Source organism: Falco rusticolus, chromosome 8, assembly GCF_015220075.1.
Source record: "Falco rusticolus isolate bFalRus1 chromosome 8, bFalRus1.pri, whole genome shotgun sequence".
Taxonomy (NCBI): domain Eukaryota; kingdom Metazoa; phylum Chordata; class Aves; order Falconiformes; family Falconidae; genus Falco; species Falco rusticolus.
Window position 1 is genome coordinate 1,832,918 of NC_051194.1, and position 283,081 is coordinate 2,115,998.

At 46.9% G+C, this 283,081-nt stretch overlaps 8 protein-coding genes and 4 long non-coding RNA genes across 29 annotated transcripts in view; 6 read left to right on the forward strand and 6 right to left on the reverse strand.

The window, feature by feature from the left end:
* Nucleotides 1-8,943: 8,943 nt before the first annotated feature.
* SOWAHA (sosondowah ankyrin repeat domain family member A) lies at nt 8,944-10,644 on the reverse strand. Its single transcript, XM_037397434.1, has one exon. It carries the CDS (start codon nt 10,642-10,644, stop codon nt 8,983-8,985), a length of 1,662 nt encoding a protein of 553 aa, XP_037253331.1. The 3' UTR covers nt 8,944-8,982.
* Nucleotides 10,510-64,429, forward strand: SEPTIN8 (septin 8). Of its 8 annotated transcripts, XM_037396629.1 has the most exons (13): nt 10,510-10,627; nt 10,782-10,927; nt 11,174-11,393; nt 12,635-12,789; nt 35,277-35,391; nt 37,423-37,618; nt 38,294-38,480; nt 44,242-44,403; nt 45,880-45,976; nt 46,325-46,493; nt 46,749-46,881; nt 47,675-47,865; nt 62,966-64,429. In XM_037396629.1, the coding sequence occupies exons 6-13, from the start codon at nt 37,452-37,454 to the stop codon at nt 63,129-63,131; spliced, it is 1,272 nt and encodes a 423-aa protein (XP_037252526.1). In that variant the 5' UTR covers nt 10,510-10,627; nt 10,782-10,927; nt 11,174-11,393; nt 12,635-12,789; nt 35,277-35,391; nt 37,423-37,451; the 3' UTR covers nt 63,132-64,429. The 8 variants fall into 8 exon arrangements, with proteins under 8 accessions (XP_037252526.1, XP_037252519.1, XP_037252522.1 ...); XM_037396626.1 differs by lacking the exons at nt 10,510-10,627; nt 10,782-10,927; nt 11,174-11,393; nt 12,635-12,789 and adding exons at nt 18,353-18,484; nt 34,654-34,769; XM_037396622.1 differs by lacking the exons at nt 10,510-10,627; nt 10,782-10,927; nt 11,174-11,393; nt 12,635-12,789 and adding an exon at nt 18,335-18,484.
* Nucleotides 64,430-71,950: 7,521 nt separating this feature from the next.
* Nucleotides 71,951-93,935, forward strand: KIF3A (kinesin family member 3A). Of its 4 annotated transcripts, none has more exons than XM_037397245.1 (19): nt 71,951-72,026; nt 73,489-73,771; nt 75,330-75,474; nt 75,710-75,794; nt 76,271-76,376; nt 77,128-77,267; nt 78,182-78,379; nt 78,774-78,948; nt 80,630-80,731; nt 82,325-82,396; nt 84,297-84,305; nt 85,926-86,082; nt 86,969-87,149; nt 87,453-87,563; nt 88,346-88,471; nt 89,597-89,650; nt 89,774-89,842; nt 90,077-90,201; nt 90,732-93,935. In XM_037397245.1, exons 1-19 carry the CDS (start codon nt 72,021-72,023, stop codon nt 90,778-90,780), a joined length of 2,193 nt encoding a protein of 730 aa, XP_037253142.1. In that variant the 5' UTR covers nt 71,951-72,020; the 3' UTR covers nt 90,781-93,935. The 4 variants fall into 4 exon arrangements, with proteins under 4 accessions (XP_037253142.1, XP_037253144.1, XP_037253145.1 ...); XM_037397249.1 differs by lacking the exon at nt 71,951-72,026 and adding an exon at nt 72,479-72,760; XM_037397247.1 differs by lacking the exon at nt 82,325-82,396.
* A 1,486-nt stretch (nt 93,936-95,421) lies between these two features.
* LOC119152700 (interleukin-4-like) lies at nt 95,422-98,229 on the reverse strand. Its single transcript, XM_037398320.1, has 4 exons — nt 97,560-98,229; nt 97,253-97,300; nt 95,746-95,877; nt 95,422-95,514 (listed from the first exon to the last, which is right to left on the reverse strand). Exons 1-4 carry the CDS (start codon nt 97,692-97,694, stop codon nt 95,422-95,424), a joined length of 408 nt encoding a protein of 135 aa, XP_037254217.1. The 5' UTR covers nt 97,695-98,229.
* A 9,650-nt stretch (nt 98,230-107,879) lies between these two features.
* Nucleotides 107,880-112,876, forward strand: LOC119152366. The gene is made up of 3 exons (XR_005105756.1): nt 107,880-107,987; nt 109,264-109,354; nt 110,106-112,876. It is a non-coding gene; the product is annotated as an uncharacterized LOC119152366 (long non-coding RNA).
* Nucleotides 112,877-112,988: 112 nt separating this feature from the next.
* On the reverse strand, nt 112,989-149,999 carry RAD50 (RAD50 double strand break repair protein). Of its 3 annotated transcripts, XM_037397538.1 has the most exons (29): nt 149,900-149,999; nt 148,130-148,320; nt 144,156-144,280; nt 137,671-137,804; nt 134,703-134,879; nt 134,216-134,299; nt 133,832-133,983; nt 133,037-133,222; nt 132,683-132,887; nt 132,091-132,219; nt 131,156-131,321; nt 130,134-130,327; nt 129,350-129,556; nt 128,300-128,482; nt 127,957-128,114; nt 126,878-127,053; nt 125,934-126,171; nt 124,327-124,516; nt 123,278-123,404; nt 122,850-123,043; nt 122,460-122,570; nt 121,793-121,885; nt 121,600-121,713; nt 120,670-120,797; nt 119,706-119,930; nt 116,576-116,661; nt 116,085-116,227; nt 113,755-113,888; nt 112,989-113,406 (listed from the first exon to the last, which is right to left on the reverse strand). In XM_037397538.1, the coding sequence occupies exons 5-29, from the start codon at nt 134,829-134,831 to the stop codon at nt 113,220-113,222; spliced, it is 3,939 nt and encodes a 1,312-aa protein (XP_037253435.1). In that variant the 5' UTR covers nt 134,832-134,879; nt 137,671-137,804; nt 144,156-144,280; nt 148,130-148,320; nt 149,900-149,999; the 3' UTR covers nt 112,989-113,219. The 3 variants fall into 3 exon arrangements, 2 of the variants coding, with proteins under 2 accessions (XP_037253435.1, XP_037253434.1); XM_037397537.1 differs by lacking the exons at nt 137,671-137,804; nt 144,156-144,280; nt 148,130-148,320; nt 149,900-149,999 and adding an exon at nt 136,009-136,060; XR_005105755.1 differs by lacking the exons at nt 112,989-113,406; nt 113,755-113,888; nt 116,085-116,227; ... (2 more) ...; nt 148,130-148,320; nt 149,900-149,999 and adding exons at nt 119,224-119,297; nt 136,009-136,060 and having other exon boundaries at nt 116,583-116,661.
* Nucleotides 150,000-171,583: 21,584 nt separating this feature from the next.
* IRF1 (interferon regulatory factor 1) lies at nt 171,584-178,069 on the forward strand. The gene is made up of 10 exons (XM_037398230.1): nt 171,584-171,704; nt 172,832-172,923; nt 173,839-173,938; nt 174,142-174,318; nt 174,654-174,703; nt 174,829-174,964; nt 175,140-175,265; nt 176,110-176,153; nt 176,751-176,886; nt 177,334-178,069. Exons 2-10 carry the CDS (start codon nt 172,837-172,839, stop codon nt 177,432-177,434), a joined length of 957 nt encoding a protein of 318 aa, XP_037254127.1. The 5' UTR covers nt 171,584-171,704; nt 172,832-172,836; the 3' UTR covers nt 177,435-178,069.
* A 14,718-nt stretch (nt 178,070-192,787) lies between these two features.
* LOC119152326 lies at nt 192,788-202,775 on the reverse strand. The gene is made up of 4 exons (XR_005105749.1): nt 202,609-202,775; nt 202,424-202,519; nt 200,209-200,523; nt 192,788-195,154 (listed from the first exon to the last, which is right to left on the reverse strand). It is a non-coding gene; the product is annotated as an uncharacterized LOC119152326 (long non-coding RNA).
* A 175-nt stretch (nt 202,776-202,950) lies between these two features.
* On the forward strand, nt 202,951-209,307 carry LOC119152325. Its single transcript, XR_005105748.1, has 3 exons — nt 202,951-203,426; nt 203,933-205,365; nt 207,370-209,307. It is a non-coding gene; the product is annotated as an uncharacterized LOC119152325 (long non-coding RNA).
* Nucleotides 209,308-222,550: 13,243 nt separating this feature from the next.
* LOC119152327 lies at nt 222,551-223,525 on the forward strand. The gene is made up of 2 exons (XR_005105750.1): nt 222,551-222,657; nt 222,858-223,525. It is a non-coding gene; the product is annotated as an uncharacterized LOC119152327 (long non-coding RNA).
* A 1,300-nt stretch (nt 223,526-224,825) lies between these two features.
* Nucleotides 224,826-255,815, reverse strand: LOC119152202 (solute carrier family 22 member 5-like). Its single transcript, XM_037397118.1, has 10 exons — nt 255,206-255,815; nt 245,928-246,031; nt 242,764-242,918; nt 241,259-241,430; nt 240,156-240,282; nt 235,655-235,755; nt 232,218-232,432; nt 230,747-230,929; nt 230,118-230,253; nt 224,826-229,500 (listed from the first exon to the last, which is right to left on the reverse strand). Exons 1-10 carry the CDS (start codon nt 255,596-255,598, stop codon nt 229,413-229,415), a joined length of 1,674 nt encoding a protein of 557 aa, XP_037253015.1. The 5' UTR covers nt 255,599-255,815; the 3' UTR covers nt 224,826-229,412.
* A 2,028-nt stretch (nt 255,816-257,843) lies between these two features.
* Nucleotides 257,844-283,081, reverse strand: part of LOC119152201 (solute carrier family 22 member 4-like) — a 26,179-nt gene continuing 941 nt past the window's right edge. The window contains exons 1-11 of one of the 6 annotated variants that reach the window (XM_037397113.1): nt 282,681-283,081; nt 275,876-275,979; nt 274,067-274,221; nt 271,139-271,310; nt 269,109-269,348; nt 268,358-268,484; nt 266,328-266,428; nt 265,101-265,315; nt 264,254-264,436; nt 261,936-262,071; nt 257,844-260,719 (exon numbers count right to left, since the gene is read on the reverse strand). The exon at nt 282,681-283,081 is cut by the window's right edge and continues 53 nt beyond it. In XM_037397113.1, coding sequence (XP_037253010.1) covers nt 260,644-260,719; nt 261,936-262,071; nt 264,254-264,436; nt 265,101-265,315; nt 266,328-266,428; nt 268,358-268,484; nt 269,109-269,348; nt 271,139-271,310; nt 274,067-274,221; nt 275,876-275,979; nt 282,681-283,073 — 1,902 coding nt within the window. In that variant the 5' untranslated portion in view covers nt 283,074-283,081 and the 3' untranslated portion in view covers nt 257,844-260,643. Of the gene's footprint in view, nt 260,720-261,935; nt 262,072-263,001; nt 263,356-264,253; nt 264,437-265,100; nt 265,316-266,327; nt 266,429-268,357; nt 268,485-269,108; nt 269,349-271,138; nt 271,311-274,066; nt 274,222-275,875; nt 275,980-276,492; nt 282,284-282,373; nt 282,552-282,680 lie in introns of those variants that run through there. The other 5 variants (XM_037397117.1, XM_037397114.1, XR_005105713.1 and 2 more) reach the window with 5 other exon arrangements.

The window sequence follows — 283,081 nt, forward strand, 5'->3', positions numbered from 1 at the left end:
TTAAAATAACAGAAGTGATGCTAACAGAATCAGTAGAGAACTTAAAAAATACTAGCTTTGTTAAATGAGCTGTTTGAATTATTTGAGAAGCCTGACTTGAAGGTGCACTTCATTATTATTATTCCTAGTTGAGGAAAATCCACCTGATTAGAAACAAATGTTTGACAATTGAAGCTGATGCTTGCCTGTAAGGGAAAGAATGGGTCTGCCCTGTCTAGTTTCTCTTGTCTTTTCCGTCTTTTGTGTCATGGGAACCACACTGGTATTCATGGTTACACTTCAAAGAGCAACAGTGAGAAGTAACTTTTACTCTAAAAGCCACATATCCTTGCACCTTGTTACTTTGTTAGAACTGTGAATTCCAGGCAAAGTGAAAAATGGATGTAGCAATGACATTGAAACCTCTTTGCTGGCCACCCCCCATTCCAAAGCACCAGCAGCAGACCTGAGCTGTCAGGTGGGTCCTGATTTTGATACTGATCATTTCTTATCAGTTTATTTCCAGGGGATAAGCCCATAGTAATGGTGGTAGTTCACACTGGACCCAAGTCATGCACAGCATTCCTGGCACACTGACATACTAAGATGTGGGCTTTTAAAATCACAGTCTGATGTGCAAATGCAAATAAATTATTTAATGTGATCCCAGATGAGTTTGAGGAGCAGCCCTGGGTACCTCTGAGACTGGTGAAAGACTCTTTGGTTGCTCAAAATCGTAGCTGTTACCTGCAGGAGAAAGAGATGCTCTGTTCTTAAAAGGAGGTACAAGCCCCCCTCTAGCCCCGAACTCTAGCGTGGAGTGGCACTGGGGTGGCATGTGCTGGCCAAGAACTCCTTCTAGAGGGGCCAGTGCTGCTCTTAGCTGCTGGCAGAGAGGACCACGTCAGGCAAGCAGTGTCCGCATCCTCTAGGTGTTCTTGTCTTCACATCAGTTTACATTATTGGCTTAAAAAGAATCTTTCTCCAAAGTAGGGCTTGCAAACCGAGCTTGTTTGTGGGGCTTGCAGGACTCCCATCCCAGTGAGCACGACCTTGAATCATCCTGCAGCTCAACCAGCTGGACGTGCGGTCAGTGCCCCTCTCTGCTCTGGGCAGCTGTATCTTTACAGGTACAGACTGAAGTCAAGAAGGAGTTTAAGCTCCTGCTTTTGAATCCTTTTTGGGGAAAAAAGAGAGTTTGCATTTTCCTGAAGGTTTAGTATTTGAAGCGCAAATTACATCGCTGTACCAATAACCATTGCTTAAGTGGCAGCTTTTTCCCAGCTTCAAATCATGCAGTTAGGCCAATTCCTTTAAATTTATTCTGGGGAATAACATGAGAAGATCTCATATTCCAGCCTAAGCTGCTTGAAGAGCTCTGTAAACAGATTTCCTACAACCTTCCTGGGCTCTCCTTTCTCAAGCCCGGTGCCTCCCTTCCACAGGTTCCTGCAGCAGTAGTGAGAGCAGACCCCACTGCGTGCCCCTGCCCCGTGCAGCCCCAGCCCCGCTGGGTTCCCACAGCTCCCCAGTTTCTGCTGCCCCCCTGTTCCTCCCTGCTGGAGCACAGGAGCCGAGGTGGCCAGGAGTGCAGGGTGCCTCCTTCTTACAGCGCTGTGATCCCATGCTACTCCAGGTGGTTTTCTCTGACCCGTACAGGCAGAAGACAAATTTAACACCTAAGCTGTAAGTAGCAGTAACTGGTGGCGGTTGCAGGGAAGCAGATCTTGCAAATGTAAGAAACGTGGAAGTGAAACCCTGTGCAGTGCTCATATGCCATCACTGCTCTAGCTTTCCATTTGTGACTTTTCCAGCAATGCCACCAAGTTGCCTCTGCCGAGCATGTTAGACCTTCAAGCTCTGCTCTTCCCAACTGCTGCCCACAGCCCTGGAAAGCTGTCAGCTTCCAGGGGCTCCAGGGCCTTGGCAGAGACGTGTTGAACCACTTCTTGCACAAAGTGTCAAGTGCCCATGCTGGGGGATGTAAGGAATGAAGGAGCTCCCTGCTACCTGCCCCCCCTGGGGAGAACAGGCAGGGAATCCTGCAGCTGCCCGCCCAGCACCTGGGAGTCTCCTGTTGCAGCCTGCAAGGTGAATACGTGCCAGGTAGAAGGTAATGTGAGCCCACCACCACGAGAGACCTGCAGTGAGCTCTCGGTAGGGATTAATTACGGCTACGTCCAGGAGAATGCAAAATAATAGTGCCAAGGAGGAATGTGCAATAGGCAAAATGCAAGAGCCTAGACCTCCCCCTTGGCGTGCCAGCTGTGTGGAGGCTGGTGGGATTCCAGGACTGATCTCTGTAACTCATTTGCCTATCCACGAACAAGCAGTGTGGGGGAAGAAACCAGTAGCTTATGTTCTGCTGAGCAAAAGCAGGTGGGCCTGATTTCAGGATAAAAAGATACTTTTTATTGCCTTGAGCTGGAGAGATGAGCAGGCGTTGGAGGTGTGGGGTAAAGCAAGCGGTCAGTGGCAGCAGACAGCGCATCATGCCCATCTGACAGTGTTTTGGCAGCAGTTGCAAGGATTTTGGGTATAGTGGCTCATTTAGCATTTGATGTAACACCCACTGCAATGTGTGGGAGTCACTGCTGGATCAGGAGCTGCTGTTTCAGCCTCTCAGGCACTGAATTGCGGGATTTTAATTATAATTTCTTTTAAACCCCAGGCTTGTTTTCTTCACTGGGGCGTTATGCTGTGGGACTTTCACATGTGGGGCTAATTAAGGAATGGAGGGGTGCAGAGGTTAATGAAATGTACTCTGCAAAAGATCTATTCGGTGCTGATGAGAGCTGCATTTAATAAGTAAAAGGATATTCTCTCTGCTGGGGGAATTCATGGCAACCATCTGAATAAAATTTTTAAAATAAGCTCAAAGCACCATTGCAAAGCTAATCTATGCCTGAAGGGAGCCCACGTATACATTAAAGAATAATCAGGCTGTAGGAATCTTGCAGCCTCTGGGTTTCACAAAATGCACTCAAGCAGCATGTGAATTTCACTGCTAAACGAAAGGAGGCATTAAAGGTTATCAGAGACTCTAAAATACCACATGAGCCTTGAAGCTGAGTCATATCATACTTAAATCTATGGAGAGGAACTGATAGTCTTGATTTACAGACTAAGAGACATTTGAGCCAGAGGTCTTTCAGCCTTCAGCCCATGATGTAAGAACAAGTACATCCCAGCCTCAAGAAGGAACCACTTGTGGAACAATCTCTCCTGAGATCCCTGCTCCATGACAGCCTCAGATGGGATGGCAGGTGCCTCCAGCACCCCTTTCTGGGGTCCAGCCGCTCCCTCCTGGGATAAGGCCAGTGTCACTCAACGTCATAGCGGGAAGCATGAGCTGGTAGTAGGAGAAAAAAAGGGGTCTGAGCAATTCTCACTGCTGGGCAGGAGTCTGTAGCCACGTGCAGAGGTGGCTGGACAGACAGCTGCTTGGAAAGGAGTGAGCTGGTCCGAAATTCTACCTAGGAAGGGAAAGCTGAACGCTGCCAGCATCTTTTGTTGTGCACATCCATAGTTTTTTCTCCACAGAAAGGGAAAAAGACATAAAGCTGTGCTAACACTAATAGTATGGATCTGTTTTGTCTGGGCTCAGAGGCGAATTATTGTTTTAATTTAAATCAGAGCTTTTTTTAATGACAGTAAAAATTAAAAAAAAACCCAACCACCCAACCCTGAATGTACTGAGCCAAAAGGATTCTGTGACTTGTTGGACCTGCTGAGGACTGTGACACAAAGGAGCATGCTTTCAGCACACAGTGCAACGTTGCGGGGAGGGTTTGAGTGCGGCATTACCACCACCCCAGACCCCTTAAATCTGTTTCAATCCTGATAAAGCACAGACACGGACACTCCTGGCTGTGGCTGTTTCAGGTCAGCTAGCAAAAGGAAGGCTACTGCGGCGGCTAATGCAAACAGGATGAAGAGGCTGTAAAATGACGGGTGCATGGTGAGACACGAGGTGGGGACTGGGGAGGTAAGTGGTTGGGTGCAGCTCTGGCCGCGCATCCTGTTTTCAGAGAAGTCACCAAGGCTCGGGTGAGCTTAGGGGCTGTCACTGGCAGAGCTACTGCCGTAAATCCTGTCCCAGCCCCTGTGCTGCAGAGATATACCCAGATCGTCCAGAAAACCTTTTTTGCTGGTATGCTTGATTCCACTTCAGGAATGGTGTGAGTTCTACATGGAGAAACAGTCTTTCCCTTGTATAACCTGCATTTCTACCAGAAGCATTTGTTGATACAAATTTACTCAAAACTGCTTTGTGGTGTAATTGGCTTTTTTCTTTTTAATGTCTCTTTTGGGGCAGTGAGTAGGACCAGACTGCTTCCCGTGGGGGCTGCATCACATGCTTCTAAACAGGTCTGTCTTAGAAATCTTTGCAGGTGTAACGGTGTTGATCAGTGGAATGAGTTTGGGGAGAGCAGCCTGTCTATCTCTAAATGTTGGTTTTTTTTTTAACTAGTCTAGGTTATTTGGCAAGGATGCTCGTACTGCAGGCAGCTGCATCACCATTAGAAAGCATGTCCTGATGGGATTTTTCTGCCCGTTCACTCCCAAAGGGCCAGCAGGTAACCAGCCACTATCATTCAACATCTAGCGGCTGGTGATGGGTTGGTTCAGGGTTGCACACATAGTAGAAGAGCTAGATGTGCTTAATGATTTGCTTTGGAAATTAGCGAAATTAAACCTTGGAACTGGAATAGAAAATGAATGGTCCTCATTATGATGCAGAGCTTTTCATCTGTGTTGTCCTGATCTGTCCCTGTTCTGTCACTGCAACAAACAAACACCATGCTGTTTGTGCCCATGCTACGTGCTGGCCAAGTCCCTGTTAACAACCTCTTAGTTTGGGGCGGTCCCACATTAGTACCAATCACTGGAAAGAGCAAAAACTGCCATGCTGCCATTTTACTCAGATTAATATGCAAATCAGGAAGCAAATGCGTCCAAGGAATGTAGGTCACGGTGGAAACGTGCAGAGCGCGAGGAGAAGGGACAAGCAGTGGGCAACTGGGGAACGGGCTCGAAAGGCCTTCTCTCTACCTTCAGCTGGTGGGTGCAGCTCCCTTGGTCTGTTGAAGTTACCCTTCTGCTGGGCCTTGGTTCTGTGATGAAGCCAAAACCTCATAAAGGCCCCTTTGCAGTGCAGGAACGGCGTTTCTCAGGGCTTTCATAGAACGTGTGTTTCTATGCAGCACTTACAAGGGGATGGAGATGGCCAAAACTCTATTTGAACCTGACTGCACTGCTCAGACACATCTGGGAGGACAAAGTCTTTCCCTTTGTACAGAATCGTGGCTCAAGGCTTGTTTGCAGATGTCTTCAGTGCAGGTTTTTGAGCTGATACTCCACAGAACAAAATGTTCCGAGGAATGGACAAACTGAGTTATCTTTAGAAAGGCAGACTAAGCCAGGGTCAGGCAAACATTAGCTTTACTGATCTCTGATGCTGCTAAACTAAAATCCGAGCCAGTTCTATTTGTGTAGGCGCTCCACTGAATGCGCAGCACTCACGCTGCTGCTTGTGCTGCCCACAGGTCTAAAAAAATTATCTTGATTTTGATTCGGAATATCAGTATTGCCTGCTTTAAAGAAGTGACCAAGGTGGCTACCTCCATTTCATAGCAGGAAAACTGAGACGTGGCAAGTAGGCAGGCTAATAACCAACGCAAAATACAATCCCGAGCTCCTGAGTCACAGTCCTGTACCTTATCTGCACCTTCCATCTCCAGCCTTCTGCAGCTGCCAGCCTTCCCCTACCGTGTAAGCCATCTCACCAGGTAGGAGCGGAGCCCAGGGGGCTAGGGTTGTTTGGGTTTTCCTTTCCTGCAGCCAGCTTCGATGATGTGGAAGGCAGCTCCCAGCTCAGAGCTGGGTCAGAGGTTCAAAAGGCAGCATGCTTGTCTGACCCGTGGCACACACCGTGGCACAGCCTCTGCCCTGGGCCAGCACACTGACAGGAGCAGCGGGTCCTCCTCTTGGCTCTGTCGCTTGTGAAAGCATCCTGGCTAAACTTCACAGCTCTTGTTCATTCGAGTGAAAATCCTACTGTGTTCGGCCAGATTTGTGCTTGACACATCGAAAAATTAAGGAGACTTTTAAACTGAGGGATTCATAAAGCAGTCCTGGCCTTAGTCTCTGCCAGGAAAGCACTCCCATGATTGTCCTACAGCATCTCTTCCAGAGTATAAAGGGCAACATAGGAAACCAAAACCCAGAAAGGCTGATGGACTGGTTTTACTTCAAACAAAAGGCAATATATATTTTTCCAAGATTACAGCAGCGCATTCTCAGTACCTCTCAGTATTTGTTTGCACCTGAAGTTGTACAGCACTGGGTATACTAATCACAGCCTGCCTACTGTCTTTTCCTTAATCTGCTCAACAAGGAGGAGGAACGAGCTGAGTCACTGCACAAACTTGTTGGCAGAGCCTGGCCCACCCCACCCACAGCACCCGACCTCTTGAGCTCCCCACCTTTGTGTTGCAACCTTCCTGCCAAGCCTCAGAGCACCTCCCTGGGGAACGCTGTAAAGAGAGCTCTGTTGTTGCTGGGCATTTTTCTATTATGCTAGCTCATCGCTGTGATGCCTCCAAGGAAGGAGTAGCACAGAATTTCCTTGATGATAAGTGTTGCAATGAAGTCTTACCTCAGCCATGACTTCTTGCTTTTCCTTTGACACAATAACACAGGAGCAATGAAACCTTCTCCCTACTCTCCTTATGGTGAATTCATGACTGTGCTTTACAGGTTGGTCGGTTATGTTTTTTTTTTTTAAATGGAAAGCACTCCATCCTTGAACCCTCCCTCTGACTCAAGTAGGTTTTACTCAGAATTAGCACTAAAACCTCAGCTATGTTATTTGAACAGGTATTAAGCATATAGCCAAAACTATTTAACAAACTTCCCCATAAGGCCAAGCCAAGCTGCAGAGTGTTTCCAATCCACACAGAAACAGAACACTTATACCAGGCTGCTTCAGTCCTGCCAGTGCCTCAGAAGCAACATGAACACACACACATGCTTCTGTGGTTTTAGTGAACGCAGAAAAAGGTGTTTAATGTCAGTAAAATTGGAAAGCCTCTTTAAAACAGAGTAACACACTTTCCCAACTCCCCCCCCCCCCCCCCCCGGAACTCTGCAAGCTGACACAGTACAGCACAAATCAAGGTTTTAAATGACCGTGCTGGTCAATGGTCACACCAACAGCTATAGAGCAAATAGGATTTTTTTTTTTAAACCCTACTCCAGATATAGAAGTCATGAGGTGCTTGATCATTAACGTTTGCTTAACAACTTAATTAGTGCAATACGGAAGCAGACTGGTGCAGAATAATCCAGTCTCTTCCGAGAGCAGGTGGATCAGACCCCTCTGCAATCACTAGGGACTTCAGGGAGAACACTGAAGTAAAAGAGGGCAGTGCCTCCAACTTCAGCACAGTCCTACAGCACTCCTTGCCAAGCCAGCCTTTGGGAGAAGCCAATTACAGCCAATTAGAAGTACTAAGGCTTAATTCAAGACTGAAAAAAAACATTCCTGGAGTCACTGACTTGGAAAGAAAGGCAAAGCGTGCAAACAAGTGTTTCAGTATGGAAACCAAAACACCTGATGGGGCTGAAAAGCAGAGCAAGTGCAGTATTGCTATTACCTTCATCACCTCTAAATTATACAGGGTTTTAAGTTACATTTTTAGAGAAAACGTGATGGTTTAGCAGACTGGCCCCAGGAATCAGACAGTTTCTGTTCTTAGCTCTGCCTCTTTGCATTAAGTTTAACCAAACAGTAATTAAAAAAATAATAATCTCATTGCAAATGTGTTACTTAACCTGCAGTTAGCATGCTTTTTGGAGCTACATGTCGTTCTATATATAGAACCATTATGTTTATGATAGAAAAAAAAAAGAGTTAGTTTTAGGTCAATGATTCATGCTGTTGAGATGACAAGGTCATGCAGACATTCCATCATGACACACCTAACATAACATAAAGTCCCATTTTTATAAATATTTATTGTAAATAGGTCAAAATCAAGGCCAAGTTTTAAATAAAAGGAATCAGACATACAAGCCTAACTTTGTTTCCAGTTGGCTACTCAAAAACTCTGCAGGATCTGATTCCCAGTTTTTCAGTTGTTTTCACTATCAAATATCCACAAGGTTTTTATTCAGATTAAGTGATTGAACTATAGTCAAGTTTAAAAGTTCACAGTATTACCAAGACACGTGGTTAGTACCACCTGGTCAAAAAGTCTTTCAGGTAGAGAAAAAAAATAAATTGAAAATGCTAACCTAGTTTTCGGACTGAGGTAGACAGGTCATGGTGACTTGAGTGCTGAGGGTTGGGGGTTTTATGCTTTTTTTTATTAAGTTCTTCATCTAATAAAATAATGCATTTTATAATTGCTACATAACAATTGATAGTTATGTTAGCATTTCTGATAGTGGGAAACTTTGTTTTGAAAAAGTACACAATTTTTTAAATAGAAATATTCCTCTTCTGTTACCAAAATAATCAGAAATGTCATAGAAAACTATGCATCTTTCCTCTAGTCATTTAAGCCTGCTATATAACAAGCCATGTTAAAGTAGCCAGCTACCAGCTTGCTGTTCACAGTGTAAAATATGCAATCTTTTACCTTACTTTTGCTCTCCAGCCAGGGAACACAGATCAAGAAGGCTGTACCTTAAGCATTTTAACCTGTCTACACACACAGAGGTTGTTTTAGTTTTTCCAGCCATAAGTATAAAGTTCGTGGCTTCCACCAACACACCAGTATGATGGTACATACAGCACCTGCAACACTCCCTGGGCAGCTCCCTTGTCACAGGCAGCTGTGTTTCATCCAGTGGCCTTTGGAGCTGGACCCTGTCACTGATCTAGTTCAACATCCAGACAGACACACAGAGAAGAAACCCAAGTTGCTTCTGCGAGAGGAAAAACTGAGACCCCAGTCACATTATCAAACAACTTTTATCCCAAGCAGGCAGAAGCTAGTGGCCAAAGAACAGCTCAGAAACAGGTCTGCGTTTCACGACGACCTCTTCCTCCTCCTCTGTTACCTCGGAGAGGGAGGAATATGAAGGGAATCCCCCTCTGGTCTTTGGCTTCCTCCTCGGGCCTGTAGTGGCAGCCAGGAGCTTGTTTAAGGACGAGGGTTTCCTCAGACCTTTGGTGAGGTCGTAGAAAGCCATGTCATCGGATATGACCCCCAAGAAAGTGCTAGTGGAGCTCAAGATTGAAGCCGCAAGCTTTGTGGTCTTCTTGATGGGCACAGAGGGCTCCGTGTTGGGAAGGCTGGGGTCTCCCAGCAAGCGCCTGACCGCAGAGGAGGCCCCTTCCTGTAAGTACTGGTGTGGCTTCTTCCCACTGTAGTCCCTCAGGTCGATCTTGGCGTGGTAGCTGTAGACCAGCATGTTGATGATCTTCTCCTGGCCGTGTATGGCAGCCAGGTGGAGCGCCGTGTAGCCACCATGTGACCTGGCATCCACGTTGACGCGGGCGCCCCCTTTCTCGGCCGCTCTGATGATGTTTGTCACCATGTCACAGTTGCCGTTCTTGGCGGCCCAGTGCAGGGCAGTGAAGCCCGAGATAAAGTCCCTCCGGGCTGCCAAGCTGGCATCGCCCAGCAGCAGCCCATGGAGCTGCTGGGTCCACTGCCCGCTGGCCGCCATCACCAGCCACTGGTGCTCTGCCTCTTCCAGGGGCACCGCTGCCATCTCCTCGCTGGCCCGATGGCTTTTGGGCCCCCGCCGCAGGCCAGGCGACCGGGACCCGGCCTCCTCCTCCAGCAATGGTGGGGGTGTCAGGGGGGACCCCGGCTCCTCAGGCGGCCCCGGGGCGGTGGCGGCGGCGGGGGGCAGCACGCAGCGCACCGGCAGCATGCAGGGCTTGGGGAGTGGCTCCCGCCGGGGCCCCCCCGTGCCAGTGGGCAGGGGTACCCCGCCGCCGCCGCCCTGGAAGAGGCCCCGCAGCTCGGAGACGGCCCGCGGCCACGGCAGCTCCTCAGGGGGCGCCGGGTCGGTGGGGAACGGGGCGCCGCCATCGCCCCCCTGCGCCAGCGCGCCCCCCGGCGGCGGGGCGGTGAGCAGCTCCCTCCGCAGGACCGCGGACCGGCCGCCGTGCTCCGCCGCGGCGTTCAGCTCCATCGGCGGCCGGAAGGTGCTCAGCAGCGCGGCGTGTCGCTCCCGCAGGCAGCCCAGCACGGCCGCCGGGCCGGTGTCGGGCTCCGCCGCGCCGCCGCCACAGGTGGTAGAGGAGCCGTCGCCTTCCCGCGGCGGAGGGAGCCCGCCCGCCCTCCGGGCTCGCCGGTCTGCGCAGGCAGGAGGCACCTGCGGCAGCAGCCAGCGCGTCCTCCGCGGCAGCTCCCGCTGAGGTGATCGGGCCGCCCCGCCCCGCCCGCGCCGCCGCCCCCGGCTGAGGGAGCGGAGCGGCACCGGCTCCCGGCGACTGCCTCCGCCCGCGGGGCGGCGCTGCGGGGAGGGCCCCGCACCGGCTCCGCCACCCGCCCGGGCCCCCCACCGGCCCCGTTCCCGGCCCCGCGCCCCCAGCCGGTGAGGAGCCCGGCGGCCGCCGCACCCGGATCCCGCCCGCCGGCCGCCCGGTGCCTCCCTGAGGGCGCTGAGGGGGCGCGTGCCGGTAGGTGCCGAGTGCATCAGCTCCCCGCAGCCTCCTCAGGCGGGGGCGGACGCTTCGTTCCTTTACTCCTCTCTCAACTTACTAAAACGATTCTTTTTTTTCTTTTTCTTTTTTTTTCTTTTTTCTTTTTTTTTTTTTTGTTATTTTATTTCAGTAGTAAACAGGTGGTGCAGCTTTAGGTAGCAATCACTCTGCGGCCGGGTCTCCGTTCCCTGAGAAGCCTCTGGGGCTCTGTGGGAGCTGCAGTACCTCTGGGTCAGGGTCTTGTGCCACGAAATCAGTCAGAAGACAGGTGGACGGGTCAGTCTTTTGAAATACATTCAGCTCTCTGTGATACTATATATATTCTCATACCTATTCTCTATATGCCTTTTATTTCTATTGCATCTGCACCTATATAAACGATGAAATCTTCATAGCATGCCTGCCCCTAATCATGTACACCTGGAAAAGTCCTGCTCTTTTTCCAAAGAGATGCTGTCTCTGCTGCCAGATCAATTACTTCTGCTTAAGCATTTAACATAATTACTGTTTTCTGTTCTACAGGGGGGGAAATCCCATACAAATGCCGTTCCCCAAGCAAAGGAGTAGGACTGAAGATCTCTGAAGGATGGCGTTCAGCCTGCAAACTTGTTTTCTCCTCCACTGAGTGTTGCAACTGAGATCACTAAATCGATTCCTGAATGACAGAACAGTTTGTCTAGGAAAACAGCAAAAGAGATGGAACACAGAATGAACAGTCAGTGTGGTATGAAGACAGATAAAGGTAACTGTCTGTACAAGGATGGTTATGAAAACAGAAAATAGATTTGGTTTCATTTTCACTGTCTTAGAACTAGAATAAAATGGAGTATCAGCCTGTGCCAGTCTCCATTTTGAAGGCAATTGGAGGTGCATCGATCCCCATGCAGTGCATCTCTTTCCCTTCTCATTGATGCTGACCTCCCTTCTGCCTCTTCACACCTTTTACTGGTGCTAGAAGAGCCTCTTCCCACAGATTGCTCAGTCTTCCTTTGGCAGTCTTTCCCCTTCTTTCTCCATCTTTGCACAGATCTCTGAAAAGCCATTTTATCTCTTGCTAACAAGCTGGCACTGAGCCCGTTCCTCAAAATCATTTTGCTGTTCTAACATAACACGTAATAGTGTGTAATCTTCATGCTGCTTGTAGCAATTCAGTATTTCTACCTGAATTGCACACCTCTTATTACTGCCTTTTTACATGGTATATGCAGCAACCTCGCCCTCTGCTGAGGCAGTCACTTGTGTCTAGAGTTCTACTGTATTAGCAATGCTTTCTAGCTTAATGGCATCGCCACAGTTCTGCCTGGCCTACTGTAGAGAGCTAATAATGAGCTATAATAAACCAAATGCTAATTGCTATACCTTGCTTTTGCTGTTGATTTCTTTTCCGTACTAGAATCCATTGCAGGCACAAGAAAACCTCAGCAGTCTGTAATTTTTACATTGTGAACATTCAACTATATCCTAGGATATAGGATAGTTTCATACTATCCTAGTTTCCTAGGATATAGGATAGTTTCATACCTGCAAATGAGTGAGAGGAGGAGGGAAAATAATTCAGCATAGGCTCTTTTAAAAAATATTTTCTTATGTTACAAATGCTAGGGGAGAATTTGCTCCTATTGCTTGAATTGGTTCAAGCACAGCAGGGTATGTCCTCGGGCTCGCCGCTACACTGAGGGTGTTTCTGTGGGTGCTTGCAGAGAGGTGCAGCGCTCCATCCCTGCCTGCCCAGACGTCAGCCTCCTGCACCCATGTACCCTTTGAAAGCCACAAGGGTGCCATCAGATCCCACCTGTTTGATCCCTAGCCTGGCACCTCTCCTGCAGAAGAGGGGTCTCCTCACACCAGGCCCCCAGGAAGCCTCACTGCTCAGCACCAAAGGGGGCAACCCTTGGGTTGCCAAGGTCCTATCACCTCCCTGGGGGCTTATGTTGGGTCGAGGTCCCAAAGGAGGAGTGTTACTGAGACTGTTCCCCACTGCAGGTCCTGACATTCCTCATGGCCGCAGAGCAGAAAGGCACATCCCCAGGAGGTCATAGAAGAGGAGACAGGATATTTATGAGTGTGCTTCGTGCCATACCAAGTGTGACCCGGTTGCTCTTGTTTAACTGCTCTGACACAAGGAGCTCCTTTCCCAGGTAATTTTCCAGTGATGCATCCAACCGCCTGTCCCATATGTGCTCACTTCATTCTTTACGAGCAACCCGTGCTGTGTGGTGATGCTCCTCTTCACAGTCTTACTGTCAGTGGGAGTTAGGTTAGTCCTATACTTTCTGAAATTAAGAAGAAAACAACATTTATGGCTATTTCTCTGTATCATTTCCAGACCACAGCATGGGGTGCATCCTATTTGCCAACCTTTTCCTTTATCTGTTGATGCCTTTTGGGTGCCCACCTTTCAGGCTGAGTGCCAAGTACCAAGAGATCCCAGTGAGCTCCTCTTAGTTTACTGGGCGCTGGCTGTATTCTTATCAGATTGCGCAGCAGAAATTAAGCTGTTCGAATTTTATTGATATAAATAATAAAAGCCTGGAGCATTATGGGTGTTTATGCTCATCAGCCATCTGAAATTTCCAGCCCTAAAAAGCATGAGAAGTTTTGCCTCTTCTGTGTCACCAAAAACCTACAAAGCAAGTATTTTTTGTGGGGCTTTTTACAGAATACTGTGGGCTGCTTCATAGGAGATTTCAAGCCATCTGTCTTGATATTTTTAATTTACTGGCTGGGATAAAAACAATGTACAGAAAGCTGTGATTAAATTAATTTATTACTACCTTTTTAAAACACAAATGTTGCAGTTTGCTAGTTCTGCATCATAAGCTATAAAGAGCTGCTCCCTTTTATAACTGTGTGACTGAGGAGAGTTACCTTTCCTGTGAAGAAGTTTCACAGACTTTCAAACTATCAACATTACAGTGTAGTAAACCAAACCACATAGAGAGAGCCTGGGGCCCTTTCCCACCCCCTCAGGGGAAGAAGGTAAAGGTTATATGACCAATTATTCACACCACACAAACCCAGGAAATAAAATGGGAGATCAAGCAAAGCATCTAGTCAGAGCAAATGAGTTTCTACTGACACTTCAGAACTGAAGGAGATGGTATCCCGGGGCCTGGTCCTTCCCGCATGATATTCTCAGAGCCACAGGGAAGGGGAGGTGCCAGGTTGGAAGCAATGGAGGAAGAAAAAGGGAATATGGAGGTTAGTCTCAGTCAGACAGGATGCTGCGGCTTTACAGAAAGGTGAAACTTAGGTGCTGTTGACTATGGGTGGGATTTGTACCTCAAGCAAAACTCATTTTCCTCTGTAATGAAATCAGGGTTCCCAGAATAAATAGGATGACAAAGCCCATGATTTTCCACTTTCCTTGTTGATATTTTCGTGTGAAACAAAGAGCATGCATTGTGAAGGAAAATAGCTCTTCCTTTGTTCCATGGAGAAATGCGGTAAGCTTCCATAGATAAACAATTGAGCAGAAGTTTGTGAAGGGGCAGGGAGAGGGGAGGAAGATTATGTGCAGATAAGTAATTTTCTCATAAATGAGGAAGGTTCAGCTGTAACTCAAGGGCCTTGGTAGCTGGTCGGATGATGTTTCTCAACAGTGAGTCCCATATATTATGAGCATAACTAATGAAAGTTTATTAAGGTTCTTGGTGGTAGTGCTGCTAAAAGAGTAGCTATGAAACCATTTGATTTCTAATAATTCCCAGGAGGACACATAATGAGAAATGAATAGTTACCAGTAAGCTGCTTCCTCTGGCCTGTGTTGAAAAAGTTCAGGAGTTCTGTTTGTCTGCACCATCTGGATTTGAAGATCAATGATTTTACTCAGCCCTGAAAGAGGCAGCCATTTTCAAAAGGCCTTGCTCTTGCAGCGCTCTATTCATGTGGCAGGTAGGATGATCACTTGCTTACTGTGGCTGTGTGTGAAGTAAAAGGGGCTGTGATAGCATTTATTTCTCTCCACTTTCACTGCCAGTATGCAGGGTCACAATGTGAAGGAGTAAAGCAACTCCTGCTGATCTCCCCACTATCAGAACTGTGCTACTGCAGTGCCACTGTCCTTGCAGCATGGGGCATTTTCCTTCCTCTCGCCAGGACAAAGAGGTTCCAGGAAAACATTTGCGCCTCTCCAGTGCTTTGTGTTCTCTGCCCCAGCTCTTTACCTGTAGAAAATTCACAACTTATTCTGAATTCACTGTAGATTTAGCAGGTACAAATATTCCAGAGTCTAAAATCCTTGCAGGAGCATTCAGCGCTGTAATATATGTGTAATTCATTAGCCATTAGGAATAATTTGCATAACAACTGCTTAACAAGCAGTTAAAGGAGCCACCAAATCCAATTCTCTTCTCTTGAAGCAGTTTTTATGCACCTGAAGCTTTTGAAATTAGCAGGATTTCTCTTGAATTGGCATTAGAAATAGTGTGCTTTTTGAAATAACAAGGTGCTTAAAAATAACTGCGAGCTTTTACACAGCACTCTCCTGTCACAAAGATCTGCCCCGTGCTGGTGGCAGTGCTGATGGGCAAAGGGAGAGAGGCCTCCAGCTGCAGAAGGTCTCAGCAGCGAAGCTGAGAGCGCCAGGTGACACCTATGTTGTCCCTTGATCTGTTGCAATGTCTCAGAATTTCCTGTATGCCGTGAAGTGAATCTTTGCATCTGACCTGCAGCTCACAGAAACCGGTAGCTGTCTGGGAATCTGCTTTTGTGAGCCTTGTGTTACATTCTGCAGTCTGTTGGCAGGGAACAGAGCTCTTAATGAATCTGTGTCAATCACTTCTCTCAAAGTACCTGGAATAATGGCATTTGAGCTGTGTTAAGCAAGAGTTTTTACATTGTCTTAAATCAGGACTCCCAAGCTTGCCTGTAAAGTAAAACAATCGACCAAACAAACAAAAAAAGGTAACTTTTTAACCTTTTTATCTGTTTATTTTTGCTTCTTTAAGTGATATACAAAGGCAGCCTGGAAAGTTAGCTCTGCTTCTGTATAAACTGTTCTACTTGCATCTGTGCACCAGAAATACCAGATTTTAGCTTCCCCATTTTTGCTGAAGGACCCAGGGAGAACTGGAGAACCTTTGGGAATTGGCCAAAGAAACAAGATGGCAAAGCAAGGATAAATGAAAAAAAAAGGTTCAGCAAGCTTCTACTGCTGCTGTGGATGGAGAGAGACACAGCTCTAGATGCCAAAGGCCAGCAGGTCAGCTTGGCTGTGGCTGTGACAGGAAAAAGATTGGGGTTTTTTAGTAATTTTTGGTGACCCAAGAAATTAAATTAGCAGATGGTGTTCAGCAATGGCCTTTTTAGAGAAATGCAACATTTTTGCAACCTGTCTTTAGCCAGAACTGATATATGGATTAGAACAATTAATTTGGCTGTAGGCAGTCCACTCAGGAAGGATGGAAAAAACCTAGTTCTTCTGACCTGCACTAGATTTATCATGTTTCAAAAAGCAGATCACTTGGATACCAGCTTCTTAGGAAATGCCTTGAAATTACTTAAAGGGAGAATACAACCTTCTTCCTAATCTTTGACCCCTCTAAGCACTTGCATTTGATAACCTTTGCCCCCTCCCTCCATTTATCTACATCTGATTTTTATAGCCTGTTTTATTTCTCCAGCATAAGCACATCCCTTCTGGTATGAGTAGCTCTTCCCAGAGCTCCTGCAGCACAATGCAGGTGGATCCCAAGGAGTCTTGGGAAGAATCAAAGATGTGGAGATGTAAAATATGATCTTGCATGCCTGCTTTAACACAGCAACTCAGTACCCAGCAGCACAGTGTGATCTCATGTATTTATATTACCGTAGGAGCAAGAGAGCTTTGTTCAGATCACAAATAGCAGGTGAGGGAGAAGATAGGTGTTAACAGAGAGTGCAGCTCATCCAGTATTGTAATGAGATGTAACTTCTGTTTTAATTTGTTTGCTGAGGTTTGGTTGTCTTTGAATACTTCACTCCTGCTTTAGGGGACTCCAGGGATTTTTGTGCTTTTGTGGACAATGAATGAAAGGAATTGGGGTATTTGGTATCTTTCCTTTTCCTTATCTTGCCAAAAAGTTGGAATTTGGCAAACCTTTTGAAAAATAACTGGAAAGGGGACCTAAGCACAGTTGCTTAGTAATTGGGGTGGGGCTTGGAGCTTTAGCTGTGTTGTAATTAGGTTATGACTATATTTGTGGCTCTCCTTGGTGCAGGAGGCTGGAGCTTGTGTTGCAGGTGATCTAGGAGCACCCGAGTAGACAAGGAAGAGTTTGCTGGGCAGAGCTACTCTCGGTAAGCTCTCCCTTGTGTGTTCTGTGGGAGGTGGTTACATTATGCAGTTAGATTAGATTAGCATCCTGCACCTAGCATAATTTAGGGATGTTCAGGCCACGAACTGGTTCTTGAAGGACAATCCTCACCAGCAACAACAGCAAAGATGGGGCAGCAGGCTCTGACCCTGCATGGGGAGGGGAGCATGGAGCCTCAGGCCATACTCAAAAGTTATCTTGATTCCTTAACTCTCCCTGTGGCTGGTTCGTGCACTGCCTGGAGAAGCAGCCCTGAGGGTGGTGTTTGGGGAGCAGCTCAGCTAGGCAGGTGTGCGTCCAACAGCCAAGAGAGAGGGCTGAGAGTGTGCCCAAAGCTGCTGGGAGGATTTCTGCTGTGCCCTCAAGACCTGCGTTGTAGCTGCTGTCATTCTGTGCAGGCAGTAGGTTTTCTGCAGCTCTCACGGGTAATGGGTTGCAAAAAGGGCTTGCTCTTCTTGAGGTGGTCCAAAATGATCTCAGCAGTCCTTTCCCCATGCAGAGTCTGCATTGTAGGGAGAAGCATTTAATTTCTCTGCCCAAACTCGGCTCTCCGACTGGAAGTGTGCAATGCTCCGAAAGATGGGATGAGGAGCAAAGATGAGGACACAGTGGCTGATGGGCAAGACTGGGGAAAGCCTAAGAAAAAACCAGAGCAGCAGACAGATTAGAGGTGTAGGTCTGGTCCAGTGACCCAGCTGCACGACTGAGCACACGTGGCTCTGGTGAGCTGTCCCTCAGCGGGTGCACCGCAGCAGAGGGCACCACAAAGCAAGAGAAACCGCTGCGTGCTAACAGCTTGTGCAGTGCGAGCGCCTTCGTGGGTACAGAGGCTGCGGGAGCTGGCGATGGGACGGGCTTTCTGCTCCCTGTGGGAAGGGCTGACAGGCCTCTGCCGCCTGCTTGAACTCGCCATAACGACGGGCTGCGCAGGGGCCACGGGCGCTGGGCACCCGGCGCGGAGCGTTCAGGGCTGCCTCAGCGCCACACGCCGGTGCCTGGGGGGGCTCCCCGGGACGCACAGGGAAACGGGTCTGACTGGGGGGTCTGGCTCCTGCAGAGGATGCTCCTGCCGCTGCTGTCACAGCCGAAGTCAGGCTGCTCTGTGCCGCGGGTGACGCTGCGTGGCCGTGTCACAGCCCCCTCCACCCGCGGGATGTCACCGGTGCGCCCTGTCACCCCTAACCCCCTTCAGGGAGGCGGGGGGACCCCCAGGGGCGGGCCGCAGCCCCTCCCCCCCCCCGCAGCCCCTCTCCCCCCGCGGCGGGGCCGTAGCCAGCCCACCCCCTGCCGCGGGCCGGCCGCAGCCCCGCTCCCAGCCCCCTGCCGTGGGAGGGGCCGCTCCCGCTCCTACCCGCCCCCCGCCGGTGCCGGTGCCCGGCCCCCGGTGCCCCGGGCGGGCTGTCGGGCGGTGCCTGTGGCGGGCGGAGGGGAGTTTCCAGGAAGTGGCCATATTGGATCCATTCAGCCGCATCCACCCGCGGCGGGGAGAGCCGCGCCAGCCCCGGCCATGGCCGCCACCGACCTGGAGCGCTTCTCGGTGAGCAGCCGCGGGCCGGCCCCGCTCCCCCGCCCGCTCTCCCCGGGACGTAACTTGCGCTTTCTCTTTTTCTTCCTCGGGGGAAAATAATAGTACTACTAGTAACCGTGTAGCCGGTGGCGGGGCCGGGGCAGCGTGGGGGATGCGGCGGCGGGGAGCCGGGAGGAGCCGGCGGCGGGGGGTCCTGGGAGAGGGGCCAGGCGGCGTCCCCGGCCTGGCGGGGTGCGAGGCCGGCCCTGCGGGAGGGTCCTGCTGCGGGGCTGCGAGGCCGCGGGCTCGGTCTGGTGCTGACAGCGGGGTGGCGGTGTGGAGGAGAGCCCTTGGTGACGGCTGCTGGGGTGGCCAGAGGGCTCCCGGGGGGTGGCCAGTGTCCCTGGGTCTGCGGGGTCGAAGTATCCCGCACAGAGGGGCAGAAAGAAATAGGGTCAGACCTTCCTACATACGAACTGTTTACATACCGCTGGTACCTAAGCACTGAACCAGTGAGTAAGTTAACGGTGTGTATGTAATACTGTGAGAGAGACGCCGATGCCGACACGGGCAGAGCAAACCCTCGAGGCTAACTGGTCGCTGAGGCAATGTATGGAGAATGCTGTACAGCAAATATGGAGCGTGACCTGTGCACCGCACCTCCCCGCAGCTCACATGTTGTATAACTGCTATCGGAAGTCAATCTGCCGAAAATCTGTGTCGGTGTAAATCTACTTGTCTACCGCTTCAATTTTGTGGTGTTGTTGGAAAGCCATGCTAATTAAATAGCTTGGCGATGCGTCTTGTAGTCTTTCAGAGCTAAAAACGTTTTTACTGCATTAAATAGCATAGCTCTCGAAAGTCAAAAATGTCTGGTGTGATATTGCTAAATAAACGAGAACAGCAGTGGCGGTTGTCTGAATTATAGGCATGCCGTTTGAGCACAAACAAGTCCCTGCTACTGTTTTCTCTGTAAACTACTTTTTGCCAAGAATCTCAAACTCTGCTTCATTTATTTGAATCCTGGCCCAAAAGTTTCCAGCTCAAGAATGAATTTGCAAGACTGTGACTTACTTAGAACTTGCATGAACGAAAATTGATTGTGGGCTTTTACTTAAGAAAGTAAATGCTTCTCAACTCTGGGGAGAGGGGATTAAGGTAAAGCCTCAGTGGCAAGGAATGGAAACACCGTAACAATCTCACTGCAATTCTTCCTGCGTTTGTATCGTGTATAAATACTTTTGATGTTTTTGGTGTGTCTGTGCAGGTTTTCTTAGGTGTTACAGGAACCTAAAATATTGCCTAGCCTGGGAGAAAATTAAACTTAATCTTGTGTTCTTTGGTGTGGGTACTTGAATGCTTGGTGTACTTGCGTCAGTACTCCATCAATTTTATTTAAAAAAAGAAATGGGGGGGGGGGGGGGGGGGAATGTTCCCAAAGGTGCTTGGCTCTCATTTGGAGCACCAAGGTGAGATGGCTGGGCTCCAACATGATTTTAGTGCCCAACTCCATTAAGAGAAAATCCGCTTACTTTGTGCAAGCGGCTAGGGTGAGTTTATAGGGGGCTGCAGGCCCTGTAGATCTGGTGATCGGCTGATCTTTGCCTTTGGCCTAGTTTGCCTTTTGCCTGGAGCCACGGATCTGGCAGAAGCAGGTGGGAGAGCAGCACCTCGTTGTAGGGCAGGGGACAGTCCCAGCTGTGCTTTCCTTTATCCTCAGCATGTCTCAGCTCTTGATGCTGTTCCTCCAGCAGCATCATGGAAACCTTGCTACTAAGGTGTTCAGAGTTGTTCTTTCTGCAGGGTTTACAGCTTCCTTGATGCCACTTGATATCACTGTGCCTCAGTTTCCTGAGCATAAAGTCTGTGTGGGAATAGCTCCTTACTGCCAAGAAGAGGTGATGATAAGTTCATTTATTTTTACTGTCTGTTTGTATCTGCAGTGGGAAGTAATGTTGAAAAAGCCTCTGAAGGAGGTTTTTGATACACAGTAAGTCATGCTATTCAGATTGGTGAAGCTATTTATAAGTGTCCAGCTGACACTGACATCCTGGAATGTAGTGACCCTTAGGTTTGGATAATGTGTTTTCAAAACTCCCCAGATGCATGCTTCCCTTGTACAGTCCTCCAGAATGCCTCTGTCTCCAGCACAATAAAATAAAGTTCTCTTGGAGTGTTGCTGTTGGAAATGACCAACAAAAGCAAATGAAAGGAAGCTCGCCCATAGAAAACTGCCTCTAAGGCAGCAGAATCACACCAGCAGTGCTCAAGACTGCCTTTGTTTTTTGTGAATGTAGTGCTTGTGAGGGAGATTGGCTTCAGCCCCTGGAGACTGAAGTTTTCTGCTGATCTGTCCTGAGAATGTGATTCGCCACTGACTGCAGTGTTCAAGGGCTTGGTCTGCAGGCATTGCTTCTAGGTACCTGGGGCCAGTTGTCTTCGGTACCGTTACTGCCGGAGTGGAAAGCAAGCTGATAAAATTTGGTTTAATTATGAAATACTTCAATTTGTCATTAAAGCTCGGAACTTCTCCATTGCCTGCTCTGGCCAGTGCTGAGCTAGCACACGTGATGACTGTGTGCTGGAGCAGACGCTGGCAGTATTAGCAAGGATGTTGTGTTGAGTGGGAAACAGCCCAACCACCACGTGCAACTGGAAGCCAGAGAGTGCATGAAATGCAGTGAGGAAATGCAGAAGCTCTGGAGAAAGCTAGAAAAGCTGCCACGGCAGGAGAAGTGAGGGAGAAGTGACTAGAGATGCCTAGGAGAGTAAATGGGATGAGATGTGAGACCAAGACTGTAAGACTGTCTTGCTTTTGAGAAGCTTTTTGAAGCCCTCAAATCTGTTGCTTTCTCTCTTTTTAAATAAAACCCATCGACCTCCCAAAATGCTGTCATTAACTCTCTGCATTAACCCGTTGTCTGATTTGGAGGTGCAAAGGCAGTTGCTTGGGCTCTAAACTGAGCAGCTGTGTGCTCTGAGATGCATGTATGTGAGGAGGAACAGGTGTCCTCGGCTATAAGGCTAGGCTGACATAAGGATTTAACATTATGCTCTAAGTTTTGAAAATGTTATGGTTGATTGCTTTGTGTGCATGCTGTGACTGTGTGTATGGATGAGGGATTTGTGAACATCGACGCGAAGTGAAGGGAGGGCGGGATGCGTGCACATAGCTGTGTGTGAGGTGTGGTTGTGCAACAGCTGTCTACACACAGTCCTGGAGAAGATGTCCCTTGGTGTTAGTAATTGATAGCTAGGCTTTTACTGGTAGCTTTTCTATAAATTAGTGCCCCTTAGAAGATCTTACATGAAAAAATCCTACCACTTTATGTAGAGGAAAGCTGAATAACATCTTCCTCGCTGGAAACAGACAATGGTGGTGGGTGGGGTTTTTTTTTGTCATAGCAAGCAGCTGAGTTGGGGGGGTCTGGCCAGTTCAGCAGGTCATCCAAGTGTTGCCTGTTTACACACCACTGCCTTCTTGTGACCTGCTCCCAGCTCTGCTGTAACTGCCTGTGTTGTGATAAATTTCATGCATTTCTGCTGCTGCTGTTTTCTGTAAGCTCTCCTTTTCTCTTACTGACTGCACAGCCTAAACCAGCTCCTCCGTGTGCTGGAGTTACACATCAGTCCATGAAAGATGGGCATGAGGAGTGGGCTGAGAACAGCTCTGTGTGCCATGGCTGGGCAGAGAGGTTGCCACAAGGCTTACCACTGTAGGTCCTAAACATAGGCTTACATTTTCTTTTAATCAAACTCCCAAGGAAAACATTTCCATGGCTCAGTTCCAGTGGAAACTGGCGTTGGTTTGGGTTGGGACATTCCCCCTGCCCTGTTTTTTGCCCAGCCAGTGTTACCATTTGGAAGTTCTGGGGTTAAATTTCCTTGTCTCTTTTTTATTGTTCAGTTATTTTACCTTTAGCCTGGAAAAACTCAAATGATCCCCCATGCAGCGTGGAACAGAAGTGACAGATTTTTCTCCAAGCTGGTAACATGCACCAGGAAGCAAGCCCAGTGGGAGCAGCCCTTTCCCTCCCTGCCCTGGCCAGCCCTTCAGCCTATAGTGTATGCTTTTTTGGGAAGGAGGGATGGAGGAAATGGTCCTCCACTGGAGGAGACAAATTGGTGGTTGCCTCTCCAAGCCCCGCGTTCCCTCCCTGGGAGGCTTGCCTGTGCTCATACAGGAAGACAGCTCTGACTGTTTCAACCGCAGGACCAATTAGGTCAACCACAGTCCATCACAGTTAAACACTTTTTTTGAATATATGTGCTGGGAACAAATATGTGCCCAGAATTTTTTTTTTTTTTCTTTCCCCACTCTGGTGCTGTTGCTGGCAGTGAATCTGGAGCGTCTCTTCCTTTTGCAGCAGAGATGCAACATGTTGTTCTGCGTGGGAGCTCCAAAGCTGCTCTTAACCGCTCGTAATCACAGTGAGCGCTGAGGCAGTGGGTGGAAGGATGTGAGCTGGCGAATGCTGAAGCCGCATGTGCCCTCTGCATCGGCAAAACAAATGAAAGCCTGAAGAATAACTCTTTCAGGAGGCCGGCACGGTGTCAGGGCTTGTCATCAGCACTGTGGTGGCAGCTGTCAGCCAGTCTCTAGTGTTGTTGGAAGGCCAAAAGCTCCCTAAATATCTTCTGTAGCAGAATACCAGTGCTGTCGCCAGCTGCGGGGAGAGACACAGCCCTGTCGCCGAGTGCCCCCACTGTCTCCAGTCCTGTCGTCTCGAGGCACCACCATGCAAACGAAGCACTCTGGGGACTGGGCTGTTTTTCTGTCTGCAGGAATGACAGTTGTGCTCGTCTCCTTCTCATGCTCCTTTGGCTCGGAGGTTGGGAGGGGAAGAAATGGCGTGATGCTGAATCGGCTTTTCCTGGGTTGTGCAATTAAGAGGAGGAATTTGGGAGGCCATGGAACTGAGGGAGAGATGCAGGGTGTGGGCACACTGTTTGCACCCTGCCTGCATGGGGTAGGGGCACAGTTACATGATTAACTTTGATTATTCAGAACATGTCCTGGGCACGTTATAGGCTGTGGATGGGAGAAGCTGCCCTGCTGCTTTCAGATTAGCTGCAATCCTTAGAAATAATGTCCTGTCCTCTGTTTTGATGAGAGGGAGCCTGTGTGTTCGTGCTTAGCCTGCCTGTTTCTCCCCTTCCCCACATCTGTGTAGCTGCAGCGAGCACTGGGTTTATGCTTGAAGCTTTGCATTCATATTCACGTATCATAAAAGTATCAGACGGGTAAGAGAGCCTACCTCTGCTCTGAGAGCAGCTCAAGTGAGACAAAAATACTGAAGGAGCTGCTTCTCCTCAGTCCCAGCCACATGCTTTCCTTCCAGAGTCTCATCTCTGCTGTAAGTGGCCATGCTGTCCTCCAACTTGTGACATCTGGATGCAGAATTGGAGCCAGACAGGGAATTGGCACCCTCCAAAACAGGGTGACAGTGGAGATTTTCAGAGGGCTGGGGGAGAACAGTGCTGGTGAGAACGGCAGGACTCCCGGACATGTCCCTGGTCACCGCTCTCAGCTTGCGGGTCGACCAGAGCCTGTGGGGTCGGGGTTGTGGAGGCACCACTTTGTTTAGATGTTCAGATTCCTTTGTGAAGCCAAAAAGTGTCCATCTCCCCCACACATGAAATTCCAGAGATGTCAGACAGCTAGACAGCGGTTCCCAATGAGCACCCTGCCTCAGGGCTCTTGCCCTCTCTGGCTTGCACAGCCTCCAAACCAGATTGTCGCGGGGAGCTGTGGAGAGAGCGAGCCTGGGCTGGATTTCCATCGAGGGGCTTGGGGCTGCTCCTGTCCGCTCCTTGCTGCCGCACGAGGTGCTGCGATGAGCCTGTGCCACCGCTGCATTACGTGCACAAGGAAACATTCGGGGAATGCATCCAGAGTCCTCCACAGCAAGGAGCATTCTGGCTGGCTCCTGCCGTAAGAGAGAGGCAGGACACGTCCCTCGACTTTTGCTTGGCTGAGTTCATGTCTGCCTGCAAAGGGCTGTACAGGCATGCCTTCAGCCGTGGGCCAGGGTGAAGCATGATCCCAGAGCGCCTGGTGTTCACACTGGAAAACTGAACCTTCCTGCAGCAGCCACAGCCAGGGTTGTTCGGGTCGGTCGCTGGGAGAGGAGACCAACCAGGCAGTGTCAAATAGTGTCTGTTCCTGCAGGTACCCGGTACGTGCCGGGCAGCCCCGTGATTGTGGGGCAGGGAGGCAGCGCTGGGTGTCTAGTCCAGACCCCGCTGGCAGCAGGCTGCTCCAGGCCTTGGATTCTCATCCAAGTTGATCCTGGCTTTCAGCTCTGCTACAGTAAAAGGGCTGTCGGAGCCAGCCTGCCAAGAACGTTCTGCTTCCCCCAACGTTCCGCTTCTGCGGCAAAGGTGTTTCTAGCTCATAGTCATGAATATAGGATTATTCCGTATTTTCGTACAGAATGAATCGTCCTTTCAGCCTATCTTTTTGCTAAATGTGTGTTTCAGATAGTTTTCTCCTTTCTGTTGCCTTGAGTCTTCAAATTAAAGGTGTTCTGTGCTAATACACTTTGAGGCTTTCTGGAGGCGCATGCTAATAGGATACAGAGCAGTCAGCATATTAGCACAATGACTCTAGTTCAGCTCTTGGGGCTGCCTGGCTGTGCTATGTAAACCTTCTCTTTTTGGTGTCTTCCAGGCAGTGTCACAAAGAGACTTGTCCAGTAGTTGCAAGAGCTGTCTGTGGAGGTCCTGTGAGATGGTTGCATAAGGCAAACTGGGGAAAAAGGATATGGTGGTGACCAAAACTCTTGGGTTCCCATTAGATCTCTGTTTCCTTGTCTAAAAATATACTGAGTAATAGTATTTATTGTAATCAGGCAATAAATTCTGAAAATGTATGTGGGAATTAGCTCTGTTTATTTTAAGTGGTAACTAAAACAAGTGATCTTGGTGGCTGATAGCCAGCATGGCTTGTTCGGCATGATGGGGATCCAGATCCTTTTCCCTTCTTCAACATTTCTTTTAAACTGCCCCAAACCTTTTCTGTGGCACCACTCCTTAGGGGTAAGCACCCAGTTTCTCTCTTGGCTTTGTCCCACAGCCATTTGTATTTGCCATATTCTCCTCTTCCTTGTGGCAGGACAGTGGGGAAAGGAAGAGATCCTGCTGGTCAGATCAGTTGAGTGCAAGCTGGGAATGCATCTGCTGCCTTGGGTGGACTTGGGAAAGCCTCTAGCTAGATAAGTGGATAAGATTAGTCTCTTGTCAGGGTTAATTGTGAAGTTTCATCAAATTAAAAGCCTCAGCAACTTTTGAATAAATAATTTTGAAAAGAAATGAACCAGAGTAGTCTGGTGTGTTCTCATTTATCTGTATTTTGCGTTGTTTTTAAACAGACTGAAGGAAAAGTTATGTTTGTGTTTTGGAGTTCACTTTCTTGGTTTTGAATAGTGTATGGGGGGTGGAATTCTCAGGCTGATGAGAAGCTGAACTTTCTCATCCTTTAAGGTCATTTTGGAGGAAATGTCTCTCATTTTTGGTTCCATAGTTTTCTCTGTTTTAACCAACTTTCCTTATTCTCAAAGGCAGCATTCATGTTTGCAAAACATTGTGTGCATAATGCCTGACAAATCCTGTTTGGCTCCTTTGTAAACTCTTATCCAGTACTTGTGATAGGGACAAACTGCATGTTTTATCCTTTCTTAATTAAGAAAGACCCCAGATTAATTAATTAGGCTTCATAACTGTTATAGGGAAATCAGTAAATAACACCTTAAGGAAAGGAAGCATATGGGAATTTTGCTTTTAGTGTAAAAAGTCAGAGGAATTTAAGCCAGAAACAGTCAGTTTGTTTGCAGAAAATTAAAACTGATGTTGCATTCACAGGCTGTGAATGTATCATCTTGGATGTATGTTGTACAAGAAAAGATGGGAAGCTTTACTCTCCCTTCAAACTTGGCTCTGAACATCAGCAAAAACTGATGTTTTAAGCCTGTGCCAATTAATTTGATTCTGTAGATGTGTGTAGAGTTTTTATTTTGTGTTGTGGTTTGTTTGGTTTTTTTGTTTTCTTCTTTAAAGGAGGAAAGGCTGCTGGGACTGGAGCAAGCTAAAGGCAGTGCCTGCAGTTCAGCTGTCTACTTGCAAATGTTAAAGCAAGTGGGCTGATGCAGAAGGGGGTATGTTGCGCGTGCAGATCCCTGCTGCTGGGTGTGCTTGGCGTCCAGTGTATTGCTGGGACATCATCAGTACAAGGTGTGCCGCAGGAATCAAAACACTGCTTTGGCACCATGGCTTCGATTCAGAAAAGCAGCTAAGGAGTTTGCCTGAGGAGTTCCTCTCTCAAAAGGAGTTTCGCTTTCTCACTTGAATCCTAGTCCACCTTCTCATGGGTAGGTGACTACAGTGTGTGTTCAGCACGCTGGGTTTTTACAGGTGTGCATCAGAGCTTTTTCTTCCCCAAGACTAGCCTGGGGCACATGAGACATTGTGAAACACTGATACTGGACCAGTGATTTTTTTTATTTTTTTTTTTTTTTTAATTCTTGTTTTCCCAAGATGTTGAGAATTGCTCTTTGCAATGCGCTTGCTGGTCTCATAAAAATGGGTCCAAAAGCTTTCAAGAAAGGTACCACTTCAGGCAATGTAACCTTTAGTCAGCCCTAAAAGAGAGATCCTTAGCTTTTGAGTCATCTTGCCTCTAATGTAAAGTGGCTTTCATATTTATCTGGCTTGTCTTGGTGGTGACTCCGTATCTGGTTTCTTCAGTGATGTTTTTGCCTGCCTGGAGTGCAGCTGGGAGCCAGGAGGGATATGAATAAAGGCTCAAGTGTCTGGGAAAATTCTTGGCATTCTTAGGAGAGCGGTTTAAAGGGGGGCTGGGAATTGTGTTGTTTTAGCGTTTTAGGTTTTTATTGGGAGACTTCAGTGTGGGCTGGGAGCTTGTGAGCGTGCAGCTACTGGAGATGACTGGCTGATGTAGTGTCGTGTACGTGGAGGGATGGCTCAGACGTGGCTGAGCTCTGTGTTGGAAAAGAGAAGGAAGTGACAGCCACGGGGCTTTGCCCTGCTGTTGCTGGCAAGAGCAGCAGCGTTGGGCATTTACAGTTCTTTAGGGCTGCTGCAGTGAGGAAAACACTGTTGCCCTCCCTGCACAGGCATAGCGAAGGCAGAGTTGCTTACACCATCTCAGATGTGTCCTGTTGGTTTGGCCACGTACCACCACCAGACCGGGCCGGAGCAAGAGGTAGCAGAGAAGTTGAAGCATAGCAGGTTGCTATTGTAAGACAAGTGGTACATCAGCATAAATCCCACATCTAAAATTTTCTCTGTGGCCTTATTTTTTTCTTGCTTTCTTCTTCCCCCAGCCTGTTATTCACTGCTCCACAATGGGGAGCTGGAATTTTAAGCACACGCTTAAGATGAACTGAAAAACTTGAGAATTGAGTATGTGCTTGTGCTTTGCAAATCTGCTTGAGATCAGATGGCATCTAATGTGACAACTTCAGCCTAAAAGGTGCTGAGATCTCCGCTGGCCAGCCTCAGCTGAAGGCACTGGAGATGAAAGGAAGCACACTAAGGCACCAACGAAGTTGTGCTTACTACCCCTGAGCCCCTCTGTTAAGACTTCCTATGCTCAGCATCCTCTGACTGTTGTTAGACAGCCTCAAATCTGATCTCATCACTTCTCTTGGGCCATTTCTTTCTGCTTAGTAGAGTGCAAAGAGCCAGTTCATGCATTGACGCTGTAATACACCAGTCTTTAGCTTGTGAGTACAAGAAGAAGATATTTTGATGTGTGACAGTGTCTGTTTTGAATGTTGCCAACACCATAAAGGTGCTTTTCAAATGTCAGGTGTGGTGTTGCTGTTACTGCCCCATAGCTGCTGAGCTTGGCAGAAGGAATGTTTTCTTTGTGGAAACTTGAGTCTGTACTTGCTGCTGTTTCTTTGCAAATGTCAAGTGGCATTTGTTGACCAGTACTCGGGGATGGGGTGGGATCTTCTGAGAGAGGTGATCTGCTGGATTTTTCTGCATTAATCGAGAAACTGGGCCAAGCCCCAGGGAGTGTCTGCTTGGACAAAGAAGCTGAATTTGGCTTCCAATGCTGTTTGCCAAGGTCTCTAGGCAAGTACTTAACTGCTCCATGACTCAGTTTACTTGTGAAATGACAATAAAACAACCAGCCGCCTCTGTAAGAAATCTTGTGGTGATGGGTGTTTGGGGGAGGTCCCCTCAGCATCACACAGTTGTGCAGTTGGGGTAGGGGTGCTGGAGCAGACCTCCCCTTCCATGGTTTGTGGGCAGTTTGGCTTGTCCTGCTGCCTGAGCTGCCTGGTCCGAGAAGGGGCCAGGCAGTGCCTGTGGCTGGCAGCGTGGCTGCTCGGGGTGTCAGCATCCATGAGCCTGTACACAGGACCAGCTTGCTCTGCCAGAGCTCATACAATCCTTCTGCTCAGTTGCAAATGAGACTTCCTGCATCAGGACCGAATAATTTCCTGATACCATGCATTTCCACTTGGGATGCAAGGGAATAGCATCCTACAGACCCCACTGGTATGTGTGTTAGTCTCTGTGTTGCATGTGCTGTTGTGGATTGTGGACAGGGAATCAAGACGGTGAAGTCATAGCTTTGTGACTAACAGCAGTCCCCAGCTGTGCCGGGTGCCGAGCCAGCCCCTGCAGAGCAATGACCGCTCCGTCCCACCACGGGAGTGCTGCCAAAGGTGTCTTGGCCGTGCGGAGCAGGGCCCATGGGAGCACTCTCTCCTCTTCCTCTTGCTGGTCTCTGAGCCACACTGGTTGGGGAGCTGCAGTCTGTCTGCTAGCACTGTTTTATCTTTCTGTTTTGATTTGATTGTAAATGGGAGAGGAGAGGATCTGTCTGTGCTCTGCACATTGCAGGGTGCCTGGCACACTGATCCCGGGACTCCACGTATGTGTGTGCTACCGCAGTGCAAAACGATGTGCCCGTGGGTATATCCAGAGCTACTGCAAGGCATTGGTGTGAAGGTAACAGACGGTACCCAGGTTGGAAGGGGACCTGTGCTGCAAAGTCCTGGAAGATTCAGTATTATTTAAAGTCAAGGTGTCATCCAGGATTGAGTAATTCATAACCAAAAGTGTGCCTTGGTAGTGGGAATTGAAGCACTATGGGAAAGCGCTGTGTAGATGTTGTGTTGTTGCCTCTTGCTATTTTTTCTGTGTGTGAAAAACGTAAATGGCAAAAGCCCAGGAAGAGAGGGACCTGAAATACTGCTGCCTGTGAGCTCCTGGAACAAGAAAGCTCTCATCTGAAAGGCTGTGCTTCCCCTGTGCATGGGGCTGGCGTCTGGGGAGCCTCAGCCTGGCCACAGCTTGGAGACAGCCCGGGTCAGCCGTGTGAAGGTGCTGGAGGGAGCATCTGGGAGCAGCACGTGCCTTTGCCTTGAAGGTCATTGCTCAAGTGTGTAAGCCCTTTTCATTTAGCAGAAAGAAGAAAGGACTGACTTTCCCCTCCTCTTTCCTCTGTAGGCTTTTGCTGTTTTGCCTTGGAAAATGTCAGCTGTTCATCTTTCTCACTCCCGTTTTGTTGGGCTGTAGAAATAGGAAAAGGCACCTTGGGTACAGAAAAATGCTGTGCTGTTCCTCAGTGTATTAAACCAGGAGTCTTGTACGCTGATGACTGCTGTAGCAGGGCTCAAGATTTACATTGCAACTCCCATCATGCCAAGTTCAAAATAATAAAAAAACCCCCACATTTTAAAAAAATAAATATCACCATTTATGATGGTGGCATTCAGTTATGCTTTTGTTTACCCATATGCTTTCACCTGCTTCATTCAGGAAAACAAAACTGTGGGTTGTCTCAAGCAGAAAACACAAGCATATGTCACTGAAGAGCATTTCTTGTTGAGATTAATTGAAAGGTGATAAATCTCGACTTATTTTTAGGGTTTTTTTTAACCAGCTGATGTCAGAATGGTCTTTTATGACTGAATTCCACTCTGTTCATACTGCTCCTGGAGTGAAAGCAAGGAGAGGAGGGCCAGCATATCTAAAAGCTAAGTGAGCCACTCTGTTCTGCACCAGGAGCCCCAGGTAGGAGAGCTCTGCAGTGGAGGGGCAGCTGGATGTGGAGCTGATCTTGCTGCTGGCATCCCCCATGGGTCACGCAGGCAGAGACAAATAGCTGCTTTTCCTGGAAGAAGTTGCTGAAAAAAATGCAATGATGTAGAGTGAAACTGATGCCAATTTGGAGGTGAAGCATGAAGAGAAATTGATCAGATTTTTATTTTTTAAAGGATTGTAGGCACACTGGTCTATGCTGTAGCCTGTGCCACTTCTCCTCACAGGTTTCTTTTATCCCTCTGTCTACTAGGAAGAGCCTAATTAATATGTGAGTACTGTGTTGACTCTCTGACAGGGATCTGGATTTGGTCTCTCTGTTTCTCTGCTGCCTTTTCTTGTTTCACTTGCAATGAAGGGCCAAATAACATATCATCATCTACGGATGTGGTTTGTGGCCTGTCCCCGCAGCAATGCTACACGTGCCTGCAGCGATGCCACCTCTTGCTTCCTCCTAGCCCCACGGTCCTGCACAGCCACGGTCTGTGGGACCCTGCTGTGGATGGGCTGAAGAAGCTGATGTGGGTTGGAAATGCTGGTTTTAGTTCCCTGGGCAGCTTTATACTGGTGTGGCCACAGGAACAGGCCAGCATGCCGTTGTGCATCCCCAGCCTCCAGTGGACCGTTTCCAGGAGCTGGGGTGGCTCGTGCCTTACAGCAGGTTTGGAGCGCTGTGTTTGGAGGTTTGGTTTCAGTTCTTGTGGTGCTCAGTTAAGTGTGGCCATCTGTGCTACCAAGGGCACGTCTGTCCTTCTGCTGTGTGCCAGGAGAAGGGTCCCATGACGTAGCTGTCAGACCAGAGCCAAAGATCGATTTCGCTCTGGGATGGCTGTTGTTCCTGTGGCTGTGCCCTCAGGTGTCATTTGTGTGCCTGTTGCCTTGACAGACTGCTTCTCGGACCAGCCAGAGCATCTGTGAAAATGTTTAAGGGACTTTGGATCTGAAAATTAATAAATCCTGCTCTGACTTTCTGATGAATCTGTTGTTTCCCGTGAAATTCCAGATGAAAAATACAAATTATCCCCTTGTCTCTCTGCTTCAAGCCCTGAAGATCAGCTCAAGGCACAGAAGATCTTCAAAGAGCATGTTCCAAGGCTCCCTGTAAAGTAAAACCCTGGTAGCTGCCCATCATAGGATGCCATTAGTGACCCAAGAAGTCATGTTCAGGGCTGCAAGTGGCTGCTTATGGTGGGAGTTTGCACTCGGAGCCATCGCAAACACTTAATTATCATGTTGCGAAATGATCAAATGGGCTTTGGGAAAGCTTGGCTCGCCTCATGGTTATTTGCAGCCCCGGGATGGGGTCTGGTGGAAGGCAGGCTGTGAGCTGAGGGACCTAATTCTTACCAGGCGCTGGGGAGGGCAGGAGCGTTGCAGAGACCAGTGCAACTGGAAAGGGCAGGGCTGTGTTTCTGCCTGGCTCTCGCCATGGCTGATCTCTGCCACGTAACCTGCCTGCGCCTGTCCTGCAAGGCAGTTGTGTCGCTGGCACCAGATGTGGCAAAACTCCTACTGAAATTCTTAGCTTTTATTTAAAACAAAAACAACACCCCCTTACCCCCCTTGCTGCATTACTTTTTTTTATTACATTACCCTTATTTATTGCAGCATTTCTATTCTGGATTGGTTATTTATGCTGACTCTTGTGGGCTGGCTGCTTCTGCTGGAAAGAATTCAATTTTGAGTGTGACTTTGTTGTCTTCACTAGCAGGTGAACCGTATCAAGCTGTCCTTCAGCTACCCTGGGTGAGTGGGAGCGGGCCAAAAGGGTTAGTCATTGGGGGTGAGATTTGCAGATCAGCTGCAGGTAGGTGCAGGAAGAAGTGCAGGTGGCTGCTCATCAGGATGGTGGGTGGGTTCCTCTGCAGGGCAGGTCAATGCACCAAACAATGCAAGTGAGCAGAAAAATTAGTTGCAGTCACAAGGCTGTCAGGTTTCTAAGCTCAATGGTTTGGAGGGAAAGAATAAAACAGAAGGACTTTTTTTCCCGGTTCTTTTTCTTTGCGTTATTACTTTCCAGCAGTTGTTGCCGTTGTTTGTCCTAACACAGCAACAACAGCAAAATCCTTTTGGAAGCTGAATGACAGCTGAACATGCTGCAAGCACAGCAAATGTTTTTTAGCTTTGGTATTGGCATTGTCTTGAACTTGAACCAGATTATTATCGCTGCTTACAGGTAAAAAAAAACAAGGAAAATGCATTTCAAGGTCACTGACAAAAATATTTCACTGAAGTTTGGCTCGTTGGTTGAGCAGCTTTAAGAGATGGCGAGCGGTTTTGAGTAAGTATTCTTGTCCCGTAATGAACAGCAACTGAACGCCAAAAAAAGAAGAGAAAAAGAAAGCCCTGTGCAAATGCGTTTGGGTTTCCTCCGGCTGAAGCATGACTGAGTTCTCAATGCAGCCTTGCCTAGCTGGAGCCTATTTTAAAATTGCGAGCAGTGGTGCTGCCTGTTGCCTGGAAACCTCCTCCCAGCCTTGGGCACTCTCAGCCTAATCATAGCCATCGCCAGCCTTTATTTATTTCCCATCCAAAATGTCATCCCAGGCTTCTGGTTTGTGTTTTTGTTTGCTTGTTTTTTTGTTTATTATTTAAAATGAAAAGACACAAAGTGTAACCATCAAACCGGGTGACTTTCTGTGGGAGCGGCGTGCTTGGCTGTCACTGTGGTGCAGTGCTGGGAACTGGTCTTTGAAGCTATGTGAGGTGGTGGCTCGGGGGGGGGGCATGGGGTAGAGGAGAAGTGGGGGCTGAGAGCCTGAGGAAGCCCCACAAGCTCTGCCGATGCACACAGTGGCTTCCTGCACCTTGTGATAGTCTCCTCCTTAAGAGGAAAACCAAACCTCTGCAGCTCTGAGCCCTTTGCAGCACACATGCGGTGCAGTTCCCTTCCCTGCACAGCTGCACCGTCCTGTCCTGGATCCGCAGGTCAGCATTCAGCTGCCTGGATCAGCACGGACTCACCTTTCTCCCTGTGTGCTGGGGACTCTTCCCGCAGCTGGAGTCTGGATCTGTCCCTGCAGAGGTGTTAATCTGAGCTTTGGCATCTCTGCATGGTGACAGATGAATGAAAGAAAGTTTAACTTGGAAGTTTCCCTGTCTTAGGGGCCTTTTTTAATTCACCTAAACTCCTGTCCACCTTAAAACCGTAATTGATGCCATCTCTCCCACAGGAAAACTTAAAATGATTGCTGTTTCTGCTTAGTTAGTGAGCTCGATCGATCCTGATGGGATGACACGGAATTGATCGCAGGGGCCCAGCTGCGATTCGGTTGGGTTTCCAGGGGGAGTCCCTTGGGAGAACGCTGGGCTAAATCAGCTGAAAGCTGGTAACAAGTGCTAGCCAGGGCAGCCAGAAGGTTTGCATGTGAGGCATAGGAGCTGCTTCAGCTGTTCACAAGTTGTTCTTGTGATTGAAATGCTTTAGTTTACGAAGCTGAGAATATTTGTTCTACCAAAGGCAGAACTACAGGAGGCTTTGACTCGAGCTGCAGTTGGAAAAAGGTTTGCTTTTTGATTAGCAATCTTATTGCAGGCATAGAACAATATGCAAGGCTTATCATCTCATTTCTTGTATTTTCCTCTTGAGTTAATGTGAAGTTTGACAGCCAGCTTAGGCTCTTCTTGGTATGCTTGTCTTGCAGTCTTAGTGCTGGGACATTAAGTCCAAATTGTCAGGGACAGACAGAAGAACCAGAGCCAGGCAAAGGGCAGGCACTCTTGCCATCCCCATCTTCTACTGTGTGCTGGTGAAGAAGAAAAACAGCCGTTTGCCAAATAAGCTGTGAGTGTGGATTAATCACGCTCTGAAATAATCTATCTTTGCATCTCCATGGAAGGATAAGTATGCCGGAGAGGCTGCTGGATGGTGGTCTGGTCTCTGGGTTCAAACAGTGTTGCTTGGCTGTGTAGAGGTGGCAGTGTCTGTTGAAATACTTGTGCAAAGCCAAACTCTCCTGTTCTTTGCTAGAAACAGCACTTACCCTTCTGTCAACTCCTCTCTTCTGGACTTTATAGCTGATCTGATCTGATCTGCCTTTCTGTATAACACGGGGCATAGACCTGTTTCTCCTCAGATGTTTATTGTCTTAGTTCCTAAGCAAAGCTTCCTACAGGTGATCAGCTTCATCCTCCTCTGGGGGAGGAAGAGACAGAAGGAAGAGCAAAGTGCATAGAGGGGAGGCAGGAACAGGAACAGCAGAGAAACGGTGGAAAACTGTGGTCACAGATGGTAAAGCAAGAGGATTCCTCACCCTGCCTGTGCGACGAGCACCCCTGAATGCCTAAGCAAACAAAACCATGCTGCTTATGGCAGTAGCAAAGGAAAAATATGGAGTACTTGGGGGAAAACACAAAATCTGTCAAGCCGAATTTGGTGCGGGAGTTTTTAAGAAAGTGGAATAAAAAAGGACAAGGAGAAATTGAGTGCTAAATCACATGGTGGTGGGGTTTCCTTTGCTAATCTCTCCCAGCTGTATGTAGCTGAAGTCTATGCTAGTGTTTTCTTTGTAGCCTGGTAGCTTAGTTCTCCCAATTCCCCCTGAAGATGAGTATTTCCCCCTCTTTTCTGTTGCTGGCGGTGGGTTTGTGCTGTGGTGTGCCAAAACACAAGCTCGTTTGGGCTGGAGGTTATGCAGTGCCCGGGAGGGTGCTTGTTTCTTGGGCTTGGTGGTTCCTCTCATCAGTCTGACTTGCCATCTTTATGCAGTTTGCTAATCTGGCTTCTTCCCCCTACCAGAACGAAGAGAAGAGGAACCTTTCCCTGGGGGGCCATGTTGGCTTCGACAGCCTCCCCGATCAGCTGGTCAGCAAGTCTGTCACACAAGGCTTCAGCTTCAACATCCTCTGTGTGGGTGAGCACAGTCCTCTGCAGCAGACGTGGGCTGAGCTGGCAGCGCGGTGAGGTTGGGACCAGGATTTCTTGTGTGTCCTGCTGTGCCATGGGGCTTGGCAGAGACTTTAAGCAAGTCAGAAATGCCTAACTATTTAAATAAACACTTTTTTTTTTCTCAGTGAACTTCAACTCTCTGGAGCTTGATGCTTCTGAGTTGTGACTTTCACAAGTGACTATTGGAGATTGTTACCCAAAATTAGAGTTTTGGTGAGGGGGGTAGGGGAGGAAATGGGTGTGGGACTGTCCAGCCCTGCTCTGAGCTGAGCTACCCGTGCAGGTGCAGAAGCTGCAGAGAGCAGCAGGGAGGGCCAAGTGACTGAGCCTTGTGGGGCAAACCGGAAGAATTCCTGTAATCAGCGAGGTGTTGGGCATCTCCTTCACTGTGACAGCTGTGCAATAGGAAGCGTTAAGGGAAGGCTGTGTGTGGCAAATTAAGCACTTCCATTTGCAAACTGGGGTGGCTGGCATGAGCAGCTTCTTGGTGGATACGGTGTGCAAGCAGATGCAGTCAGATGCAGCGGTTAGCTGAGAGCTGCTGCTGATAATTCGGTCATGTCTGAGTGTGAGCCTGCACCCCAAAGTGGGGGATAAGAGGTTTGCGTTGGGGGCTGTGCCTGGTTGATGCTTTCCCAGCGTGGGTCAAAGGGCTTGAAGCATGACCATCCCTGTGCTAGGAAAGGGAGAGGGAGTGGAGCGTTCCTGGTTTTATTGATTGTAAAGTATTTATCTTGAAGATTATGAGCCGGTGCGAGGTGCTGACTTTTTAAAATAACCTTGTTACACTTTTTAATTTTGATATTGACATGATCTAGAAACCAATTCCTTCCAGTGATGAGATAAGCATTATTTTTACTTCGGCTGGTTCTTGTATTGTGTATCAGGCCTAAAGTACCGTAACCTGCTAAACCAGCAGAAATAGATCTAGAGGCAGCAACTCCTGCCTGGCCCTCAGTCTGCCTGAAGAGAGTATGGCTTTGTGTAGACTGTGCAGCGAAACGCTGACAGCTCTTGCAAGGTGCTTGTGCCATGCCTAGCCACTTCTGAATATCCAAACCACAAGCAAAAAGCATGGCTAGAATCACAGTTGAACTTCATAGGCTTGTTCCTTAGCAGAAGGGTAATTGCAGCAGAGAGCAGTATGTTTTTAATTAGTGCCATTCTTGGGCACACCAGAATGGATACTCTTAGTATGGCCAGATGAGCATGCATTTGTGAAACACTCATCTGGAAGAAATTAATGCTTTTTTTTTTTGGTCAAGAGGAAAGAAAGAAAACCTTGTATCCCTGTTTGCCAGATCCTGCTTCCAGCTGTGCCCACAACTGCACAGGAGAATGTGGCTTACATCAGTAGTGAGTTCTCCATGTGACTCCTTTCAGATTTATCTGGAGCACCAGGCTGGCTTTATTTCCTTGCCCAACTCAGCCACAGCTGGTAGAAAGCGGTGTGTGCCTCTGCGCTGTTCTGAGCACCACGAGGTATTCATTCCAGATGTGAGAGGAAACCTCATTGTCGGACTTGCCTGTCCCCTCCAGATCGTGCCAGACACTCATCACTTCGTGCTGATCTGCAGTTACCTGGAGCTATTGCTGTGTTTGGGACATCCAACAACTGTCTCAGATAGTTCTTGTCAGTGGGAGCAGCTGAGTTTTACTCCTCCTCATCTGAAGGCTCAAAAGACTACTAAAATTGTGCTCTCCCCAGCTTCTCTGGTGCAAGATCCCAAGCAAAGCCAGGGTACATGGAGAGGAAAATAGTGTGTTTTGCTGTGCTGTATGGCCCTCGCTGGGGAGACAGGACCAAAGCGCTCTGTTAGCTTTGCATTAAGTCTGGGAGGCGTTCAAGAATGCAGCTAGACAATTACATGTCTGTCCAAAAGCAATTTGTAGTAACCTTTCACAGTATAATTTAGTTCTGCTCTGTCATTAATGTTCTTTTGAAGTACCTGTGACAAATTCATGCTGCAGTGAGCTGATGATTTCTCCTTCCTAGGTGAGACCGGCATTGGGAAATCCACGCTAATGAATACCCTCTTCAATACCACATTCGAGACGGAGGAAGCCAGTCACTATGAGAGTGCAGTTTGCTTGCGGCCACGGACCTACGACCTGCAGGAGAGCAATGTCCACCTGAAGCTAACAATTGTGGATGCGGTTGGATTTGGGGATCAGATAAACAAAGATGAAAGGCAGGTCTCGTGCCATCTGCTTGGCGTTTCTGGGCTTGCCTCTAATGCTTAGACATGGCCTGCCTGCAGCCCTGCCTGCAGTGTTGCAGAAGAGGTGTCCATGTTTCTGTTAATGGAGTAGCTCCGTTTCTGGGGACTGAGTGTTGAGGGAGTTGGGTGAGGAGCCAAAAAGGTCACAGGAGGTCTTCCCAGCAAAGAATGGTGTCCTCCAGGAGCGTGAGCAGTTAACAAGCTGTCCTTGGTGCCAGCTTGGGAATTATCTGTGCTGGCAATGATCAGTGTCTCTGGATCTGTCTCATTTAATTACACAGACATCTTGTTCAAGCTTCAGGTAGAGGCTTTCTGGGGCTCCAAGGTCTCTCCTTGGTCATGTTGCATTGTTGAAGCCAGATGGCTCAGCCCTGAGATCTGGGCAAAGTCTGATCTGGGGAAGTAGTTGTCCTTCCATGCTCCACTGTCCTTAGACTTTGCAGTACAGCTTCAGGAGACTCCAGCAGCCTTTGGATTCTAAAGGTCTGTGTGTAAATGACACACTTCCCTGTTGTACAGCTAAACTGTGTGAGTCTTATAACTACTTTTTAAGTGATATCATGGTGTGTCCAAGAGAACTCCTTAAGCCTTTGAATTGTTTACATTTGAACTCCAGTATCTGGCTTGCTAATGGTATGGTTTTAGTTACAGGCCGATAGTTGAGTACATTGATACGCAGTTTGAAAACTATTTGCAAGAAGAGCTGAAAATCCGCCGATCTCTCTTCAACTATCATGACACGAGGATTCACGTCTGCCTGTACTTCATCACCCCAACTGGGCACTCGCTCAAGTCTTTGGACTTGGTGACAATGAAGAAGCTGGACAGCAAGGTAAGGGTGGTCCCTCTTTCTGGAAGTGGTAATGCTGCTGTTGGTTGTCATGCAGAAGGTTTTGTTCCTTCCATTTAAGTGCTGGACTCCTTCGTGCATATTAGCTGAGCCATTTTTAGGACTCAGGTAAAACTTCATCTGCCCTGGTGGTTGCTGAGGTCTTGTGCTTTTTTTCTCACTGGCTTTCCTGAAAAATGTCAGGCGAAAAACCCGTTTTCCAGCTAGCTGTATAAAGTCTAGAGCGTCCGTTGCTGTAAGAGGCTTACCCAGATTTGTTCCTATTGATCAAAGCCATCAGCTGCAACTTTATTAGCTGCTCTTTACAGGTGCGCAGGTGAGGGTGCATTCCAGCTCCTGCCGTTGAACTGTGGGAACTGTGGAGTCACCTTTGGTGTCCTGACATGTCAGCAGGGACAAAGGGGCTCAGAGCCACCAAAACTGTAGGCATCCCAAGGTGGTCAGTGCAGAGGAGACGAGGGCTGCCAAGAAGCGTTGGCTGTGCATGCTGGAACACAGGGAGTGCGTGGTGGTGGTAGTGCCATATGATCTGGATAGGAGATCTTCTGAAAATGTAAATATGGTGAGAAATTTTCCAGGTCATAGGAATCCTAAAAGTGGGTTGTGAGAGGGTCTGGCTGGGTTTCCTTGTGCATATTATCTTCTGCCTTAGGGGGCAGTGGGTTACTTAATTGGCTACCACTGCTATTCCTGCAGCTCGGAGGAGGTTTCTGACATGCTCTTGGTTGTTCCAGCTGGCTTCCAGGGAGCTGCAGGAGGCTTCAGAGGTCACTAGTGGCAGCATAATTTCTTCTTTGCAAGAATTTCCTATCTTTCAGAGCAGGATTTTACCAGCAAGTGGTTCCTTTCAGATGGCAGATGCTGATCAGCCTGCAGAGAGGGCAGGCAAGGCAGCTGGGACCCTACAGTAACCAGGTATCCCCTGGACTCCATTGAAGGAATGCTCTGTGCTCTGGCTGTTGTCCATGTGCAGCTCTATCAGACTGTCCTGGTGGGTAGAGTTCCCCCTCGCAGAGCTCCTGCTGTTTGCCCTCGCCACCCAGGGCTGTTGGCCTGCTTTTCCTTGGCCCCACTCCAGAGCAGGCACTGGGTTCCCATTGCAGTGGGCTGTTTGTAACCGTGGTGGCTGTTACACTGACTTCATCGGGTATCTGAAAACTTTCCCTTAAGAAACTCTTGTCTCTTGGTGCAGTGCCAGCATTACGTGTTCCCAGAAATATGTTTGGAGGAAAGCTTTTGCACGATTCCCCTTGGCGCTGGTGGTCCCACAAAGCTTTTCTCTTCCTTTACTTCTGCATTCCCTACTTTTCACATCTCCCTGTGGCTGCCTTTAATGTGGTCCTTGGGTAGTACCAAAATAAATCCTTTGTACTTGTGCAGAGATGAGAACTTTTTGCACACGCAAGCCTTTTATACTTCTAAACTTCCACTTCAATAGTCCTCTCTGGAGTCATTTTATCCCTTTGCTCTCATCTCTCTTCTTACCATAGTGTGAGAACATCTTGGATTTCATGATGCAGTGGCCTCGCACAAGCAGGCATGTGGGAATGAATAAGCAAGTAGAGCCCATTGATGTTTTCTTGGTGTCAGTGATTTATGTTGCATTTCTGCATTGGTGTCATCCCAGGACATCCAGGTGCTTTCCAGGCGCTCCTTAAAGATTTGTGCATGGTGGTGCTGTGCCCCTTTCCCAGTGCACATGGACCGTTTGTGCTTGGGGGCCAGCGCATGGGCAGAGCGAAGTGGGGTGTTGGCAAACCCCGGGCAGCTTTCTGCCTGCTCCGGACTGGTGACCGAGCGGTTACCGTGCCTGAGCAAGGGGGTGACGTGCTGACTCGCATCTGCAGCCGTGTGAGCGCACCTGACCCCAGCTTTCCTCTTGCAAAGCTTTGTGTGGCTGGTGGCCTTTGTTTTACGGTTGAAGAATGGAGCCCGTGGAAACGAAAGGTGTATCAGAGGCAGTGGCTTTGCTGCGTGTTCTGCTGGCTCAGCCTCTGAGGAGAGTTTAACAAGGGGTTTGTAGGAACTTGGCGCAGTTACACCTTTGCTTTAGCACACCTGTGGCATGGTATTACGTGTTGGGCAGGCTTTTGAAGCTGCATGACAATTCCAATAATGAATCTTGCTCTTAGTGTAGAGCTCAAAGTCCCTTCTGGGTAAAGCTGTTTTGTAAAGAAAATCTTCCCTTGTACTGTAATACAGTATCTTGTTTAGCTGAGCTCATGGCCAGCTGTTGTCTAGGGTATTTAATTACGGCCAGAGAGCTAGAAGGATCTCCAGAAGTGGTTCAAGGTAGACAGAATGTGGCTAGCTGGCTGGTGGGTGAGAAGCACATATGGCCTGGCAGGGGTTGGCCTTCTTTTGGATTTAACTTGGGAAAAGGAGGAGATACTTCCATCCCTGGGAGTGCTCAAGGCCAGGTTGGATGGGGCTTTGAGCAGCCTGGGCTAGTGGCCGGTGTCCCTGCTCCTGGCAGAGGGGTTACAAGTAGATGATCTTTAAGGTCCCTTCCAACCCAACCCATTCTCTCATTTTATGATAAATAAAATTGCATCTGTATCAGGTGAGAAGGTGACTTATTGATTTAAAACACAGCCCTGCCCTGGAAGGCGATGGCACAGCTGTGTGCTGCTGTGGGCACCCTGGAGGTTGTCCCCAGATGGTTTCCAGTCAGTGTGTGTTGTTTACGAGCCGTGGCTAATTGTTTGCCCTTCATGAGCTGTCACATCCTAGGCAGGTCACTGGCCAGTGGGGATGCTTCAGGCCTGTCTGTGCCTCTGCTGTTTGGTTTCCAGCATAAGATTTGCCTCTTGGTTTCACTGAGACTTGGCATTCAGGAACACTTTGGAGATGGGGAAGAACTCAGACGTACTTCACAGTGTGAAAATGCATGTAGCCTTATTATATTAGCAAAATTATTTTCTACCAACTGACCGACTTTGGCACATTCTTGTAAGTGTTATTTTTGGAGATGAGAAATAACTCATCAGAATGACTTGCGAAGGAGTACATTTTATGTGTGTGCATGGCAGTTCACTGTCTTGTCTGAAGCACAGGCTTCCTTTGGTCATAATTCCAGCTCCAGCAAAGACTTCTAGCACGTGGACTGATGGTTGGGGGACACTGCACCTCTGTTGCATTCAGTAGGATGACACTCCAGTAGTCAACTTCATGATTTTATTACTAGATCTTTAAATATTGCTCTTCCACCATGAGATATAAGAATGTTGCTTTAGGATTCTGTCTTCAGCCCAAGGTAAACGTTATTTGTGTAAAAGAAAGAGGGGAGAGAGAAACCTTGCATGGTTCTGGCGTCACTTCCTTTTATTGGGGTTTTCTGTTCAGGAGGGACAGGAGAGGTGACTTTTCTTCTCTAGCTAGCTGTATATCTGTTTATTTGGCACTAATTGCTGTGCCACAGGCTGTGGCTTTTGCACAGAAGTGGAGGCATGGAAGGTGCCATAGGAGGGCAGGGTTAGACATGCAGTTTGGTTCGGTACTGTCTTGTACCTCATTCGGTTTTTGTTTCCAAACTTTTCCGTCCTTTCTCCATGTTGTAAAGGAATGAGCTTATTCTAGACTTGGACAGCTTTTGGGTGCCAGTGCTCAAAATCAGAGAAGGGAAAAAAAGGAAGATAATTGTATAGTGCTCCAGGTATCACTTGCTAACTGTGGGATTCCAGTGTGTGAGTTTCCAAGGCATGCATGAAATGAAAATAAAACCAGTAATTATTTTAAAAATTTAAGGAACTCACAAGGGAAGAAGAGAGAAGGAAAGAGTTTACACCCAAATGCCATTTCTAGGACTCCACAGTATTGATTTTGGCTGTTGGTTACTGGAAATACGACAACTTGTAAAACCCTTTTAGGTTATGAATTCTGTGACAGCAGGTGCTGACTGAGCTGCCTTTGCAAAGGACGTGGGACCTGGCTGGAGGGTGCTTGAACCAACCTGGGTTTGCACCTTCTCCGAGTGCTGCTGGGGCAGCAGCTGTGCCCACAGAGCCTGCCTTCCCCTGTGCTGGGCAAGCCCCGCTGAGCTCCAGGCTCTGCACCTCCTGCCTCACTGGGAGCGGGGCTGAGCTGGGACTTTTTGAAAGAAGAGGGGCAAATTGCTTAGGCCAGCTGAAAATGGATTAAAATCACCTCTTCTGCTGGTTTGTCAGCGTGCCTGGCTGGCTGGAGAGCATGAGGCTCTGCACGCAGCAGCTCCCTGGCAGGGCCTTTCCGCTCGCAGATACCGCTCCTGAGCGGGCAGTACATGAGCCCTGAGCTGACCCTTTTTGGGTGGGAGATGGTGGATCCAAGCCTCCTCCGCACTTAGCAGGTCAGTGAAGCACCCAGCTGTGGTCATGGCCCTGTTTACCTTTGTAATGAGGACATTGACCTGCTGAGGAGTGGAGTGAGCAGCAAAGCTTGTTCTGGGGGGGTTTGTGGTCCTTGGTAAAAGAGGCCAGGTCAGTGGCTGAGAGAAAGGAGGAATTTATCCTCTCAGATAAATTTGCAATGAGCAAATTAAGACTGTTTTCTTTTGGAGTAAACGCTCTTGTATTTAGTAAGTGCTAAACCAGAGCAGGGGGAAAAAATCCAAGAAGCACGGAAAAAACACTAAGCTAGAAAGAGAACATGAGCTGGGAAAGCGAGGTGGTTTATTTTAGTGGGCACCCATTGGAGACCAAATGGCTGCTGTGAATTTCTGCTCTGTAGGACAAAAAGCATTGCTGTTGGAAATCGTTAGATGGCAAATCAGACTCTCCCCTCATTTGTTTGGATTCTTGTGTTTTACTGCTATGAATTTGGCTGCTGTTCAGACAGAGGAGTTTTGTTGTTGTTTGTTTAAGCAGTGGTTTGCAGGGTTGCACTTGGCTTTTCTGGCCATAGCAGCGTTATCTAATAGAGGTTCCTGTGACAGATCCTGCCCCACTGTAGCTCTCCCGAGCACGAAGCCATGGTGAACCACATCCCTGTGGAAGGATGTGGGATGTGCCCCTGTTTGCTCTTGATCTTTGTAGGTACTGGGCACAGGGGGACCTCCCCAGCCTGCAGCTCGTGGGTGGCTTTGAAACCTGGGGTGATGAAGCTGCGTGGGGTGTTGTGCTCGGTGACAGCTGATGTGAAACCAAAGCTGAGCGACAGCAGCGTGAAAACAGATCTCTGCTGTGTGGCACCCTGCACCTTTCCCAGGAGGTCCGTGTAATCTGCACAGCACGCCTGAGTTGTGATCCTCACAGGGCTGCTCAGGAGGGTCCTTGGAAAGTATCCGCAGCTGCTGTGAGAGTGTCAGGAGCCCATGCTCTTTCTGCTTAAGCATAGGAAGGCTTCACGTCAGCTCGCTGCAGCGTTTCATCCTTGTGCTTGTCTTCTAAAACAGCTTGTCAGCAGAGCCAGAAGTGGAGAGGTGATAGCTCGAGATGTGACAGTTACACTGTCTTTGCCTCCCTCGGCGTGTGTAACAAAATACATAGGCAGGAGCAGAGGCTTTGATCTGCTCACTGTGTATTTATTGCCGGGTGTTTATCTGGAAGTCTTGTAGCCAAATTAGTCCTGGAAAACTCTTCCCTCTAGTGTTCAGCTGGGCTTGTGCTGCAGCTTGCATGCAAAAACATAGCACCTTTGTGGTTTTACGAAATGTAAAGCAGCCACCGGGGTAAGATCCGGGTCACGCTGCGGGCACCCACGCTCCCGACAGAACAGCATGCCCGCCTGCTGCTCACCCGAGTATTTTTCCTTCCTTCTGCTCTAGGTGAACATCATCCCGATTATTGCCAAAGCAGACACCATCTCCAAGAGCGAGTTGCACAAGTTCAAGATAAAGATAATGAGCGAACTGGTCAGCAATGGCGTGCAGATCTATCAGTTCCCCACAGACGATGAAGCCGTTGCTGAGATTAACTCTGTGATGAACGTGAGTAATGCTGCCCATTGCATCGCCACCAAAGGTTGTGACAATTAAACTGCCACACAAAAATGCGTTTGGAAGGCAAGTTTCATTGGGATTGTCCAGACACTGAATCTGTTTGAAAGTTGAGCTGTGGATCTGACAGATGCCTGAGGCTAGTGCATACAGAATTAATTAAAATGTGGCTCTTATTTAATCTGTGTGCTCTCTGGAGAAACTCAGCTCTAAAATCGGTTGTATTAATTTTTTTTTAAATAATTTCTTCAAAATTCATTCTGTTTGCTTTTAGGTTACTTTTAATTTGAGGAGGGAGAAACTTTGAATAAAAATTTTACAGTTAAGATTACCTTTCTGACTCAGGGAGGCTAAGCAGAGAAAACCCAATTCAAAATAAAGAAAAAAAATTGTTGGAGTCCATTTTGTCTTTTTTGAAATTCGAAGGTCAAATTCAGACCCGGCTGAGGCATGTGCAAAAACACTTTCAGGTTTCCTGTCTCCCAAATCAGAGTGTAGCTATTGCAGCAGAAATAGCTGAAATGTTTCCGTGTTCATTTTTTAAATAGAAAGTAGCTTTTTCATTAAAATGAACATTTTCCTGCATATTTGTTTCTGATTCAGTGCTTTGTCTCTCACACACACCCCTCCCCCTTTGTGTTTTAAATTTCAATAGCCAATTGATTTCTGGGTCGATGGGATACATGTTTTCACTGTAATAGTTCTTTTTTGCTGAATTTGTGAAACATTTGGAAGATGCACTCTTTAAAAAAAATTGCAAGCTGTGTGTATTGGGGGGGGAAAAAGTGAGTCATGCTTGCTTGGTTTTTGAGGATTTTTTTTTTTTGTTTTTTTTCCCCAATGAAAATGTTTTGGGCCACGTCTCTACCAGTTCCCACTTCCAGATCTGTTTCTTCTTAAATGTGAAGGACTTTGTCAGCCTCGTCCTGCTGAAGCACCCACTCCATGGCTTCTTCCCTGCAGTGCTGAGGACGGTGCCCTGTTTCCTTACTGCGCTTGATGCTTTGCAGACTTCGAGAGCAATGAGCACACGTTGTATCCTGTACATGTCCCTTCCCGTGCCCACACACAAACTGCTGTGCCAAGGCCTGTTTATGGATGTCTTTGCTTGTGCTTTCTGCAAGGCAGGGAGTGCCCTGCTCTTGGCATGTGGAAAGACTACAGCTGCAAGAACAACCTGACAAATGGATGGAGGGAGATCAGTAATGATCATGGTGTTCCCACAATATTTCCCCACCTAGTTCAGTCCAGCCAGCATTGCTAGTAAGCTGTGTTGTGGCCCTACACTGCTCTCTGTTGTAATATCCCAGCGTAGAGCAGAGACTGCTCCGAGTACTGGAGGCTGTTAGCTTCAGAGGGAGGACTTTTTGCAGTTGATCCTGTGCCTAAATGAGGGGGATCTAATGGCTGAGCTGATCTCTGAGGGGTTGGCCCATGCACTGAGTCCCTGCCTTGGCTCTGTTTCAGGCTCATCTGCCCTTCGCTGTGGTCGGCAGCACGGAGGAGGTGAAAGTTGGGAACAAGCTGGTGAGAGCTCGGCAGTACCCATGGGGAGTGGTGCAAGGTAAGGCGCTGTGAGCTGGGCACCCCCTGCACCCTCCCTTGCGTGGGCATGTGCTGGCACCCTCTCCAGCTCTGCCTGCGTGTGCATGAAGGTGCCCTGTGCTAAACGGTGCAGAAATGTTCTGTGCAGCCTTTTGTGGGTTGGCCAATCTTCCCTTTGAATTCCTGTTCCTACTAGCAGGTAGTGATGGTCAGCGGGAATCCCTGCATCCAAGGGGCTGTGCTGTGCCCTGTGTGGGATGGCAGGGAGAGGTCCTTGTGAGGAGAGTGGCTGGAGTTAAGCTCGATGTACATTTGTGCTCCCCAGCCGTGTGTGCAGTTTGCTGACTTCCCCCTTTGCTTCCATCAGTTGAGAATGAAAGTCACTGCGACTTTGTGAAACTGCGGGAAATGCTGATTCGAGTCAACATGGAGGATCTTCGGGAGCAGACTCACACCCGCCACTATGAGCTGTACAGGAGGTGCAAACTGGAAGAGATGGGCTTCAAGGACACAGATCCAGACAGCCAGCCCTTCAGGTGAGTGGCCTTTGTGTCTAACATCGATTTGGAGTAACGGTTTGGTACTGACACTCCCCCCAGAAATGGGAGGTTTGCAGCTGGTATCCACAATGTTGGGCTGGAAGATACTAGCACTGGGTTTGAACTTTGCAGCTGAGTTAGACCTTCCCTTTCTGCCTGTTTGTCTTTAAGCAATGCGGACAGGCGTGCGTTTCCCCATCCCTAACTCATTGGTGTCCAAAGAATCTGGATCTCGTTTGCTTTCTTCCCCAGCCTCCAAGAAACATACGAGACCAAAAGGAAAGAGTTCTTGGGCGAGCTCCAGAAGAAAGAGGAAGAAATGAGACAAATGTTTGTTAACAAAGTCAAGGAGACGGAGGCAGAGCTGAAGGAGAAGGAGAGGGAGGTGGGTGTGCCAAAAACCTGTGAGAGGAGCCCAAAATACAGCCAGCATAGGATCTGGGTCTGGGCAACATAAGAATCCTGGAAAGCACATGCAGCTCTCGAGCAGACCTCACCAGCCAAAGCGCACACACACACCTTCCCCCACTCAGAGAAGGGGATGCAGGGTAATGTTTTCAAAACAGCATCACACTGGCTTAGGTGTCTCAGAAACAAGTCTTCCCCATCCTGTGCAGTGTGTAGGAGACTTGGCTGCTGCTTGCTGAGTGAAGGACAGTGTGGGACGTTTTGGGGAGCATCCATGTCAGGTAGACTTTACCTCTGGACAGCAGAGTAAAGGGGACAGCTGGGCTGGAGTCCCTTGGGTCATTGGTGTGAGGCCCCAGGCAGCTGCTGTGACGGAGGAGAAAATAAATGGACCATCCTCAAAATCAGTGAGGAACAAAAGAGCCCACAATGTCCACAGCCCCCTTGCAGGGCTGCAGGCTGAGCTGAGACCCTTGGTGCGCTTACCCGGGGCTCATGCTTTCTCCTGCTTTGATACGTCGCGTCAGGCAGAGCTGAATTTATTGTCTTTGCTGCTTTTGGTGAAGAGGCTGTGATTGCCCAGAGGCCAGCTCTGCCGAGGGGCTTGCACAGCGCAGGGGTGCCGGCTGCCGTGCCCTGCCATGGGGTCGCTCTGGGCAGGGGGTGGGGATTTGTGTGGGAGGTGCGAGTGGGGCTGTTGGGGAGGGGAGCAGGGGGAGCGCAAGCTGGTCATGCTGAATGTGATGCTCAGAGGGTCTGTCTCCTACCAGCTGCATGAGAAATTTGAGCACTTAAAAAGGATACACCAGGAAGAGAAAAGGAAGGTGGAGGAGAAGAGGAGGGAGCTGGAGGAAGAGATGAATGCCTTCAACAGGCGGAAAGTAGCGGTGGAAACCTTGCAGTCCCAATCCTTGCAGGCTACCTCACAGCAGCCACTGAAGAAGGACAAAGACAAGAAAAAGTAAGTGACTGAGCTAGAGCCTTTCTCCTCTGCCACTGGGAAGCTGGGTGTCTGCTCCAGTGCTTTAACGTGTGATCAGTTGTTTAGCAAATGGAAAAGGGGATTTTGGAATCCTAATTCCTACCCTTCTGACTCCGCACTCAAAGTGGAGGAGAGATGGGGCCCTCCCATGCCCGGGCACTGCCCTGGGGAGGCCCTGGTGACCACAGGTGGGGGGATTTGCCATCTGGGGCCTTTCTCTAATGGCCAGGTGTCCTGTGGGGTTTGCCCTTCCTCTGTGACAGCCAGCTGAAGCGAGCCTGCGAGCCGTCTGCTCCTGGAGACGGACCAGAAGGTGACTGGAAGTGAGCTGCATCTCCTCCCCAGCAGAGAGGAGTGGGGACAGTCCTGACACGGTTGTAACATCCTACAGATGTGGTCCCCTGTCGTGCACTACTTCACTGTGATCCGTAGGCTTGGGGCCCTCTTTGGGACCGCACTTATTTTATTTTTGGAGGCAAAGCTGTAAAGAAAGGAAACAGCGGCTTAGAGTGAGAAGATGCCTTGGGAATTCCTTAGGGTTCTGTGTGAGATAGGGCTCCAGGGCATGGTTCTTCTGCTTAGGAGAAAGCTCTTTTCCCCTAAAGGCAGAATTCCTGTCTTTGCTTGCTGCAAGTTATTTGATGTTTCTGAAGCCAGCAAGTGTGGAGCGAGGGCATGTAAATAATGCCCTTTCAGCTGCCTGGTTGTGTAATGGAAGAGCAGGAGTGGGGCAGACGGGTTTAAAAAGAAGAGGGGGAGGGGGTGAACCTGCTTTTGGTCAAGCCACTCTTCAAGGAGTACTGGCTAAGGAGCAAAGCAAGAAGCACCATCATGCAAGCTGGTAACTCTGTTACTCTGTCATTTTTTGTTACTTCCCCTTGCGTGAAGGAGCTTGAGGGTCAGAGCTGCATTCTGTCAGATCCGGAACAGGCGAGTGGCAGTGCTTTCTGAGCCTTTTAATGGTGAAAAGACAGACAGACCATCATGAGCAGCAACACCCGAGTTTGCTCTTGACATCACAGCGTTCAGCTTCACGTTGCTGATGAGATCTTGTGCTCTGTCACCTCACTGCTGTGAACTGCAGCACTAGAGGAGCTCGTTCTACGTACTGACATGCTAGTAATTTGTTTCTTCCCGTGGAAGATGGCAGTGTGTGTTATTGAACTTATTTCCTTGGAATGTGAATGTGTTGCTGTTTAAAACAAACCCAAAGCACACCCTTCTGCAGACCTCTGGGCATGCTCTGGGCATATCCCACCTCACCCACAGAGTCCAAAATGGTCTGTAAAACATTTTGCTGAAAATAGGGTTTAATCCTGATAAACTCGCACATGAATTAGGGGCTGAATGTTGGGGCAGCCTGGGGCCCAGGGCTGCTTTGGGGAAGGTGAGCATGCCGAGCTGCACGCTGTTAACTTGCGTGAGCGATGCCAGTCACCAGGATGCTCTGGCGGCGATGTTCTGTGTGTGCTGGCCACGCAGAAACTGCAGCTTCCCTCTGCTCCATCTGTCCCCAGCAGAAACAGCTTTTCTGTGCTTTGCTGGTTTTAGCCCACCTGCGGATGAGTCCGGCCACCCTTCCTCTGCTGGGTGGTGCCTGGGAACCGGCTGTGGTCAGAAGTGGGGTCAGGAGAGGGCAGCTCAGGCAGTGTGCGAAGGACCAAGGGGCACCTCTGTGCAGTGGGGACACCCCCTGGTGCTGGGGCTGGGGGCTCTCTTCAGCTCCAGAGCACAGCTAGGGGAGGTGCGCCGTCATCAGGAATAAAATTAATAAATTAGGGAGAGGAAGTGGTTTTGGGGTTGGTATTTTGTTGGTTGGGTTAGGTTTTTTGTGATTTTTGTTGTTGTTGTTGTTGTTGCAAGCCTGTGAGCTAGTTCAAAATGTGGTATTTGGAGGTTTCTGTTCAAGCAGGATAATCAACTTTTTTTTAAAAAAAAAATAATTCAAAGGAAGGTGCCTCCCCTTGGCCTTGCCAGTGACCTGTCTTCCTAGACCCCCATTTCATCTGGGAGGCATTGGAAGGAGCTGGGGGCTTTGTGAAACCTGCGTGTCAGAGAGCACAGCCCTCGCCCGTCCCGCTGCCGCGTCCCAGGCAGCCTGTTCCGTGTTACCCCACAGACCACACAGGCATTAAGAGGATCTGCGTATTCCCAATCAATCAGCGGGAATGTCTTTCCCAGCTTTCTTACCAGGATCTTTCAGCCAAACTGGATGGGAAGGCAGCTGGGATCTGGGCACCGGTGGCAGGCAGTGTCCTCCCGGGCACCAGTGGCAGAGCGTAGGGTTCAGGCTGTGCCTGCGGCTTCAGTGACCGAGGAGCCAGCGCTGTACGGAGCCGAGTGCGGTGTTAGCTAGGGGTTTGCTCCCTGCTTGCCTGGGGGCACGTGCCCACCTGGGGCGGTGTGAGGAATGGGATGGAGGGGGTGCGAAGGGGCATCGCTGCCGAGAGAGCCCCACGCCCCCCCCAAGGGATGGGGCTGCGAGGAGTACCCTGGGCGTACAGCCAAGGTGCTGCGACCTCGCAGGAGCTGGGAATATATTGTGAGCTCTGGAGGGGGTGTTGTTTCTACTTCCAGTTGTGAGGAGAGCCGGTTGAACCTTTTATCGTCTCCTGTTTCAACACAGTGGGTTTAGCAGCTTTAGTAAGGGATGGAGGTGGAAGAATTGCAGGTGTTGAGGGGAGACCCGGGTGGCTGCACGGAGGTTCCCTTTGGCACTTGCAGCAGCTGAGCGGGTTGTGCTCTGGTGGGGCTCAGCGTGCGGGGGGCCGCCCTTGTCTGCGAGCAGTGTTTGCCCTTCTCTTCCTTTTTTCTTTTTAACATATTTAGCTACATTTTGCTTTCATTTAATTTTCGTAATTTAATTCATGCTTTTTTTTATGTTTTGTTTCTTTCAGTTAATCACATACAGACTTTCAGGCCAAGAGTGGACTTGGTGCTTTCATGTGTTAAGTTGCTTGAGTTTCCCACCCTGTGACCCTTCTCATAACATTGTGTGAGTGGACCAAAGTGAAAGAGAAAATGAGCATCTTCGGTGGTTGCAGTGTAACGACTCGCTGTTATCTGTACAGAATTTATCAGGAGGTGTTAAGGAAGTAACCTTTACCATGTACATTTTGTTAAACAAAGTCAACTAATCCCTAAAGTAAGATGTTTTGTTCTAAACCCAGTGATTGAGAGCTGTGTATAAAGTGACCGTAACTGTTTGTCTGAACTCATCTTACCCACCATATAAATAATTGCGTTCTAGGTTTTATTATTATTATTTTTTAATTGGCTAAGGCGACTGCTTGAGGCTCATCTACCTTCCCCTGTACATGCACAGATGTAAGGAGTGGTCTGAAGAATGCTGAAATGTTTGTTTTTCTAACAAACTTCTCAAATAAGTTTTTAGAATGGGTAGAAAACCACAATGCTTAGACTTTCTGCTCTGGGAATCTTAGTCAGAGTAACCCTCATTCCTGTAATTATATATTTTAATCCTGAATTACTCTAAACACATTCTACATCATTTATAATATTTTTTTATAAATATATAAGAGAGGAGAGAGAGAGAAAGAATTGTTAACAAAATTAATGGGACAATGTTTTGAATTTTCTTTACTGCTAAAGTAGAACATTTATATAGAAAGATTTTTCGTAAGAGTTTGTTGTATAATGTGGAACTACAGGATTTGTGTAGCTTTTCAGTTGTCATTTACCAATGTATTTTACTGTTGTGGAAAAATTATTTAAGTGGTCATATTTACTGCTACTCTTTAACCTTAAGTTTACCATGTGCCTAATAAGGAGAATCCTCTGATCTTGAGCTATGCACCGTATTTATGCTGATAGGCTCTATTCCCCTTGGAAAGTGCTTTCTTTAACACTTTGCATGCCTAGAGATCACATCCTTGTTATCCTGGGCAACTGAGCTTAGAGGAATAATTAGGATCAATATTATTATTTTCCACTCAAACCATTTTGTGATAAGGCGGGGCAGTGACTGAATAGGGACTCACTAGCTGTGTTGTCATGGAAAAACAGTTGGACCCAATTCCATCCATCCATCAGATAACAGGCTAAAAGAGAGCAAATATTTTATATTAACTCCCATGTAGTGTCTTTAGAGTTTATAAGAACACTGGCTGGCTAAGTGTTAGTTGTGAGTGTGTGCATTTTTATTTAGTTATTAACATTACAAGATTTTTCTGATAGTTTAAAGACAAGAAGGATGTCAGCAGATTCCTTCTTTGACTTGCGGATGGAGGTGCACGGCCTCGTGCCTGAGCCGTGCAGGTCTCTGTGAGGGCAGTGCTGTGCTGGAGGGTGAGATGAGGTTCTTCAACTTGCATATCCCGTTAAAGCAGCTTTTTCTTTGTTTTTCATCCTAAACACGTGCTCAGGTGTTAAACTGTTTTCATATGCACATTGGCCTTTTCTATGGATATACTGAAAATCATGTCAGTGTTACTTGATGCTTGTAAGAAGGAACCTCCCAAGGATCTCACGGGTGCCTTTCAGAACAGGCGGCTCCTCAGAGAGTAGAAATTGCGCGCGCTTGTTAGGAGTCTGCTGAAAGCTGAACATCTAATTTTCAAGGCTGTGCCTCCAGGTTAGATGTATTTTAAAGAGTAACTGGCAAATGTTAGGAGGGTTAATGTGTTTTTCTCAGAGAAATGTACCAGGAACCCAGCCTATTGTTACATGCAAGTAGACAATTCCAGCTTGCCACTGCCTACAGCCCAATCGTGTCACACGTTAGGGGCAGGATTTTGACTTTAGCTAATGAGAGAACCTCTGGCGCACTAATTGCGTGAGTCAGCAGCCCAGTTGGGTTCGTTGTGTTGCTTCTCAAAGCAAATGCTATGTGGGCTGGGATAAAACAGTAACTGATGACAGAGAGTGTGCGAGCAGCTGCCTTGCCATCGCTTTTCCACTCGATAGCTTTCTCCTGATCTCACGCTGCAGCCAGCAAGATCTATGCAAATGATTTCTATCTGTCCTGGCTCATCAGAGATCAATTCTTTTTTCCTAGAATAACAGGTAGTTAAAAATAATGATGATAACAATGAAAGAGTAAAAACCTTCAAATCCATGGGCATTGTGAAGAAATTTCCAGCTTCTTCTCATGAAGACATTCAGAATGTATGTAACAATATTTTAATGATGATTATTATATTACATTGACTTTATGTTGTGATGGACATACCTTTACCTTGTAGTTATTTTTTAGAGCCCTTGATACCATAATCTGCCCAATGGGACTCAGTGTTTTCTTGGGTTTTTTTCCTCTAGTACTTGATTTTTCCTTTTGGCTGAGAAAAGATTTAAGTATATGGTATATAGAGTAGTTCTGTATCTTATTTTTATTTAACAAGTTACAAATACGTGGTGATGCTAATCTCACTCCAGTTCGAAGACTTACTTTTTGTAGGCTAGAAGAAGTGAAAGAAAAACCCTTCAGAAATGACTGAAACTGTTCAGTTACACATCTTTCAGCTGTTTTATGTATTTATCTGTAAAAGGTTGGTATTAATGGGGAAAAAACTGTCCATTTTTTTATCATTTAAACACTTACCATCATGTTTGTTGTCTGCTTTCTAATTTAAAATGTGTTTTGCGGGGCTCTAAGCCATGTAGGCTTCCCGTCTGGCTGGGTGCCATTGGGTGGTGGACTTGGAGCACATGGAGGCACCTGGGGGACCAGCCCGGGGGTAGCAGCCTCTCGGACGTGCTGCATCTGTTCGCTTTGTCATTCCAAATGTGTTGGGTTTTGGGGTTTTGTTTTTGTTTTTGTTTTTGTTTTGTTTTTTTACTTTTGTTTCTTTCCACTCACTTTGTACTTCTTTTCTTTTATTAAATCTCACATGTATTTTGAGTTTTTGTGGTGTCGTTTATTTAGCGGTGGTTTTCCTGTGTTATCTAGCGGATCTCTGTTGAAAATGATAACATATAACGACTGAAACCTTACCAGTCCCAGGATGTCTTATGACTATTGGGAACATTCAAAAATAAAATTAGCTAATTAATTAACAATTAGGTAATCATACAGTATGCAGGAAAGCACCTAATCTGTAATCTGGGGAGAAATTCTAAGATATTAATTCAAATGCTGTCCCTGTTGGGGCAAAAGTAGCCTCCAGGCTTGTTGGTACATCTCCCCTGTGGGATCTGGTGACTGAGTGGGTAGATGTACTGGCAGTTTCACTGATGTAACGATGCCCAAAGAGGTGATTTAAGGGTAGGGTGAAAAGGGAGCAGAGGTGGAGGGTTTCTTAACGGTGCTTCCAAGGCCGTATGACTTTTCTGGAGAAGCACATCACGCACTTAGGCCAGGGCCATAAAAAGAGCACAGCTTTAGTTTGGAGGGTTCTTTTTGTCAGAGGGAGCTGCTGCTGAAGCTTTACCTGAAGGCCTGTGCTGGTGTCTGTTCTGTGGGCCATTTCTACCTATGAAGTTTTATATTCAGATAGTTTAGGGTCTCTGGGTTTTATTTGGTCTGGTGCTGAGATCAACGCTGCACCTGAAGCAAAACCAACAAGTGGAGTCTTGCAGATGCACAATGTTGGCTGAAGTGGTGCTTCTGATGGGAGCCCCAGTTTCAAGAACAAATCCAAGTGGGTGACCCTGGCTGCTTGTGAAATCTTTTTAGCAACATGCAGGTGGATGGTGCTGTTGCTGCAGGAGTTGGCTTGTGTGCGAGACGTCTGCTTTCTGCGCTTAATATGCAGCTTGCTTAAAAGGCAGAGGGCAGTTCTGGTCATCCAGTGTGCTGCCTGTGTGCATGCCGTGTTTTTACAAGGTCAGGATGGTTTCCCCAGCTGCGGTACCGTGCTGTACGGACACCATACATCCACTCACAGAGACCTGACCAGAAGCGTGGTTGGAGCTGGTAGCGATCACCAACAAAGTGCAGGGGGAAGTCTGAGGCTGCACTGGGTTAGAGTTGTCGCTTGAGCCGGTTCAATTTTTGAAGGATAAGCCCGAGTGGGGACTTAGCAGTTGATACCAGGTAGTTTGTATGAGATGTTTTACAACCTTTTCCACCCCAACACTTTTTAAAGCCAAATCGAAAAGAGAAAGTCATTCAGGTACATAAGAATTAACTGGGAAACTGAGGTGGTAGAGAAGCTGGCCGTGTTAAAGACGGGCCGCCTGGTGATTCAGGGTGATGTACATTGGCAAGTATTTTTCCACAGGAGCAATGTTAAGATCGTTCATTAATATCTGTGCAAAGCTCCTAGAGATGCTCACGGGAGCTTGCGAGATGTGGCGTGTTGCTACAGAAGCCGTCGGCAGTGCTGTCGGGACTGACAGTGTTTTGCAGGGCCAGAGCCGACGCCGGTGGCCGAGGCCCTGGGACGTGTTGATGTTTCCATTCGGGAGACGACCCAAACCAGCCTCAGCTCCCTGGGCTGCTCGGTGGGGAGAGCTGCGCAGCTGTGAGGGCTGTGACCTGGGAGGTGAGGCAGGGGCGGCGTGAAGCCGCTGGCTCTGCGGGCTGGGAGAGCTGGCTGGGGCTGCCTGCGCTGGCCCGCGGCGCCTCTCCCCATCCGGGCTCTCCGTAGCATGTGGCTTCTCAGATGTTCTCTCTCGGCAGTCTTTCCTCATTAAAACTTTAAATCAATCCTCTGATTACCAGTTCCAAACAAGACCGTGGTGGCCGGAGAGCTGCTCCCAGTTGCGATGGTTTGAAGGGAGATGTCTGTGCCCAGCCCTGCGCGCTGCCAGGCGGCAAATGTTAATTTGTACTTTGACCTTTCATGCTGTCTTTACTTAATGTAAATAACTGAAACTTAAATACTGATTCTCTTTTGTTTTTTCTGTAGCTTTTTTAGTCTTCCCAGTGCGTGCTCCATAACATCAGGAAGATATGTTAATTAGAAGATTTATTAAGGCAAAAACATCTCATGCAGAAGAAATTAATTGGTGCTTTCACCTTTAAGCTTGCAATATATTGCACAGAAGAGATTACATAGCAAGGACTAAGATAAGATACACCATCTCTTTTGATCGGGAAAAGTTTGCTTGATCAGGTTTCTTGATAAAGTTGAAAGATACTTGCCAAAAGATAAACCACTAATTAAGGCTGCTGCATGGCTTGCACTAAAACCAAAATGCAAATCTCCAGGCGAGAGCCGGTAGAAAGCATTTAACGCTGACTGAACTGCAGAGACAGGGACAGAGCTGGGTTAGTGTGAGAGGAGCTTTCAGCTTGCTGCTTGAGCTGCCGCTGTACTGGGGTTTCTGTGGGTCCTCGCCTGGGTCTGGGCTTGGGGTGTAACTGTCGAGCCTCCTCATGTCCCTAACCTTTCAGCTGGATTCTCACATCTCTCAGCAATAGCTCTTCCGTGTAGCTTTTTTTTTTTTTTTTTTTTTTTTTTTCTGTAGACTTACAGGTTTTATAACCCAAATCCCCCAACCTTCATTTGTTTAGTTTTCCTGGGGCTGCCCACGTGTGCCTCAGAGCTTAACCCCTTCCCCGGAGCTCCCTGCCCACCTCCCCACCCGTTGCCTCCGGACCAGTACCCCTGCCCCATCCTACTGGGGGTGTGGGTGAGGAGAGAACATTTTAAAGGACAACTAAATGTTATATGTTAATGGTTTAAAGCTGGAGACTTGGTGTTCCTGGTTGTGAGTTCTGTGTTTGTAACAGACTGACTTCCCCTTCGGTAAATACTTGGGGTTTTTTTAAAAAAAAGTAAAAAAAAAAAATAAATAAAAAAAAAAAAATTATGTCTGTGCCCCAGTCTAATGTCACACAGGAACGAGGAGAGGCCCCAGTTTATCTTCATTTTAAAACAACCTTGTAAATGAATCTCAGGAATGACCTGCTTGTACCAAAGTTGGGTTTAATAAAAACGAAACTGACTTGTTTAACAAACATCTTTTAAAAACATGTTTTGTACCCTGTAGTCACTGGAACAGCTAAGTGCTGTGCCCAAATTCACAACCCTTACTGTTTATTCCACTTCCCCTCTGTTAACCCCGTTACCCTGCATATCTGTGTTCAAAGGGTGATGTCCCTTGCGCACCCCCATACGCCTGGGGACAGCTGCCCTGTCTCCAGGCTGCTGCTTGCCCTGGAGCTGTGGCGCTGGGGGTGTCGGACCAGCCAAAAACCCAGTCCTCGGTAGGAGGTTTGGAGGCAGCTTGCAGTCTGTACGCTTCCTTGTGCTGGGCGGTGTGACCAGAGTGGGACACGATCCGGCTGTCAGCAGCAGGGGGTGACGGAAGCCTGGCGAGGCTCCCGTTGAGCAGGCTGGTGTGGAGATGAGCGGACAGTGCAAGCGGTGCTGCGTGCCGCAGGCACTGCGCTCCTGACCCCAGGGTGGGCTGTACCTGACAGTCACTGACACCTCTGGATGCCCTTGGTATAAATTAGACCTTGGAAATAAATTTCAGCATGTAACAGGTATGTGGCCTGAAAATAACCAAACAGGGCACACGAGGAAGTTCTGGAGACTCCTGCCGCTTGTGGGCAGCAGGAACTAAACCCCGGGACAAGCCTGTTCGTCCCCTCCTGTGCCCGGTGCCGCAGGGGCAAGGTGCCACGTGCTTCAGTGGAAGTGGGACCAGGCGGGAAGCAGCCAGCGTCTGGCCAGGCTGGGGCTCGGGAGCTGTGCATTCAAGGCTGGAAGTCTGCTCGGGATGGCTCTGTCTGTCTTCATGTCTGTCGCATCCCACACCAAGCAGGAGGAAAGCTGAAGCAGTGTGTGACCATCAGGCTGAGCTGAGCAATGAAACGCCCTTTGCTGCTGCTTTGATGACTGTTTTAAACTCACCTGCATTTTCTTTTGAGGTAAACTGATCCAATTTCTCTGGCAAAGCTTTAATCCAGTTTGGAGCTGTTGTGAAGTTTAGAGTCCCATCTGGATAGGTGCATTGGGAATAAAGGGGTCTTTTCCTCTCAAAGTTGCTCAGAAGATTTGGTTCAGTTCTGTTTGCCACGACGATAGTTTGGTCACCAGTGGGATTCAAGTTGCACGCCTTGCTGAGGAAGAACGAGAGGACGCTGCTGAGACCTGCCAGGAGTTAATGCATCACTTGATCTAAGTGCACTTTTCTGCATTCTTAAAGAATTGAACTGTAAGTACTGTTCAAATTGAATTTAAAATACTAAAGCCAATTAGCAAAAACCCCAAAACCTGCATAGAGGCAACCCCACAAATGAGATATAGAGGCTTTATATGTGTCTGAAGGCACTTGGTATCGGTGATGCCTCAAGGTATCCTGCTACGCACTCCTGAAGGTCTTTCCGTGATCCCGGTGCTGGTTGCTGTTGATTGCTTCTGTGTGTTTCTTTGCTGTATCAGCAGATTTTGTCAGAAACCTGTAATATGGTAAAACAACTATTGTATTATTCTTTCCTCTGCTGTTTTCTTGTATCTTGATTAATTCTCTGAAGTTTCTTTGTGCACTGTGTAAATGAACTCTTCTTCTAGGTCATCACATGCCCACCATAAGTAGCGATGCTGAGGCAGGTTTATTATCTGAAACACCGGTGAATGCTGATCTGCAGCAGGGCAGCTTCATCCCTACGTGTAGCGGTCCCTGGGTGACTTGCTTTAGCTGTGACATGTTTCCTTTTGGTGGTGGTTTATGAATGGGAGATGTGGCGGCAGCTAGGGGTGGCTCTGAATTGCTTTGCTGTTTCTGGAGGTGATTTGATGATTGGTTTATGGTTTTGCACTGATTCAGAATCTGAGCATCCATGTGCAGCAGCAGTGTCTGCCAGGAAACTTCTTGAAAGATAAAAAATTCTGTGGATACTTACCATAGGGGGTTTCAGATGTAATTGTAGCTTCGTTTACAAGGTGGTGTTAGCCTCAGGCATCTAGAAATCTGTCCTGAAGTGAGGCAACAGCCGAAGGAGTCTGGGTTTCAGAGGTGTGCCTTGCTCCAGCCAAGACTCCTGCAGGGGAAGGGATCCTGCTGTTGCGGACACAAACCCACCCTCGCTTCTCTGCCGAGGGCCTCGGCCAGAGGCCGGGATCGGGAGCTGCGCTTGTGCCCAGAGGGCAGGAGGAAGGAACCTTCCTTACCAGGTCAAGCTGAGGCACCTGTGACAATGTTCTCTGAAGTTCTACAGGGACTAAATATTGCCCAAAACAACAACTAGCCCCGAACACATCAGGTCTGTGCTGGCTGAATCTGGCACGTCCTTCCCAGTAACTGGTGTGTAGCAAAATGGTTACAGGATCCACAGCAGTGAGTTTAGCAGCAGGTAGAATAAACTTGTGACTGCAGCATGGATGCTGTGCAGAGTTCAAACAGGCAGACACAGAAACAAGACAGTCATCAACTCTGAAACCCAGCTGGGCAAAATGATTGTTCCCTTAGTGCTGTCAGCAGGATGTGTGGGGTCTTCATCTTGTTAGTCATTACTTGTCCAGGCAGCGAGGGGAGAGATTAACAGCCTCAACCTCCATTCTGCAGTAAGAAGGAAATTTGCACAGCTCTCGCAATCAAAAATGCTCTCCTGTTACAAGAATGGTCCTGTTGCAACAGCGGCTTCTTCCTGTAGCTTGCAGCTCCTTCTGTAGGGCAGGAAGCTCCGTTCTTAGCAAGAACACAGAGGTAAGCGGCGCCTTTAACCCGCTGAGGCCAGGCCACAAGCAATCGTTCCCTTACTGTAACTCCAGCAGTGGAATAGGTGTGCAGAAGGGACCTGTGCTGCCAGAGGGAAGCAGCAGCAGCATGTCCTGGGAGAGCGGGCAGGCTCTGGGTTTACTGTTCCCATCCCAGTATGGCATCTTGCACCCTGACTGGGAAAGGAGGACCCTGCTGGGCCTTTCAGCGTAGACTTCATCTTTTAGAATTAGCCCCCTATTAATGTACAGTCGTGAATGCTGGTCGTACAGATCTGCAGAGGTTTTGAAAAGCAGGTTTGACAACGGGTTTTAATCCAGTTTACGGGCAGGAAACTCTGTACATAGGATCAAAGCTGAGGGAAGAAACACGAGGTATGGTGGCTGTGCTGTGACGTTACAGTGTGTCATTTACTGTGTGTAGAGTTCTGCTGGCATTTCGATGGGTAACGCAGCTGGTGACAGCACTTGAGAGAGGGCGAGGGGATGGGAGAGCAGAACCAGGTATGCACCCCACCTTCCTGCAGGGACCTGGGTGGGCACCAGCTTTGGGCTGGACCCTTCAAGGGGCACACCGAGAACGCACAGACCAAGCTTATATTTTATTTAATGAAAACTACAAAAGACAACTTGCCTCCTTCAAAAAGTCAGGCAGTCAAGTCACAGCTTGTGATAGAAAAGGAAGGTGCTGCACTGAGCGAAGAGCCCTACCACAAAATTAAAACCTTCCCTGTGGTACGCCGGCAGGATGGATAAGTAACATATCCCAGACGTGCTGCTGCCTGGCCCCTGGCTGCGTGGGCACCTCATAAACCTTGTCTGGTGCCGAGCCCTGCCCCTGCAGCATCCCCTGGCACAGGCTGCTGATCACAGGTTGCCGTAGGTTTCACTTGCCTCCAGAGACCTCCTTCAGTTTCATTGTTCCTTCAAGTCACATCTGCTCACGTGTCACCTGTGCTAAGTCTCTAATACTACATGTTTCTTTCTGGAACGCTGAGGCACTGCTTTCTTTGTGGTTTAAAAAGAAAAGCATGGCTTTCTCCCTGCAGATGTACAAAGCTCGCTCTGTTCTTGGTGCCAGTTCTGGCAAATGCAATACTTTCAAAAGTGTTAACATTGCTGCTCAGGACGTCAGTCCTGCACAGTTTGATGTTCAGGAATTCCTCTCCTACAAGGTAAGATGATGAGCAAGGGGAAGAAGGCCAGAAACTTTCTTTCTGCACTGAAGAGTGCTGCTGTTACGCAGAATGTGTGTCTCTCTGCTCCTGTCTCATCCCTGTTCCCTATTTATTTATCCTGTGTCATTATGGGAGACACTTGCCTGTGCTGGTCCATATGAAACCCTTTCCTGTTCCGTGACAGGACTTGCAGGGTGGTGGTGTTATTCATCCAGTACTGTCTGGATTATACCTTCAAACTAGGGTAACAATCACCTGGAAATGCTGGCCCTGTTTAAAACAAAACCCCCCAAAACCCTAAGAAAACACTTTAAAAGAAGGTGTAAAGCTGTTTTTTAAAAAGTGCAATAGAGGTTTACACTGACCTTTGTAGTTTGTAAAACTGCTTTGCTATGGAGATTAGCAGTTAATAAAAAGGGGAGGTGGGGGGTGGGTGGGCAGGATTTATTAAAGGCATTTGTATTGCCCAGTCTGGTAAAACAGAATAAATTTTAAAAAGCCCTCAACAGCACGTGCTGGTTGATGAGGGCACAAGGCAACAGTGACTGTGGACGAGAAGTAATGTCCCACATCTCGTAGGAACTGGGGTTGGGTCTTTAATGGCTTAACCAGGAAGGAGCACAGACCTCAGACCCCAGGATTCCAGGGTAAGGCCTATAAGAAAAACTGGAGGTTTGATTCTTGGTCTTCTCACTGCTAAACCAGAAGCTTGGTTCCACCTGAGGGCAGCTCTAGAGCCCCCTTCCTCAAAAGCAGCTCCTGCTCACTCTCCCATGGGGCATGTCAGATTAGCTCTAACAAGAGAACAATGGAGTGAGTGGATGAAAGGCTTGATCTGTCACACTTCATCGCAGCTATTTTAAAAATCAACACTGAGACATTCAGTTCTCTCTGGTGCACCTGTAGCCTTCTGCCAACTTGATCCCCGAGTTTTAGGATTGTGACCAAGTCTCTCCCCAGCTTTCCATATTTACTTGATGCTAAAAACTGAGGGGTGGCACACTGCTTAGGGAAGGACATAAAAAACAGGAAGATTTGTCATTTTCCTCTGAGAAACACAGCAGCACTTTAGCTCTGTTGTGTCAGCCATTCTGTTCACTGGTTCTGCAGTTGCTGCTGCCAAGGCAGTAATTCTCCACTAGTCCCTTTCAGGTGGCTGTAAGGGAGGACATGGGGAGCTGCCTTCTCCGGCCTTCAGCTGAGGGCACGAGCCACCCACGTTCACCCTCCCACCACTTGCTCCCCCATCCTCACTGCACAGGTGTCTGAATCCATCGTAGCACTCATCAGTCTGCATGGTGTCATCAGGAATCTGGGCTGTAGTAGGCATGAAAGGTGCTAAAACTGGCTGGCTTTCAGTGACCTTCAACCTCACTTGATGGGAATTCTTCAGTCCAAAAGGGTCATGGCAGGGTAGCCTTGCCTTGGGATGGCCCTGGATGGCCTGACTGATGGGACAGAAAATATAAACAGCATTGGATGGCTGCAAGTGCATTAGCTCTTGATCTGCAAGCTCTTTGCAATGAATGAATTCAATGCTGTTAACCTGTAAGGAAAGATGAAGAGATTTTCTGTAAGTTCATGATAAAGTACTCTCTTCTGGCTACTGCTCCTGTAACTGGAGGGAGGGCAGGGACAGGCTGCATTGGATGCCTCAGCGCAGCATATCAGCAATGTGCACGTTGGCCCTGATGCCAAACACTTAACCTGAGTTAACCTCAGGGGCTCCTGAACTACTGCACAAAAGGGGGGCAATTTCAGACAAATTCAAGACCACAAAATGGATCCAAGGTAAGCTGACAGCCTGGGTCTTTAGCCTTTTAGGTACACTGTCTTAAAAGGCAAGTGTTGTATGAAACTGGAGAAAAGCTTTAAAAAAACACAAACAGAGCTTGCCTTTAATGTGCATCATTAGAAGCCAAACTGATTATACTTTAAAAGCAACGTAAATGTACTTAGAAGTTTTTGCAGTGTTCAGTGGGAGGCTGGGGACACAGTGGGCAGGTTTTTGGGTGCTCTCAAACATTCCCATTGCGGAGAACCTCTCCTTGCCTAGGAGGCACTTTGGCCAAGCAATTGGAAATCTCCCTTCCCTGCCAAAGGGAAGGCCTCCTCCCCAGTCCCAGCCCTTCACTGCCCTTTTATTCCCTCTCTTGTTAGCGCTAGCAAGGTCTGCAGCAAAGGCAGAACATGGACACATGCTTCTCAGAAGGCTGCTAAAGTGCAAAGTTGATCATAAGTACATGGGTGCTTTATTAATTTATTGGTGTCCTGGCCTTGAGATTTGTGACCAAAGGCCATTTTGATTCCTACCTGTGCTTTTTTTAGCAGATCAGTAATAACGGGAAACCAATCAGGAGTCAGCCTCTCCAGCTCTAAGGTGATGATCACCAAAGCCAATGTGGAGCCCTTAAACTGCACTAGCTGGTGGCACGCCATACAGTGCTGTAGCTGTTTGGTCAAGAATGCGACGTGGCGGGAAGGATTCATCTGAGGCAGCCCGTGTAGTAGATGGGGCCACTTGGACATCACCATGGCATGGAACTGGAGAGAAGATAAAGTATATATATATATACGCATATATATATATTTAAAAAAACAAACAACAGAGGTCAGTGAACTTTGTATGTTTTCATGTTATCAACCAGAAGTACAGACTAATTTCATCTCATATCAGGAAGCCTAAAGGGTTTCCCCCTCCTTTTTTTTTTTTTTTTTTTTTCTTTTCTTTTCCCTTGGTGTTTTGTGTTTGTACTTGCCAACCATTGAACTGGGTTTTTAAGCTTATATTGAATGTACAAGGTCTGTGTTTCCTAACAGTTTCTGAAGTTTCTACATTATCCGGATTGCTATTGAGGAGATTCACTGCAGGCCAGCAGATATGAATAAAGTAAAACCAGTAATAATGACTGCACTCTGAATTTACTGAGGAAACAAGCACCTAAGAAAGGCAGTTTTCACAATCAGCAGCCTAAAATGGCTTAATATTTGCACATAACCTTAAAAAGGGATCCAGGATGTATTCGTATCACATGGTTTTTGCCTTACTAGCACATGATCATTTCTTGAAGACAAAGTTTGTTTCTATCAAATGTTTAGTAACTGCAATCTGAACTAAGTGCCAGATTGGGGTAGTCTCATTGCCTGAAACAAGGGTAAATAATTAGTGGGATGAAAAGGAAAATTAAGAAAAAAACCTGTGTGTCAAATGTAGCAAAACTCTTGACAGCTTTCTATGTACAGTATTAATAGAAGGGAAATAGTTAGAAATATTTTTGCAGTGTGTATTTAAAAAATAAAAATGGCATATAGTTGTGCATTATGAGAATCTTTTTAACGTCCACTTTAGTTGTCCTTTAAAGATGAGAGTAAATTTTTTGAGCAAGATGAAAGGTTTTAAGTGGTAGAAAATTTTTAAAATAAATTAAAAAAAAAATCACTGTAATATTCTTCAAAAGACTTGCAGATGGCTAAGAACAGGTAGTTTGCAAAGCGTCTTGGGAAGGATGTGTGGGTGTGCCTATGTGTGTGCATCAGTGTTTTCTAGTCTTACTTGATAAGGAGCTGTTTCTTTAAAGAAAAAAATTTGCAAAACTTAGTGCTTACAATGTTTAAGAAATCCATTGGTGTTGCTGTGTAAAGATCCCAATGAAGCTTATCTAGTATAATTCTTTCCATCCTCAAGATCTCAGCTGGAGAGCGTTTACAACCACTCTGCGCTGCGAGCATCTTCACCGATGGTATTACCTGTAAAAAAAAAAATTAAAAATAAAGAAGCCAACGTCTTACACAGTGCTGTGTGTGTTTCTCTGTATTGTGAAAGGATCTGACAAGTTTATACACGTCTCAAAGCACCAAGCAGGTAACTCCCATCCTAATGACTGGCCCATGCTCACCACAGGGCAGCTGGCTATGAACCCAAGCCACAGCACCAACAATGTCATTCGCCTCCTGGGCTGCTGTGAGCCTCCTGAACACTGCATCGGTGATGCGTGTTCCCTGCTACTAGTCTCGTTTTGCTCCTCTAATGAGCTAGGAGAAGGCTTCCTGTTCGCCTGCTTACGGGGCCGCCTGTGGTTGTCTTGTTTCCTGTGGTCATTGACTCAGCTCCTCCTTTTTAGCTGAGAGGAAAAGAATAGCCTCAGCGTGACACATCCTAAGAAAGGCTATGAAGATCACTTCACTACAGCAACAGTTGTTCAAGAGGTGTGCGTGTCTGACACCAACTCCTAGGTTTCCTGTTCTTTTTCAAAACAGAGTGAAGGAAAGAGGAGAAATGCAAGCTGAAATGCTTTTGGCTAATGTCTGTAAATGCCTGAGGAAGTCTTATCAGTGCGCTCCTGCCATGAGAGATTATCCTGTGTAATCTCGCACTTGCATGGGTAGTGGCTGATTTTACATGCTCACCTTGAGGCGCAGACCTGAGTCATTTCCTCACCAGGTTCAGAAACCAGTTTTGACTCCAAGGCAACTCACCTATTTTAAGCTTCCTCTGAAGAACCTCCGTTCAGTGGTGCCTACATTACCCTCCCAGGACCCATAACAACGGAATTACAGCACTCTGATGTGCCACAGAGCTGTGCATATGCATCTTGACTGTCCCCCCAGACTGAGCTTTACTGTGAGCCATGGATTCTGAAGAAAGAGGCTTAAGGGAAGGAGAACACAGCCGTTACATAAGCAAACACAAGTCCTTCATCCATAAAGGTCACAATTCTTCCAAGCAACTATGAAACAAGACTGAAAATGTTACTGTCACCCCTTAAGGACTACCTGATGTAAACAAGTTAACCTCCTCATTAAGGCCAAGTTGTTGAAAGACCTGGAAACACAAGCAATGTGAACACAAGAGATGAGTTTAGTGTGTTTGATATTAAACATACAGACCTCGTCTTCTTCATTGGTTTTTGCTGCAAGGACAAGGCAGGAAATTGCTATGCACTGAAGATACTTTAATTGGGCCTGAAGGGAGAAGAAGAAGAAGAAAATACTGAGTAAAGAAGGTAACAGTCCGTGAGGGGTAAATAATTGTCATTCTATGACAGATGCACAAATTGCAAACTTTCATTTAAACTACAATTGCTTCTGTATTAGTTTAGCTGCAGAGAGACTCATTTGAAGCTGCAAACAAAGCAAGGCAATCCAAAGTGAAACAAAATAAATCCTTTTCTGGGTGCAATTTTTATTTGTGTAGGCCACAATTTTTAGACTAGGCAGTGCCACAGTATTTACAATGTAATTCCTCTTCTCAGCTGAGATGTTAATTAATCTGTTTTTGCCAAATGCTGGTATTGATCTAAATAGAATTGAGAGCTGCAAGGCTCAGTTCAACTCATAACTTTGCCGTTACTTCAATGACAGAAAAAGTTGGCCCCACGGTTTGGTTAAAAATAATGGTTTCAAAATGAAAACATTAAAAATTATAATGCAGATGTTTTCTGTTTAGCAGAGACAACCAGATGATAATGAGGTCTTTGTACTTACCACAGCATTTGGACTACAATTCACACAAACACTTCTACCAAGGATTATAAATCAGTGGAACCTCATCAAACATTCCAGTTCGTTCATACATATATCTATATACACACACTTGCTTAAAAGCCTTCCCTAGCAAAGACCCTGACTGGTCCCTAAATCTGCTGCCAAATATAGTATCTGCTTTGTATATAAACTGATTACATACTCCTTACATCCCCAGTCAGTAATCTAGCCAGGAAAAAGCTGACGGAGATTCTCTACCTTTACTGATGCCAGTAATCGGTTAAAGATGCTGGTAGCTAAGGCAAATGTTTCAGGGTAAAACTGGAACTGAGAGTTTATTTCTGCAATCCAGAGAACTGCTTCCTTGTAACATGACAGAGAAATATCTGTTCCCTGAGGGGAAGAAAAGGTTAGAAGAAAAATACAGTTAGTACTTTGACGATTTTGTTAACATATCTCCAAAAGAAGATTCGACTCATTCCAAGTGCTCTAATTAACATTTCTGATGTCTGGAGGCTTGAAATGAAGAAAGTTGTTGGCTGTGTCTACAGAGCAAGGGCAAATTTTGGAGCAGTTTAAAGCACTCGTTTGTGTTGTCCACCCAGTCAGGCTCTAGCTGTGCTTACGAGGGCCTGGTACTGGATTGTACTGGAGTACTGAATGGGGAAGCACCCGGTCCTCCACTTGCACAGTGCGTATGAACCACCAAACTGAGCTCTTACAAACAAGCTGCTGAGTGTGCTTGTTATTTCCCCCTCCTGAGAAAACTGAAGCCTCCCATGCAGCACGTGTTTCATTCAGCCAGCCTCGACGGGCAGTCAGGAGCAGGTTTTGATTTACTCTTCAAGATTTCTTTTTTAACAGAACTTGGATTTGCTTAGCACTGGGACCACAGCAGCCAGGTTTATGACTCCCCCAAGGCACAAGGCAAAATGTACTTATTTTTTTTCTTTCTTATATCTTATTTGAAGATGAATTCAGGTGAGAGGAAGGACTTTGGCTGCCATTACAATGCCACACACAGCTCACGGCGTGCCACATGACCCATCTGAATATTATCACTGGAGAACTGAAAGGGTGTAGCAGTTATGCAGAACAGACATTTACTACCAATTCATTCAATATTACTCATTGCATTAGCTGTTTCACTATTTTGCTTTATTTAGTAGTAAAAATACTTGGTTAAAAATAGCATTTCTATGCTATTGCAAAAAAGAGACAAGACTAGCAGGGCACTTTTGTGCCTTCTTCCACGGATACTTGGTTAAAAATAGCATTTCTATGCTATTGCAAAAAAGAGACAAGACTAGCAGGGCACTTTTGTGCCTTCTTCCATGGATCTCATGCATTTTACAGAAACAGCTGAGCATAACTGTTGCCATTGGACACAGAGGCCACTAAGTGTTGCAGCTTCCTAAGGCAGCAGGCTGACTTGCTTTAGGAGCCAGGAATGGGGTGCTGAATTTCTGTTAGGCATCAGTGAATTCCCTCTTCTCCCATCTGAATAGACAGGACTCAAAGGTGGTGCTGAGCACAGTTAACCCTAATGTGATGTATTTATGGCTTTACCATTGATTGTCTGCTCTTGCCTGCTCCACCACAGTTCCCAAAAATACTTAGAATTGAAACAAAATGCAAACCACCTGGTTTACGTAGGGCATTCGTAAGATCTAAGATGGGACAAATGCAGACCCTCCTCCCCCTTCACTCCTGAAGTTTAGTCCATGCGGGATGACTTTTGCATTCAGGTGGATTAGGTGGCAGGACCAGCACTGCATCTCTGCAGAGTCCCTTAGGGACTTCCAAAGAGGACATGGGAGAATACCTTCAGGGTGAGATTCTGGAAAACTGGCACTTTCCAAATCCTAGCCTCTCTGGCTAAGGCATTTTCCAGGAAGAAGGCAAGTCTCGAGCTCTCTGGAGGCCCAGGGCACTTCATAGCAGTTTTTTGAGCCAGTTTCCCTGATGAGAGCTGCTGTCAAAACCAAGAAAAGAATTATAAAGCAACATCCCAGCTCCTTGTACTAAGTACAGTTTCCTCTTGTGATGCCTCTCTAACGCTGAGAAGGAAGTCAGGAGCAGCCATACAACTTTTTTGTTTGCAGACAGTACTCCTGCCATCCTTCTTCCCTGAGGGGAAGCTCATGATGAAGGAGAACATGTCATGGCTAAACAACAGTGCAGTTGGGGTTTTTTCATCCTAGGCTTGCTTGAGTAACCTTGGGTCGAGCAGTACCTGTTATTTCATTTATCTTGTTTCACACATTCAGCTCTCCATTTGCAGGGCTATTAAATTGCAACCCGTTACCACCTGATTTCAAGTTTCTGGCAAATAAAGGTCTGTTTGCATACAAAAGCTCGAAGATTACTGTTCTTAGGAGGTTTATTAATTCCTAGTTAGCAGTCTTCCTTAGAGCAATTTAATCTTTCTCTGTCACTGTTGAAGGCAAGGCAACAGCAACACTTTGGAAACACCACTCTCCAGACTAAGCGTGTATCCACATGAAACAAACATTTCTGAATAATTTCCCATAGGAACCAAGCAGTGAGAACGTTTCAGCCTGAAACTATTTCAATGCTTACACTTCGGTGTTTTAACAGCAGAAAAAGATGCTACTAGATAAAACTTCTGCTTTTTGTAAAGAGTGTGAGCTTCCTCATTGGTGTTTTCTGGAAGCTCACACCATTATCTCTACAGCTCCATTAAAAACCCCAAAGTGACATGAATCCTCTGGAAACTGTTCTACATTTCTAATGCTGAAACTCTGCGAAGTCTATGTGTCACTGAAAGCAGGAACCGCACAGGATTTGGGCTTTTGCTGCCACTGGATGTCAAGAGCATCCAAACCTGACTGCTTGGACCACTTCAGCAGAGGGAATAATGTAAAAGATTTATCCGTCAAATTTGATGCATCCTTCAGCCGCTGGGGGGGGGTGGGGGGTGGGGGGGTGGGGAGAGGGATTAATTAGAAGCTTAATTAGAAGCTTACCCTCTGGCTGACCTGAACGCGACCGTCCCCCGCGGGACACCGAGCAGTCCCCGCACCGCCAGCGCCCGGCCCGCCCTGCCAGCGCCGCGGGAGCCCCGGCCCGCCCCGGCCCCGGGAGGCGCCCCCCGCCCGCGCCCCGCCGCGGGGAGCCCCGCCGCCGTCCTTACCCGCCCGGCCGGGCCGCGCCGGGGGTGCTGGGCCGGGCATGGGGGTCGGGGCGGCCCCGCCGGGCAGCAGCGGGGCTGGGGCGGGCCGGGCCGCCCGCTGACATCCGCGGCTGCGCAGGGCCCGCCCGGGGAGCGCGGGGGTGGTGCCTGCGGGCACCCCCGGCACGGAGCCCTCGCCCCCTGCGAGGTCCCAGCCCGAACCTGCTGTGTAGTGGAGCCGCCACGGAAAAGCCCAGCCATGCACCGGGTGGGAAAGTCCGTCCCGGCACATCTTCGTACGGGTACCAGGGGTCTCGGGCCACAGGATCCTCCTGCGACCATGCCTGTCCTGGGAAAGTGTGGCCGTGCCCTGCTCGCAGCTTGGTCTGGCAGGGAATGGCTCCTCTGGATCACCAGGTCGCCTTCCAGACACTGGGAAGGATGGTTTTGGTTGTCTTTCTTGGAGCATATGCACTCTGTCCCCTCCCAGGGCTGGGCTGCTCTACGGGCATCTGTGTTTCACCCCATGTTTGCTTCCAGCCAGCATCAGTGGGTGGGAAAGTCCTTTCCCGCATATCTCCTTACAGACATCTGCGGGTCTCTGACCAGGAGCTCCTTGTGCAACCATGCCTGTCCCGGGAAAGCGTGGCCATGTCCTGCTCACAGCTTGATCCGGCAGGGAATCGCTTCTTTGGATCACCAGGTCACCTTCCGGACACTGGGAAGGTTTTGGGGTTTTTTTGTTTTTCTTGGAGCATATGCACCCTTGTCCCCTCCCAGGGCTGGGCTGCTCTGTTGGCATCTGTGTTTCACCCCATGTTTGCTTCCAACCAGCATCAATGGGTGAGAAAGTCCTTCCAGCATATCTCCTTCCTACAGACATCAGCGGGTCTCTGACCAGGAGCTCCTTGTGCGAGTGTGCTTGTCCTGGGAAAGCACAGCCTTGTTCTGCTCGCAACATGATCTCACAAGGAATGGCTCTTCTGGATCACCAGATCACCACTCTGCTGGTCCAAACTGCATGGTGCTTCCCAGGTGAATGTTGTCTCAGCCCACGTGGGTCTGTCTCACCTGCACAGAGATCATTGTCTGTGTCAGGCAAAGCCGTGTGTTCCCGGGATCAGGATGAAATTCTGCCATGGTGAAAAAGATTGAAACCTTTGGCATAGCCCCCAAATCCACTCCTACTCCCTGTCCTGGCACTAGTTATTGCCTTGAAAAATGCGCTGGCCCTTCTCTTTGTCATAGCCCTGTCCAAAATACCCTTTTGCTGCATCCGCACCATTCCCGACACCTGCTGGGAGCTGTTTTCCTTCCTGGGAAGGATCATAGAATGACAGAACAGTTTGGGTTGAAAGGGACATCAAAGATCATCCAGTTCCAACCCCCTGCCATGGGCAGGAACACCTGCCACTAGACCAGGTTGCTCACAGCCCTGTCCAACATGGCCTATCCTTTTTTATTTATTTCATGGAGCATATGCATCCTTGTCACCCCTCCCAGGGCTGGGCTGCTCTGCCAGCATCCTTGTTTCACCCCATGTTTTCTTCCAACCAGGGCCTCTCCAGCTCTCACAACCACTCTCCTCAGCTTTCCCCTTGGCTCCTTGGTTCCCTCTGTTTTTCTCACACACCATTTTCTGTAGGGAACCTGTTCCAATATTTTATGTTAAACATTTTCTTGTTCCTCGGCTTTGTCTGCCTACACACAACTCCCTATTCTCTCAGCAGCCCTTTGGGTTATACATTTCTTGGTGCTAAATTACTCTATTAGTCTACAAATCTTTGCATACAGTACAGCTGAGTAATACTATGGCAATGTGTAAATAGCAAAGCGACTGTGTTTGCTGAACTGACTCACCTGGTGATGCTCAGCTGGGGGTGAGGTGAGGGAATGGCCCTGTCTTGTCATTACCAGTGCATTCCCGGCCCTGCGATATACTAGTGAGTTCGGTGGGTGAGATTAGAAACCCTTCTGGAAGCCCCACATCAATCCCATCCACATTCCTGCTCACGCATGCAGCCCTCTGTCAAAAATACAGCACAACTGACTTACAGTCCCCAGTCTGTTTCTGTGCTCGCTGCTTGCTGCTGGTTATTCCTGGCCATACTCTGGGATCCCAGTCCTTGGTGTCTGAGCACAGGCAGCACGGGGAGCAGCGACTGGAACAGTGCCCTGCGACTGGCCAGCAGAAGGGTTTGGTTGTGCAGAAATACTGTAGAGGGGGGAGTGAGGCACTGATCAGGGGTCAGGAAAAGAAGGACATGGACTTTCTGCCTGTATGGAGAACTGGCTGGGGCTGCTGCCTGGTCAGCTCTGGAGCCCTGTCAGAGCCCCGGAGCCCTGTCAGAGATCTGGAGCCCTGTCAGACCCATTGGAGCCCTGTCAGAACCCCCAGAGCTCTGCCAGCCCCATGGAGGCCTGTCAGTAGCGGACCCCGGGATGCGGGGCCGTCGGGCAAGGCCGCCAGGGCGGCGCCACGGCCCGCTCCGCGCCCCCGCCGTTCCCATGGCGACGCCCCGCCCTCCCCCCGCCCCTCCACTCCTTTCATTGGCTGCAGCCGAGCTCCTATGGCCGCGAGGGGCAGGCCGGTCCCCTCCTTTCCTCGCCAGCTATTGGGTGCGCGGCCTCCGCAGCGCGCGGGGATTGGCTGCGGGCCGGGGCGGCTCGGGGCGGGCGCAGGCGCGGTGCTGTTATTGTTCCGTTGTGCCGCCCGGCGGGTGCCTCGCGCCCGGCGCAGCTCTCCGCCCGCGCGCTGCCGCCATGCCGGTGAGCCCAGCCGCGGCCGCCCCGGGGAGGGAGCCCTCGGGGACCGCGACTCGGGGAGTGCCGGCGGCCCCCCCCGCCGCCGCCGCCTGAGGGGGCGCAGCCCGGCCCTGGGGTCGTCCGGTTCCCGCATGCTTCGGCCTGTCGCTGACAGGAGCCGCGGCGCCCGCCGTGGGGGGGTTCGCAGCCCCCGCGGCTTCTGCTGCTCCCGCTCCCGGCGTGAGGGGCCGCCCGTGGTGGGGGGTGGCGGGCGGCCTGTGCTGGCCTGTCAGGCGGCGGGGCGTGGCGGCAGGTCTCTGGGCAGAGGCGGCGGGAGGCCGAGGCCGGGCTCTCCCTCCTCTCACGGGAAGGTCTCGCCTCCGCGCCCGAGCCGCAGCGGCCCCGGCCCGGCGCTGTCGGCGCGGGGCGCGGTGCGGCGGAGCCGCTGCTGGGGGGTCGGGGCGCGGGTCTGGGTGTCAGGCTGGGATCTGCCCTGGGCAGCGCTTGGGCCCGCCGGCTTTCCGCTGGGCGGCTGCGGGTGACAGCGCAGGGCGGCGTGGCTGGTGCGCTGGGGTCGCTGATTCGGCAGCTGATGCCAGAAACTTGCACCCGCGGTGGTGGAACGGCCCTGGGGGATCCTCCCCGCCGAGACGCGGCTGATCGCTCTCGTTCCGCCAGAGGAACAGAAGCTGTTCCTGGTCTCTGCGAAGGCCTGAGAGGAATCTAGGCAGCTGGTGGGAGAGGCGCTTGGAAACGGGGTTTGTTTCTTGTTGACATCCGAGACGGCTGCTTTAGAAGTCGTTAAATGATCAGCTGCAGCACCTAGCACCAAGGGTTGTGGCTGAGACTTTACTATATCAAATGGCTTTTAGATTTATTTAATCAGGAGAAGCATGTGACATCAAATTAATCAGTGGTGCTTCAAAACTTGTAAGTACTTTGTGAAAGAAAAGGCTTGTGAGACTTTATAATGCACCTTTTGAATTTCCTAAATGATTAAAATTCAGCTAGTGTACTGAAGCTTGTAACTTAATGAATGCCCTTCAGCCAGTGCTGACTCGTGTCTGCTTATGTCATCTCTAAGGTTTGAGACTTGTGTGCTCCAGTGCGGGAGCATGGTCGGTGTTAGTGTATAACAATGGTATGGCTGCACCTACTTCCAGCAAACTGCTTGCAGGTTGTTTGCAAGCATGAACTTGTTTCTTAAAGAAATTCTTAGATGATATTGAATGTGGAATTATCAAATTTTACTTGATTGGTTTCCACGTTGGCAAACAGAAAACGATTGCATTGGCTGAGTAAGTGTACATTATTCTCTCAGCTTTAATTATACACCAGTTCTGGCTTTAAGTCCCCAAGTGTGCAATCCTATGGACATAGGCATCTGCCTGAGTCGATTCAACAGCGTTGTTTGTGCTTAAACAGGCAAGTATGTTAACAGTGGTGTTACAGCCTTTGGTGGTTTTTTCTTCTTTAATAATTATAGATCAACAAGCCTGAGAAGCTGGACAAGCCAGAGAGCTGTGATAATGTCAAGGTTGTTGTTCGATGCCGGCCTCTTAATGAACGAGAGAAAGCTACAGGCTACAAAATGGCAGTCAATGTGGATGAAATGAGAGGAACTATAACTGTTCATAAAACAGACTCATCCAATGAGCCTCCCAAGACATTTACGTTTGATACAGTGTTTGGACCAGAGAGTAAACAGCTAGATGTCTATAATTTAACTGCAAGACCTATTATTGATTCTGTCCTAGAAGGGTACAATGGTAAGTCCCTTGTTTAAAGTTGAGGATCCTATCTCCTGTTCTTTGCATTGTTAGAGTTTTTGCTGATCTTATTTAAGTTAGCTTCACTTTGAGGGCTATAGCCCTGTATAGTTTCTGTTGTGGCATCTGACTTAAAATAGCCTGAAGGTACATGTTCTGAGAACTCGATGGTTGTGCCTACTATGATCGTTAACAGTGGGAGACTGGTGATGAACAAGACTTGGCTGAGGTCAGTTAGCTGAATTGTTTTTGTTCTGTATCTTCTGTTTGCAAAAGATATGCGCTTTATCTCATTATTAGAATCCTCAGCGGCTCTTCACTATACAATTTCAGTAACCAGGCAGCTGCCACGTTCCTGCAGTAACTAGGTATGCATACCAGACTTGTGCATATAACTGCTGTATTTTCTCCTCTGAACTTTGCTGTTTTAAACTAAGATGACTAGTTAAACACATCTGTCCTACCCCACACAGTCTGTTGCTTTCTACAGCTGGGAAGAGTATGACCATGATTTACATGCGTGTGTGTGGTGCATGTAAATGTATTGTGTAGAGGAAAGCAGGTGCTAGTAAGGAAGTGAATTACTGTTTTCCATAACGGTGTGCTATAAACAGTAGTATATTAAAAATTCTTAAAGGCTTGTAAAATGCCTAATAAAGTTTTGTGCTAACATACCCAGGTTTCAGCTGATTGAAATTCGTGGTTGAAAAATTAATGGTTCAGAGCTGTACCACAGAAGCTTTAGACTGGCCTTGGGGAAGCATTTTTTTACAGAGAGGGTGGTCAAACACTGGAACAGGCTTGTTAGAGGGGTGGTCAACACCTAAAGCCTGTTGGTGTTTTAAGAAGCATTTGGATAGTGCCCTTAACAACATGCGTTAACTTGTGCTCAACCCTGAACTGGTCAGGCAGTTGGACTAAGCCATCACTGTAGGTCTGCAACTGAAACCTTCTGTTCAGCTTTTCTGACTTGACTTTTCAGCAGTGCTAGGCTAAACTTAAGAACCAGTACGTTTCTGGAGTACTAGAGTCTGGGATTTCAGTGAAGGTTCTGGATGTCTTCCTGTGCAGGTTGATTCTCTAGTCCAAATTGTAGCTGCATGTGCAGGTTCAGAACTGGGCTTGTGCTGTGGCCTGTGTTGTAGAAGCCTCATGTTGTTTCTGCTGTGGCTTAGAGGGCTAGCAGGAGTTGGTTTTGTAGTTGGTGTATCATGATCTTCCTCTAATTGACCATGTTATTAATTGGGCTTGCCTTAATTATTTGTGTGTGAGACCTAAGCGTACTAGTGCTCTGTACTTTAATCATGCTGCACAGTTAAAACAAGCTGACTTTTTCTTGGATATTTTGCAGGCTGGGTAAAACAGTGGTTCGGCCCTGTTTGCTGTGGTTGTTCAGCATTTCTTTTGCTCTCACCCTTGTACAGTATCTACTGCATGGGTGGAAAATTTCAAGTCCTTAACAACAGAAGTGTTTAGTGCTATCAGGCTAAGAAGGGTTGAGGTAAAACTGTGGTTAGCAGCTTCTTAGCATTTGTTCATATGTCTTCTTATCCTTCAGGTACTATTTTTGCATATGGGCAGACTGGAACAGGCAAAACTTTCACCATGGAAGGGGTCCGAGCAGTTCCTGAGCTTAGAGGCATCATTCCCAATTCCTTTGCTCATATATTTGGTCACATTGCCAAGGCAGAGGGGGATACAAGGTAAACAGCTTCTCTTCACTGCTTCTGTCTTTTGTGTATCCATCTGTAGCAGGAGCCTGACCTTGACAATAGCAACTGAAATGGTACCTCTGGCCCTAGCTGAAAGACTCCTACTCGGGCAGTTTTTGATGGGGTAGCAGGATTGTGTTGGTATATCACTGTGTTTTCTTTGCACTCTGTGATTGTGTTGAATTTCTGCAAATGTCCTGCTAAGGAAGCTACTTTTTATCTTCAGGTTTTTAGTTCGTGTGTCTTACCTGGAAATTTACAATGAAGAAGTGCGGGACCTGCTAGGGAAAGACCAGACACAGAGATTAGAGGTGAGCCTGTTGTTCTGAATATAATGTTTCTTTTGAACAGTGAACAATCTTATATTTTAAAGACAAGAGGAGCACTTGAAGGGAAGTGGGAGGTTTGGCTTCTTGGCATGTGTACTGTTTCCTTTAAGGAACAGCAGATGGATATCACTGACTTCTGATTCTTTTGCACTTGGTCAGTTGCACAGGGAGAAGTGGGCTGTTCCATCTGAGTCAGTTTTGTGTCTGCAGTTCTGCCCCAAAGGCCCCTTGGCAGTCTTTCTAGAAACTGGAGCCTGAGATGTAAAGTCACTGTTTGCCACCATGGGAAACCAGTGGAATATTGTCCTGCATGAGTCTTCCTTAGCTGCTCTGATTCTGAGTGTTGGGGTGTTTTATGTGCAAACCAGAACCAGGAGGAGTAAATCACTGACAGGGCCACTGAAAATTGCTGTTGGGGATCTCCTAAGGATGCTCAGTCTAAACTGTTTCTCTCTTAGGTTAAAGAGAGACCTGATGTGGGAGTTTATATCAAAGACCTTTCAGCTTATGTCGTAAACAATGCAGACGATATGGACAGAATCATGACTCTGGGCCACAAGAACCGTACGTAGCCTTGCTGTGGGCAGGTTTTTATAGCTCAGGCAGAAGAAAGGTCTGATTATGAGACCACAGTAAGAGATCCTGGTTCTAGCACTGGAAAGATTGTTTAGCTGAGCAGAGCAGAAAGGGTAACTCCTCCCAAACCCATTTTTGCAGGGGCAAATAAAGAAGGCTGTGCCTCCCACAATGGCCAGTGTCAGTGGGGGAAATGCAAAGGGGAGGATGCAATGAGGGCAGCTGATATTTTCAGAACTACTGGTGTGTGTGTGTTGGTCCTTTTCCCTCTTCATTTCTGATCAGGATGAACAACTAGCCCTGTGCTGTGAGTGGGAGGGTTTTTCTTCTCTGGAAGACTCCTTAGTTAAGCTCAGATCCTTTTATGGCCTAAAGTTCTGGCTACCGTTGCTCTTGTCATGGATTACTGTGTTCTGATTTCTCAAGATACAGCTTTTTTCAGGGATCAGCTGTGAATACCTCAGACTACTGATCTTTGTAGCCTTAAAGAAACAGATGAGAACTACTGCTGCTCTTGGGATGAGAGTCTGTGGCTGGCTTAGAGCTACAGCAGGCTGTAACTCTTCTGCTAGTCCAGATTGGAGAGGTGCTGCAACTTCAGTGCCTAAGAATACAGTTTGCCAAGTCTGAGCATCCCTCTTCCACATTCTGAAAAACAGGGTTGGGATGAGTCCTCTTTGAGAGCAGGGAGAGTGTGATTAACTCTGAAGACAACATTGCTTTTTCTCTCTATTAAAAGGTTCTGTTGGTGCCACAAACATGAATGAACACAGCTCTCGTTCGCACGCCATCTTCACTATCACTATTGAGTGCAGTGAGAAGGGGGTTGATGGAAACATGCATGTGCGCATGGGCAAACTGCACCTCGTTGATCTTGCTGTAAGTAGACCAGCTGGGTCTGCCATAATGCATGGTGCGCATGGCTGCTCATGTGTGCACTCTTGAAGGCACAGTAAAGGGCATGTCCATTGTTTGATGGCTAGAGCCCACCTTCTGTTTGATACTTGACTTCTGTGAAGTATTCATTTGGGGCCTTAAATCAGAAGTGTACTAGGAAGTCTTTAGTGTAGCTAGAGCCTGTCCTGGTAAAAGGGCTTTTTTGCTTCTATAAAATAATCATTAAATGGATAAACTACATTGGAAAGAGCTCTCTGGACAGCATAACTGGGTCTTTTCAAGAGGCTGGGTGTTTTTTGGGGGGTTGTTATCATACAGTTCATCACTTGCAGGTTCCCTCCCTCTTGTCACTCACTTTGGATCAATGTAACCGTGCTGGCAAAATGCATCTTTGGCTTGAACTTTATGCTGGAGTAGCTTTCCTCAGAGAAGGTGCAGGGAAGGGGAGATTAAAGGCATTCAGTGTCTGCATGTTAACTTTATTTACATGATGTATGTTTAGGTTGCTCTATGAAGCTCTTTACAGTAATTTCAGTGTTGCTTTTCTTCCTTGACCTGCTGATAGGAAAGGCTGGAGATTGTGCTTAGCAGCTGCAGCTAGGTGCTTCATAACTGTTGACTTGCTTCTTATAATGCTTTTGTTCACAGGGACAAAATCTTCACTTTCCCAGCTGCATTACTCTGAGCAATCCAGAATTTGCTGGCACTGAAAGCTTTAGTTAAGACCTGTTTGACTTGTCTCTTTAACAGTGTCTGAGGTACTTGGCTAGGTTCTCTTAATAATGGATGAAAGTGACATGGCTGCTAGCATGACTTCAGGTGTAGTTGATTGTATTTGGAGGGAGGAGATGTGTTAGATGATCTGTTGTAACTTTTGCTTCCTGTTCCCTTTCCAGGGTTCTGAAAGGCAGGCGAAAACTGGAGCCACAGGGCAGCGACTGAAGGAAGCTACTAAGATCAACCTCTCTCTTTCGACGCTGGGGAATGTTATCTCTGCGCTGGTGGATGGCAAGAGCACCCACGTGCCCTACCGTAACTCCAAACTTACACGGCTCCTTCAGGATTCTCTGGGGGGCAACTCCAAAACCATGATGGTAAGCTGAGACGCCCTTTCCAGTGCTAGCTGTCAAGCTGCATTTTTACAGGGATAGCATAGTGACTTTGCCATGAGAACAGGCTGGTATTTACCTCTTTTTTTTCAGAGCTGTTTGCAGCTCAGAGAACCTTCCATATACATATTTTTGTCTCTTATCTTTGCCTCTGTACAGGTGAGGTTCTAAGCACAGGGCAAATGTATAAATGTACATTACATGATCAAATAGAAGCTATGCTTGGGTAGCCAAAACCAGCTTTGGTGTAGAAGCAGCAGGAAGTCTTGGGAAAGAGTAGCAGTGTGAGACTTGCAAAGCTGGGGATGGGTCCCTGAAATGACCTGTTCCAGGCTCTGACACTCTGTCTTCTAGTAACTTGGTTTCCTGTGTGTCACAGTGTGCAAACATTGGACCAGCAGACTATAACTACGATGAGACTATCAGCACTCTCAGGTATGCAAACCGAGCCAAGAATATAAAGAACAAGGCCAGGATTAATGAAGACCCCAAGGATGCTTTGCTCCGCCAGTTTCAGAAAGAAATTGAAGAGCTTAAGAAAAAACTGGAAGAAGGTGAGATTCTCCTTCCTCCTGGTGTTTCTCTCTGCAGCAATGCTCATTCAGTTTGAGTGCGAGCATTCTTTGCTATTTGAAGATGTCACATGAGTTTGATAGCCAGTGCAGGTCAGTGTCCCGGTGGTGTTTTCCCTGGGGGGTTCTGGGAGAGGCATCCCAAGGGCTGGGGGGGACCTGGCTTTGTCATCTGGGTGGCACTTGGCCCTGGGCTAAGGGGTGGCTTCTGGGCTAAGCAAGGTGTGCCCAGACTTGCATGGTGAGCAGGAGGGCTCTGAACACTGTATAGGGAACTAAATCGTACAATAAGTAAAGACCAAATGTTTTCCCAGTTTGAGGAGGAGGGATGCGGGTTTTTTTTTGGGGGGGGTGGGGAACGAACCAAAGTTGTGGAGCTAGAACTGGGGCTGACTTTCAAACACTACATGGAGAAACAAGAAGCTTCTTTAAGCTCTGTAACTTTGGCCTTGTGACACATATTAGTCCATCAGCATCAAAGAAGAGAAGGCTCTGAGGAGACATTATAGCAGCCTTCTGTATCTAAAGGGGACCTACAGGAAAGCTGGTGAAGGACTTTTTACAAGGGCGTGTAGTGGTAGGAAAAGGAGGGAATGGCTTTAAGCTGGAAGAGGGGAGGTTCAGACTAGGTATTAGGAGGAAACCCTTCCCCACGGGGGCGGCGAGGCGCTGGCACGGGCTGCCCAGAGCAGCTGTGGGTGCCCCATCCCTGGCAGTGCTCAAGGCCAGGCTGGATGGGGCTGGGGGCAACCTGGGCTGGTGGCCGGTGTCCCTGCCTGTGGCAGGGGGGCTGGACTAGACTATCTTTAATGTCCCTTCCAACTCAAACCATTCTGTGATTCTATGAAGGACCCTGCCAGAGGGAGTTTACTAAACCATGACCTTGGCACAACATCTCTCTCCAGAGAGATGCTCACAGCACAGAAGGGCTGTAGCAGTAAGTCCAGCATGGCTTGCTGTTTGGACTCTGCCCCATTCGGGAGAAGCAGGAAATGGTCAGTAATGTTTTTTTCAACGGTTGGGAGCTGGGTGTAGCTGTTCCATCCCTGGTGGGTGGAGGGTGGCTTCTTAAATTTTAGACCCTAAGCTACAGAACAAAGAGCCTTATGTTTGCTAACATTACTTGGAGGCCAGGATATTAAATGCTGAATTCTATTTGGTTTGGTTTCCAAACTCAGCCCAACACATCTGAGCATCATATCTGCAGTGGCAACACTGATAAACATTTGTGAAACTGGATGTTTTTGTCAATTAACAGCCGTCTAGCTTCATGTATACAGGTGTCTGATGAAGTCTCAAGTTTGTGGGAACTTTGTCTGACCATTTAATCTTCCATCTGAGATGGAAGAGGCGGTATGGGGAGACTCTGCTAGGAAAACATTATATCTTAGTGCTTTGACAGTGCAAGGGATGCTTTATTTGCTATGAAAGGCACCCATTTGAGCTTTAACGTACACACAGTGACTTCACAGTATTACATTGCTTATCTTGATTTTCCTTAAGCTTCCTGAACCATGGCAATCTGCCTGTCTACTCAACATTTAATGACTTCTGCAGGTGCTCATGTCAGATACTGCTGGGTTTGGGCAAATGCTGCTGTCACAGTAACAAGCTGATACAAGGTGAAGGAAAGCGCATCAGAAAGCACACTCTTCTCTTTTAGGGGAAGAGATATCTGGTTCAGAGAGCAGTGATTCTGAAGAGGAGGATGAAGATGATGATGGGGAGATTGGAGACGATGGGGAGAAGCGGAAGAAACGGCGGGGTAAGGCAGTAGAGATTCCTGTCAGTGCCACTAGTCTCCTGTTACCCAGGAACTGGTGTCAGAAACTGTAGCCAGAGCCAGGTGGGGAAAAGTGGAGTTGTAGAGCTGCCCTACTGCCGCTGCAATTATCATGCCTCTTCTACAAATGAAGCTATTTGGTGCCATCTCTGTAGACGGACTGCTCTGAACCTGTGTAGTATCTGCTTCCACTTGGGTAGTTGTGCTTGTGGTAACATTCTCTTTTGTGGTGGCTCCTTGGTTGCCGCAAGGTGGCTGTGTATGGCTTGTGACTTGTGGTGTGGAACTTCCTCTGCTCACAGAGGTGGGAGGAAGAAGGAACCAAAGATCAGTGGTAGGCAGATGTGGCTTTTGTAACCATGGGAATGGTTGGAGGGGAATTTTGGCTGTGGTTTAGGCAAAGGATTCATCTGTCTTATGGATGTTCAATAACTGACTTTTCTGGTGTCCTGCTCTATGTTGGTAGAGGAAAAACTTGACCTTTGGGTGTCTCTGTGCAAGCTGAAAGGCTGGATGGGAACTGCACACCCCTTGTTTGGGAGCATTTTGGAAACCCCATGGCTTTGTCCCACATCAGTGTTAAACAACTGTGTAACATCTAAATCCAAAGGGATGTTGCTGAACCTACAACTGCAGGTCACTGTGTACCATGGGATGCTGTGGCTCCCAGGGAGCTTGCTGTGCCCCAGAACCTCTCTGACATTTCCTCATGGGGAGTAGAGAAATCAAGCCCAATGCTACACCTAAACTTAGAGCTTGTCTAGTAGACTGATTTTGCCATTCAAACTGCTTTCCTGTCCTGAAGCACCCACATCAGTTTAACAGGATTCTTAAGTGTTCCCATTTTAGATGCGCTTTCTTCATTTACTATCTGTCCAAGTGGAGTTGTAAATGACCTTTGTCATGTCTTTGATAGCTGTAATGACTCTGACTTCATTTTTCACCTTTTGGCAATTTCTAGAAGTGAAAAGATTGACCACTGTCTCCATCAAGAAACGAAGTCCTGCCCAAATCTCCTCCTAAGAGGAGACCACCTTCAAAGTTTTGCTTGAAAGGAGTAGAGGGCAAATAATTGACTTGCTCGGGTTCCAAACTAGCTATGTTAACTTCTTCAAGTAAGGGTGGTGCTTAGCAGCAGTATGCACAGTAACTGTCTAAGCCGATTCTGCCTTCTGGAGGGAAGAGTGCATGTTGCCACGCACATAAGACTGGAAAAGACTCCTGGTCACTGAATCCTCTGCTACTGCAGATATCCACAGCCTTCTCCACTATGATCTGGTCTGTGCTGTTGTTGCTTGAAATGAAAGCTGCCTTGGCATGTTGTTTTAAGCTGTAGGCTGGTTAAGATGGGTTTTAACTGAAGTGTCTTTCTGAGCATGCTATTTTGTGCTGGGAAATGGTGGCTTTGCAAGCTGAGTCTGGGAGGGATCCTAGCCAATGCTTCCTAATGGGAACTTGTGCCTTTCTGAACTAGGTTGCTGGCCCGACTGGGTTTCTTTACTTCAGAACTAACTTCCCATCTGCATGTTTCTTTCCTCTCTGGGTTTTTCTGTGGGACGCATTTCTGTTTTCCAGGCAGTAGCAGCAGCAGTAGTTCAGACTCCACATGCTCTGTCATAGAGAAACCTCTGGATAAGTCCTTCACTAGTGAGTGGGAGCTCTTAAGTCCTTTAAGCTTTGGCCTCTCCATAATCTGCACACTCCATTTTGCAATGCTGCACTGTTCCCTGCTATGTCTGTTGGAAAGATAAACCTGAGCTTTTAACTCTGCTAAAGCATGCCTTTCCTTTGCTGCTTCTGTGCTTGAAACAGTTGTTCAATGTGGACAGTGTTAGCCAGGTACAAGAGAGAATAGGAAGCAATTTAGTATGCTACCTGAGCAAGGCTCAAAGACAACTGAGAAAAAAATAGGTTAAAAAGTTTGCAACTCTGTATTAAATGCTCCCTTTAAAATACCAGGAAAAAGCCTGAGCTAACTTTATGTGAGTTGCTACAGTATGAGTTTATGAAAAGAACAGCTGGACAGGTGAAATGGGTTGTGCTGTGTTATACTGGGCTCTGCCTTCTCAGAATTAGTTCTGGAGAAAACAAATGGAGCAATCAACAGTATATTTATACTTGCAAAGAAAATGTGGTAATACTTGGTTGATCATCTTTATTTTGGCAGGTACTTAAAAAAAACCAAAACAACTCACCCTTGATGGTGGTTGGGGTTTAACTGCCCCATGATATTACGTTTTTGATCAGTGGGGTTTAATTCAGAGGACAAGGCACCTAGATTGTGGTCTGGAAGTGAAGAAGTCTGCTCCTGGTCAGAGAGAGGGCTCTGTGACTTTAAAAACTCAACAATCAATTAGTGATGACAAAAGAAAGAAATCGCATCTTAGGACTTGGCTTGTAGTGACTTCACCAACTGTTGTGGTTATCTGTATGGATGCAGTCTGCTCCCCTCCCTGTGTGGAGAGGGTCTGGAAAGTATTACTGGATGCTTCAATCACGTTTATACTAGTTACACTAGTAGAAGGCATCAGCTCAGAGAAAGCGCGATAGAAGGTTAAGAAGGATCACAATTTTAAGGGAGACCTTTGGTGGGTCATAGGATGGTAGGCTTGGAATCTGCTTGCTTCAAATTTGCTCTTTCAAAGCTTGCTCGAAACCTTGAGTATTTTATTTGGATGAGGACAGTTAATAGCAAACCACTGATGTGGCAGCGGGTGAATGAGTCCATCTCCTGCAAGTTTGGAGACAGTTCCATAGAAGTTGCACCGGGCTTTTGGTGATTAGGATAAGTATAGCTATGTGTGGTTTGGGATATTAACTGTCCTCAAGCGTGACCCTTTTGCATGTGGTGGCTTTCATTATCCCTTTCCTGTCCTGCCTTTTTTGCTGCACTTGCTTGAGTAACCAAAACTGGCTATATACCTCTATGGAAGCATCAGTTACTGCAAATTAACCTACTAATCCCCTGTGTAATTAAATGGAGAAATCTTGTGCTGAGTCTCCCTATGTGCAACTGTCATGTATCTTACAAAGGATTGGCTTGGAAACTTGGTTAAAACTTATTAGCATACAGAAGACGCATTCTATTTTGCAGGTAATATAACAGAATTGGCTATCTTGAGTATGGGGGGAAGCATTAGGTCTGTTATTGAAGAAGAAATCTACCCTCTTTAATTGTTTCTTAGGGCATGATCTTTGCGGCAGGCTCATAATAGTACTTCTAGATTCTGCATTGCGTTGAATGGGCAGAAGAAAGCAAGAGTGAGCTGAAGATTATCCTGGATATGCAAAGCACTCTGAAGTACAGAAACTTTCTCTGCTTTAGCATAAAATCGTGATGCACTAATGTTTGCTCTAATGGAGTTTTTCAGTGACAATTATCCTCTGTTTTCCACTCTAGAAATGTGCATATATATATATAGTGAATGTTTGTTCTGATGCTGATGATTGTCCAAGATGACCAAGGCAATAATATGTTTTCTTTCCTCCTCTTTTTATGCATATGCTGCCTCTCTGCGATTTGCTTTCTACTTCCTCTTAATGCAAGATCAAGCAGGTTGGTGTAATTGATTTCCACCTCCTTGTAATAAAATTGCAGAGCTTGTGAAAGAGTCTTAAAACTTGGTTTAGTTCACCTTTTTCTCTTAAACTGAGAATGTATAGGGCTGTGCACTAACAGTGAGAAGCCTTTACCTGGCCTGTCTCTGTGATGAGCTCTGTATAGCACTTTCAGAAAGCTTCTTACTCAAAGACTAATTGGAGAGAGGTTTTTTCCCCACCACAAATCCAGAAATAAGTGCTTATTATCTGATCTCAAAGTTTGGCAGATGGAAGCTAAGGCATTGTTTGCTCTAGTGCTAAAGTCCTTACCTTGTCACAAAACTAATTGTCTTGCATGAACAAATGTGTATACAGATACATACATATCTATATCCATATGTGTTTATGTGTGTACATGTATGTTTAAAAATATGGTGTTTTGTCTGCTAGAGATTATATATGTGTATAAAGCTGAATAAAGACTGGAGGAAAGGGAAGCCTTTAACTGAACAACGTCCTCAAGCATGTTCTGACTATATGCATTATGTCACTGTGGGGGGAAAAAAGGTCCCTTGACAGTTGAAGGCTTCTGTTAGTTTCTAGGCATCTGGATTCTACATTTTTTGGGTTTGTTTTTCCATGTCTGGAGAAGAACAACACAGGAAAATGAAGGATTTGCTTATAATGAATAAAGGGAGACTTGGGACTTGTGGGAGACTTGTGGATTTGAGGAAATGCACGTAGGCTGGGCATGCTCTCACTCCAGATAACCCCCAGTGATCTCTGTGTTCACCTCCCTTAGGCCCTCTTGGGATTACAATGAAAGTTGACTCGGGGCTTGCAGAGTGACTTCCTGGAGCAGCAACCTCACGCTTTGTTTCAAAATCGCGGGAGTTTGAGGCTAGCTCTTCAGACAGACTCTGGCTGCTTCCTTTGCAGCTTTCTGTGAAATGTTACTGGTTTGCTGTGGTAGTAATTATGTTGTAAAGACACAGCTGACTAGTCATAGCAAACCTCAGTACTTTAAAATCTGTGTAGTCACTGTTACATAAGTCAAATACCACCAAAAAGTTTTGTTAATAGCCTGTTTTTCATAGGGCCGTTTGGCATTTCTCTAGTCTCTGTATTTTCATAGTAGTGTGTTCTTAAAGTATCTATGTGCTCATTTTGCAGTAGGTAAGCCCGTAAGGAGCCCAATGAATGAGGGCTGGTGGGGATGCTAAGCTGACATTTCAGTATGTAACTCTTGATAGTTCAGCTCTTGTAGTTGCAGGTCAAGGCAGTCTTCTGTCTCCCTTCATTTGGTCTAGTCTGCATAATTAGAACATCTGAGTTTCGAGCTCGGACTTCTTCTTGGGCAGTGTTCCCTCTCCAAGTGTTGTTCTTCATGTGTTTTCTATTTTGGGGGCATTAGTTCGTGTTAGTTATATAGCATTGCTTCTCTGTAGGAACTGGTGGCAACTAGTCAGTGTTAAAAAGGGATTTGAAAGACTTGAGTTGTGCCCAGCTTGGAGGTGACATCTAATTAAATTTTTATTAAATGCAAGTGTTGAATCTGAACTGGGGAAAAAATGCCTTGATACAGAGGCTATCTTATTTTTCTGTGAACTAATTTTCCCCCCCGTCTCTTCCAAAGGCAAAAAGAAAGTTTCCCCTGATAAGATGGTAGAGATGCAAGCAAAGATTGAAGAGGAGAGAAAAGCTCTTGAAACTAAGCTTGATATGGAAGAAGAAGAAAGAAACAAAGCCAGAGCTGAACTGGAGAAAAGGGAAAAAGATTTGCTTAAAGCTCAGTAAGTACCCTGCTCAGAGCAGTTTGTGTGGTTGTACAGGTTTTTCCTTCCTTAGTTTGCAATGCAGTTATAGATATCTGGAGATTTATGGTGAGGTGTCTGTCAGACTGTGTAAACTGAATATCAGCTCTTGCTATTATCAAAGTGAAAGAGGAGCTTACTTTGCTTTCAGAGTTTAAAACAGATGGAAAAGACAAACTTTATCCTTTTGCCACTTCTTTCTTCTCTGAACTTTGTCTGCTTGTGTAAGATAGAGTAGAAACATAAATGACTCCTCCAAACCCTGGAGACCTGTGAAGAGCAGCTGTACTCCTTGGTCAGTGGGTAATAGCTGCATAGCAAGCCAGGTTTTCTGCAGCATACTCTTAGGAGCTTGTCACTTTGGGTGTAGGGGTTCCCCTCTCTGGAGCTGAAAAGCTGCTGAGACTGCACTGGCCCATGCGAATAGGACAGTCCTGCTGTCAGAAGCTGCTCGGACAGCAGCCAGCATTCCTGGTTTGTATCTCAGCTGCCCTGCCTTGATCTCTGTTCACTCACTTCCATTTCTGCACCTGCCTCTGGGCATTGCTGTACTGGCAGGACTCTTGGGGAGAGGGTGCCTTGGGTAGCCTGGTGATATTGCTGGTGCTTTGCAGCCCCTCACAGAGGGGACTTGCAGCAGAAGAGAGTTGTCTGCTGACCTGTTTTGCTTCTGAGAAAGCAATGGGAGCTGGAGCACAAGCAACTCCCTGCATCCATTTGTACTGCTTCACCCCCACTTAAACCCTTGGCAGCAAGACAAGTTTTTCCAGCCCTGTGAATGCTGTCTGGGCTGTACAACTGAGCTGGACCTGCTGCTGCGCAAGCACTGTAGGTTAGGAAGTTTTACACTTACCTGTGTCTCTAGACAAGAGCACCAGTCCCTGTTGGAGAAGCTGTCTGCATTGGAGAAGAAGGTAATTGTGGGAGGAGTAGACTTGCTGGCAAAAGCAGAGGAGCAAGAGAAGCTTCTAGAAGAATCTAATATGGAACTGGAAGAACGAAGGAAGAGAGCGGAACAGCTTCGCAAGGAGCTTGAGGAGAAAGAGGTGGGGTCATATGCTGTAGCTGTCTGAAAACAGCAATGGCAGGGCACACCGTGTTTTGTGCCTTGGGCACTGCTCATTTGGGTGAAGTGGGCTCTACCCTGTGTGCGCAGCAGGAGCTAACGAGTTTGGAGGCCGTACGGTGGCAGGGCGATCACTGGGTCTGAGCTAGCCTGGTTCAGCCAGGCCTCCGTGCCGTTGGCAAATGCTTTTTGTTCAAGTAGTTTCTCCTCTTGTTCATACTATTGCAGATAGTTTCTTTGTTTATGTTAACGTGTGGATGTCTGTGCTAAATGTTGCACACAGCAAGAACGCTTGGACATCGAGGAGAAGTACACAAGCCTCCAGGAGGAAGCACAGGGGAAAACCAAAAAGCTGAAGAAAGTTTGGACAATGCTTATGGCTGCAAAATCAGAGGTTAGTGTCTAAAGTCCTCAGCCTGTGATCACGTGAGGGACTGTAGCTGGGAAGGGTAAGCCAACAGCTTTGTAACACTGGGAGAAATTGCCATATGTTTAGAAATGTTTTTCTGTGCCATCCATTTGGGTCATGTAACTCAAAAAGATCTAATTAAGTCTGGTGTTGGAGCTTCATGGGAGGCACGTTGTAGAGCTTTTCCCCAATCCAGGCTGAGAGGGGCTATGTGCAAGACATGGAGAGACTTAGAACTTCGAGGAAAAAAACCTGGTTATTTCTGAAACATAGTAAGTTGTTAGCTGGCAGTCCAGTCTCCTGCTTTGCAGCAGCCTAAATGCTCCTCTGCTCTTAGCTCTCTGTCCTTTCTGCCTGTTGCCCTTGTTATCTCTTCCTCAGTCACTGGATGAATGTGCCCTTTGGCTGGTGTCTGAGGTTCCTGTTTCATGAAAAGTGCATTTTGTCTTTGGGATCAGAGATTTTCCTTGAAATCTTGCCAGGGATGTAACTTGTCTGCATGCTCTTCATCAGCTCTTAGCTGATGCAGAGCTTGGGTTGGCAGAAGGCCAGTTTCATTTTTATGAAACTGAGAATTAATGCTCCTTTCAGCCATCTCTGAGCCAGAATGTTTCAGAGTGTTTATTCTTTTAGAGATAATATTTACTTATCACCAGAGTTTGCTTTTGTTTCCCAAAACCCTTGTATAGGCAGAAGACTGTTCTCTTAGGCTGTTACCATGTCTTAAGCTAGCTGTGATGCCTCTCAAATGCCTTGTTTGTTTTCAGATGGCAGATCTGCAACAAGAGCATCAGAGAGAAATTGAAGGATTACTAGAGAATATTCGGCAGCTGAGCAGGGAACTTCGTCTGCAGATGCTTATCATAGACAACTTCATTCCTCAGGACTACCAGGTAAAGATGTAGGATTGTGCTATGCAGGCTGAACCCTCCAACTTCTGTTCTGTCCAACAAGTGGAATGAGCTGGCTTTTCTCTTCCCGAGGTGTTCACAGTGAACCAATTAACACTTGTCTGTGAAGTTGTAGTGCAAATGAGTTGGTACATGTTGCTGTGAGCCTTGCTTTGCTGTGGCTCAGCTGAGCAGGTGCAGCTTGGTTGCATTCATGTGTTTGTGCCATCACCTGGTTCTAACAATCCAGATAATGTTAAAGTGGGAAAAGGTGCTTTTGTCAAGTGACTCTTGTAACTTGGTGGACTTCTGCTTGAAGTTCACCTGGAAGAAGATCAGAGTTCGTAGGTGCATTTGGCTCCAAAACCAGCTCTATGATGTGATTAATGAATGCAGAATGGCTTTGTTCTATTTCTTGGAGGTTTTGATAACTTTGGCTACAATTCCATGGTTTTGGAATCTGCTTTAGGGAAGCAGTGTATGATGTTTCAGGGATTGTAAGCAAGGGGATACTAGTCTGTTCTCTTGCAGCATATTTGCCTAATGGTTTAAAAAAAAAAAATCATTCACCCACATATTTAACTACTATATTCACCATGTGCCCATGCTCTGGGTCTGTTTAAAACCTCTTTTTTCCGCTGTGCTTGAAGCTGTGGTTGCTAATGTCTGGTATTAATACAATGTAGTAAGACTAAGATTGAACTTGGAACTCTTCACTTCTTGTTTTCTTTGTGAACCCAATACCCAGGAAATTCATGATGAGCTTAAATATGATGCATGCTATTGAACAGAAAATACAAAAGCTATTTCCCTTAATCTTTTGTCTTTTCTGTATTACAATGTGTGTTTATTGCTATCCTGATGGCGTTGGCATAATTGGAATTCCCACTCAAGCATGGCCTTCCCATGAATACAGTTTGGGAGTGGTATTTTTCTCTTCTGTAGTCTTGAGAGTGTAAATTGGAGTTTTTGAACGTGATATGGCTGTCCTGAAAAAAACAACTTGGAACGGTCAAGACTGTTCTTAAGCAGCTTGTCCAGCCTTTAGGGGAGATATGTTCCGGGAAAAGGCATCTGGAGGGTGAATTGTGTAAGTCTATAACAATTACTGTTCTAATTTATTTCTAGGAAATGATTGAAAACTACGTTCACTGGAATGAAGACATTGGAGAATGGCAGCTGGTAAGCTAGCTGGCTGGCTCATGTACAACCTAACATTAACTGAGCCCAGAAGTAAATTGATAAAGCTGTAGTCAGTTTTGCTGTGTACAGTAGGCATTACTAACAGACCTTTCTTTCTTTAAGAAATGTGTTGCATATACGGGAAACAATATGAGGAAACAGACACCTGTCTTGGATAAAAAAGAGAAAGATGTGAGTGATTCTTTATAAGCTTGTATTGAACTGCCTAAGTCTAAGTTCTGCTTCCTGTGCCTGCTACTGCACATTTACAGGGAAACTGTCCAATTTGAATTTCCTCTTCTTTGGAGAGATAACCTTTTTAGTGTTACAAAAGCACTGCTGATCAGTGTATAAAATCATTCTGATCTCGTTTTATGGGTTTTTTGATTTTTTTGGTGTGTGTGGGTTTTTGTTTTTTTTTTTTAGCCCTTTGAAGTGGACCTTTCCCATGTTTACTTAGCTTACACTGAAGAAAGCTTGAGGCAATCTCTGATGAAGCTGGAGAGGCCAAGGACTTCAAAAGGAAGATCCAGGCCCAAGACGGGTAGAAGGTGAAGAACTTTGGAGTATCTGTATTTAATGGGGGATTTACCCAGGGGAAGGCTTAAGTCTGTGTATACAAACTTACCGTAAGTCTTCAAACACTTAATGAGAAGACAAAATGCTAAAATTTTGCATGGTATAAAGTTTACCAGTGCCAAGTGTGACAGAACCAAGCTGAAATCTCTTTGACAGTAAGATCTTGACCAGAAAGACTTGTCTGGAAAATTTTTCTGATGCCCTTTTGCTGCATTCCCGTCTTCTGGCTGCTTGCTTTAGCTTTTACTGTGTTCTGTGTTTCGGTTTAACAGCTGACACATCAACAGTACATACATGGTTATTACTGGAAAGTAATGTGCTGTTGGGGGAGATTTCAGCACAGATTTCTTTGGACTGTTTTTGTGTGGTTTTGACAAATGCTTGTGGAAGAGTAACACTGTATAGTTTTGACTTGAAATGTAGCTGGTTTCTGACTTCCGTAGACAGCATAATGATGTGTGTATGGTGTTATTTTTCCCTTTCCTTTCTGCTCTCCAAACAGAAAACACTCAGCAAAGCCAGGAGCCGTCATTGACTCTCTGCTGCAGTAGGTGTGGTCTGTTCAGAATTGCCGTAAAAATCAGTGAGTGTATAAGACTTGGTCAGAATATGGAATTCAAGAGGTGGCACAGTCTGACATGGCTAATAAAATCCATACCTTGCTGGTATGGAGCTTTACTTTAAAAAAATGTATTTTTCCTTAGTTGCCTGTATATTGTATGTTATATTAACATAATATTATAACTGGTATATATGATGGTTGTGAAATTCCATGTGTTAAATGTGTTGTGCAGGGAAACTATTGTTGGCAATCCTTGTTGAAATGTATAGGAAATAAGGGTTCTAGATGTGTGTTTAAGTGCTAGAAGATGTTAACTCAAAACGGTTGATGAAATCCTAAAATTTAAGGCTGATAAATCTGATTTTTGCCCTGCTTTGCACATAACCGGCAGCTTTCACTATTGTCCTCTGTTGCACTGATCTGTGTTTGAATGTGGTGGCTGCAAACCTTTAAGAGCATCAAACCCTTTTATTTAAGTGTTCCTCACTGTGGCTGTTAACCTGATCGTATTGTGTATCAAATACACAGTCTTTGTCCCTTGACTTGCTGTCTTGCTGTACAAAGAAAGTAGTTGGGTAGGGGAAACATGAACTACAAAAGTCTGAGACTTGTGGGAAGGGACCATGCTCTCTTTAAGTGCAACAGAAAACAAGCGTGTCTAGTGCTTTTATTTTTGTCTATTTGCTTGTGATGCTAGCGTTCTGGAGAATGAAGCGTTTGGTGCAAAGGCAAAAGAGCTCTCTTCCCTCCTTTTAAGGCTGTGTTGCAGCATTGCTTTGGCTGCTTTTTATGCTTCTGAGCTGGAATTTTTTAAATGTATGTGAATTGTTCTTAATCCGAACAGCAGAGATTATTTAAGGGGAATGCTGTAACACTAGGGCTTGGCTTCAGCCCTGGGACTGTGAGCGTTATGGCTCCATTTTCTCATCCCTGGCTACAAGAGCACTGGATTAGTGCTCTAAATTGAGGATGAATTTAACTCTGCTATACTAAAACAGGCATGAATTGCCCAACTTTCCCAGAACAGTAAGATACCTTGAAATAACTGATGCTTGTATTCCCTTGTAGACTGTATCATCTCAGGTTTCTGGCTATGCTCTGGTGAGAGGAAAAAAAAAAAATTCTGGTCTCTAATAATAACAACCATTTATTTGTGGTGGCTGCTCTTTTTCTTTGATGTTTATGCTGCTAATAGACACATATCACTTTAACACATTGCTTTTGTGTCACAGAAAATGCATCTCTTGGATTGTGTGTGCTTTAACTCATGCTGGAGCATGTCAGCTGCAGGCATCTTAGCAGCTCCCATGCCAGGGTGGTGGTAATTAGCTGTAACTTCCGTGTAAGCTTAGTGTTACCTAGAGGTTTAAAAAGCTGTGATTATTAATGGAGAAATTGAGACCTTAAGCATGACAGAAGGAACAAGACAGCTTCTTGGGTGTCCTGAGTTCTTGCTAGTAGCCACATTTGCAATTACTAGAATGTTCTTGTGAAGTCCTTAGAGTAGTTAATCATCGTGACAGTAAGAAAGGGGGATCAACTTTTAACTGGATGTACCTTGTGGCTCTATGACAGGTCTGTAACAGGATCCGTAGCAGTTGAAACTGGTCTTTAAGGGCATATTTTGCTCTGGAGGTGTATTCAGTGCTATTCTAAACAAGATGTGAGCTTTTTCCCTGTTTTTTTTTTTGTGTTTTTCAGGATCATGACTTAAACAACATACTGCCCTCTTATTTTGAGGCTGGGGGGAGTGTCACCTAAGTTCATACAAGATTCAAATACAAACACTAGCATTTTTTTTCTAGCCTCACACTGAAAGAGCTAAATCAGAATTTTTGTTGAGCTAGGCTGTAGTTAGTTTTTTTTTTTCTCTTGAAGAGCTGACCTTACTTTGAATGTGCTTGGAGAGTTGGGTTTATCTTGTGTGACATACTTCTCATCAAACAAGACAGACTGAAAATGGCTTAGGTGACATTTTGTCCAAGGCCTTATGTCAATTCTGAGTCCGAGCCTGTACTGGTTCTCAGAACCAGGGATGACTGTTGTTTCCCTATTGTTATGTGGTGTTATGCTAAGATTTGTTGAACGATCTGTTTTTAAGAGTTTCTCCTGAACTGAGCTTTCAAAAAGACTGTTGAAAAGTCTTTTACCTGACAGACATCAGTGGCTTAAAGATACCATAGTGAACCATAACACTGCATTTCAAGTATTTAAAACTTAACTATGAAGGCGTATGCTTAACAACTCAATGTTACAGTCCTGCTGCTGAAAGCAATAGTACTTTACCTATTTAAGTGAGCCTTGGGGCAGAGAAAACAGTTAATTGCTTGCATAGCTTTTTCATTGGCAGATTGGAGAAACTGTTGATAATAGCCTGTTAATAGGGGCTTGGAGAACAAATTATCTGCTCTTTCGAGAGGACTTTAAGTGGAACTGTCATGGTCATGATGATCTATCAACTTGGCTTACCTTATAACGAGGGTGTTTTGCTGAAGTTCTGGGAACTTTCTTTTAAAACCAGGGAGTCTGGCTGATCATATGGGCCTTCTCTAGCCCTGGACAATCTGTGAATGTCTTGTGGGTCCATAACATGATTTAATGAGGAAGGGGTTTGGTTTGTGTGGGTGGTTTTTTTTAGGAGCTTAATACAGCCATTCTCATCCCAGGTCAGTATGTGCTCTATAGTATTTATCAAAAATCATATTACCATAATATATATTGTGTGTGCTCATCTTTGCATCTTGCTACCAGAAGATTCCCCTCATTCCAGAACAGTGACCTTAACATTGAGGTTTTTGATGCTTTATGTTGTTTAACATTGTGTGAAGGAATTATTTCATATTTAACTTGTTCCTGATCCTTTCTTTAAGAGGAGGGGAAAATGGTCCTTAGTGCCTTTCACTGACTACACTGTCTGCACATGTCCAACTTCCACCTTTCTCAACAGTTCTGCTTAGCCAGTCCTGTACACAGGAAGAACTACTAGTTTTTGTATAATTTGTCTTCCTATTTATTGGTCTTCTAACTGTTTATTTCTGATTTTTCATTGTTTTATGATTAAACTTTATTCATTACACTGTATATATATGTATTGTGTCCCTGGAGCATGTTCATACCAAGAAATAAAATTCTTGATTCCTAGTTCCCCTCTGTGCATGTTTGTCAAATGACTGTACATACAGAATCTTTCTAACCCAACGAGTCGAAGCTGTGTCAGGAAGGGTAGCTAAAACAGTCTGTGCAGTTCTGTGATGTGCAGTACTTGCTGGAGAAGTTAGAGAAGTGAGTCTGGGGTGCGTGGGGATCCTCACTGCCAAGCCCTGAGTTGTTGGGCAGCAAGCTCTTGTGGAAGAGGTAGACAGGGCAGAAGGAAGAGGGTGTTTCACAAGTTTTTTGTGGTCTGCTAACTCTGCAGCTCCCTTGAGTACTGTGACTCAGCTGATGCACGAACCAAACCCTGCACAGTCCTGGGACTTTCCATAGTGCTCTCCCACACCATGCCAGAATAAGTTGCAAAATGGTAATACCTAAATACCTGCAAGACTTCAGTTCCCTGTTGCTAGAGAGACTTTAACCACCACCCAGGTTGGTCACATGCTAGAGTCATCCCTTCAACAGTGTGGTTTTGCTTCCCTGTTGCTGTTTATTTCACTACTGTTGTTGCTGGAGCTTCTTTACTCCTGGGCTGCAAAAGGCTATGCCATATATATAAATGTATAGTTATAAATATAGGCTATAAAGTGAAGGGAGAACTAAGGGCTTGCTTAGCTACAGACTTGATGTCTCTTTGCAGCTCCAGCACGTACGTTGGAGTTCAGTGTCAGAAGCAAGGCCCTCTTTGTGGCCTGTCTTCTCCCTCTGGCTTCTGGGCTCCTGCCCCTGCAGTACACCTGCTTTCCTTGTGTTGGTGTGAGCCTTAACCTCGCGGCAGGAGAAATTCTTTGTTTTGGCAACTCTTGCCGGCACCACCCTTGTGCCAGTAGACTCTGGACTCTGTTCACTGTACTCCCATGTATTTCTTGCAACTTATATGGCAAAGTAACAAAGATTACTTTTGACTTTATGGTTTTAAGCTCCCTCATTTTTTAAAGCCCCGGTTCCATCCAGGAACCTGTCACTGCTCAGCTCTCTGGAGTCAGCTCTGCCGCTCTGTGCCCTGCTTTCTGTCGGGTCACAAATTCACCCCTTGCCAACGTGGATAGAAAATACCCATCCTTTCTTTGCTGCTCTATCGCTTCCCCCTGTGGCATCCGCCTAGTCCCCATTGCTTTGGGGCCAGCCTTGGTCCTCTTTCCTAGCCACGGCTGCCTCGTGGGGCCCCTGGGCATTTCTGTTGGGGCTAGTGGGAGAGGGCTGAGGGGTCTCTCCAGGAGCTGGGGTCTCCACAGCTCAAAGGTGCTGCCAGCAGGGTCCTGCAGCCCAGTGGCCCACATTCCAGCTCATGCCTTCAAGCTTTCAAACGTACTCCTGTGCGCTCCAGTTTCTGCCTGAGTAAGTCTTAAGCACTGCCAGCAAATTTAGTCCAAAATTACATTTATTTAAAGAATTATTATAAATAATCTTTGAAAAATACAGTGTCATTGTAGTTTAAAAAAAACCATAAACCAAAACTCTTTTTTCACTTCAAACCCTAGTCTTTTACTAGTCGTTGGAGGACTCTGCGTAAGTCCACTAGGAAGTCATTCAGGGAGGTAGTGTTGCCGGCTGCCACGGGACATGGTGCCTGTAACAGGAAAAAAGGGCCATGAAGGTGTTTGCTGGGGGAGGGATCTGGTTCTGCAGCATCATCTTGGTTGCTAGTGGTGGTGCGGGAGAGGACTGGGTGAAAGCAAAAATGGTGACCGAGGGAGGAGCTGGATGTGCAGAAAGCTCGAAGGCCAGGGGCTGTACAGCCAGCACAGTTCGTGCTGTGAGGGCTGAGCATGGGGGCGGTGAGGGGGTGGCATCACTTCACCTTGTGGGCTGGGCTCTTCCTTTGGACCAGACTGAGCAAGTTGAGGTAAATGCCCTCCAGGTGCCTGTGGCAGCTCCGGCCCTCCCAGGCTACTGTGGTGGCTTTGCATAAGGTCTCCATGTCATCATATTCCTGGAAAAAGACACACATGGTTATTTTAGAAACCCTTTTTGTACAGTCATAGCTTTGTTAGCAGCAGATTAAAACAGCACAAATAATACATTTCTGTTCTAAAGGGCAGGCGGAAAGTACAGCTGGAGATGTCAAGGCTTCCTGGCTGCAGGTGTGTGTGCACGGGTCTGTTCCTGTCCCAGAGGGGGCCCTTGGCCGCTGGCGAGAGGTTGTGGCAGAGCCTGGCACGGCGGTGAGCACCCACACGCTTACAGCACCAGGTTCCTCTTGGAGGTGTGAACGCTGGACCCTGTGCTCGGGGAGCTGCTCCCTGCAGGGCTCCCTGGGGACAAGGCTGGTCTGGGTGGGCAGAGGCTCTAGAGGATTAACAGAAGCCCCTGGGAAGAGGTTGCCTCTGTCAGGTGCTTTGATTAAAGTCCCATTGCAGAGACATGTGGAAGATGAGGAGCTAACAAGTGCTGGCAGTAATGGAAAAACTGTTTGCTGTCTTCCCTGGGGGATGGTCCTGATGCCACCTTGCTGTGAGCGCTGCCTGCTCAGATCTCTGCTTTCACCCAAATGGCACCAGCAAATAAGCGACAGTCCCCGTGAGCACGGCCAGGTCTGTGGGCGTTGGGTTGTGCAGCATTTCTCACTCCCAGGGCTGGTCCCTGTGGCAGGAAGGGTGCGGGGACCCCCTGAGGGGATGTTCAGCCCCGGTCCCCTGAGGGAGGCTGCTGCATCCCTTGGCTGCCACCCACCAGTGCAGCACAAGGTGAGGGCATCGGCTTTCTGTGAAAACAGGAACTCTGGTGCCGGGGAGCTTGGCTTAGGCAGCAATTTTCAGACCAGAAATAGGCTTTATTATCTGCTATTAAATCTTCTGCTAACTGAAGAGCCTTCCCCCAGATAAGGGGCTAAAGAGGGATAGTATGTCTAACCAGAGCTTGAGATGCTGTGTGATAGGCACGTGTGGGTGTCTGTGGGGTGGTGACACACCACTCCAAGGCAAGGGAAGAAGTTCCTCTCTTCCTTTCTGAAAAGCTTGAACCTCCGTGTGCTGCTGAGGACACAGGCTGCCCATTCCCGCCTGCCCCTCTGCCTCCCCCTTCCCTCCAGGGTGGCCAGGACCAGCCGATGCTGCTTTGGCTGGAGGTGGAGATGGGTGCGGGAAGGTGAGGGCACCCATGCTGGGCAGTGGCAGCAGCAAGGACCAGTCCGGCATCGCTGCTCGGGCCCTCATGCTGTGCTGCACAGGGACGGGCAGGACTGCCGGGGCTTCACGCCTGCCTCCTTGCTGCCCCGCGCTCTCCCCTGGCCCCCAGCATCCTCTCCCAGCACCCATCGTGGCCACGTGATTATTTTTGAACAAGGACAAGTTAATTTTTTCTCTTACCTTATCACCTGCGAAAATATTTGTCATGTTTATGTTGTCACAGGAAACCTTTATCAAGACACAAAGGAGAGGGGTAATCAAGCTAGAGAAAACGCTAATGCGGATCCATCCTGACACATGCAGACCCGCACCCATCCCTCTGCCTGCCTGCTCTCGGCCCCCTGGGAGCACCGTGAGCCCCACGCTCTGCCTCAGCCCTGCCTGCTCAGCACCTTTCTTTGACTCAGCATTGCTCTCGCTGAGCCCAGCGAAACAATCTCTCCCTCCCATCAGTGAGTAGAGGCTGAGCCATGTGAGCGAGCCCTACCTTTGTCTTCAGGAGCTCGTTCAGCAGCCTGATGCTCTCCTTCAGAAAGATGGAGGTCTGCAGCCGAGCAGCCACGTGGCCCTGGCAGGCTGGCAGCGCCAGCAAGATGAGCAGGACTGGGACCGGGATGATCATGGCCTGTTCGGGCTGAACCCCCTCAGCTCACAGTTTCTGGATATTTTGGTGATCTATACCTGTGTGTGCTTTTCTGGAAGAAACATCTCAATTTATGGCTGTAAAATTGCTGAACCTATAGGAAAAACTTATTTTTCCCTTATCTGCACTTTCCAAAGTTGCTCCTATCCAATTAGGACAACAGGTATTTTTTATAAAAGTCAAGGCTTTCTTCTGATCTCGCATTACGTTTCAACATAGGAAATTTCCACCGTAAGATAACAGTTAGAAGTCAGGTCACGTACAAAAGTATGTAAACTGCCTGGTTTGGGGATTCTGCATTTCTCCGTATTCCAGGACTTTCTCTATGCCCCAAGTTGAAAGTGGCCAAACGGGGGAGACCACGGCTCTGACCACGCTCAGATGACGGAGCTTTGCGCTTTTTTTTCTGTATCCTGCAAGTTCTTCCATCTCGTGTATCATTTGACTATCTCCAAATCATGCAAAGCATCTTCCATCTGCATATTATTTTCTGTCTATGGTTATCTTAACCTGCGCCGGGGACAGCCAGAAAGCACAGCACAGCCCTGCCTGGAGCCTGCGGGGACAAAACCTCCTGGGCTGGAGCAGGGCATCACCGCCTCTCGGCACCGGGGGGTTACGGAGAGCTGGGGGCCACACGGGACCCCCGGAACAACACACTCGGGCCCGTGGCACCTGCAGGGATGTGGGGGAAGGCCAGGCTGCTGGCGCGGGGCAATCCTGCGGCGTTGGTGCTGCTAGCGCTGGCACTCGCATGGGAAAACAGGGGTTTGCGACTCCGCAGCAGCCGGTAGCTCGGCGCCTGGGGGCTGCCCTGGCCATCCCGCGGGAGCAGCCCGAGCAGCGGCCGGGCACTGGGCTCTGCTGGCACCCCCGCCCCGGCTGCCGCAGGAAATCACACTGAGAAATGAGCCGAGCTGGGAAACTTTGGAGTTTTGTAATAACTAATAGGTATTTTTCTAACTCAAATAGCAACTTGCCATCAGATGCTTGATAAGAGTTTGTGAGTGTTCAATGAATCCAGGAGCAGCCAGACTGAGAGTAATTCTGTTTGTCTAATTATGAAATGCCCCAGATGAAGTTAGTGCCACTGACTCAGAAAGACCTTTGTGAGGGATTTGCCAGCGGAGTGCTGCGCTGTTTCCTACCCGCACCGTACTCGATGCAGAGCAGATAAGGGAGCGCGCTCTGGTGCGGGACGGTGCTGTGGTGGCAGCTGCTGCGGGCGATGGCTCTGGGGCCAGGCACCTTGCCGGGAAGCCGGGAGCTGCCGTGCTGCCCTGGGATGGGTGGTGGTGGGAGTCTCCCTGCCAGAAAGTGATGCTGGAGAAGGGGATGGAGGTGGCAGCCCCATCCTGCAGACACAGTGGTTTCTGCAGGTATTGTGGTGGAAAGCTGTAAAACCTGGAGTAAATGAACAGAAAACGCTAAATTAACAGAAAAATGTAACCTTTGAGCTACTGGGGCTGAATCATGGTGGAAAAGTGCATCACTGTGTGTTGGGGAAGTCACCTGTACTGGGTTCGCGTGGCCAGGTTTGGTACCGAGGGGTGGCCAGAAGCTGCCCCACGTCCCGTGAGCCGATGCCAGCCAGGGCCAGCGCTGGCCACAGCCGAGCCCTGCAGCCGCGGGGGCAGCAGGGCTGGGGGTCGGGGGGGTAACGGGACTGGGGGTATGGGGGATAACGTGTAAGGGTCCGTGTCATAATGGGTTTCAGGGTACGCGGGACAATGCGTTTAAGGGTGTTTGGGATAACGTGCTTAAGGGTACATGGGAATGTGGGACAATGTCTGAGGGTCCATGGGATAACAGGTTTGATGGTTCATGGGATAACAGGTTTAAGATTATGTGAGATGACAGGTTTAAGGGTGTGTGGGATAACATGTGGGATAACGTGTTTCAAGGTGCATGGAATAATGTGGGATAAAGGGTTTGATGGTCCATGGGATAACGGGTTTAAGGGTCTGTGGGATGATATGTGGGATAACGCGTTTAAAGGTACGTGGGAACTTGGGATCAGGTATTTCAGGGTCCGTGGGATAAGGTGTTTCAGGGTGTACGGGATAAGTGGGGTAACATGTTTGCAGGCCTGCGGGACACCGTGTTTGCAGGTCCAGGGGGTAAGGCATTGGGGCACGGTGGGCTGTGGGGGGCTGCAGCCAGGGGGTCCCCACCGGGGTGGGCCATGGGTGGCTGTCTTCCATGGGCCCTGGTGGGGGGGGCTGTGTCTAAGATTCAGGTTGGTTTCTCATTATGTCACTCTGGTTCCATCGGTAATTAACGCAATTAATTTCCCCTGGCCAAGCTCACTGTGTTGTGGCGGGCACTGGGGAGCGATCGCTACCCCACCTCTTGCTGCCTTTTCCTGGGGAGGGGGTGATGGGGCAGCTTGGGGGGGCCTGGCCCTGGCCAGGGCCAGCCTGCTGCACCAGTGAAGGACAAAATTCCCATGTCCTTTTCCCGAGGGTGGGCTGCGGCTGGTGGCAGTGGTGGCCCCATCGCCTGCTGGAGGGGCGTCTCCGGCCCCAGCACGGTCCTCGTCACTGCCTGTTCCTGGAGCCCCCGCTGTGCTTCATCCCAGCCGTCATCCTGGGGATGAGCCTGCTGCCATTCTCCCTATCAAAGGTGCTTGATTCAGAAACCTATCCTCAGTTTTTCTCCCCCTCACGCTCCGTGGTTGGAAGCATCTCCGTCACACGAAGATCCTGCCCGGGTTCCCAGCGCCAGCTTTCCTGCAGCCACCGAGCCCAGGGCTCCATCGCCACGGGCACTGGCTCGACTTTCCCCCTTTTTCTTCAGCACAAACCGGAGTGCTTCCAGGACAGCCACGGGGAAAAGGGCATGAGGGTTTGCTGGGCATCATGCGCTGCCCCAGGTAAGCTTCGGCTGGCAGCGGCGGGGGTGTTCTGCTGTTTTCTTGCATGTCTGTTGCCTGCCACATCTGGTGCTGGGGTTTATCCAGAGCAGCTCCAAGGGTGCAGTTAACACCCTGTCACACATGTTCATAGCAGTCTCCTGCATTTATAACAATTTCCAACAGCCATTTTGCCTATTTGTTTCCTGTCCATGTACTGGCCGCTCTAGCACCCAAGCAGGCTCTAGTCCTGTGCGCCAGCCCTGTCCCTTCCCTCGCCCATCAGCTGAGGACGCTTTCCCCGGCGTCTGGCACCGCTTTGCTGCCTGTTTCAGCCCTGCTGCCCCCCCCAGACCTCACGCTGCACCCCAACATACTCCCCTTCAGCATGGGATGAGCCACGTGCCCCTTCCCCATGCACAAGACGCTCTTCCCAGCCGAGGACTCGCATCCCTGCTCCTCCAGCCACTCCTTTTGTTCTGTGTTTTCCTACAATTTCTGCAAGCCCAGAAGGTTCATTGGTGTCTTTTACTTTCTTGACAGCTTGCTCTCAATGGCAGATTGGGCAGATTTGCTGTATATTGTCCCAAAAATGCTGGCCTCCCCCACCCCCCGGTCCCCTGTGCGACTGACCAAGGAGGCAGCACCCCTGATGCTCCTCATTAACTGCTGAAGGTAAGAAGAATAAACTGCGTAAACCATCGGTACCAAGAGCTCGTTGCTCAGTAGTTTATTGCTTAAGCCCTGAGACACTTCTATAACATCAGTGCAAAGTTGAAATGAAAAAAAAAAATAAAATGAAGACATCTAAATACATGGTAATTTGAATATATTAACTCTGTTGTAATACAAATATTTTAAATAGAGGGAAGAACAATAAATTATGAATCGGCACACATTCATTGTCATGGAAAAGCAATTAGGAAGTAATAGTTCCCTAAAAACGAGGTAGCAGTATTTTAAATATGACTGTATTCCACAGAACAACTCTTCTATAACTTAAAATACCTGAATACTGGCTTTTCCTTTTTGTTTTGGGTCCCACGCAAAGAAAATCTTTCAACAGCTAAGACTTTTTGGTCTTGAATCTTTAGATTATGCAGTATAAAAATAAATTATTTAAATAAAATAGAATAATAATAAATAAACTCCAGAAGTATGATGCCAATGAGCACCCATTAGATCCAAAGTTATCCTACAGACTTTCCTGATCTTCACTATTAATAACTTAAAAGCCCACCGACAAGAGAAGACGCGTTAGAGGTTACGCGCATGGTTCTGTCCCACTCCCTCCGCTGCTTCCCCTCCCGGCTGCCGCTCTCGGATGCTGCACTTCCCCGGCTCCGAGCCCTGAGCTGCTGTAGTAACTCATTAGCAAAAAATGCATCATTTCAGTCTAGATTTTGATCTCGTTAGGAAGAGAAGGCGATTATGAAGAAGCCTCCCTTCATTAAGAGGAACAGGAAACAGATAATTTGGTTTTGGTAGGCGCTGCAGGAGAAGGTGAATGAGTTAAAAGCTCAGCCCTTCTGCCACGCTGCCCGGCAGGATGGATGCTCAGCTCCTCCCAGCTGGCAAACCCTCCCGCATCCCTCCCGGGGATCACATCCCTCCTGGGGGGTCGCATCCTGCCTCATGCCAGCTGGAAGAGCCGCAGGGCTGCAAGCGAGCGCTAAGGGCAGCCTCATCCTGATGAGACCTCTCCTGCAGAGGCTGGGTAATGTCTGAACCATGGCACTTGGGTGGAAGGCTTGGGAGATGCTGGGGAGGGGACATTTCCCATCATGGCTGAGCGATGCCGTGTGCCCGGCATACCTGCTGGGACTTGCTGTTGGGATTGCACTGGGTTAGGAGGGCTGGGGGGGAGCTGAGGAAGTGCATGCAACGAGGAGCAAAAGAACTCTGCAAAACCGATCTGAATTGCTACCAGCAGTCGGATCCCTGGGCTGGGGGCTGGCAGCCACCGCTCTCACCGGAGCAGTGCCTGTCTCACTGCGCAGCCGACGTGGCCAGGCGCCTGTACATCCCCTGGGTGAAGTTTCCCAGCTTCGGCAAGAAGTTGCGCAGGTAGATCTCGTTTTCGTTGCTCAGGGAGCAGTTCTGGAGAAGGAAAAGCATAAATACATTAGAGCTGACAGTGAGATGTAGCAGCTCAGGCAGTGGGTAGCCAGGCCACCAGCCCACACAAGATGCTTTGTTTCAATTGCTTCTGTCTCCATATAAATAATTCAGCAAATAATTCAGAGTTGTGAGGATGATGCCCCAGGATGTTGGGAACTCATCCCTTGCCTCAGGACAAGCACCCAGCCCCCGTGCCTGGCAGTGTGACCCCCGTGGCCATGGGTCTGGGGTGGCCGGGGCTGGCGGGGACATTCACCCTCTTCCCGTGGAGGTGAATTATCTCACAGAGCCGCGCAGGTTTGCGATGCCCCGGTCTGGCCCCATGCAAGGTAAATACCGGCCTGCTCAGCCCTGTGGGTGCGTGGGGGAGCCGGCACGGATACGGGCCCCGTGCTCGGCAGAGCTGGCACCGGGGGCAAGGCTGCGCCGGGGGGCTGGAGCCGCACAGTGGGGCGGCGAGCGGGGAGGCTGCGGCTCCTGCTTACCGTCTTGCCGTGCAAGCTCTGCAAGTTGATGATGAAGGGCTCGTAGTCCTTCCTGCACCTGGTGACTTTCATGAGTGCCATGGCAGCCTGGCACAGCAGCTCCTGCTCTGACAGCTGGAAACCACAGGGAAGAAATCATTAGAGCCCTGTGTTTGATGTAAGTTGATGCTACTTATCGAGGTGTCCAGGACTGGTGGGAGGTTTCACAGAGACTTTCTAAACTGTTTTCGTTTTATGGCTGTAATCACAGCCCCGTGTGGTGACTTGGGCCCTGGGCTGGGGGCAGGGGAGCTGGGGGCAGAGGTGGTGGCTGGGGGCAGGTCCTTGGGCACAGCCGGCATCCATCTGTGCACTTGCCCCCAGCGATGGTGCTTGAGCGGCTCTAGCCCGGTGACTAATAAAACTACCTCTGCTACGTGGGCTGTGCACTGCAGTGAGGAAGGTGCTGGTGATGTTGGTGTGTATTAAAAATGTGTTTTCTGCCTGTGTCTCTATCATCTTTTACCTTTCGATCCGTGAAGGCAACCTGTGCCACTCGGGTGTCATTGCAAGGGACCTGGAGAGGTGACACAAGGGAGAGCCATTGTTACGAGAGACCATCATTACAAGGTAAGACCTTCCCCAGGAGCTGCCAGCTGCACCCTCCCCTGGGAAGAGGCACCATATCCCAGTCCCTCCGGCAGGACACAGTGCGGATGCACCCTGGGTGCTGCACCACCGAGACCCATCTTTCAGCAAATTGTTCCATAACAGGCTCCCGGGAAGTCGGGCCCTGGGGTTGCACAGCATTTGCAAGCAGTTGTTTGGGAAGGGGCAGGAGGGTCCCTGGGTGCTCTGTGGGTGCTATGGACCAGAGCAGAGCAGAACCCCCCTGCAGCTCGCACTGTGCCAGGCCACTGTGTCCCCTTCACCAAGCTGCCCCAGTCACCCTGACACAGCTCTGTGTGTGGCACAGGGAGGTTTGGGGGAGGTTCTCTTGTTCCTCGGCATTTTTTCCTGCAATGTGCCTAATGTCAGGTGCAACACTTCACCCTGGCTGCCACCAGCATCCTCCTGTACCACCAGGTCAAATCCTGAGCACCCAAAGTCTAGGCTGAGATGGGCCAGGGTGCCCAAAGCTGGAGGTGGGATGCAGCGGGCTGAACCAGTCAGGAATGCCTGATGGCAGTGCCAGTGCCTGGCCTTCAGCACCAAGGAATATCATCATCATCATCAATAACGTTCCTCTGTCTGTAAGCAAAGAAACACCAGGAGGTGTAACAGCATTTACCTGTACTCCTGAGTTGAGCTGTTGGATGCGGTGGGTGATCTCTGACAGCTTTACTTTGGGAAAGGTGGTCATCAGTGGGGTGGACGAGATGAGCTCGAGCAGGGAGAGGAGCATGAATGCAGCCTTCAGCAAGGGGAGCATCCTGTCACCGCTGCCGGGTGCTTCCCGTGCTGGCTGGGCTGGCTGGCCGGGGCCTCTCTGCCTCGCTGCTTGGCAAAGCACCATTTTTATAGTGCGAAGAGGGACCGGCGTCTCCATTGAGTACCAAATATAGGTGTCTTCCTGTGCTGATGAGGCGCGACGGCCCAAAGAAGGCATTATGTAATGACAGCGCAGACTTTTCGCCCTTAACCAATGTTATCTGTTATTCAGCTACCATGCAGATTTTAATCACCTAATTGATAGATGAAGAGATACTGGGACAAGTTGAGAATTTCTCTTTGACGTTTGAGTATCTGTTTACTATTGAGTGTGTTTGCAACATGCTGCATGTGGAAAATGATGAATGTGTGCACGACTTAACCAAGCGCGTTGCAAGACCCGTGTAAAGTCAAGCCATCTTCTTATGTGCAGAGAAATATCTGTGAAGTTTTGCTTGTCTCCACAACGGAAAAGACAAACAGCTACACAGAAGGACCAGCTCTGGGATGTGTGTGCCTGGAAGCCTGCCGGGCTCCTGCCTTGGATATCGATGTCTCACGGGAGGACGACATGACCCCATCAAGTATCTGGTTGAATTTGGAGGTGTCTCCCCACCACAGCTTTGCTGTCCACGTGGGTCTGTGCCCAGCAGCTGCAGCTCGGGGATCAGTGTCACCCTCAGGTCAGAAATCCAGGAGGCGAAGTGACACGAAAGCAGATATTTACTTTTGCACTTAAATGTGCACCTCTGCTGCCTGTGCACCTGCAGCTGGCTCAGCACCCACCTGCCTGGGGACACCACCATCACGGGGTGCAGGTGGGAGCACCCCAGTGTCTCATGCTGCTTTCCAGGACACCCCAGCCCCTTGCTGGTGTGGAAGACCTCTCCTCCTGCCTGGCCCCTTTGCCCTGGCATGGCCCTGGTGACATGGCAGCACTGCAGTGCCCCATGCCACAGCTCGGCCATCACCAGCAGAAAAGGGCATCACAGGTGATGGCAGCACTTTGGAGAAGCAAATGGCGTGTGGCTGCTGTTGAAGAGGAACAGCCGAGCCATGTGTCAGAATAAATTCATATCATTTGGTCATAATGACAGCAGCTCTGACAAGCTCAAGTAGCCAAAGTCAGATCTGAAAGAAAACAAAACCTCAAAACGTTTATCAAGATGTTAAAGATCTGCAGACAAAAAAATGCTCTTGCATGTAAAGGAAGAAGTAGCTGAGGGGGTTTTCTGCCGTGTGGGTGTTTGGGTTTTAACTAGGACTTGCTCAGCTCTGTAGCACGTATCCCATCCTGCGAGGATGGCTCCTGCAGCGCCTGGCTCGGCACGGCGCCTTGCAGCCTCGCACGGTGCAGTGCCCATGGGCTGTGACATCGCATGCCGTCCCACACCATCCCACATTGTCTCATGCCATCCCATGTTATCCCATGCCATCCCATGATGTCTCATGCCATCCCAGAGACATCAGAAACCCAACAGTAACTCAGGGACTCAAACCACCACATCCTGGAGCAGAAGAGCAGGTGTAAGCCCACAGTTATTTCTCACCATGGCTGAACTGTGGTGTTAGTGGGAATTTTGTCGGGAAGAAGGTTGGCTCACCAAAATGGCTCATTTAATTTCTCCTCCAAATTCTCAAATGCCTTTTTCCAGGTGCTGCTGCAAGCACAGGTGGAGCGGCTCGATGCCGGCGGCACCGGTGGCTCTGCTCACACTGGCACCCCGCACTGCTGCGGCCCCGGCTCGGGCAAAGCCCCTCCGGGGAGACCCAGCCTTCGCCTTATACCTGGTTAGAGGCTTGTAAAATGTAAATTGTTAAATTGATGTGGAAAAGCTAGAAATATAAGTTTAACCCCCCCCTTTTTTTTTAAAGCTTTCAGTGAAGTCAAGGTGTTGCATAGCTCGAGGAAATGCTGAACTTCACCTTTCAAACAAACTGCTTCCAGTTCCACCGCATCCTTTTTGTGTTGGAAGAGTTAACGTCGCAACGGTAGGGCTGGGCTGCGGCATTCCTGTTTCATTGCTTATATTAGCCCGAAAAAGTTGATTTTACTGGGGAAAAAAAGATGGTGATGATTCTCAATCATCGAATTTCCTGCAAAATTGAAAGGCTGGGTCAGAGCCAGGTGGGAACCTGGAGGTTTCCCATCACAGGTATCGGGAGGAAGGTGTAGGAGCTGGCGTGTATCCAGGGCAGCACAGTGCAGTGTCTGTATGTCTGTCTGTCCCAAAGCCGTCTGTGGTCCCACAGCGTGTGCCCTGGCATGGGGCCCGGCACTGCTGCAGTGGTCCTGGAGGACTGCGGCGTCCTGGGGGGCTGTGGGGAGTGGGAGCCCCTTGGCTGGGAACACCCAGTTCTGCAAACCCTGCACAGAGAGCGGGTAGCATCTTCCCCAAAGGCAGATAAAATCATTCCCCCAAACTATTAATACAGTAACGTAAACCTGATAATGGGAAAAGCTGACATGTATCAATTTGGCTCGTGTGGGTGGAAAGCGATAGCTACAGAGCTGGTCCCAGTTCTGAGAAACGACGTAGAGCCGGGGGCTTGGGTGAGAGGCGGATCGGGAGAGGGGATCGCAGCCCTTCGGGAGCATCACTGACCCGAAGGGAACCAAAACAGCTCGTTCAGAGGCTTCGGCTGTGCTGAGCGTTAAACCTGGTGGTGACTGAAATAACGAGGGCAAGTTCTGACTGTGCGTCACCCCCAGTGCCGGCGGTGAGATGGGCGCTGCCCCGCCAAGGCACCGGGGTGTGTGGGGCTGGGACACCCCCCGAGCCCGCTGCTGCCGCCAGGGTGGGCACAGAACCCCAGGTGTGTGAACCCAGCCTGAACTGGGACTCCTTGTCATGGAAGCTTGGCTTTGCTTCCAGCTGTGGCCAGTGGCAGGATGCAGGCTTGTCCTGGGGCTCCAGCAGCTGGGGGTCTGTGCCCACCCTGTCTTGTCCCTCTCATGCTTTTCATGCCTGATTTAAGCACAACTCAGTCTCCAACCAATTCAGGAAAATGGTCTAAGTTGTTAATTTAGATGTTGCCATGTCTCCTATCAGGCTCCTCTTGGCCCCACGTGGTGGAGAGGCTGAGGGATGAAGGCACACTGGGCTGGTGCTGTTCGGGTCTTTCCATTGCTGCATCTCTGGACGATACCAGAGAACAGAGGAACCAGCTGAAAAGACCCTCAGTGCAACCAAACCCCGACATTTTGCTTTGTTCTGTGGCCAAAGCCAAGGCTTTTTGCTTTTTTTTCCCTTTCTTCCCAGCAGCAAAGCCCAGGTTGGTTGCCCCAAATCATCACACATAGACGAAGAGCAGTGGGCTGGGCTGGAGCTGTGGGCACCGTGGCACGGAGGGCATTGGTGGACATGGATGGAATCAGTGGGAATCAACAGAAAGAAACAGGTATGTCCAATGGCTAAGTCAGATCTACAGGGCTTAGAGCTCCCCGTGGCAGTGTCCCCTTCCCTTTCCTGGCTCTGTAGGAAATGTGGGAACAACGGTCTGTAATTTCAGATGGGCTAAATTTGTGCCTTTCCAGTTAAAAAGGCAGTAGCTTTGTCTGGGTACTGGGCCGCCTCAGCAGTCGGCAGGCAGAAGGGACAGGGGGCTTCCCAACCCAGCCGCATTTGGCCACCCCTGGCTCAGGATGGGGCGAGGACCCCGGCACCGCGGGCAGGGAGCGCACCCGCTTCTCCCGGGCGGTTCCCTCCCAGGGCTGCCCTTCTCCTCCCGCCGCTCCTGGCACGCTCCGCTTGCCCTCCCAGGCTGGTTTGGCAAACCAAAAGGCGTGCCCTCCCTGTGCCTTTGCTCTAGCAGCCAAGGGGACCCCTATGGCAGTCCCAGCTGCACCGAGTTGTAGGTTCTGTGCAGGGACAGGACAGGATCATGTCATTAAGAAACAATGTCAGAACTCATAATGTCCAGCAGATGGTTTAATTGAGGTGATATAAACAACTTCGGGTCTCTTCTATCATTTTTGAGGACCTGATTTTGGACAACCCTCCTAACCATTTGCATGATTCCAACACTATTCCAGCTTTGCCTTGTATGAAATCGAGAAGCCTCAACATTTATTTCCAAGCCATTTGCTAGCCTGTGCTGTTCCTTCCTTTCAGAAGATGGTACAGAAGTTAAATAAAACATTTTATAACATGAAAAAAAAGCTAAATGTGGGTCACCATGTAACATCTAGCATCAGCACATGTAATATCTCTTGAATCAGTGGTTGAGTTTACAAACTGTGTTTCAGACCCTGTGCTGGGCTGGCACTGCAGCCTGGCTGGTGCTGGAGCCAGCCTGCTTCCTTCAGCCCGTGCAGCTGGAGGGAAAGGCATGCTACAGCTACAGCAATTTATTTTTTCTGCAAAAAATCAAATTACACAGAGTAGGATGAAGCCGGATGAAGGAGAATTTGCAAATTGCATCACATTTCCCCAAGGTGTAATCTTGCAGTGAGTAGAGAATAAGTACTGGCTCCCAGCAGCTTGCCCCAGGGTGGTAGTAAACAGACTGTCATACTGAAATAGATTAGAAATGATATTGAGTGTGACATTTAAATGTTAACAATGTTACATGGAGACATTAAACAATTAAGCTTACGAAAGCAGCACCTATATTTATTGGTTTGGTTTATGGTGGTTTGTTTGTAGATAACCACGTTTGTTTTTTCACTTTTTAGTGTATGCAAAAGCTTTTTGCCTAAAATGTAGCCTGCACCAATAGAAACTTCATGGAGAAGTTGCTCCTGGGAGTAGCAAGATACATGTTCTGTAAGTCACTTTTTTACTTTAGGCAAGTCACAAAGCTCTGGTTACAAAAAAAATAATAAAAAACCCGCAACCCCAAACTCATCTTCTCTGAGGTTTTAAACACCCAAAGTACTTTGGGCCAAGTGTCTGTCTTTGTAGCACTGTGTAAGCGGAGAACAGTGTTGTACTGCATTAAGTAGTACTGAGGGAATCATCAGAAAATCCAAGTATTGGTTTTCCACTGCTAATATGAATTCCACTTAGAAACAAGACTGCCCAGACAGAGATGTCTGGAGGGCCTCTTTTTTTTTTTTTTTTTTTTTTTTTTTTTTTAGTGAAAGTATTTGCCACCTTGCTTACTAAGTGCAGATAAACCGAAAAGAAGTTATGTTACTGAAGAAACAAATGATGTGGCATGGAAGTGGGAGGAAAGTCACTTGCTTGAGCAGTGCATGCTGGAGCCCTCCACCTACTGCAGATTCCGGGCTCTAAAAGCCTTGCCAGGGCTGAGGCTGCAGTCAGACCCAAATCCTTCGGAAGGGGTTGACACGCCACGCACCCGTCCCCAGCTTGCCCTGCCTTTGCTTGTGCAGGCAGCGGAGGCGCCTGGTGCCCTGGGAGGGGTGCTGGGTGCCAGCTTGGCTATGAAATCACTGTCCTGGGCCACTGCCTGGTTCTTGGCCTCTGAGCCCACTGCAGTCATGCTCACTGACAGTTCTGTGAAAGCATTTAAAATTATTTTTCGTTGCTATTTTTGGCTCTTAAATCATAGTGCATCTGAGCGAGAGCCTGCCTGTGGCTGTGCCCTCCTTGTGGCAGTGTGTGCGTGTATCTCGGCACGGAGGCCAGTGCTGCAGAGCCGCTCTCCTGCGCTGGCGTTTGGCTGCTGGAGACCCACCGCAGCGGTAAGTGACACGGCACGTGGGCAGCCAGGCGTTGCTCCTGCCCAGTGAGTTACTGCGACAAATCTGTGCCTCGCTTGCCTCAAAACGCCTCAGCTTGGTTCCGCACTACTGCTGGCGTTGAACATCTTGGATGGGCAACAACCCCTTCCCCGCCACCACCCTCGCCTCCAGCCCACCACCCAGGCTGGAGAGGAGGCAGAGCCTGACCCGGGACGCCAGCGGCTGCTGTGCAGGCTCCATGGTGGTGGCCACCGTCACTGGTACGGCACAGGAAGCCACAGCGGAGCAGGGATCCCCCTGACGTGGCACTGGGGGCGGCTGACGGCACCCATGGCAGCAGCCCTGCTTCCTGTGGGTGCAGCAGGGGAGGCAGCGGCAAAGCCCGCGCCGCAGCCAGTCGCATGGGGGGCCCGTTTCTGTCCTCACTATCCCAAGGTGCCCATGAGCAGAAGATTGTGAAAGTATGTGAAGTTTCTCCTATGCTTGATTCAGACAAGCACGGTTTTTTTGTTTCCCAGTCCATATCAAAAGCATGGGGCTGGTTGAGTCTCTTTTCCACGCTGTTAGCTGTAGAGAGCCTATGGTCTATTCAAATTAAAAATGTGGAACACAATCATTATGTGGATCATTTCTTGTCATTTTAACACTAACACTTGATGTAGGAGATGTTAGTTTCCCACCACATTTTCAGTCTTTTTTTTTCCAGGTTCTGGCAAAAGCTTAATCCCCAAAGCCTGTGCGTGTGTGAGGATAAACTTTGCAGCTGGGGAACGGAGGAGGGCCAATTTAAGTAAAAATGTGCCCGTTTTTATAAATACCTTATAAAGGAATTGCAAGCCACAGCTTTAACTTGGGGGAGAAAAAAGTATAGAATTCACAAAGGCTGGGGAGTTGCTTCTGAAGATAACTTAATTCTTCATGAGCTGGGATGTATGTGTCATGCTAAAACAAACAGGTAGTACAGGAAAATTTGTAAATTCAAAGTATTTTTTTTTCATTCTTCTGTTGATTATATCTTTAAGAAAATTCCCCTTCAGGAAGTAGTACTAGAGTCAGTGAAGCTTTTTCTTTAAAACTGCAAACGTAATGCATGTTAGTAGCATTTTCCTTTGCCTTCTCATCCCCAGTTTAATTCCTTTTACAGGGGATTGGTGAGAGAGTGTAATTGCTAGGAAGTCCTATTCATTTGCTTATCTTTGAGTGGTTGCCTAATGACTGGGGCCACCCTGACTCTAGTGACTTGCAGTTTCAGAAAATTCAGGTGGAAATAATTCTTAGTTCAAGTGCTCGGTTTCTGGCACTTACCCCTTTAAGACTCCTCATTGCCAAGTCTACTTCGCTCTGGCTGAGGAACATCAGCTGTTGAATGAAGAATCAGACCCGGGGTTCTGCTGGGTTTTGCTCTTTTTGGTGCAGGTGTCCAGAGCCCTTAGCAGGTGGCAGCAGTGGTATGAGGGGTGCGGAGAGCCGGGCCGGGGCCGCAGCACAGCCGTGGGCAGGCAGGGCAGGCAGGGCGGGCAGCGCCCTCCCCGTGGGCAGAGGCCTCTGTCCGTGGTGCTTAACCAGCCCCGGGCCCTGCCGGCGCCCGCCAGCTCTGCCCGCACTCCTACCCCCTCCTCGCCTGCTTTCGGAGACTTTATCCTTGTGAAAGAAAGGGATTCCTGCATTCTGAAGGAGAAGGCAGTGTGCAATGTTCTCAGCCTTATTTGTGTTATTTGCCAAAAAACAAATGTCCTGATGTTACAGAGATTAACTTTTTTTTCATGGTGGTTTAAATATTCTTCCTCTGAAACTGAGCTTTGGTCAACACTGTCTGCTAAGGAGGTTCAGCTGCTCACTACTGTCTGCAAGGGCTTGAAGAGCTGTAAGTCTGGCTGCTGCTTGTGGACTTGTACCTGGTACCCAGAGTTCAAGGTAAAAGAGGTGGGCCCTTACTTGGTTATAAAGATATAGACCCGAAGTCGCATCCCTTGGCTTGCATGGCTTGAGGTGGTGAGGCACGCTGCTGAGGAACCCTGGTCTGAAACCTCAGGACTTGTGATGATCATTCGTCACAAGTGATGCATGTGTGGTGCTTTGCATTTTGAAGCGTGCCATCCCTGTCAGCTTTCTGTTGTCATTCTGAGCCGTTCCCTTTGGCCTGTGTTCTGCTGGGCTGGCGGGTATTGCTGTACCAAGGAAAAGAGCTTCAGGAAGAACACCAAGTGGTACAGGTGAGGCTCAGCATCCACACACATGACCTCTCTAAGCCATTTTTGTGGCATTTTCACAGAACTTGATTGTATCTCACAGGGAATCAATATATGATGTAACTCTTATAAAAGTCATCATCTTGAAGCAGCAGAGAAGAAATGACAGTAAGCAAAATGACACTAAGCAAAGACAATGTGGTAAAATATGCTTCTGTCATCCATTCACCCATTCATCTAGCTAGAGATGGGATTTTCCTTTATTCTAGACAGCTGTTATATTTTGTGAAGATTCTGTCTTTGAACAGCCAGAGTAATGTTCCCTTGAAGAGAAAACAGTAAAAATTCTCTTTGAAGCTTGTGAATTGTGTGTAGACTAGGTGGCTGGCCACAAACACACCCTGACTAGAGATACACAAACGCACCTGAACTTGCCATAACGCAAGCCCCATTCTATCGACAGACTGCAGCTGTTCCAAACAATCTGCATCTGGAACTCCCCAACAGCACATATGCAAAGAACATCATGACTTTATTTTCACTTTTAAAGCATCAAATGTATTTGAAAGTTAAGTGCATTGTATTTAATGGAATTACTCCAATTCATGGTGATTTGAACCCAGGCACAGAAGTATATAGAAAGACAGGAAGTTTAAAAATCTAATAGTTTAAGTCTCTAGCTAAAATTCATTACAAGTCTTTGACATTATATGATACGAAGAATCTGTACTTTCAGATGCCTTAATATGACCTCTATCTAAGCCAGTCTATAATATGTAATTACTTGAAATGCTAATGAACATATGAGCCTAGGGAGCTGACACTGCATTTCATGATCTCAGAGCACTGGTCAATGTTCTTCTTAATCCTGTAGAATGACTCCACATATTCAGAACGGCCCAGAAGTTCCACAAAATCTTCATCGTGAGTGATCACCAGGAGCTGAAAGTTACGCTGGTGTGAGCGGCTTTTAATTATCCTACAAAGAGATATTATTCTGTGTACGTTTATCTAAATCGCATTCTAGTTTTAGAGAACTTGTACATACATAGCACAAAAATATTTAACTATTGATAACGAATGACATGAACCATCAAGCAAGCTAATACTGATTAGCAACTCTTCTTACCCACATAACACCCCCTCAAATTATTTAAGAAGTATTTTTTTCTTTTCCATATAAAGGAGAGGGAATCTAAACCCACTGCTTTGCATGTATATTTGCAGATGCCAACAAAGATATGTCATCTTAATCATAGTCAGCAGAAGGGAATTATATTTTAACATTTGAAAAATATAAATCTTTAAGCTTCATAAGATCACTTACTCCACCAGGGCATGTGCAAGAGACTCTATGTTTTCTCGATCAAGATTGGTAGTAGGCTCATCTAGTGCCAATATGCCACAGTTGAGACAGAATGTTTCTGCCAGAGCAAGACGAATAATAAGAGAAGCAAGCACCTAAGGAAAAAAAACCCCAAAACACACCATCAAAATCTCACTCTTCAAAGTGTTTATAGAAGAACTACATGTAACATGCTATTTTAAAGCCATTAGAAACCATAAGTAAAGTTTATATAACCATGTGCTGATAGTTCTCCAAATGATAGTAAATAATTACTGAAAAACTACATTAAAACCAAGTTTGAATTGAAAGATCCATTCTACAAAATACTGCTGGAAAAACATCAGAGAAGTCAAATACTTAAAATTCAGGAGATTTTGGAAGGACTCCAATCTGCGGTAAAGATGCTACGACACTGCCATCTGCATTACCCCTATACTGTTTCAGCCCCTCCTACTGCAGCAGGGATGGTGGATATGTGTACGCTTATCACTGAGTTTGAGTTACTGCACTCCTGACTACTTACTGAAACTGAAGACAGTAGGATTTACCACCTTACATGTTAGGTTTTTATTAACATGCCTAATCATATTATTATTAGATCTCCTGAACCAGTGAAAATTACAGAACACTTGATGGAAACTGTGCTGCCAAAAATACTTTCCAATTATCACAACTGCTGGCATCACAGTTCATGATCAAAGAAGAATTCTCAGAACATAAGCTAAGAAACTGAACAAGTTTCACTCTCATTTACATAGGACTCTAACGTAACATCCTAGACTACTTTAGGAGAGGACACATTTTTTGTCTATACTGCAGTTTTAGATGACTTGGATTTCCCCCAAAATTAGTATGGAATTTCAAAACTAAGTACACATCAACACTCAGGTGGGAATTAATTTGAACAGCATTTCATATTCAAGCAACATGTTCATAAAAATGAACAAGCAACAATACAGTATTTATCTTCTCATGAAATATCCTTTCATGATTCTTTTGCTGTATGTACTTAAAAATATTGTGTAGAATTTTGTTCTATTCCTTGATTTCAGGTAAGGAAGTGGGCAGTTTGTTACTTCAGATAATGGCAATTCTTCCTCACCATCAAAGAGGTCTAAATCTGGTGCCATCATATAGCCCTTTCAGTACAGCAGAAGAAAGGGAACAAGAAAAACTCCAGCTCCGACTGCAGAAGGAGGACGGATCTCCCTCACACAGGCGCAGTGTGGGCTAGGCTGTCAGTGGCACCTTGCATAGACAGCCGTAAGTGTCTTAAGACCGGCTCTCCAGGTCTTCTACTATCAGTGCAGCGGGCACAAAGGATGGGCAGAAAATGTTCCAGCAGGGAAGAAATGTCTGCATTTTTGTTCCTTTCTACTATCTCTGCTTTTAGGAAGATGGCTTGTTCCAGTGGAAATGGTTTATCTGAGGAAGAAGCAGTGTTTCCTGCTGTAATACTGCAGTTAGCTTTGGTTGCCTGAGTGGCATAACCAATATGCCAAGTATCAAACGACTACAAGTAATATGTTCTTTTAAAGAGCTGACGTATGGGAAAAAAAGTACAGACGGTGATTTTGGAGGCAGATGAACAAGACTGGTTCTTTTCTCTTGCTTAGGACTGTTTTAGATGCTCAATCATAACATAACAGACAGGTGGAAACAACAACTTTCAAGCCCCAATATGTGAAAGAGGTGTGGTTGGTTAACTGTGATGATCTCTGATCATTGGTACTGTCAAGGCAGGTGTGATATCAGGCTGCTTGGCCAGTGGGCATTATTAAAGTTCCGAGACAGCTGAATGGCCAGACTGCAGAACTGATAGCTGACACAGATAGGACAGAATGAAATGCAATGCCTGAAAGTATGGCATGGTATGATTATTTGGTGACAAACACACAGTTGTGAAAAGAAAACCAAGGGCCGGTCCTCAGAAAGGAAAAAATATGGGAGCAAGTCAACAGAGCTAAAGATATGGGAACCCTCTGTGGTAACCAGCAAGTGACAGACTAGGAGGGTTTGAACTGTAGGAGAGAAGGAAGCTGAACCCTTCTCTCCTACAGGGACTCTGACCGCCCCCAATCGAAACAATGGATTCTGGCACCTCAAAATAGGGTTCAGATATTCAGAATCATATATTGCATACTGTCAGCAAAACCCAGATACAGTGAAGGAGAGGTGTACAGAATTGTAAATTAGAATTGGAGCCACCTGTTCTTCAGGGTCACTTCAGAACGTGTTACTCTCTTGCATTCACCTACGTCCGTTTTCAGAATCCTAATTACTGCATACTAAACATAAAATGTGATTACCTTTTGCCCAGCACTACATCTTCCTCGCATATCCAGTGCTGTATCTCCCTTTATCATCACCACTCTATAATTGTAACTTCTTCTTTTATCAGAGGCTGAGACATTCTCATCTGCATCAGAACGGATTTCTAAATATTCAATATCTGAAAACAGGAAGGAGACAGCTTTTACATTACCAAAAAACTTTAAAAATATCATAGGGTTAAGTGGAAGTAGAGAGGTACAACAGGCAGTAACCACAAAATTCTATTCAGAACTCCCACTAATAGATCCATCTTTGAAATTCATTTTTCCAGAATTGAAAGAATGAACTCGTGCAGTTCCTGTTTCAAGGAAACCCTACCTTTGGAAAACATGGAAAAGGGAAAATTAGCTCTATTTATTCTGTAACTTACTACATAATGTGTAATACAAAGATTACAGTGGTGAACAACAAATGTAGCCTTTAGAATGGAAACTATTTTCAGATCCTGGTTTTTCAATATTTATACCTTGTCCTTTGTAGGTGTTTCGCCAAAGGTCACGAATTATTTTGTTGATTTCTTCCATCTTCATGCTATGAAATGTCATTATTGCTCTAAAGAAGAACAACAAAAAATGGAAGTTGTTATAGGTGCAACCATGGACTGCTATGGACTACAGGAACTTTAAGGAAGGCTGCAGCTCCCTTCCTGTTTCTTAAATACTTGCACTAAAAATATAATAAACACTAGTTCTTTTTGAATGCAGAAGCATCTAAAGACTAATCACACTCTATTGCGTAAATAATTCTACTCGCACAAACAGCTCAGTCTCAAGAAGTAGGAGAGTAACAGACAAAAAGATTTGCATTCACTCAAGAGAGAGCAACTTCACCTGACTTTTAAGGAGATTTCTAATTTATGTGTGAGGTGTATTTTCAGACCGACACCAAGAAGACAAACCTGATGTTTAAGTCTTCCAAAGCAAGAGCAGTGTTACTCACTGGCACAGTCCTCCAACAATGCAACTAACTGGGTCTCAGTCAGGAAGGAGAGCCTGTGAAGTTCCCTCAGAGCAGAGAATTCTTATCGAAAATATAATTACCCAGACAATCATTATGACTAGAGCTACCTTTACCTTCAGCATCAAGAGTATGATAGGATGTCATTGATAATTTTCCATTTAATTTCCCTGGTTAATGTATGAATGTGACTTTAGTTCAATAATAGATGATTCCTTATGAAAGCATTCAAGAAAGGACAGGATGCTACATTTCTAACTTGGCTTTTTAAAGAAAAAGTACTCTGTAATGAAAAAAATGCTTGCCTAATTTATGCCAATGTCCTCTTTCAAAAAAATATGGTGGAAATAAAATATCCTTCTGAAACGGACTTTTACATCTATTTTCCCTACCTCCCCTCTTACAGGACTTAGTCCTGGGGAATACTGAAGTATCAACTCTACTAGGACTTGTTAACTCTGAAGAAAGCGTCTTCAACTATTTACTTACTTAAACCCAAGAATGCATTCCTCATCAATATTTATCATAAACCTCTAAATATTAAGTCAATAAAGATGAACTGATAGCACAGAACACCCAAAATGTTGGTTTCCCCAGCTACAGATACAGCTTTCAATCTCCGGCCATTAGAGTTAACATTTCGTCTCACCGATTTTTCAGACGATTACCAATAAGTGATGCTTATCTATTTTTCTTGAAATTACAAGACTGATTTCCTGTTTTGCCTTAAATAGAAACAATAGATGATTTGATACCATACAAAAAGATTCTGAATTCTACAAGGGAAATTCTTGGAGTGCATTTCCATTTAAGCTGAAAGGGAAGAATTACACATGCTCTGAACAATTTAGATCTTCACAAAATACATTTTGGTTTAGCTTACATTCTAATATTATGTTTAATTTTATTTTACTTTATCATTAAAATGGCTTAAAATGGGATTCCTCTACATTGTGTTTTCAACTTGAAAAGTTCTCGTCTGTTCAGTTTCTCTTCTCGATCGTTATGCTGTACCCTCAATGCATTATTGCTCTTCTGTGCTCCTTTTTCCAGCACTACTAGACCCTTCTTAATACAGGAGACCAAAATTCCTTGTTGTATTCAAGACGTGGCTGTATTAGGAATTCATACAGTGGCCAAAATGTTTCTCTTTCTCTTATTTCTGTTCTTAATCAATTTATCTTTCTGTCACTGAGCACCAGTTTCATATTTCCTGAAACGTGTCCACTGATTCCAAGATCCTTCCCCATTGTCCATCAAGTTGCAATAGCTCTGTGCAATTCCATCATCATAACTGAACATACTCGTTTTTTTTAGGGAGCCATATCTTTACTTTGTACATGTTTATGAATTTTGATATGCTATTTCTGGCCAGTAAGGCCAAGACTAGAAAACAACCTTCCAGAGGAAGCAGAAGCAAACATGAAGTTTACTGCACTTTCCACCAAATACAAGACATGTTCTTTTTGATCTTGCCTTCTCTAATATAAGCACAAAAACCCCCCCACTGGAAAAGAGGAAAAAAACACCTCTAAACTGTAATATCCTTAAACAAACCCACAATTGTTTACCTGAGAAGAAGATCAGAGGGAAAAAGAAATCTACGTAGCATATCTTATTCATGTTAAGATACTACCAGAAGATGCTAAAATACACTGCTATAGAAATGAAAGTGGTATAACAGACTATGCAAGAAAGACCTGGAATTAATAATGAGGGACTTTAAACACAGATTTCACCTTTCATAAACTCTTACTGTGGAGTTTATGTGTTTGAGATAACATGCGAAACCAACTTTAATAAACACATTCTCCCAATTATCCATTGCATATCCTGTGATATTTTCCTCTACTTCCCTCAAAAACAAAACCCACCAAAATTACAGGAAAAAAGAAAAACTGTCAGCAATTTTGGGACACACACTTAAAGAAGCTTCCTAAAAATGCCTCCAAGTGGGAAAAAAAAGCTACAGAGGCATAGGGACAGAGGAACAGCGTGCGGCTCCACTGGTTCTTCCACATGTTTTCATATGAAAACCAAACCTGAATGTGTTTATTGTCTGGACTTCTCTAACCACAGGCAACCCATCAAAAGATTACTTCAGACCAAGAATTCAGCACAGAAGGCACAGACAGGTGATGTGTTGGGTTCACTCACTGTTCTTTCTCTCGACTTGAATTGTTGCATTGCAAACATGTACAGCCATAACTCAAAATAGCTCCTACAGAGAACTGAGAATAAAATGATAATGATCACTAGACTTAGTTAAACTCCAGTTCTTATGACCAATGCATTAACTGTATGTACATTATATGCATTATCTTAAAAATTTCCTACATCCTACCAATCCTGTGCAGTTTGTTATTTTCATTAATTTACTTTAAAAGTTGTACCTTGTTATGTTATCTTAATGTTTAAATGCCGGATTTTATAAAGAGAAGTGATTATATATCTCAAAGAATTATATCAATTTACTATTTATATAATATGTATATTATATATAGTAATATATATGTTACTATATATATTATAATATATTAAGTTACCTCTGAAAGTCTGAAACCGAAAGCTGCTTTTGTATCCAGGTTATCAGTAAAGACAAAAACATTTAAGAATTACCATCATATGACAATACTTACTTATCAAGAGCCTTGTAATAAAGGTCCAGATCTTTGTTCACTAGCTCTGTTGTTCTCATATCAATCATCATCTCCCTGTATTTTTCCTCTGCATCTTTGAACTGAGACTCTTGAAGCTCCCTTTTAAACCGAACAATCTCTTCCTCAAATCCACGTTGTCGGCCAAGTGCAACATGATGGTTTCTTTTCAGAGATTCTATTTTCTCCTCTAAATGTTTTTGTTCACTGTGAAACCATAATTGATATACAAGTCTTTTGTATTTAATGATTTAATATTAAGTCTTTTATAATTAATGATTTAATTTTTTAATCAAGGTTCTAGTTTTGAGTTTATGTTAGACAGTAGCTCATTATATTGTACCTATAAAGACTGTAACAATTCAAACTGTAGTAATCCAAAATCCATCACTGAAATCAAGACATTATTGAAATAAAAATATCTTTGTTTGTTAAGAACATATTCAAATTGCTATTCTGATTGCGAGAAGCAAGTTAATTGTATGGAATTCGAACTTGATAATTTCACCAGTAGAATTAAATTGGGATACTAAGCAAAATAAGACTAATTAATTGGGTAACCTCTAGAAAGCTAAATAAATAGTTCACACGTAAGAACCAGCATAGGGTTAACTCCTTTTCAAAAATGTTTATTATCTAAGCAATTAATATTAAACTATTCAAGTAAATATAAAATTTGATGCTGAGACCTAAGCGAGCAGACTGAAAATGAAAACCAAATATTCTTATCCAGAGACATGCATTATTTTTTAAATGTGGATTTAGCAGTGGAAGTCATTAAAAAAAAAGGATTGGACTATGCAAACATGAGTTTGAAGGAGGAAGTAGTCTATGTGAATGCGGAGAAACGTGGACCAGGAAACACACTAAAGCACAGTGAGTATTGCATTCGGATATTCAGTGCATTATTGTGCAAAACATGCCATGCTGTTTTGAAGATGCTTACTTTTTCATTTGTGGGACTTTCATTTCTCCCATCTCCTTCACCAGTTGTTTTATATTGTCTTCAACTTCTTTGAGCTCTTCATTCCGTTTCCTCAAAGTAAGATTATCCTCCAGCCACCTTTCCTGTATCTATCTCCACAGAAAGAAAGAAGGTATATGCTTCAGTATATTGATTCTCAATTACAAAGTACGAGTTCTGCGCAACTCTAAAACATGCTGCAAGCTAAAGTAATTGACAACAACGAATATTATCACAGTGAGAACTTACCTTGTGCTAGAAATAGGGTATAATAGAAATCAGAATTATTATTCCATATTCCAGTCTGAAATAATGCCCAACAGTATTCATTGTCACAGGTGAACACAAGACCGATCCTACGTGCAAATATTAATCAAGGTTTCAAATGGGGCAAGTAATTTAGGATGAGATTTAACAAAGTCCCCCATTTCAGTTCTGCAAGTTAGACAGTAAGTGGTGGGGTAGAATAGGGAAAGACATCTCTCCTAAAAAGAATGTAAACAGTACTTGAAATATATACCCAAAAATTTAAAGTACACGACAAAAACTAGAGTAACTAGCAACTTTTGGTACCTGCAGTTTGGTACCTTACTTCAGAAGGCAGGTATTCTCCACACAAAGGCACTTTTGAAAATGCTGGCTACTGTCCCAGCAGATTTAACCCTTTTGGAAATACCACAAAATGACAGTTAGAGATAAAAGTTTTTTAAAATGCATCTATACTTTTGCATACACAAATGTCAAGACTTTTTCCAGCCTAATGCATGTATAGCAGCTATTCTCATTAACAACTGATTAAGAAAACAGGAGGAGACAAACTTTGCACCACTACGGACCTAGGCAGACTTAAACCAAAATCTGAAATTATTTAAGCTATGCAAAATATACTTTAATGTTAAACAACTCATCTACCTTTTGAGTGTCAATATCTTGTCGGATCATTTCCATCTCTTTGCTTATCTTTTCTTTCTGTTTCTCACAGGCAGTTAACTGAGAATTTACTTCACGCAGTTCAGACTCCTTTTGCTAAAGAAACAAAATAGTATATGACTTAAACACGAAAGTACTTTTGAAGTAGTATTTTAGTGACTGTTTTTTAGGTTACCTTTTTATAATCGTCTTTTCCTTGTTGAATATAGTTTTCAATTTCTTTCACATACTTGTTTATGTCTTTAGCTTTCTCTTTTATGACATCTATCTGCAGGGAGAAGATTTCAAATGAAATGTAGTCTTATGTCCAAGAACTGATATGCTCTGTATCAAAGATTAGATACTGGACAACACTACTGTCAAAAGTACAATTCCTTATCATAAATCCCTTTAATTTACTAATAAAGCCTTCAGCTTTTGAAAGCCAGATACACCTTTTTATCATGAAAATGTTTTCCAAAACAAACGGTAAGTCACTCATCCGTGCTTACACAAGAGGGACACTTCACCTGAGAAAAAAACAGATTGTCTTTTGTCAAGGACAGATTACAGTCATCCCTGCTATTCCTCTTGGATCTATTAGAAAGGCTTTTTAATATCACTGGTCACTAAATATTGCCATGTGTCCCTAGAAGCTTTTTGACATGACTGCCAAAGGCTAATTACAATTGAGTTAATCTGATTTAGGGAAGAAAAGGAACATAACTAAAAGCTCCACCAATCCAAAGCATTCACTAAAGTCACTGCTGTTTCCTAAAACCAAACTCATTACCACAGCTTCCATCCATGCCTGAAAAACAATACATAATCCTATCTCTGAGATACGCCAAAAGCAAACAAACCTTCTCTTGTGTTTGTTTATTACTTGCAGTCCTTTTATTGACTAGATCTTCCTTCTCCTGCTGCAGTGTCTCTAAAGTTGCATTCAAAGGCAGTATTTGTTCTTTTGCTTCCTGAAAAGTAGTTGGAGAAAGTCCTTTTTATTTTCTCAGTTTGTTAAAGATCAATAATTTTTCAAGTGGTAAAAAAGTCATGTGGTTACTTCTTTCTTTTTTTGAGTGTGTTAAAAACAAAAGATGTGATAATATCTGTTAATAAAGTTCTGGAAGTTTGCAAAGATAGCAGCACAGGAGAAACTTTTAAAATTGTATTTTAATTGCTAGTATACAGTATTATTTATTTTTCCCCAGGACAACAAAGCTAAGGGTTAAATACTTAGGAGTACTTCCTACCTCAATCTCTCTGCATAAGGACTGAACCTCAGTGGTTAATTCCACTGTTTGTTCCTCCAGTTGTTGACGACGCTGCATACTGCTGGAAATCTGAAGTTTCTCTGCTTTAAGCTCATTAACTGTACTCTTTAGCTGCTGAATCTGATTTTGCTGGTCTTGCTTGAGTTTTTGATTTAACTCAATTTTACCAGTAACTGCAGACGAAAGTAAACACGGAGTGAAACAATCTGTTATTAAAAACATTTATTGTCTTCCTTATGAAAATTTAACTCTAAATTAAGCTAGTATGACTCCAGAACACCAAAACAACAAACTATTAGAATACAGCTATTTCAGAAAGTAAAATTAGTCAACTAAAATTTTAATGGTAGGAAGTCTGGAACACTTTTTTCAATACAAAAATTAAATACCAGTTTTGCATGACCTACCTGTATCCCACAAGTGTTTTTTCTCTTGTTTTTCTTGGCTTACTTGTAGAACAGTTCGACTTAAATCAACCCCTAGTAGCTTAGCCTCCTGCTGAGCAATTTTTCGTTCAACATCCCTAATATCAGTCTGAAAGTATGAGGGAAAAGTACTATTACTATTGTATTATTGTTTAACAATGTAGTTTTTACCTTTAGCACACAAGAACAAGCTTGGGGCTGGAGGCACACATGACTCAAGACCTTCAAATTTACCTCCTCTGTTGGAGCAATGTCACATCACTAGCAATAAGGTTATGTCAGCCCACAGGCTACTAGAAACTGGAATTCCTAATTGATAGAGGAAATCGGTCAGTACGGATGGATGGGCTTTTGACATCAGCCCACCTCAGAACAGTTACATGTGCTATCTGTCCCTCCAAAAACAGAACTGTTGGAGCCTCAGGAGCTGCTGCACCTCCCACTCGTGAAATACTCAGTCCTTTGCTCAGCCCCAGGTTCTCTGCATAACTGTTCATCTTGTGGTTCTCAACAGAGCAAATATTTTGTGTTGGTAACAAAGGCACGAAGACTGTTCAAAGCAGTCTAATAAAAAGTGTAGGATATCCATTCCCCTTTACCATATATTTGAAGGGCACAGAACAAGGACGCACATGTGGCAAGATTTCAGAAAGTACACAGCATAGATCCTGAGAATACACTGAACTATAATGACTATGAGGACCAAAAAACACTTTGGTATACTTGTGATCATGCTCAAGTTCTGGATTAGACCTCTTTTCCCAGTTACTATAGCACAGAACTGAGTCAGAACTCAAGGGACTCTGTGGTCCTCAAATGAAAAAATCATTACATAAAACTTAGAGGGGTTTTTCTAGTACCAAGATCACCTACATAATGCCATCTTTTAAAGTCTTTTTACTTGCTTGAAAAGTCTTTAGGCTTCAAAGTTTTGTTATATTATTGTTTTGTTATATTATTGAATAATTACATATTTAAATGCTAGTAAGTGAGTATAATTTTATGTATCAAAAGAAATTACCAAAGCATACCTGGTACCTTTCCATTAGTGTTATATCCTGTAAACGTGCCTTGGCACCTTCCTCCTCAGACAAAGCTTTTTGCAAGAACGATTCCTGTTCTTCTATCTCACCCTTCAGGCCTGTTAAATCCCTCTGTACATTCTGTATCTTGTTCCTCAAGTTTGGTATGTCCTTATCTTGGAGTTCAACTACAGTTTGCCTTAAGGAAAATACAAATCCATTAAGTTTCCTTTGTTAAAAACAGTAGCATAAGCTTACGACTTCTGAGATTACAAAATTGGTGATATGATTTAATAGTGGAAGACTAAATTTAGCTGAAATAGTATCCCCTTAACCTTGCCTACATTTGATTAAGCTTGTTTTATATTTAGCTAAGATAATACATCTCTCATTTTAGATAGGTGAGTTGAAACAAAGAAGCAAACAAAATCTCTTTTGGTTTTTAACTTAATTACAGCAAGAGCTCAGACTGGATCTAAACCCACTGTACAAGAGTGCCCTCTTGTGAAGGGAAGGTCTACCCTCGAACATATATATTCTCCAAACTCTCTCAGAACAATGGTCTGCAAATTTTTTGAGACTAGACCCTCTTCGCCGACTGGCAGGAAACCTGCATGCTCCACCCTTACTTCAAATGCTGTTCATTTGCTAAGAAAAAAAAACCAGGACCCTTGACAAAAACCCTTTAGGGCTAGTGTTACTTATTTATGTTTTGGAGGGAGGCAACAGGAAGAGAAAAGGTAGGCAACAAAACACCCTATCTAGAATTTTCATAGCTTTAAAAACGCAGACTAATTCAGCCTGGAAACTGGAAAATACTGTAGGCACTTTTCCTGAATTTGTTAGTACTACCTACACCTTGTATTACCCTGCAAGTTAAAAAAAACAACCACAAACCATAAAATCCACAAGATAAAAAGATTTTTTAAATAACTAAAGGAATAAATCCAGTCCAATCTAATACGGATTATCAGTACCAGGGACAGAGATGCAGTCCCAAACGATGGAACTGAACATGACTGAACCTCAAGGAAACATAAATGGCATTGGCAATCCACTATAAAATCCAGAGATGCCTTTCTGGAACATTATAATTTGTACAAAACTGCCAGCAACAAAAGTATTGTCAAAAGAGATACAAATCAAGGTATTATTAAAGGGTGTTTAATAGAAGTTCAGTTCCCATTCTGTCTGTACAACCTTCCATTTCAGCATTTTTAAGAAACATATTTATGATGACACTGTATGAAAAACAGTAACAATAAAACCAGCCTGTCCATTTTAAATTACAATGATAAATAACAAGGAGGGGAACTATGTTTGTATAGGGTAAATAATCAGTAGAAAAGTAAGTATATAAACATGTTTTCTGCCTCACTCTCATGAGAGCCTTCAAAGGACCAGAAATACCAAAAATATAAAATAGTTGATTATTGAAGTCCAAATGAGCAGAGAACAAATGCTAGCAAAATACATATCTTAATAACGAAAATTTTTTTATGAATTAACTAGCCCTGAAATAAAGCCTCCTTGATGTCTACATAATTTTTAATAGTAAAAACCCAAGCATTTGAAAGAAAACAGCTTGCAACAATATAGTTTGTGAAGTACTTTACCTAAGTGGTTTAAGACTCATCATTTCATCACGTTTTTTCTCTTTTCTTTTAAGCTCAGACTCTGTTGACTTCAGTTTGTCTGGAGCAAGACGCAGCTTAGACTGTAGATCACTAATTACATCTTGCAGTTCAGCCTCTGTTTGAAAAACTCTTTGACAAACTGGACAACATGACTGGTTCTCCTCTGTCAGTTGTGTAATGAACTGCGAATAAACTGCAGTGGCTCCAGCAAGCACAGCTGGTTTAAAAAGAAAGAAAGACTTTATGTTGAATAAATACTCTATAATCAGATCTAAACTAGGTATGTAGTTACCATAAACAAAGACAAAACTATAACCCACAAAATCACAAAGGCAGGAAACCGAAATGGCCGTAAGTGACGCTGTCTGAATTCAGCACTGCCCCTGATTTCAACAGGTTGCCCTACATCACCTCCTCAAGTCCTTGTAAACCTGAATTATTCTAAAGAGTCTTGTTTTACTAAACCACGCTCATCCCTCTGTAATGAACCAGTGGAAGTGTGGACTTCCTGCAGAAATTAATTACTTTCAGACTGTAGTAGGCCCTATGGGCCAAGCTCATGCCAAAAGGCTGGCTTCGTGCTTGTCTTCACACCTGGCAGATGCACACACGCAAACATCTCCTTAGCTTTGAGAAGGTCACGATCTACATACACAGTGACCCAAAGCATACATTTCATTTACTCATAATAAGATAATTAACTGAAAGAATTCAAATAACTGATTGCGATTAAGTGTAAAAGAGAAATAGTAATAAAGATAAGGAAAAATTGCTGAAGAATACTAAGATTCAGTAATAATCTCCCTTAAGTCAAGTTTCCATGCCTGCTGTTTGCTCTGCAAAAGCAACAGACGATCTCAGTATCTGTGGCTTACATTTAAAACAAGCTTCAGGGGAAAAAGTAGAGCTATGTATGAATTTACCTCGCTGTTTTGAACTTTTTTCAATTTCATCCTGAAGTTTCTTCAGATCACTGTCAAAATCTTGGCTTCCACAAACATCAAAAAGTTTTGCTTCATGAAGAGACAACTGTGCTTCTTTTTTTCTCAGCTCGTTACTGACATATGTTTTATGATATTCTGCTGATGCCAGTCGTTTGCTGAAACATCAATGCATAAACTCTTTTATTGCAAAACCCCAAAGATTTTAAACTGTTTAAGCAAAAACAAAAACATGGGAAGTTAATTTGAAATTGGTATTACAGAGCTGTTCACCAGTTCTTCTTTAATGACTTTTCAGGAAATCCATAATATCAACATTTTATGAATCTACAGTGTGTGTAGTGTTTCATGTGTGTGTTTCATTTTAATTCTTATTTGTTTTCTAGATGTTTACTGATGAGAAACTAATTCCTAAAAACAAAACCATACAAAACTTCATAGAATAATACAATACAAACTTTTCTCCCCTACAGCAGTTATTGCTTATGAGGTATTATTGAACCTCTTATGCAAAGAATGCAGCATCTACCCCTGTTCCGTACATACTTTTGAATTATGAAGTATTTTTATACTTCAATCTTAGATATTTTTTGTTTTGTGGAAGTTTAATGTGTATCACTACATAGTGTGGTGATGTTACCTACTCTTTTAAACAAATTGTTTGATATAATCAAATGAAATCAGGAACAGGTAAATGAAATTGTGATACAGTCTCTTAACCACTCTGTGACTTATAAGAAAGTCAGAAGACCAGTAGTTTCCACTCCAGCACATACAAACAATTAAGGATGTTCCAGAACAGTGTTTTGATCTGCTTTTAGTGCTGCCTTTGACATAATAAAATCACAACATTTGTAGTAACTAGCACAAATTGTATCAGCTATACATTACGCAAATTCTGCAGGATGCTTTCTTTGACTTTGCTTTTTTCTTTTTATTTTTATAAGTAAATAATAATGAATTAAAGTACCAAGTATGTTAAGCATATTAAACTTTCCAACATTTACATTAATGATTGCAGAAATACTTATGGAGACATAGTCAGTTAAATTAATACCTACTTAAGGTCAGCAAGATCATCCCTTGTCTGATTAATCTTTCTATTTTTACCATGAAGCCAGTCTTCAAGTTGTTTTTTATTCGGAAAGTATCCTAAAAGTGATGTCAGTTCCTCAGAATGTCTTGATTTTACTTTTCTAATCTGCTCTTCTTTGTCTGCCTGGGGAAATGAAGCATTTAAATTAATTTTTTCATATCTTCATATTTATGTCGCTCAATACATTCATGAAGTTAATGGCTTCTGTGAAATCAGGCAGAAGCTTTACATATGATTGTTGATAAACACCTGAAAAATACACAAATCTTTCATGTCCCTCTCTTATGAGATGATGATAGAAAAATTACTTTGTCTTTCTTCAGCATGTCCATTTGGGTAATTGTCGTGGTATGTAGATTCAGCTGTTCCATCTCTTGATCCAACCTTCTAAGAGCTTTGTCCAGGTTTATTTTCTCATTTTGCAGAGTTTGTACTTCCAGTTTGAGTGCTTCTACATTGTTGTTCTTCTCAGCCTTCTCCAGCTCATGTTCCTAAACAAAAGCCCAGAAGACTTAAATAATCACACTAATCAATAAAGTTCTAACTAAAGGAAATGAAAGAAAGCTCTTAAGCTGCCCAGTATCAGTATCATTAGCTGTTACAGGAATGACACAAGATTTGTAAAGAATATCTGAAAAAGGACAAAGGTTGTGATGTTGGCACGGGGAAAGTCAAGCAGATACTGGATGCACCGTTCTGCAATGTAGTACTGCCCCAAGTTCCTCATGCTTTTACTGTAAGCTGTAATGTTGTGATTTAGCTTCAGGAAGCTCACTCATATATAGTTTGATTCTCTGTATTTGAGCATTTACTGTACACTAAATTTGGAATTATCCTAGTGAGGCTAGAAGAAACGCTGTCAAGCACTGAATTCACACGCTACTAACAAACATAAGATATTTGGCTACAAAGGCATAACCAGCTGTTCAACTGGGACAAAAAATGCTTGTAAATTTACAATACTTCATCAGATCAAACACTTACAACCAACTAGTTCACTCACAGACAAGTTATCTGGAAAAATGTAGGTAGTGTAGCACTTTAGGTCATATTCTTCTGGCCCAATAATTTAAGACTGACTAATCTTATGACATCCCCAACTGTGGGTATTACCCTATTTATAACTCACCAAGCAGAAGCAGTATATTTATGCATGCACTGTACAAAAACAAAGTAGTGAATAGTCCCTGCCCAAAAGGGTGCACCACCTAAACAGACAAAGCATGGAGAGGGTATTAAAAAGGTAAAAACGCATCAGATGGAGTAAACATCAAGAGGTTTGTTCAGGGGTTTTGTAATGATAAAGCCCAAAGTTTTTACTTAAAATTTCTACACATTTTTCAATTATATTAACTTACTGTCTTGACAATCTCCTGATCCAACTCCACAATTCTGTCTGAAAACGCCTCCAACTGCTGCAATTCGTATTTTACATTCTTCAGCTCAACTTGTTTCTTATTTTGAATGTCTGATTTCAGGTCAATAGTTCTTTCTAACCCAGTTTTCTTGTCTCTTATTTCATCTATCTGTTTTTGTTTCATTGCTTCTTTTCGTACAAATTCTCTCTGAAAGAAGTCAGCAACAACATACTCATTGTTTTCATAGGAAAAAAACATTTAAAAACACTTCTTCACACTAGCATGCAAATATTCACCACTGTAATACAAGACATTGAAATACTTAGGTAACTAAAACTTGTCAAAAACTTTCTGCTGAAATATTTCCATAGGAAAATGCACATGCATCATACCAGCAGCGTTCTACGAGAACAACTCCATTTTTGAAGATGACTTCAACAAAAAGTTGCTTATTTTTAAACCACTTGTCTGTAATTCTGCCTCAGTTTTTTTTAGCTTGTCAGTGATCCACCTGCACAAGAGGGCTGCTAAGAAAAACCTGTTTGAATAACTGCCTGTCCAATAGATTTGGCAATTCAGATCACTTCATGACCACTTTTAGTTCCAAAACTGATTTCCATGGAAAGATTTAGGCAACCCATAGTGAAAAATTCTAGAAAAAACCCACATGGCTTCAGTTTTTCCCCAACAACATTCTTCTTCTTCCTCCCAGCACCATGAAGACACATATGGACCAATAATACACTAATAACTAACTACACTACTAAAAACCCAACATTCTTACCGTCAAATGATTCGCAGCTTCTGTATCTCTTTCCTGTCTTTCCTTCAACAACCTCTGAAAACTGGTAATGTGCCTTTCATTAAAAGGTGCTCGCTCAAAACCATCTAATTCCAGCTGTGCTGCCAAAGACTGAATTAACGAATCCCTCGTCGAGATGTATTCTTGGTGACGATCTGCTTGCAGTTGAAGACGACCTTCACAGAAAGAAAACATGACATAAACGCTCCAAAACTGAGGCATAAGATACATTTAAGATGTAACTATTTTCTTAAGGTGTTTGAAACTGAAGCATTTTTAAACACCACAAAAAGCTCCACAGTACAAATAAGCTGTAGCTTAAATGATTGTGATTGCACGTAACTAAATTTGTATTAATTAAATAAATCAATAATTTAAAATAAAGCCTCTTAAAACATGAAAGAAATATTATTTATGAACAAATAAAGTCCACATATACTTCATGTAAGCATATATTCTGCATCTCAACTACTGCAGCTTTACTGAAATAGCCATAGTCCATCAAAATAGAACACACAATGTATGAAAGAGTATTATCCTAAAGCCCTCTGACTAGTCCCCAGCCCTGACTCTGGGAATGCCAAGCATTCAGCTTTCACATTCCTCTTGATTAAAACATAGTTATACAATCACATCTGGCTAGCAGGTATTGTCATCACCTAAAGATGCTCAGACAGTGAAAACAACTCTGTTGTAAACTGCTAGACTGACACTGTTCTATGCCACCGTATTTGGAATATTTTTATAAAGAATGGTCAATTTAAGAACAAATGTACTGCATGTTGTAACTATAGCTCAGAACAAGCACACATTGGAAACTCCAGCAGAAAAACACTAAAACCCACCCACCTGTGAGATTTTCATACCATAGCGTGCAGCTGACCCCAAACTAATAAACATTTCAGTTTTGTCCAGTTCAGAACCCTCCAATTATTATCAGTAGTTTCATTTCAGATCTTAATTACACTAAAATACAAATACAAGGTTACAGAAGTCTAAAATACCTTGTTCAATAAGTAGTTCTGATTTTTCACTGTTAAATCTCTGGCATTCTTTAGTGGCTCTATCTAATTCACGCTTACAGTCTGACAATCTCTTCTCCTTCTCCTTCACTGCTCTCTGGTGGTTCTGGTATCTATCCCTTAGTTGTTCATCTGTTCCTTGAAAAACCTGTATTACCAAATACAAAAAGCTAACTTTATCCTGTATTCACTAAATTCACAAGCCAATTATCAATGTTTTAAAGAAAGTACAGTATTTACCATAACAGAATTAAAGAAAAAAAGAGATAAACACCTCCTACAAAGGATTTCTACACTAAGACGTATACTGAGAAAAACTGAATCTGCTATAAGCAAAACTGGAGAATCTATTTTTCCATAGGCTGATAAAACACATGAATCTGAATTTTCACCACTGAAGAATTTCCTTCCATTTGTCAAAACTTTTAAATGCCTTGGCACAATCATAAGAGGAGACTGACAATTATTTCTTATTTTAAGATAAAAAAAATAAAAAATCTCCCAGGTGATGAACAATATTAACATCAGGGGACATCCCATACCGGTCAAAACAAGTGCTGGCTATCATCTACATACTGTGAGAGGTAGGTACGTTCAAGTTGCACACTGCAGGGCATTGTTACCAGCAATTATCGCTTTGATGAAAACTTTTGTCAGCATTTGTCTTCCTGAAAAGCTAGTCTATGGTGGAAGGAAAAGTTAAAAAGCCATTTAAGCCAAATTACACATAAAACTAACACAACTTTATTCAGCCATATTTGCAATATCTGATAATATCACGAGAGCTATGTGGGCTCTGATAATATTTTTCACCAACACCTGATGCGTAACAGAATTATATACTTAGTTCACGGGGTAGCAAAAGACAGCCTGATTCTTCAGCAGAAAGGATGGCAGCACGGAATTTAGAAGGCAACCTTTTCCATCTTCTGTTGCAAATCTTGATTATCTTTCTCCATCTGCCGTCTCCTGCTCTCCAGGGCCTTCACATCATTGTCTAGCCTCATTGCTTTTATGAGATTCTGTTCAACCGCTGCCAGCGAAGTCTGCAAAGGAAAGAATGTTGTAAGTAAAATATCTCACCAGCTTATGAATCCCATAATCAATAGTTCTATACAATATAGTAGTCCAAGTGTAAAACCTTCACCTTTACAAAATATTTTTTTAAAATAGGTGGTTTTAAGTTTTAGTTTTTGTTTTAGTTGTCGTTTATAAGAGTTTTAGTTATCAGCTAAACTTGAGAGAGATTTTAAGTTAAGCTACAAAAGAACACTGCTAGATGAATTTCACAAACTATGTTCTTAAACCTCCAACAGATTTAGACCAGCATCTGCCAGGTTTGCTGACATACATTTGATTCTGCTTCAGAGCCAAGGATTAGATAACACAACATAAAAGTGTGAGGCTTTATAATCAATAAATTTGTTCAGCTTTGACATTTTTCTGTGAGCTTTAGTACTTATGTATTGTTTTGTATTAAAGTCTTAATGCAATCGCCATGCAAATTACCTTTAGAGGATCAAGTTGACTCTCAATTGATTTTACGTTCTCCTTAGAAGCAGCCAGTTGAGCCTCTCTATGGCTAAGCTGATCCTGGATGTCCTGTGCTTTTTCTTTATTCTGTTTTAGGAATTTCAGTACTGTCTGACACTCTTTTACTTTAAAGCTTTGTTTCAGTCGTACTTGACGGAGAGTTTCAAGTGCTTTAATATACCTTAAAAAAAGACAAAATTTCAGATCCTATTGGCAATATAGCAATACTGATGTATGAAACAATGTCTTAGACATTGTCATTCACACCTACATTATTAGAGAAGACATTTTGTCACTTAGTTTTTATTTATTTATAGTAAAGAGAAAAACCTTGTTGCTGAAAAGATCTCATCAAATTTTTGTTTCAGGGCCTTCCCTTCACTTAGTGGCCAGTTGGATTCTTCTTGGTGGCAGAAAATGACATTGTTAATCACTGCTTTGGAAACACCAAGGGCGCTGATCATCTCTCGATCAATTTCTGCACACTTGGAACTCAGACTGACCTTCTCGCCATGCCTATGCAGCACAGATAAAGAAAATCACCAAAGTTTTCTAGTAAAACTTCATTTTTAACAGTATAATCTCATTGTAATGTACTATTCAAAATGTTGACAAGTAACAATTTTTAAGCACACAATTACCATTTTCAACACCTGCCTTTAACCCAGTCAATATTTGTAGTCAAAACTATTTCACATTTTAAAACTATGCAAAACCACCACAGGGAGAAAAGACATCTTGAATGAAATCAATACACTTTTTAAACAGTGGAGATTGGAGTTAAACATGGGCCAACAACGATCTGAAACTGCAAATGGTGCTAAAAGAAGTAAAGCCCACATACTCCACACAATGCTCCTTTCAAACCATATCATTATTAATACAATTTTCAAATAAATGCAAGTTCACAGATGTAAGTAGTTTTCAAAAAGTAGTGGCTATCAAATGTAGGATTTCTGAATCAACTAATAGATAAAGTGATGAAACTACACAGTTTTTGTCTAAAAGCACTGGTAGCTACTTCAAGGAATACATTATGAAGTTTTGTCTTCTCTTATACATAAAATTATACAAAACCCAAACTGCTCTTTATGTCAAAGTTAAAAAAAAAACCTGACAACTTACCTTGTTCTAGTAATGACAGCTTCCAGTGTTTTAAATTCTGTTTTCTTGCCTTTCTGCGTACTGACCATGGATCGCTGGACAGCTACAAGCTCTCCGTTTATATCTCGAAACTGTAATCGAATCTGAGCTCTAACATCTGTTTCATTGGCAACCTTTAGGAGAAACAAAAAAATTAAGAGAAATTCTTCTCAACGTCCAAATGAATAGGTACCATCCCAGCTGTGCGTAATGTTCTAACCTCCCTCTCAGTGCTCTGTTTTTCCTGAAACGATAGTCAGCTCATGTCTGCCTAGAATTTTAGTATCCCTGTTTTCATCATAACCCTGAATGCAGTTATTCACTTCAGAATAAACACACAGTTAATACAGTCGGTATGACTGTTACCTTTGGATCATGAACAAATGAGTTTCCTTTGGTGCCAGGAGGAAAATCTCCAGTGGATATATACTTAAGACATTCAATGATAGTCTAAGAAACGAGAAAAAAAGTATGTAGTTATAATGGCAATTTAGAGTAAACAAGAGGGCCTACAGGCAAAACTAGTAAAAGCCAAAATATTTACAAGTGAGTTAAACATGCTAGGAAAGAGAAACAAGATATAAAATTATTTTTTTTTAGTATCATGAGAATATGGTACTTTGCAAAATTTGTTTTAATCAGGATCTGGATCAGTTTCATATGAAAAATATCGATCAGTGCTCTGCAAAATCCAGGTGTGAAAGCAGATCTCTAACAATGCTAAACACCACAATACTTAGTCAACAGCAAGATTTTTCATTATTATTAATACTTTGATGTAGAGATCATTATGCCCACTCTGAGGCCTTTCAGACTATTTAGAATCCAAAACTAAATATACAGCAAATCTTACCGTTTTTCCTGCACCATTTGGTCCCACCAAAATAGTTAATGGATTAAAGAAAGTGATAATTTGTTTGTCTTTATCCTCTACCCCAAAACTCCTCACTCCAAGGATACTCATTTTCTCAATCCTTGACATTTCTGCAGAACTTTTCTTCCAAAGTCAGAAACGTAAATGTTATAAATCCTGTAAAATAAAGTTTTGTGAAAAATCTAGAAGGCAAAAACCACAGCATATCACTGAAAGCTGACAACACATCTATACATGCACCAAATATTATGAACATCTTTAAAAACACAGCTAAAGCTCTTCAGCTGTGGCTCAAGGTAAAGAACATATGAAGGCAAAACTCATTTTTTTAAACTGAAAAGCTAATCAACTGCAAGTTAAGAGAGATGCCATACTATTTACCATTAAATCAACAACAATGGCCAAAAATAACCCTTTATTCCACATCACAAAACCCATGCACATGCTTTCAGAATGCCCCAACCATAACAGAGGCCCCAACATTTTATTCCCTGTAAAAATCCACCATTGTACTGCAACACCCAACACTGTGCAAACTTTGCTACCTCCTGTTTCTCCCAGGGCCGTGTTCTAATTTGTATGGGACACCCAGCATTATCCTTGTCCTGGTATGAGGGGCAAGAAAAAAGCAGGAGGCTTGCCTGGCTGCAGCTGCAGGCAGGCCCAGGCCCAGGGGCAGGGGCACGCAGGCAGGGCAGGCCCAGGGGTGGGCAGGCCCAGGCCCAGGCCCAGGCCCAGGGGCAGGGGCAGGCCGGCCCACGGGCAAGCAGGCCCAGGGGCAGGTAGGCCTAGGCGGGAGCAGCCCCTGCCGCAGGGTGGGCAACTCCGGCCCTACCGAGCCAGGGTCAACACGTGTATTTCAGGCGTGCATTTCCGTGCATTTGAGATGTTTCACACGGGCGAAAGCGCGCTGCTCGGAGCGCTCCCACTCGCCCCTCTGGGCTCTCCCCGGCACCCCGCTCCCCCAGCCCAGACGCCTCCGGGGAGGCCCAGCGAGGCGAGGCCCGGCCCGGCCGCCGCTGCGGTTGGAGGCAGGCGGCAGCGGTGGGGGCACCGGGCGGGAAAGGGCATTTCCTGGAGAAACCGCGCTGCTGGGGCAGAGGTGGGCAGCGGGAGTTTCCCGCCCGGAGCTCCGCGCTGCAGCGGGGGTGGAACATTTTCCAGGGAGAGGCGATGGCACCGGCGCGGCGGGGGCGGCCGTGGCCCTGCCCGCCCCCGCCCCCGCCCCCCCCCCCCCCCCCCCCAAGCCCGCCGCCGCCGCCGCCCGGTTCCCCAGCCCGGTCACCTCCGCTCGCCGCCGCCGTCCCGCGCGCCCCGGCAGCCACCGCGCCCGCCACCGCCACGCCCCGGCAATGGCGGCCCCGCCCGGCCGGCCCCGGCCCGCTACCGCCCCCCGCCGCGGCCCTGCCCCGCGCCGCCGGCCGCTGCCTTCCTGCCGCGGGGCGAGCGGGGGCGCGGTGGGGGAGCGCCGCTCCAGCGGTTCCCCGGCCGCTGTCCCCCTCGCCCGCTCGGCTGCCTTCCTGATCGCCATGGCCCCTCTCCTCGTCATGCCCCTGGCCCCTCGCTTCCTCGTCCCTTGGCCTCTCTTCTTGTCATCCCCCCGCGGCGCCTCTCCCCATGCCCCTCTCCTCTCCCCCAGCCTCTCCTGCCTGCCCCGTCCTGGCGACCTCCAGTGGCACCCGTTGATTTTCTCCCCTCCGCTGAGGAGCCATTCGCACTTTTATTGTAAAATATTAATTTCAGAGGGTTTTAAAATAACGTTTCCAGCCTGGTGGCCTGGCTCGGTGGGCGCGGCAGCTGTGGCAGGGAAAGCTCCCTTCTTCTGACAGCCTGGTGAAGTGGTGGAGAGACCGGGGGGTAACTGGGCTGTGGGGCGCCTGCGGGCGTACTGCCGAGCCCCGCTCTGAAGGCGAATGTGCAGGTCCCGGCGGCAATGCAGCGTGGTGCTTCTGTCTCAGAAACCACGGGTCTGATGCTGGCTCTGATGTCCGCTCATTCTGCCCATTGCACGCCGCTGAGTCAGAGCCAGCACGGATGGCATCAGCGACCGGCGGGCAAAACAGTGGCACAGCAGCGTCGGAGCTGTGGTAGCTGCCTGGCTGGTGGCAGCGATGCCAGCGCTGTGTGTGCTCGCGTATTTCCAGCCATAGCATGAGTCCTCGGGGCTGTGGGTGAGCGGTGGTTCACCATGACGCTGTCAGTACTTGGTGATGCATCCCTCTCTCACAGTGACAATGAGAGTCAGGAAATGGCTTACAAGTCTGAGGTGGTGTGTGATCTGGTAATTCACCTTTCTTGGTGGGAAATCTCGAATACAAACTGCAGAAATCCCACATCAATCTCTTTGTGCTCAACGCAGGGAGAGGATAAAGTGTAGTCATAGATCTGATTGTAGGATTGCTCCATTTAGTTTTAATTTAAGGGGAATTTCCTTCAGATCCATATGAAAAATAGGGAAAGAATGATTAAACTAAGCTGTTTTGGAAGTTAACATCTTAACAGGAAGCAAAAAAGTGTTGGGCATACAGAGAAGTGCTGAGAGAGCAGATGAGATGTATGAGGACCCTCCACCACATCCTCCCAAGGAGAACAGCTCCTCTTGCAGAGGGCAGCTGTTGCCAGGCTCTAGCCCTCCTGCTCTGGCTTCCTATTTTAGAAACCGAATACAGGTATTGTGCTTGTTCAAATACCATTCTGATGCACGGAGTGTGAAATCCAGACAGTCGGCTTCTCATTAAGCAGAAATGTTTCACTTAACGGCTTATACTATTCTTTTCCACATTGTACACCTGCCTGCAAAAATTGTGGCAACAGAATATAAGCTGTTTGGAAAGAAACAATATTACCTTCATTACCAAACCTCCTTTTTATTTGCTAATAACTTTATGAATATCTGTCTTGTGGGCTGACCCTTGTCATGCATAAAGGGGATTTTTTTTTTACTTACCAAAATGTGAAAATAAATTGCAGCGGCTTTTCACGCTAAATGTGAATGGTTTCCGTTGTTCCACAGACAGTTCAACGACAGCTGACCAAAGCAACTTCAGGCTTCTAGGTGGTGACTCCAGCTATTTCTATAATCTGGAAAGAAACCCAAATAAAACCTCAGTTTCCTAATTAAATTAGAACAAAATTAGAAAGCATTCAGAAATGCCTCCTATCTGTATCTGGAGGGAGATTGCTAAATAATGGAGTCAAAATTCCATGCAGTTTATTGCCACTAAATCCACCTGTTTTATATACTTCCCTAGCCACAGAGCTAAGTCAGGTGGTTTTTTTTCTTTTTAGAAGAATAAGAGGAAACACTAAGAAATGAAAACTGACCTAATAACTTTAGCAAGGGTGCATGTTTTATACCACTTCATAGGTAATATGATACAGATCCTGCTCTCAACAGCAAAACAAGTAGTTACTAAACTGGCACAAAATAACACAACTGAAAACAGTTAAACAGGAAATCAGTGGATAATACCCATGTCCGTTAATTGGATATAATGACAGAAACTGCTGCAAGAGCTATTGTTCCTATCAATGTTCACTAGAACGGGGAAGTAGAAGTTCAAATCAATAAAATGTGAAAGTTATTTCTTACTCTGAAGAAAATAGGGAAAGGGGAAATAACCACTTTCCCTGCAATACAAAAAACCTTCAGCTGCTTCTGGTTAAGTCCTCAACTATTATCTATCCTTTTTATATGAAAACATAAACCTCTTAACATTACTGATTTTCTGACATTTATCATCGTAGTGTAGTTTGTTAAATACTTCCAACATTCCAGTCTGTCCTTGAAAAGAATCCAAGGAAAAATCTTGGACATTAGGAAAGTCTGAAATGCTAAGCCAAATCCAGAGTTTTACAACTGAACTTTATTTCCAAAATGAGAAAGTCAAGCTCTCACAATTTTAGATCACTGAATAACATTGTTAATAGTGATCATGTGCTCAAAGCACATTAAGAAGCCACCTAATAGAGCATTATAAGGATAACACAGTGTGTCAAGAGCTGTATATCATCAGATCTAAAAGACGTGGTCTGTGGACTCCAGCTATTGTACAGTTACTGCCATCGGGCAGTGCTTAATCAGAGGTTACTCAACACTTTGTAGATGCTTTGGGGTCTACAAAGGGGTTGGAAAGGAGTACCAGAGTTTCGAGTCAGTTTTGGGACTGCAGGAAGGTTTCAGGTGATTGGGGGTAGGACAAGGATCTCTCACTTTGGCTGCTCAAATCCATTTCTTTCTAGGGCCCACAGACTTCCTCACCCCCTTGTACCCATCTTCTCCCACATCCATTGCAAGAAGCAACTCTTCCTCTTTGCTCCAGAGCCCCTACTCATCATCCAGTTATAAAAAAATCAACCAGAACAAAAAAAGCCAGAGGACTGCCCCTTCTTTCTTTCTCTGGGGCTTTCTTACCCTACTCCTGAGGACCGGAGTCCCTCCAGGACTAGCTGCAGGGACAGGCTGCTGGCTGCAGATGCCATGGACACCCTCACCTCTTCCCTGCAGCCCCCAGCCAGGCAGGAGCTATCTCAGGTTCACCTATAGGTAAAGCGGTTGAGCTTCCAGTCTTGGGAATCTGATTTACCTGTGCTTTCAGCCAGCTCCAAAATTGATAAATAACTTTACCAGCATATTTTAGTGCTTCCTCTATGAAGGGAAGCAAAGCAGCCAGTCTCGTATCAGGTCAAGTTCACAATTAGGCAACAGAGGCAAACTTTGGAAAACAGAAGTTTGTACTCAATCTTACATCATCTGTAATGAAAATTAGTAACACATAAGTGATAGGTGAAGTAAGCCTGGACCTTATCATAAGCTGGCAGCCAGCAGGAGGTTTTGTGGCTAACAATTCAGGCTTTCTCTATGGTTGTAGTCTGATGATAATCCTACTTTTTATGAGTGCAAAAAAGGTTCACAAAACATGAGCTGCAGCCACTACAGATCTTGAGACAAGAAGAGGTTCATCTCATTGAGATGTTACTGGCACAACAGGCTGTAACAATACTGCCAGAATCAAAGATAAAATTCATATCCATCTTTCAGAAGAAAATACAACTCTAGACAGATGATAGTAGATTACACTCCATCTGTGTGTTGTCTCCTGCCCTGCAGCTGCCGCGTTATGACTCAGTTGTTCGGGAGCACAATGCCATCAGTCTCTGTTGTTGCTGCTTTCTTCACAGCAACACTTTTCCATGTTACTGTTGGATGATGCACAGACCATGTCCTGACTCTGAAACCAGTCTGGCCTCTGGAATATTCTCCAAAAGTTATTGATTAGGAGACTTAGTTATTGGCATTGTTTCTGGTAAGAGTTTTCTGTTTCACACAAGCTATTTTCATACCAATATGAAATCTGTTCTCTAAATCAGTGTTTATGCTGCTGTGAGGTGGTTTAGTGGGAAGGATTTCTTCACTTGTGATCTGTCTCCTTTGACTGACACTCAGCACAGTTACCAGCCTTTCAGAGTATATAAATCTGCAAATGTGAAAGCATGAACATGAAAGGCTCAGAAGCAGGAGGGACTACCTGAGTCACTGTTTCCAGTCTCCTGCAACGCATAAAATCATGTCATCCCTTCCAGAAATCTGTCAGTACTCCTTTATAAAACTGGTTGGAACATTGGGTACAAGAACAACTGGTGGTTACAAACTTTTATATTTCCAGCCTGAACATCTGATGGCTGCGGTGTTCCCCATTTTAATTTGTCTGAACATTGTCCTGCTTTTATCTCCCAATCTGTTTATAGACTGCACCTGTTCTCAGCCTTCATCTTCCTAGATGATCAAGCCAAGCTCTTCCACTGCCCAAGTTCTTTGTTCAGCTGGCCAACAACATTAATGACAGTAGGACAGGCCTTGAGGCCATTCATTATTTACCTACTTCAGCCTAATAACTTTCCTTTTCAACATGACTCTTAACATAGCCCAGTAGACTATTCCTCTGCCTTAATACTTCCACATCTTCTCCAAATTAACCAATACATTATAATTTGTTACAGTGCTTTACTAAACCCCAAATACCTAGGATCCTTGTCTTCTCCTAGCCTGAACTCTCTTACCATATACAAGGGTATCTGCTCACTTTGGCATGACCCATCTTCAGCACAATCAGTGTTATATTTTGTCTTATCCTACCATTTCCTTCTACTCCTTTAACATATGTTTCTTTCTAAACTTGTTCTAAAAGCCAACACATCCGAAGAGCCAGCCTTCACTAGTCCAGGTTGCTTTTTGTGTTAACAGTGCACCACTTTATAGCACTGGGGGAACGTAGACTTTATCATTCCCTGATTTGAAAACTCAGTTCAGCTCTAAGTCAGGCCTGAGGAATGCCACAGACACTCGACTGGCTCCCCAAGAGCTGCTGACCCAGCCAAATCATTTTGTCTTCCTTCTCATTTTGCTGCAGTCCACCCTGTCACTTCAGACACTTGTTCTTTACTCACTGCACTGCCTGTCTTGCAGTATCAGTATTTTTCCTTTGACTGCCCATGCTTCTTTGACACTTCTAACCACTGTGATATCTTTATTTATCTGATTTGGGTTTTAATTCCCATGTACCCTCAGTTCTGATTTCACTTTACACTATAAGTATGGATGCAAAGTCTAACAGACTAGATACTTGCACTCAGCTGGGAAATGGAATTTTATATATCGATCTCATTTGTTCCTGCTGCATTGGGTGCATGGCATTTTACTGGGAGACACCTATCCTATGTTGCCTTCATACATATTTTCCATTCTACTCCCACGTACCTCTTGTGATGTCACAAGTCTTGCTTTATTCAAATTCTGCAAGGCTCATGGATACTGTGATACAAGGAACTGCCACAGTTCTGTCCATGGATGATGATGGACAGAAGTCTTTTGTTATTAAAAATGTGCATTTTGTTCCTCTCCCTAATCATACCAAGGTGGTATGTCACCATGAGTGATCAGTTTGGAGCAAAATTTCTCATCATTTCAAAACCAGCTAAGACCTTGTTGGCGATTCAGATGCTGGTGACAGCCCAAAAAGATCAGATTGTTGCCCAATATAGCAAGAAACATCTATTCCTTTAATTCTTGTCAAATATAACAACGTATATACTCTATTAGCATATCACATGATAGATATTCTAACATCTATACTAATAATTTTTAGTAAAAGTACCACTATTTGTGAAATATAACAAAAATGCTTGCTTTATATCCACGCTGTGGGAAAGGGAAACCTTTCAGAATATGTTTTTCTTCTGCCTAGTTTATCATAGATGCTTTTTATCCCTCTCCTTCTAGAACAGAGTGGCTATACCAGGTCAGGCAAAAGTCCATCTTACTTGGCATCCTGCCTCTAAGAGTAGTCAAATGCTGATTTCTGCAGATGAATGTAAGTATATGTTGTGTTATTCTCCACGTGCTTTTCCAGGATCCAAACATTTTCAGCTGAGGGCCTCTTGTGTTGCTTTTGATGTGCTCTGACTATAGGAAACTCTATAAGCCTAGTGTAAAAAGCTTTTTCAGGAGCCTTTTCAGTTAGGATCAAAAGATCCTTTCAACAGTTGTGGGGTTTTTTTAACTTCTAGTTACACTTGCTGAAATTTAGGACAAGAATAAGTATTTTAATATTTTAAAAATAGTTGATGGTTTAGCAGCGTTTTCAACAAGACTTAAACAGTTCATAAAAGCATGTACTGAGAAATTAATTATTTGACGTGCAGAAGGTCCCCTTTGTTTCTGTGATTCTCAGGCAGATAGCTGTGGAAAACCAGATGACTCTTCTCACATTGTTGAATGATTTGTCTGATTTTGCTGGAAAATTTTAACCTTTTAATGAATGACTGTTACCCACTCACAAGCCCCTGCCAGCCATCTGAAAGTAGTATTTAGCCATTTATAAGCACTTCAGTATTTTTCAGTACATAAAGTTTTTCCGCTAACGTTGAAAGACAAGGTTTTTGCTTGATGCCAGGGATGCTAATTTCTGCCATTAATGCCTACCATGCTTTTACTATTTGGCTATTGCTAATTAAACCCATGCTTTTCCCAGCTATGTATTATATGCTGAATTTCACAGAACAGAGAAGGTGAAGGAGTGAAATCCGTTAAGTGGTGTTAGGATCTGTATATGTCTAAGAATTTGCTATTACCTTTTACTACACCTAGAACTGCAATTTATGTTAAAGAATCATATTGAACAAAGGATGTCATGTTACTGAGTGGAATGTAAGAACTACTTAGGTTTCCAGATCTCCATCTATTGGATTATATGATGCAAAAGTAAGAACAGAACCACATAAATTGCTATATACATGCGTTGTACAAGGAATACTCCTATTTCCTGTGATGAGTTTTTGATATCGTGTAAGAAAATGACATCTCTTATCTACAAAGGTATTTTCCCCTTATTTGATGTCAGAGGGAAGGAAACCCCCAACCTGTCCCCACGAGGCATCCCACAGTGCCCATAATAATTCACACAATGATCTTGTGCCTTTTCCTATATGAGAAAACTTTCCCTTTGATTTAATATTCAATGTGTACATGAGTATATATAGGCAGCATGTGGTCTTAAAAAAGCATGAATCAAACATAGCTTTCCTGGAAGCAAAAATGCTGTTGCTCTGTATCTTCTTAATGAGTTGCTGTTTATCTGGCTCAGTGGGAAGTGCAATAGAAGAATTTCAAGTAAACTTCAAGGCTCTGGTGGATTTAGCAGACAAGAAGGTGGGTCATTGTCTTTTTCATTTTCTACAGTTCTTTTGATGGAAGTATAAAATCAAATCTGGGCTAGTTTCAGCTCTAATTTGCGTGTCCTGTGTTTTGTTTGTTAAACTTGAGATGCTGAAGCCACTGCATATCAACCTCTCCTCAGAAGCTGGTGCAATTGTTTCCCCAAAGGAAGTTCAGAAATAGAAAACCTGATGAAGATGATATGTAGAGATGCTTAACATTATGGCATTCACTTAGAAGAGAAATACCTTCTAACGCTATTTTCTTCTTTAACATTTTAGATCTTTCTTCCAGTACCTGCCGGGAAATTTCAGGTATGACTTTAAAGCTTCTTTATTACTGCTGTTGTTAATAATTTGAAAAATGATGATGCTTTGTAGCAGATCTTGAGTGAAAGAGTTAGACTCCTAAAAAAGACCGAGTCTCACCAAAAGGGAATACACATGTTTACAGTATGTTCATGAGCAGTTCTATCAAATTCAGTGAAGTTCCTCATATGCAAAAGGTTATGGAAATAAATAACCAATTCTAAGACCACGGTCTCTGAGACTTGCTATATTCCTACCAGAGGCAATCTCAGGAGCTGTTGCAGGAATCTGAATACCGAGGCTGTTCTCAACAGAGCTATATGAGGTGCAAACCCTGAATGTGACCCGCTCTCCTTTAGGACAGAAGGCAGTGAATACCGTTTAGTACTGGAATCATGAAAATGTTCTTACCGCTTGGCAAACAGATGAGTTGAGCATAATGGAGTTTGTCTCCGAAGGAAGCAATTCACAGGCACGACAGACACAGCGTTGTTGATCAGTGGTTTTCAGCCTGTGGTTGGCAGGTTTCTCAGGCTCTGTGAACAGAGAAAAGGTTCGTGAAAAATAACTAAGAACAGGCAGCCTATTGTTGGAAGGCCTTATCTTTAGAGGAAGGTGAAAAGCAGCATTTTATAGACAGACGAGTATGGTGCTTCTGGGTGGAGATGGTAGCTGTGGAAGGCAATTAGCAGATCTAATCTCCCCAGGCTACTTGGTGTGATTTTGATAAAACTGCAATGGATTTTCATCCTCTTTTAGAACTCTTTTCCCTGTTTTTCCTTTATAATGATTTTTTTTTTTGTTATATGCTTTTTTTTCTCTCCTGCTGTAGATTTATATCAAATCCCAGAAAACACAGGAAAGGCCCCTTTCCCTAATTGTACTGAAACAGAGTAGGCAATAGGTAATTTCTGTTTCTGCTCTGCCTGCAGTTATTGAATTTAATGAAAGATAGAATTTAACTCATTTGGCAGAATATAATTTTGCTGCTGTTATATTTTTTTCAGTGCAACCATGTTCCCTGTCACCTTGAAAAAACCATGGAACAGCTGAAAGTTTACTCCAGGAATGATCAAATGAGAATACATGTTTCTCTGATGGAGAAAAACATGGACCACATAATAGCAACTGTAAATAAGGCACATGCAGTAAGTTTCTTGTCAGTAATTTATAATGATTAAACAGGTAAAAATGTGAAATTACTGTGAAATTACTGCTCATTTATTTTCAAAACATATGAAATGAAGCAACTCAGCACTCTCATCAACTAAAGTCAACAGCAAAATTTTGATGCCACCTCCGTACACTCTTAATTTCGCAATGTTGAGCATTGCGTCTGCCACTTAGCAATGGCTTTATAGAAAATACTGACCTGACATTCATGGAGTCTGGATGGAAGTTAGAGTTTTCTAAAAGATGCATCACCCTTAGACAAATCCTGGCCTTGGTGTTAGCCAGGATATTAATAAGAAAAGGCCCTAAGCCACACCTCAGTAAGCAAAGTCAGCCAGGAAGAAATATTCCTGATTCTCAAAAGCATTCATTCCTCAAAAGCAAATCTCCATTCATTCGATCTATCTTTTCTTCGGATTAAATATCACCTTGAACAACCAGCCAACAATTCCGCAGTGATATGCTGGTTTTATTCTCTCCCTTATTCTTGCTATTATCTGTTGTTATTATTATTCTTCTAGAAACCTGAGAACAACCGTTCCTGTCCCACAAAAGGGATGCTCCTGCAGAGTGCTCTGAAGTGCTACGAGAGGTTCTTTCAAAAGCTGCATGAGAGGTGCTAGAAACCCTGCTGATGGGTGCTGGCAACCCGGCTGGTTGGAGACGTCTTACTCAACACTAGAGCTGGTTCTGACGGAATGCTGCGAAGCTGCCCCAGTGCCCCACGAAGCGATAGCGCAACATTTACATGAATGTTTTCTATGTGTATTATCAGATATTTATGTCTTATTGCAGGTATTAACATATTTATTTAACTTATAGAGAACTTTTATATTTGTACAGAGTCCTGACATTCAAATTGATAATGAATAAAAGAACTTAAAATTATTAATTCTTTTGTGGGTTTTGTGCACTATAATAATCAAAGTATATGTCAAGGCTTGGATAGAACTATGTAAGTGAAATTAATAAAATACAGATTAGAAGGCAGGTCCATTAACGTGCTCTGCTGCAGACATTTACAAAATTGGCAGAATCTTTATTTTCTGAAGGCAGGAACCACCCCAAGTCTCTCAGCCTGTCCCCATCAGAGAGGGGCTCCAGCCTCTGACCATCTCCGTGGCCTCCTCTAGACTCACTCCAGCAGGTCCGTGTCCTGCCTATGCTGGAGCCCCCGAGCTGGACGCAGCGCTGCAGGGGCGTCTCAGCAGAGCGGAGCAGAGGGGGCGAATCCCCCCCTCGCCCGCTGGCCACGCTGCTGGGGATGCAGCCCAGGGTGGGTGCCTCGCTGGGCTGCGGGCGCACGGTGCCCGGTCATGAGAAGGCACCTCTCTGAACAGCACCCTTCCCGTGCAGCTTGTAAGGAAACGGCAGCATGTTCCCGGAGGTGCAATAAGCCGGGAAACCTAACCCATGCAGAGGAGATATTAAGTGCCTGAAGGACAGCTTTCACAAGCAACTGTAACTGCACAACTGCTATAATTGATGCAAGGCTGGAGAACATAGGGTTTTTTCTTCTATTTCATGGCTCATTCCAGCTTTCTGCATAAAACTGAAAAACAGCAGCAAAGCCAGCACCTTACCATAGCGTTTGCAGAAACAATATAATCAAAATCCAAGCCAAAAGAAATTCCTTTCAACCAACCATTGCCAAGTGACTGTAACGTCATTACAAGTCGTGCTAAAAACTCACCTTTCCTTCCAGACCATGCCAAATGATGTTAAAAGTGTCAGCTCTAATGTGATGCACCTACGGGTGGGGATGAAACTGCTCACCCATGCCAGGCTAACTCATGAGGTAAACACAGACAAATGCTCCTGACTGCTTAAAAGACCACACTGGAACTTAATTAACTAATTAAGCAGAAGAGAGCTCTAATTACAGTATATTTTAATGCAACTCACCTCACACCAACAAGCGTATTCTTTCACTACTCCTTCACATTACCTTGCAGCGGGTCCATCCACGCAGGACAGAGCACAGGGAAACTTTTCTTTCTATTTTGCTCTTCTGGAATGATTTTACTTCCTGCATTAGTTCAGGTTAACAGAGTTTGGAGCACCTGTAATTCTCACTTTGTGCTGTGTGTTCTTCGGGAAAACTAGTGCCAGGATTATAAGACAATTTAGAGTCCTTAGGAGCATTTAAAAAATACACTGAGTGGGACAAATGGATTTTCGGTGTGCTGACAATGTGGTGCATCATTTGTGTGCCATCTGGTTAAACTATTGAAAAGCCATTTCAGAAGGGAAAGGCAAGGTGCTGTTTCAAACCACAGTCATCGAGGCACATGAATGAGGCTTTTAGGAGCCCTGGGAGGGAAGGGTGGTACACGTGAGGGCAGCAGGAGCTACGAGGCTGGCTGTGCAACCTTTACAATTCACATTCCACATCCACAACGCTCTTCTCCCCTGTGAGTGAAGAGGAAAAGCCTTAAGGCTTTAATTTTCAAGATGTATAGGCCAAAAAAAAAATAAATTAAAAAATCAAACAGGGACAGAGACTGCTCTTGAGAATGTCTCTTGCTAAATGCTGAGGGCACCCTGCACTGTGGCGGGCTCCACCTGCAGAGCCTGCGGTGTGGGAACCGAAACCCAGCGAGCTGCTTCCACAATAAACATCAGAAAACAAAGAAACAAAAACCTAGAGACAAATATACTGAATTGTCTAAGCTGAAAGAACTATAATCACAGGTTTCTGAGCTCCTGCCTGGAGAAGCCAAAGGATTTTAGAAACCAGAAGAGATGTTAAAGCTGCCAGAAGGAATTACTGAGATCCAAAGAGGAGAGCATCCCACCACTGCTCCTCTGCCTCATCACTTCAGGGATTTGCAGGACAATGATTTAGATTATTTTTTTAACTATCCTGGCTACCATTCCCACTGACATTTCCCATGATGCTGAAAAGCTTTCTGGTGCAGCCTGTGCTGGCCGCTGGTCATGACTTAGCTCCAGACTGGGGCAGAGAGCGAGCAGCAGATGACACCCACATTTCCATCAGCTTGGGCTGAGTCTTGAGCAACAGCTGGCTCCTCTGGGTGATCTTCCTTTCCCTGGCTTCCCTCTTCTCTTCTGCCTTTCTTTTTCTCTCCAGGAACAATCCCATGTGGTGCAACAGCTCAGCCAAACTGGTCTCAGGGTGGCACCTGGCACAGTCCCCCTGAGAGCATTGCCCAGTGCTAGGCATGAACCGTGCTGCTCCCCTCACCTACCTGAGCAATTTCTGCCCTGGCTCGTCTTCAAGCAGCAGCAATAGTGAAAGTCAAGGGCAATAGAATAAAGAAGTCAAGGGCATCTGGCCAGCGTTTTGCCTTTTCTTCCAGGTGTCTTTAATGCCATGGAAGAGCCTGGCAAAATCAGGTGTTTCTTGCTATAGGTCACTTTGTGTGGAGAAAGGGAAAAACTGTGAAAAAACATACTCAATTATGTATGTTAAAGAATTAGTAGATACTTAATAAACTATACATACTGTACCCTCGACCCAGTCCACAGTGGCAGGCTCTGATCTCCCTTCTTAACTGAAGCAAAGTAAAAACCTTTCTCCCCTGAAGAAACTGGTCAGATACTGCACGTTTCCAGAAAGCAGTCACTCCCATGGAGCGTTCCAGAACTGTAACAGCCTGTTTCCTAAGAAAAGATTATACTCCATGTAATTTAGGTCAAGACCAAAATTTCTCAATTTCCCTGGCTTGGGACTGGCCTTTGAACAAGCAGCCAAGCAGTTTCTGTGGCAGGGGTGATCCAGGACCTGGTGCACCACAGAGCAGCACTACTTTGGGATGCTTTTCTAGCAAGAACAAAATTCAGGGATTTACCTTTTATCTCTATTGAGTGAAGCAGAATTTCTGCTCACAGCTGGCACATCCCAGCCTGGTTTTGCACACGCATATGTACCCCACTTCACCAGCACCCTAACAAGGGGCACACGCTGGAGGAAGGCAGCAAATAGCTGTGCATTCATTCCCTAAATAGGGTGAATACGACTCAAGACCCCCTGCTAGTGACTTGCTGTTTGCACTTATCCAGCTTTTCTCTAATTCTGTTAGAGGTGAGAGTATAACTAAAGGTTATAACAGTCTCTACAACCCCAGGAGAAGGGTCAGTTTGGGGTTAGAAGATTTGCCAGCATAAAGGAAAATTCTGTTTCCGTTGGACTGCTTTAAACTAAGCACCTAGCACAAAATATTGAAACATAACTACTGACAGAAAGCATTTCAGAGCATTTCTGCAGATTAGTGAAAGTATATTCATACTCTAACAGAAAGGACAGGGGGTGGCTGGGAGCACTCGTGGCCCCTGCAAGTCACCAACTCATCTCTGGGTGCTGGGATGGATCGGATCAGGAGGAGGCAAACCCTGCGGTCCTGAGCAGCTCTGCTTTCCCAGGAGCGGAGAGAAGAGCTGGCCAGGAGGGGTTCCCACAAACCATGGTCACAGCTTTTTAGGTGGCCAAGTACGTGACACTGGCTGCAGCTGAAATCCATACGGGCCACAGAGGCTGGGCATTGCAGCCACTTTGGAGATGCCCAGGAAACACTTATCTTTAATAAATGAGACATAACATCTACTGATGAGGTTAATCGATGAAAGGTAGTTTCCATGTACACGATTACATCAGTCAAAAGCTGCTTATTTATTAAGCAGGATTTAAAAAACAAGATATGGTCTCCAGAGTCCCATGATCTCCTCATACATCTAGCCTGCCCTTTCAGATAAGGGAGGAAAATGCAGACACAACTCAGAATCTGTCACAAATGTCACTCTGACCTAGGGCTCTGTTTACCCACACACATTCATCCCATTTACCACCGAAACACCCACACACCATTTTGTAGCACATCCCCTCGACAGCACCTGTGGGCTGCACGCCCTGGCCAGCAGTGCTGGTCATTAGGGACACCCCCTGGACACCCTTTGGACCCCCCCTGCTGTTAATACCTCAGGAAGGGGGGGGGCAGGGGAGGAATCACAGAGATCCTCACCTTGGAGCGTTGCCTGCACCCCACAGCACTGCTCCGACCAAGCCCTCCACCTCCCGGGGACCTGCCCCGGTGGCTTCGGGCAGCCGTGGCTGTCTTCAGGGAAAAGACAATCTAGGAAATGAAGTCTGTTCCCTGATTTTCAGAAATTTCCATTTTCCTGAGCCTGGCAGGCTAGAGAGACACAGTTACTGCACCACATCCATGCTACAATTTGTACTCGCACCAGCAGAGAAACCTTATCTGAGCATCATAACTTCATGCTTATCTAGATGAAGGAGCAAAATCAGCTACTGCAAGCAGTTGCAGCTTCCAGCTAATGATGCCAGGAAGAAGATAGGAAGTGACAGTAACATACAATAGCTTGGTAGCTCCTGCGTGCACTTCAGGTCCACCTCCTCTGGGCACCGCAGTGTTTCAAGCCATGGTTTCTGCAGGGACTTGGTGCTGCTACAGCTGGGAGGGTCAATCCTGCGCTGGGTACCAGGCAGCAAGTGCTGAGCAGCTTCCATGGCCGCCCAGGTGCTGGCAATGCAACTGAGCCGCCAGCAGGTTTGGGAAAGGCCACGCTTAAGCAAGCTCAGCATTAGTCTCGCCCATTACGGGCTTGGCGACTCACCCGCTCAACTCTCCCAAGGCGTTCACCAGCTCTGCCAAGCCCGTTATCGCAGGCACAGGCCATGGGAATCGAATCGGGAATCGCTGCTTCTCCACACGGAGAAGCCCTCGCCCCGGGGGATGGTCCCAGCTTGCAGCTCAGGCAGTGGCAGCACCTTGCACAGCTTCTAGGAAAGCTTTGTTTTCACATTCGTAGCATCACCTGATTCCTTTTTTCAATAATATTCCTAAATCAGCTATAACACAAACACCGCTTACCACACCCTGGCTCCCAGTGAAATATCTTTTTCACTAGTATCAGAATTTATGAATTCACCAATAACTACATTATTTACTCCCTTCCATACTCATGACCATTCCAAATTCAAACTGAGTCACTTTGCGTTAACCCAACAGTTAGGATTTCACTTGCTGTCCTTTTCTCCAGCCTTCAGGGTTTCTTCAGAATTATTTTCTTTGCTTATTCCTATTTCTATTCTTATTCCTATTGCTACCAATTCTGTCAGCGTTTGTGGTGAATTTACTCAGCCCATACTCACAGATCAGACAAATTGCAGAGCTACAGGGATCAAAGACGGTCAACACTGAGATGGGAACCTATTGCTTATGTTGCCCTATTTTATTCTTACATTGTCCTTCAGCTTCTTAACCCTGCACTCACACTAAAAAAACACCCCGAACCACCTGAACAACAATGAAAGTGGAGCTGACTACAGTTTGTGTAGGGACACTGAGCCAGCTTGGAGACAAAACCAGTACTTGAGTGCTGTCTTCTCAAGCAGAAGAGGAAAATAAGCCAAAAAAAAAAAAAAAAAAAAAAAAAAAAAGAGAACCCCCCTGCATTGCAAAGTCCAATTATTTTGGATTGTGCCATAAGAAGACAGAGGGGTCATATGGTGGTGAAGAACCAAACTTGTTCAAAGGAAAAAGCTCCCCTGAAGGGGAGCCAGCCAAAGCCCTGCTGAAAGACCAGCTCGTGCTACTGATGCACACAACAAAAATACTCCATAATTCCTGGGAACTGGGAATTATCTCCTCAACATAGAATCTGCCAAGGGGAAAAAAAGAAATTATATGGTTCAATCAAGGTTCTGAGTCAGCGCCAGGATTCTGCAGAAGCAGCTGAAAATCCCAAATGCAAGAGAGGGGGAGAAAAGGAAAATCCTGAGACATCAAACGTGTGTGCAGCGGTGCCGGCCAGGAGCAGCAGTGGAGACCAACGTGCTGGCTGCACCGAGCGGCCCCAGCGCGGGGGGAGCGGCTCCAGGGGCAACCTCTCACAGTGGGGATGGGATCCGCTGTGCTGCGGGATGGACCAGCCAGCGGCCCAGGAGAAGGTGAAACAGGGAGATGGACCAGCTGCCCACGGGGTCCCGCAGCCACTGAAACCCAGGTCGTCCATGGAGGCCTCCGGTGGTGGGGTCAAACCTCAGCCTGGCTGGTACAGCCCAGGGAGAGGGGGCTTTGCCTGAAAAATCAGTATGAATTTCTTTTGGTCTTCCACAGACGAGCTGTAAAACACCAAAACCACAGCAGACCAAGAACAGAGCTTCATATTTTCAGCTGCATGATTCACAAGCTCAGCCCAAGGGTGACTGGCCGTGCCAGGCAGGTTCTCCGCAAAGCTCCCAGCAATGAGCTGGTGCAGAGACCATGTTCCTGCAAGGACACAATTCTTGGAGCTGCATGATGAGAAAGCTCTACAGATAAACATGCAGCATGAAAACCCCCTACTGTTCCTGTTAGAGATGACAAACTGGGTATAGTGAAGTTGGTGGTGACCGGCTTGCAGGTTACCATGACACGAGCCACACAACCACTACTGACTTTTGACTTCCCCAGTTCAAAGTGTTGAGATATTGAGGCACTTACTCATAAGTGCTGCGGCATCGGGCTGTGGGCCACCAGGCCACGTGGAGGGGAGCCAGCAGAAACGGGGCTGGATGGGCCATCACCATGGCTGTGCCCTTGCTGTGACCAGCGAGCAGAAAGCAACAGGAGCACTTCTTGAAAAACAGCACCATTCTTTTCATAATGAAATCCAAAAGCACTTGCTCCATCTTCCAGAAAAGCGAAACACAAGTCGGCTAATTCAGCCAGATAACAAGCCGCGATGCTGTCAATGAACTAAGACCTTAGAGGTGACCCCAGCAAAGCTGGCAGGCTTCCCCCTTGCCAGCGGAGTGGGCACGGCTGTTCCGGCAGGGAATCACCCCCTGGCCCCAGCAGGGTCCGGGCAGAGGTGCTGCCCCCCTCCCTTCCCATGCAAAAGGGACCACTTGGCTGTGCCCACCAGCAGCATGTGCTCCAGGGCAGTGGCTTCACCCACTGGAAATCATTTAATTCTTACAAAACACCTGCGTTTTGACAAAACTTTGTCGGAAGTATTGCACAACTGCTGTCATTTTCCCTTTCTAGGCAGTGGTCCACATATTTTCTATGGGGTTTGATTATTTTTTTTTTCTTACATCACAATCTTTTTCCTATCGCCTATCAGAAGACTGCAGACTGTTATCAGAAAAGATCCAATTTCTAGAGAAGTGCTGTGGAGACAGCAACTGCTTGGTCATGCTTTGGGTCATTCTATGTTTTACTGATTTCAAAATTGAAAAGCCACATCTTTATATATTTATTACCTACTTCTGTGGAAACAGTGATTGGGTAAGGAGTGTGGCCCAAGGCTAAACACCAAATTTACTGGAACCTTAATCTTCCAGAAAGTCACAATTGGCCTGTTTTCTATCAGTGTCAAAAATCATCGGAAACAATTATTTCTGTGTAGAGAGACCATAAAATGATAGAGGGCTGGTCCAGAGGCACTTACAGGTTCTCTGAGCACATCAGGAGGATGCAGACCCATCTCTACCTCCTTTTGCTGGCTGTAGGCATCTCTGCTGCTCCCCACATGAGCAGCATGGCTGAGTTACTGACATTAGTACAGCAAATGCGGACATCAATGGCAAGGGACAGCTGGGTAAACAATTTCCACTTTTCTAATCTAAAATTGGATATACTGAACCCTCTTGTTCTTGAATACTTCACTCTTCTGAAAGTCAAACAATCTATTTATGTGACTGTCTCATTAGTGTTACTGATGACGATATTTGAAAGGGTTAATTAATATATTGTTTTTCAGGATATGAGGATTGAAACTCCAGACAATATAGACGTAAGTAAAACTCATTTTTTTAAGTAAAAGTAACTTTTTCATTAATTTAGTAATTGGAAATTGAGATAATTTAAAAGTTTTTATCTCCTAAAATACTCTATTTATATTTAAGAGCAAACAATTACATGAAATGTAGATTTCATAAGATATAAAATGTTATTAAAGATATAAAATGTTATTGTAAGATATAAAACACTACTAAAAACAAATGTGGCACTGCCAGGGACCTCAGCAGGGGAAGGGATGAGTGAGTGGACATGACAAAACACACTAATAGAAACTATCATTTGCCAGGTTTCTGCAGAGTAAATAAATACGCACATCGGCTAACTGTGCTTGCCGCAGGCTTTTGCAAAAATAAGCCCAAAAGTCAGTAACAATTTATTTGCCAGCAGGCAGCTAGCCATAACTCAAGATGATTCCTAATAAACTTTTTGCAGTTCATGGTTACGTATTCTTGTATCTCAGTTTTGCTATTTCTCCCATCTTAGGATGTGAATTGTGTCAGCACGATCTTTGAAGGAGCAGAACAGCTGAAAACTGATGCAGCTATGAAAAACTTCAGCATTTTTTTCCAAAATTTGAAAGACTGAAGCAATCACTCACACCAAGCCCGCCAAAAGAGGTAGGAATTAATTTCTTGTCTATCAGAGGTCATGCAGCAGAAATGTAATGAAATGTGATCCATAACTCATAACCGAGCCCTTACACCTACGAAAGAGAGAATAATTTTAGTACTTTCATGTGTTGAATACATGGAAGAACTCCCAGCATCATTTCACATATATAGCCTTCCCTTGTTCTAGTCTTCAGCTTGGCCCACCTTTAAAATAAGGATTCATATGTATGACCAGTATCTTTAAGGTTTAAGAAAAATCATGTCATTTACAGAACTATTTGAAGATGGAAAAAACTCTATGTAATGGTTAAATACTAACTAATTTAATTTTCTTCATTAACTTTTCAGGTGAAATGTGATACAGAAAGAAAGAACGCAATAATGTTTGTAGAAAAGCTGATGACGTTCATTCGAAGAAACATCAAAAAAGCTAGAGTGTAGTACAAGTTTCTAGAATTGCGGTATATTTAAATGACCAGTAATATGTTTATTTGTTTTAAATGTACTTTGTGCTAAAATCTGGCAGGGTGCATCTTCAGTCCCAGTGGTACCATGCTGGTTTGTGTTTGGCATACATCTCTGGAAGTATCAATGGCAAAATGTTGTTCATATTTCTAGATGAAAATTTAAATGCTTGATAAGCAAATCGTGCAGGGGATTATGAAGCCCCTGACTAGGCATAAAACTTTTGGGTTTCTCATGAAAAGGTCAGGTTAATTGCTGTACAGTCACAGTGAGAATGAATACAGATGGATGCAAGCAAAAGCAACTGGTTCATGCTACGCACCTTATCTAACCATTGCCTGGCCCTGTGGGTTTCGCATGCTGTGCTGTAAGAACTGAGTGATATATCAAAATGTGATATGAATATATTTCCTTTCTTGTGGACCAGTGCTGGCGTAGGACAGCAGGCATTCCAGCAATACGGGTCGGAGATCTTAGAACTTCTCAGGTCTAAGGTAAAATTTCTGCTGGGAAGTTTTGCTGGTGTCATACAACCTAGGTGGGATGGGTATATAACATGTCTGGAAGAGCAAGAACCCATGTATAGGACAATAAACCAGTATGCAACTGGTGCTGCTGAAATAAGTGATTTAGCTCAGGGAACTGGTATGGCTATACTGGGAAAATCTCAATGTCGCAAGGCCTATCTACAGTAGAGAGGATTAATCGATATAACTACACAAGCAAAACTTTTCCAGCACTGAGCCAGCTTTGCCACTGCTTTGAATCCAGATGAGACTGAACTGCAAAATCATATTCACACAACAAACACCCCCCAGCTCTGCCTGAGCTTCGCTATCTGTATGTGTATCACTTACCGGCAAGTAGCACAAGGGCACCGTGCTCATGCGTGCAGCACCGCACCTCCGTTTAGTATGCTCAGCACTCTGCCCAGAATCTTCCACAAGCACGGAGAAGAAGCACTTCCTGAGATTTTGCTCTGCCTGCAGCTTTGGTTGACAGTGTAAATTTGGCAAGTAAAGATTTGTAAGGATTTGAGAGTACGCCACTTAGAGAATTAATGGTTTTTTCTAAAGTTAATGGAGATAATAGGAGTGTTTAGATCAGTATGAATTTATTTCTCTGGTGTCAATTAAATAATAGTACCTTTTATAGATATATGTATTTTGGAGAAAATATTTATTCTGTATTTTTACTTTTTCTGTATTCACTTAATAAAGTGAATAAATGTTTGTCCCTGCCTTCTTTTTCCCCACAAATTTCTTTCAAGCTCTTCCCACACAAGCAAATCTAGTTATTGTAAAACCTCTGATGGCCAAGGGAAAATGATCTGTGAGGTGAATGAGCAAGTGTATTGCTAGAAGCTATTTCTAACAAGGCACAAGTTAAAAAGCAGCGAGACCACTAAGGTGCACACCTCTGACAGAGCGGAGCTCGCACGGTTGGTTTAACGGAGCTGTTGAGGAGCTGCTAGGATCTGGAGTGATGGCTCATGGAGACCAGAGTGGTTGGTTGTAGAAAAGCTTACTGGTCTCACCCTCCTTTTCAACAATTAACATTGATTGGGAGAGAACCCAAGTGACAGCCTAACTGCAAACCCTGCTCCAGGTGGTGCCAGAGTCTCGGGCTCAACGCTGAATGGCTTTTGGTGCTTATTCTCAGGTGCAGGCACCTGCCTGCCGCTGGGCAAGCATCCTACATGCTGATTGTCCACCTTAGCCTGAGTAACTCTAGGCAAAGGGGAAAGGCATGCTGCAGACAGAGGGAAAACCAGCTGGTGATGTTTCTAATGTAAAACAAATACCTTTAAAATAAATAAGGAAGCATCTCCTCGGAACTGCAACAGAAATCACAGCCCTTGCCATTCACAAATAAACATTTGCTGAGAAAGTGCCTTTGGTGGAAAACGTTTTTACTTTCCTCCTGGAAGCTGCCGCAACAAGAGCATCGCCAGGGTGTCCTGATCCCCACCTCTGGAGCACCTTGCTAAGCAGAACCCTCGCGAAGACACCAAGACCAAAACACCATAGCCGACCTGTATTGCTCTCACAGCTCAAAACAAAATCCTAGTCTGCACTGGGAGGCAGTTTCAGCCTTCTGAGATGCTTTCAAGCTCTGAACGCTCTCCCCTGCCCTGTTGTGTAGTTTTTGTATGAGTTTCTTTCACATTTTCTCAAGATAATTTGGTAGTTAAGCACTTGCATACTGACCTCAAAAATATATGTTGTCAAACAGCTGCCTGCCCATGTGCAAAAATTTGGACACAAACAGATGGAAGTTTCTGATACTTGTATTTGAAGTATCAGCTCCTAGAAAGTGCATTAGGTTGGAGAATCTTAAAAATCAAACCACGCTTTTCTGAAAGCCTGAAATCAGGGGAGTCTTGGGCACATGCATCCTCCTCCAGCTCTGCTGAAAGGACAAAGCCACTCCAAAATGTCCAGCCAAAGCAGCTTTCTCAAGGAACACGCCTGCAGGCTTGTGGCTTGTTGGGTGGGACTGTCCTTAACCACAGTCCTAAAACCCCTCTCAGTGGCACCTCAGATCAGTAGAGCTAGCAATTCCACCCCTACAGGAGCAACTACAGACCTGGTTGGCAGCTCTTATGGTCATGGGTGATGTATCTCATTGCAGAAAACCCTTATGCCAGGTGCTTCAAACAAACCTGCTTCTTGTGTTCGCTTCTGCTTCTCAATCAGAATAAAACCAGATTGTCTAATACATACATATATATATATATATATATATAAAATCACCTTTCTGTAAACCTGAAAGTGAGTTTTAATTTTCAGCACAGACTCTAATTCTCACAAGCTATCTCTGAGCTGGGGGCAGCAGAAACAGGCAGGTACAGACAAGTGTAATCCCAGCCGAAGCTGCACGTCGGTTTGCAACAGCCTGAAACATGGTGTTGTGGCATGGGGCGCGGAGCAGGCAGGCTGCTGGTAATACCATCACTCCTTGACACTGGTGACAGGTATATTTAAAATCCTGATATTACCCTGACGTTACTCTACTTCATCCTAAATTGCATTGATCACCACAAGAAAGGCTCCAATTTTAGCTGGAGGACACAAAAGGAGAGCTCACAAAAGGGCTTTGGGCTACACACTCCATACAAGCCAGCTGCTGGGAGTACAGAAGACTTAAACCCAGACCCCCCCATCCCTGCCTCTCCTCCTGACCCTGGCTGTGCCCTGGGCCAGCCCATCACCATGCAAACCCAGGATGCCAGCCCCTGCCTTGTCAACGGGTTTTCTCTAGCCCCCTGGGTGATGCTTGCATTTTTTGCTATAAACATCCCAGTGTAAATTAATTCCTTAAAAAAAGAAGTTTTAAATATAGGAAAAAGGAACGAGAAGAAAATTGAGAAGAGATTTTTGGTGAGAAAGAGAGGTTCTCTGATGCTCTCCTAATCACAAAAAAAGCTTCTTGCAAAACTTACCAATTTTGACATCGTAAAAACAGGCAGCTGAGCAACTGAGGCAGTTGTAGGCACAGTGTTCCCAGGCATCTGATTTTGGTTGTTCTGAATTCCCAGGTCCGCCGTGTCCTGATAGAACGTGTCAGCATTACTACTCCTTTTTCGCGTGCATCCTGGAGACCCTTGCTGAAGCACGGGCAAGAATCCTTTGATACCAGAACAAATATGGAGAAGTAAAACATTTTCTTGCCGCCCCAGTACCAATTTCCCCAGCATTTTCAAGCGTCATCATCCAGCTTCTACGAAGGAGAAATACACAGTACATCTCCATAAGGGGGGAGGCAACAGCTGCCGGTGAAACAAGGATTAATCAGCAAAATTATTGATAAATTATTTGCGCAGACGGCGATCTACGAGACTTTTCCCTCCGCCTGCCCGCAGCCCAGCGGCCGAAAGCCGCAGCCTCGCACGGCAGAGCCGAGGCCAGCGCCAGGCGGCTGACGGCAGGTGGCAACAGGGGACCAGCAACGCAGCGGGGACCAGCAACGCAGCGGGGACCAGCAACGCAGCGGGGAGGCTGCTGGGCAGGACGAGCCACGGGCAGGGATTTCTCTCCCACGGGCAAGCGCTGCTCACAGAAAGTGAGTGATGCTGCCGGGCTGCCCTCCGGCAGGGATGGCGCTGGGGGCGAGGCTCAGGCTCCATCCCTGCGGCTCAGCGCAGCCGCGGGGTGCCCGCTGCCCGTCCACGGCGGGGACCCCAGCCTGGCTGCACCCCAGGGTGAAGCCCCCCCGCCAGCAGCCCCCGAGCCCGAGGCTGCCATCAGGTGACTCCTTCCTGGGCTGTCAACGCGGGTCACAACTCGGGAACACAGCTCCCTCTCGGAAGCCTTTTTCTCCAGGACGGGCTTTGGGCTACACACTCCATACAAGCCAGCTGCTGGGAGTACAGAAGACTTAAACCCAGACCCCCCCATCCCTGCCTCTCCTCCTGACCCTGGCTGTGCCCTGGGCCAGCCCATCACCATGCAAACCCAGGATGCCAGCCCCTGCCAGCAAACGGCGCTGTCTTCAGCCACTTCTTCTGTTTCAGAAGATGCTTTCCCCTTGACATCTCCTGCCCTGCCAACTGAATCCAAGGCCCTCCCTGCTCCCAGGTGGGGCTTAGGCTTCACATGGCTGCTGTGCTCCCCCCTTGAGCAGCCATGTCCCCCAGATTCAGAGCTGTGACCCCTCTGTATGACAGGGAGGTGGTGCTGGCCCCAGCACTCAGCCCCACACAAAGTTTGCTGGGAGGGGGTCCAGCCTCAAGGCACCTAGCAACCCATGATATCCTAGGAAGTGATGGATAACTGTCATCCCCTGGCAGCTGGAGCATCTCTGGAGCAGTGCCAGGCATGAGAGTTATCCAGCAGACAAAGATTTTGCTTTTGCTTTGCAGCAGTACCTGTCCCATGGATGCAACCACTCGGCACCTCAGGGAATGGGCTGGAAGAGGCTGCTGGTGTCCCCAGCCACTGGCTCATCCAGGGATAGGGTTCTCTGAGTATTCCAGACTCCCTGGGAAAGAGGGAGCTGAACAGGAGCAGCCCCTGTGGGCACAGCCATGCCAGAGCCAGCCCCTTCCACCTGCTTGCTTTCCACCTCTGCGGCCGAGGTGGGAGCAGAGATGCACACTCGGCTCCTGGACAGTGTGGCTGGGGTTGGGGCTGACGGTGAGCTGGGGTCCTCTGGCCCCACATCAGAACAGGCAAACACCCACCCAGGCAGGCAGAGAGCGGCCAAGCAAACTGCCAGGATCACTCACTCACCCAGGATCACCCACCCACTCACCCAGGAGGGTTGGCCAGATCCCTGCGTGGGACATGTCGGAGAGAAAGTGGTCAGTGCCAAAACAGGAACAGATGCGCACGGGGCTGGCAAAGCCACGCGTTCCCTGGAGCTCACCACATCCCTTCCCAAGTACCTCAGCTATAGAAGAGCCTGCTAACATGCAACAACAAACCTTCAAGCACTTTGCAACAGGGTGCGCAGCTCTGAACACTCATACCCAGGTGGGGAAGGTGGGACGCGGCACGTCCAGCTGCACATAGCTCCTCTGCCCTACCCTGCACCGCCGGGTCCCATCCTGCACCCCACGAAGCGGCAGCCCCAGCACCGGAGAGCCACCACCTAAGCCAAGGCAGGGCTGGGCTTTAATACCTCAAAGGCATTTCTGAAGAGCTGAACTGTGTCAAAAAGCGACAGACCACCAGGAGGAGAAGGCAGCACTGTCACAGCCTTGAAAAGCCAAATAAAGGTGGTTTCCAAGTAGTACTCCAGAGGATGTATAGACAGCCCAGCAAAATGTCAAGTACAGCACCAGAAAACCTCCAAAGGAAGCTTCTAACACCACTGGCTCTTTTGTTGTTTTTTTTCCCATATTTTTGTTATTTTCCATATTATTTTAAGATATTTTTCCACATTATTTTTCCATATAATTTTTCCATATTATTTTTTTTAGGTCTCACTGAATGAGACCATGTTAGCAATCTGACTGCACTGGATGCTATGCCAGCACAGGAGACTGTTCTAGCCACATTTTCACATAGCTATGATGCTTATTTTTCTTCCTGCTACCTCTTACTCAACTACCTGTTCCCATAAGGCAGGGAAATACTGTTATAGCCCTGCCCCTGACCGCAGGCAGAGCAGCAATCCTGCAGGGAGCTCCAAGCAGAAGCTGGCAGAGCACTTGGACACACCATAAAGGTAAAGAAAGGAAAAAAAGATGTCTTCCCTTGTTTACCTACAATTTCATTCTATGAAAGAACAACACTGTGGTGCAACAGCCCTCTTTCATAGTGATCCTGATTTCTAGGGTGAGCCAAAGTCCTGTGGGTGCTCAGCACGTTGCCAGAGCAATCACTGCCCCCCACCACCCGCCCGGTGCCGATGCTACCAGGCCAAACCAGCGTCGGTTCCAATGAGATGGGAGCTGCCGGGTCCAGCTGTATGAAAGCTGAGGCAAAAGCTTAACAGGGGCAGGAAGGATGCATCAGCCAAAAATATAAAGTCATTGAAAACTAGTGGGCACAAGCATAACAAGTATAACCTCTCAGTACAATCATGGCATACAATTTAAATATAGGCACACAAATACTGTAAAGATACCGGGTCAGATTTCACAGGGTTTGGTGTGTGCACGTCAGAAGGGACAAAAGGTGGAGAGAAGGAAAAACCTGACCGGCCTCTGGCTGTATGAGGCTACAGAAAACACCACAGGAATCCTGAGAAACGAGTGTGCAAAGAAACTGAAGAGGTCATGATAAAACTACCTGTGACAAAGAAAACAAACCACTCTCCATCACTTACCTGAGTCAAGCAGGACAAGATCAGTATCACAAAAAAAAAAAAAAAAAAAAAAAAGACCTTTTTTACAGTCAGTAGCTCTGGAAAGCAGCCTGCTAGCCACTGTCCCCAGAACGCTGCCTCTGTCACCTGCCGCCCCAACCCACCTGCATCCTTTTCAGATGGAAACAGTTTCAGATGTATTTTAGTTCAAGATAATCACCTTCTCTAGCATGCCCAGGGAAAAACCAGCACATTCTTAATGTAAACCAACATTCTTTTACTTTAATTAACCTTCTAATACTTTAATTTACCCTGGTAATGATTTAATCCCTGGTAAGAGCAATTCTCTATTGCTTCTTATCTTCATTATTATATTCTTATTATTATCATTGTTATTTCGGCAGCAAATACAGAAGTTACCTCTAAGACCACGACTCCAGAAGTGTGGCTTGGGGAGGGGTCGGTTGGCCGCAGACCCCTCCAGCAGGGCCGCGGCTCACCCAGCACCGTTGCGGGCAGCGCTGCCTCTGCCTGAGCCCGGAGCAGGGATGTCCCCTCCGGCCCGTCCCACCGCGTCCCCATCCAGCTCGGTCCTGCCGCGCTCTCCCAGGGGCGCGGGGGTCACCACGCTCTGCAACGGGGTGCCGCAGCCCTCGGCTCCGGAGCCTCCGACAGCTCCCGCTGTCTCTGCACCGGGGGGGTGGCGCAAACGCCTCCATCACGGGCCAGCCGGCCACGCGAACCCCCCGCTCCTTCCACCGCACCGCCCCGGGACGTGCCCTGCGGGTATCGCGGCATCGCGACATGACCCGCGCGGGGCCTGAGCCCGGCTGCGGGGACCAGCGGCCGGACCGCCGCGGGCTGCCCGGGGGTCGGGGGGCACGGCCGATGCCCGGCGGTCGGGGGGGGACGGCGGCAGCGCGGGGCCGCACTGGCGGGGCGGCGGGGGGTGCCGGGCTGCAGGTACCCACGGAGCAGCTACCGGCACCCGCACCCTCAGGGGCCCGCAGGACTCCCCGCAGCACCGCTCGGGCAGGGCAGGCGGGCACTGGAAGCGCTCGGGACTCCCTTAGTGCACTGCCGGGCCGGGACCACCGCGGCCGCGCCCCCCCAGGCCCCCCTCGGGCTGCAGCCTGGCGGGAGAGCCGGACCCGTGCGGGGGTCAGGGGCCGGGGGCCGCGCCGGTAATTAGAGCAGCTCATTAGCCCGGGGCTGGCGGTGCTGCGAGCCGCGCCACAGCAGACAGGGAGGGTGGAGGGGTGTTTTGGGGCTGTCTGGGGGGGGGTTTTTTTGGCTCGCCCCCGGGGGGTGCAGCGGATGCAGGCGGTGCCGGTGCCCCCCCCCGTGGATCATCGCATCAGCGTCCAGGTGCCTCGGGGAGGGGGGGTTTCCCGGCGCGGATGGACTTTCCCGGCGGGGTGGCTGGAAGTCCCGGCGCATTCCTGCCCCTGACTCACGGCTCGGGCCGGGCTTCCCCCGGACCCCCAGCCCCAGCCCCGGCACCCCCGCACCCCTCGAACCCCCTCCCGCCGCCGTGGCGCCCCCTGGCGGCCCCGCTGATTCCCGGAAGCGGCGCGTGCCGCCCCCGCTGCGGGAAACTGAAACTGGGGGGGCGGGGCGGGGAAGCGCGGGGGAAGGGCCAGGCTGGTCCCGGGTGCGCTCCGGGCACGTTGGCTCTGCGGAAGGAGAGAAATAAATGGATGAGGTGCGAACAAACAACAACAGCATCCCCAAAACACAAAGGGGGGGCCAAAAATATAAGAACATGAAAAACAAAGAAAAAGGGGTAAAAAAAGGGTAGAAAAGCCCCCCCCCAAAAAAAAAAAAAAGTGGCTGGAAGCAGGCAAAATAAGGCAAAAGAAAGGGGAGGGGAAGGGGAAAAAAAAAGGAAAAAGTAGGGTAAAAAAGAAGGGATAGGAAAAGGGGGGCAAAAAAATCCGACAAAAATGGAAAAGAAAAACGGGGTGGGAAGGATAAAAAAGGAAAAAAAATACACGAGGCAAAAAAAAATGGGCATAAAAAAGAGCAAAAAGAGGCAAAAAAAGGCCAAGAAAAAAAAAAAGGTAAAAACACCCTGCAAAAAAAAAAAAAAAAGGGCAAAAAGAACAACAAAAGGGAAAAAAAAGAGGGGGAAAAAAAAGGAGAAAAGGAAAAAAGGTGACGTGGCTGCCCAGGGGGCCAAGGTGGCCCCGAGCAGGTGAGGGCGGCTGACTGGCATTTTTTGGCCCCTTTTTTTTTTTTGCCCCCACCCCCTTTTCCTTTTTTTGTTACCCTTTTTTTCTTTCTTTTCTTTTTTTTTTCTCCTTCCCTCTCCCCCCCCCCCCCCTCCACCTGCCTCTCCCACACACGCACACTTTTTTCCCCCCTATGTTTTTTGGGATTTTGTTGTTTGTTCACGTGGCAGCTGCTGAGATGTCAGCCGTGGGAGGCGAGTCAGTGGCCAGGGGTCTCTGCTGGGACATCAGGTGTTAAAAACAATAATAACCCCAATAATCTGTGCTTCTTCCAGAAGAAATCACACCCACCTGGCAGGGGCCGGTGCTGTGTTCCAACCCGGAGCTGCCTGGGACAGCCTTTCCCTGCAAGGTGTCCCCTCCCCTGGGGGGGGTCCCTCCTGGCCGGTGGGTGCTGCTGGAGGGATTCCTCCATTTCTTGGTGGGGAGAAGGATGCGAGGGGTCCTTCCTCCTGCGGCAGAACCTCCACCATCCCTTCTGCAGGTGGTCATCTGGGCTGCAGTGAACTCTCTGGGGTCTGGCTGGAGATATCACCGAGCTTTTCCCAAATTTTTTTTTTTTTTTTTGGGGGGGGGGGACAGATAGCAGAGCTTGCAGACCCCCCTTTTCGAGCACCCCAAAGCAATGCCCAAAAGCGGCAGCCATGACCAGTCCAGCGTGGGGCAGCAGCAGGGCAGGTGCCGTGGCGCGGGGGCCCAGACTGTGCCACCGGCCCTGCTGAAATGCATCTAAATGTTTTCCACCCCCCGAATCTGACTCTTGCCTATGTAAACGACATTATTATCAAACGAGGCTGTTCTCGCTTGCAGTCTGTATTTGGACAGAGCTGTTGCAGTCTGCATCAAGGTCAATAGCCAGTAAATAATAATAATAAAAAGCCTAGGGAATAAGATGCAGATGTTTTAACATCTGTCGCTCACAGCACGTATTTGCTCTGGTTGTTCCATGAGGGCCACGACAGCAGCCAGGTGCCCTCCCGGTGCCCAGACCAGCCCTTCAACCCAGGTGCCACATGCCAGCAGAAGCCGCCCCGGGTGCAAGCCTCTGTCCCAGCACATCCCACACACCCCCGCTCTCCCATCCTTGGCTCCTAACATCACGAACGTGCCAACCCCACAGCCCTCTTCAGCATCCCTAAGAGCTTCCTCCTTGGCAGCCATGCTGGACAAAGATGGGATGGAGTATTTCAGACAAAGCCGGGCTTGTTGCCATTTGTCCTGGGGCAGAGCAGAGGCAAAATGCTGGCAGGTCACTGGATCGGGATGGCTTTCCCTGGGGAGCTGCAGTAAGTTCCCAGCGTCTCCCTGCCTCTGTGCTCACAGGTACCCTGGCCCACCCCAGCTACCTGGTGGGCAACAGCAGGGTGCCAGCAGGGGCTGGGCAGGAGGCGGGGGTGGCCCCGGCGAGCCCCAGCACTGTGCCAGCTGGACCCTGTCATGCCTGTTGGGCACCTTTTTGGATCAGTCCAGAGAAAAGCAAACCCTCCCGGGGGGGGGCCAGGCTGGAGGCACAGCCAGCCGCTGGCCCTGCAGGCTGGAGCTCCCTTGGGTTTAACTCCTGCTCTTCAGATGGCTGGGTGGGGAGTGGAGTCCTTCAGACTGATTACCTTCAGCTGGATACTCTAAGGGCATTAAAAAAACCCCAACCAGTCTTTAATACCCAACTCACCATTTTTTCCCCTGCTGATATCAGCCCCAGCTGCATCGGTGGGACGTCAGCAATGTAAACTGAACGGGCTCCCCACTGACCTGCACCTGGGCTAGCTGCTGGGATGCTGGCACCCCAGGGCACCCCGGGTCAGCATGGCCCCACAGCTGCCCCACGGCTGCCCCACTGTGCCTGGGCTGGGCAGGGAGGATGAGCTGAGGGAGCCACTGCCATGCTCCCAGGAGCACAGGGAGAGGACTGAGTCTCTCTGACCTTTGGCAGGGGGCTCAGGCTGCTGCAGGTCCCTCGCTCGGCAAATGTCACAGCTGCCAGCTGCCTGCAGCACACCAGGCTTGCCTCGGCAAAGGCTTCACGAAAGGTCTGTGTCCTCCTGCAAGGGTGAGAGAAAAGTAAGGAGCCCAGAAAGTCTGAGGACGCGAGTCAAAGTCAAATTCTTGGAATTCCCTTTTTTTCCCACCAAAGCAAGCACAGAATCTCATTTTGGTTTAGTGTAAAAATCCACCGTGCCGTCAGTGGGGAGAACTGAATTGATTTCAGCTCCTGAGATAGGTCTCTCCAATTCCAGGAAACTGTAAACGGCCCATCCCAGGATATATTTATGGCAGCCACGATCAGAGCGCTCACTGGCGTTACATCATGCCAGGGCAGGGTTTCAACATTTCTGACATTATTCATTCTCCTGCATGTGCTTCAACCAAACTTCCTTTTTGTAAGAGAGGCATTTATAAGAAATGGAAACAGCTTGCAGCAAGTCCTGTGCTCTCAGGGCTACTGACCGGAGCAGCTTTTTTTTTCTCCTTAGCCTTTGCAGCTTTTAAGGCTGATACTCCCATTAACCTCTCCCAGCCCAGAGAGCTGAGGTGCATCTACTGCCTGCCCGGGGAACCGTGGTGTGGCAGCGAAGGCTCTGTACCCATTTTGCACGCCCCAGGGAGCTGCTCCAAAACAGACTAACTGTTTCTGGTTTTGATGGGGAAAGGGGAGGATGACAAGTGGGAGAGAAAATGAGAAAGGATTTGCATTAGAGCAGGTTTCTTTTAAAAGCAGGTAGGGAGGAGGAACAAACCCTCCTGGAGCAGGGTCTGGGAGGACTGTTGGGTGCTAGTGGGCATGGAAAGATCGTGATGCAGCGATGGAAGGAAGCAGCCAGGGCCGCGAGGAAGCAGATAAGAGGCTCTCTCTCACCATGCTCCCGCTCTTCCCCTCCATCAACCCCTGCTCCATCCTGTGGTTGTTCACTGCCCCCCCCCCCCCCCCCCCCCCCCCCCCGCCCCCAAATACTGCCTGGCCACGCAGACCTCGGGCTCTGCTCCCTCCCAGGGCTCGCTGTCAGGCACCAGAGACAGCTTTCCCTGGCAGCCCCCATCCCCACCTCCCCACCTCTCCATCACCAAAGCAGAGATTCCCCACTGTGGAGCTTCTCCTGGTTGGATTCACAGTCTCAGGGAGGGACAATCATCAAAGTGAAGACTGCCTTTAGCACTCGGTGTGATGCTCAAGCTCTTTCCCTGCAAGACACCTGAGGGATTTAAAACCCAAGGGTAATCTGCCCTATCCACAGCTCACGTATAGCACTGGGCAAGCACAGGGCCAGTGCATTGGTGGCATGATACATGCACTGAGCGATGCGCTATGGGGCAGCCCCATCCTGCTGCACACACACATGCCCCTGCAGCATTGCCTGGTGTGAGGGAAGGGCAACCTGCCTTCTGCTTACCTTGGGAGGGAGCCGTGGGCTGGGCAGTTAGCAGAAGCTGACAGGCTCCTGTGCTGCTGCCCTGGCACATACTGGAGGTGACCGTGGCTCTCCTGCAGTTGGTTTCTCCCCTTCACCCCCCCCAGCTCCCACAAGGATGTGTGTGAATGTTCAGAGCCTTAGGGGTTTGCTGGGGGGTAAAGCAGGGAAGGTCTCGTCCCCACTCAAGGGTAATTTTGCAAGGAGTGAGGAGCGAAAGGTGTGGCAGACATAAGGTGGAAAAGATGCTCCTTTTGCACTGCCAGAAAAACAACCTACTCCAAGCAGCCCCGGCATCAGGCTGGGTGCCCATGGGTGAGAAAGTCCATGCCGCTCGTCACTAGGGAGGAGAGAGCTTCAGCTGCCTTCAGCTGGAGGCGGCAGGTTTGCCTGGCTGTTACACAGCACTGCTGGCTGGGAATGGCCCATTTCGTGGCACACAGGGTTCAACATTAACCACTCTTCATTCTATATAGCACTGGAGCAAATCCATCCTGAGCTGCTCAACCAAGCACAGCAGCAAAGACAGGGAACAAAGAAGCTCGTTAGCACCTGCATGCCCAGTTCATCACCCTCCCTCCTTGCTGGCTGCCCCAGGAGGTCTGTAGTGATGCCATAACAGTTCACGATTTTTAGCATTACTTGAAATACAGTCTTCCTAGGAGCACCTTCCTTCAAGGGTGCTACTGACTGAGACCGAGAGGTGGTCATTTTAGAGTAACAATTACCACTTGCTGCAGCAACACTTGGGGATTTGATTGTGTTTTCAATAAAATTATTATTAAATATTTCCTCTGAAACAGGAAAACAATCCCAGACTTGGGATCTCCCTGGATCGGGTAAATTGATAAAATATTTTAGCAATCTGTTTCTCTGTCACTCAGTTTACAGTTAAAACAAAAGAAGTGGCAAATCACAGGGGGAATATGAAAAAGGGGGAACTTCAGAAGGTGTCCGAAAGGCCAAGCAAGTGTCTGAGATACGACTGCTGTGAAGTAAAGCTGGAGCACAGCTGCAACCCTGCAGAGGATCAGAGATGTTGACACTCATGGAAATTCTCTCTGGGTGATAACCTGGGTGGAGCAGAAGGGATTTACAGCCAACCATTTATTGACGCCCTTGAGGTGCATGGATTATTCCTTGCTTATACTTTTATACAAGTATGTGTCAAATTTAAGTGCATATTCTTGCTACATTGAGAAAACTGCTGAAACGATTGTTAGCGTAGTGGCATAAATGGGAGGAAGGAGTTGGTTTTGTAAGGAGGTGGTTTTGTAGCTGTCCTGTAAGGACAGCCTGACACACAGTAACATCAGGGAGAGACAAGTTGTTATTTCCTTGTTTCAAGCTGAGAGATAACAATGAAGCAAACAAACAGAAGGCATCCCAGCTTGGGCAGGTCATGCCTCATGGAAACTTGTGCAGATATGGGATAGAATGCCGATATAAAGGTCAATTAAGTTCCACTGAGTAGTATCTGTATGGGTTTAAACCAGAGGAAAGAAGTGGAGATTTAGGGCTGGGACTGTTAACCTCCCCTCCTGCATCTCTGTTCTAGGTCTATTTATTTGGTGCCTGGTGCCAGTTCCTGACGAAGATACAGACTAAAAATAGCCAGTAAGGACCACAACAGTACTGAAGTCATATATCAAAAAACTCGCTGTTCAATTTTGTCATTTAAAGTATTTAAGATACATTTAGTGTAAGCAACCATTGGCCTGTCAGACCAGAAAGCTCAGAATTAATTTTTCTTAAAGCTGGCTGAGAGGGTAAAGTTTAACCATGGGAGGATGGAGCTTGAAAGGAATGACAGCATGATCTTTTCTGTTAATATTTAGGTTTTATAAGAGGTGTTGTGACTATTTTTGTAGATGACATCTGCACTGAAACCTCAAATACCTTCCGTCATCTTTTTCAGGCCACTTTTATGTTACCTCTTATTATTCTAGATTTCCGGACATCTTACACCGAGGAGTGAACCTATGGCCTCTCACAGGCCGTGAACTATAAATGTCCTAGTGCTGTCCCCACCTGGTCTGTCTACCACTCTCCTTCTTTGCTTACTTGTTTAATTTACCTAATATGTTATATCTTTGCCTACAGTGAAAGCTTGCTGGTGAACAGTGCCTCACCCAGCACAACGACCCGACTGGAGGATACTACCGCAAGATAAAAGTGTCAAGCAGACAAAAAAAATTAGTTTAGAGAAAGCATGGCCCATCTACAGTGTGTTTTTCTGTACTTAAAACCAAGTTTGGGCTTTTCTTTAATCACTGTGTTAAAGAAAGAGAACTTGCCAGTGCTGGCAGGGTGATAGGGCTGCCCACATGTCTTTCCACCTCTCTTCCAATAAACCTTCCCATCGCACACAACTTCAAACCTGCCTTGAAAGTACTGAAAAGGGAGTAACTAAAAATGCTCTAATATTCTGCTGGACTGCAGGCACCTTGAAGACATTGGATGCAAATCTGATCTCAATGTCACCCAGATCCAGGGGATCGGAGGGAAATCCTGATGATACCAGTGGCCTTCTATTGTAGTGTCATTTCTCTTCCGTGTGCTTCATCTGTGAGCAGTAGGAGAGGACAATACCAGTGGCCACGCTTTATGTCTCCTAACACAGCTATTTCAGATCAGCCCAGCCTGACACACATCCCAGGCCAAGGGAAGACGGGAGAAAAAAACATTCCTGGGTTTTGCAAAATGGCTGCGTTGCTCTGCCTCCCACCTGTGGTCATTTATGTCGAGAGCAGATGATGGGCAGTGCACTTCTTGCTATAAGCTACTGCACAAGCTATGGCAAATGCGTGTTATGAAATTAGAGCAGCTCGAAGTCTCAAACTCCTGCGGCAAAGCCACTAAGACCAGATCTCGGCTGGGAGCTTTATGGGAAAAAGCCCTGGAAACAGGCTGCGTTATAGTTCTAACTAGGCTGAGGAGCCCCGTTAGAGCATCAAGGTGTTCAAACCAATGACAGAGGAAGTCCAGGCAGCGTCTGTAGCACTGCTGCTCACCAAAGAGGTGGTCTGCTGAGGCCAGGCCCGTGTCACACGCTGTAGGCACACTGTGATGTGCACTGGCACTGCTCTGCCCACTGCCCCGAGCCCTTTCTTTCAGCTGCGCGTTTGATGAGCATTCAACACCACAAGGCAGCAGCACACCCCTGTACGTCTGCTTGCATCACTGGGGTGGCTCACGCTGACACTGGGCAGCACGCTGGGTACAGACCACTACCTGCCTTGAAAGCATCAATGCGGAGGAGATGGTCAGAAGCATCATTGCTCACAATCCTCAACACCTTCCTTTTCTATTGACCTTCTTTCTATCACCCGTGGCTGCTCCTATTACTCCAGGCCCTACCAAATCCCTGCAAATTGCTAACACCAAATAACAAAACCCGCGTGCAGTTTTGGCCCTCCATGTCCAGCAGTCCTGCTGCTCACAGCAAAAGCATGTGCGTTGGAGCTGGTACCATCCTGGGTCCCGTGGCAGCAGGGCTGCTCAGTGACCGTCGGCACTGGGGCCGGTTCTTTGACACTCTGCAGTGAGGTGACTGGGAGCAGCCCAGCTGCTGGCCATGCTCCCACCCGACTCCCAACAGCCTCATCCGGACCCTGCTCCCTGCTCACCGGGTTCCGGTGGATCAGGGCTGCTGTGGCTGGCGGGAGCTCTGGGGCTTTGCGCGTCGCCATTACCCCACTGCTCCAGCTGCCCGGGATGCTCGCGAACAGCTGCCACGTGAACAGCTGCCACGCGGGGGGAGCACGGGCCAGGGATGGATCCCTCTGTGGCATGGGGGCTGGATCCCTCGGGAGGACAGGAGCTGGATCCCTCTGTGGCATGGGGGCTGGATCCCTCGGGAGGACAGGAGATGGATCCCTCAGTGGGACGGGAGCAGGATCCCTACATTAGACAGGGACTGGATCCATTGGGGAGGACAGGGGCTGGTCCCTCAGTGGGACGGGAACTGGATTCCTCGGGAGGGACAGGAGCTGGATCCGTTGCGGGGGGGCAGGGGCTGGATCCTTCCATGGGACAGTGACTGGATCGCTCAGTGGGACGAGGGCCGGATCTCTCGGCGGGGGACAGGGGCCGGATCCCTCGGGGGAGGCACGGGGCCAGGCTGGGATGTGCGGCGAGGGCCGGTGGGGCCGAGCTGAGCCCCCCCGTGCCGAGCGGCGGGGCCTGGCGCACACCCGCGCTGGACGGCGGCGGGGCGGGGCGGGGCGGGGCGGGGCGGGGCGCGCGGCGGGGGGCGGTGCTCCCCCCGCGCCGCTGGTGCTACAACAGCGTGATTTCCCCGAAGTGATGCTGGCGGCGGCGGCCAATGGGAGGCGCGGCCGCCCCCTGCGGCGGGGCTGATTGGTGGAGACGCAGCCGGGCCCGGGGCGGCGGGGAATCCCGGGCGCCGCCGCGTTATACCCGAGGGCGCGCCCCGCGGGCGGCAGAGGCCGGTCGGCGGGCAGCGGGCGCGGACGGCTCGGCTCGGCTTACCGCATCGCTGCACAGGCTTGCACGGCTCGGCACTACACGGCACAGCCAGGTGGGTCGCCGTACGTCCCGTCGCTCGCCCCCTACCCGCGCTTTGCACAGCCCCGGGTCTCCGGGAGAAGGCTCCCCGCAGGGTCCGCGGGAGCGGTCCCAAGGGTACGGTACGGTACGGCACGGCTCGGCTCGGCTCTGCTTGGCAAGAGGGGGCAGCACCGGCATCTGTCGTGCGGAGGCGGCTGGCGGGCGCCGGTGGCCGTCGGGTGGGCACTGGGCATCCCTCCGGCGGGCGGCGGCCGCGGCCCCTTACGCAGCCGACGGCAGGAGACGGACGGGGGCGGGATGGCGTCCCGCACCCGCGGGGCCGGGCGCGGCCGGGCGCGGCTGCCACTCGGCGGGCTCAGCCGGAGGCTTCGCTCCCGCTGTTGAGCTTGTGCCAGCGCCGAGCCGCGGGGCCCGAGCCCCGGGGGGCATCCCGGGCCGCCCTCCCCGGGGCGGGCACGCTGTGGGCCCTTGTCCTGCCGCCGCGCGCGTTGGTGGTGCAAGCTGGAACAGTATTGTTTGGGAAATCTGGGGCTGCCTTGAAAAACCACCGCAAACAGGAAATTATTTGTGCAGAGGAAGGGCTGGGAGCGCCGCGCCGCCCCGCTCCCTCTGTGCGGCGGCAGCACCGGGCGCGGTTTGCTGGGGCCGGCTGCGCGGCTAGTCGGGCCCCCGGCAGGGCCGGCTCCCCCCGCGCCCAATTTTATCAATAATAAACTTCTAAGAGCCGGCCGTGCCGGTAGAGCCTCCCTGCCGCCGCGGCCGGGGGGTCCCGCAGCGGTCCCCGCCGGTTCCACCGAATCCCCTCCTGGGCAACCGGCCCCGGGGCGGGCGGGGGGCTCCCCGGGGGGCCGGGCTGCCCCGACCCCTGGCAGCGGGGGCCGAGCTCCAGCCATCAATCCCTTTGCCAGAATTCCAAACTGGAGTTTTCGGGGCTCACCAGGCAGAGTGGGATGCACCGCCCTGCTCAAGCAGGTGGAAGTTACTGAAATAAAAAGAGTTATGAATCTAGAGAAGTAGTTAGTTGCATTGCTAGCATTACAGGCAGTGCTGGCAGTACAGAGGGTAACGGGGGGGTGTGACATTGCAGAATGAGGAAAAGTGATGAGTGGTTTTGCTGACCTATTATTTCTTTCATAGACAACATGCCAGTGTCAAGAATGCGCATGAGGCCCTGGTTGGAAATGCAGATTAATTCCAATCAAATACCAGGACTGATATGGATTAACAAGGTGAGGGTTGTTTATTATGATCATCATTATTATTACTGTTCTGTGTCATTAACCATCCTCGTTCTTAGATGATGGTAAATGTGAGTCAAGATCAGAAAGGAAGGAAGAACATGGAGAAAACTTGCAGGCATTATGTTTAAAAAACAAATATTTTTGATTTCAGAAAAGTAGCTCTGATTGGTACGCAATGCAGGAGTTCAATTTTTTTTTCCTGGGAAAAATGCTAAATTACAATAAAAGCAATCTGAACTTGAGGGAGAACGAAGAAAACTCCAAGTTCTCTTTTAACTCCTGCTGCCCACTTGAGCCAAGTCACCTCTTGTCCCAGTTCAGTGGCTACTGCTACACTCCCAGTTGCTTCCAGTTTTATGTTTTGGCCTGAAAGCAGCACTGTATTTTTTGTTCTGGAAGGCAATGCCCTGTACCTGTAGCACCGGGTCAGATCAGTAGGCTTACTGACCCAGGTCTCTTTCTCTGAAGTTTCCATATCCATCCCAAGGTGATATTTAAGCTAGGACATGCTTTTCTCGGGATTCTTGTAGGATCTTACGGGCAGCTTTAAAAAAGGGATTCTCTACCAAAGCATGCCTAGAAAATATGCCATAGTTCCTGACATACTAATGATTAGATGCAATGTATTTAAACGATTCTGGGATAAAATTGACAATATTGCTTACTTCTAACTGTACTGTACCACATGTGTTGTTGGGTTTTTTCCCCAGTTTCAGAAATCATAAAAAGCCTTAAATGCCTGGAACAGAATAGATGGAACAACGGATGTTTAATTAAGTTATAGAGCAGGGGGGTTTATAAAATTTCTGAGCTGCTACTGAGAATTCTTTGATTAAATCTGTCATTCTAAACTGGCATGTGGTGCTTCTATTTTAATTCAAATCTCTGTTGGTTTAACTTCAGGATAAGATGATGTTTCAAATCCCATGGAAGCATGCAGCTAAGCATGGCTGGGACATGGAGAAAGACGCCTGCCTTTTCCGGAGCTGGGCCATTCATACAGGTGTGTGCCAGTGTCACATTCCCATCGCTCATCTGCATATCTCAAGCAAGGCATTTTGTTTTGTCTTGACTTACACCTCAGGTAGTTATATTAACTACTAGTATAGATGTCAGAGAAAATAGAAGAGTAAGGTGTTATTTTTTTAGGGGGAAGAAGTTAACACTGAAAAGTCTATAAATACTCACCCCATCTCTTATTTATAGGAAGGTATAAAGTAGGTGAGAAAGACCCTGATCCGAAAACCTGGAAGGCAAACTTCCGCTGTGCTATGAATTCACTGCCTGACATTGAAGAAGTGAAGGATAAAAGCATCAACAAAGGCTCCAGCGCTGTAAGGGTTTACAGGATGCTGCCGCCCTTGACAAAGGATCAGAAGAAAGGTAAGCCCCTCAGCACCCCAGCTGGGCTTATGCAGCTGCCACTGCTGTGCTTCAGCACCACCTAAATTTCCTGTTCCGCATAGGCGGGGGTGTAACAGACCTGTTGGTAGCACCGGTGCTGCTGGAGTTAATAGCTGGTTACTGCCATCGGTAACAGTTTGTAGAAATGGTCTGGTTTTATCCCAAAGTCTTTAAATGCGCCTAAAGGCATTGTCAGGATGCTGCTGACAGCAGTAGCAGAGCTTGCTGAGCAGGGCTCAAAGCTGCAAGAGCTCATGCTCGCCTGAAATGTCAGCCACGCAGCTCTTTCTCACATTCATCTTTTTATTTAACAGAAAGGAAGTCGAAGTCTTCAAAAGAAGCAAGAAACAGGAGCAAGAGAAAGGTATGTGTCTGTAGAGGCAGCTGAAGAAGCTAGAGGTTTTGGTGGTTTTCATGCTTAATTTTTTCTCGTATGGGAACCTGTGTATTCTTTGACGAGCCTTTCATGCACTGCTCTTATTTTTGTAGTTGTATGAAGACATGAAGACGGAGGAGTCGACAGAAAGACTAACCAACACTCCTCTGCCAGATGACCACAGTGGCTACACCGTTCAGGACTACGTGGGGCAGGAAGTGGAGGTGGAGAGCACGGCCATCACCTTAGGTGAGACTCAGTTTTTAGCTCTGAGCAGGGTGGAAAGTGTCGTTTGTGCTAAACCCACAGTTTCTGCACCAAAAAGACAAAGATGACTCTCGGGGCCATGCCGTCAGGTGGGCAGGGAGGAAATAGAGGTGGTTGTGTCTCTCCTGTAAGTGCCAACTCCTGGTGCATCCCACAGACCTCTCCTCGTGCGAGGTGAGCGGCTCCCTGACTGACTGGAGGCCACCGATGGAAATCAGCATGGCTGACAGCACCAACGACCTCTACCAGCTCCAGGTGTCCCCCCTGCCTTCGTCCTCAGAAGGTGGCTATTTCTGTTTTCCTACCCTGATCTTTTATAAGTCTGCTGGGGGCAGGTTGGAGGCAAGACAGCGGGAAGGAGGAGTGTCTGGGACATGAGAAAAAGCAAGAGCTGTTTTGTAGAAATACCAGCCTCCACCTGGTGGATGAGGGTGCCTGGAGCCACCAAACTGGCCAGGTGACAGAAGGGAAGACCTGGCAGGTGCCACCTGCAGTAGTTACTCATGGGTGAAAGGCTCTGAAATGCCATTTGCTTTGCACACATGGGAAAAGGGGCAGGCTTTGTCCTGCAGGCTCCACCTGATGGCACAGACAGGTCGGTCTGTAAAGAAGAGGGGAGATTTCTGAGCTGGGAGGGTGGGACTGGGGCTTCCCGAGGCAGCTGGAAGGAGGCAATGCCAGAAGCAGGACAGAGTTGGGTACAGTAGTGTCAGTGCAGGTAACCATGCTTCCAGTGGGGAAGAAAAATAATCAACATAGATATAGCAAAGTGGTTCTTCACTTAGGGTGCAAATACCTTCCTCCTGCATACCAAGCGGGCTCTGCTCCGCTGAGTCCTGGGGAGGCATCGGAGCTGGCTGCGCCGCACACCCCAACACGTGGGGGCTGCAGAGCATCTGGGATGAAGGGCTGCAGAGCCACGGGGAAGGAGCTCAGACCCTCGAGCCTCTCCTCGGTGTCATCCCCGGGGAGGGGGAAGTAAGGGGTAGGGCTGTTGTGTGACAAGAGAACATGAAGTGGGTTGTGTGGTGGAGAAGCAGAAGCTCAAGAGCTAACATGTGAAAAGTTGACATCTATGTTTTCTTCTTTTTTTTTTTTTTTTTTTTTTTAATATGCTTACAAAACAGTCACAGATGAAGATGAAGAAGAAATGAACTCGGACATTTTTAAGGTAAAACCAATCCTTCTGGTCAGAATAAAATTGGCCAAAGTTGCTGTCTGCACCAAGAGAGGAAGGGAAGCAGCTATCTGATCCAGTCCTATATGAGCTGAACATACGCTTGAGTAATACAAGGCCCTTATTTAATGAGGAAGCCTGAAAAATTAAATACAAAAAGAAGGCTCCTTTGCAAACATGTACTGGAGAAGACACATCCCTGGAAATATTTACTCTTCATGTGAAAGTCAGAGAAAGCTGTTGAGTACTACTAGAAGTAGAGGTTGCTATATCAGAGTCTGCAAAGGTTTTCTAGACTTTATTTGGCCCATCCCTCTGGCACATATGGCACTTAATCTGCGTTTCCAGACATGTCATGCTCATCCCGCTGATAAGATGGGGGGATTCATCACTGGAGGTCTTCCAGCCCTTCCTGTTTTGCATTAACTTTTTTTTTTAATTCTGGGAATAAAATGAGTTTTATATAACTTAGCCTGAGAAGGTATAATTTGGTCATTTTTGCTTGCCTGTCTTCTGATTAAGGGAAAGGAATAGAACATTGCACCCACAGAGAGCAGGAGCACTTTTTACCATCCCCTTATTCTCTTGCAGCTGTTTGAACCAGCCCAAGACTGGCGTGCCACCAGTGTTGGGGGGAAAGGCTTCCTCACCAACGAGCCGGGCACGCAGACCATGTGCAGCACTTACAACTACAAGGAGCAGGACGGGGAGATCGACACAACCTCAGGTACCACTGCCTCTGCTGTCACCGGCAGCCATGGCCACAGGAGAGCACGGGCAAGAGGTTTCATGCAACACACTGATGGGAGGGAGCAAAGCCAATGGAGGGATTCACACATCCCTGTGCTCTGAGATTTCCAAGTAGCCTGTCGGAAGGCTGCAAGGAATTTTTGATAAAGAGGAAAAGCCAAAAAATGCCTCCACTAAGAATACTAGAGACTTGTTTTACAGTTACACGCCTGCAAGTCATGTCAGCTTTCAGGAACTCCTTGCAGTGTAACTGAAGAATTTCCACTAGGAATAGCTTAAATGGGATGGTTTGATAGAGAGTGTTTGGAGTATTTAGTCTAAGGTGTTTACTCACATCTGAGGAAACTTTCAAGTTTTGATACACACACACAATTTTGCTTTTACCAGGTGTGCTTCAGTACTCATCCTTTTTTATTTTGTCTAGGAGAGCTGGAGGTCAGGTTCTTCGACCAGAAAAGCTGCCTAGACTTCTCCTGGCTGGACACAGTGAGACCTACCATGCAGGTCATTCCTTGTGGCTTGTAAACCCCTGGCTTCTTCCCACCACGAACTGCTCTTGGGTAGAAACTCTGACAAGCCTGAAGAGATGGAAGAGGTTGTTTGTTACTGACTGAGCAAAGAAAGTAGCTTTTATATTCCGTTTAACTTTTAGGCCTTGAAAAGGTTAGCAAGAAAAACGCCATTATAAATTAAAAAAAAAAAAAAAAAAAAAAAATCCAATCTCACTAGCAGGACTCTTGGCAGTGAAGATGCTCAGCCACAGTGCGCACCTTGTCATCACTTGGGAGCTGAAGCTTTTTTGCTGGGAAGGTTGCCAACGTGCCATGGGGTCTGACCTGGTAGGGTGCTGCCAAATGGTACCCCGCTGTGCTGGAGGCCTGGGGAAGAGGTTACCATCCTCCCCGTGTGAGATGTGATGAGCACTTTACTCATGGAGTGCTTAGGAGAGATGCTGCTAGGAGAGCCTCTTACCTGTTAGTTTCAGTTGCTGCTTACCTGTGCAACACTGGTGACAGTGAGCTTAATGACTGTCATTACACTTAAGAAAAATTGCACTAATTGGCACTGTCTTCTTTGATTTACTCCATTGCATAGTTCACCTTTCAGATCTTTCAACTTTAAACTGTAAATAATTTAGACCAATAAAATGTGAAAATTCAGTTTAGGCTTTGCTTCCACATTACCCAGGTCTACTCATAGGATGTTATCTGCTCATAGACACGCCATATCTATTTCCACATAATAGTTGAAGAGCTGCTGCATGAAACAATTTTTGCACTGATGGGGCAGAGCTCTTTATTTATACCATGCCTTTCCGAGATCCCTTCTCGCACTCTGCTGGGACACCCACAGTACTGTATGCAGCAAGCTGTAACACCCTGCAGACTCACCCCGGACCTGCACCTGCAGGAGAGTGCAGAATGGAAGGTTCTAGTTTGTGTGTAACACATAGGAACCAAATCACTAAGCTGTAATAGACTATTTTCATGTACATTTTATTTTTGTATATAAAGTCATGTATATTTGTTTTAATAAAAATGTTTTATATATGATGTTTACTTTATCTTGTGGGAGAACTCAGAGAATGCACTCCAAATTCCTTGAAAAAACCCAGACACATGCTGTTGACAGAGATGGTTGCAGGGGGTTTTTCATGAGTCATGAAAGCATAGGGAATTTAGTAGTTTACTCCTGTTTTCCACTCCTCCCCTCTTCCCAGTGCAGCTGTGGGTGGAATCCTGCTTGTTTTGGGAAGGGAAGCCCAGGTCTTGTGCACGTGTAGGGGAGCTGGTTTGTATCTGCCATCATCTGCAAGTCAGACCTACCTCGGAGCAGGGTTAGAGGCTATGCTATTAAAAAAAGCGCTATGGACCAAGCCCCTGCTGTGGATGTCCCTGTCACCAATGCTGCCAGCTTCTGCAATAAGCCAATCTGCAGTGAAGACCTGGCTAAATAACCCAGGTTTACAAAAAAACCCAAACAAATGCACAGGCACAATTCAGAAGGCAAGGGGAAAGCAAGCTGGTTTTCCCCTGCTATTTTACTCATTTGCCAATAATTTTAGGCTGGAAAGGTCTGACATGTTAGAGCATCGTCTGGGGTGGGAGATAAGAGGCAAGTGTGGCTGATGCAATGTGTCTCCAGCTGCAGCCACCAGCATCTGACACTGCCTGGAAAACCCCCGTGCCGAGCAGGGCTGTGAGGCCATGGCCTTTGGGGAATAACTTCATTCACCGAGCAAGAGCGAGGGCGGCCCGCGGAGAATAAACATCAGGCTGTGGGAGAGGAAAACCCAACCCAAAGGGCTGGAACAAAGCGAACGTTTCCTACCGCCTTTGGCACGGGCTCTGCTGCGACGCAACCTGCAGACACGCAGGGACAGATGTGGGGTTTACCAAAGGAAGAGGGGAAAAACAAGTGCTACAACCACCACAGTAAGTGGTGGGTCTCCAGTGAGGCAGAGCTAAAAGCCTTGGCGACGGCACAGCAAGGTGGGCAGGCAGCAGGGAGGGAGAGGCTGGGCAGGGCGACTGCAGCGCCTGTTAGTCATTAACTAGCCCTATCTCTGGGGCAGCCCGGAGCAGGCAGCACCCTCCAGGTGGGACCAGGCAAAGAGCAGCTCCCTACAGCCTCATCCTGGCTCTGTGTGGGCAGCAGCCTGCAGGGTGACGACCTTGCTGTCCCCCCACAGCATATCTGGTCCACCTCCCGGGAAGGGATCCATCCAGCCGGGAACCCTTTGGGTACCAGGGCTGCCGGAGCAAAGGCCATGGCTGCCTTGGATCACACTCACCTAAAATCCCGCACGACTACCCAGTGCAGACCTAGACCAGGAACATTCTGTGCACGAGCAAAGGGATCACCCACCAGATCAGGTTTGTGCCCAGGCAGCTGCAGCAGCAGCTACTGCCAGGGAGAGCGTGTGGGGCGGCTGGATCTTGAGCATCCTTTGCACACCCAGGAAGGGATGCCATCCCAGTGTCATCAACACAACCAGAAGAAACAGGTTTTGTTTAGGAACCGCTGCCAGTTTGTTACACATAGGGGGAGGGGGGCGGGGGAGAGAAGGGAAACTTTCTATGATGCAGACAGTGCTAAAAATAGAAATTAATTTGCCCACTCATGCATTAAAAGAAGCAAGTTTTTCACAGTTATGCTCAGATGCAAAAAACCCAGCACTTATATTTTCACACATAAAAGGTCTGACCAACATCTGAGGACAGAAAACAGCAGCTAATGCCTCACACCCAGGGGCCATAGGCACGCTCCGAGTGTTTTTACCAGGACAGAAGAGACGCTTGCCTTTGTCACCTGCCAAAGTACCTGTGTAACTGACTGCATGCCAGATATTTTGCCAGTGGGAAGTGGTGAAGTCCCACAACAGGGTGGAATTCATCTGTCCAGTCGCTTCATTGATTGAATAACTGCCAGACTCATTTTTTCATGGTTGTTTCAGACTCCTCCATCACCCCTAGAGCAGGTGGGATTTGTGTAAGCGACATTTCCTCTCCCAGTGCAAACCAAGGAGACCTTCAGGCTGCTTGTACCCAAAGGAGCATCATGAGCTCTTTAGGATAAGCCTTCTGCATTGACTATGCAATGAAAACAGTTTTAAAACCTTGACATTGAATTTTTCCAAACTCGCCTATCCTAATTAAGCTCTTCGTAAGTCCAATAAACTTCAGCTGGCTTTCCCATGTTGGAGTAAGAGCTGTTTTCACCTTTAACATGCACACAGCGACATACCAGGGGAGCAGGTCACTGGGGAGAGCTCATCCCTGCCAAACCCAGACAAATCAATAAAAGGTAAGTTTTTATGGGAAGGGCTTGAAGAGCAAGCAGCTTTCTTGTGCTACGAACCTCACATGACAGCAAGATAGATCTATAGGCAATATCGCTGTTGTAAAAATGAGAAGAGATCACCTCTCCGCGGTGGAAAACAAAGAGGAGTTGTTGTACAATCAGGGTCTTTTGGGAAATGCACAGGAGCTTATGCCATGGGCTTGGAAGGCTGCTGGAGCAGAGGCTCTCCATCACTTACACCATACTTAAACCATCGCTGGCTGCAGCTTACTTGCAAACCTTGGAAACCATTTAGAAACAAACAAAAAAATTCTCCTTAGTTTTAGAGCTTTAGGATGTCAACAGGATGAACCCTCCTGAAAATAACGACAGCCTCAGAAACAGTCCCACAGCCAGGAACCTGGGAAAGCCCTACAGCGGCTCAGGCACAGATTTCGCTGCTGCAGCATCCTGCGTCAAGGTGGCAGAAGACCTTGCCTATAGAGATTTTCAGAGCTGCAGAGGCAAGGATGTCACACATCTGTTCACAGCAGCTTTTCCTAGTGAAAACCCTTGAACTATAAATAAGGAGTTGTTGCTTTTCCCCTGATCTTTGTCCAAACAGATTGTTAAAATGCCCTTCCATAATTAGAGGGGAACATAACTTCTTCCCCTGGGGTCCACTTACCACATTGCTTACAATTTATTCACTCATTAGGAGAAACCTGTGAGCAGCTCAGCACCAAGCTGCCTAAAGGAGCCTTTTGCTCTTGGCTGCCCAGAGTGCCTGCACCTTCTGTGAGCTTTGCCCACCAGCAGAGGCTGTGATTGGTTTCACCTTTATTTGCTATGGCCATCGAATCCTGATAATAGGGCACATTTCCAGGCAGTCATAGGATGTACAGTATCATGTCTGTAAAGCATAGCATGCTTCAGACCAAAGATATGAAGTTATAACTGCAAAAAATAGTGGAATATTTGTTTGTGGTGCAGAGGCAAACTATAGCTTAGGTAGCAACTGAATGACTTTGACTTCAAACACTATTTCTCTGCTGTTGTGCTGGATCGTTCCTCCTCTCCGGACCCCCAAGTGTCCACTTTTCCCCCAAGGGTCCACTTTTCCCCCCATGTTTGCACACACAACACAAGGAGGACAGAAATTTCTCTCCCAAAGGCTTGGGAGGGCCAAGGGAAGAAGTGTTACCTGTAGAAAAGTCCCTTTCAGAGCTTAGAAGGGGAAAAAGTTTTTCTAAAAGTACTGGAAAGCCATGTTTTCATGGACAAATTCTGAGTTGCCTGTTCTTCTACGCCAAGTGCTTCAGCCACCACAGCACCACATTTCAGAGCTCCTCTTCTTTCCACATTTTTCCACCCCCTACAATGTTTCTCTCCCAGTTAAACTCACACCTGTCCCTTCCCAGCCTTCCCATGCATGGAAGAAACAAGGCGGTAACACCAGTGTGTTCGTGCAGGCACCATGGTGCGTGTAGCTCAGGCTACTTGCACACCAAGTCATCCCCCTCTAACCTTGGGTCTTGCCTGTTCTGATAACGTCAGGATGCAAATTCTGATAACATTCAGGATGCAGCTTGGCTCCCTGCCACATTGGGCTGCAGGTGGCCACCCCAGGGAGCAGCTGGGAAGGGATGGGGAAAGCTTCCCATGGACCTTTCCAGAGCTCAGACACGGGCATGGCTTGCGCTGCCACCAAGCTGGATGCTCAGACATGAACCCAAGCCAGCAGAAGCTGTAAATCACCTAAAACCTAGAGAACCTGCTCACCCCGCTGATGGAGGTAACTGGTCACCAGCTGGCCCAGCAGGGGCTTCAAACCACAGTACCAAGGACGTGGGGTGGCCAGGCACCAGCGATCGGATACTGGCTCCGCTAAGTGCCTGGCTGACCCGGGTAAAGAGCCATGCCAGGTCACAGACAGCATGACAGGAGCAACGAGGAGCAGGGGGCAGCCAGGAGGGTCTGTAGTCACAGGGTGAGATGATGAGGGCCAGGGAGTGGGCAAGGGGGCAGATCTCACCACCCACCTGTACAAAATCACTGCGGGCTGGGACCCAGGTGCCAGAAGTCACCAGGCTCTGCCCCTGCACGAGTAGAGGCAGCTAGTCATCCCTTCTGCTATATATATAAAGCTGATAAATGAAGTCAGGACAAATGCACGGATGGAATAGGCATTTGATCAATGGTTATCAGGAGATTTCCAGGAATAAGGAATCCAATCTGCACAGCAAACAGGACAGCAGACCCAGGCTGGTTGTGCTCTCTTCATTCTCTTCAGGATGATCCACCTCATTTGTTTTGCTCATGATTCATACAGAAACTTCACTGTGAAGCCTTTGAAGAGCCAGACAGTTGGTACCCGGCTGGGTGCAGCTGCTGCCACAGGCCAGGGATGCCAGGAAGGATTAGGGGTGAGGTGCTGCCAGTCTGCCCAGCGCAGACCCACCTCTTGCACCTCACTGATGTCTCCTCAACCACCAAAAGCCAGTGGGGAGGAGGTGGCTGAGCTTGTGGCACATCAGGTTGCTGGCGGCTCTTACCTGACACACAGCATCCAGGGTCAGGTCCCAGCATCCTGGGTCACAGCAGCAGCAACATGCATTACTTGGACACCACGAGCATCCTGAACAATGACTGTAGGTGCCTGCACGGAGGATGCTCAGCCGTCGCAGATGAACTCATGACCTATTTTGGTATAGGAAATGTCGCACTTCAGGCGCTCCTGCCTATTGTGCATTGTTCCCCACTGCCCGGCCGCGACATGCTATGCTGCGGGCACGTGGCCACAGCATCAAAGCACAGAAATGCTGAGGCAAGCGGAGATGTGTGCAGCAGCTTCTGGGGATCTTCCAGGGGAATTCAACCTCACCAGCTTTACACAACTCCCTTAGCAGAAACAGGCTGCCTCACCAGCCACTGGCAAAAGGAAGGACTTTGTTTTCTGTTTGCATGGACCAATGGTTAAAAATACAAAAGCAAGGGAGTGGTTAAAAGGTCAGTTTCATTAGAAGGAGAATGGGGAAATGGTCTGAGGAGCTCTGGGCGACCAGAAAATAGATGGAAGTCCTTGTTCCTTTCAAAGCATGTGGTGGTTTAGCAGTGACAGCACAGAGCATGAAGAACAGAAAACAGCGTAAGGATGCTGGCCCTAATTCAAAACGAATCCAGCACAAGCATTACGCCTATTAGCTATTTGCAGCAGGGCTATTAAATAACCAGACCCAGGCTAACCACAGGCATAAACACTGAACATGCCCAGTCTTAATATCTGCATTGCAAGAATACGTTTCACTGAGTTTGTTCTGTCATGAACTGAGTCCTATAAAGATTTCACCAACAGTCTTCAGGCAGAAGTTGTTAATTGAGAAGCCAAGTCCAGACAGGTACAACTTTGTTTTCACCAACTTTATCACTGAGGAAAGCGGAGGGAGCAGAGAGCTGAGCGTGGACTGTGCTGGCCTGTTCCCGGCCTTGTGGCTGGATTTTAGGATGTTTTTAAAAAATTCTGGAGGGAGTTTGCAGAGATTACCAGCAGCACTATTTAAAATCAGCAATTGAACCATGTTAGCACATATACGTTTCACACGGAAATAATAATTAAGCAGCTGCCATTCCTGCCCAGAGCAATCCTTTGCCATCAGCTTTGGAAAAGCCTCACTGGGCTTCCTCCAGCTCCATGTGCAGTGCTTCACGCTTCTGGGAGCCCATGGACAGACTTTCCCAGGGATGTACCAGGGCAACCTGTCTTGGGGCGAGTGATTCACGCCACCATTTGCTCTGCCCTGCAGCTCCACATGCCTCCCGCCCCCACCCTACGGCGAGGTCCCAGCTCACCTGACACAGGCTGGCTCCACAGCAAAGCCGCACTTCATTTGCCTAATGTTCACGTGATGGCTGTATCATCACGGGCGGCGTGCCAGCACAAGCTGCACGATATCAAAAAATCTCATGTAGTTTGTATCTACTAATGCATAACATCCATCAAGCTCACAGCAACCATCAACTGCATCTGAGCTATACCAAAAACATCTTTGATGTTGCCTACAGAATATTACGTGGACCACAAGAGCTGCAGAAGTTTTACAACTGGCTACATCAGAAATGTGCTTCCTAGCTGCTGTGCGAAACACTACCAGATTAGCCAAGGGGAATGGTCCAAACCAGCACAGCTTGCATGCAATTTCCATGCACGGGTGATCAGCCTGTCTCATTGACTGGCTTTTTCTCCATGAGGCAGGGAGAGGAAAGCAATCATCAACAAGAGGAAAAGGATTTTAAAAACCCACTGTAATGAATAGGAATGTTCTTGGACCTATATATCTTGTGATTGACCAAATTTCAGGTTGGTGGTGTGTTTAATTAAGGCACTATTACTGGACATGCCCTTTCCTAGCTGATTTACTGTTGTCTTCCCTTAGAGATAAAGGCAACAGAAGTTTTTCCCAATGATTTTTAAAAGTCTTGGGCCTACCTGGATTATACCCTTTCCCAGCTATACACAGCACTGACTCATTTTTGGGCCTGAGTTCCCGGATCCCATTTGCTGCTGGGTTCGTCCCCACAGTTCAGAACCCGATGTCGCTGCGGCTGAGCACCTCCTGTGCCTTGGCTCTGGGATGGGCAGTGGCACATAAAAGCCATGTGCATGTGCTGACAGCAAAGCCAAGGCAAAGCATGAATATAATTCCTACCTCCAGGAAAATTCTCCTCCCTTAAAATAGCAATTCCTCATGGAAAAGCATGAAGAGCTTTGGTGGAAGCACAGTCTGAGCCCCTCATCCCCATTCTTGATGAACAGATCAGCAGGGGAAAGATTCCAGCTCACTTTCCTCCAGCATTTTACTCGTGATAAACAGGGAGCAAACATTCTGCATAATTAGCATCTTTAGAGAAGCAACTCACTGAGTGCTTTGATTACAGTGCATGCACCTGTATGTACTGCCAGCACCCAAGGGTTAGGGAGTGCGGACAACCCTTGAACTGCACATAGGTATGAGGAAGCCTTGAAATAACATCGTTCTGTATTCCACGGCAGGGTGTCATCTCCTGTCATGGAGAAGCACAGCCTGGCTGAGCCCGTGGCCCTTCAAGGAGGTGTCCCCCGGATCAGGAATGACTCTGCCATCAGCCCTTTTGCAGGGACAGCAGCAGGACCCTGCCTGGGGCGCAGGAGCCGCACAGGGCACCCCATGGCCGATGCCCCACTCTTCCCAGTGCCGAGGCTGGAGCGCTGATGCTGTGCCACGTAAACATTGTGTGGTGCTTTATAGTCAGATCTAAGTAAAGGCAAAATTTCTGCATTTCAGGGAAACCAGCTAACTGCCCTGGAGAAGGTGCTTGCCACGAACAAGAAAAACCTACAGCCCAAGCCAGGTTTGGGGACTGTGAGGCTCATGCTGCAGCAGACGAGTTTCCCTGCTGCCCTGGGAACTGCCGAGCACCCTTCTGCACCCCAGGGAGAGGCACGAGTGGGCTATGCTCCACTTCCAGCAACCAGCTCCTTTTCACTGCTTGGCTCCTGCAGGGATTTTGCATCCCTGGCCATCCTGAAGAGGCTGGCTGAAGGCCACCTGCAGGGAGCCCCGGCTCACCTGCAGTGCCCCAGCTCCACAGCTCTCGCAGAGTTACCAGCTCTGCTGAACCCGTGCCGGCTGCTTTAGGCACGAGCAGGTATTGGCAGCCGCAGAAGCGGTGGAGGTGGCTGTGCCAGCAGGCAGTGGGGGGCTGTGCTCCAGCATCGCCACGGCCCCTGGGGGGAAGGAGCTGCTCCATCACTTCTGTGACCTTCTCACATGGCCCTTGTGAGGGCAAGGAGAAGACCCTTGCCAGCTTTTTTCTTTTTGCTTTCAGTGTAGGACCTGGCAGACTGTGAGACAGAGGACCCAGGTGTTGTCCTTACCACAGCTCTCTCCTGAAGTCAAGAGGATGGTGCAGGAGACCAGCTGGTGCCGTCCCACCCATGGGATGGGCACAGCACCTGCTCAGCACAGCCCTGCACTTACCTTCCGACTGCTTGGCAAGGGCTTGGAAGGGATTGACTTCACCCTACTTTAAAGAATAACAACGCAGGGGCAGCTGGAGCCACTTTGGTGGCATAGTTTCACAATAAACTCGCTGTGGTTCAGCAAACCTCAGGCACCTTGTGTCTGAGGAACAGGAACCTCAGCAACTGAGGTCTGCAGGACGTGAGCCCAGCCCTGCAGGAAAACGAACTTGCTACCGTGTCAAAAACCCAACCAAACACTCAAGAGCTTGGCACTAGGGACACATCCCCTGCTGTGGGTGCCCCCCGCCTACACGTACTGGCTGGGCTACACCACTGCCCTCTGCACAGAGCCCAATACAGCTTTCTGCTTGGGAAAAACTCAGTAAATTGAGAAAAAAATGATGAGAAAGGTTAATGTTGTACTTGATAACAACTTGCTGCCTCCTGCACCTCTGCTGAGCAAACCACTGTTTCCTGAATTGAAGTGTCAGGCATGAAATATTTCATATGCTGGAGCAACCGTCACCATCTGCTAAGTGACAAACATAACTTAAGCCTTTCCTGGTATTTAATGCATAAATCAGGGTGCGTCCTGTGTGGCTGTTTGTGAGTCTGTAATTGAAAACTCCATCTTGCTTGGGGTGGTGGCAGTAAAAATGCTTGTAGAGCCAGCAGAGCTTTAGCCTAAACCACTTTCTAGCAAAGTGTTTCTACAGCATGCTTAACTGGAGCGTGCAGTCTGATGCTGCTGCAGCAGGAGCATGGTGAGAAGTGCCTGAGGGCACCAGGGAAGGCCGTACCTGAAAAACCAAAAACTTGTTTCCTTGGGTATCCTCTTTTCCCTACAGCTAATACGGATTTATCCGTTCCTTCCTCACCTAGTTGGCGAGATGTGAAGTGACTTGGCCATTACTCATGACCCCATGAGTCTGGCAGGCTGACCACTGCATAAGCATTTATTTTTGCTCTTACCCCTCCAGGCACTCGTTGATTATCCCACTGAGCCCACACCCAACAAGTGCCCAGCAGACAGCGCTGCCCAGGGCCACCACTACACTTGCAGTGAAGACAAGGAGACAGAGCTCCATGCTTGGGGAGCATTGGATTTGCATAACCCCCTACCCAGTGGAGCTCCTGGGAGGTCTCCTGTGCAAAAAACACATTATAAATATATATATATATATATCTCCACTTAAAAATATGCTTCACCAACATTCACAACACTTGTGAGGAGCACAGGGGAAAGGCTGATTGCTGGTGTCAGTCATCAGCATGGGAGGGTTTGTGCCTGGAGGGCATGGGTACAGTTCCATCCCAGTCTGCTGCAGTTGAGGGAACACTGAACTCAGCGTGTCCATGATTCCTGCCCGAGTTCAGCGCTTTCCCTGCTCTGCTCTTCACCTCAGAGCACCAGGTCACCTCCTGCCTGGGTCTCTGTTTCACACAGACTTGTCTATTCAGACCTCCACATCAACAGGCACAAACAGAAGCATACCCAGTAGATCCAAGGAAAGGATTATCTCCTTCGTGCAGCACTCAGTAGGTCATATCTACAATACCATGTCCACTTTTGAGTTCCCAATGGTAGAAGACAGACTGGCAAACTGGAGCAGTAAGTCCAAAAAGCTTGAAGCCACCAGCACAACCAGGGGCATGGAGCCCTTGCTGCAAGAGGAGAGGGCAAGGGGGGCTTGTTCTGCTGGAGGAGAGGCTTTGGGGGGGCTCATAGCACCCTCCTGTAGGGGGGCTTGTTGAGAAAATGGAGCCGGGCTCCTCCCAGGGTGCATGGTAAGAGCACCAGAGACAAGAGGGAAAAACTGGAGTGACAGGGTCAGCCTGGGTACCAGGGGCTGTTTGTTCCTGCAAGCACAGCCCAGCAGTGGGACAGCTCACCCAGGGAGGTTTCCAAGACTGGAAACAGCCCAAGGCAACTTGGGCTGACCTTGCTTGAGCAGGAGGTTGGACTAGAGTCCTCCTAAGGTCCCTTCCCATGTGAATTATCCTGCAAGGCTATGCTGCTATGTTCTTCCAACAGCAAGCAGATCATTGCAGGTGGTGCAGCTCACAAGAAGCTCATTGCTTTCTCCTGCTTCGTGCACTGATTTACCATCTGTTTATCATCTCTAATCAGCAGCTAGCTTCCAGACCATGCTTTTAGAAGAGCTATTTTATTCCCAGGTTTTCATTATGTCTCAGCTAAGGTCTGGTAGTAAGTCTCCTGTTCCTCCACACCTCACAGCCATGGAAATACAGGTATCGGTGGCCGTTCCCTCACTTATATGATGTTTCTCTGCTGCACAGAAGTGCAACAGCATAAAGCTCCCAGGTGAAACCATCTATACCAGCTTCAAAAGCAGGGGCAAATCCCAATCAGACTTTACATGGCATTTCTACTAGCTATGGTGTTCTGAAGTGCTGGCTTAATATTTGCCTTAACTCAAAAAAAAAAAAAAAAGACTGTAAACTTACTATCTGAGGAAAGCCAGACCATCAACAAGCAAGTCCCCACCACTCTGCACCAAGAAATACCATACCACAGGCTTTCACTGAATTGTAAGGGGGGGGATAACCTTCACAGGCTGCTGCTGCAGCTGCTGGAAGATGCAGAAGTCCATCTGGTCCCCCCTGTTTGTGTCTCCTGAGATTCCCCGAGGGAAGCACAGCCAACAGTTCTGCAAAGTCCGCCTGCCCTGGGCTTTGGTCGCATTGCAGCTGTGCTCACAAGTGCTTTTAATTTTTCAGGAAACCTCCCAAAGTAATCTAGATACAGAAAAACTAAAGCACAAGAGATGCCTTGCCCTCTATACAATGTGGGAAGCTTCTCTGAGGGCTCCTTCAATGCCCATTATTACTAGAATAAGCCACAGTAGACAGTTCCTCATTTCTTACTGAGGTATATAGGAGAGAGGGGCAATTGGCACAGACGGGTTAGAAAGAGGCACTCGGTGCCTTGGGAGTTCTGCATGATGCTCCCATTGCCCCAGGGACAGGCATTGCCCGCCCTCAGGCTTGGCCCCATATCCACAGCACCGCAGGAGAAACAGACACAGAAGCTCCTGTACAGTGGGAACAAAGAACAGGTGCAGGGAAAGAGAGAGAGAGGAAGAACCAGAAATACTGAGAAGAAATAAACCAAACCAAAATAAACAAGAACACCTAGAGCCAATAGTTTGGCTTCTGTTACGAATAAACAATAACAAAAAAGAAACAGTTTCAATTTGCCTTAAAACATAACAATCTTAATGTGCCAGAGACACACCTGTCCAGGGGGCTCCACCAACACTCCCCCCCTGCCCAGGGCACCCAGCGATGCCTTTCAGCCCCCCGATGCCCACAGCACCCACTGCGGGGATGTGACCGTGTATTTACTGACCTTCTGAGGGTAAAATGGGATTAAACCCAAGAATGACTGCAGCAGTTTTAAGCCACATGCTCAAATAACAAGATGCAAATTTCCTTAGATATGTTTCCGAAACAGCCATTAGAAACCCCAGATCAAGAGTTATGAAGCCCCAGACCCTGTAGTTTACCCGCCCTTGCTTCCCACCCCAGCGTCCCACTCAATTAGCTTGGGGTCACCTCTCCAAGCCCTAGATATGAGCAAACCAGTGCAGCCCCACCATCAGGACTTGGCTCCCAGTTTCCCCTCAACCACTTGCACCCTTAGGTAACAAGCAATAAAAACGCCCCAGAACTTGGTGTGGATGTGATGCGGGCTGCCAGCCCAGGTCACCACAGGGACAGACCCCGCGCACCCCCGGCCAGGCTCTGCAGCGCTGGCCCACGCTCCCCCGGCAGCCCTGCTTTCAGATAAATGAATCTACTGGCTCCTTTCCCTCCTCACTCTGCTAAATGACATCACTGCAAAACCCCTGACAGCTGGGTGCAGCTACGGAGAGATGCCCCTGGCCAAAGTGCCCCAGGAAAACCTGGTGTGGCTCGGGTGAAGAGCTGCACCTGCTGATTACAGCATTCAGATGCAAATGGCAACAAAAAATACTTGCAAGGTAAAGAGCAACACATTTGAGCTGTACCAGAACCCAGTGGTGTACAGAAATGCATCACAGCAGCTCTACTTCCTATTTCCTTTTCCTTACAGCTCTGAAAATCATAGCGGCAAGGTGGGGGCTGGGGGGTTCTGGTGATCCGGCAGCCCCGGCAGCTGCTCGGGGCCAGCTGAGCACACTCAGGAGCTGGGGCCCAAGCCCCCACCGTGTCCAGCCGGATCTTTCCCGCTGCTTTCCTGCCTGGTTTACCATCAGGCACAAAGCCCAGGGGTGCAGGAGCGGGTCTCCGGGGGGAGCTTTGGTGCCAGCCGTAGCTGGCAGTGGGGTGCAGGGATGCCCAGGGTGCAGAGGGACCAGCTCAGTGATGCAGAGCTGGGCTGCCAGCCCCCAGTCTGGGGCTGAAGCTGCTCCTTTTGGGTAGTGCCTGACGAAGGGTCTCTTGGAAACAACCCAACTCTTACAGATTTTTTTATGTTGAAGCAGTAGTGAGGCTCCTGGCCAAAATCAGCATTGGACTGTGATAGTCTCTACAGATACGAGGTATGTTTGGTCTGACAGCCTGGGGCAGAGAACACCCGAGCACTGTAGGAGCAGAAATTCACACCCAGACCCCGGTGGGTGTTGCACCATCAGAAGAACCACTTTCCTCCCCCTCCACACCATTGTGCCCTATGATCCCCGAACGACAGCACCATCCGTGGTGGGACCAGCCCTGATGAGGCCCCTGGGCACCATGGTGGGACCAGCCCTGATAAAAGACACAAACTCGCAGCAGCAGCAGCAGCAATGGAGCGAGGAGATGATCGGAGCAGGACTGCAAGTATTGCTCAGCCAACTCCAGGCTGATTCACTACAAGTATCCCAGCAATTTCCTAATGGCCTAAGAGTCACAAATTTTACAGGGTATTTGAGATACAAGTTGGTGTCCTTTTAATATTTAAAGGGCAGGGAAGTGGCACTTGATAAAAGAGAAAGCTGGCGGAAGGGTCTAGCTAAAAGGAAGGGTGGGGAAAAGGAGGGTGTAGGCAAGACGTGAGGAGGACAGAGATTATTTTTGTAGCCACAGCCCTGCAGATAGCATGGTGTAAATATCTTAGTCTAGCCTGTATTGCTTGTAGTCATAAAAGAGGGGAAAAATTTGTAGAAAGGACGACAGATGCCCATTCGAAGACAAAATCCAAAAGGAATATCAAAGATTTAATTTAAAATAGCTCAAGTATGTCTTGGTCTAAGGTTCAGAAATCCTTGGCAAGCAGCTGGTGAAAATGGCCTGAAGGCGATGAACGAGGCAGTATTGGGAAATGGGAACTGAAGCAATATCTGCTGGTGGGAAAAGAGAAGTGGCCGGGATATTTCTCAGCTGGTTTCACATCCAGGCACCCCCTTTCACGCATGATCCCTCCTGCTTTACAGCAGGTGGCAAAGCGAGAGGTGTGAGCCAGGCTCCATTGCCAAGGGTATCAGGGTACCAATGGAGAGACACCACCACATGGGGACTGATTCACGGGGAACTTCTTATTCAAGACATTGTTTTCCCTCTTGCGCAAAGACTGCACTAGGGAATCTCTCAGCTGCAAAGTCTGGCTTACTGCTAGCAGGCTTGGCTAGTTTTCTACCCAGGGGAGAAAACACTAAAACCAAAAGGATCTGCTGCTTGTCCTTAGTACTAAGGACTATTTTGGTTTACTAAATGAACGTGTAATGATAGAAGCAAGGTGCAAAGAGCACCGTGGGTCCAGGAGACATGCTGCAGTCTGGTGCCCAAATGCAGGCAGGTGCCAGGATGCATTACAGAAGAGCCAGTGCAAATTAGCCCTGAACCCCTGCCCAGCAACGCAGCTCCTGGGCTGAAGCACCTAACATACACCTACAGCACCAGGAGTTGCTTTGGGATATGGGTGTGTATCAGGTTTGCACATGGGGAATCACAGGACACCCCCAGAATAACGCAACCCCCGACTCGTACCCACAGGGACAGGCTGTGAGCAGGGACACTGGCACTCGCTATGGTCATAGCATTTGCATTACTTCCCTTAAAATAAGTAGTCTCGTGGGTTTATTTTAGAATAGCCAAGTACACAGGAGGGTTTATGTTTCTGCTTTCTTATATTTATATACAAATAAACCACATAAATATCTCCCAGCACCACAACAACAAAACGCATGCAGTGAGCCAGCAGACAACAGCCTGGCCTGTACCCAGAGGCTCGGCTTGGTTTAACTTCTAAGAATTCTGCCAAACAGGGACTCCCCACTTCTTCCTATTGGAACTGATGGCGATGTACGTTGTTTAAAGATGCGTATGGAAAGGCTGTTTTATTGCATTTCTTCAGTGTCAGCTTGTAACTCTCATTCACACCCATCAGCTGCTTTGCTCAATCTGCTTTGGGTTTTGGCGATGAGGTTTAATGAGGTTAAAGTAAAACCTCTCAAAGATTAAGGAGGAGAAAGCTCTTTGTATTTTGGAAGGAAAGGGGTTTAACGAGCGGTTGCCCAGTTCAGGACAGTGAGAGCCAGTTAGAAAGTGAAGTGCTGCTCCAGGATTCCTGGGTCCAGAGCACCTGGACACTTGCAGCTGCTGGGGAGCACATGCGGTGGCTGGGGACTTCCACCCAGAGCAGCCCTTTACCTTCCATCAGAGAAAGCCGCTGTCTCCATGACCACTAGCTAATGCAGAATTTCCACGGCAAAGGAGACCAGCATGGCTGGAGCGGCAGGGCTGTGCGGTTACAGCACAGCGGAACGCAGGGGGCTTGCACCCACCCTGGGCTGCCCGGTGGCTGCTGCGGGGGTGGAGGAGTGCAGGGAGGCTGGCCGTCACCCAGGCACACAGGTTCTGTGGTGTGTCACCATCTTAAAACACATAACGAGGATGATGCAATTTACCACAGATCCACTTTTCACAGTATTTTATCGGAGTCATTTAGAAACAGCAGCAGAGACTGGTGAAGCAGCAGCAGTGCGATGACTGAACTTACGCTCACCTCTAAGCAGCCTGGGAAATGTCAACCACAAACTTGAAGTGAATATGTCCAAAGCCACAGGTTTGGTGTTATTTTTTTCCCTTTTTTTTTTTTTTTTTTTTTAGCTCATCAGTCATGATACTTTATAAAGGCATTTGCAATACTGCAGAAAAGAAGAACAGAAAATTCCAGAAGTGCATTTTATGCAGTATGAAATACAGTCTCCTCCAGTTTCATATCTTAAATTTGGGTTTTGCTGTATTCCAGTATAATAGTCAGCTTGAAAGGAGCTTTATAATGGCATATATGAACAAATATATTGCATGGACAAAGGAGAAATTAACCCTGCCAACATCTTTGAGGAAATTTAAATTTGAAATCCAAATGAAAATAAGTATCGACAAAGATTTTTTTCCTCCTCAAAACCTGTTTTCTCTAAACTCTTCTTTAACATCCTTAATTTAATCTTCAGTGCAGCAGATGTTACTTACCAAATGCTTTATAAATAATACCTGGCTATAGTCTAGTCTAATTTAGTCCCGTATTGTAGGATAAGAAGTCTACACCAAGTTGCACGGTTAGTTAAATGAGGACCCAGTGCCTGGTGTGAGATAACTGGTCCCTGTTTCAAACCTCCTGCAAAAAATCTGACAACCCCAAAAGGCTAGATTATTAAAATAGAGTGCACACATGCATTCCACCATACCCCCATGTGCCTGTGGGAATACAAAGTCTACATTTCCAGTACATTCAAAAGCCAATTTCTAATGACCCAGGTGGTTCCAGGAGGGCAAAGGGACCTCTTGAAGAGAGGGATTGAAGTGGGATGAATTAGTTCAGCAGAGGCTGGTCTTTATTTTGTGTTAGGCAGGGGAAGCCCTTGCTGGGGGCCCCCACTTTGGAGCACTTGGCCACTGAAATCCAGAGACGGTCTGATAATAGTCTCAGTAGGGTCAGAGTCTGAATGTCAGTGAAGATAGATCAAGCAGTAACGGACGTGTGAGCGAGGTTAAAACCGCTGACAGCAAGGCGACGTAAGGCAGAAAATGTCTTTCATCCCCATCACAACACAGTGGGTGCCAAGGCGGTCGGCTGGTTCCATGGAAATTAATCTACTTCTCTGGAACTGACATAAAACCACACAGCTGGCACATCAGCATTCCTACCGCTCTTACGGAGAGCGGGCACAGGCTATGTTCTGGCTACGGAATGCATGAGAAATGCCAAAATTTAGATCTTAATCTTTATCAGTTGCAAAGTCTATGGCTGTGAACCTGAATCCAGATACAGGACTAACTCAACCACCTTTCTTCTGCTTTTCTCTGCGGTGTCCCCCCGTCAGACAGCCACCAGCCACTGGCCAGAGCTGCTGGGCGTGCTGGCCATCAGCTGCTGCTCCACGAGAATCCGCATCCCTGCTTCCAAGGGCAGAGGTTTCCCAGCCTTGCCTTCATCCCATGCCTCCTCTGGCTATGAACTGTGCAGCAAGCGCTGTAAGGAAAGCGACACTGTTAATGTCCTGGCTATTACTGTATTTCTAGATCTGCTGATAAAAGGTATTCCTTCTTTGCCAAAGCGTATTCATTTCTTCACATGCTGATACCCATTCTCCCTGCAAGTGTTGTGTATAAGCATAAATATATATGTATACATACATGTTTTTACAACACTGGCATCAAGACAGCTGACAGCATGTTACTTTTGGTGTATTTTATAAAACTTTTCTCCAAACACCATCACTTAAGCAGCTGCTGTCAGGTCTGCCTACACCCTGCCAACCACCCTCCTGTCTCACAACCTTATTCTGGCCATATTCCCTTGCAGGGGGGAAGCACAGTCATCTTCCTCATGCTAGAGACTATCCCATGAGAGGCGCTGTCATGGTTTAACCCCAGCTGGCAACTCGGTGCCACCCAGACACTCGCTCCCCTGTACCTCATCCCTGGGATGGGAAGGAGAACCAGAAGAAGAGTAAAACTCATGGATTGAGAGAAGAACAATTTAATAATTGAAATAAATAACCACAACAACTGTAATGGAAAGGAAACAGGAGAGAGGAAAAAACCCCAAGGGAAAAGCCCCAAGTGATGCTCCCTACCCACTGGCTGATACCCAGCCAGACCCCAGCAGCGATCGGGGCCTCGAGCCAACTCCCCCCAGGTTATATCCTGAGCATGACATCCTCTGGCATGGATATCCCTGTGGCTAGTTTGGGCCAGCTGTCCTGGCTGTGTCCCCTGCAAAGTCCCGTGCCCCTCCAGCCCTCTAGCTGGCAAGACCTGAGAAACTGGAAAGTCCTTGACTTAGCACAAATGTTACCCAGCAGCAACCAAATCCAGCAGCGTGTTATCAACATTACTCTCATACTAAACCCAAACCACAGCATTTCACAAGCTACTAAGAAGAAAATTAACTCTATCCCAGCCAAAACCAGCACAGGTGGGCAGCAGGGTCCGCCCTGCAGGAAGCTTCACCATGGCAAAATGTGGAGATGGACAACAGTGTTTTTCTAATGCTGCTGTCCTGAAGTCATTTCCAAGACAAAATTTCTCTCCTTGCAGTCCAGTTGGAAGATGAAAACTTAGATCAGGGAACCTAAATTTATTTTTTAGTCCTCCACCAACAGCTGCAGAAGTCCTTGATAGTCTCTGCTGCCCAAAAGTTTATACATTCCAGCCTACCCAGCTCACTGTGAAAAATAATTTCCCATATTCCTCTTAAAATGCTGTAGCTGCATAAGATCTGCTTTCCCTATGACCTGAGATAATGTTTAAGCACCTGGGCAGGACACACCTTGCCCACCATCCAGCTTGCAGCGAGGAGGAGCTGGCGGTGTCCGAGCACGCTGGGCTTTCCACCGCCTTGCCCTGTGCGATGGCTCAGAGCATTGCGAAGTGACTGGCACGGGGCTGGCTGCTGGCTAGGAACAAAGTGGGGAGCCGTGTGAAGCTCTGGAGTTTATGGCTACCTGAGCAATGAAACTAAGGCAAATTGTGTATAATGAGAAGTGTGAACAGAGATGGGAGCTCTGTGCCATGAAGAGCAGAGAGATGGCTCTGGCACAGGGATAAGCTCCAGCTTCTGGCTGACAATCTCCCAGATACACAGCTTAACAGGGTGCAACACCCAGACGTGCTTTTAAATAAAAGTGAGGGCCAAGCTGTGAGAGATGAAGGCACAGCTGGTGCCTCCCAAACCCTGAGTGCCCCCAGGAGCAGCACCCCTGACAGCACTGTGCCCCAGCGCCCGTCTGCACAGCAGCTCCTGCGGTTTGGTGCAGTTCCATCTCAGGAACTTCCCTCCTCAGCTTGTCTCCTCCTGCGGCAGCTTTTTCGAGGCATCACTTATTTCTCCAGTTCCTACCTTTCCCGCAAGCTGTTTCCTCTCATGGAGCACAGCTCAGTGTGCAGGGCTCTGCTTCGACATGCAAACCCACCACCCAAGCTGGAAGCTCCCAGGCAGCACCCCAGCCGAGGGCGGCTGCCCACCGCAATGCAAAGGCTGAGTGATTTGCCTGAAAGTCGCACGGGATGTTGGGCTGGGGCAGGAGCGGAGCAGCAGCAGCATCTTCCAACACCTGGGATGTGCACACAGTTTCCACTCTTCACACCTCATCCCCGAGCCGGTATCGGTCCATGCAGCCAGGTGATGGTAAAGGTCCATGGGAGAAACCCACCGTGCTCAGGAATGCAGGTCTACCACGGGAAAACACAAAAAGGAGCGGTCCCTCCTGTGCAGCATTTTCTCCCAAAACAGACATATCGAAGTTATTGCTGGAATGAGTCTGTCCCCTAACAAGGAAGCGCCATGAAAGGGCTCCCAAAAATGAGAGTGCTGGCAGAGGAAAAATAGCAGGTGCAAAAGTTTTCATTTTGCCTCCAAAGAGGAAAAAAACCCAACCCAAACAATACCTGGCTTTCTTCAGCAGAAAACTGAAAAACTTTGTCTGAAAAGGCTAGAAAAAGTTGTTTGGATCAGAAAAGGGCGGAAGCAGCATAGAAAGAAGAGGAGCAAAGCAGTTTTCCAACAAATCACAAAAAAATAGACAATTCCTGTGGAAAGCAGATAATTTATACAAATATTTTTGTTTGCCTTCAACCCCCTCTGCTTCTATTTTTAAATCAAGTGTAAAATGAAAAACTTCACAGGAAGTTTTCTCTGCTCAAAAACCCCTCTAAAACACAATCTAATAATTTTTGCTTTGTTAATGAAGAAGGTTATGAAGTACACTGCATAGAAAGATGAACTTTGGAAATATTATAGTTTCCCCTTGGAAAGGGAATTATTAACTCCTCCATCAGGGCCAGCAGGACAGACAGCACAGCAACCAAATCCATTGTCAGTTCTGGAAAGTCCCACATCACACACACTGTATTAGATTAGAAAAACAAAGATTGATTACCCAAGAATGAACTTTAACTAAAATAAAAGTAGCAAGTTCTTCACTTCCTGGACCCAGTGCATTTAAAAGCTGGAGCATCTCATAATATTTTCTTACCCAAGGTGAGTGAAGTATTTTGGGTATCTATGTCTTGGATCTAAAAGCAAATTTCCCTTTATTTGCTTACAGGCTTGAAAAAAAAAAAAAAAAGAGATTTCAGTGTAGAAAGATTAGAAATGCTTCCCCACATGTCCTGGTCTGGGTCAGAATGAGGAATTAGAAACAATATCCTTTCACTCCTGATCTTCAGCCAAACCAAACAGTGCGCACCAGGAATCACAGCGAGAGGGGGAAGGGGATGGGACACAAGGTCCTTATGTGGGATTTTCTACATTTTTGTGCTTTTTGACACTCCAGTTCAAAAGACTCAAGTATCTTTCAGCTAAGACAATAACAAAAAAGCCTCCAAGTTCTTCTTGGACATCTCAGTTCCAGTGGGTCCAAAGCAGAGGTGGCCGCAGGAGTCGGGCAGGGCTGGACACATCCCTGCAAGGAGACACCTCCTGTAGGAATCTGATATCCTCTGACTCAGAGGACACAAAGCCTTGTGCCATGTAAGATGCCCCAGCTGTGCTTTGTCTGTCTTCCTCGTTGCCACGATGAAGGCTTTGCTCAGCAGCTGTAAAGACTGGAGAAGCCCCTGGTGAAGCAGCACACCCGCCGGGGTGTCTCCAGCCACCCGGGGTACCACGCAATAGGCCATTTCAGACGCTTTGGGATATCCATCATCTCAGACAATTACAGAATACCATCTTAGTGGTTTTGCCCCCCCAGTGACATTTCTCCAGGGGCTCCAAATGCCGTACTGCCCAGTTTGCAAAGGATGTGGCTGAGGTCTCTCCCACTTCGCCCCCCTCGCTGCAGAGCTGCGCTCCCTTCCTGCAGGCAGGACAAGATGGATGTGTCTTATGGACTCTCACTCAAGCTAACAGTGGACTCCAGGATCCATGTTATCCAGTGAAATGAGCCAGCAGCACTCGTGCAGGAAGGGAAGACCTGATTCCTTGATGGTTTTGGATCTACCACTGGCATTGTCCAAGCTCAGGACCAAATCTGAACTTTCTCTTTTGAGCTCTTGGAGCGTGCAACATCTCCAGGTGGGCAGGCAGGTAAGGCTGGAGCTGTGTCTAGGTGGGAAGCAGAACTAGAGAAGAGCCCGACATTTCATGGCAGAAGGTACCATCGCCTGCACAGCATCGGCAGAGAGAGGTCTTGGCCACAAAACAACCCCTTCTAGTACAATCATCAAAACAGCTCTTGCCACATCAGGTGGACTAATCTTCATGACCACAAGATGAGATTAATCCAATTTATCACACTCTTGCAAAAGAAGATAAACTGTATTATTCTGAGACTCCTTGCTGACTGAATAATCCATTCTATCATTCTGGATAAAAATGCAATGGGCCTAACACTGTCCTATTTTTTTCTCATGTGAGAATTAACTTAAGCAGTGTAATTAAGATTACATCAGTGCTAAGTGAGTAAAAAATAACATCAGCTTCCAAAAGCCCGTCCTTATTTCATAACAAATACTACAGCAATGGCTGGCTACTTGATAATACCCCTTATTTGTAATAACTTTCTAAATTCTCTTGTATGGAACCATGATGTTCAGCACTAGCATGATGGAAAACTCACTTTGAAGAACAGCTGTATGAGGGAGAGGGAACATGTCATTGAGGTACAAATATAAAACTGTATAAATAAATCAATAGGCTTAAAATAAAAATTACATATTACAGCCGTAACTCACCCCAAGTCTTTACATCCTCTTATCTTGCACATTAAAAAAACAAATACAATTTTTTTCTTGCTCAGCCATGCCTGCTGACACGTGACTTTGGAGGAGCAGACTGGAAACAGTCCAGCAGCCAGTATATCTGTAGCGTTTATGTGGGGACCCAATCCAAAGTGTGAAAAGACAGAACAGGGGTAACTATACAGATTTCCCACCACCTCAAAGACAGCTTAATGTTAGTGTCTGAGCATGTACACTGTTCATCTCCCATAATGATTTTTTTTTAATTTTTTTTTTTTTAGCAGATGAACAGAACTTGATTGAATGTGTTTTATCTGATGGGAGAACAGTCTAGTTTTGTACCTGCATCCTCTGCAGCACATGGGACCGTTCACACGACGGGGCAGACAGAGCAGCTCTTTACTGACAGACGGACACTATTCGAGATGGTCCACACGGTCGCCCTCACAGCTCCATTGATCGGAGTCTGATGTCTTGAACCAAAGTCCTGGTGAGGGCCAGACCATCGGTGCTTTGAGAAGTGGTTCCAGCTTTGGCCACTCCCTGCGATACCAGCCCCTTCCCCGGGCAGATTTCTACTAATTTGAAATTCACTCTGTAAACCACTGGAAATTCTGCAGAGTAGCTCCTCTCTTTTGTTTCCGGTATTTTCACTCTCTGGAAAAGGGAATGTAAATAACAGGTATAAGTCAGATTGTTCTGGTCCCCCAAAACCTTTGCATTTGGTGTGTATTTTGGATTATTTTCTCTAATACACATGAAGGCACTGCTTAGCACTATCCTGTCAGCAGTCAGCTGGGTGCTCCCCCTCTAACACAAAACACCATTTGAATGATGCAAAATTTCTTGAACAATATCAAGCAACAACCATCTGACTGGAAAAATAAAAGAACAAACCCTTGCAAAGCCTTGATGTCGGGATAATGACTTTGATGAGCAGCATAAAAAGGCAACCTCTTCTCTGAGGTCTCTTTTCCTAACAGGATTTCCCATGCAGGTCACACACCGCCTGTTTAAACAAGGTCTCTAAATCCAAAGCGATGGCACCATTTTCAGGATGCTTTGATATGTATCGTCCATGCATGAACACTGAGGTCCCTACAGCACACACATGTTCCTTGGTTTCCTCAGCCCAGCTCCTCTGCTGGTTGCCCTCTACATCCAAATTACCCATATTCCTAATTCCATCGGTCATTTACCTACACAAAACGTTTAGAGATGAAAGCCAATACATCTGCCACTTAAAAGCCAGCCTTCAAGGCTTTGTGCTGTGTTACCTGTAAAGACAGCTCACAGCAGCAGATGGACTTTCCTTGGTGACAAGGAAAACAAAAGTATATGTATACATACGTATTTTAATCCTTTTTTAAAAATACATTTATTTTACCATTTTTAATTATTTTTTGCTAGTTGGAGCAGTTACTCTGCCAGCAACTAGATGCACAGTCACTAAAAAGAAGGTTGGGAATAGCTGATCTAAACCCCTGGACAAGCCCTTGCAGAAGCTCAATTACTTCTCAGCCACCTACATCCAGCTGGGACTGACTCATGCATCCCCCTGGGAAGCAGCTGGGTTTGTGTCCTGTATCTACAGCCCTTCAGGCCGTGCTGAGGCTGGATGTCCCTGGACAGCAGGGGTGGCTGGTGGCAGTCCTGCTTGGTTATGTAGCCAGTGGAAACCGGCATCGGTCTCACGGCATCGGTTACTGCACCTTGTACCCCGCCAGCACCCGCTGCTGGTAAGGAAAAGCACATGAGCAAATGGGGGTCACTCAACTAAATCATGAAAGAAGATGAAATCACATACTTGAATGTGCAGAGCATCGCTGGTCTCAAATAACTAAAACAAATGTTGAAATCTGAGTTGCTTGGAACTTTCTCATCACAGTGCTTTTGTCTCAGAAAACATGGTTTAGATCAAAAGGGAATTTCCCACAAGAACATCTGAATTTTGCTGAAATCACCCCATATAAATATAAGATCAAAACAAAATGTTTTGGTTGTGCTTATTAAAAAACCCAAACAATCTCACAAGAAGCACAGCTGCCTTGCTGAAATGAGCTGAAATAATTTTTGCTCAGCCTTCTACTTCTACTTCAGCTACTTCTGACCTGTGATCACCTGTCCATCAAGTCATGAAGTTTTTAAGTAATTTTTGCACTTCCTGACCCCACTTCTGTGGGCAGAGCCCTTAGCCAGACTACATCGCTCATAACACAATCTATTTAACCTTTAATTAAACCTTGGTGCTACCCCATGGACATTCAGGATGACTAAGGAGCCTGTTCCCAGGGGCTGGGCCGGTGCTTCCTGGCGCACCCTGCTCTGTTTTGGGAGCACCTCGGTGGGTGACTGCCCTGGAGCGGGGCTCAGTGCCGGACCTTCTTGTGCTGCATTTGGAAAGGGTGACTGAAAAACCTGAAAATTTCAATTTTCAGCTTCATACCTGAAAAATTCTTTTATCTCCCTATGTGCCCAGTAGCACACCCACAACACAAGAATAAAGTCTTGAGACCCACAGTTACATAATACCACTAATATTAACGAGTTGAGTCACCTTAATGACGCCAAAATTTCCTGTGGAGATTGCGTTCCGTTTGCTTATGTGGCTTTTTCTTCTTTCAAATTTCAAGCAAATACCTTTCAAGCCCACCTAAAACCAAGCCAATAAATGCAAGTTGACTTTCAAACATGTGAGATGCTAAAAACAGGTGAATTACTCAAGACAGAGCAAAACCTCACCACGAGATGTGGCATCATATTCTTCCTGCCACCCTCCTGCTCCTCACGCTTCAGCAGAAGTCACAGCTCTCTGAAGCTTTGCTCATCACCATGCAGCCCAGTTTTGGCAGCTATTTTCAGCACCGCCGCTGTACAGCGGCCAAGTTCTCAGATGTATTTGTATGTTTTTTCATAACTTCCTCCAAGTAGGTCTGTTTTTTTTCCATACTAAGCTCAACATTTTTACTCTTCCTAGGTCAACCAAAAGCCATCTCCTCTTGGCATCGCGCCTATCTGTCCAGCTCAGTCGCAGCGTTTCTTATGACCGGTGCCAGCTCCCAGGGCGGGTGGAGAAGGCTGGGAGCCAGGACCCAACTTATTTACTAAGAGCCCATCACAAGCTATTTCTGTAGAGCAGACTTGGCCCTTTCAGAGCTAAAAGGGCAAAGATTCGGCTGCTTCCCCATAGGAAGGCAGTTCCCAGGCAGCTTCCTGCTGGGTACACGCTTTGCAGACCAGGGGCAATGCTACTTTCCTTCCATTTTTATGCCCATTGCTGAGCCTGCATTGGGTTCCTCATCCTGCTGAGGGCTTCACCTCATACGTGCCGAGGCCCTGAGTTATTGTTCTGCTTGAAGGCGGAGGGGACGGTGAAGGAAGCGACACTGGCCGGGTGTTACACAGAGCCCCAGGAGCAGACACACATTCCAGCCACGTGCCAACACCTCCCTGCCCAGCGCAGAAAGCTCCATTTGCCGACAGCCCTGCAGGTCTCCAACGCAAAGCCCATCGAAAGCAAGGTACCGCAAGAGTCTTGGATGCACATCAAGCGAGCGCAGGTATTCTGCTTACGTGTGCTGGGTTACAGCAGCAGAGGATCCACCTCTTCAGTCCTCTGCTCCTGTACATTAACGAAGCACAAAGCGTGGGGCCGGGGCAGGTCAGAGGGGCCCGGTGCTGCTGGGGGCATTGCCTCAGGCTCTGAAACCAGCTCCAGGTCCCAATGGCTGCGAGTGAGGAGCCGCCCCTGGGGCTTTTCCTAGTGTTAATTCACCCTGTGGGGTCCAGGGCTGCCCATGCTCCAGCCAGGACTGCAGCTCCCGGCCCTGGAGAGCTCACCGTGTAGTTCAAGTTCAGTGGTTATTAATAAAACATGCAAGGGGAGGGTGAGCGTACTCAGAGGATGGAAGCGACCAGGCTGAAATGCTCAGAGCATCAAACACAAGCGAACATTTGATGTACTCAAGTGTTTTTCTTCCCTTTTTCAATTGCTGCTTTGATTCTTTGAGTTCTTTTTTTTATACCATGCAAATGTTACTTCAAGCTCTTCCTGTTCTCACATCAGGTGTATGCAGTCAGCTTTCTCGCAGCAAGATTGCCCAAAAGCTTTAAAACCTAAAAGACGGGGAGTTGCCAAGAAGTGACTTCATGTGCACCCTTGTCTGACACCCCCGGCTGTGAACAAGCGCCCTGCAGGCTCCTGAGCCAGCCTGGCCAGCCTCCAGCACAGCCAGCAGCCCCTTTCCAGAGATGCGGATGAGGTGTTTGCTCTTGAGGATAGACCACGAGAGCCCAGTTCTCAGTTGATCCCCCAACACTCGCTTCCTCATCCATGTTAACCAGTTTGCCAACTGCAAAAAAATAAATCTGCTCTTCTTGTACTTACACCAAGCCACAAGAACCAGAGCTTTCCAGTTCAATGACACTGAAACCAGTGAGTAACCCTGGTCTCAACCCCAGCTCCTCTGGACTGCTGTGACCCCACATACACACACGTGTGCAATCCCACCCGCACATCCTTCCCACACAAACAAAACAGCCACAAATTTATACGGCTATGAACACTACCGTTAGAAATTCATTGTGATGCTATTGGAAACGCAGTGTGGTTACCCCGCTACAAAAAATAAATAACAAAAATATTGAAGTGCTGCTATCGGTGCCAAGGCTCGTGTAGTCCACTGTGCTCGGGGTAGCTGGTAGATGGATCAAAAAGCTTGAGAATCACCAGCTTGGTGACAGCCCCGCAGACCTGGGGTACCCATGCTTTATGTCCAGTCTCCCAAGAGATGCACTGGGCAATGCTTTGGCAGTCCCTGATGATGCCCTTTCAGCTCTACACCTCAATGTTCGGTTAGATTATTGAATTTTGGCCCCTCAAGCTCCGACGCAGGCTCAGCCCCAGGCGAATTCCCTCTGTCCCTGGGCAGCACCCATCAGCAAGTGCAAAAGGCAGGGCAGGGCTGCCAGAGGGATGGGCACTGCCAGCAGCTGTCACAGCCCTCAGAAACAGCAGAGTCACCCCTACACGTGATAAACCATTGCTTCATATTCTCAGTTTCTTACTTTAATCAAAATGCATCTGTTGCAGATTCATGCAATGACTTGTTCTCCCATGAACCACCTGGTCCAAGTGGATTCACATTATTTGGAGTAAACCCCACCCCCCTCCCTTATTACCTGATTACCTTAAAACATTCATTGCAGTGTTTCTCAATAGCAAATGCCATTCCTAAGGTCACGTTTTCTAAAGGAGCCCAGATACCTGGTGAGGATGCAGGTGTTGATGAGGATGAGCTAACGCCACTGCTCGCAGCTCCAGCAGCTCCAGCACCCGGCAAGCAGGGAGCCCTCAGCCCTGCGGTTCCCAAGGCGCAGAAGAAAGCGAAAGGCAATTACATGAGAACAATTAATCAGAAATGGGAAACAACACCTCGAGGGAGTTAACCACAGGAACATGCCTTTGGTGCTACCTGCCAGGATTACAGACACCAGCAGGTGAGTTGGAAAATTGGTGCATTGCTGGAAGCCTCCACCAGCCTCATGGCATTTGCTCTTTTATTTGCAGTACTTCGCCATATGGGCCCGATCCAACAGACATACATGTTCTCCTGCTTCCTGAGCAGGTTTGGTTCTAGTTTTTGAGGATGTGAAAGGCTTACAATTCCTTTGCCTGCCAGGGTGGCCAAAAACCCTGACTCCAAAGAAACCCTACCCAGGCATTTCCCCCACTGCCTCCGACATGCCCAGCATCAGCTCCTGCTAGAAATTTTCAACAGCTCCCAGAAGTTGCGCAAGTAGTTGCCACTTCTGCCAGCTACGGGAGATGATGGGCAGCAGCTCGTTCTGTGAGGCTGCGTGGCAAGCTGCCCGCGGTGCCTGTTTGCAGGTGCATGTGTACGCCTGTGTGCCCCAAAGCTTCCAGCTCCCGTTTTTCCTATGTGATGTACCATTTATTTTCAGGTATCTGAGAATTTCTGTAGGAATAATGCTTCATCTTGGGAACACTTGAATATCTAATTATCACTTTAACCAAGCCTTGATTCATTCTAGCAAATAAATTAAAACAACAAAGCAAAACCAAGAATATGGAAAAACCCAGGCTGCCTAAATATCTAGCTAAGGAACTCCAATAATTTCACTCTCCTTAATGATGCGAATCAACAATATAATGAAGGTCATCAGGGGAACTGCTCTGCATCAACAGGAAGCACAATGCAATGCTTAAAGCAGCAGATAAGGATCAGGAAACCTGCCACTATTTGCCTTTCCTCTCTAGTCTGCAGTTTCATCATCTATAAAATAGGAATCCTGACATTTTTCCTAGCCTACAGATATGCGTACTAAACCACTTCATTAATGTTTATGGGGCAGCTGGAGAGGTTCAGATGAAAAGGGCTGAATATATGAAACCACAACAGGCTGTGAGTGATTCAGAAGAGCTGGTGCCCTGGGAAGCGCTGAGGCGCAGACAGAGCGTAGGCTGCAGGGTTCCTCTGCAGGCAATGCCAGGGCCATGGTGGGTGCAAAATGAGCACCAAACCAGGGGAAAAAAGTGCTCCAGAAACAAACAAGACAAGGCAAAAAGCTATGGCAAAGTACCTTGGAAGGTGTCCCAACCAAATATTCCTTTTCAAATTTATCATGTGGCAGCACCGTTAGAGATCTGTAATGGGAAGGCTTTGTTTCCCCCCCACTGCCTAGAAGTCAGACTTACTTGGGCCATTGCTTCCTATCACTGGAGTCTGGGATGGGAAAAGATGCTCCACATGGCAGCTGGAAGGGTTATTACAGGGTTAAAATAGCAGGACTAAAATAAAAGTAGATTATATAAATAAGTCTAGGAAACATTGGCTGTAACACAACTCCAAAACCAAGGTGCTAGCTGGATTTGTTAAACAGTTATAATTAAATGAAATATATCTCCCTTAGCAACTTATTAAGCTGTAGGGAAAGATTAATTTAGTAAGATGTTTCAAATTTTTATAGTGCATTTTATAATACCTGGACATCAGGGCAGTTTTCCATGTATGCAGCCCAGCAGCCAAAATTACAGTTGCTATTAGACTGCAGTTAATTAGGTACAAAGCACTCTGCCCACTTCATCATGTAAGCACAAGGATGAGCCAAAATTTTTCTGTCAGTCTGCTTTTTCTTTTAGCAGAAAACTGAGTTTTTGAGAAAATGGTTTGTTCACAACCATTATTTGCTTTCAAAGGAAGTTTCCTCAGCAATGGTTTTTTATTTTCAGTGGGTTAAATGCTGTCAGAGTTTTCCATAAGAGAACTAAAATAGTTTTGTGGCAAATGGGTACGCACTAGTACCCCACTTTGGGCTTAGTTGCTTTCCTTATCCAGATCAGCCTGAAACAGGCTCCATCAGCCCGTTCACCTTGGTTCTGCAGCCTCTGCTGCTTCCGCCTGATTTACGGGAAGCTGTATTTTACCTTCTGATGACTCAAGGTTCATGCACCACATCATAACTTTTTTTTTTATGGCACAGTGACCCTTTATCTGGCTCCAGTAACACGCAGCACTGCCTGCCCTGGCAGGTTTAGGCGATGGTGAACATGTGTGGTGGTGCATCTCGTCCCCTCTCTGGGCTGCTCTGCTGCCTGGGGGTCCCTGGCAGCCCCGGTGTCTGCGGAGCGAGCTGGCACCCTTGGCTGCACCAACAGCTCCTGCTTGGCTGAGGTGGGAACGGTGCTGCCCGTACCAGGAACTCCTGTTGTCTGGCAAAGGTGGAAACAAACCCAGCCATCGGTCATCCCCTGACAGCCCTGGGACATTCCTGACCCGACCCGCAGCCGGGTGGAACGGTACCATTGTCAGTGAAAAATGACCGGCTCAGGTTACGGCCGGGATGGAATTTTATGGATGACTAAAGCCAGTCACCTCTGCCCCATAAACAGCGGTCCATGCAAGACCCTCTGAGCCGTCCTGGAGCACCGCGGGCTGCGACAGCATCTCCCTCTGCGTGGGATGTCACATGCCAACTCCCAGGTCTGCAGTGTCGGAGGGACCGTCGCTGAGAGCTGACGATGGAGCCTGGACTGATACCCCCGGTCCTCCAGGCTCACCCTGAGTATTGCACTGAACTCAGGGGGAAATTTTAATATATATATATACCTTTATACATTTGTATATCTATCTCTGTACACCTATCCCCTTGTGTTTGTGTGTGCATGTGAATAGATTTAGATACTTCATAACCAATACAAGTGTTACCATTTGGGGTCTGTAATTAAATCACTGTTATAACTGAAGTAAATCCTACTGAATCACTCTGTAAATGTTAAATTGATGATTAAGTGCTGCTAAAATTTTGTGATGAACCTTAAGCTGTGAATAAACTCTCACTCTCTACATACCCTTAGAATAATCTGTCGACCAAATCTGAAACTAAGATTGGATCTAGCTGCAGCTAAACTCGACCAAATCAGTAAGAAAGCCAGGGGGTCCACTCTGAACCTCATGACTCAACAGTAGGTTCTCCCTTACCCGTGACATCTTTGATCCCTGTGTAAAACATTCTAGTTTAATTCTAACTTGATTTTTAATTTGATTTTTTTCTTTGTGTTCTATCCATATAATAAGTAATGAATGAACCTTGCCATCACACTTTGTGAAGTCGCACCCCCACAAACTCTTACTAAAACTACTTCGCTCATACCTTTGACAGTGCTTCTTTAAGTGACTTAACCTAAACAACTCATTGGCGACACCGCTCCTTGCCACAGTGACCTTGCTTTTTCTTTGTGACCTTGGTCACCATGGTTGGGTTTGCTCCTTCAAACCACAGGACTGACTCCCATACTGGCCTCATTCAGCCTCCCCCCTCCCCCCATGGCGGGGCTGAGCAGGTGTGACCACGAAGTGTAGGGTTCTGCCAACCCACCACAGAACAGGCACGCATGAGCATCCCCCTGCCCCTGCACAGCCCAAGTTATTTCTCATTCACTTATTACCACGTTTCTGTGCTCTCCGAGTCACACTGAAGCTATACGGGATTTGATAACGTATGTCAAGATACAACAGCCATAATGCCGGGACCATGGGAGCAGGAATCAATGACCCAGCGGCGGTAACCCCACGTCCATCACCTCATCCACCTCTTGCCAGCCCCGTGCTTTTATCTTAGGTTTGACAATCAGCTTCAAACTAACATTAAAGCCAACATAGAACTCTGCTTCATCCCCTTCTTCACCTTTTTTTCCTTTTTTTCTCCCCCTCCACCACTTTTTTTCCCTTTTTTTCCCCTTTTCTTAGCAGGGTGTTTTTCCAAGATCATAACAAGCAACAAAGGAAAGCTTTGCAAACAGGGGCTCAGTCATCAGGCTGCCTCGGCACTGCACTGCACTCTGTTCTCAGGAGTGGCTGTGCAGAGGTAACCTGACACGTTCACAAGTACACGTCCAAATCAAACATGTCAACATCGCAATCCCCAATAAACAAAATAACTCACCTGGAAGCTACAGCCTTTCCTGCCCAAGGCCGTGACACGGCCGTGCTCCTGGGCTCCCCTCCGTCAGGCTCAGAACAGCCCCAGAGTCCCCCGCTCTCCACAGCCCAGGCCAGCGCCCAGCCCACACCAGTGCAGCCGCATGGCACACTGGGACAGCAACGCTCATCCCGGGGCATGCACAGGGCCAATGGATGACTGCAGGGTCTACAGAATCAGCCAGCCTTTAAGCTGAGTGTTATTTATGAGGCGGTCTGGCAAGCCTGACTCTGATTCTCCAGCTATCTCCATTTGGACAGAGACCTGGATGCTGCAGTGCAGCCCAGATGCCCTCTGACGGGCGGCAGGGAACGGGGAGCAGGGGCCGGGGCAATGGTGCACACCTCTGCCTTGGCATGAAGGAGACCCAAGTCCGGAGCGTACACTACCGACACCATTCCCAATCCAAAAGCTTATCCACACTCCAGCTGTATTACTTAAATTAAAAACAAAAAGCGTTAGCCACCAGGGATTTCCGTTGTTATTTTCCCCATCATGTTTCCAAGGCAAAAGAACAGACATCATCAAGCAGTTTTGCTGACTGTAATAGCGAAAAATCACATCGTTGGACACTCACACAGGCTTTTTCATCCCTTTCTCTGTGTATGCTCTTGGTTCTAAACAAAGGAGAACAGACAAGATAAATTAGAGGGGAAGATGTACTTCAAGAGATTATATTTTTTTTTTCCTAAAACCGTCTTGATTCTGTTTATACTGGCTAGGAGACAGCATATTCCATTCTTCTCAAACATACCAAACAAAACGCAAGCTAATGACGTGATTCCCCTAATCAAGGTCACAAGTCTGGTTTTGCTGCAGCGTGCAGCTGAATGTTATACCCAGGGCGGAGCTCAAAACCCAGTTTAAAATGGGCTAAGTATCAAAAACATAAATAATTTGCTTAATAGGAGGAAAAGCACTTAGGGAATGCTTTTCTGTCAAAAGAAAAGAGAAAATTTAGAAAGCCTGTGGGTCCCCTCGAGTTCTTCATCTAGAGGAAGGTTCAGGGTAAGCTGTTACGATGCTAAAGTCAAGGGCAAAGCTCTTCTCCATTTGGGTGAAACTGGGATTGTGCTCCATCTCCTTCCACGAGGGAAGAACTAGGAAGGAGGGTAGTTCAAAGAAAGAAAGGATGGCTCACTGCTCAACCCCATCTGCAAAAACCAAAGTCATTTCCCAGCTGAGAAACTCAGCTATCAGTGCTTTAAAATAGCAGCTGTGACTCTGCCATCGCCAACAGTGGCCGCTCCCCACACGCGCTGCATGCAAGGGATACGTGCCACGGCGTACAGGTAATTTCTCTCTAAACAAGGAAATCAACATAAATCAACATAACTTGCAGATTGGGTTGTTGACACAAGAAATCCTGCTTTAGCTCATAAGTCTATAGTTTTCTTGACACACAAGAAAACAAATGTAACTGAGCAATCCTGGTGGTAAGGCTCAACGGCTCAGCTGGGACAGCTCTGGGCATGGCTGGAGGGGGGTGCAGGGCTGGGGGGTTGCTCAGGAAACATGCCAGCACCAGTGCTGCCCACCCCTCCTGCCAGTCCGACTCCACTGCACCATCACACGTCCCAGGCGGAGAGGGATGCCTGGGGCTGGCAGGAGCTCTCGGGGAGGAGAGCGGGGAATGGCTTTTCTGCAGGTGATTCCAGCTCAAGCATTTGTGAAGCACCATGTCTTGGCACCAGGCAGAGGTGGCTGGTTTTCCTCGAGGTGAGCAGGAGAGCTCCTGCCTCCAACAAGCGAGGCTGCGCTCATTGAGATGGTGACTACGCTGCTGCTGACTCACCTCTCGAAGGCAGGAGGCAAAGAGTGCTTGCTCTGCTCTCCCCAGCAGACTTTGGTCATGAGGAATAACAATAAGGGAACACAGATGATTTGAGTCATCTCCACTGATCCATCATTCAGGGAAAAAACTGCTTTCTGTTCATTGCAGCAGAAAAGATCAGCAGACTTTTTAAAAAAAGCTACAGGGAATCCCACAAAGCTTCTTACAGTGCCCTGTGCTTCGTCTGTTGGAACTAATAAAAAAAGTTACAGCTGCATGTTATATAGTCACACAGCTGGATGTAAAGCAACACAGCACTACTAAAACAGGTTGCAATTTTCAGACCAGCTTCCAGCCCTCTGAATAATCCAGATGGATGTGCAGCAGCATTCCCTAAAGCAGCTCCTGTAGCCTGTTCAGCCCACACATGCCCACCTTGCCTGTCTGTGCCTGCAGCGCTTTCTGCACAGCACAAGCTAGTTTTATTTGCACTGCATATTTGATATAAGTTTAAGCTCTTTCAGAGACAGCTCTTCCAGAGCACCTTCATGTGCTGAGGGACCTCCCATATTTAAGCTTGTTATCACCGGGTTGTCACACACTCCACTTTTATTAACCACAATGCTGGTTCAGAGGAAGATGATGCAACGGCTGCATGGGAAATGTCAGCTATTTTGTACAACGCTGTTTATTGTTTCAGAAAAGAGACTTTCAAAATGGAACGGCTGCTGCCGTGCTTACTGACCTCCTCAAGAAGGCTTTTGGCTGTGCCTTCTCTTTCCTGAAAGGGAAGCAAAAATATCAGGATGCAAAAATTAGTGTATGTTAGTGAAGCGGCAAAATCAAGCAGCGCTGTCCCTGACCCATGGTCGTCCTCCTCCTCTGGCCCTGCTCTGGCTTTTCCTGGGGGCTGAACTCCAAGGGTTGAGCGGATAAGACAATCCTTTTTCTCTATCTAATCTCTGCTGCGTTATCCCAGCACGAACACATGTTGGCTCCTCTGCTGCTCAGCTGAACTCAGTGGGAGCAGCAGCCACAGGGTGCAAACAGGTCTGGCGGAGCTGGTCCATCGTCTGTCGTGCGCTGCTGCCAGGGAGCAGAGGTGGCATGGCTCTCCCCAGGGAAGGATCCTGCAGGGGAACTTTGATCCATGTGCATAAGGCACGTGGAATTAAAACGTCTGCCTGTGCTCTTTCATGCAGCTTGCAGTTACCCTTCTCTCGTAAGGGGCATAAAACCAGCTCAGCTTCATCAACTCCAGCCATCTCCATCCCCACTGACCTCACAGGACCCTGACATGTTACACCACCTACCAGCAAAGAAAGCACATAAACCACAATGGATTGATCAAAACAGATACAGGTCATAAATCGTAACTTATGAATGTACATTAAAAGCAGGTGGGTGAGATAATAATGAATCACTACAGGCAAATTACTCTATCCGTCGACCTGCAGTGGGGCCACTCCACAAAGCCACATCCTTGCTGGCGGCAAGTGGCGTGTCGAGGCAAGCACGGAGCAAAGAGCAGCAGCTGCAGTGGCATGCCAGGCTGAGCACCGCTGTCTGAAGTAGCTGGCAGGCACACTGCCACTCGGGTGACACTAAATAATCAGTAACGTAACCTTTCCACCCTACAGCCTGTCCAGGAGTCATTATCTTTTATTACCCTCTGGAAATCATTAACTCTATACCCAAAAGTCTATGCAGACTGAAGCATGATAAATGGAGACTAATAAAACTCAATTTTCTCCAGGTTAAAACTAAATTCTGTTTTCAGCCTTCTAGCGTACTCTCACCCTCAAAAGTGAAAATGTGTGGCTGCCCTTCACCCAGCAGCTGCCTAATAACTCATACCCTATGCAGAAATCACAATTAGCATGAGCAGCCATGGGGACTGGGCTGCAGGTACACGTTGGTACTCAGGCAGGGTGAAACCCAGGACACTGTTTACTCCCAAGGCTCGCAGCCACGTTCCCTGGGAAGGGACGATGCCATTCTCTAAGCTCACAGAAACGCTGCGCACTGTGGGACGTGGAGGTTACGGCACAGCAGGATGGACGTGGAGGTTATGGCACCTCAGGAGCCCTGCAGGTGAGCGCGTCGGGCAGGCAGGGCACAGCTCATGCTTTTCAACAGGTGTTCCAGGAAACCCAGAGAAAAGAAAGCAGAGGTGCAAAGCTTGTCACCTCTAGATTCCCCCGTTCTGCACCGTCCACCATCAGATGAGGCAAAGACAAAAGCTGTTTCATCTTAAAGCCAAGGCAAAGCTGCTGAGCCGCCCCAGGTGACACGGGCACCCCTGATTCACACCACCTGCGCTACGACTATCTTGTATATAAGACAATCCCTTTCCCATAAAAGAGTGGCAGAACTGGTTTTGCAGCCCTTCCACCATGCTAATTTGCTGATGGAGAACAAGGTGCTTGTAAGGGAGAACAAGCAAGCAAGTGAGCTTTATTCAGCTTAATCACTGGGTTAATTAATGGTGTACCAGATGAACACCATTTACATTGTATAACTACCATAAAACCTTAGGTAGGGTTCACTCAAAACAAGAGCATCTCACCCATGAAAGCACAACCTTCGCTCCAACAGCAGGTGACCATCACTCCCAGCAGCTGGTAGAGGTAAGGAAGAGCAGAGAAGCTGCCCCAAGGCTTTTTGCCAGGACCACTAAGGTCAATAAAGTCACCCAAGGTCTTCCACCAGGGACACAGCCTCAGAGACACTTATTTGGGCTCTTACACTTAGCAGCATAAGGATAAGTTATAGATGTATTTTGCTAAAATAAGGCAAAGGGGACTGACCCGAACAGCTCTAAGTCACCAAGCACTTTTATCAGCAGCTGAATTGCCCCCTGGGTGAGGGGCCCCCTCCTCTCCCCACAGATTTGCCTTTTACAGCAGAGGAAACCACTACCAGCATTCTGGTGAACACACTTATGGGCTCCTGATCAGGGAAACCCAAAATGCAATGCATACCGGGGGCTTAACGGGGTGTTGCACGCCAAAAATGATCCTAAAGCAAGTCAGCACAGACTGTGCTATGCTGAAGATTTCCCAGTTCTTTTCCCGGCCATAGAATGCATACAGACTCCTCCATGGCTATGCAAGAATGGCTGTGCGGGGCGAGGAATAATCATATATTGATGAATTAGTGGGGATTAACAGGCTCATTAGCAGAGCATTTTGACATGCTCATGAATGCAACTTCTATGCTGCACAACAAGAACTCGGCAGCGAAACAGTGGTTGCAGGAGCTGTGTATCATGATGAATTATCTCAAAGTGGTGGCTGGATCCTGTCCATGTAAACGGAGCTTCCTCTGTGCGTGGCCCCAGGCACTACCCCGCGGGCAGGCAGGGCAGGAGGCGGTGACCCTACAAAGGCAGGTGACAGCTCTGCGCCCCCGGGACCCCTGCAAGCCACAGCCTTGGCAGCGGGGCCTGGCAGCGAGGGCCTGCACGGTAACAAACCGGGGTGGTTTGTTAACCCGCTGTGCCGGCACGGCGAGCACATCCGAGCCACAAGGGAAGAACCTGCTCTTCCCTTCCTGGGCCGCAGTGGTCTGGCAAGGACATAGAGCGCCCGACATCTCCTGTCTTTGTCTTCTTGACAGCTCCTGTTGCTTCAACCAACTCTGTTTGTATTTTCTCCACCAGACCTGGCCCACTTCTGTGACCCCTTTTTCTGCAAACCCTTCTGCGTCTCTCCTCTACTAACGCTCACCCTCCTGGGTCTCCTCCTGCCCCGCAGCTGGCAGAGCTTTGCTTGCATCTGGTATCCAGCCACTTCCCCACAACACTCCAGAGCACCTATATGGAAAATCCTGGAGCACTTACTTTTAAAAAGTGATGGTATTTATTTTTTTAGACTATCGTAGCCGAGTGGGCTGCAGGACGGGCTGTACGTGGCAGATGCCCGTGACTGCTGTGAAGCGGTACGTGTGGCTGCCCCAGCAGCTCACCTTCCCCTGCAGCAGCTCGAGAGGAGACAGGAAAGGGTGGGATGGGTGTCAGCTCGAGAACAAGCTGTGACAAACAGGGCAGGAGACTGTAACTCCAGGTGTACCAGAGATGCTGAAAAGGTGACCGCAGACCTCCTGAGCCACAAAGGAAAGCAAGCCCCACAGGGCTGCTTGGCATGTGTTATGGGTCCTGGAGTGCCACAGACCCAAAGCCAGTCGTGCTTTTCATGGTTTTAGAAGTCTTTCTCTCCAGCCATACTGCAGCCTACGTAAACTCTTGGCTGTCACACCAGAGACCTGAACTTGACCTCTAGCCCTGCGGATAAACTCAACATTGGCTGAAGCCAATGGATTCTGTGCAAAGGTCCCAGGACAACGAGGAGATGTGGCTCCCACCCCACAGCTCAGAGCCACTGCTGGAGACTGACTTTGGCTTCCAGAGGGAAAATGCCATGCCCAGGCTTCGCTAACTGGGGGCTGGCAGTTGACGGTTTGGGTCCAAGGGTAAGAAAGTCACGATGGGCACAAGCTTGGCCAGGGCTCAGGGAGGAGGGCAGGCACTCCCTGTGCCTGTCAGACAGCACAGATACCGTGCACAGCACTTATGGGACTAATTAAGAACAGAAAAACAGTCTGCTGAGGAAGCACAACAACTGCAAGCTGCACTTCCAGCAGGCAGGGGAAAAGGAGATGAATAAAAGGAACTGCAGGCAAAGAGACTGGCAGAAAACCACAAGTTCTGGCAAGCGCTCAAGGCAAAGATTTTGATCACAGCCTGGTAAAGCTGAACTCAGTACATTCATTTCTTCCCAAGAGCTACACCTGACAGCTCCAATAAGACCAGCAGCTCTCTACCCTCAACCGAGAGATGCTCCTCCAAGATCTCTCGGAGCTGCTGCTCTTTTCCCAGGACTCCTCAGGATCTGGAAGCTCTTCAGAGTGACCAAGTCCCCCACAAGCAGAAAGTGCTGGGGTCTCCTAGCTGAGCCCCTCCTTCAAACCTCTCCTCCAGATGCAGCAGATGCGGAGGCTACCCTGAAAAGTGTCTGATGATGGTGGGTGCCTCCAAGGTCTGAGAACACATGGGCTGCATGACCATGGAGCCTCCCTTGTTACACTTTGAGCATCTTCCAGTCTCTCTGCCTCCGAACCTCACCCCAAAAATCTCCACAGGCTTGTGCTCCACATCCTCACCCTCACACCCTGGCCAAGCAGAAGGCAGCTGCTGTTCCCTTTTTTTACTTCTGCATGAACAGTTGGCACCTGCGAAGAGAGCCTGCCAGCCCCCTCATCTCTGTGGGGGGCGGCAGTGCTGGAGCAGGGCAAGACAGGCTCTGTGTGCGCTCTGCAGCCTGCACCTTGCTTCAGGCACTCAGAGACTCCTTCCCATCAGAACTGGCTCCAGTGATCACACTGGGGGACGGAATGAGGAGGCAGGAGGGAAGAGGGCACTGCACTGGGTTGACATCACCTTTTGTGTGACCCTGATCTTTACCACAGCTGTTGCTCACTGCTGTGAACAGCTGATGGTGTTCACCATCAGGGCAGCGTAAGGGAAGCATCACGGCGGTGGTCACTTGTCTTGAGCGGGTGTTCCCCACTGCCATGGCCAGGAGGGATGGCAGCACAGAGGCTGGGACACCAGGGTGGCCCCTGAAAGCCACCAGCGAACGACCAGCACATGCAATAACTTGCAGAGACCCACATTGCCACCCAGGACCAGCCCACGACTCCCACCCAGCCTGCCAGGAGCTGCTCCAGGGCAGCTCCTCCAGCCGGCACCCAGGGCCACCCGCGCTTCTCGTGGGTGCCACTGCCCTCTGCAGTCCCCAGAGGAACCTGCCACCATGCAGCCAGCACGTCCCTCGTCATCCTCTCCTTCCAGCCTCACCTCACACGGGCTCACCCTACAAAATCCCAGCCTAGAAGATAATTCATCCATAGAAACACGTCCACCCACAGTGGGAGCACTGGGAATGGCACTGGGGGGGAAGCACGGTCCCTGAGCCCTATCTCGTCCATTGCCCCAACTGGGAACTCCCCAGCCGAGCTGCGGTTCTCACAGAAGCCACTGAGGAACAGCCGAGAGCTGAGCCGGGATGGTCATCCCACCCTAACGCCTCTGGCCGTGCCCTTTTGCAGCTTCCATCTGACAGCCGGTGCTGAGCGCGGCTGGATGGCCCTGCGCAGAGAGGAGCTGCGGCCACGCGCTGCCTCTGGTCACGGGCTGGGGACACGCCTGGCTCCGCACCGCGTCTCAGTCTAAACTGGCTACTGCAGGCTGGGTCTGGAGTCAGCAGAGACTCAGTCAGTGGGACGTAACACACCCTGCTTGACTGAAAGTGGAAGGCGAAGCAGCGGAGGTGAGGAGGGAGAGAGCAGCACCAGGACGGGACATGGCGCAGAGGACAACAGCTTTGGCAACCCCCGTAAAGGTCTTTGTTGAAGCTTCCCAGACTGCAGCGACCAGGCTGAGCCGGGATCAGGGCAGGACTGAGGGCAGTGACAGCTCGAAGGGAGCCAGCTCCTTCAGCCACCCGCGGAGATGCTGATCGTTGCTCTCTTCTCTCCAGAAGCAGAGAGTGGGTGAGCCGTCGGGACACCTCCAGACTCCCTGCTCTTCCCCATGCTGCTCAGAGGGTATTCCCCAGGGAATCTGCTGGCTGCAGGAAACTGGTTCTGGAGGTGTCGCAGGAAGCACTGTTGCTCCAGCCCTGCCCGACACACCTGCCCAGCTGCCCCACAGGCTGCCGGCTGGCACTGACCTTGGTCTGAGCACACTGGCCACACTGGTGTGCCAGCAGCTCTGGTTTCAAATACATGTTTCTGCTTTGAAGGCTTTCCTTGGTAAGCCAGCCAGATTGTTACATATAGATCCTACACCTTAATGCAAAAAGCGGAAATAGAGCTAGTTGTTTTATGTGTGTATTTGAACAGTATTTGCTTTGTAGCAGCAAGTTAATCATAAAAGCAGTCTGGTCTGCGGCTTGTTTGCAAAATGGAAAGCAGAAGATAAGAAAGGGCTTCTGTGCCAAGGGCTCTGGCACCTGGGTGCGTTCAACACAGCTCAAGCAGAGACTAACACCACCCACGGCTCCCACACGATGCCCCACCACCACCCCTACTTCCAGTGTCCCAAGTACAGTTTTAAAACTCCAGTAATTATTGCTGTTATAAACACAGTAAGGGTAAGAAAGACAGTGAGGTTGGGCTGATTCCTGGGGTAGAAGTGGAAGAAAAATGTTCCCCAGCAGAGCTGGAGCTAAAGACTCAGATATCCATCACTGTCCCCTGATCCCAGTGCAGCACAGAGCACCCAGCGCCCAGTACCATAAACCAGTGCCAATTTTCAAGACCTGATAAGAACCTGTGGGCCACATTCACCCAACACTCGGTTGGGACTGAGCTCATGCAGTTTGACTAGTGATTAATTTGTATCTTTAGGTACAGAATTGTAATGGGCTTGAGTGCTCCAGGAGCCACATTTTGATGGAGAAACAACAGGACCACGGTCACAAACTCAGACTCCAAACACTGAAATCCCCCGACTCGCATCATTGCAAGACACTCGAGCAACATGAACGTGTCCCCGCTGTCCCTCAGCTCCCTGCAGCAGATGAGCAGTGCTCACTCCCTGTATACTGTTTCTCCACATTGCTCAAGCCTGGCATTCTCTCCATGCTGGCTAAACCCTGCTCTGAGGACAAATTGCATCATCCCACCAGCTCTTCCGAGGCATGTGCTCCCAGAATATTTGTTGTGTGAGTCTGGTGCTTGGCCTTGCAGTCTCGTTTCTTGGGCCGTGGCAAGAGCTGTGACATTGCAATGTAACACTGCCATTCCAGCGACCGACCTACACCACCGCATTGTCAAATGACATCAACACAGCACTTCATGCATCTAAAGCTCAGTGTCCTTGGCTCTGTGGCTGCTCCAAGCAGTCAGCACTTCTGAAAGAGTATCTCCTTTGGCTGCTGCTCCTGCCTGCACCATACCACCAGCCACCCTGCGAGCAGGCTGGGCTCTGGAGACAGCCGCCTCCTCCAGCTGCCGCTCCCAGAGCTCCCTCCATCCCAGCTCCTGGCTGTAGCTCCATCCCTCCTGGCTCCTGGGCACAACACACCAGCCTGGGACAGGGATGTCAGAGCAACCTGCACTCAGCCACTGCCTGAGGCTGGCTCCAGCACTGCCAGTGCCTGCAGGGTACCTGGCACCAGTACGTATGCCCTGTTTAAAAATAAACGTGAACACACGAGCTGAGACAGCAGTGTGAGTATGGGCCAAACACAGACTGCCTTTCCAAAGGTGTAGTTGGCTGCATGGTGATGCAACACCCATTTTTGCTTGCTCCAACTGCCCTTTGCCAGGGAAGCAGAAGGGTGTTACTTGCTTTTCGTTAACCTACAGCTGGGCTGGGGGAAAGGCTGAGCACAGTCTGAGCTGTTTGACATATTGAGGGCTCTGTTCTCAAAGGGGCAGCAGGCAGAGATCACTGCTGTTGCTACAGGAACAAACTGAATTTCATCTGCCAAAGGCAAGGTGAAGCCTGGGGCACTCGGCTCTGGCAGCAGCTACCTGAGAGGGGACCCTGTCCCCACTGGTCTCCATCCTCAGCAGTTCCTAGTCCAGCCTCAGCCTTACCCCTTTGGCCCAGGCCCCAGCTCACACAGCTCCGCTGGTCTCCTCTAAATCCACATTTATTTCTCACACTTTTCAGGTTCTTGACTTTGACCTGTTCTTCCTGCTGTGCCACCAGCAGCAGCATGTACCAGAGCTATAATTAATACTTGACCTGACGTAGAACTGAAGGAAACTAAGCTTATAGTTTATTATAGTTTGTGCAAATCAGCTTATATTTGGGCAACAGATCTTTACAAAAGCTGCTCTCCCTTCCCAAACGCAAATTCCTTGCTGGGAGCAGAGGGAGGCTGGGCAGGCAGTGCTGCTCCAAGGAAAGGTCATCAGAACTGCAGCCATCTGAGAAACAAGGGTCACTCCTTGCCTCCCTCTTGGCTGGAATAAAATAAAGAAACACAGCAACGAAAGCCCAGCCGAGGCAGACATCCAGGACGGAACATTTTCAGCTCAAACAATTGAAGCTGGCAGTTATAAGGAATTAAAAACTCAAAACCAGTAACTTGCTGTGGGATAAACTGAACAAGCGCTGGGCAGCAGTGCCCAGCTCAGCAACAGCCTATGGAACCTGTTACCTCTGGGAACACACGCACAAAGGAAAACTCCCCAAAAGTAATTCAAAGGCCAGACTTGCACAGGTGCCAGCTTCTCCGGGAGCTCCCAGAAGCCCAAAAATCCGGCCCTTGGGCACAGGGAGCTGGCCGGACCCCTAGCAGCAGCCGGACAGAGGCAGTGGCCAGCAGGGACGGAGGAGCCTTTATCCCCCTCGGGCAAGGGGGCAGTTATTCCACCCAGGCTCGTCCCTGCCCAGGGCGGAGGAGGAGAGCGCTGCGGGGCCAGGGAGAGAGCAGGGGGCAGCAGCTCCCCTCCATCCCCCGCAGCGGGCAGGTACCTATAGATGCATAGGCGTTGCCTCCCGCCGGGCTCAGGCCCGTTCTCCAGGCACAGGCAGCTCCTTCCCGTGGAATCCTGCCCCTCAGCCCCCCGCAGCACCGGCTGCCCCCGCTCCTGCCTTCCCCCGGGGAGGGGGCGATGCTCGGGGACCGGCGGAAGGCGACGCTTACCTTCCGCTGCGCCGGGGCCGGCGGGGACGCTCCGGGAGGATGCTCCGGGGGGCAACGCTCCGGGGGGCCGGTCCCGTGGCGGGGGACGGTGCGAGCTGCCTGCCGAGCACCCGCCGCCCCCGGCCCGCCGCGGCCCCGCTCCGCAACGCCACCGCGCTGCGCTTTCGCTTTCCCTTTCCCTCCGAAACAGAAGGGGCGGCCCCGGCCGCCGGCCGCCCTCCGGGGAAGGGGCTGGGGGAGCCCGGGGGACAAGCCGACCCGGAGCCCGGGCACCCAGGACCGGTGGCCAACGCGACTGCTCGCACCCATGTAACAAGATGAGTTTACTCCTTCCCCAGCTGCCTGCGCCGTGGTGTTTCCCGGGACTTGCAGCACAGCGGGCAAGGAGGTACCTGGGCTCTTCAGCAGAGACACCTGGATGCCCGCGGGTGGGCCACAGCCCCACTCCCCCCGGGTGATTTCCCACCTGGGACTTGAAGGAGAGGCGCCTGGGATGCAGGGAGGGAGTGCCCTCACGGAAAGCAGCGGTCCCCTAACAGAGGGGAGCTCCTCACCCACCCCCCTCTAACTGTAAGCAGGAGCTGCATGAACTCCTGGGGCAGAGGGGGGGAAGCTACCAGAGCCATGAGATTTCTGATGGCTAAGGACAATTAGTGAATAAATCAAAAGGAATTTAACTTGGTTCACCCCAGGGTCCAGATGGTCACAATTAAGCTGCTTCACGAAGCCTCGCATCCAGAGCCAACAGAGAAGGGGGGAGAGAAGGAGCTTCCCCCCACGGCCAAGGCCACCACGGAGAGCTGGGGCTCTCAACAGCAATTAGCAGGAGCGAAAAACCTCCTCCTCAGCTGTTCTGCTTTAGTCCTCCTGCACCTTCCAGGAGGCATACTGCTGCTCGGGGAACACTCACTTAATGACTGCATGCTTTAAAGCTATTTTCTTCAGGAATTTAATCCGTTACCTGGTATTCTTGGGCATTTCTTGCTTATCACTCTTCTTATTTGCCTTGCCTCAAAACAAAGCTAATACAGGAGCTAGCAGCAGGTATGCTTGCAGTTTTGCAGTAGGCAAAGAGGCAAGCGATGGGGATAGGATCTGCTAACACAGAAGGTCAAAGATATATGGTGCAAGTGAGGCAGAAAAGCCACCTCCCTACAGCTCTGGCTCTACATCCCCAGACTCCGCTGGCTCAGCATGGTGCAGTCTCTGGCTCCGGTTTGTTTGGTGTTTTTGGTTTTTTTTTCCTCTTCTTAGAAGCACTCTGCAGAGGGATTTGCAGAACACTGCTCATAGGCCCCATATGGAAGAATCTCCAAATCTAAGCAACACCCCAGTGCCCAGGCTGCTAGAGGCACCAAGGATTTTTACGTTCTTAAAAGAGTTTGGTTTGGTTTGTTGTTTTTGTTTTGTGAGGGAGGGGAATAGCAAGGGCAGGGCTCAGCCTCGGATCCCAGGCGGCAAGTCTTGGTTGCACAAGCGCTGCTGGCACCTCCCGGACTGCTGTTGTTTGGGTGTACAGAGTCCAGGAGATAATCAGACTGGCTGTTAAACAACAAAACCTCACGCTAAACAGCATTTCAAATAGTTTCTAAGATGTATTTCTAAAATCTGTCACAACTGACTTAAGGAAGAAGGTTGGTATTTGGTGAAGAAGCAGTACCTTGCCTCTTCAAATGTTTTAGAAACTTGCAGAATGACGATCCTTCTTTTACAGATAGAAAAACTGAGCTGTGGGAAATGTGAGCAACTTCCCAAGGAAACAGCCCCCAGTCCCAGTACAGCATCCCATGGGCTACACAGGTTTCCAAGTGCTTAAGTGACCTGGGAATCCAAGGCACTGCTTCAAAGGTGACTTGTTACCTGAGTTCTGGCTGCTGGGGAGACATGGCAAAACACCAGTTACCTAATCATATTTGAAGCGTGGGTCATGGGAACCGGTCACCAAGAGTTACTCAGGCTGCTAATTGTCTCTGCAGCACCGGGGGGGGTGGGTGGTGTGTGCCTTGGGTTGGGCTTACTCCTGCCACTTGCCCTTTGTGAACTTTCAGACTCTGCCCTAAGCGCCGTCCCTGGCTGCCAGGTCCCTCGGGTGGCATCTTGCGCACAGCTCAGATTTCTGCAAGACTTTTAACTGTCATCCTTGACAAAACTGCAAAGCAGGGAACTTGGGAAGTGTCACTTAGACTGATGGATTCAGAAAGAGGAAAGCACACGTGTGGCCGCGTGTTTGGGTTAACACCTAGGCTGTGGCGATCAATAACCTTCATCGTGCAAGCCTGGGTACTGCGTACAAACAGCGTGTGCCTTACCAAGGACTGTACCCTTGAAGAACAAAAAGACTGATGGAAGTGGAACATCCTGCCATAGAAGGTGCCAGAGGCTGGAAGTCAGCAAAAGTCACGGTAACTAGGGGAAAGGTGATGGAGGCAGGGGGAGACTGTGACCACCACCTCAATTTAAGACTGGAAAGACTTGCCCCCGCACCCCTGCAAGGAGCACACGTGCTAATCTACATGCAAGTAAGACTAATTTGGATATAATTAACCCATAGCAGATGGGTTGGTAACTACTAACTAATGAGCATGAATTTAGGCAGGTTTTTCCAAATCATGTAATAAGATAAATATGCTGAAGTTCTTTTGGATGGTTGGCTGGCTTTGTGGAATACCACTTAGCCTCCAGCTTTGCATGAATCTGTAATAAAGAAATACCTCCACTCTGTGTGGCAATTAGCTCTTCCACACTGGGTGAACAATCCCACTCTGAAATGAGCCCCTCTGAAATAAAAGACCTCTTCTACAGGAGCTTTGTTGTAGAGGTATCAATTTCTCTTCACATCAAGATTTCTGCACTACAAATGTCTGCACTTTTTTTTTTTTTTTTAACAAAAAAATTAAAAGAACCCACAATCAAGCCCTCACACATTGCCACAGGGGGAATCTCTTCCCCCGTGCTGCCCAGCGCAAACCCTGCTGCACAACCTGCCTGCCCTCGCCTCCCAGTCTTGGTGCTCCTTCCAGACAAGGGTGGGTTTCTTGAAAACCAGCTGGGAAGCAGCTCTCCAACCAAGCTCCGTTGGATAAGGGCTTTTTTATCCCTTACTGCTGGCCTTTTCTTCAGCCCTTCTTGAAGGATTAAAGTTAGCCGTTCAGGCTATGGACAGCAGCAGTTTAGTTGTAGACAGTTAGCCAAGCACTTAGTTCTGTAAACATCTTAAGTAAATTCCTGCTGCCCTAGTATCTCATCTTCCATCTTCCTTACTCCTTTACCACATTTCTTTAAAAGGGAGTAAGAAAAACTTACTAGAACAGAAGCGACCCAGGTTTTAAAGATCATTTGCGGACACTGGTCCAAACTCAGCTATTTTCTCACAAGACGGGCAAAGATTTTTTTACAGGTGTACCAGACCACCTGTGTGTACCATGTAGAAGATGGGCTAAATGCTCATTATTTAGTAAGAAAAACCAGGGGACAATAGGCACAGTCCCCTAAATTGTTTCTTACACCTCCTAGTTTATCAAGCTCGGCTGACCTTGCCAGTGGTACTTTTGCTTATCTACCGGCATTCAGCTCAACACAGCACGTGGGGGGAACCCCACAAAACCCCAGACTGAATCCAGTGATGGCATTCGCACAGCTTGTTGTCTCGGTGTCACATAAAGACTCCCATACAGTTCTGTTGCAAACATTTAAGTAGCACCTAAAAGAAACTCCTTTCAATGGCAGCCTCTCCAGGGAAAAGAGGAAGCAAGTGCCCACAGAGCTGCTCCAGCACCCACCTCCCATCCATCCCATTCACCTCTTCCATGGGCAGCAGTCGCAGACAGTGATCAAGTTATGAAGACCACCTCTTTGCTTAGAACAAATATTAAAAAAAAGCAATATGGAAAAAAGTCATTATATATAATACAAGATCAGTCAAGGTAAAGCCTACAAGATCACAAAAAATGGAGTAGCTCTGTTATACAAAACATTTTAAAACATGAAGATGTAAAAAAAATTGCAAGACTACTTCATTTTAAAGATAATTCCTGACATGATTTTATTCTGAATTTTACAAAGAACAAGCATTTTTCTATAAAAAACTAGGGTAAGAATCAATTTAGTTACAGCTAGGAATATTTACATTCTAAGAAGAAATTTCTGTATCCTTCTATATACAAGGCTGTGGCTATTACTAGTTTAAAGGACTCCCAAAGGCATTTGTAAGTAAGGCATTATGGTGCCTGAGCCAATTCTATGCTTTAAGATGACCATTTACAACTGCCAGGATTAAGGTTCTATTCTGCAAATACTGAAATAGGTTTTTAGTTGCAGAGGCTGTCCCATTGGTTTCCACACGTGCTGTGTCTGTGCGTGGGCTCCTGGAGAGCATCAAAAAGAGCCGCCCCTCGGGGTGAGGCTGTAAAATGGAACGGTCGTAGAGCAGAGATGGGTATAACTCACATTAACCTCAAATTCCATGAGATCAGCTATACAGTAGTAGCATCGTCATATCTCCAAATGGAAGTCCTCTGAACAGTATTTTTACAATGTAGTTAGGTACACAGCGAAAATGTTCAGTAATGCCCCCCCTCACAGGCAGTCTCGTGTAGAACTATGAAGGGCTGTGCAATTAAAGTATGATTAAGCATTCAAAACGCAATCCTCACTTGACTTACTGCAGTCCAATTCCCTGGGCAATGCATCACCTCCCTGTGCTTTCTTCTTCTAAATGGTAACTTGGAAACAGGGGAGGACGTGTTCACACCTCTTAACAAAAACAATGCCACAAGTCATCCGAAGCTGCCTGCTCCTGCAAGACGAAATACTAAGTGATGCTCATGTGAGCATTACATTCACCGTCAGGAGACTCAAACAGAGAATCTAATGAATACAGACTGTGGTGCATGAACATCACAAGAAATTATGTTACCTTTTGAGTTAATGGTATTCCCACTTGCAAACAAAGAAACTGAAGCCACAGGATTACGCGACATGCCCAAGATGATGAAAGAAGTCAGTCCAAGAGCTGGAAATGAAGGGATCCTAGCTCCCAGCTTGAGGCCATATGTTGTTTTCCTTGGTGGAGATATTGTAGTATGCATCGTTCTTTAGCAACAGAGAATTTTGCCTAATGAGATTAATTTTGTATAACCTGTATTGCTGCTGTAATACAGGTTTATGGGCACCAAAACCATTCAGTATTTCTCAGGTTAAGGTTAGCCTGAATGTCAAAGTCTGTAAAATCTTCCTCAGCAGTACAAGGAGCTTATAGGTTTATTACAACTCCTCTTCCAAAGGCAAATTCCATCCTTTCCCCCTTACAAAGTGTCACTCACTATATCTTTGAGGATAACAGAGGCAAAAGCACTGGCTTTCCCAGTGAGCACAGAACAGGCCCTTCGCCACTAGCCAGCACACTAGGCAAGACCAGTGTCCAGGTGCATTCAGATACTGGTACTAGAAACCATCAACTCTTCACAGAGGGGACAATCTATGTGTGACCTCACCCTGGGAGTCAAGGCTGCCCCATGCGTCCCGTTTCACCACACTCACACAACAGCTCACCAGGGGCAAGCGAAATGTGTCTCACAAATGTAAGTTACAAAGCGGTCCATTTACAGCAAAGTCTCAGAAGGTCCGTCCCAATCCTGCTTCGCATCAGCATAACGCAGTGACATGCCAACATGTCTATTAACAAAACCATACATTGTCTAGGAGTCAGTCACACCCGAAAACGTGGCACTTGGCACACACCTTCCAAAGCCAAGGCACGGTGCAGCACTGATGCCACTCTTAAGATGTGCCAACAACTGGATCAGGTCCTTTCATCTGCATCTCATTGGCACAGATCAGATCACCCACCTGTATTAAAATGCTCCCTCAATTTCTTTTGAAAATACCTATTAGCTGGAATCTGCCTATTCACTAAAACAAGCTGCTTCTTTTAGAGACAAACTTCAAAGGAGTAGAATTAAGTAGTAAATACAAAATAACCCAGTATGCTATGTGAAATATATTCTACATTTCCAAATCATACTTTTTGTTTTTAAAAACAGAGGCAAAGAAAAAAAAAAATTTGACACAAAGAGTTTGCCATTGTGTTTTGTAGTATTAGTCATAACCAGGAAATTCCCCAATTTGTCTGGATTAAACAAACACACACATCCCCAAAAAAACCTCACTTTAGTAAACATCAGAATATTTAAATACTCAAGAATGAAAGTCTCACTGTCAAGGCACATACCTGGATAAAACAGTGGATAAGAAATTACAGCTAAATCAGGCATTAAGTGGACTCTCTACTTTAGGACAGGAATTTCCATACTAGATCATGTATCAGGCAAGCACATATCTTACATTCCAGGATATTTTCTGAAACAGTTTACAGGAAGAGAGTTAATGGGACACAGTTGTTTACATTGGCAAATTCATTACAAGGAAGTTGCAGCTAAATGTGTTTTGCCTCAGACTCCTGTGGTTATTAGATAATTCTTCTATAAAACACAGAAAAGAAGCTGTTTCTAAACGTTCCAGTTCCTAGAAATAAGGTTTACAAAGAAAAATATTTGTACCAGGTTTTAGAGCATACTCTTATGTTTGCAATGAACATCTCAAAAAAGGTGGCAAGGCTGACAAATCGTATCATGCCTTTTGGGCAAGGGAGACTGGCTGTTACATGCCCTCTCCTGACATGTATTTGCTCATGTCAAGGCTATTACATGATGTGCAGTCAGGCTTGCAAAATCCAGGTCCTCAAAAGCTTCACATCACACACTGCGTTTTAAACCTGCCTGCCAAGGGCCTGTCAGCTTATTAAACAGGACTGACACCGAACCTGCCCAAACGTTCGGACTGCTTTCCTCACAAGAACTGACGGGAGGGCAGAACTATGTTTCCCAGTATCCTTCTCTGACCCAGTAACACTGGCCAGCTTCCTGCTGTGCAACTGAAATACTGGACAAGTAGGTGAGAAGATGCAGAACAAGCAGAGCAAACCCTAAGGCTCAAGACACTGATAGGAAGAGTTTAAACAAAACAAACCAGTGTAGTCTATACAGTGGTTTCTGCTTTCTTTTTTCTATGACAAGTAGTCTGGAGGGCATGCATCACTTGGGCTGCTGGAGCCAGCTACCAGGGCAGAATATGGGTTTTGGTTAACAAAAGGCTGGAACCAGCCGATGCCACTTAAGTACTCAAATACAGCAGGAAAATGCCAAACTTCCTCGAGCAGCTGCCGCAGCAGAGAGTAAGGCCCCGAACAGCTTTGGCTACAAAGGTTTACGTTCTGTTTATCAAGTCTCTACAAGACAGAACAAAACACAGATAAGTGCCACAAGACAGAAATCTTTCACTGCTCACATCTGTCAAAGGATAGTCGCAAGAGCACAAATGAACACTGGGTGTACATATATATTGTATGTATTTAAAGAAACACAGGCAATGCCACAGGTGCTTCCACAACCCAAGGAACAATTTCTTGGCAGCTTGTCAACAAGATTTTTTTAAAAACAATTCAGAAACAATCATCAATTACATGAGCTAAGTGAAGTAACAGACCTCAGCAATCACACAGTTGGCACTTGAGAATTGAGAACCAGTGGTCAGAAATACATTCTGAATTTTGTTCTCAGTACATTCCACCACGAGGTCAATGCAGTGGCATAAATTAACACAAACATTTATTTCCAAATATATTATTTGTGTGCGTATGTGCACGTGTGCAAAAGGCACAGAACAAACACAGGAGAATGTTTTCCATCATCCAAATTGCACAGAAGACATTAAAACAATTTAGACAAACTTTCACCACACGTCAAAAAGGGAAGAACCCCAAACTAACACCACTCCCTCCACAGATGGATGAAACCTTTTGCATAATTTAAAATAAATCCAGCCTGGAAGCAGGCCACATCCAGGGTCGGATGTAAACAACTTCACCATGCAGGTACAGTTGAAAACCAGCATTGGAATCAAGTGAATTTTGTGAGCAAAACTTCAGTGCTACAAACAGTTTGTGCAAGACAACTCTTTCAACCTATGTTCAGTTAAAACGTATCAAGTTAGAATTAATTCTCAAAATCTTCCTTTGCATCTTTCAGAATTCCCTAACAAATTCAGCACATGCAAAGCAATTTGTCTAAGATCAGACAAAGGCATGTTCTCATAACCTTCACTGTAATAACTATAATAAATAAGTTTTCTGTCCAGAGACAGAAGTCAAGGACTCAAACCCAATTAGCAGCTTTTTCTGGCAATTTTTAGTTCTTGATGTGCATTAGCTCTGGAGAAGGTTCACTGAGGAATCCATGTACCCTGCCTGCTCTTGAACTCATTTTCAAGTATCTTTCAGCTGAACTATACATTTAAAAGTTATAAAGGATTGATCAGATTGTTCCATAGTACTACTGCATTAAAACAACTGTGGCTGAAAAATCTCTTTGAAGGCTATATAGTATGTATGTTCATATAAAAAGAGAATGTACGGAACACAGTGTTTAAATTAATAAATAAGGTTAAAATTACAGGAACAAAGTGTGGCCACTAGCCCTTTCTAGAATGAATTATAGAAGAAAAGTCCATTTAACTTTGAGTCCACCAGGAAGTACGCAGGAGTTCCATCAAAAAGCTGTGCTTTTAAAAATCTCTGGATTTTCTTCTTCCTCCTTGGAATCCCTTGTGCCATTAGAGGCAGGTCTGTATTCTAATCTGGGGGGGTGGGGGTGGGGGAAGAAAAAAAGAAAGAAAGAAAAAAGAAAACTTAAAAAAAAAAAGATGAGAGAACAGAGAAGAAAATATCTTTGATATCCTGAGTCCTACTTGACATTACAGACTCCTAATTTTAATACCCTGTTGACTTGAGTTGGACAGATCCCTTTCTTACTCCAGGTGTATGATTATGTATCATTTTCAATCAGAGCCATGGCAAAAGGCCAAACGCTCTCAATGCCTTCTTAGGCCAGTTGAACTAAATAGGAAGACTTCAGCCCTTCACCAGTACTTATATGATTTTCAGAACCTAGAAAGATAAGATTATAACCCACAAAGTGTCCCTAAACCTTTACGAAGCAATGCACTTTTATAAATGCATTTCCCATATGTGCTTTTGTTCAGTCCTCAGAGTAAAACAATAAATTTGGAGCCAAGAGATGTACATACGAACATAAACACTTGGGAAGAGGGACCAGGATTCCAGCCAAGCTCTTATATTTTCAACGGAGCATTAACTACACTACCAAAACCAGCCCCTCACTCTGACAATACCCAAGCAAGTCCACTCCTTGGAACAGAGAAAAGGTGTGTTAAGATCAGAAAGTGACACTTACCCTTTCACCAACAGCATTTGCTCAATTGTGTCTGGAAGAGGCATACCATAGCTTTCTGGCAGAAATAAAGTTAGAATTCCTGACAGCACAGTCAGGCTCCCCATCAGGATGTAAGGCAGGAATCTATCATAGGCACCTAGCAGAATAAAAAACATAAATTAAAAAAAAAAAGGTAGCATCAGCTCTAAGTCTCTGATAATGTTTGTACCTAGATACAGGGCTTTATCCTGCCAAGATTTATGTGTTCAGTAAAAACCAAGCAAACTAACCCCCCCCTCACAGCCTGGCATTCAAAGCATATGTTGCTATAAACGTGGTTTTAGGAACTCAAGAGTTTCCTATTGGGAAACAATAGCTATAAAAGCTGTCCCTATTGAGTCAGTAGCATTGTGAGTCTTCAGAGCACCTGTTCAACAGGGCACAAAAGGCCATCTCTCTCCTTTACAATCAATCCTCAGAGATGCTGAGACCTTATTTTTACCTGCAGCTGCACAAGACACCTGGACCTGGAAACAGAGAACAGTAGAAAAGCCCAAAAGCCCTCAGAGGCAGAACACTCATCTGGGTAAACAGCATCACTTTCCACCCACCACCATCTCCCCTGCCCCTGCACAGACTAGTTAACTTACCAAGGTAAACGAAGTAAGGTGAGAGGATGCTGCCCAGTCTAGAGGCCATAGAACTTGCTCCAACTCCCATGTTTCTCACTACTGTTGGGTAGAGCTCAGCCGTGTAAACATAAACCATCGAAAAGGCAGATGTGATCCCAAATTTCCCCAACATCACCAGCAGAATAGATAGTGCACGGATATCTGAAATCAAAACATAGCAAGGACTTCCATACAGCTCTGCCAATTCATGGTAATTCTTAATTCCATTGTATTTGTATAACTCCTGCCCAATTAATTCCAGTATCTGGTGTCTTTTTTCCCCTGTACATGTCTACAAGCATGGGCAACATTTTTAATGTTTTTTGGATGGGTTTTTTTGTTAGTGTTTTGGGTTTTTTGTTTTTAAATTACTAGGACTCAACTTTCATTTCCTCTTGAGCATGAGGCTTCCTGCCAAGCAAAAAATAAGGAGAACAGAACAAGAACTGGAAAGGTCCTCTCAGATTTCAGGGGCCTGCTATTGCAAACAACGACATATACTCCTTTTTAGTAAAACGAACAAAATTAGACATTGAAACAAGTTATTTTTGGTTCCCTGCTCTGGTTGCTCATTAACATTCCTAGCTACAAGTCAATAATTGAATTACAGGAAGCTGGGTTGACTTTAACTGGGATAGTTAATTTGAAAATCAAAACAGATTGCATCAGTGTCCGATCAACTCAAAAGGACAGAAGAAAAAAGCCCAAAACCTAAAGAGAATGCAACACATACATCACCTGTACAAAATAAGCAAGGCAGTTCTTGCACATTCTCTTTTGTTTATTCTTTGATTTTTAAACAACTGCTAAGCAACACCACACACCCCACGCCACCCCCCATACTTAACATCATCAGTAACGAGTCTGTAACGCTATTAATCCAACTGGCCTAAAGATGCATATGGTTCGGTATCCAATAAATGTTATTTCGTCCTCCTTTCCAGTTGCCAACCATTATTTTAATTATCAACACTAATTCAGTACAGTTAACTGACAACACTAATTCAGTAAGTTCTTTGTGGAAGCGTTTTTGATAAGTAACAACCCCTGAATATAACATCAAGAGCCAGTCACTGACAGCTGCTTGGGAAGGAAGTTCTGCAGCCTTTTGGTCACCTCCAGTTACTAAATTCTGGTGGGTCTAGTCCTGGTTTTACACTTGGGCCTTACCAGGGCACCTCGCCAGGGATGTACATTCAAGGCAAAACTGGAATACAATGCTAATCCCAACACATCACAGAGCCAATGACCCACCTTTAAAAATGCATCTGAATTGACATGTTGTGTGAGCTCCTTGTGCAGCACCACTGAGAACCAAGGAAGAGGGACTAAGACAGGACATGATACCTGTATTTAGTCCCCTCAGGACACTTTTCCTCCACATCCGCCCAGTGCATGGTACTGCACTTCACCTATCATACATATTTGAGATCAACTAATGATTCCATACGTGAAGGCACCAGCTGAATGAAGAGAAGAACACAGCCTCCCAAGAATAACGCAGCAGCCATTGAATACCGTCGAGGCAGATTTCGAAGCAGCAGCCAGGAAATAACGTAGGCTGGAACTTCAATCACTGCCGAGAGGAAGCAGTTCACATAGACATCTCCATGCAAGTTAGGTGTGTCAAGAGAAAGTCCAAAATAACCGACAGAGATTATCATCCTGAAAGAAGCAGAACAACAGGATCAGACAAATTTCTGTTCTTCCTGAGGTTGCCATGACCTTCTCTTACATCTCTCAAACACGGAAATCACTATGTAAGGCAAACTCAGCATCTGCCAGATTTGTTCAGCTCCGAAGCAGCTCAAGCGCTGACTTCAGAAACAGCAAGACAACAATTAAACTGTCCTGATGCTTTTTACCTTTCAAGCTGCTCTTGAATTCAAAGAATAAAATATATTTTAAAAACCTAAAAATATCCTATTCAGCATTAACAGAACCGGGTAGCTCCAGAGCTGTTGCTAGCCTCGCTGAGGCACAGGTGTACGAGTCCATGGTCATAGGTGCTGGATGGTCCTGCAGCTACAGAAGTCATACTTCTTTTCTGATGCCGTTGCATGAGTTTGCAACTGTCCATCCCACTCCCATTCAGACCTTGCAAGGACTTTTAAGACATCTCATTTGTCTCTGCTAGTTGTGCTGATGGAGAGGGTCTGCCTAATTCTCACTAAGCCTCCGTACTGCTGGTCACCCCAGGAGATAAGTGATGATCATTCATGCAATGATACAGCAGTTCCCATTACTAGTGGTTACAGCCTTTGGCTGAAAGTTTGGACTACTGAATTTCACTGCTGCCGAGGCCTACAGTAGCTTCCTATCATGTTTACCAGGGAGTTCTGGGTGGAGAACGTTGTTTCTGGATCATTACCCTCCATGCTTTGTGTATAAAGTCAGAGAGGAGGAGTAGGGCATCCTGGCAGACCCAAACAATCCGGGACTTTCTCTGCTGTGCCCCAAGCTGGCTGGGCAGCATCCAAGTCACGTTTGCATGCCTCAGTGCCTGGGCTGGTCAGTGCAGCAGGACAGAGCCTGGGGGCTGGGAACACTGCCATCTTAATTGTGCTGCTGCTAGATGACATCTGGGTTCCACATGATCAAGGGAAACACACAACCGGCCTTGGAGACAAATCCTGTTGTGTCTTGGGAGATGCTGGGAAGAGAAGGTTATGCTTCACCAAGTATCACATGGTAAACAAGGAAATAATGGGCACCAGATCAAGACATCAAGTTCAGGTGCAACACTGAGGCACAGAGCACTCTGCACTTCAACTCCTTCAGCATCTATGTTACAACGGAACCCAGAGAAAAATCACTGTACAGCATGAAGTGGATCGCTGACAAAAGATCTGCTCTTCCTCACGTCACATGGGAAGAGCCTTCACAGTCCAATTGCTTAAAATAAGTTGCCTGCCTAGTGTGCTTGGCAAAGCATGCAGTCATACAGCTGAGGGTAACCGCTCCGCTGCTGTGTGCCCTGCCAGCTAAAGCTATTCTCCTCCAGGGTAGTTAGGCGATGATTTCCACAATGCTGTGCAATATGTCCAGCCCTGTGCTCCCAGGAGTTATTTATATATACAATAAACGGTGCTTGCTGGAACCCACTTTCAGTAGCAGTTTGCCTTAGCTTATCACATTGGCAAACCTTGATACATTTTCTAGGAAAACTTTTAATGGTATTTACACATCCCAGGGTGACAAGAAGCCAAACTTCCTCCTCCCTGATAAAACCCAGCAAAGGGATTAGTTTAAAGGCCTGCTGCTTACTCAAAATTAACAAAACACTCAGCAATGCATAAAAGTGATTTATTGCTATCTGCAAGCGTGCTTTTTTACAGAGCTTCTTCTATGAGCTCTGTCAATTCATAACGCAAAATATGCCATCAGTATACCATGGGCTGGAAAACATTGCTGTGAGTCAGCATAAGATACTTTCATTTTTGGAAATTAATTAAAAGGAGGTTCGGCAACTGATACGCAAGGTAAAAAGAGTGGAAAAATTTCCCAAATCACTGAATATTTCTCTGCAAGAGGAGGCAAGATTGTGTAAGTCAGCTGTATATGTTCGACGCTTCCTGCCCATCATAAAATTTCATTTACCATGTGGTAAAAAGCCCTTCAGCATATGGAATGGGTTACATATTGCCACATTACTGTTTCTCTCAGATGCCTTCTCCTACCAGAAATGCTGTTCAAACAGGTTTTGCATTTGCTTTTTACAACCAGAGACACAAAATCGGCTGTGCCTAGGAACCTGCTGCTGATCTACTCCATGCAGCTTAGAATTAGGACAGACTTAATGCTCTAGCTCATTTCCAATTAAAGGTGAGAGTCAGCAATTGGTCTTGGAGGTAAGACAACAGTATACAGAAACTGTACTGACATTTCTGCAAAGAAGCAATATTACTTTTCTTTTTTGAGCCGTTTTCTGCTCAGGTTCCTTTCTCAGTGTGTTTGTAACACTGTGCTTGGTGATGGGCAAGGGAATCTGGCTTAAATATTAGCCAAGTCATCCTTGGACCCAAAAAGCAACATTGGCTTGTACGCATTGGCAGCTTGGTGGACTGAACTCCAGGGCTTTGCCTCACTAAAGCACAGGAACATTGTTCAAAAAGGCAGCAAATAGACTTAGTTAGCTCCAAAAGCACTTGAGGGACCTTCTTGGTTAGGGCACTGTAGGTACATGCACTAGTAGAAGCTCATTTTTATGGCCTCTGGCAGGCTAAGTTACCCTCTCCATCTCCTCTTTTCTAAGCAATTACAGCTTCACTGACATTCCCAGTACAGGAAAATAACAACCATTTAATCAAATAGAGCATAAAGTATGACTTCAGCTAGTGCAGAACCAAGCTGAAGATGGCAGGTCGACAGAGAAGCTAGCAGGAAAGTTTAGGGAAATCTCAGATTAGAACTTCAAAGACAGCTTTGAAAAAGAGATGGGAAGATTCTCCCCACCCAGGTCAGGCCTCCTGGTGTTTAGACCCCTGGGAAGTAGATCTCTGGCGGGGGTGGGGGGGGTGGGGGACATGAAGACAGGGCATGACTCATTCCTCTTAAAAGACTTTGTTACAGTCAGCAGAGCACTCCCCAAGGCCGGTATCAGGCAGGATTCCCATGCATCACTGCCAGCTGATCTGATTCTTACTCAATTCAGGATATGTCTGACTGCTTCAGAAGTAACAATCCAGATGTGTTTCTAGACTGTTACTGAAATGAGGAACCTACGTAACCATGTTTGCAACAATTTGGTTCCTTCACCCAGCAGGTCATTGGGTTTTTGAGCTGGTTTTGTCCATATCTCTTCAGAATACCTTAAGTGTTCAAAAAGCAGTTTTCAATTGTTTTGCTCCTTTTGTGCTTACATACACCTGAACTGCACTTGCTTACCAAAGAATCACTGACATAATTGTGATTGTTAGGATATTTCGGGTTTTCATTAGATCCAAAATGGTGTACGTCTGTTGCTTCTGGGACTTCAAATCTTGCAGCTGAAAAACAAACCAACCAACCACAGGAACATTAACTTCTTGCAACCAGAATTATTGTGAAAATAAGTCCCCCTTCAACTTATACATCAGTATTTTCATACACTGCAGAGCTAAAACAGATGCTTCACTTTCAATGAAACACCTATAAGTTGTAAGAGCCAACAACCTGTGAAAGTAGTTTTAAAGTTAAAGAAAGAAAGTTTTAAAGTCACTTAAAATTTAGGCTGAAATTAGTAAGTTTTCTCTGCCCAAGGCTTCACAAAACAACTGCTCATTGTTACTTTTATACTTGAATTATAAAGAAACAGCATTAATTCATGATTTATATATTGCTTCTGGCAGGGTTCTTGCATCCAGTTTACAGCACTGTGCCTTGAGGATCACGGAAATCAACTGCACTCAGACAAGAAAGCAAGGATGATGAGACATTTGGAAAACGTGATCTGTAGAAGTAGGTTTATTTAGCCTAAGGGCCAGAAGACCAAGGGCATCTTAAATGGTCTTCCAAGATCAGAAAAAAAAAAAAAAAAGTGATAAATTGTCCTTCCATGTTCACTGCAGACAAGGCAAGAAATAACAAGATTAAACTGCAGCAGGACAGATTTAGTAAATGACTCCTCATGCTGGACCTAACAGAAATGTATTTAAACTGAGACAAACCGGCTAATGAGCTGAAGAGTCCCCATCATCATCCAGCCTGTTTTTGAGACCTTCTTCTAAGAATATAAGCAAAAAGAGAGCAAGCTTCTCCTTTCCCCTTGAAACTTTCTAGCTCCTCAATATAAAACCACTTCCATGTAAACAATGGAAGATACTCATCCATGAAGCATGCAAACAAGTTTTGTGCTCAGTAAGATTGTAAAAAAGGAAATCATTTAAGGTTGTTGTTGTTTTTTTTTTTTAAATCAGGACATTAATTTAGACCCCTAACAAGGGGTAACAAGGGAGAGATTTTTCAAAATATGTAAAAGGTGATTTAAGAGGATGAGTGACTTGGCAGTGTTAGATTTATGGTTGGACCTGATGATCAAATAGTCTTTCCCAACCTAAATGATTCAAATTATCAACTCTGATAATGGCTGAACTCTGATAAAGTGATAAACACTATATGGCTGAAGAACCACAGTTTTCTGAGCATGTCACATTTTTCACAAAAGATGGATGTTTTCAGGATTTATCGCAGGCTACTTACTCATCAGTTTAATGGTATTTTTAACAGTCTTACAGTATGAACATTAACAAGATTTTGATCTTACAATCTTCCACAAATTCTTTTTTCTGATAGGATATTTTGTATCTATCCAAATCTGTGACACTATCAACAGTTGGAAATCTAACCAAGGAAGAAATAAGCATCCATCTTAGCAGCTCAAAATTATCAAATGAAAAAGGTAATACTGAAACATTTTTAATTTTGACAATTTTTGAACTGTACTGCCAAGACACAATATTTAAGTAAAGACTCCTCTTTGCACAACTAGAAGAATCACTCTTGCCTGACAGACCTGTTATGTGCAAGCACAATAAACCGTACACAAAGATTATGTTCTCCCTTGACTTTTTTAAGTCAGCGTGACCTGAGAAAGTCAACTTAAATTTTAATATGTTTAAAGACTGAATGCCTTTTGTTGGCACTGTGTACTTTTTCATGGTATGTGCAAACGGTTCTCAACAAAAGTAAACTATAATTGTAGTTTCAAAAGAATGCAATTACTCACTACTTTACACTTTTCGGAACACTTTCCGCCTGGACTAACATACCATGCTCTATTCTGCATTAGTTCAGCTTATTTAATACTTTTTTCCTTAAAACACCAGGCTGGTCCAGCAGTAGTTGGATGTATTCCAGGACACAACACACCAATAAAGACAAAAGCAACCATTAGTTTAACTTCATTCCTCAAGAACCTCTCTTCCATATTCACTTAGCAAAGTTTCTTTTAGCAAGCTACTTGCCGGACACTGATTTGGGGCCCTTAAGTCTTGCCCCTCAAGTCAAAATATACATTATCTCCTCAATGTCTCCTAAACTTTATCTGAGCTAATGGGAACACGAAGTTCATGTAACCCCTGCAAGTCAGGCGAAAATTCTTCCCGAGTGATACTCTGTTCTGAAGACCTGGAGGATAAAATAACAACCTGATGCTCATGTACACCAAGTTTCAGTGTATTTGTTTTCATAAATCTTCATTTTCTATGAAAAGTAAACAGTTCTTTACATCTGATGGCTTTCACTCTGCCTGAAGACAAACCTCCCCCCACACAGACTGCAGGCAGCTTTACAGCTCTCAGCCCTTTCTCATAAATCACATGATCTTTCCTAAGTACTCTCCAGTTCTGCCACTATTTGTTGCCAAGAAACCAGCAAACAGGAAACAAAAAAATGGAGAAAAAACCCAAACAAACCACAAAACAAAACCAGGAACACTAAAATTCAGCATCACAGTTGCTGAGAAAAAAGAACCCTGCCTTTTAGGAGCCATAAGCAGACAAGATGATCCTTAGCAGGACAAGCTAGAACAAGAAGCTATGAGAAGGGCATTGAGGGCAAAACAATGGTTTGACATTAAATCTATCAAGCAAACATTTCCATCCCCCTCATATGGGATAATTCAACCAACCAGGCCCTATTTGTGCTCCATGGCTTGTTTGCAACCAGTCACCTGCTGGATCCTAACTGGTTTTGGAGTCTAAATACCGCAGGTGCTGCTCCCTACCTGCACGGGTTTGAGGAACATTCCAAACACGAGCTGGGGTTGCTCCTCTGTCCAAAACTCACATTCCAAATGCACGAGGGCTAAGGGCCAGATGGATTTCTGAGAACCTCTCTGCAGCATAAACATGTTTCCTAAAAACTCAAAAGAGATGCTGCTTTGGAGCTCTTCAGAAAGCAGACAAGAACACTGTAAACAGACCACTGATGTAGAGAAGCTTTGCACACATTTTTTGGCCACAGCGTTACTTTTACCTTAAAAAGTAAAAAGATGGAAGGAGTTCTGCATTCAAACAATGCCTGTTCGTGGAGCTCATTTTCCTTTGAGTGTCGGAATGTTAATCTGCGTTTCTGAAAGCTGATGTGCCACTATTTACCTGTAAACATGCACCGCATACTCCAGCCCACCCTGCGGCAGAAGCCAGCACTTCTTCCCCTTGTCCAGTGTTCCCTGCGGCAACATCCCCACTCCTGCCCCTGCCTTCTGCTGCTTCTAATCCAGTCCCATTCAGAGACGGCAAACAAAGCAGCATTTCTTTCTAAGAATGGGAGACAGAGAATTCCAGGGACAGTGACCTTAAGCAGATGTTGTAGCCAGAGCTTATTTTCTGTTCTGCTGCAGTGCTGGCAATGGGCGTGAGAAGGAAGGAGAGAAAAAAAAAAAAAAAAAAAAAAAAAAAGGAAAAAGCCACATTCTAATGAAAATCTAGGGGAAAAGCTATCAGAAGAAGGTCTGGGTTTTCCTGGCACTCTCACTCTGTTCCAGCAAGACCAGGATTCTATCCTACCATGTACAAGTAAGTCTGCACAAACAGGTAGGTTTGCCCCTCAGCTAATTCAACCCAAGTGAAGCTATTTAAATCTCAACAGCAAACACACTACAGTCTAAAGGCTAACCATTCCCCTTTTAGCCTGTTACAGAAGCCTTGTAAAGCAAGTGAGTGTGCAAGAGATTTTCATGTAAATGACAGGACAAAGTCAATTGTCAACCAGAACACAACTGGGCAACTGCCCAGACAGATTCTACAGATCTGCCTAAAAGAGGCGTCCATTCTCCCGGATTATGCAAACAGTTTGTCTGTCTGACTTTTGCAGGTCACGTTTGAATGAGTGTGGAACTGCTTCTATGCCTTAAGGTCACCAAACAGCTCAGACAAAGGGGAGATACCCAGAGGGAACACAAACATGTTGGAAGAAATAGATAGGAAAGAAAAGATACTGCTAGCTACACCACCCTGAAAGATGCTCGAGTTTTGCTTTGCTTAACATGGAGTAGAAATTGGAGTTGAGTATGAACTAGGTTAACATTATTTTCAGTGCCACTGGCCAGGATTAGTTCTGTGTTAAACTTTTATAGAACTGTATTACACTGCACAAGCATAAAATCTGTTCAGCCCAAGTATCTGGATCACAAAGCAACCGGTACCTCAAATTCATTACCCTCCCACAAAAACTAGAGTTTAAAAGGAGAGAGGCAGCTGTAAACCGATCCAAAAGATGTTTGCATTAGAATGCATGTTGTCATTCCCAAGGGAATTGTGGGGAAAGGGTATTCTGCTTTTTAGAAAAAGGATGACCTTTTACCCATTTGAGAAGTAATATATTGCTAAGTCATATCTGGAAATTAATAACTTTACACAGTCATTAATAAGTCCAACAAACAACTGGACTGCTAAATGAATCTTACCTCACTAGGGTCAAGTATTACATCTGGGGCTGTAATGCCGTTAGTTTTTGCAGCCTTTCGGATGATGTCCTCTGCCTCTTGAAATCTTCCCTGGGAGATCAGCCACCGTGGAGATTCTGGAATGACCCTGCAGAAAAGGTTCAGAATAACAAGCCTACATTTCCACAGAAAGCACTGCTGCAGACACCAATACACATTGTTCCAGGCATGAAAATCTCAAAACTTGCCACATCTTGCAGAAATTAGAGCAATGACAACAGAAATCAGATTTACAAGAGCAGACTAGTATACTGAACAAGAGCAGACTAAAATGCGTTTGTGGGCTTTAGAAGTACTGAGGAAATTAGCAATGACTCTGAAAAAAGCAATAAAAATCTTCAAAGCACAGGAAAACAGTTTAAAGAAATTCAGAAATGTGAATACACAGGCAGCACGCTGTACGTTAAGAGGCATATTCTTAGAGAATAACACATATAAAATTACTAAATGTAAATACTGTCACATAAAGGCAAGTCAGAAAGCAGAATTCACCAGTCATTGAATGTTCTAAAAAACGGGATGGCATCTCCAACACAAATGCTAGTGGACGTGAAGAAACACCACCCCCGTGTGGACCACTTCAACTTTACACACCACCTAGAAGTACCTCATTAACCAGAAGGAAAACACGAAGTCTCACAGATACGCAAGTCCTGTTTTGTAGCTTGTCAGCTCTACGTCACCCTAGCATTGCCCAGCTTCCCAAAACAACTGGCTTCTCCTGCCCTCAGTTCAGGCCTGCTTTTAAAAGCTTATGGATTACAGGTCAGTGCAGAAGGATGCAGTTTATTGACTTTTTATATTATTTGCATGTACACCACTTAATTCTATAGAAGCCTACAGAAAATGAAGAGTAGGCTTTCCAGGCATGAATCAGATCACCCACAAAGCTGTGGACTTGCAGCTAAACAGCTGGGAAGAGTAAAAGACACAATGTCCGTTCTTCATCTGCCCATTTCTGAATGTCATTGGTAAAGGCTGGTTGGCTTGGAGTCTGGATCTTAAAATTTATCTGCAGACAAGAGCTTCTAAAGACTAAAGTCTTTTAACTTAGTTATACTCACCACCAGAGCGGGATGCAGAGCAGCCCAGGTAAAGTAAGCGCCAGCAGCAGCATCCGCCAGTCTCTGATGAAGTAAGCAAACAGCGGCAGCAACATGTAGCCAAATGCATAGAATATGCAAACGCCCAGTGTGCAGAACAGCACACGAATTGACTGGCCAAGAATTTCAGTGCCTGTTCAAAACAGCAGAGTGAAGATTAGTATTTTAACTTAATAGCAACCAAGTAACTTACGAAAACTACCTCTAAGAATTGGTTTTGAAACATACTGCACTGATAGTCCCAGTATATAGCGTGGTCTGCCATCCAGTTTTAGAGGCACCGCAGAACTGCTTCACGCAGTGATCCTGCATCAACCCAGGTCATTCTACATATAGAAGGAAGAGAACTGGGCCATACAATATTTCTGTAACTCAAAGTAGCTAATACTTGCCTAATTTTATCTTCTTTGAATCTCACACTTGACCTGAGGAGCTAAAACCATCTGACATACTACAAAACATTCACAACAGTTAACCTCAGCTTCATCTCTATCAGGTCCTCTCCAGCTCATGGAGAAAGACCAGCTTCTTTAAAGAATAATTCAGAGATGCCTAAACTAGGCTCCTGACCCATATCACCTTCTAAAAGACTATTTTGCTATTAGCCAAAAAACCTCACACTCTTTCGGTGTACACACGTGGAGTTCACGTTGAATCACTAACAAAGGCCAGGCTACTGGCAGTGGAATTAAACGCACAAACAGGGGTCAGTGCTTCCCTCTGAAATGCTTTGGGACCTGCAAATCAAGAAACATAGAAAGAAATATAATCTTCCTTCTTTCCACAGAAATCAAAGAAGATTACAGATGTTGCAGCAGGATGTGTGCAGTGAGGTTAGCTGAACACTGCTTTCACGGCTGCACTGGCCTTCTCTGGCCCAAAAGGAATTTCTTGCCAGCATTTGGTACTTTGGACAGTGAGGTCACTGTAAATAACATTAATGAAAAAAACCTTTTTTTTTTTTCAAATGTCAGATTTATCAGGTAATTCACATTCTCATGATCATATATGGCCTTAGTTATACTGAAGATCTACAAAGCAAGAATCATTATGTCATTTAAATTTTTATGCTAGGCTGTTTAAAGGACTTTATAACACTCTACTATTTTTTTTGCAAGTCTTTAAATCAAATAGGCATTTAGGCCCCAAAATGGACAATAGAAATCCCTGAAAAATCATGTCTTATACATCTCTCCAGCTAGAAGGTGGACTTTATTTCAAATAATTGATTTCTGTCATTTTGCTTTTTAGGTTGGTAAGCCACAGAATTAATTCAGATTGCACCTCTATCAACTAGGAATGTCCAAGGAGAGGACAAGTCATCCATGCATAGTAAGGACACACTCTTAACAGTGCTGCTTGGCAAAACAAATCAACCTAAGCCATCAACCTAAGCCAGTACTGAAAAGGAGTAGGAAAAACACAAGACGGAAGAACACATACTGTGCCCAGCAGGACTTTCATACCAAGAACAAATGCTGCCACGTAGTTAGATATCTGTCCCATGCCGACCAGCACAAAGAACACTGAAAACATCTCCCAGCTGGTAGAGAAGACCTGTATGAAGCTGAAGACAGTCTGCATTGCCAGAGTTGCAAAGAGCACATTCTTCCTGCCAAACCTTCCATGGACAGATTAGAAGGAGGAGGAAAAAAAAAAAAAAAAAAAAAAGGGGAAAAAAGAAGAAAAAAGAAGAAAAAAAAAAAAGACATGATTATACAATAGCATGAATGAATCTTCAGAAACAGAAAAATAAGATTACTCACACGCATACTTAGGGAGATATATCTGCAGAAAGCAGAGGTTCAGGAAACGTGACACGGGCACAGCTATTCTGAATACACTGGAAAAAATCCACTGGCCCAGAGAAAACAATATTCTAAGGGCTGCTAGTTAAGTTGCCTTTAAGTATGTGCTGTAATGCTATTTCCTTCTTACTGATAGGATGAACAGGGAAACAAATCACTGGGAGCAAAATATTTAAAATGCAAGAGTATTAGGTGCTCCTTGTCCTCTAAGGAGCACACAGTATGACATAGATTAGCATGTGGGAAAAAAAAAAAAAAAAAAGAAAGGAAAGCTTCTGAAAAGTAAAACTCAGGTTTGTAAGATGCTATTATCAGTTAGTGATCCCATGCTGCAATCTTCATTCCACTTCGTAAAAAAAAAAGAAACAATTTTAAGGGACTCTGGCAGTTCTATCAGTGAAGTATTAAAAACCAAACCAAACCAAAGTAATTAAACTAAACCCAGCCCATCAAGCTGTTACAAGGGTCAGTGCTGATGTCCTAGCCCGGGCAGCCCCACAACATAAGCAGACTTTGCAGCCTGTGACAGGACGTCCACCCCACTCCAAAGTCAGACTCAAGCAGAGGGTCTCGAGCTGGTGCCACAAGCCTCGGGCAGGCCATGACGCATTCACAATGGACCCTGCAAAATATCCTGTCAGTCTCAATGTCGTGCCTGGCCAGGTGCGGGGCACAGGCTTGCTGCACAGCTTTCCGTACCAGATGGGCAGATGGCGGCAGCAGAAGACCGCAGGCAGCCTGGCTGGAGCAGACTCCTGACCATGAGCTAGTTGCTGCTGCACGGGGTGAGGATCTCTGTCACTCTGTGAAGGACCTGCAGGAGACTCCCATGATTGTGAAAGTGTGAAGCTGGTGGCTTCTGCCACCAGGAGAACAGCTCCTGTGTCACCTGCTCGTTAGTGACCATGGAAGACACTCAGCATCCTTGCAGCAGCGGAGGGGCTGAGAGCTCTTTTGAACAAAGCATCCGAGACCTGCAGCAGCACCAGGATGAAGTGGCAGGAGACTCCCCATAGCAAAGAGGAGATATTGTCCCTCACATGGGAGAGCAGCTGGAAAGCATGGAGCTCTGCCTGGGGATGGATGACGAGTAAGCTGAGCGCTTATGGGTTGGGATTAGCAGGCAGACCAACAGTGGCACCACTATGGGTGTCTGCTGCAGACCACCTGATCAGAAAAGGGTAAAAGAGGCATTCTTCAGACAACCACAGCAAGCTTCGTGTTCACAGGCAGAGGCCATCAAGAAATAGTCTGGGTTGGAAGCGACCTTAAAGACCACCCAGTCCAACCCCCTGCCACTGGCAGGGACACCGGCCACCAGCCCAGGTTGCCCCCAGCCCCGTCCAGCCTGGCCCTGGGCACTGCCAGGGATGGGGCACCCACAGCTGCTCTGGGCAGCCCGCCCCAGTGTCTCACCACCCTCACCATAAAGAATGTCTTCCTAATATCTAATCTAGATCTACCCGTTTTTAGTTTAAAACCGTACCCTCCTGTCCTATTGCTATATGCCCTGGTAAAAAGTCCCTCTCCTGCTTTCCTGTAGGCCCCTTTAAATCGGGAAGGTCTGCTATAAGGTCTCCCCGGAGCCCTTTCTCCATACTGAACAACCCCAGCGCTCTCAGCCTGTCTTCATGGGGGACTTCAACTACTCCAGTACCTGCTGGAAGGACAAGACCCAGGTGGTTTCTGGAGCGCATCAATGACAATTCCCTAATGCAGATGACTGAGGAGCTGACAAAGGGAGAGACTGGTGGACGTCAAGCTCGTGAACAAGGGAGAACTGTTCGGAGATGTAAAGGTCGACAGCAGCCATGGCTGCTGGCTGCGCAATGGTGAAGCGCGGGATCATGAGGGGAGGATCAAGGCTGAAGGCAGGATCACAGGGAGAGCAAACACTGGCCTGATCAGGGATCTACTTGGAAAAATCCAACAGCATATGGATCTGGAGAGAAGTCCAGGAGAGCTGGTTCATTTTCAAGGATCACTGCCTCCAAGCTCAAGATTGGTCCAACCTGATGAGCAGGAAACAACATAAAGGCCCTGAATGATGCTACAAGATTTGTGGCATAGGGATTATGTTTCCAAAAAACAGGAACTCTACAAGTAAATCAGCAAATTAGAGGATCACATGTTCTCTGAGGATCAGGAAGACAGCACACAAAGCATTGCACAGCAAATCCCAGGGAGAGAATCAGGAAAAATGAGCTTAAAAAACCCCAAAGAAACAAACAGTCAAGATCACAAAAATTAATGGTGTCTTCCATTTTATATTTTTAAAAAAATGTTTGTACTGATAAAGAAGCCTTTGTTCTCTGGAGTACAGCTCAACAGCATTCATGCTTTGCAGCTTCTACAAATGCAGATCATTGGTTTTATATGCTGCATTTGATGATGAGGAAGAGAAGCTATGTGTGTTTATAAAAAAAAAAGAATTTTAAGTTTGACCTCAAAGAAAGGAAAACAAGCCTTAGGGATCTCTCTGAACATAGTCCAAAGTAATTAGAAAAGAATGCCATTGATTGATTTTTTCCACATGAAACTTATCTCTTACACCTGCTTTCTGGCATAAAACCAGTTTGCTTGAGAAGTGATTTCACTGAAAAAATAAACAGATAGAGGTAACACCCACCAACAATCTTTGTAACATTCTGTTCTAGTGCAGGACCTTTAGTCTATACTCTGTCTACATTCAGATTAGCCAGTCACAGAACAAAGACATGTTAGTAGCTGTAGAAAGACACTTACAAAAAACTTCACACACAAGAATTGCTTACAAAACAGCAACAAATGAAGAGCCAGCAGCTCTGGCGTATATACTTTACTTGTCTGAGAGCTGTCCCGATACGAAAGATCCAAGCAGGACGCCCACAAAGAACAGGGAGGTGCTCAGGGGTCCTTTCCAGTCGTCGTCACATACGAGATTCCACTGCAAGGAGAGAGAACACAAAAGCCTTTTAACAAACAGGATCTCCTCTTCCTGCTCAGCCCAGATGAAAACATACCCTTTGGACAGAAAACCTCCATGAGAGAAACAAATAACTAACCTATTGCACGGATGCAGCTCCATGAAAGTAACGGCAAGGGATGCCCAGCAGCAATGGGCAAGGGCCACCACCCTGAGCCATCTCGGAAACCATCCAGCTGCAGCCCCAACACTACCTTTAGCTGTGACCCATGTGGCTTTCTTTACACAGGTGATGGCTGTGCTATTTCACCTACACGTGTATGAGTGATGGTAACTAATTATTTCATAATGCGCTTGGTTCAGGTCCCTTTCAAAGGCTCTGCAGCCCCTTAAACTGCTGCAGTTCTGCTGGTTTTGGAAGGAGTCAGAATAGATTCCAAACTTCCCTGCATGTGGCTAAGTTTGCCATTAAAATTTCACATTTCTAATATAAGAGATACTGAACTATGGAAACGAGAATATAGAAAAAATACTTTAATACCATTCTGAACGAGACTGGAGACTGTTCACTCCTCACTGAGAACCTAACTAACATGCATTATAATCTCTGGAATACAAATAGAAATACATACCAAACAAACAAAACATTCCAAAATTAAAACAAAACAAAAAAAGTAGTAATAGAAGAAGAAGAAAACAAGATATTTTTTTTAAATGAAGACTGCAATAGTTTCCAATCTCCTACCCATTTCAGTCTGGTGTTTTTGAAGCAGCACTTATATTATTTTTGTACCTATACCAACAGCTATTATTGAAAGACTCTTAATTTTATTTTGGTTATCTGGGGAGAAAAAAGCGTGCAAATATTAGAAGGACAAAACCCAGCAGGGACACCTCATCCCTTACCTCACTGCTATGCTGTGGCTGGAGGAGTTCCCAGTGCTCTCCCAGTCCCACCATGTTGCCCAGAAGCCTGCGTGCTGGGGGCAGGAGGGGCTGCAGCCCCACAGGAGAGGAATTTGGAGGCACCCAATGCTTCTGATGTGAGGCCAAACCCTCCCGAACTTAATTACACAAACAGCTCCCACAGGGCCCCTTCTGATGTTTGAGGGACAGAAACTTTTAATCTGTATTAAAAGGTTGAAACAAAGATATTCACCCTAACCCTAATAATTAAGCCCCCTTGCCCCCCAATTACAAATTAATAAGTGTAGCATGTTTTACTCTTAATTTTTTTTTAAATTTGTACTGGAACACTCATCAATGCTTTGATCTACCCCATAAGAAACCCAGCTGCTGCACGTCCCAGCTCTGCCATCCACACCTTGTCCATGGTCCCCTGCCAGCATTTTGCTTTGTCCGTCAGCCCTGCCTCCTTAGCATAATGCCTCTGACTCCAGGAGCCTCACAGCCCCCAGTCTGTTAACAGTTCACGCTACAACTACATCCTAATGTATGTTTTAAGGTTGGAGGATCACTAAAAACCTTGCACTGAACGAACAACACCAGCAATGGCCTTCCACTCGGCGATCCCAAAGGCAAAACTCAACTGAGCCACCACTTATTTCATGGAAGAGCATCCAGTTTTGAACTAGAACTGGAAGTTCTTCTAGAGGTGAATGATGCTCATTCATACTAGCTGCACTTTCATCGGTGTTTGTGTAACTTCAGCTGCCAGCCTTGGGCTATCTTATGAATTCATGTCCATCATTACTATTTTTTTTATGGTCATAGAGGCAAACAAAATGAATACAGTTACAAATTGGGAAAAGGTGCAAGTAATTTCTTAACCTCTCCTTTGATAAATCTGACTGGTTTCGTGCCTGAAAAAAATATCTCCTTCTATCAGACTTCATACCCATTGACATTATTCTTGTACTTATTCCCCAAACCTTTCCAGCCTCACACCACCTCAAGCACAAGCACCAGTGCTCAGTGCAATGCTCCAACAAATCCTACCGACACTATCAATTATGCATCATTATGGAAGTTCCTTTCAGAACTGTGGCTTCCTAATGTGCTAACAAATTTATACCACTCATGTAAGGGATGTAACTTACTATAGTTATCAATAACATTTGGATTAAAATCTGCAATTAACATTTATAATTAAATCTCTATTTACTGAACAGAAGTTGTACTACATTATAGATTAAAGAAAGTTTAGGCAATTCTGTGATGACCACAGAGGCTAATCCAGCCAGAAAGCTTCAGCAAATTGTATTTGGCAACTTGGAAATACGTAACAAAAGATCATTATCAAATTTATACAGGCCAAAGGTTTCAGTGGTTATCATATGCCCTCATATGACAACACTTAACCAAGAAAATAAATACCACAAATACTAACTCTGTATTAATAAAGACTCGTCTACTCACAAAGAATTATCTTTACATCAGCTACTGGAGCCAGACACCTTCAAAAACAGAATTAAAATCTAACTAGCCAAACATCTAGCTCGGTGATTTATATCTATCATTACTAAATAAGTCATTATTTTCCAGCTGCTCACCCTGTGCTTGCAAGTTAGTAATCTTCTTTCATCTTACACCCTGTGCTTTGGCACAAGGCTGTGCAACATTTGGCTTTCCAGATGCTGGCATGCTTGTGCCCAGCAACAAACATTTTCTTCAGACCACTGAGGTAGAGACATTGCTTGAAAAAGTTTATGGTATTGAAATGTTTTGCACTGTTCTGCCAATAGCTTCTTGCATTGGTAGGTGGAAACACATTGGTCCTTAAAACATGGCAATTATTAGCAGCTTGTTTTTCTGTCCACTCTATTACAGCAATGTTAGGAACCATTATGCTGAAGACCGTTTGAACCAGGCCTCAAAGTGAACTTCAGTATCAGGTTTCCAAGGAAAATGACTTTGGTTGTGCAATACCAGTTATTTACAGACTCCATAGATGCACAACCATCAGAACAAAGGGATTTTAAGGTCTGTTACCCCTTGCCCCAGGTAAACGAATGCTGAAGTCTTCAACTTTTTAATGACTCACCAACAAAGTCTACTATTTCTTGTCAGTGGTGGTGGCAGCAGGCTCCCAGAACCATCCTGCAGCTACACCCTTCACTCAACTACACATTGCCCACAAAGAAGTCACCAAAGTACTACTGTTAGAAGACCAGCATTGCAAAGAGCGAGTGTCCCAGGAGTAGTTACTGATTGAAACATGCTGCTGGCAGTGCTGTTTGGACATGGTATACTGTGACCCAGTGCTCTAAAATCATGTGCTATTTTCACTTCTTAGTGTCCTTTGAGTTAGCCTGCTAGCTCTAATGGCCTTTGCCCCAGTGAATGAGATAAGGTTAACCTCAGCAAGGTATCAGGGCTCCAAACAGGAGGAAAACATTTCAGCTTTGTTTCAAAGAGCAGCTGCTGATGTTGCAAAGAACCGAGCTGCTGAACACTGGTACCCAATGCTCAAGGCACAGCACATAGCATTCTCACTCAATTTTATTATAACTTTAGAAAAGGACATCCTCTGTTGCAGCTTAAACTTATCTTCTTTCTCAGACAGCTTGCAGATATTTTGTGCTTTAGCTACTTCCCAAACAATTCATCAGGTTGAGTTACATCTTTGTCAGCAGCCTCACACCTAGTAGCAATAATCACTTGCACATTGGAGTCAAGATGCATGGGGAGATAGGTGCCTCCGTAAGCGATTCCTGGCTGATACCAGCTGCTGGTGAGGACAGGTGGAAAGAGGGGACAGGGAAAAGAAGACAGGCTATGGAAACGACAAGGAAATCCAGACAGCTTGGGGGAGAAGACAGAGGGACTGAAGCCATTACTTCTCGAGCACAGGTTTGGGACTAGAGTATGAAACAGTCCTAGGTATTCACAGTCATCACTTAAGCATGTCTTTAGGAGAATCCTTTCCAAGTTCTGCTTCATCTCTTACACAGCAAGTCAGCTACCTGGAACCACATATCCAAATCTCTTGCTATAAGGCAAGCCCAGTTACAAAACTGGGAAGAATAAAAAACAACCTGCTCCCTCAGATCTTCTCCCTCCCGCAAACACAAGGTCCTTCCCAACCACATTTTATTAGCTTCCAGTCTTTTATCACAATACAACCTGAACAAGAAATATTAATGCAGGTTTATCCAGAATTACACTAAGCAGCATACGCAGAAGTGTGTTTATCTTGCTAGAATAGTGTTTCCTGTGTTCCTTCTTACACCTTTCCAATACTAAACTGAACATTAATATAACACCTCTACCCAAACAGAAAACTACCCTACAGTTTTCATACAAACTGCAATCACAACAAAATTCAGACTCCAAGATGAAATATTTGAATTCTTTTAACTACAAACTGTGGAACAACATTAAAAGCATAAAATAACAGCATCAAACAAAAATTGCAAGGCAAGTTTAGGCAGACAGAATGCTGCAAGTCCAGCTGAAGATACCACTATACAAGTAAAAAATATAATTCCCAAAGATCTCTAGGCACTTTAAAACCTTCAGGGCTGAAGAGTAATTTCCTGTGTACAGGCTCTGCTTCCACTGCACTTGCAGAATATCACCTGCCTTGAAAGGAGAGCTGGCACTTCATGAATTACTAACAGTAAATCCTGCAATGGCTCTCATCCAGTCACTGATGCAGGTCCCTTACCCTGCTTCACTTTCACTGCAATTGTATCATCTTGCAAGAAATGACAAACCAGGAAGTAACAACATTCTAGTTGCTAGTAACAAGATTTGTATCCTATTTAAACATAAAATTTGCCCAATATTTTTAATGCATCATAACATGGAGATTGCAAGTCTAATTACAGGCGTGCTCTTCAAAACTTCAGAAGTTCTTGCAATACAGCATCACAGCAAACAAATACATACCACCACCAAATACACACCACTACCAAGTACGTTTGGAAAGTTACAGAAGTAGTTGCAAAACCACCAACAACATAATTTAAGACCTCACTTGAAAAAAGCATGTTTCTCAGATTATAGAGAACTGTTCCACCACAGGAGAACTCCCACTTCCCTAACACCATTAACGAGAACCCTAAACAAAGAAGAACTATGACAAACACAGTAACTTTAATAGCCTTACTTGGTTACACCCGTGTTACAAGCAAAAGCCTTTTAAGAAAAGGAATTTTTTTACAGCTACAATGTATCATGTCCTCCCACTCTTCCCCCCCCCCAAACCTGTTTTCGTCTCTTGCCAAGAATAACACACATGATAGAAAAATGAAGTGGGATAGTTCCATGTACTAATATTTTCTTTTCAAAATCAAAATGTTAGCAAAAATTTTTGAAACTAATCCAATATCCTGTACTCTCTCCTGCCACTTGCTTCTCTCCACAAGTAGAGGCAGGTTCAACAACAACAAAAAAATCTCACCATCTCATAACCTTCGAATCTGGTCTTGCCCGTACCCATATAAATATCCTCTTCTTACTTGAAAGCTATGATTGTTATTAAACACCCTTTCCTCTGAAAATACATTTGTATATTTCAAATACTTAGAAGTTCCAGATGTTACATTAAAGCTTATCAGCTAAATGTAAACAGAGGTCTGTATCTACAAAATATAGATTCCGCTCAATTTTTCTCCTTGTAGTTGTTTTAAATTTTGACAGAGGTAAAACTTGCATAGAACAGGAAGGAAGGTGCCAAATATTTCATAATTCCAGTGCAGAAACTTCACCCTCCCCCATATATCAGATTTTTGAGATGGCTGGAGAAAAAGGAAACAAGGCACAGACATCAGAAACTGAGAGACACGAGCTGAGTTTTAAATTAAAGGTAAAGACAGCATAATGAGAACATTACCCTATCATTAATTGTCCATGGTACCTCTAAAAGAGCATTGTTTCCATTAAACTATATCAATTGCACATTTCTGACCCTGCACTTTGTAGAATTCTGAGGAGTCCTGCATGACGTGCTTCTTAAACCACACCTTTAAAACCTCAGTATTTTACAAGTACTTCTGTACATGTCAGACATTTATTTGTATTTACTTCTTAAATGAAAGCTAGACCTTTTTTCCCTTATTCTGACAAGACTATTAATACTAAGATTTCATACTTGAAAATCACCGAAAGGTCTTTCCATAACTTTATCAGCATCTGGGGCTGAAAAGCTGTCAGTATGAACTTCAGCCACAAAAATAAGCAGTTATTAACCTACAGAAAGAAAGAGAATGCACCTGTTTTAAAAGATGAGAGATAACATGGGGGTGGCTAACACTAATGAAGAGTTCAGTGAGAGCTGAACCTGGATGACACGAGCTTGATTTACACTTCAGCTCCTAGCTCTGCTCTTAGAAAAGCCGGTCTAGTGGCAGGTGTCCCTGCCCATGGCAGGGGGTTGGAACTAGATGATCTTTAAGGTCCCTTCAAACCCCAAACCATTCTATTATTCCATAAATTACAATGTCTAGCATGAGCCTGTGTTTTTATTATGGTAAAGCAAAAAATGCATCTCTCTGCCTTCCAACAAAGAGTGAACGTTGAAACCTCTGGTTTGACAGCTGTATCGAAGTGCCTCTTCGTGTCATTCCAGGTGTCACCATTGCACTCTCCACTTGTTTCCCGAAGGTCTTCTGGCATAGCCCACTGACCTTCAGGAACAGGGCTCTGACAATACAGCAGGGCACTTGAATCCCTGGTGTGCAGGGAATGGAAACTTCTGAGCCTTCATAACTGCCTAGAACTTACTCTCTCTGCATGTCCCTGCATGACAGAGCACCAACCCTGCACCAAGCCTCAGGACACTTGGCAATTCCCACCACGTGCATCCTTCCTCTGCAAAAGCCAAACAGTCGCTGAAGCTTGTTAAGAGCACAACAGGCATAAAACACGCAGTTCTGGAGCACAGCACCTGCACTGCTCTGATTTCAAACTGATGAATAAGGCAATACATTTTTAGAGGTTGACAAAGGATACGTGTATACTATTTATGTTTCAGTAAGTAAGAATTACTCCCGTATGGACTAAAATGTTTTGACTGCTATGTTGTCTAACATCTCCTCATCACATCATATTTCCAGTTCATTCATGCTCTTAATAATTCCACTGCTCAATTCTATTCCCAGTTATTCAGTACAGCCCCATAACAGCCACAATGGGCAGAAGTTAGCCTTTTCCCTTAATTACTCCAGTTTTATTCTGTTTACTACCACATACAAACTTTTATTACTCCTACATTCTTTTTTTATGGGACTTATGGAGGAATAGGAACAACACAAATGGTTTCTTGAGCCAAAGTAAAGCTTTTCTTATCCCCTGAGCTACAGCATTTCAAACAGCAAGAGACAGAAAGGGATTTTGTTACAGGGGAGCTGTTTAAATACTGCAGACTGGCTAACAACAACATACTGTTGTTAGCCTGTGTGAGAAAAGGAAGCCTCTCCAACTGAGAGGGAACTGAATGTTTTAAGTCTCTCCTGAAAAGCAGAACCATAAATGAGGCCTTTCCCTAGAGTCATAAGAGATTCAGCAAAAAGCTTTCTTTAAAAAAATCCCCCCTTCCCCCTCCTAGTGTTGGCTACGGAAATCTGGGACAAAGGTCCTCATGATTATTCAACAAGTTAGAGATATGCAACCAAACACAAGATTAGTTAATCATAAAACCAGCAGCACCAAGCCAAGAAATTAAACAAGTTTAACACCGAAAACCTACAAGTATGTGAAAGGCCACAGTTCTTGCAAAACTCCCTCAGAAGCATTAATATTAAAGGAGAAAAAAAATACTGCCTCAGTGCATGATGTCTGGGCAGACAAACACTACCTCCCACAGACACAGAACATCTGCCAAACCATACAGACAACGGGCCAGAGCTTCTGGGGAGTCTCCGTAAAATGTTAGCAGCTCCTGTTTTTTATAGATTATAAGACTCCTGGACAATACCCTGATAGCTCAAGACATCTTAATTTACAGTAGGCCATAGCTCAGGGAAGCAACTCTGAAGACAAAGTACTGGCTGAAGCCACATCTAAGCCTGGACAACCATTACAGTAAGGCACTTGGAATGAAACCTGTACATTCAGCTAAGTGAGACTGCCCCAAGAAGATGCCAATTTCTTTACACTGCCCCAAGAGCAGCTCAGCCTTTCACAACAGTGCATTTCAGCAATGACCAGGATCTAGAAATTCAGAACAGCTTTCTTATCGAGGAAAACAGCAGTTCTTCAGAGACAGGTGAGGCAATGCCTTGTGCCACTTGTCAGAATCACTCAAGCCCTTGCTGCGCGTGTTCAAGGGAAGTTCCCAACAACCCCAGTGTCACCACTTCCATGCCTCCCTGTGCTGCTGTGGCTCCTCTCCCTTGCTCCCTTCCTCACCCCAGCCCTCCTGAAGAGGATTTCTGTGCTCAGATCAGCTTCTGGTCATTAAGCACTCACACCCATCACTATCCAAACACCCATTTTGCAAAGCAATAAATAACAGCAAATATAGTTCCAGCTCTGTCAAATTTATCCATGGGCACAAACAGGCAACGGGGCTGTACAACTTCCTGAAAATAAACCCATACATGGTTTGAAATTCAAGTATTCCTCAAAGTCCATTTCCTTGTATCTGAACCCAGCGTGGGGGGCTGCACAGCTTTCTCTTGGAACAGGAGGGACCGGCGGCGCAGCGCTGGTTGGGCCCTGGCGCAGACCGGACTGGAGGGCGTGTGAGCAGCAGCGAAGCCGGGCTGGCCCACAGGTGAGTGCGGGGACAGAAGCCACGGGCACGGCCACAGCAGGGCCATCGCAGGCGCTCAGCAACCACCAGGATCCTTTTGGACACAGCATCGGACCAGGGCTGCCAGCTTGCTGCATTCTGCACAACTCAGGGTGACTTCTACTGCCCACCTTTTTCGATCTACTACCACCCAGTCGATCTCCCGAGTTGAGAGAGGTCTCTGAGCCGAACGCGCCGTCCCTGTGCTGACCCTGCTCCCTGCCCCGCAGACACGCCAGGTGAGGTGCCTGCACTGCCCACCAGCTCCCGCACCGCTGCCGCGCTGGTTGAGGCACTTGGAGGTTCCTTTTGCAAGTGGAAGCAGACAGAAGATCTCAGTGTGAAGGCAGCAGGACCGACCGAACAGCGGGGCCATGCCCCAAGCCACGGGGGCGCCGCCCCTGTGCCCCGGTAACTGCCCGCTTCCCCCTGGCTCCGCCGGGGCCGCCCGCCCGCGCCCCCGCTGCCAGCGCGCCCCGCCGCCGCCCCCGCACCTCGGTGACGATGGTGGAGCGGTAGACATCGCGGCTGTACTCCCAGCCGTCCAGGCACGGCTCCAGCTCCAGCGAGCCCAGCTCCACGTCGGAGCCGGGCCGCAGCCCCAGCGCCGAGAAGTTGGCGAGCGCGGCCAGGCGGTAGCGGCGGCAGCGGCTCGGCACCGCCCGCCCGCCCCGCAGCTCCAGCGGGGCGCTGGCGTTGAGCCACTCGCCGCTCAGGTTGGCCCCGCGGGGCACGGCGCACCGGTGCTCGGGGGTGCCGGCCAGGAAGACGATGGAGAGGCCGTTAAAGCCGTTGGGAATGATGCTGGCGCTGAGGAGGAAGAAGACGAGGCGCTGGAAGCGGCCCCACTCGCCCAGGAAGGCGGTCACCTCCTCGTAGTCGCGCATGGCGCAGCCGAGCTGCGGCCGCCGCTACCTGCGGGCCCGTCTGGCACGGGTAGGAAGCGGCCGCCCCGCGCCGCCGCGCAGCCCGCCGAGCGCCTCGCCATGGGCCGGGCCTCAGCGGCGGGGGAGCGGCCGGGGGTGGGGTTTGCAGGCGGAGGCCCCTCAGGTGGAGCCGGCCACGGCCACCGCCACGGCCACGGCCCGGCCCGGCCGCCTCCGCCCGGCGCCGGCGGCTCCCGGCATGCCCTTCGCCCGGCCGGCGGGAGGCGCGGCGGGGGCTCGGCCCCTGAGGTTTGGCAGAGCCGGGCGCCGGGCGCAGCCTGGGGCGGGAACACCTTGGCCGGGCCTCCCCTCCCCTCCCCTCCCCTCCCCTCCCCCGAGCCGAGCCGAGCCGAGCCGAGCCGAGCCGAGCCGAGCCGGCCTTGCGAGGCCTGAGGGAGAGAGGGCGTGCGCCGGGACAGCGCCTCGGCCGTGTGTTCGCAGCGAGGGCGGGAAGAGGCGAGCCCGGTGCGCCGGTAGTGGGAAGAGGCGTGCGGACACCGGCTCTGCCTGCGCCAGCCGCTGCTCCCGGCCTGCCGAAGCCGTGCTGGGCTGCAGGCTCTGGGCAGGCATCGCCCTGGCTGGGGCTGCTTTCCAGCTCCTCATGAGGTGCCCGGCCCAGGCCCGGCTGGGCAGCCTGTCCCCTGCCCGCTGGTGACTCCTTGTCGAAGCAGCCCATTAATACAGGCATCAGATCCCTTATTTACTGCACAAAGTGTTCATAAACCGGGCTTGAGGTGAAGGAAGTTACCACACAGCTGCCTGGTACCCCCAGGCCTTGGCTATGCAGGTGAACCAGCCTGGGGTTCCCGTGTAAGGCTTTGGTTTGGCTCGTTGCCACGTACGAGCCACGAGTCTTCCCTGATGGTTTCGCTCCTCACCTGGTGGAAGGCAGGCAGCGTTCTGCACGTCCAAGCACGAAATGGTTCCCCACCTTGTTTTGACCTGCCTCAGCACCTTCCCAAAGCTGTCATCATCCCTTCAGCAGGCTCCTCTGTGGCTGTAAAAAGGTCTTGCTGACCATGACACTTTTCTGAGGGAACATGTGCTATATGTTTGACAAATAATAAATTTAATAAAGAATATTCTATTCTCCGGCCCCAAATCCCAGCTCATTACCTAGTGGCACTGTCAGGAAGATGGTGTCTCCCACTGAGCTTAGTTAAACAGCTGCATGATCGTCACTGCAGAATTTGGCCTTGCTCTCTGTATGGCTGGTTCACATTTCTGACTGGCTTTTTTTAGCTGACATCTTTTCCACCTCCAAACGACGAAAGCCAAATGTATATATTTCACAGCATTTTTGAATGCTTATATTTAAAAAGAGCTTTCGTTCCATGTTACAATTGCACAGCTGTGAACAATCTCAAAGATGGGAAATGAAATGGACAAAATAGAAGTTAAATCTTGTGGTGGGTTGACCTTGGTTGGACACCTGATGCCCACCAAGGCACTTTATCACTCCCCTCCTCAGCAGAACGGGGGGGGAGAAAAATATGATGGAAAAAAAAATCTTGTGGGTCAAGATTTTGGCAGTTTAATAAAGCAACAGTTAAAGTTGCACACACAGAAGCAAAAGAAAACAAAAGCTGTTACTCTCTATTTCCCATCAGCAGGCGATGTTTGGCCACTTCCCAGGAAGCAGGGCTTCAGTGCACGTAGTGGTTGTGCTTGAAGACAGACATCATAAATAATGAATGCCCCCACCTTCCTTCCCCTTTCTCTTAGCTTTTATGTCTGAGCAGATGTCATATGGTATGGAATATCCTGTTGGTCACTTTGGGTCAGCTTTCCTGGCTATGTCCCCCCAAAAATCTTGCCCACTCCAGAGAGCTGCGGGGGGGGGGGGGGGGGAGGGGCTGGGGAGCCTCGCTGCTGTGCAAGCCCTGCTCAGCAGCAGCCACAACACTGGTGTGTCACTGCCACCTTTCCAGCTACTGATAGAAACACGGTGCTGAGGGCTGCTGTGGGGCTCAGCCCGACCCAGTACAAACGTCAAAACCATCCCTGAGCCTGGCTGGGGTCTGTGTCCAGGGCTTTGCAGGATTAATCAGGATCCAATGATCTGAAAGCCAGAAAAACTGTACTACACCGTCATAGCCTTCCTGTGCAGAAGAGCTTATTTGTGGAAGAGCTTATTTTAGGGTTTTATTTTCATACTTTATATAAGTTAGGGGACCTATTCTTCAATTACAATCTACACAGAAAGCAGGTTACACAGTGCCAGTGCACATTTTTATTACAATCAAGACAGAAGTTAACAAGTGACAATTATGATAGTTTCATATATGCTTTAGCTGATCCAGTAAGCCAGCAGAGAATCAAAGGCTGCAGAGAGAGACCCAAGTAAAGGTGGCAGAGGTGACAGATGAGGCAGTGTCACGGCCCCTGCAGTCAGTGGGAGCGATCCAGCTGGTGCTTCCCTCCCACCCCCAGGTCAGAGCCTGGGGCAGCCCCCAGCTGCACGTGAACACCCAGGTCCCACACTGAGCCCTGCCGAGCACCTGCCACATGCAGAGCTCCCTAAAGATTGCAGTGAGAGGAGGCTTACATAGCTTACTAGCAACGTATTTTATTTCTGCCAATAGCTACTAAAACAGTGCTGTTTTCTTCGGCTTTACAATTAAAAAAAAAAGTAACTCGCCAGAAACTGCCACTCCAGATTCATCCCCATTTGATTCTCCCACAGACTACTGCTCTTTGGGTTTCTTCAAAAATCCCCATGCAAGCTTGGGAAAGATATTGGCACAAGGACAAAAATTCTCCTTGCAAATGCTTCATCAGTTGAAGCAATCTTCTCTCATTTTTACTATGCTCAGATACCGTAAGGCCTTATAACAACATCACATACTTTTCAGAAAGGCATTCCACGCTTAAGAAAGATGATGCTTTTTTAAAAATTTGCCATTAAAAATACTAAAACGTGACACTAGCTTGAGATCAATGGCATAAGTAAGAAAAATGAGACTGATTATAACAAGGTATTTTAAAAAAACCCCACACAACACTTTTTCCTATTTTAAAAAGGAAACCTAGGTTTTAAGATACTACAAAGTTCAAGAGTACAAAAATATTTACCTTTTAGAAATACACAAGCCTACCATCACATAAAATAAGTATCAATACATAAATCTTCATAAAAATATGGCCACCTGTATTTAACTAAGTCCTCAAACCTGTCCTATGCTGATAAAAAAGCTTTGTTGAGAAATTTAGTTATGTCTAATCAGCTGTTCTATAGATTAACATTGTAATAAGCAAAACCAAGATTAAATACTGCTGCTGTTAGAGAAATTCTAGCTTTAGAAGGGATGAGAACATCAGGGGTCACAGGATAATGGTTGCCTCATGGCACATTACATTTGTGGCAAAAGCATACTTGCAGAAAATTAATATGAAAGTAAAGAGTATTTCCACATCCCAAAGAACAGCTTGAAATAACTGCACAAGTTCCTTGCACTTAAATGTTATAAAGCTTTATATTTGTGCTTGAACTTAAGAGAGAGAGCCTCATTTCTGTGCCAAGTGCCAGCACAAGACAACTTGCCACAAAGTCTCTCTTTAGAGACGAGACAGTGTGCTCTTGTTGACTCTTATAGAAGGTGAATCACGGCTAATTGTTCTTTACAGAGAATGAAAAAAAAAAAAAAAATTCTGCCAGGTCTGACAGACTTTTATGTGGCCAAGAAGTGCATGCACAGCTAATAAATAGAAAAATAAAAGGTATTATACTCTTCTCAAATTATGTAGTGTTCATAAAACAGTAGTAGCACAACTCTAAGCTCTACATTTGTTTTCATCCAATATAGCTTTGCTGAACTTTAAAAAAATAAAATGCATACATAACCTGTTGGGTTTGAAAAACAAAATACTGGCTTTGTTAGTGTTTTGTTTTGTTTTGAAAACACAGTGGTCCCAAATTAGCCCTTTTGTGGTTTTAACAGCTGCAGGTGAACATCTCCAGTACAGAACATCAGATTTTTGCAAGCATTTAAATTTGTAAATGGTACAATGGTTTTGCTGAGGTTTTTGAAACTGCAATGAGCTTTCTCTGAAGGTACAGAACAATGGGGTATACATTCAAAGGAGAAAGGAAATGCTTTGGAAAAAAAAAACCAACCCAAAAGATCTAAAAATCTTCTTATGCAAATATATGATGGAAAAACCTGAAAGGTAAAACTGCACGGCATGTTTGGATAGGATCATTGCCTTGCTAAAGCTCATGTTTCTTTTGAAAGCCCATCAGAAGGCCAGCAAGCTACAGTCCTTACTCGGTTAAAAGACTTCCCCCCCATCCCCAAAGACACTGAACATTCAGGAAGCCCAAGGATTTCAGCAGGCTCAGGCTTTATGAACAAGCATCAGTTTCTACAGGGGCAAGTGGATCCCAGGTCCTGGGAAAAGCAAGCGACATCAAAAGATATTCTGATGTCTTGTTTAAAAAACACATCCTTACAGCAAAGTCTATATCTGCTTTGCTACAACTAAATTCTGATCCCACTTAATCTACTGGGCTTTGGTCACAGATTTCAAAGGAGGCCAGGAAAGGAGACTTTTGGGGTATTTGCTGAGATTTTCAGAGACAGACACCTGGCTCTCCTTCATCCAGTCAACGTGCACAGTGAGAAAAAACACCAACATTACATTTGCTTTTTTTTTTTTTTTTCAAGCAGCTTTCATTGAGTACCTGACTGACTGGCCTCATTGCTGTATTATTCCTAAGGCTCATTTCTAGCTTACTCCTTGAAATACAGGCAGGGCCCCCCCACTTCTCAGGGGAGTGTCTGCTGACAGACCCCAGGTATCAGGACACTGAATTACAGACTAAAGAGTCCTATAGGAGTAGACAGCATCTGTTCAGTAAACTATGGATTTGGGTACAGTAGCACAGGGGTAACAGCTATGGTGCAGTAGCATTGACTGTTGGGTTTTGTTCGTTTTCCTCTGGCAGAAAATGCATTTTGAGAAGATCCTGTTCTTCTTTCAGCCCTTCTGAGAGCGTGCGTCCTTCACAAGGGTGTTACCAGAATTTTAGGACTCTTTGTTGAATTCCTAATGCCAGTGGTTTGTTGCCCATTTCTGAAACTGAAAGTAAGCAGAAGACTGAGAAGTTAGAGAACATTTTACACTGTGTCATCAGACACTTCCCTCTCCTCTTCAGCACTGCTAAAATAACCACGTTACACTACTAATATAAACTTTAAAAAACCCGTAATGCTATGTACGTTATGCCTTTCTTGATGGCAAAGTAGCACAGCAAACAACACCTGGAACTTGAACCTAACTCAGTGGCTGTAATTCAGTTACTTCAGTCTGCTTATACAAGAAGCCTGCAAAGGGAATCTGGTTTGACTCTAGGATTTCTTAGCTACACTTTGTCAACTGCTAAGCCAAAAACCCATAGGTCAGACATATGAGAAGTTCTTAATTGCAACAGAGAGCAGCATGCCCTTCTCAAGGAACCTGGCCCAAGAATTCTTCTTATTCTAGAAGTGTAATGACATCTCCTTATACTGACCAGGAGTCAGAACAAGGCAATTCCAGCTTCTTCAAGCTGTTATTGGTTATAAGGACAAATTCTGTTTCAGTACAAATTCTCACTAAGCTAGAGGGTAGCTGTGCAGCTGCACTTCAGCTAATTCAGTTTCCCTCTGCTGCTCCCAAGAATTTTCCTCCCAGTATAGTAACTAGCAAACACTGGCAATCTCCACTGCCCTAGCACTATAACGTACATGCACAGATTTCAGTGGAGATGTTTGCTCAGGGTACCCTAAATAGCAATGGTGGTGGTGCAAGAGAGCTGGCATTGCTTCCAGCTAAACCAAATAAGCCAGGAGAAAAGCCGTCCTGGCATGCCTCTAGCCTCCCAAATAAAGGAGGCTAGACTACTGAAATCTTGTGCTTCATCTCGAGTAGTACCTAATGAAAAATGTTTAGTAATGTAAATCATCCTACTAAATGAACAGTTTAAATGAAGAGTTAAGGAGAGTGAATGATATAAAAGGATGGAAAGTGTTGGGAGATATAAAGCAACAGCCTCAAGGTGATGCGAAGGTCAGCTTTACGTTGTGAGTGCCTGCTTTTGAGTGCATCAATCAGCTCTCAGGTTCAGAGATTCTGGATAAACTGCATAATGTCAATGTCAGTCAAAATAACAAAAAAAAATATCTAAAGGGCACTTGGAAAGCTTTGATGTTTTGCAGTGGATCTGATGAAACATGTTTACCGATTGTGAAAAGGGACTATGTAGAAAGAGGTCCTGAATTCTTGTGAAGCATGGGATGAAGAAAAGCCGCCTTACCATTTCACCTTCAGCATTTGCTCAAAGCTCTCAGGCAGGGGATTGCCATAGCTCTCTGGGAGAAACAGGGTAAGGATCCCGATCAGCACAGTCAGGCTTCCCATCAGGATATATGGTAGGAATCTGTCATAGGCACCTGGCAGAACACAAGACATGACAACTGTACTTAACACCCACAACCAACAAACCCATGTGTAAAATTTACATTCCAGACATTGCTGTAATGCAGAATTAATTTGGAATAGCTGAAATCTTCATAAATATGAAATGTGAATCCAAACCTGAATTACATCTGTTATCTGCCAGCAAACAAAGCGATTTTTCAATTTTAAAACTACATGTGCGCTCTAGGGTGGTCAACACCTACCATCAGCAGGACGCTGGGCTTGTGAAAAGAAGGGAAGAGACTGATGGCAGCTGAACCACCCAGTTACAGACTAATGGGCCATTAATGGGGGAACCCTTAAATACATTGCCTGTTACAGAGGGAAAAAGCATCAGGCCTCCTGTGACAGAGGAGAAGCTCTGACGTTGTCTACTCAGAATATTATTTTGGACTAGAAGTCAGCAGCCACTGCCAGCAGCCTGAAGTCACCACACAAGTGTTTGGGCAGGATGCAAGATCTTCAAGTCACAATAGCACAGCAATGAAAAGGTCTTTCAGTAAAGGGATTATCTAGGAGTTAAAATTATTTAAGGTAGAAAAAGTACCAAACTGAACTTAACAGCTTTATTTTTCAGTTGGGACAGAGCAGTATGCTTTATAATGTATAGAATAAACTAGGATTAAAAACCCCTGGGTATTTCACATAGAGCCAAAGTTTGTGATTTGATCTCTTCTGTCTTCATGAGCTGGATGAACTGCAAGGTCCTAATTTAGCTGTAGCAAATAGCAGCTGACAAGTTTCTCCTAAAACCACCTAAAGTTTAGGAAACTATTCTGATGACTGCAACAAGATTTATTTAAAAGCTGAGCCTATTGAAACCTAGGAGAAAAAAAAAAAACCACCAACAACAAGCCAACAGTAAAACCTTTATCCTGTTGTTTTCTCCCTATTACCATTACCTGTGCTGCAACAAAGGCTGAAGACCCTAGGGAGCATCACAGTCCTGCTGTCCCTTTCACTTGACATTTGCACTGTACAATCATGAAATAAAGACAATGTATTTTCATCATTTTTAGTACAGTATGTTAAAGCCACACAGGAATGCAGAGGTGAGATAACACAGGTGAGCTACAGACAGTGGTCTCCTCTCCCCTTTCTTGGCATTAACCGAAATTAACCACTTAGCAGTACACCAGCAATGTTCTGCCAGAGTCAGCAAAGTCACCCTCATTTTGTATCAAAGGGCTCAGCAAGACTCGTTAGGTGCAGGGGAGAGCTGAGAGGGGTCCAGTGATGGCAGAAAGAAATAAATCCTGTGTGAGCAAGAGAAACAGGAGATTAAGCACTACGGACTGAGCAGCTGGTATTCACCAATGCTTCCACGCTTTATCCCCTAATCTCTGTCACACCTTCTTATCTGCAATATGAGGATCATTTCCATGTACTTTTAAAAAAAAATGAAAATCAATTAATATTTGTGCACCACTGAAAATGTGATTGTAAATAAGCCTCCCCCCCAAAAAACGCCTATGAGGAAATCAGTAAGTCTGCTTACAGACTGAGGCATGACCCGTAAGAAAAAGCAGAAGGAATGCTGAGGTGCCTGGCTTAGTAACTAAAAAAATCACTTCATGAAGATCACAATTAAACACACTCCTGTGCTGCTTAATCTGTATGTTTTCCATCTATTGCTTTAGAGACCCCACATTCAGGAGATGCTTGGATTCCTGCCTGGTTCATCTCCTTCTGATGTACCCATCTTAGATGTGCATGAAGAGTACAACACAATGAATTTCCTACTGCTAGACTTCCTTACTTGCAAGATCACTTCTTGTCATGCCCTCCTGGAAAACTAACTGGTGTCCCAGGGGTAGCATCCATGGCCAAGATGTGACCAGTTATCACCCCAACCCCTCCGCTCACATGGTTTATGGACACTGACATTGTCCTGGACCAGCCTGGACCCACTGTGGTGGTGGATGAACCACCCCCAGCTTCAATAAAAGAAAAGAGTGCCTGATTCTTCTGTGAAACCCAAGAAACTCCACTTCGTTTCTACAGCGTGTGACAGTGAACTCAGACCCAAGGTGAGAGAAGGGACTTGAAAAGACAACAAGTGAAAGGACTTAAAGCTAAGACTGCCCTGCAGAGGCTCAGATAACTTCTCTGGGCAGCTGTGTAGTGCAAAGCAAGAAACATGAGATGCCTCACCCAGGTAAACAAAGTAAGGAGCAATGATGCTGCCCAGCCTGGAAGCTGTGGAAGTAGCTCCAACTGCCATATTTCGCACTAACGTTGGGTATAGCTCCACATTGTAGACATAAAGCATTGAAAATGCAGCTGTGATGCCAAATTTTCCAAGCATCACCAGGCCAACAGACAGGATGTTAAGGTCTGGAGGAGAAAAAATAAAATCAAAGTGAATAAACACCACCCTGGACTTACTACTTTTATTTCTTCTACATCCCAAAGATGCTATAGCTGTTTTTTTCCTAGTGGTTTGGGGTTTGTTTTTTTTTTGTTTTATTTGTTTGTTTTAAATTCTAAAATCTATTAGCCCTATCCCTAGGTGACTTGGCTATGAACTTCCCACTAGGCATAATGTAGATGCTCAGGTTCCTTTGTACTTGTCAGATTTTGGCAGTCTCTCAGTAAAACAGCGCTCTTGAAGTGGAACAAAACACTGGATTATATAGTTTAAATCCACCGCCTTTTTGCAAAATCCTGTGGAGATGTACACACAGTGAAATCTGGAAGACTTGCAGGTTTTTTTTAGCCTCTACGCACAACCAGATAAATCACAGTACACTTTCGGCTGTCATTTTACAAGCTGGTTCCCTGGACTATAAAAAGCTCAGTAATTTGACACAATAAATGAGCGTCATGCGTGACTCAGCATATACATGAAAAAAATACCACAGCTGTAAGTGATCAGCATGAATTTGACCTCAAATTCTAAACCTGATTGTGGTTCCCAGTAATTTCAAAGAACTATTTGACAGTACCATAAAATATTTCTATCATTTCATATACTTAGGTCATGTATTAAATCTCATACCTGCAGGAACCAGCTGAATGAAGAGGACAACACCTCCTCCCAAGAACAAGGTGCCAGATAAGGAGTAGCGCCGAGGGAGGGAGCGGAGGAGAAGCCAGGCAATCACATAAGCTGGAACTTCAATAACAGCCGAGAGGAAACAGTTGATATAGGCATTTCCATGCCAGTTTGGAGTGCTGAGGGACAGGCCAAAGTAACCAACCGATGTGAAAAACCTGGGAAAAGCAATAAAATCAAATTATTCCAGAAACACCAGTCTCTGAACGCCTCCAGTGTTGCCTCAGATGTTGTTACAAAAATAGGATGTTGCAAAGCATCGCCACAGGCATCGTGGCTTAAAAAAAAAGTCTCAGCGGCAACCCCATCTTTCTAATTCTGTCATCCCTTCCAGTGACCATATCCACTGTGGCTTGAAGAGACCTCTGATTTCTCTGTCCTTCCTGCATACACTATACCAAGTAAAAGACTTTGTGGAAGTTGATCACAAAGGTTTTTCACTGCAATGGACTCATTAACGGCACAATGAAATAACTCTTGAAAGCTTCCCATGCCAACTACATTCTACTTGTAGCCAACTCCAGTGACAGGATCTCCCACCCTCAGCAGTTCCATTACATCTTATTTAATCTTCACGAGAGAGCTGGATGTTCAGGTTTCAAATCTTAAGGGTGCTTTACTATGGCATGCCAAGTGTGCTAGCCAGTTCCTTTCTGCTGGGGGAAATATGTACAGAAAAGGGTCCCGGGTTGTCTACATGGTATTATCGGGTCCTCATTCCTCGTGGCTGCCCAGGCAGGGACCAGGATCTCACTGAGATGGACACCGTACAGAAACAGAACAAAAACGCTGGCCATGGGTCTGCTTCTTGCTATGTTACTGAGTTGCTGCCTTTGCTTCAAGCAGGACATTTCTCTTCAAATAGAGATTTAAAAAGATGGGAGCCTCTTAAAAAACAAACAAAAAAAAGCAACAGAATTTAAAATACACAAGTTGTTACATATAGTTTCCTAACTATTTTACATCTGGGTTGAGGCTACTGTCTCCATACTCTTGTATGTTGTGTATTAATGCAGTGCGGGTGCAAGGACACTGAGGGCCATGGACCAGCCAAGGACCATGTGCAGACGGGCTCCAAGGCTGAGACTTATTATCTAAACCTGTGGCATATGCCCTCAAATCAGATACTGTTCTACTGCCTGGGTACTTTAGGAATACACATTTCCTTACCACAAAAGTAATGACATAATAGTAATAGTTGCAATGTTTCGGGTTCGAAATAGGTCCAGAAGGATAGCCTTCTGCTGCTGCTGAGGCTTCGAATCCTGCATCTGAAGGAAAAAGGAAAACAAAACCAAAAAAATTCCCACACACCTAAGAGCAAAACAACCTCTGCACACCCACAAGTTTGGGCAGTTAGGACGTTAGGAGTCTATCAGGGGATACCAGTCAGCCCAAAGGCCGCCCCTGCACCAGGGAGGGTGGTCCTTAGGTACAGCTTGTCTCTGCGCCCAGCTGCACTTGTGATGGTTTCCAGGTTTTAGTTCAAAAAAAAAAAAAAAAAAAAAAAGGTAGCACTGAGACCACTACACCATGCTGACTAATTAAAAAGGAGTATCAGTTGACAAGAAAGACTTTAACACTTCCTTAAAGATCTAACGCCATGCTTCCAGGAGTAACTTCATTACCCAAGGCATTTTTCTGTGCACTGTCCACTCAACTTTCTTCTCTTCAGCCTTCACAAAGGATGTGAAATAAATGCAGGAAATCACCCAGTTTTGCTGCCTGCCTGCCTGCTGGAACCCTGCTGGGGGTGGGGGGGAGGGGTGCCAGAGCTCAGCGTGGTAACAGGGCACATCATGGGAGCATCGCCATCCCTGATGGGAGACGGAGGGTCTGGTTTGAGGTCTGAAGCAGAAATCTTCTGAGTGGCATTAGGGTGCCCTTCTGCTTGCACGGAGCACCCTTGCCAGGGCAAAATCAGCGGCTGTGGCCAGGCTTCCCCCCCAGCCCAAAGAGCGAACCACCCTGGCCCTCCCTATGGGGCTACCCAGGAGATTCCCTGTCCTAGGGAGGGAGGACTTTTTTTCTAGCAACGTTTGAAAAAATACTTCCAACAGAGGACTTAAAGGGCAAACATCATCCTCAGGCTTTTGTGGACAAATGCTTTGGTACACAAGATTCCCACAAAGTACAGGACAGCTGAGCTGCTGCTTGGTCTCAAAAATATGCAGGAGTGACGAAAAGCCAGCTCACGTGCTGAAGCCTGAAAGGGTCGTGTCCAGTATGAAAGATGTCTGAACTCTAGCTATGAAGTAAGGAAAGTATTTTTCCATGGTTTCTGCAGGATGAGCTTCCCGTAGCTGGAATGTGCACTTGAGTTTACACTAGAACACACACTTGGAAAAGAGATCTTCAGCAGCTCAGCCAAAGTGTAACTATGACATTCAAGCGATGGATCCTGCCCACGGGAGGTGTTGCACGCAGCATCTTTCCCCCACAGATATTGTGGAGCAGCTTTGCTTTCTGCTCAATCAGAGGACATCAGGAGGTGTAACAGCAGGTGATCGCGTAACAGTGAAGTAAGGTCTGACATACAGACACGTGGTCATTACTGATGCAAGGCTGGAAGCTGCTGGTTTCTTTGAACAAGAAAAAAGTCTGTGCCTCTTCGGCAGGAGCTCTGGCGAGGGCAGAGCCACTAGAGGGGGAGACGAGCACAGGAACCAGCCACCCTGCTCCCTGTCACATCATGGTTTTCAAGTGCCCTTGCAGCCCTCGGGTGCTTTGGCTGGTTTGGGTGACCTGAGGAGTCCCTTGGGGCTCCACACAGCCCTGGAACATGTGGGTGCCGATCTGGAGTCCCCTGCACAGCCCCCCCACGAAGGGCTGCTGTTAAACTGCAAATCGCCAATACTGTGCCAGGCTGAAATGGGGGCAAACACGTCTTCCTCGGGTCTTCTCAGTGCCCAAAGGATGAAGCGAACTGGGTCACCCTTGCTCTGAAAACCACAACCAACCACTGCTGAGGAAGAGAATTCTGCTGTAAAAAAAGCGACCACCAAAACCCCAAACAAATAACGCCCTCCCTCTGCTTCTCATTTTGAACTTGCTAGCCCAGCACTTACCTCACACCAGCAGTCACTGCCAGCCTCTATGAGCTGCTGGTGCAAACCATTGCTCTGACGGCATTTCCCAAGTCAGCTGGCCAAAGGGGGAAACTGCCGGCCAGGTAAAGTGCCAGGACGTATGAAACATACCTCTGCAGTGTCAAAAAGCATGGCTGGGGCTGGAACGCCGTTTATTTTTGCAGCCTTTTGGATAATAACTTCTGCCTCCTTATATCTTCCCTGGGAGATCAGCCACCGAGGGGATTCAGGAATTATCCTGCAATAAGTTTCAGAATAAATGACTCAACATTTTCACAGAAGTAAAAAGTTATTAAGAACACATGTATCGTTTTTATGAGTTATGCTCTCATCTCACAGATTGCTTGCAGCAGAAGACAGTCAGCACAGAAGCATGTGGGCTATGTAACTCATGGATTTGTCCCACTGGGATCAGTGGGAGAATTCAGATATATGGGACATGTTTATTCTTGTGCTGAAGTAGATGCACACTTAGGCCCTTGCCCTGGGTGGTTGTTTTTTAAGGAATAATTGATGTCCATCAGAAAAAACCCAGATGTCACTAGACAGACAGCAAAGATGGGGGTAGGTGAGCCAGTGTTGAGCAGAAGTGTTCTTGGGAGATGGCACACAGTGTGGAAATGCTTTAAATGCACAGGGTGTATTTAAAGGATCTGTGCCATAGGAATCTTATATACAAACCTCACAATCGCCACAACTCTGAGGCAGGCTCTCCCAGGCAGAGACAGTGGCAGTGTCCCCTTGCAGAGTTGATGACATTTTCCAATCAATTCCGGGCATGTGTTGAGTGAATTAACACCAAACACAGGACGGAAAATCTCACCTTTCCTTAACTAAATCCTTTGATCTTAACAGATGCTACCTTGTTCCCTTTAGCCAGCAGTATTTTTTCCTCTCCTTGGAAAAAAGCAGGTCAGACACTCCTTTTCTGATGCATTCTCTAAAGGATTGACCCAAAGCCACATCAACAGTTTCGAGCATCAGATGATTTATATTCGATCGTTCAACCACTAACGTGACTTCCCGTGAGATGAGCTGTCTCCACTGCTCTTCTTTGTGGGCAAGCTGAGGAACACAAGACTGCAGAGACGATGCTGGGAACCTTTTGGAGAATTTGGAAGAGGAATGAATAGAAGAGCAACTATGGCACGGAGCAGTGGGATGTGCAAGTCACATCACCTGTGGGAACAGTGGGCCCAGATGCCAGCTAACACCAACCTGCCTCGGCAGAGCTTTGCCCACATGCCGTGATCCCCATCTACCCCCACACTAGCCCCAGGCTGGAAGTGCCATCTGTGGAAGATTTTGGCATGCTTTACGATTTATGCTCCAAAAAGCACGGTAATTGTCACCAAATACATTGAAGCCACACACTGAAGCTATGCCCTGGGGACAAATTTTGTGTGCCTCATCATGCTCGTTCTCTAGCAGACATCTGAGATGCGCCCACCCAAAGCCAGCCTCCCCAAAGAGCAGCTGGTTGGTGCACAGGGAAATGCCACTGTGCTGATGGGGTTTGAAACATGTCAAGTTAAATAAGCAAATTGACCCTTAAACAGAATTAAACTGTCTTTAAAATCAGAGGAAGATCTTTAAAAGATCTTTAAAAGCAGAGAGGGGAGCTGAAAACTACTGTAAAGGTTTGGTTTGGTTCGAAGACTAATATTAAACAAATGCAAACAACCAACAAACGAAAACCATCAGCAGAGACTTCTGACAAGACTGAGATCTGCAGGTCTTTGAGACTATACAAGAGGGGGTCTAAATCACTTAACTTTTAAAAAGACATTAATCTCTTACTTACAGATATAACGCTTTCAAGATAACAAGAAGAAAGGAGTTCCCCTGATAAAATTAATATGAAAGGAAGGAACTGGTTTTGTTCTAAATTATCCTTATTCTAAGAGCGTGTGATACTCTTGCCTTTCCCTTCCTATTTTCTAAACGCCTCTCTCTTCAGAAAACAACAGGTGAGCACAGCAGCAACAGAACAAGGATATCTGCCCGCCTTCAATGCTTCTGCACAGCTGAGAAGAGCAGACAGTTTTCCTGAATTGTTTTTCTAGTCCTCCAGGGCAGAGCAGCCATGGGCAAGTGAGGTTGCACCTACATGTCCACCAGCGCATTAGAGCAGGGGTGGATGAGCACAGTGGAAAGATGAACAAAACCGTGGGCTCGGCCACCAAGAAGACAGCGTGGGATGGCTGAGAGGAGCAGGGCAAGGAACAGCCAACCTATGGGCCAAAGGAGCTCACAAATAAGTCCTGCTCCAGCAGCCAAAGCAAAGTTTGGGAGGACACAGAGCTCCTGGCATGCCGAGCCTGTGGGAGAGGGCTGGCCCAGAGGGCTGGCCCTGCAGCCAAACCCCTCTGCTTAATGACATCTAGTGCAATGAACTGCTTAGTGACATCAAGTGCAATAAAACTGCCAGCTGCTGCGTGCTGAGTGAGCGGGCTCAGCCTTTCACTGACATTAGTACCAACCAGCAGGTGGATCCACATTAAAAACAATGGACAAAGAAAAAAGGAAGGAAGCAAAGTTAGAGTGAATCATCCAGCAGTGATTTTGCAGGGGTAAACCTAGAGGTGGTTAACAGTGTCCAGAGTCATGAGTCAAATACAGAATTCCTAAGCTGCTCTGGAAAGCCAGTGAAAAAGTGGCGTCAAGCACACTGTCAGCACCAGCGAGGCTCCGCAGGTAGTTAACCTGATTTACGACTGGCAAAAAAAATCCCCTCAATGCCCACCTCAAGGCAAAGCCTCCTCACACGGCAAATAGAAAAAAAAAACACCAAGGACCCCTGACACCCTGCCATTACCTAGCACCCGGCACTGGAGAGCATCAGGCAGGGAGGGGAGGTGGGGACCGTGGCCTCAGCGCGGGGGCACTCACCACCAGAGCGGGATGCAGAACAGCCCCGGGACAGTGAGCGCCAGCAGCAGCATCCGCCAGTCTCTGATGAAGTAAGCAAACAGTGGCAGCAACATGTAGCCAATTGCAAAAAATATGCAAACTCCTAATGTAGAGAATATAATACGAACTGATTTGCCAAGAATTTCTGTTCCTGTTTAAAACAAGGGAGGTTGGATTAGCATTTTAACTCTTTCTTTTCATTCATGACTAAATACTTTACTGCATTTGCAAAAAAATAAGCTAAACAATCTTAGAAAAGAGCAGCACAGCATGGACCCACCCGGTACAGAAAGGTTGCTGGGAGTATTGGGGACCTTCAGATGAAGGAGGGACTTCTGTTTGCTTTGGTTAATGCATTGTCAGAGACAGATAAGGTTGGGCATGGGGGAATGGCAGGCAGACTTTCAGGAGCCTTCCCCACAGGCTCAGCTAGGACATAGCCTGCTCCCCAATTAACCCATTGGCATTTAAGATGCAGTTCACTGCTGAGCAGTTCTGGAGGACAGCAGGTCTGTGGACAGCAGAACGGCACTGGACGGAAGGATGGGAATTTACAGTGAGGTGGGAATAAATTTCGTGGTTATTTTTTGGAACAGAAGGCTGGAATGTCAGACTGGCACATCACAGGCTGTAGGACACAACCAGGGAAGACACCGTCTTCTAATAATGCTGCTGCTCCAGCAGCCGGGCAGCAGTCAAGGAAAGCATCCTACAACCACCATGTCACACACAGACTAGGAGCAACCCAATATTTAGTAATAAAGATTGAGACTGTTGTAAGCCTTCAAGAGCACTTGATTTCTTTTCCAATAAAATACCTAGCCACTGCTAACAAAACCCACGGATGCCCTCAGGTCCACCTCACCTCTCACTGAGCCCTCAGCCCCAGGTCTACAGAGCTCTTGTCTCCATTGGAAGCACCGCAAGGGCCATAATAATCCCACAGTTTGATTCATACTCAATTAAAAAGCAAATTACGCTGAACAAGCAGGAGGGTCTCAGGAAGTCTGGAGAGCTTATTTTGCTTATGTAGCATGACAAGAACTCCCAATATTTAATATTGCAGAGAAAATGGAAAAAATACCTGAGCAGAAAAACCCCCTCCTATTTGATAGCTACAAGAATTTTCATTTAAAAAACCTGGAGTAACAGAATAAAGAATTTAAAAGATAACCTGTATCCTATCCAGCATTTCTGTCATGTGCAGCTTCCAGGAGGCTCCCAGGTTTGCCTTGCCATGGGCAGAGGCTGAGCACTCATCAGGGCATGCTGACCCCACAGCTAGGCAGATAGGGTGGGAAGGACCGTCCCCCATTAGTGCCTCCCTCCTTACCGATGACAGGCGGCTGGTGACTCACTTCAATTAGGAAGCTAATGTCTAAGTTAGTTTAAATTAATCCTGCCCTTAGTAACAGCCTCATAGTTCGGTGAGTGCCTGAGGCACCTGGCTCTCCACTCCCAGGGGGTCATCCCTGCTGCAACATCTCTACAGAAAATGGGACGGCAGAAGGGACAACGCGAGGGGTAAAGTGCCAGCAAACTGCAGCTGTGCAATTAAACAAACCTACCATTACTTTGGGAGACCCGGTCCTGTCTCTCAGCAGCGGGGGCATTTGGTCAGTGGGGTGCTCAGCCCCCCCCCCCCTCCCCCAGCTTTGCCTCCGCTGATCTGCTTCCAGCTGTGCCCCACATCCCCGGAGCTAAATTCCTGCCTGATCAGATCCTGCACCCTTATCAGAGGGACTTGTGCTGCACAAACCCCATGTGCTTCCAAGAGGATTTGCAGCCAAGCCAGCACTCCTGACCCAGTGCCGTACCCCCCTGCCTTCCCACCGCAGATGTTGCTCCATCAGCTCCGCGCAAGAGTTAACTCCTGGGCAGAGCAAGCAGCAATGGCAAGGGATCAGCAATGGCAAGGGATCTCCCCGCTGACAGCCTGACCTACTTAATCCTCTGTCACTCACTGGCAGTGGTGACTCACAGCCCCCCCCAGCACTGATTTCAAATTATGCTCTTCTGCTCTACTTTTCCCCCTTTAAAGCCTCATGGGGTAGGAAAGAACAACATTAACTATTAGTGTATCATTTTCATTTAGACTAGCTCACAGTATGATCTACAAATTTAATTTCGACACCGTTGGTTTAAAAGCTGACATAAATATGTATGTGCACACTTTATAGGTAGCTCCTGCAAATCCCAGCTCCCCCCTCAGGCCTGCATCAGTCATCCCGGTAATCCACCTGTGCAGTCACCTTTCCCGAAAACCCCGTGACTCTAGCAGGAGTCTCTGTGGGGTCCCCTTCCCCACGGGGTCCCCAGGCAGCGACTGCAGCCGCGCAGCCTCCCCATGGCCACTGGCTCTTTCCTCCTACACTCCCTGTAAAAAAAAAAATAATTAAACCTCTGCCTCTAAAACTAGGGACTTCATTGTTAACCCTCGCACTGAGACCAGCACCTTTATGGCTAACAGGGCTCTGACACCCACCTGGCCCCTCCACTCCAGTGCCCCCCACATTTGCTGTGCCTGGAAATGCTGGTTTTCTCCAAAGCTTTGTACCCAGGTATGCACCGACTCCTCTGCAAAGGGACGCAGGGGCAGGGAGGGACCTGAATGCCTTCTCTATCTCAGACCTGCTTCTGCTGATAACAAACCCTGAACGGGCCTTGAACTTCTCCAAAGAGGGGGGGAAATGGATGTTTATTAGGAGTCTTCCTGCTCTATTCTTTTTCACTAAACCTATAGAAAGTATATAGGCTTGCAGTATCCAACAGCAAAAAACTCGGAGTGGCCTAAATTAGGAATTGTACCAGTGAGGATTTATCGCTAATTAAATGATGCAGGTTCAGAGGGGAAAAAAATAAAAATACATTAAGAAAGCATTTAATCTAATGCAAACATGTTCATACCCAGTATGAAGGCCACCACATAGTTAGAGATCTGTCCCATCCCCACTATGAGAAAGAGCACTGTGAACATCTCCCAGCTGGTAGAGAAGATCTGCAGGAAGCTGAAGCCAGTCTGCACAGCCATCGTCGAAAAAAGGATATTCTTCCTGCCAAACCTTTTGCAAAAGACAAAGATTATTATTGAAACAGCACGTATTTATGGAGCGGGGCTACGTAAGAGAGCACAAGGGAGCACAAATATCCAACCTCAAGCAACACAGCTTAGCACAACCTGAAGTTTGGTTCATCCTAAAGAATTTTGTTCATTATTTTCATAAGTGCTAAAAATAATTAAAACCTCTGAAACCCAGGAAATAAGAATTAAGAGCAAAAACTTCAGGAAGCCACTAGACGGAGACTAAGGAAACATGACAACAGTACGTAAGTGAGACACATGAAGATTGCAAGCCACACAGCCAAAAATCAGGAAATGATGGTTTTTAGGCTACTGGCACCTATACATTGCAACACCATTATGCTCTGAATGTGCCGAATAGCTTTATCAACTGGCTTCAGTCTCTCTGAGCCACCATACGATTGCACCTGTTCTCTCACCTGCTTCTCTGCATCAGAATTACACAGATTTCCTTATGGAAAGGTAAGGGCAAGCTTATGTACGGGGCACGCTGCCCTGTGCGGGGCTGCATCGCCGGCTGCCTGCAGCAGCCCTTGACTTGGGAAAGGTTTCTGCAGCAGCACAGGGACATTGCTCAGGTACAGGCTCAGAACATACCTCTTTACTGACCAAATATTTCCAAAATAATTCAAGACAGCTCATGCTAGAAGGTGACTGGGCTCTCAGGAAGGCTGACCAGCCGTGCTGCTGCCAGGGCACACGCGCTTTCTCAGGTGGTCCCAAGTGGGCACATGGCAGCAGCAGGATTTAGTGATTATCTCATCTCCCTTTCAAAGAGTAACACCAACTGACTTCTGCACTGGTGGCAGGAGTCAGGAGATTAAATTCGGATCACATGGAATTTAATGCTGGAGGCTTTAGGATTAAGACTCACATCAAGTTTTGAAACCCCCCTGCTAAACACCCAGAGCCATGCTGCTGCTCTGATGACTTCCCAGGCAGCAGCCAAGGCAGTATGGGAGACCCTGCTGGAACGATACGGAAAAAAAAACCTAAGGGCTGTATGAGGAGGGAAGCAGAGACTTGCAGAAGGAACAGATATTCTGCATTCAGCACTTGTAGAGCCAAAACTTCAAATTACCTGCTGAGGTAATTATCAAATACCTGTAATATTTCTTTTTTTAATATTTCACATCTACTTAGTTAGATACTGTGGCATGATTGCTATCCTTATACAGGTTATCTTTGTTCTTCCTCTTGGATATGCTTACTTTAATTCCCACAAAACAACTCTTCTATGCAGAGCTTCCATTCAAAGGACAAGTTTCTGTCCTGCAGCTCGAAGAACGGACTGTCAGTTAACGTGTGACAAAGAACATGACTTTTCAAACTACTAAAAAGAAACAACTGGGGTCGCGAAGGAAACCCCACCACATCAGTCTGCAAAGCAGCCACCGGGGCTCCTTGCAGAGATCAGTCCTTGGTCTCCTGAAGTGCCAAAGGGGCAGTAACCCTACGCTTGGGGTAGATCAAGGTTGGGATTTCTGAAGAAGCCAGGCCAGTTACCTCATTTTGATCAAAACTCAGAGAATTGGATGTTTAACTCCTTCATGCCTCTTAAAACCAAATGCACCAGCCGTGGCATCAGGTCTGCCCTGCTCTGCCCACGGGTTGAGTGGGAGCAGCGGCGTTACCTGTCTGAGAGCTGCCCTGAGATGAAGGAGCCGATGAGGACCCCCACGAAGAAAAGGGAGGTGGTCAGCGGGGCTTTCCAGTCGTCATCACACACCAGGTTCCACTGCAAGAGAAGGGCCCAGGCTCAGTCACAGCCGTGATGCTGCCGTTGAGCCCCATCCAGCTGCAGGGGTTATTGGCTGGAGGCATGCATGTTTCCATGTCATTTAATTTAGTTTCCCCACACCCCCATTTCCACCCATCGCTGGCATGAGCACTGTTTACTTGTTTACTTTACAGTGAAGGTCAGTGCCAGAATGCCCTGCTTAAAGCACAAGAAAAGAAGGGAAAGCGGTTGCCTCCCTGGGCAAGCCCCATCAGGCCAAACCCAGCAGCTGTCTGATGGGACCCATCACCTCTGAAGTGGGTGACAGCCAGCAATGTCAAACCCGATGGGCAGCCAGTGTGTGCTGCCCTGGCCCCCTTTTAGCACGATCTCCCCATCACGCACCCGTCAGGCTCCCTGACACCCAGGACCTGGCTCCCCATGGCCGAGACGCTCCCCTCCCGAAAAGCAGAGCCACGGAGCAGGGTGAAGGCTTGTCCCATCCCTGGCTAGGGACAGTTTCCAGCTTACCTGATCTCTGCCAGCAGAGAACCCACTGCATTTCTGTAACTGCTGGGGCTGACAAAGCATACGCAAGACGACACACAGAATGAAATCTCTTCTCCTGTCCTGATGTGTTTCCAAATTCTTTTCCATCCCCACAACCTGCAGGGCTGACTCACTGCCCATCACTCAGCATCGCAACCAGATCTGGCTGGGGCTGGAGTCTTAGGACAGGAGCCAACATGGAAACTTCCACCTAAAGCCACTCGTAACCCCAGACAAGGGGGTTTTTTTTGGTTTTTTTGGGGTTTTTTTGTTGTTTTTTTTTTAAATAAAAACGGTGTAATGCATGTCCATCCACCGAGCGTGTTTCTGCTGCAGGTTGCTCCTGTCCTGGTGACTAACCTCCTGGTGAAGGCATGCCTGCCAGCAGCGCTTATGGATAAACTTCAAACATGTCAGTCTCAGATTAGATAATTCTACCACCAAGGTAAGCTAATTAGATCACAGATCAAAGCATAGCATAATTTTAATAATTAGCCATGTTATCAGAAAGTGGGGACATCACCCGCCCCAGCGTTCACCCTGTGCTCGGGGAAGGGATGGGCTGAGCCGTCTCAGCAAGTGGCAGCTGAGCCCAAGCGAAGGCAGGGGTGGTGGTGCAGACATCCCCCCTCTGGGCTGCTCAGGCCCCTCAGCTCAGCTACAGGCAACAAGAAGGAGCAACTCTTGCATTACAGAGATCCAGGTGCCATCCAACAGCGCTGTGAGTCCTGCCAAAACCAAACCACTGATGGGTCGGCAGCTGCACTTCACTCCTGCTGCAGAAGAACAGGCAGAAGTAAAGCCCAAAGGCAGCGGGGACATGGTGTGGTTTGATGCAGGTTGCTCTGGACTGCAATTTAGGAAAGAGAAGCCATTGGTGTGTGTCCTCAGGCAGAACGGCCGTACGTGCCAGCGGTGAGGGGCTGGGTACCACCACACCTCTGCCCGATGCAATGTCACAGCAGCTACACCGCAAAGAGATGAATCGATGTTAATAAACACAAGCCCAGGCCTCTTCCTGAGAAACACACAGAGAAGTTTGTAACACCTGGAGATCTGAAGACTGAAACATGCCTCCAAGAATTAAATGTGATTAATAACAAAAAGAAACCTATGGCAGCTGTTTCTGTAAGATATTTTCTTGTCCCTGCTGGGAAGGGAGAGGTTGCAAGGTACGGGCCCATCTGGGCATGCACCTGCATTTGCCTTCCCTGTGTTTGATGAGGTGGATGCGAGCCTGCAGGTCAGCAGGGCTCCGATACCTTCTGGGATGCTAATCGTGAAAAATATATGCAGGGATCTGTCTCATAAGTCAAAGAAAACTGAGATTTCTGTGAAGAGCCTTGGTGGAAATCAAGCCCCATATTAACAAAGCAGTAATTCAGCTGCAGGAAACACAGCATTAAAAGCAGGTGTTTCTTTATATGGTGCAAGCAAGGAAGAGGGAAAGGCAGAAGAGGGGCAGCTCCTGCACGCTGCAAGAGCTGCAGCAGCTCTGCGCCAGCCGGGCTCACCCGGCCCCCACACTACAGGGGTGTTTTGCCACATCCCGCTGCACCTCCCTTTCCGTCTTCTGGGAAAGCTGGTGACTAACGAGGTGCCAAAATTTGCAGCCCATACAGACTATTATTAATTACCTGGGCCCTGAGCACCCTGCTCTGGGGCCACCAGCACAGCAGCTGCTCCCAGACCTTCAGACTTCAGTTGCTCGAGGTTAAGGGTCAGCATTTTTAAAATGCCTCCACTGTGGCAAAGGTACTTTGGCTGCAAAATAAACCCAGCTAAATAATGACTTGCCTATGAAACTGAGCTGCTTCCTATGTTTCCTTGGTGCCAAATGCCTCCTACCCAGCTGTTCACTCTACCTTTTCCCATTACATCCTGCACAGACAGCAAAAATTCGCTATACAGGGGCAAGTCTTTAAGATTTACAGGACGTAAATGGTACACAGCATGCAGTGGCTGGCTGGCCAGAGGGGTTGTTGTCTACAGAAACTCCCTGTATTTGACCAGAAAACACACAAACACATCAAAACCACCCGATTCCACAAACACGGGAAGCTGCTGAGTGAGAAAGCCACACCATCTATTTTAGATCAAATCCCACACACAGCACATGGGAGCTGGGCAATGATCTGTACAGCCTAATCTCTAGGTACACCTTATCTTCTCCCAGAACGCCAGCCTCCCCATCGAGCTCCGACGGAAGCTCACGCCCTAGCGCTGCACGGTGATCAAGCACGTGTCGGCATGGTAAGATTTCACTTGTGGTTGAACGTATAAAGCTTTAAGGTATCCATTGCATGCTGACTCCTCACAAGCAGTACCTGAGGAAAACTGAAATTTAACTTATTTATCTCCTCCTCAGAGGCTGCATCCATCACAGCTGGCGCTGACACACCACGAACAGGGGAGCTACAGCCCAGCCACAGCTAATCTACCTACAACCACAATCTCCAAACCGTCTGTACTGACTAATTACTCATTAACCAGAAAATTAGTAATTCTGTAATGTCTCTGGTTCAGCACACTGCAGAGCAAAGTTCGTGTAAGCTTCCAAGCAAGTGCTTTCACCACCAGGAATAAAAGCTGCTCAAGAAGAACACTATTAAATCACTTTATTACCATCAAATCCCTCCAACCTTTTCCCACAAGCTCCCAGCTACTGAAAGAACCAATTCTGCTGGGTGCTGCCGGTGGGAATGCTATGGATGCACAAGCTTTCTGAAAAACTGAAACTGCCAGAGAAGGTGCCCTGACTGCCCCAAGTGACCCTGCCACCTGCTTTCTCAATCAGAAATCACTAATTAACCATCCTGAGTATCAGCCCGTTCACATCAGAGGAGAAAATACCAGCGGAGCCTTCTGTAAATGGTCGAGGTTGTAAACCAGGGACAGTCTGACTTTGTTTCCAGAAGTAAAAATGATGACAAACAGCTCAAGAGATACTAGAAGACATTTGCAGATCGCCCTGTGCTGCACCCTGGGCACCACATCCAGCAACGGGACCGGCTCCGCTCAGCGCACGAGTGACAAGCTCAGCCACCTCCATGCCCAGCGCAGGGCGGGCTACCAGTGCTGGGTAAAGAGCAGCTTCACAGCTGCTGGAAAAAGCTGAAAGGAAACAGAAAAATCCTTCAGATGCCTTCAAACCACAGCAATTCATATGCAACTTCCCATCCATCTCTGCCAGTCCCAAAATTTCCGATTTCTACCTTTGCTACCAGGGCTGGGACGGGGGCACCGAGCAGCCCAAGGCAGGCAAGGGGCAAGCGGTCCCAGCACAGCCTTTGGCACTGCCCTGTGCAGGGGCTTTGCAGTGGTGCCTGGGGTACGTGCTGTGCCTCGGTGGTCCCAGTAGCCCTGCCAGCGTGTTCCCAGGCAGTGGCGCTGGCAGACAACCTAGCTCGAGGGAATTAACTGGACGTTAATGCCCCGCTCCAAAGAGCAAAACTGGTGTTTGTGCTTGAACCTCTAATTAATGTCAGATCTGAACATTGTTATCTGGAATTAAAGCAGAAGTAGGTTAAGTTCCAGACAAAAAACCCTCAGTGTAACAAAAATACATACGTTAACATTTAAATTCATTTCAAAGCACAGACGGCAGAAAGCAGAAGGGGTAACGAGAGAGAAGCAGCCCTGCTTTGGGGTGAGGACCTGCCAGGCCAGCTCAAGCCCCCTTGTGCAAGCGCAGGTGGCACCAATCCAAAGCAGTGACCACCTGCTTAGGTGGAAAACAGCCATTTTATGTTGGGACAATTGGAGGAGCTGCAGTAGACGGGGAGGCAGCTGGGCCAAGGGGCTCCTGTGCCCCTGGAGCCTGCCAAGGGGCCTAGCTGAGCCCTGCAAAGCAGCAGGAAACCCCCTTCTCCTCAGCTGTGGGATCACACCTCACCCCACACTTGACCCCATGTTTCCACTTGCTCATCATCACACCTACAGACTTGTTTGTATCACCCCAGCTTGATGATCACCTTTTTCTCCAGCACCGTGGACATATTCACTTTTCCACCACCACCTCGTTCCAGATGACCTAGACTGGGAGCCTCTGTTCCCAGGGTTTAGCACATCCCCGCAGACCAAGTAACAATGGTGCTAAGCTCAAGCAGCAATAATAACAGGATCTGATGCAACTGCACAAATCAAATCAGACCTCCAGCGCTTAATCCTGTACCATCAAGTCCTGCTCCCCAATTGAGTTCTTGAACTGCAAATGGTTTTTCACTGAGCTTTCCTGATGGCATGTCCTGACTTGTCTTTCCTAATACAGAGAAAAATATCAGGTACAAAAATAATCATCTGAAGTTTAACCAAGCTGCTTTTTTTTCTCAGGATTTCAGCACTGCCTGTTTTCCTTGTTTTAAAACCAAATTCTGTATTTTTTTCAAATGTCCGTGACATTTTTAAAACAAACCAAGCATCCTTCTTTTCCATCTGGCTTACAGATGGGACCCTGGCACTTGGTTTCCATCCCTGAATGTGCTACTGCCTCTCTGGCATGCGCCGGGTCCCGTGGCAAACCCCACCACTGTGTCCCATTTGAATCTGGTATGGAAGACACTCGTCTGGCCTCTGCCAGCACAACTTGTTTGCTGCTCATTATGAAGGAATAATATTCCTCCTCCTTTTGCTTCGTGCACTGTGTCCCTTCACTGCTAACTCCACACCACAGATTCCGAGCTCACAGCCACCCCGGGTAACCCGGGCTCCCCCCGGCAGTGAATGCCAGGGCACTGCCTGTGCTGGCGGTGGCTCCCAGGCATCCGCCACGCAGCCAAGCCAGCCCACAGGCTACGGCCGGGCACGTCTGCCTGCAGCACGTGGGTGGCAGCTGGGCTGCCGCTACAGTTCACCCATGGCTATAAGCAGGGCGAGCTTCCCAAGCACCCTTGCCCTGATTTGGTGTTGCGTGGCATCCCCGGTGACTGAGCACGATTGCCAGCACAAAAGGCAAGAGATATGCACACGCAGGCATCGTGCATGCTGGTGGCTTTGCTCGGGGCATGTGGGAGGAGGCTGGCATCCCCTGCCCTCCCCTAGCCTGGAGCTGTTCCCTGCTTGCGTGCTCCAGTGCACTGAGCCTCCACCTGCACGCCCCCGGCACAGATCCTGCCCCCGTGTCCCTGGGGCACAGCCCCACAGCCATGCGCCTCTCGGTCAGGACTCGTCCTGGCTGTGCTCCCATGCAATGCTTTTTGGTGGCAGATGCTGCTGAGTCACAGGGCTCGAGGCGAGAGCCACGGACCCGCTCCTGCCGCGCTGCACACCCTGCGCGTGAGCAGGGCATCCCTCGGCTACGTGGGGCACGCTGCTCCGCCAACCCACCGCCAAGCCTGCCGGCTCCAAACCCGAATGCTGGCTGGCGTGAGGATGAGCCTGTTACTCCTCGAACCCCCTCACAAAACACAAAAGGGCAGCAGCAACCCTGCAGCTTTAGGGGACCTGTGTTGTCCTTCTCAGCAGAGCTCCGCGCTCCCCGCTGGTGCCAGCGGTGCCAGACCGTGCGTCCCCGCCGCGCACCGCCACAGTGCCCAGACAAGCGCTTACACGACCCGCCACCGCTGACGTTCCCACAGGACACCCTGCACAAACAGTGTCACTGCACAGCCTTGGGGACTGCGCCGGGGGCCAGGCTCGCGTGGGAGCCCACCGCAGCCCACGGGCACGTCACAGGCAGTGACCGGCCTGACCCAGCGCCGCCGCCACCGCGGGCATGGCTGGCAGGGCTGGCAGTGGGGCTGGGGCTAGCAAGGCCCACCGCTGCCCCACACCCAGCCAGGCCGCTTGTGTTTACCGGGCAGCGTCGATGTCCCCATCCAACGCGACACCGGGAACAAGCGATTCCGCCTGATGGCGAGCTTACCGGGAGGGCCGGCGGGCTGGCAGAAGGGAACCATCAGGCTTCTATTTTCAGCCTTTGCCTTCCCCTCCGCGGAATAAACCCTCTCCAAAGAAAACAAGCTGAGGTTTCAGTGGCAAACACAGCCACGACAGTCAGGCCGGGTGGCTCCTCCCGGGGCCGTTCACCCCACGCATCCCTCCCCGCGCAGCACCGCGCCCACCGGCCCCCTCCCCGTTCATCCCCCCGCCAGGCAGCACGGCCCCCACAGACCAGCCGGTGCTCGGGGGGTGCGGGGGGGGGCGGGGGGTTGGGCTCCGCGGCCGCGCACCTCGGTGACGATGGTGGAGCGGTAGACATCGCGGCTGTACTCCCAGCCGTCCAGGCACGGCTCCAGCTCCAGCGAGCCCAGCTCCACGTCGGAGCCGGGCCGCAGCCCCAGCGCCGAGAAGTTGGCGAGCGCGGCCAGGCGGTAGCGGCGGCAGCGGCTCGGCACCGCCCGCCCGCCCCGCAGCTCCAGCGGGGCGCTGGCGTTGAGCCACTCGCCGCTCAGGTTGGCCCCGCGGGGCACGGCGCACCGGTGCTCGGGGGTGCCGGCCAGGAAGACGGCCGACATCCCGTTGAAGCCGTTGGGGACGATGCTGGCGCTGAGGAGGAAGAAGACGAGGCGCTGGAAGCGGCCCCACTCGCCCAGGAAAGCGGTGGCCGCGTCGTAGTCGCGCATGGCGCGGC

Coding starts and splice junctions, on each gene's coding strand:
- LOC119152700 (XM_037398320.1), bottom strand. CDS start 97,694: ATGATCATCCCGGTCCCAGTCCTGCTCATCTTGCTGGCGCTGCCAGCC. Junction 97,301..97,559: donor ACGAGCTCCTGAAGACAAAG/GTAGGGCTCGCT, acceptor GTCTTGATAAAG/GTTTCCTGTGACAACATAAA. Junction 95,515..95,745: donor GGAAGAGCCCAGCCCACAAG/GTGAAGTGATGC, acceptor TTCCTGTTACAG/GCACCATGTCCCGTGGCAGC.
- LOC119152202 (XM_037397118.1), bottom strand. CDS start 255,598: ATGCGCGACTACGAGGAGGTGACCGCCTTCCTGGGCGAGTGGGGCCGC. Junction 230,254..230,746: donor ACCTTACTTCGTTTACCTTG/GTAAGTTAACTA, acceptor TTATTCTGCTAG/GTGCCTATGATAGATTCCTG. Junction 229,501..230,117: donor CAAATGCTGTTGGTGAAAGG/GTAAGTGTCACT, acceptor CCACCCCCCCAG/ATTAGAATACAGACCTGCCT.
- RAD50 (XM_037397538.1), bottom strand. CDS start 134,831: ATGTCAAGGATTGAGAAAATGAGTATCCTTGGAGTGAGGAGTTTTGGG. Junction 122,571..122,849: donor CCTTATGCAGAGAGATTGAG/GTAGGAAGTACT, acceptor ACTACTTTTCAG/GAAGCAAAAGAACAAATACT. Junction 121,714..121,792: donor GAAAAGACGATTATAAAAAG/GTAACCTAAAAA, acceptor TTGTTTCTTTAG/CAAAAGGAGTCTGAACTGCG.
- SEPTIN8 (XM_037396622.1), top strand. CDS start 18,455: ATGGCCGCCACCGACCTGGAGCGCTTCTCG. Junction 37,619..38,293: donor CAGATAAACAAAGATGAAAG/GCAGGTCTCGTG, acceptor GTATGGTTTTAG/TTACAGGCCGATAGTTGAGT. Junction 46,882..47,674: donor TGAAGGAGAAGGAGAGGGAG/GTGGGTGTGCCA, acceptor GTCTCCTACCAG/CTGCATGAGAAATTTGAGCA.
- KIF3A (XM_037397245.1), top strand. Junction 89,843..90,076: donor TGGATAAAAAAGAGAAAGAT/GTGAGTGATTCT, acceptor TTTTTTTTTTAG/CCCTTTGAAGTGGACCTTTC. Junction 90,202..90,731: donor AGGCCCAAGACGGGTAGAAG/GTGAAGAACTTT, acceptor CTCTCCAAACAG/AAAACACTCAGCAAAGCCAG.
- SOWAHA (XM_037397434.1), bottom strand. CDS start 10,644: ATGCACTCGGCACCTACCGGCACGCGCCCCCTCAGCGCCCTCAGGGAG.
- IRF1 (XM_037398230.1), top strand. CDS start 172,837: ATGCCAGTGTCAAGAATGCGCATGAGGCCCTGGTTGGAAATGCAGATT. Junction 174,704..174,828: donor GAAACAGGAGCAAGAGAAAG/GTATGTGTCTGT, acceptor TTATTTTTGTAG/TTGTATGAAGACATGAAGAC. Junction 175,266..176,109: donor CCTGCCTTCGTCCTCAGAAG/GTGGCTATTTCT, acceptor CTTACAAAACAG/TCACAGATGAAGATGAAGAA.